The following is a 253,777-nucleotide window of genomic DNA, read 5'->3' on the forward strand; positions in this document are numbered from 1 at the left end:
GTTGCCCGCTGTCTTATCTTTGCACTTGTGGAATGAGGGGCACGCAAGCTCGCTCGGGTCTACCTGTTTACTCTGGGGGGGGGTTCCTCTATTGTGTGCCCCCCCACCCTCGTACTTCCCGTCTTGGAACTCCTTGCATTTTTGCACCGGCTGCTGTTTTGGGAGCAGGGTCACGAGCTCGCCATTCCTCGATTCTTTCCAGTAGCACCTGGGAGTAGTTGCCTTATCTGCTGTGGGGGGTTTCCTGCAGTGAGGAGGGGTGGGTGTGTTGAAATTTTTAAGTGGATAGATGGAACTGGTCATGTAGATAAGATCGGTTCTTTTTAAAGGAGCTGAAGTGTGCGTGTAAAGTTTGCTTTGGAACAGTTTCATTGTACCATTTTTAATTAGGTGAATTAATTTGGGGGGAAAAAAAATCCCATTTTTGATTTACAGTACATGATTATAAATCAACAATTTGAAAAACTTAAATTTATAGAAATTGAATCCATTTGAACTGGGACGGCTAGCATTACGTGATCATGTTTCACTGCAGTTGACGGCGATGGACGTCCAATTCAATTTGACTAAGAGGCTGGTGGCAATCGAATGATCAATGGCAGCCAGTGAGTTAAGGATAATTATAAAACATTTACAATAAAATGTTAACTCAATTATTAAATGAGATTAAAGTTTAAAAAAATTAGTAATTCTTCATAAATTGACAATATTAGCAGGAAAAAAGCCAATTAGTGCAACTTTTAAAAATGACAAAACAGTGAAATTTATTATCTTTATTGATGTAATTGAAATTTATGAAATTATCATTTTATATTAAATAAAATTGTTTCAAAACCAATCAAATCTTTGAGAGACAAATGATTTCTTATTTCATTTTATGACCATTCACTCATTCACCCATCCGTCTTCTGAACCGCTTATCGCCATGAAGTACGTAGGGGTGCTGGAGCCTATCCCAGGTATTTTACAAACATGTCCAGCAAATTTGATGATCCCTTTATTAGTTTTTGAGTTATCTTGAACACAACATGGAGAACTAAATAACTCAGCCTTCAGTAGGTAATAAATTGATCATTTTTAATCAATTTCAGTAAAAAACAAAACAAAAAAACATTGCAATTAACTCAGTGGCTGTGATTGACGTCCAATTCATTTGAACTGGCAGGGTTGGCAGCGATCATTCGCTAAGCAACAAGTGTGTGCCGGCGGCCATGTTTCTTGTGGCTCCCTTCAATCGCTCCCTGTGTAAAAGTGGGCGTCTCCCTTGACACAAATAGATTGGCTCCTTTTTGGCTGTCCGTTATGCAACGTGCCATAATTGAGTAGGTTAAGCGTGACGTGAGCAGCTTAATACCCGCCCAGTTGGGAGTCCAATTTTAATTATGTTGGGAGTATCAAAAAAAAGAAAAACTATTTCGCGCATATTCCAAGCGAATAGCAATATACTGTAGGTATTTTTTTCTGAATGATTACAGTGGGTGAGGATTCAATGTACTCATTAGTGGAAGGTGTCTCTAAGGGTCTTGCGGGTGAAGAACCCTTTAATCCTTATCATCATAAGATCTTCTCAACAAGATTAAATTCGTTCTACTCTGCACGAATACGAGCACAAACTCTCGTTTGAGTGTTAGAATCCATGCAAATTATTTTTTTAAGGTGCTACTGCGGAAATATGGTCCCCAAGACCTAAAGCTAAAATTTTACAGTCCGCATGTGTTTGTGGGTGACGCCTACTGTATATACGTGAGGAAGATTGGTAGGGATGGGGGATTAGCGCCAGGCAAAAGATTAAGCAAATTAGCTGCGATGGTGTGCGTCCAAAATAAGCAGTTACCATTGAAGCGACCCAAGCAAAAGTCGGGATGTAGAACACGGGTGGTTTTTAGAATTTCGCCGAAAAGGGAAAAATAACAGTCCTGAGTTTCAGAATGACGACTTAGGTGAGTTTTGGATTCATGTTCTTCATTGCAAGAGTGTCTTGGATTTCAAAAGATACCTTAAGAAAGTCCAAAAATGACTAAGCTTTGATTTGATAATTGTAGCTTCATTTGTGATTTATAGTACTTAATTGTTTAGACATTTAATGGTTTTTAAAGCATATGTTTCGTGAATTTCTATTTTACAGAAAACTCTAATGATTCAAGTTATTTTGTTGCTTATTACGCTTCCTTTGAAAAAGATGTTTGAAAACTTTTTTTTTTTTTTTTTCAATGGGAATTAACTATATACATTTAAGAAATTCACATGGTCTAATTTGTTGGACAGTGCCTGTATTAGCTCAATTAAAGCAGCGAGCTGTCATGACTGGGCCCTAACACCATATTTTCAGTGTGCCAAATTATTGCACGATGTCATGATCTGTCCAAATTGGATGAACAAAGGGAAAAATGTTTCATATTTTATTGTCGTTGAATTCCAAAGTGAGTATTTGCCTAAGTTGCACCCTGAGAATTTCAAAACGTAAAATGTTCTGGGCTAACTAACTGCTAACTTTCCAGGTCTATCTTTATCGGATTTGCTCCAAAAGGAATGACTTTCTGTTCAATTCTATTGAGACGTTTTTAAAATTCCAAATTTCAACTTCTGATTTGTTCAACGTGCCACTGGGTTTGCAATCCCTAAGCAGGGAATCACGTTTGCGTTGGCATCTTTCCCAAAAGTCCGATCAAGTTGTTATTTGAGGACTGATTCTTTGAGGTAAACAACATATGTTCGCCTGTGGCAAGTCACGTTGTCCTCCTACGCAAAATTTGTTGACCTACTTCAGGTTTTGATGAACCATCAAAAGTATTTTTTGTATTCTACAGTGAATGTAGTACTTCAAAATATCAAACTGTCTTCTCTTCCATTGCAGTAGACCATCAGAGATGAACGAGTCGGGCCTACGCAGGGTCCCCCCAGACCAGTCATCGGGGAGTCTGCGCACCTTTGGCACCCCTCGCTATGCGAGCGTCACCAACCCCATTCCGTCCAAGCGCGTGTGCTTCTACAAGAGTGGCGATCCTCAGTTCAGCGGCCTGCGCATGGTGGTCAACAACCGCACCTTCAAAACGTTTGACGCCCTCTTGGACAGTCTGTCCAAGAAGGTACCCCTTGCGTTTGGGGTAAGGAACATCACCACGCCCCGAGGAGTGCATGCCATCAACACGCTGGATGAGCTAGAGGACGGCAAGTCCTACATATGCTCCGACAGCCGGAAAGTGAAGCCCATCAACCTAGCGCTTGCCAGGAAGAAGCTGGCGCCTTGGTACCACGCCAGGCCTGTGAGCTCTCGCCGCCGGACCTTGCAGCGAGCCAGGGGCTTACCCGGGCAGCAGGAACCCGTGCTTGTGCAAACGCCAAAGAGACTTGTGGTCTTTCGGAATGGAGAACCTTCAAACAAACACACAGTGGTGCTCCAAAAAAGAACCGCCACGACGTTTGAGTGGATTCTGGAATATATTTCAGAGTTGCTGCAGTTCCCCGTAGTGAAGCTTCATACTGCTGACGGCAGACGCGTAAGTACATTCATAATGTTTCATGTTTCCCCTTTGGGAAGCTGCATGACTGACCCATTTAGAACTTATTTTGCTGCACTGTAAATGGCAGACCTATAAGGGGAAGTCTTAAGCTTCTTTAGCACCCACCCTAATCCTTTGCACTGCATTCTAGTGCCATGTAAGGCTACTGGTCAACATCCCAGTGATATGCACAAAAATGTTTTCAGCCATGGTTTTAAGTTAAACTTTTCAATGTAATTGTGTTGTTGTTTTTCGTTTATGAAAAGTAACTCTTTTGATCCGTTAACCAAAGGTGGAAGGACTCCCAAGCTTGATGTTGTGCTCTGGAGTGGTGGTAGCCGCAGGCAAAGAGCCATTCAAGCAGGCAAACTACAACACCCAGAAGTCACCAGGGTCTATGAGGCCATCCGCCAACAGAATGAGCATCAGGAGACTGAAGGCTCTAAACCGTAAGTCTAATTCACTTTAATACAGTGGGGCCTTCTGTCATGTGACCCATGTAATCTACCTGGTATGACACGATAAAGCCTATGAATCTGCTGACGTGATATCATGCATAACACCCCAGATGACCTACATACAGTGTCTGTGAAGCTACTCATAGACTGACCAACTTTCTAATTGATTGTCTTTCTTCTTCCTTCATGCCTCCCGCGTATCTTCCTCGTTCTCCGTTGCTGAATGAATTCTTCTGACCTTCTTTGCTGATAAGGAAAAAAGAAGTCACCATCTTACGGCTCCAGAAAGTCCAGAAATTTCTCCACATCTTCAGAGCGCTACATCGTGAATAAGATTCACAATTCACTCATGGAAAGCTCATGCGACCTGCCAAGCCCCCCCACCAACTCAGTGGAGTACGAGTCTGGACATGTCGTCGCCGAAACAGAGGGGGAGGATCAGGAGTGTGTGCTGCCTGATGAGGACGACATTGAAAAGTCTTTCAGAGTCAACCAGGATGGCAGCATGACAGTGGAAATGAGGGTGCGCTTGACTGTTAAGGAGGAGGAGACCCTCCATTGGACGACAACCCTGACCCGTTCGAGCATGTCTAGTCAGCTTAACATGGCTGGTTTGACTGAGCCCGAGTCTGAGCAGGAAGTCTGTGCTGCCACACCGGACTTAACAGATCCCATCTCCTCCAACGACACCATCAACAAGGATGAAAACAAAGATGACCATGACGAGGACCCACCCTCGCTAGGCAACGGGGTTTTAAGTCAAAGCAGCTACGAAGAAGACATAGTCAAAATCCAGGCGACATCTCCAAACAGAGCACCAACACCGGGACATAAACAAATCACAAAGAAGCAAGCTTCATTTGAAAGCATTAGATCCACTGGATCTTACTCTTACAGGGAAGAGACAGAAAACGGAGCCTTGATGGAGCAGTACTGTGTTGTCAAGCAGACCAGCACCAGACCGATTCCCAAACCTAGAAGGCTCAGCTCTATGGACGCTAATAGCATGAACAACACAAATGTGTCATTATGTAAATTGTCAGAAATCATGCACGCGGAATCCAGCGGGGAGGAGATCACAGAAACTGTTTTGCATATCTATGAACAGCAATCTTGCCAGGATAATTACAATGCAAATGTAGGTTCTTTTAATAGGCCAGGTACTTCAGAAACTGGACATCTACGCACAAATGAGGACCATGAACACGAGTCCTGGGGACCCTCGACAGCCTCTGAGTCTGTAAGCATCTGGAAGGCAAGGAACAAGTCAGTAACATTAGACTTTCCTTCTTCTAAACATAGCACAGTAAAAGCAAGGCAACCGGTAGACAAATACACCAAAGGCAAAGAATATCAAATACGACCAAAGTCAAGAAGAAAGGTCAAAGTGACCAACAAAGGCATTAGACGTCTTCTATCACCTGGTAAACGGCAGAGAGAAAAAGTAGATGCAAAGAAACGCAAGAAAGCAACCTCTTTCTCTAGTGCAGGGTTCATCAGGAAGATTTATGGGAATAAATTACAAGCAGCAAAAAGCCCGAAGAAGCTCAAGAGGAGAACGACCAAAAGCGTGGAAGGGAACACTACAGCAAAGATCCAAAAAACATTAACCAAAAGCCAACAAAAACGACTGCAGAATCCAAAAGTAGGCAAGGAACAGGGAGCGCCAACACGGCAGACGACAGTGCATCGAGACGAGAATCATGACGTCAGCAAGCAAATGTCGCTGCCTGCTTTTGACTCTTCCAGCTCTGTTGCTAATGAATATGTCCAGAACTGGTTGAAGAAATCACATCCAAACCAAACTACTGGCTTCCAAACAAAGGCCAACAGCACAGAAAATGGTCTTCTTCCCACCGATGAGAAAGTGAGAGAATTAAACATACAAATGTTGCCTGACGATGTACGGACAACTTCTGTAAGATATAGGATCCAGTCTTTAGAGAACAATATGGCTTCACTAAGCCATCAGATTAGTGGGGAAGCGGTAAAAGACCACACTAAAACCAAACGTGAAACTCCACCTGGCAGTAACACTGAAAACCAGGCGGGACTCCAAGAACCTTCTAATGTTCTTTCAATGGATCTACCTCTACCTCATCCACCCCAAGACGAAATGATGGAAGAAGCAATTCCCAGTGATCACGTGGCCTGCAACCAAAGGTGCGTGCAGGCAGCAGGAAGCAGTCAAACACTGGATAATCACCCGCCATCTGCTGAGGCTTTACCGCATGCCCAGCATGTCATGAAAATGGCTCAACTGCTGGAGGCAGAGGTTCCAAAAGAGGAAGAAACACTATCAAGATCTACCTCTATCAAGAGGGTGCCTTTGGTCAGCAATGTGTCTCTGGAAAGGAAAATGTCACTAAGAAAGTCTTGTATGGATCAATTTACGGTAAGTAACAATGAAGAAAAACAGCCTTCACTCTTAGATCCAAAGAGCAGCTCTTCAGTTTCTCCAAATAGTCTCTCAGAAGAGAGACTTTCATCAGTCAGTATGCTGTCAAGTGATGTTCCAACTCCTCCAAATAATCAGCCATTATTCAACCCAAAGGCGGCATCATCACCAAAAATTATGCATAGTCCACAATCAAAACCCAAAAATGCAGTTTCTGAACTTCCCAAAAGGTCCAAGTCGTTACAACGACCTCCTACAGTCAAGAAAACGTCACCAAATATCAGCCCCTCACTAAAGAAAAGACAAACACTATCCAAATCCTATCAAAGCAAACAGACCACACATTCCAAATCAATGGATTTGGCATCGCCACCTTCCAGACGCAAGTCCAAAAGAAAAATGCTCTCCAAGCACTTATCATCAGATTCAGAGGCTGCAGATATAAGGAAAACACCGTCCCAGAGAAAGCAGTTGAACACTCTCCAGCCCATAAAACAGATATTTTCTGGTGAAACTACTAATAAAACTGATGAGCTCCAAAAGCCAGATCAAGAGAAATACACATACGACACAAAATTAACAGCACATTTGCCAAACATCACCAACCAGCCAAACCCGCAGCACGTCTTTGAGAACATTTACTACTCCATCAAGTCTATCCGGGAAATTACTCAACGCAAACGTCTGTCATGCTTGGATAAGTCCAACAGCGTTCCAGATTTGTCTTTCCATGTGGCATCTACGTTCGGTTCCTCGTCCAAAGTCCTCCTGGCGTTCTTGTCCATCGTGGCCTTGAAGGAGGGCATCACCAACCTCAATGTTGATCAGTTGAGAATAAATGAGGTGAGCTGCGCTGAGGCTTTGAGAATGATTGACTCACTGAGAGAAATTGCTAACATGAAGAATTCCCAGCACTTGAAAGAGAGGGTGTCAGCGTTACGAGAGTCAGCCTCATGGCAGCTCCTCAGCAGCTGGCAGGGCTTCCAAAATCCTGGAGGCATATATCGAGAGGAACAGGCCATTGATGACCTCATTGAAGGGCTTGACATACCCGAGAACCTTAAAGTTGAACTCATGTCTCTCTCAGCTGGCTCATTTGGCACGAGTCAAGAGAAGCTGAAGGGTAATTCTGAAGAATGCAGTTTTGGGATGGAAGAACAAAACTATGAGTTGGCACAAGATCATAACGATGGGCAGAAAATTAATTTGGAACACATCTCTCAGTCTGCCATCATTCATGAGGATGATCCACATGGTCAAGATTACTATGTGGAACTGAATCGCTGCAGGAAGTCAGGTCCGGAAAATGACCAAAAAATGGCTGAAAGCAAAGAACAGGATCTGGATGAAGCTCAGCCAGAGGTTGAAGACAAGGGATTGAAGAATATTCCAAAAGAACTTCAACCTGGCTGCAATGAAGAGGAGAATGATGAAGAACACGTACACACAATGCAGGGCAAAGAAGGGGATGACTCCAATCCACAGAAAGGACATCCTCAGTCTTATGGTGACAGTGGCAACGAGCAGAGTGCTTGTGAAGACCATGCAGAGTCATTGGCGCTTGAATACGAGCAAATTCCAAGCTCCGGTGACGAAGATTTGAGCTTTTACGATAAAGCATCAGGCTCGGAGGAAGAACACGCTATGACAGAAACAAAATGTGACAAACTAGAAGTTGCCAAAGATTACTCTGATGAAGAGACCCCGCAGCCTGTTGCAGTAAGAGTGAGTCTTCTGGAAAAGCAGGTTGCTGATGCCCAGAAGACAAGTTATACCAAGGAACATCCCAAAAAGTTCTCGCTTGTGTCTGATAACTCAACAGAAACATTTCAGCAGTGCACCCGATCTGCCCCACAGTCATCACTATCATTTAGCTACGACTCCAGTGGTGTGGTGACCCTGGAACCTGAATGTAACAGGGTCAAGTACATCCGGGAAATGTTCCTGGCAAAGAGTTCTGCAGAAAATGCAAAGCAGGGCCTATCGTCCGAAATGTCAGACAGTGGTGGCTATCAGACGCGAACGTCCAGCGAGCAGTCAAGCGGTGAAGATGATCCTGTCAGGAAGTCCATCAGCAAAGGCTTCGTGAGAAGAACAATTGAAAGGCTTTACGGGAAGAGCAAAGCCATTGAGAGACCCCCGTCTGCTCCCAGAACCAAAAAGAAGTACTCCAGTATTTTCTCGCCCTTTCACACTGTCCGATACAAAGCAGGGTCAGAGTTGTCTTTCTTCAACTCAGCCAACGCTCTGGACACCCTCACCGAGGCCACCCGCTGTATCGCTTTCAATGCACAAGTCGGGCCTGGTGACAGTGTTCCCATCGATGAGGGTCGATGGCTAATTAGGGAGAACGCACTGATCCGGAAATCAGTTTCTGATCCAACTGGAATCAACAAAAATTTGATCAACACTGTCCAAAATGAAGATGGCTATGAGGACACACTTGAAGACACACCCTACTCCCTTTTCAGCACCACATCTGAGCCAGAGGACCCTAAAAAGTCAAAAATATGTACCTATTTCTCCTTGCCACACACTAGTGACTCAGAGTTATGTCAGGACGAACTGAACATGCCAGAAGCAAAACTGGAGATTGCCTCCAAAACGAAGCCAGAGAGGAACGGCTCTGTTGTTGGGATGCTGGACAACAAGGTGCATCCATTGGTGGAGAGCCCAGCAGATGGAGAGTCTGTGGTGGTATCACAACCCAAAAAAGGACATGGTGCAGTGACACGAAGCCTTCAGGAACCTGATGTGTTGGATGTGTTGTATAACTTCTGTGGCGAAAACTGTCCCATCTTGTGAAGGGATAGCCCATAAATGTTTGGTGCCTACTTTTTCCCCATGTTGCCATAGCCTTGGCATGAACAATCAATTCATTTTGATGTTAGGTTTGTCCACTAGGGGTGCAATGGTACATGGATTTTCAATATAATGCCAAGTTCCCACACTGAACATAGTAGCTGCTTGCAGTTTAAATTTCTGAAAGTTTCCTGTTTACATGATTAGGAATTAGCTCTTTCACTGTACAAAGTTTTAACAAGGTAACCACCGAAACCATGATTTTTCTACTTACCGTTACACCCCTACTGTCAACATTCAGAGCTTCCACAACTACTCATGTAAATATAGGTGTGTGTTTTGATCTTTTTCTGCTCACGGTTTTTGTCCATCAACAGAACAGAAGCTCTCGGAAGAATTAGCGTAATCTGGTTTTAAAGCTCTTAGGAGAGATCAAGTCCTAGCAGATGTCAGATAACAGGTGAGGTGGAGCAGCTATCATTTGACCTAAGGTTTAGGTCAGACTGTACAGTATATTTTTTTGTACTTTGTAAAGCATGTATACGCATACAGATTTTTGACATCTTAACTGATATTTATCAGTATGTTTGTACCTTGTTAAAGTGTTATTAGATGTTATGTGTAACTAAAATTGTGTTCTCAAGAGAGCAGTCTAAATGTTTGACAAAGTGGCAGCTGTGACAAATTTGTGTCTTTAAACTCTGGTGAGGAATTAAAAAGTGTAATTTTCCCTGTGTTTCATTTACAACAGCACTGTCACTCCTACACACAAATAATCAAGATGGTTGTTTTTAGTACCGACCTGATCGCTATCACATTTCCCAGCTTGAGGAAGCTTTTGTGTTGATCCAAGCTTGTTTTCGCGAGCGGCCCGTGTTGTGACAGGAGCATTGAGGAATGTACTAAAAGAAAAGCAAAACACACCAGTTATAACTTACTTAAATGCTTGAAATACTTCAAGAAATTAGATACTTACCCCACAGGCAACTAGGTGTCGCTGCTCAATGTCCCTGCTAAGAGAAAGTGAGCAGGCAAAGGCAGTAATGCTTTTACAGTTTATTATTTAAATAAATATTTACATTTTTTGTATGAACCAAAAGTATGCACAAAGTCATGAGAGGGAGGGAGAGGAAAAAAGAGCCTTTAAGACCTTCCACATTGTTTATTATAAATGTTATAGTACGCATTATCTACAAGACCATTTGATATAGTACAGTGTAAGTTGATAGGAAGATAATGTGCACTAATAACTATGTAAAAATAAAATGAAAACAAAATATGTCACACTGTTAAATTCAGGCGTAACAACAAAGCAAATTGGACAGACTGTATGAAAAAAAATAATTCTTACAGTATAGGTTACAATGCCCTGCCGCTTTAATGGCGAACAGTTAATGGCTCAGCTTGGGAAAAACAGGCAAAAAGGTGATTTATAAAAAAAAAAATACTGAACAAAAAAAATGCCCAAGCTTCAGTTCTAAACATTTCCTCAGATGAGAACAAGTTGATCTGAAATTGCCGCAGTTATTTGAAATGTGAGAAAACGTGATGGCGGGAATAAAAGGGTAAATGGGATTAAAAAATACATATATATAATAAGAGTATTTGGGCCGCAGTGAAAATTTGATTTACAAAAAAAAACACTACAAGATCAAAATTTGAGCTAAATGAGCTAGTTGTAAAGATACAGATTAAGATTAAAGTCTTAAAACAGTGGAATATTTTTCAGATAAATCAAATATTCTCCAGATTAAGGTCATAGAACAACAAAGAAGCTACGTTTTTCAAGAAAACAAATAGTATATTTGAGAAGTACAATTTTGAGACTTTAGTTGTAGTACCAGAGCAAAGCCATATATTTTCCCAAAAAAAGTTGGGCATTAAGATTTTTTGTTTTAGCTAAAAAAAAAAAAAAAAATCAGATTTTTCTTTTTTTTCTCTCTCATTTTTTCTGATTCCCAAAATGTTCTTGTAGTGTAATTATTTCTTCTTTTCAGGGTGGCCACAAACCTCGGGGGGTTCCACTAAATGTGCCTTCCAAATAAATCTGATTTGTGTATGTCAAAAGTGAATTTGTTCATCCTGAGTTTGGAACCAAGGTATTTTTTGTGGGGAAGAAAAGAGGTCCATCAGACATCATTTGGCGAGGGGGAGTCCACTCCTGGCGTCGCCCTTACCTCCGGGGTCAACCGTCATACAGAGTCAGTTTTGGTCGGTTGTGGGTGTGTCCCACTGACAAAATTGTACACCAAAAACTGTGAGGTGCCAAAGTAATGCGTGGCAAAAAGTTTTCCGTCAGGCGTTGGGTCTGAGAAGGCGATCTCATCTTTGCTCAGGTAGGAACCGAAGATGAAGTTGTTTCTGTTGAAAGAATACGATAAATGGTTGATTTGACTGACGACTAAACGGCAACGAGTCCGTACTGACCTGAGGCACTCGACCAAACGCGAGGCGATGGCTTGTCGTCTCATCATGCTCACCACCCAAATTCGGCTGATACCGCAGAGTGCTGGTTCGGCCGTGGTGGAGCAACACCAAGCCCTCTGGCGTTCAAACAACACCTTCTCCCGCTCAGAGCCTTCAGGTTCCGGTTCCTCGATCACCCTGTAGCCCTGTGAAATGCACCAATGTGGTCCAGTGTCAGATGTTTGTTGAGCAAAGAAAAGCATCGTAATGTTTTGGTGGGTTAACCTCATTTATGTGCTCTGCTATGAGGCAACCTGCAACCTTCTTGTCGTTGGTGATGAAGAGGAACGTTTTAGTCAGCGAAGGACACTTTGTCCCCACCTGCTGGAAGCCAAGATCATTGTCGACCATCTCACGGATCTCCTCAACCTGATACATTTGACAAATAGCATGTAGTCTAGTTAAAACTGTAATGTGAAGTAATTTCATAACATGCCAAATAGGGTCACAATTAAAGTAATTAAACATTGTCCAACAAATAAAGCATGAAAAAAATAATTTATATGTTGTATATTTTTACAAAATAATCGCGTTTCCGAAGTTCGAGCCTGAAAGGGGACGAACCTGGAAGTGATACGTCACACCGAGAACAGCGATGGGAGCGCTCCATACGGCCGCCCTACAAAGCCCTTCAAACAATGCTTCAACAGCGATATAAGTGATAGATCAAGCGCAAGTGAGGAGACCCAAGTTTTTGAAGAGTTGGAGGAAAAGGAGGAGGAGGTTGGAATTTTATGTTGGATCGTACATGTATTAGCCAGATGCTAATCAGGATGCAAACAATGTGCCCAGACTACCTGACATCGAATGGAGACAAGACCCATCGAGATTACAAGATTGGTAAGATATAGGCAGTCATTATGTTCATGATTTGAAGATGCAGGCATTTGCACATAATTTTATGTTTTTGTCTATCTGATGACATTGTTTAAAAAAATAATAATCAGACTGCATGTTCATTTTGGCAGATCCGGCAGCGCTCATGCATATAAAATAGTAATATAAAAACGTTGGGGGGGGGGGGGGTAGAAGGAGATGAGTCGTTGATGGTTTTCTCCACTTTATTGTGGCAACAATAAGAAAACAAAATAATAGCGGACTGCCGCCACATTCGACCGCAAAGTTTTGCTTGTCGCTCATCTCCGGATCGCCTCGTACTTCCAGCTACTACTACTTCCTGGGGCTATCGGAAGGAAGTGGCGTCTAATGGCGTGAGGAAATGTTTTTTTACAAAAGCGAACACATTACAAAGCACCACTTCAGTGTTGTCCCGAGACTACATTTCCCATGATTCACTGCGGGACTTGAGCTGTCAACGTTCACATTTGACAGCATTCTGCCGCGGTCCTCCTCGCAGCTGTTAGCTCGCCATTCACGCTCGTTTGCATTTGATCGCTAGTCTGATACACTCCCGCTTTTTCAGTGAGGTCTTTTGTGTTTATTCGTTATTGGATCGTTTTTGTTCACCACTGTAAATAAGAGCACTGAAGCAAGAAGGGGTAAGTCTCCATTTCTGTTTTCTCCTGGTTTTTTTTAGCGTAAGAAGCTAGGGTAGTGGCTGTCTTTTCTTCGTTCTTTTTCATGATCAGGGTTTAGTTCGCGGTTGGGGTTCAAGTGTAGATTCCTTTTGTTTGTTTGGCCTGGGCTTACCCTGAAGCCGCGCTTCATCTACATTTTGTACATATTGCCTTGAAAGGTGGAAAAGCACTATATAACACCATTTACCATATTCATTGCGAGTTTGTTGTGTAAATTTTGTACCACTTGTGAAATTGTGTGGCTCGTTTTATGTTACGCCCTTCGCGAGCCGTCCTTGGGACGTAACACTAGCGAACACAACAACAACTATGCCACGACTATTGCCACGAGTTGGCTTTCGGCTAACGTCGCTAGCTTCTACTGTACATTCCACAACAGTTGGCAGCTCTGCTTTGACAAAGTCATCAGTCATCTACCCAAAAATCACACTTACTTTTTTGCAAATCCTTGATCATAAGCAGACCGGTTAAGGAAGCAGGCATCTTCGAAGTGTTTGCAGCAGAGAACACTACTCGATGATGGCGTGAAATTAATTCACTTCGTGCGAACGAAAGATGTCCATTTATGTGCCCTGCTATCCTTTGGCCACTCATACAATTTTTCGTTTGAGTGAGAACACATCGCCACACACCGCCGTGGCATCTTACCGAGAAGCAATGCAACAAACAATACTGTTCTATGGCGGACTTTCTCGCACTTCCCGGTGTGGCGTAATTTCCGAAGATTTACGAAGATTGCCGAAGAAAAGCATTTTCGTTGTCAGGGGCGTTGCTATGGGTTATACAAACTATCTGGAAGGGTTGCGTTAAAAATATAATGAAAATATGCTTATAATTGTTTAGCCATTGATATTATTCAAAAACATGGTTGGCCAACCTTAGTTCACATTTCCCCTTTAAAGGTCAAACTATAGGCAAAATATCGCTACAATTCTCAATGGGGTCTGTTTTAAACAGGTTATTTGAAAATCAGTTTCCTGTACCTTCTTTAGAGCATATTTGGGATCATCCGGCAGGACCAAAATGATTTTGCCATCAGGAAATTCTCCCAGGATCCTCTCCTTTTTCCAGCCCTGGAATTAATAAAATAACAGATCACGATATAACAAACATTCAACAGTACATTAACAAGTTACGAAAACGTTCCGTCGTCTCACCACATATTTAACCGCACTGACGAACTGATTGTGGAAGAGCAAATGCTGCGATTCATCCTCAGGGTTGGCGGCAGAGTACAGCATCCCGCACACGCTGCAGGCCACAGCTCCAAAGTGTTTCTGTCCAGCATCCTGGGGTATAAGGGTCGTAAATATCTCTATACGCTGAAAGGAGAAGGTTTTCGACTAATCGACCTACAATTATAGTTTGACTGCTGTCTTTGTCGCCCTCCTTTAATTTCTTTACTTCTTTTTGTAAACACGCCTCAGAGAGTGGAGTCGCTGCATCCTGCTGCTTTAGCGCACCACTGCAAAAAATGATATAATGAATACAGATTGCAGTTCAGAGGAAAACAGAGGGACTTACTCTTGACAAGATGGTTGTGATTCATCTGTGCTTGTCTTAAAGATATCAGTCTTTTGGCACTGATCAGCAACTGTAAGGAAAACAATGGCTGTTGTAAACAACAGAAGTCATAAAGAGGCAGGGAACCAGAAAACTGCCGACCTTCAGGTTTTGCTTCGCATTGCTGCGCATCAGACGAGTTCTCTTTCGAGGGAGGAGGGCTTTTAGGTGGACTTGATGAACTTAAAACAGTGGCAACCTAAATAAGAACCAGAGATTTAAATAAAATAACAATAAAAATTGTTAATAACTTGAAATTGATTAAAAGTTGTTACCTTGCTTTCCGGGTCTGTCGCTGCCATTACTTGGGCATTTTTTGCAGGAGCTGGAGTGATATCTGGCTGGGGACCGCAAGGTTTTATCTGGGATGTGTTAGAAACCACTGGAAGGGTGGTTTGAGTTGGTTGGGGCGAAACAGATGCCGCCTGCTGTGACTGAACCACAGCCGGGGTGGGTTTTGGTTGCAGAACTACAGTTGAGGGAGACGATTTGGTAGGAGCAGATGCCATGGAGGTTTTGGACTGAGGTGTTGAAGTGATAGAAAGTTGTGGACGAAGAGAACATGTAGGCTTGGACTGAGGAGCGGTTGAAGTGATGGGCTTTGATTGACCAGGGATTTGTCCAGCAGAGGTGGTTGAGGATTTAAGTTTTGCCTGGCTGACAAGTTGAGGTGTGGCTTTCGACTGAACCAGGGGTCTAGATTGACAGTGGGTCTGGTTAGACCTGGGCAGAGGAATAGTCCTCTTTGGAGGCGCTGGTAAAGGGTCATCGTCAAGTTCAAAATCATCAGGTGAATACCTGGGTCGTGGTTTGTATGGCTTGTACTCCACAGGCTGAGGTTTTGATGCCTTAAGTCCGTTGGGCATGGGCGGGGGTACAGCCGGCAGAGACCTCCTGGTAGACGACCTGGTGACTTTCGGGGTGGGAGCCGGAGGTGTGGTTACCTTAGAGGTTTGAGCCTTGCTGCTTTGTCTTGTTACCCTTGTGGTTTCAGCTTTAGCAGGTTCAGTAGGAGGCATTTGCGTTTTCAGAGTTTCGGTTTTTATTTCCGGTTCAGTTTTGGAGGCGTCTTCTTTAGGAGGTTCTGTTTTAGGAGCTTCAGTTTCGAGGACATCCACTAGCGGAGCTTCGGACTTGGGCGATGCAGGTTTGCTACTTAAGGCAGGACTTGGAAGAGGAGATGAGTTGGTTTTAGGCGCTGGGTCGGTGATCGCTTTTGTGGAATTGGGGGCATTGATGGAAAACAGAGTGGGTGAAATCATTGATGCCTGCCAGTCCATGTCAGAAAATATTTGATTTGCCTGGTCTGACTTCATTTTCTTCATGCGTGCCCATGACATCTTTTCCCTTTGCAGTTCGACCTGTCTTAACTTTTGATATCGAGTTAACTTCTTTTTCTCGTGTACCTTCAGAGGAACAGATACTTGTGAGACGAAAAAGCGCCTCTTTGGAGGATCCTCCACCTGCTTGGTTTCAGCAATGGGAGGCTGCACTACAGGGGGCTCCTCAGCAGGGGGAACCGTTGCTGAGGAGCTTTCATTTACAGCAGGAGGCTTGACGTCAACAGCGGTTACTTCCTGTTCTTTCTCAGGTGGATTTTCCTTCTTGGTGGCCTCACCTTTAGCCGCCGCCGCTTGTTTTTCCTCCTCAATCCTCTTTAACAGCATGCTGTCTGTGGCAATGTCCTCGGCAATTTCATGACACAGGGCCAAGAGGTTGAGCTGCTGCCTGTTGGCTGTCCTTTTCATTGCAGCAGCTTTTTGTTCTGCCAAAGCAGCTAGACGTGCTTTGGTTCTCGCTTGGGTGTTCATTTCTTGCTTTTTGGGCTTCTCAATAGAAATGCTACTGTTAACAACAGGCTTGGCAGAGGGATCGCTTGTCTTTGAGACAGCTTCATCTACTTGCTTTTCTGCTGCCTTTTGAAGCAAAAGTCCTTGAACGGTGCCTTTTTCTAAAACCACAACATTGTTCTCTTCTTCAATCCCAACCTCGGCCACAACGATCTCTTGTCCGATCTCCATATCCTGCAGAATTTGAAACTCCTGCAGGGCCATGTCACCCCCGGAAGCTTCTGTCGCCACTTGAGATTGAGAATCAGCCGACTCTAACACAGTAGATGATGGCTGAACTATATGGTCCGGCGTTAATTCATTAGGCTCTGCTGGAGGTGGTGTAGTTACAGCTTCTGTCTTTTCACTTGAAGGTGTCACTACATCTTCGACCATAGCAGTCTGCTCTTCAGCCTTCAAGAGCAACGTCTGTTGGGGCCCATTTAGAGCCAAGGACGTGCTTTTTGGATCCACCTGGTTCGTCATACAGTCGTCGGACAGACCTGATGCTGCAGCGGCTTCAGAGACGATATCTAAATGAATTTTTTCTTCCGTGACTGGCTCGAGAATGATATATTCCTCAGATGTACCATCTGGGAGCTCCGCCCCAGGGGCGACCAAAGGTTCCGTCACTGGGAGATCATTGTCCAGGTGTTCAGAAACATCAGCAACAATCTCAAACTCTGTAGGCACACCTTTCTCTACAAGAGCAGGATCAGTGGGCACATTGGCAACTTCACCAGATGGTGTGGAACTTTCTAAAATGTTGGTGTTGTTTTTTAGCTCCATCATTTCAAATGCTGCTTGGACATTGGTCTGTTCTTTGCTGTGAGGTTTTTCATTTTCCAGATGCAAGTCATCCTTCATTTCTTGAGTACTTGAGCTATCCTCTGAAGACACCAAAATTTGCTTCTCCAATGGTGCCGCAGCAGCATCTTCATCTCTGTTACTCTGTAAATTTGTCTCTGGAACTGTGTCGGTCTGTTGCACTTCCATTTGATCTGTCTGATCTTTTATTTCAGAGTTTTCATTTTCTAGTTGCAAACAACTTGTTTCCATGCTTTCAATAGTAGACAGGTCCTCCTTCATTTCTTGGCTAATTGGTGTTACCGGATCTTTCTCAGCAAAAGCCAGAACAGTATCTCCTGCTTTGTTATACTCTTGACTTCTCTCTTGAACTACAGCAGTCTGCTGGACCTCCATTTCAACTGCTGCTTCACTGTCTATATATATTTCTTTGGAGCTTTCATCATTTTTCAGGTTCAGATTGCTAGTTTGCACACTTTCATTTGGAGAAATGTTCACATTTGTATCTTGAGTACAAGGGATTTGCTCTAAATCCACCAAATCTTTTTCCAAATCAGTCACAGTGACTTGATCTCTACCCTTCTCTGTAACTGTGGTGGTATCTAGTACATCTTTCATTTGAACTGTTGCCTGGTCATCTGATGGTGGTTTTCCAGCAATTTCATCAGATACAGGGTGCAAATGACTGGCTTCCATACCTTGATTAGTAGATAGTTCCTCCACATTTTGAGTCCTAAATCCATCCTCTGAAGACACCAGGTGTTGCTTCTCTGACAGCGCGGTAGCATCTCTATCTTTGCTACTCTGTGGAGTACCCTCTTGAACTGTGGTGTTCTGTTTTAGCTCCTCCATTACATCTGTTGCTAGGCCATCTGTTTTTTCTTTGTTCAAAGTTTTTTCATTTGTCAGGCGCAAGTCATCCTTTGTTTCTTCTGTACTTAAGACTGTAAAAATCAAATCTTGCTTCTCCATTGGCGCCACTGCAGCATCTCCATCTCTGTAATTCTGTGGAATACCTTCAAGTACAGTGGCAGTTGGTTGGACTCCAATTTTATTTGGCAGATCTTTTATAGCAGTGTCTTCATGTTCCTGTTGCAAACAATTGGTTTCCATGCTTTCATTAGGAGACATATCCTCCTTCACTTCTTCGCTAATTGGTACAACGGAATCGTTCTCCTCCAAAGCCACCACAGCATCTCCAGCCCTGTTATACTCTGGACTACTCTCTTGATTAATTGTCTGCTGTACCTCCATTCCCAGTGCCGCTTCAGTGTCCATCTGTTTTTCTGTAGAGCTTTCATCCTTTTTCAGGTGCAGATGACTTGTTTGCGCACTTTTGTTAGGGGGCATGTTGTCATTTGTGTATTGGGTACTCGGAACAGTCGCTAAATACACCAAATCTTGTTTCTCCAAATCACCAACAACCACCGCTTCGGCATTAATCTTTTCAATTGTGGTGGATGGCTGGACATCCTTCATTTCAACAGCTTCTCGGTCATCTGTTAATTCTTCTTTTACACTTTCATTAAATCCAAGGTGTAAATGCCAGGCTTCTAAACTTTTATGTGTAGAAACATTCTCGATGTTTCGAGTCCCATGTCCATCTTCTGAAGACACTAAGTATTGCTTTTCCAAAGCCACAGCAGTGTCTCCATCTCTGTTCTTTTCTGGACAACCCTGTTGAATTGTCGGTTGGACCTCACTATCAACTGCTGCTGTCTTCTCTATCTGTTCTTCTTTGGAGTTTTCATCATTTTTCAGGTGTAGATGACTAGTTTGCGCACTTTTGTTAGGAGGCATGTCGTCATTTGTGTCTTCAGCATTCGGAACGCTCGCCAAATACACCAAATCTTGTTTCTCCAAATCACTAACAACAAACCCTTCAGCATTAATCTCTTCAATTGTGGTGGATGGTTGAATATCCTTCATTTCAACTGTTTCTTGGCCATCTGTTAATTGTTGTTTAAGACTTACATTAAATCCAAGGTGTAAATGACAGGCTTCGAAACTTTTATTTGTAGACACGTTCTCGATGTTTTCAGTCCCAGGTCCATCTCCTGAAGATAGTAAGTAATGTTTTTCCAAAGCCACAGCAGCATCTCCATCTCTGTTTTTTTCTGGACTACCCTGTTGAATTGTGGTGATCTGTTGTACCTCACTTTCAACTGCTGCTGCATTCTCTATTTGTTCTTCTTTGGAGCTTTCATCATTTTTCAGGTGCAGGTGACTAGTCTGTACACTTTTGTTAGAAGGCATATAATTTGTGTTGTGAGTAATAGGGATGCTCTCCTCATTTACTAAATCACTAACAGTAACCACATCTTCCTTACTCTCTTTAACCGTGGTGGTACGTTGTACATCTTTCATTTCAACAGTTGCTTTATTATCTGTTGGTTCTTGTTTAGCAATTTTGTTAGAGTCAGAGTGCAAATGACTAGCTTCCACACTTTGGTTACAGAAGTCCACCATGTTTTGAGTCTTAGGTTCCTCCTCTGAAGACATATCCTCCTTCATTTCTTGGCTAATTGATACAGCCGAATCTTTGTCCTCAAAAGTCACAGCAGCATCTCTAGCTCTTTTATACTCTGGACTACTCTCTTGATTTATGGTGGTCTGTTGTACCGCCATTTCAAATGCCGCTTCAGTGTCTATCTGTTCTTCTTTGGAGCTTTCATCATTTTTCAGGTGCAGGTGACTAGTCTGTACACTTTCATTAGATGGCATATCATTTGTGTTGTGAGTACTAGGGATGCTCTCTGAGTACGCCAAATCCTCTTTTACTAAATCACTAACACTAACCACATCTTCCTTACTCTCTTTAACCATGGTGGTACGTTGTACATCTTTCATTTTAACTGTTGCTTTATTATCTGTTGGTTCTTGTTTAGCAATTTTGTTAGAGTCGGACTGCAAATGACTAGCTTCCACACTTTGGTTACAGAAGTCCACCATGTTTTGAGTCTTAGGTTCCTCCTCCGAAGACATATCCTCCATTTCTTGGCTAATTGGTACAGCTAAATCTTTGTCCTCCAAAGTCACAGCAGCTTCTCTAGCTCTTTTATACTCTGGACTACTCTCTTGATTTATGGTGGTCTGTTGTACCTCCATTTCAAGCGCCGCTTCAGTGTCTATCTGTTCTTCTTTGGAGCTTTCATCATTTTTCAGGTGCAGGTGACTAGTCTGTACACTTTCATTAGATGGCATATCATTTGTGTTGTGAGTACTAGGGATGCTCTCTAAGTACACCAAATCCTCTTTTACTAAATCACTAACAGTAACCACATCTTCCTTACTCTCTTTAACCATGGTGGTAAGTTGTACATCTTTCATTTCAACTGTTGCTTTATTATCTGTTGGTTCTTGTTTAGCAATTTTGTTAGAGTCAGAGTGCAAATGACTAGCTTCCACACTTTGGTTACAGAAGGCCACCATGTTTTGAGTCTTAGGTTCCTCCTCTGAAGACGTATCCTCCTTCATTTCTTGGCTAATTGGTACATCCGAATCTTTCTCCTCCAAAGTCACAGCAGCCTCTCTAGCTCTTTTATACTCTGGACTACTCTCTTGATTTATGGTGGTCTGTTGTACCTCCATTTCAAGCGCCGCTTCAGTGTCTATCTGTTTTTCTTCAGAGCTTTCATCATTTTTCAGGTGCAGATGACTAATTTGTGCACTTTTGTTAGGAGGTATGTCCTCATTTGTGTCTGGAGTACTCGGAACACTCGCTAAATACACCAAATCTTGTTTCTCCAAATCACTGACAACAACCCCTTCAGCAAAGATCTCTTCAACTGTGGTAGATGGTTCAACATCCTTCATTTCAACTGCTTCTTGGTCATCTGTAAATTGTTGTTTTAGACTTTCATTAAATCCAAGGTGTAAATGACAGGCTTCCACATTTTTATTTGTAGACAAGTTCTCCATGTTTTGAGCCCCAGGTCCATCTCGAGAAGACACTAAGTATTGCTTCTCCAAAGCCACAACAGCATCTCCATCTCTGATATTTGCTTGACATCTCTCTGTAACTGTGGTGGTCTGGTGTACCTCCATTTCATCTGCCTTTTGGCCATCAGTCTGATCTTCTTTGGAACTTTCATAATTTTCCAGGAGCAAATAACCAGCCTGTATGCTTTCATTAGGAGGCATTTCCTCATTTGTGTCTTGATTACAAGAGACACTCTCTAAATACATCAAATGTTGTTTCTCCAAATCACTTACAGCAAGCCCATCTCCGTCATTTTCTTTAACTGTGGTGGTATGTTGTACATCTTTCATTTTAACTGCTGCTTGGTGATCTGTTGGTTGTTGATGTTGTACATCTTTCATTTCAACTGCTGCTTGGTCATCTGTTGGTTGTTGATTAGCAATTTTGTTTGATTCAAAGTGCAAATGACTAGTCTCCGTACTTTTATTATTAGACAACTCTTCTATGTTTTGAGTCCTAGGTCCATCCTCTGAAGAAACTATGTATGGCTTCTCTAAAGTCACAGCAGCATCTCCATCATTGTTGTTCTCCAGACTGGCCTCTTGAGCTGTGGTGGTCTGTTGTACATTAGTTTCATCTGCTGCTTGGCCATCTGTCTGATCATCTTTGGCACTTTCATAATTTTCCAGTAGCAATTGACTGGCCTGTACACTTTCGTTAGGAGACATGTCTTGAGTTCGATGCGCCTTCTCTAAATTCTCCAAATCTTGCTTCTCCAAATCTGTAGTGGTATTTTCTACTTGGGTACTCTCTTGAACTGAAGTGGTCTGTTGTACATCTTCCATTTCAATTGTTGCTTGGTCATTGGTTGCTTGCTGTTTTGCATTTTCATGATATTCTAAGTATAAAGGACAAGCCTCTATAATTTCATTTGCTGACAAGTCTCCCTTCATGCTTTGAGTCCTGGGTACGTCTTCTGAAGACACCAAATATTGCTTCTCTACAGCCAGAACATCAACTCCATCTCTGTTCCTCTGTGGGCTACACTCTGTAACTGTGATAGTATGATGAAAAACCATTTCATCTTTAACTTGGACATGTGATTTTCCTTCTTTTTCAATTTCATCATTTTTCAGTTGAAATTGACTATCATATGCACTTTCAATGGGGGTCTGCTGTACCTCCTCCATCTCAACTGCCACTTGGCTATCCTTCTCTTTTTCAGCATTTTCATTATTTTCATGTTGCAAAATACTAACCCCCACACTTTCATAAGTAGACAAATTTTGCATCTTGTCTTCAGACACTGAAGACATCAAATTTTGCTTCTCTGAAGCCATGGCAACTTCTAAATCTGAATTAGTTTCTAGAATAGTGGAGGTCATTTTAACTGCTGCCTGTTCATTTGCAGTTTCATCATTTACATAGTGCAAATGATGAACCTGCATGAGTTCATTTGCAGATGAGGCCTCCTTCCTGTCATGAATACTTATGTTCTTAAAAGACATAAAAGCTTGATTATCTAAAGACATAGCATCATCTGCACCATTATTACTCTCTGGGCTACTAATAGGCTCATACACTATCTGGTTTTCAAATTGTGAACAACTGACTGTTTCGCTCTGCTCTTGTAAAGATAGGGCTACAGTAGCAGTGTCAGCCACTTGGGCAAAAACAAGGATTTTAACTTCACCTCTTTCAGATGCCTCTCCTACACTGTCACGATTACTGACCGTCTTTGCAGTAGCGTCCTCATCTTGCCAACGTGTCTCCTCTTCTAATGCTGGCTGAACTGATTCACAAAAAACATTCATGTGATCAAGACTAGCATTTCCACAATCAACAACGGCTAAAGTAACGTTTGTCACCTGGTCAACTTGCTGAACTAAAGTAGCCTCTGCACTAGAAGTATCAGCGGTTTCTTCAATCATGTCACTGAGTTGACCCTCGGGAATAACTCTTAAATTGCCTTCATGCAGGACATGTAATTCCTCAGGTGAAGTTGCTATCAATACACAATCTGGACCTGTTTGAACTTTACAAATGTCAGGTACAGGCTTGATGACTTCTTGCCGCTCATCACTTCCTGCTAGGTCGGAATCTGCCCGTGCTGATGTTTGAGGCAACGCAGTATCGTGTTGATTTTCCAAGTGAGATAATTTTGCTTTATCTTGGCTGGCTTCTATGAGGACTGCGGCAGGAATGCCCACTGGGTTCACTAAGTCTTCATTGGCTTGCACTTGAATGTCAGCTGGACTCACAGGTACAGTGTCAAAATTTACCTTATCCTGGATGTTAACATCTTGCACTGTTCCTACGTTTGAATCATACGAGTGAATGTATTCCAAATCTTCATTTCGTAAAGATTCAGTAGGTCTGAGATTAACCTCTCTGTGACTGCTTGGTTCATTGTTATTATGTGGTTCTATTTCCAGTAAATTGGGAGAAGCAGTTGATGCCATGATGGTTATTTCATTAATTGTTGCTGTGGAATATTCAAATTGCATGTTTTCCAAACTTGAGGAATTTCCGCTCATCATATCCCTATTTAGTGCGTCATCAACATTTTGGCTGGAGTTATTATTGACTTCCTCCTGAAGTAAAGCAGTGTCTAATCTTCCCTCTGATGGCATTTCCACAGCTGTCTGATGCTGTGAGACGGTGACACATTCACGGGGTAACTCCATTGTTCTATTTTGCTCGTCGGTCGCCTCAATGTCGGGTGTCAACACCTCAGTTCTTTTGTTTATGCCCTCAGGTGAACTTGGCACTTGCTCAGAGGAATTATCATGGGGGCAGCTTGCAGATTCCATAGGTTTCTCCTCACCCTGACAGTCTCTGAGGACCTCTTGTGGTCTAACTTTAGGTTGCTTTGTCACATTTTCTTTACTCTTTCTACTGGACTCTGCTGTCGGTAGATTTTCGTCATCTTGACTTTGTTGGATTTGACTGGACCCTACTGGATTTCCCTCGACTTGACATGGTATGTCAGGTTCCTCTGCATTAAAACTGTCTACAAGTACCTGTTGTGGCGTTGTTTCATTATCTTGTGACAGATCTTCAACATCAATTCCTAGGCTTGAACCAGCCCCAACTGCAGTTAGATTTTCGTCAGTTTTATTCTCCAGCTCACCAATGATCTCTTGTGGTGTGTTTCCAGTTTCTTCTGATAGTGAATGACTTGTAAATACAGTTTTTTCAGCAGGGGTTACTAGGTTTCTGTCAGACTTCTTTGACATTGAAGTTGTTTCATCAGTTTGATTCTCAGCAGTAAAATCATCAACTAGCACAGATCTTGGTGCGGATTCTGTTGAAAGTGACAGAACCGTACCTACATTTTCTTCAGTTTTGGGTTGATTCTCGCACTCCACTCTTAGATTTTCTTGAGCAGGAATTTTTGTTTGCGTTTCTTCAGTTTGTGCAATAAGGCTTTCAGGGGTACAAATGTCTTCACTGCTAGTTTCAAGGTCATAATTTGTCTGATATTCTGCACATCCACCGATAGAATCTGTCAGACGGTTTAATCCATGGACTAACTTTTCAGGATGTACAACCCCGTTTGTGGAACAAAATGTTAAGACCGATTGGCTTCTACTACAGCCAGGAACCTCTGAATTAGGTTGCCTCATGTCTGATTCAAGAGCATCATTAGCCAAAAGACTTTGGCTCGCTGCTTCTTTTCTGTCCACTTCTTCAGCTGAGAATTTGACGTTAGCTGCCGAACCTTGCAAAGTTAATGTGTCCTGTCTGATGTTTTCTGCGCTGTCAAGACTGGAGTCTGATGCTCGACCGTAACTGTGTTCATTCTGTACAAATTCTGTTGTGGAAGATGTTAACGCTTCACTCACCTCTGGTGATTCGCCGACTGGGTTAGTTCGTACAAGGATTGAGTCGTTCTCGTCACTCTCTGTAAAACGTCCATAGTGGACGCGGTTGCTGGGTGTCCTGTTGTCATGGCGTTCTATATAAACACCGTCTGACGGAGCTTCTGGACAGGAGGCACTTGTGTGTTTTGGACCTAAAGTGCTACTAATTGAGGGACTGTGTCGGGATGACTTGGCCGCGTTCCCTCCCTCTCCTTCTTCTTCTGAAAGTTTCCTCTTGGTCCGAGGAACAGTATTGTCTGTCTGTTCTTGAATATAAATGTCTTTGAGTGACCTGTTGTGAGTTGCTGGTTCGGTATTGGTCTGGAGCTCTTCACTGTCTTCGTCCAACCTCCTCAGTTTGGCTTGGGGATCAAGGGGCTCATCGTCCTCGGTTCCTCGCTTTGAGGCTGGCATTCTGTTGATGACAAAGCCATTAGTGAAATGTGAGACTGACTGTGCAAACTGATTGTGGGGATTTGTCTTACTTGAAGTATAGAAAATCCAAAAATATCCTGTTGTACAAGGCGTGTTATGTTAATTTATTCTTCCGAAATTTAGAGATGTCAACATTAATTGATGAATAACTCCCACCCGCCTCCCGTTTATCAGTCTGGATCCCCCTCTCACTGATCAGTCTTGGTATCATTATGCATGAGGTGCTGTATTGCTGATCTTGAAGACACCAAGCACTTTTAAGAGCAATGCACACGCCAATTTTTCACCTCAAATGAGGCATATATCACATTTAAAAGCTCAACAAAGACGAGAAAATGTCCCCTCCTTTCTTTACCTGCAGTAGCCCTTTTAATACACCCATACAATTGAGTGCTAAACAAAAAATGGGAATATGTCTCCGAAATACAAACATGCAAGCGATGGCTGCGAGTGACGTAAACCCAAACGTAAACAGTTTCCAAATTGATGCATAGCAACGCACATAACGAACGCGTCACCTCACGCAATTGTTATGACGTTAGCACGTGCATCAGTGTCCCATTAGATCACTTTAGCGGTCAAACGACGTAATTAGGCTGAAGTAGTGGTAATAAACACGATAATTCAGTAGCAAACAGTGGCTAACCTGTTAGCTACAAGTGCACAGCCGTAGTGGTAGTGGAGGCTATCGCTAGCAACTCGGCTACAAAACGCGGCTCGCGTGCAAAATACACAAAGCAGCAGCCCCGCACGCTTTGCGGGGGTCTTAATAAACATGTTGCATGATAAGAACGTCACGAAAACTGGCGAAATCGACGGGGAAACTCACTTTAATGCTCTCTTTTATTCGTAAACCAGCTGTTTTTTTTTCTTGTGAATAAAATTTGTACTTCCGGAGATGGACGACGGACGTGACGTTTCGAGACGTCACTTTCTTCACTCTCTTTTTGTTAGCAGTTTACGGAACAAACGTGTTAAAGTCGCTAAAATAATATTTGTACTTTAAAAAACATCATTACACACACACATGTGCAACTTTGGATAATTTAGAATAATAGTTTTGGATAATGAAGGCAAGCAGTAATAGGTCCTTGGAGAAAACCCATACAAATTAGCTAATAAACAACAGACAAACCCACAAAATAAATTGTAACATGTTTTATTTAATCATTTCCACACAGGCTAATCACATTAGCTGCAAGCAGAATCCGTACAGTAGTTTAGGGTTGGCATACACAGACATAAATAGGAGTTATTCTCTTGTGTTTGTATAGAAATGTTATTTTTTCATCTCCAGAATTCCGCTTCCTGGGCCACGCCTCTTTGCGCTGCAGATATTGCAGAACTGCACTCCGGGAGTCTGAAAAATAGAAATAGAACTTAAAAGGAAGTATTCATGTTGGGTAGCTATGATATTAGCAATTCTTACCGTTCCTGTGGAAGGTAAACATTCCTTGTGAAACATGTGTCTGCAGTGAAACACCACCACGCTGAAAGATTTGGCCATGTCTGAAACACATGCATATTTGTTAAACCCACTGCAGAAACGGTAGAATGTTTTTCACTTTTTCATACCTGAGGGTAATATCGTCACATGGCATGATTCACAAATATTCTCTTCTGCAAAGAAAAGCGTATAATGGTATTAGTATGCGTTTTACTGTTAAACTATCCTCGAAAAGCGTACTAACCGTCCACCATGATGCCTCGGCTCTGCGTGCGATGCATCTTTTGAAGAAGTGACAGAGAGTCGGCCACTAGAATCTTTTTACAGCCTTCCCGTAGCATAATCTTTTTATTTGGAAGAAAGACAACAAATTATTTTTACTATCAAAGAATATTACTATCAGTAAGTGCAAGAATATGGACCTGCAGATTATAGTCATGGAGGATCTTGACCAGGGAATCCCGAAGGTCCGGGATCTCCATGCCCTCCTTGATGCGATGAATCAGCAGAATGGGGTCCACATGTGTGCCGATATTGTTCAGGAGTCCCGTGATGAACGCTGGAGATGTTAAATGTCCAAATTATCCATCTTGTAGCAACATAGATAATCGTCAGGCTTCTTACGTGGCTTATCGATGGAGTAGGTGATGAGATCCTCCCACAATTCGGCGTCATCTTGCTCCTTAGCGAACTCGATGGCTTTGTCCACGTCTTCTAGCTCCTTCATAATCATCTGCAGGGCACGCTTGCAGTTGCCCATGCGACCTAGGGAGGAGTTGTCGTTAAACTACGTACCACATTCACTCGTCAAACTGAATGCATACCTGTCAAGTTGTACGGTTTCAGCGTAATTTGTACAAGTGAGCACTGATTTTTTAAATATGTACGCCGTACGTTCAAAATCTGTACGTTTTACGTGCATTACGTTTTTTTTTCTCCGTTCGGATTTTGTCACCGTTTTGGCAACAAGACAATGTGCGTTACTACATTGGTTGAATGACGCGAGAAAACACTGAGAGCGAAGAGTTTGTTGTGACGCTGTAGCAAACACGATGCTAGGCTAGGTGGCTCCAGTATTTCCTGAGTGTTGCCGACAGCCTACAATCTACGCCTAGATATTACATGCATATGGAACTACATGCGAAATGACAGACTCGAGGCGTTAATAAACAGCCGCCATTTTAGAGCAGTAGACTTCTCAGAAAGGCTCTGTTGTAGTGAACCTTCCTAGCAAACCTAAGTAACTTTTTATGTAAAATACTAAGTCGGCAAAATCTTCACTTGAATCTATCTTTAAATGATGAAACAGTTTTAAAACTTTCACATGTCAAAAGTAGACAGAAGGGAACTAATGCAAAAACGGGAGCAATTTTAACAACTTTAAAGGATGATTCACAACATTAAATGACTTCCAAACATCGCAGTTTTTTTTTTTTTTTTAAATGAAAAAAAACCCCATGAAAGGTAACACCAGTTACTTTGCTAAGTAACTAATTACTTTTACAGTCAGGTAACTGAGTTACTAACTCAATTACTTTTTAGAAGTAATTTGTAACTACCTGTAATTAATTACTTTTTAAAAGTACGATTAAGAACACTGGTCATAAAGATGACGTTTGCAGAATGAAAAGTGACGAAAGCGGAGATTTTATTCTGCCAATTTGTTGCCGTACACAATTTGCCTCAACTATTGCTGATCACTTCTCAGATCAGCAAAAGAAATGTTCCCTGACTCAAAGATTGCATCGGTGAGTTAATTTTATCAATGGACCTTTTTAATTCATAATTTGACACACTAACGAACTACCTTCAAGTCTAACTGAGTTGCGAGCTGAAGTGCAGCCATCAAGACATGATAGAAATTGCCAAAAGTGCTACATACAATTAAAACAAAAGTCACTGTTAAATTTTAGTAATCACGATGTAGCTGAAGATATCGATTGTTCTTTGATTGCTCCAGGTTATATGTTACAATATTACCAATAAATTCATATTATTTTAAAAACTGAGTTTTATTTTTGTTTCATATTGCACGCTATATACAACGTTGTAAGATTAGTTACCCTTTTGTAAGGGCATACGTCACTATTTGTAAGATTGCCAACGGCCTCGGGTTGACAGGTATGTGAATGTAACAATGTAATCTTACTGAGCAGGAAGACAGTCTCCTCAACAAAGTGTCTTTGCTGGCAAACTTCAAGAGCCTGCACAAAAAAATATTCATTCTCCTTTATAAATTTGTTTATTTTAGATGTGTGTTCGCTTTAGAGAACTCGAACCTTCTCCAGCGGGCAGTGAGTGCTGTCCCTCAAGAACGGCAGCAGATTGGGCCGGTCGAATTCAGCATACAGACCGATCTGCCTCTCGTGGTACTTTTGACCTTTGTGGTGGTCTCGCTTGAACAGTTTGTGCAGGTACTGAGAGATCAGAGATAAAAAGATTTTTTTAAAGCTTAAATATGAACACATTTGGTAAACTTTAATCTTAGGACAGTAACTTACCACATGTAGAAGCTCAGGTCTGTCTGCGAGTTCCTCAACCACCCTGTCAATCTTAAAAAAATATCCCCAAAAAACTATTAATGTCAGAATTGGCCTTAAATGTGAACACAGTGTTGCACTCACTGATATTTTGTCTTCATTGTCCAGAAGCATATCCACGGCTTTCTGCCCACAAAGAAAAACGTCGATAAGAATAAGTGGGAGCGAGACAATGGCGGGGATGTGGGACGAACCTCTTTATCAAAGTCCATGAGGAGCACGATTTTGTCCTCGATGGAAGAGAAGAGGTTGTGCTTGTGGATGAGCTGGTAAACGTCCTTGTGGCGTAGACGCAAGTAGATTTCTAGCGCTCGGTCGTAGCGTTGGTCATACGTGTAGCTGCAAAAAAAAAAAAAAAAAAATTGCCAAAAGAAAAAGAAGGAAAAATAATGGATTTGTTGAATTGCCAAAACAAAACATTTTAGGCAAGTTTGTTTTCAGTTTTCCTGATGAAAAAGGGAACAAAGGGTTGAAGAAAAAAGCAAACATATCCAAAACCATATCGATTCTTGAATCTGAAAACTATACAGTTAAGCTAAAATGCAGTAAAATCACTATACAGGGGTCATCCAGTAAATAAGGTGAATTTTTCAGTACCATAATTTTCGGACTATAAGCCACCACCCACCAAATTTGACACGAAAACGACATTTTTTCATAGATGAGTCGCACTGGACTAAAAGCCGTAGCTGCCTTCACTGTATTATGTGATATTTACACCAAAATATATTAACGGATAACACTTTATTTGACAGCGGCACCATAAGACTGTAATAAGACCAAATGAACCACTTCAAGAAGCTTCATTTGGCCATCGCTGCTCCCTTGGGGGAGACAGCCAACCTCTGCTGCCACCTGCTGTCAACACTGTTTTCATCCAACATGCCTCCTAGCATGCATTGCAGCACTACAGATGTAAATAACAATCAAAATTCACGTTCTGTACTAATTATTTCTTCAGTTACTGCTCCAGTTGTTTCATTAATAGCTAGTTATGGTATTTAGTAACACTTTATTTGACAGTGGTGCCATATGACTGTGAAAAGACCATCATAATTATGACAAGAATGAATGCTTATGAAAGATGTGATTTTGTGTCATCCAGCAAATTATCTCACTTTTGAATGGATGCAAAAGATCCGAGCTGGACATTGATGGAGTTAGATAATTTGCCAGATGACACTTAATGACATTTGTCATAAGCATTCATTTATGCCCATGATGGTGTCGTGTCATGTCATAATTATGACGGTCTTATGGCAGTGTTATGACTCCGCTTTCAAATAAAGTGTTGCCTATTAACCCCAAATAAATCAATAAATAAACCGCACTGGACTATAAGCCGCAGGATTCGAAAAAAGGGAAAAAAGTAGAGTTTTATAGTCCGAAAATTACGGAAATGGACTTCTAATACAGATAGCAGCTTACTTTTTCACATGGATTTAATTTATCAGAGTTTTGGCCCTAAAAGCATACCCTAGCATTGAACAGCGGCCAGTTTTTGCTGCTGAAGGGTGCAAAGCAGTTGAAAGTAACGTTTCAGCAGAAAAAAAATTCTGAAAAAATGGCACGAAGTTTGAAAGTGACGATGAAGTCAAAACTGTTGTGAGGGACTGGCTGGCAGATCAGTCCAAAGATTTTTGCGCTGAGGGAATACGGAAGCTTGTGCACAGATGGGAAAAGTTTGACAGTGCTGGGAGACTAGGTTGAAAAATAATACTGTCATAATAACAATAGCTATCTGCATTAGAAGTCCTTATACTGGAAAATTCACCTTATATATTGAAAGACCTTTGTAATTCCCATATATTCCAATAACTGTAATTTTTGCACAATAAACTACAATTTTTTTTTCTCCTACTTTGAACCTGATTGTATTTGAACAAATAGTTTTCTTGTGAAATTTGGTAGGTGTACATACTCCAGAATTTAGGGTAATTTTGCTAGCCTATTCAAAATAGAGCATGAATAGGTTAATTAAGGGTTACAGTTTGAGGAATTAGACTATTTTATATCCACTGCCACTGACATCGATTGCAGTCAGTGGCAGCCCACGTTTTAACTGTATGTACGACTCACAGCTCAGCCAACGTGGTGAGCAGCGTGCTGTTCATAGGGTTCTTGGTCAGGTGGTCGGTGACCGCTTGCACAATGGCATTGTTGTTGTAAAGCTCTCCCGGCCATTCCCGGATCAGTGTGGCGAAACCCTGAGCAAGAAGAGATTTTTTTTTTTTCTTTTTACTTGTTAATCACCCTAAAAGTCGAGTGAACTCGAAGTACCTCGTAGTCCGTTTTGAGAAATTCATGCAAGATCATTTCATAGATCGCGGGGCGAAGACGTAGGTCGCCTCTGGGTAAATATTGACTGATAGCCTACAATTGAAGACAACTGTAAATGGTGATTTTAAAGCTAATTTGAATTATTTTCATTGTGACTTACCTTCAATTGTCCAATAGTTTTGAATCTGTACACCTCGTTTTCCCACAATTCCATGTTTTTCCCAAGAATCTTTTGACATTTCCTACAAAAGAACACTGAATAAGTATAGAAAATGAACTGTCGCTGGATCTTGTTAAAAATCAACCTGGCAGCGCTGTCGTAATCGCCCTTCTCCACTAAGTGGTTAATATAAGCCATTCCGATCTTCTTGACGTCGTGCCTCTTGATGTTCTTGAAGCTTATTTCGGCAGCCATCAGCGCCTCCTCGTACTTTTTCTTCTCCAGCAGCCAGTCAATGTGGTCGTCTTGGTCACGCTCCTTAGCTACCACGATGTCTTTGGGGCTGATTATGTAGAACAGTGATTCGCCTTCGGAATGTTCTGTCAGCAAAAAAACACGTACGTCAGCATTTTACAACATTTATTTTGATTTGACACTACTGCAGTCCGACCGAGTCGGTAGTCACGACACTCGTTATCCTGGTAGTTGCGCACGGTCAGTGCGTCCGACGAGATTTCCTCGCAAGTTTCGTGAAGAGGTTGGATGATGTCGAGGCGAGGCCGCGCTAGGAATTCCTCGTCCTGAAGACAAACAAACGTCAAGGATATCAAAAGTATAATAATTGTCATGTTACTCAATGTCTTACCATGTGCTCTGGGTTCTCCTTCACAAAGAACAAGGTGACTAGCTGATCCGCTAGCGGGGCTAGTCCGCTAATGTAGAACTCCGTCTCGAAGGCAGAAACTGCAACACAAAAAAATGTCATTGAATTGGCAAATTTCACCTCATTGTTTCACAGTGTTGATTCACTTTACTGTGTCAAAGGGCATGGAGTGAAGTCTGCCTAATCTATGGTTACATGCTTTACTATAATGAATGTGTTGACTAATGCAAACAATTATATGGTGTGTGCAAGAAAGGTAACTATTCCCTTCATTCCCCCTCACGAGCCCCTACAGGGGCCTTAGAACTTAGAACACTACACTTTTCTGTAAAATTACATTACTCATTAGATCACCCAGAGGGACGGCTCAAGATCTCGCTCGCTTTGTCCTGTTCTTCTTGGTCAGGACACTAAAATTGCTACTCCACTGTTATTCATGGATTGATCGGGGATGTATGTTTACTGAATATACACACCGACCTTCAGAGCTTGATTTTTAATTTTTTTGTCTGAGGGTTGATTAATTAGCTGTAAGAATTGTGGACTTGTTGTTGACTGTAAGTTCAGAGTTAGCCTGTAAAGTGCATGAGTACTCTTCCGTTGTGCTTATCATATCTCTGGGCTGATGAGACGTTTAGGGAAAGAACTACGTGTTCAAATATAAGCTTTTTTTTTTTTTTTTTTTTAAGTTGTATTTATCTTTTTTTAACAAAAAAGTAATAAAATTGTATCATTTAAAAAAATAATGTTTTTCATTGAAATGTTTTACTACCATTTTTTCAGTAAAATAGAACAACTTATATATATTTTTTGTATAAATGTTATTATGTTTTGATTATATTTTATGAACATTCGTTCATTCGCTGTCAGTTCAAATGGATTGGACGTCCATCGCAGTCAATGGCAGCCTATGAGTTAAATGGCAGAAGCAAGTTTCCCTTACCTATTTCCACGTAACGACTGGGTAGATCCCTCATATCTGTAGGATTTCGCTCCTTGACAACACAAATCTATGAAAAAGGACATTAAATTACACAAATGTCACCTCACAAAATGGACGCATCATTCCAAACCTTAATAGAGGTCCCCCAGCCCACGATAAGGGTGCTGTTGTCTTTCCAACACAGGCTGCATGGGTACATGTCCGGCCTCAAGCTGACATTGTCCCGCAGCACGTTGGTGATTCGTTGCTTGGTGCTGATGTCGTAGATTTTGACACCCTGACCAAAAACAAATGACCTGAAGTTTTAATCATGTGTATTGTTTTCATGAAGATTCTACCACAAGAGGTATGCGTACCACATTGTTAGCCCAAGCAATGAGGTTGGCTCTCCACTGGATGTTGGTGATTGTGCCCTCGCCTTCGTGCAGAAGGGACATCTTCCAACGATTCATCCAGTTACGCTCGTACAAGAGGAGCTTAAAAAATAAAACATGACAGTGAGCAGTAACGTCATGCTAACAGCAGAGGGCAGTGCATGATCAGTAGATTGGAAGACAGAAGCGTTTCTTTCTGCAAAGTGCTGTTTTTTACATATTTAATCAAATGCAAGGTGAGCAAAAACAAAAATTCAAAGGATAATGCATACAAAAAGAAAGTAAATTTTAATTAGAATTTTAATTTTTTAAAAAGTAATTTTTCCAATATCTGTTTTTCTATCGTTCAAATCACATCTATGTGGCAAAGTGCTTCAAAGTCGAGTAAAATATTGAGATATTGAATAATAATGATTCATACATAAACAAAAATTATTATAAGTAAAAATAATTGATGACATCCATTGATCTAAACCCTATTGAGCATGGAAAAACACCATAATGTAAGAAAGACAACACAATAACAGAAGTCTAATTTATTGTATCGTTTTTCTTTCATTATTATTTTTATTTATTCAATATTATTTATTGTGATGTTTACTGAATACATTTCTATTATCGCTTTTTGTTTCTACCAAAATACAATTCCATTTAGTTTTCTATTTATTTTATTCAGTTAAAAAAATGTGTTTAAAAAAACACATTATACGTACCAATAAATTTGTTAATCCTTAATTTACGCTTCAGTTAGCGCAAAATTAATTTTCACATCTGTGACCTTTGACCTCGTTACCCTAAAATTATATTACAAATACCGTATACAGTGATGCCTCCACATATGATTACTTTGACACACGATCTTTTTGACATTCGACGTAAAATTTGACTATTGTTTCTACATCCAACGACATGCTTGAAATGCGATTTATGACAGCGTCGGTTTCTTTGTTTTCCCGCAAGACGGATGCATGGCAGATTTTCTTTTGAGAGAAATCAACATGGTTTCCAAGAATGTTAGTGTAGGTGGTGAAAAAAGGAGAAGGCTAAGGCTTACTAATGAAATGAAGATGGACATGATAGAAAAATATGAGCGTGGTGTGCGGGTTCGTGAACTGGCACGACAATACGGCCGTAGAATGTCTACGATCACAACGGTCTCCGACGACCTGTGTTCGCCAGTCTTTTTAAGTTAAGGTGAAAATTATTATTATTGTAACATCGCCCAAAAACACGCCAGCTTCGTCAGGTTTTTAATCATTTATTTCAGAACTTGTGCAACACAACATGCCTACTGTCTGCCGCAGCTGAACATGAAAAGTGAAAGTAAAATGTCCTCTCTCACTCTGTCACGTCAGCCACACGGTGCATTCAGGTACACCACGCAAAACACATCTGCCACAGTAGAACCCAATTTGTTACATTATTATAGGTATTATTATTATTATTATTATTATATTATCATTCCGATTTTCATTCATTATTTGTTTTGCTTTGTGAAATTGCTTTTTGCAATAGTACCAGCAGTATTTATTAGGATTTAGTGTAGGTTTTGGGGCTGTGGAACGAATTCATGGAATTACTGTATTGGCCAGATTATAAAATGGCCCTGGTTATAAGACGACCCCCTCTTTTTCAAGACTCAAGTTTGAAAAACAGACTTTTTGAAACACCAAATTAATTTTGATACAGAAAATAATTACAGTGCATCCGAAACAAATGATTATAACAATATATTTGAGAGAAAAAGCATGTTATTTTGCCTCATTCAAATCTTAATATCTGAACATTTAAATATGTAAACTAAAGTGCAATCACATTCGTAAATGAATGCCTTCTGGTTTTCGAAATGTAAATAAACCAATCATTGTGATAAAACAACAAAATTGCAATAACTGCATTAACCATCAAAGTGAAGTCTAACTGTAACTGTAGTCTTGAAACAAATCTAAATAAGGAAAAAATTGCAATAAAATAATGTAAACTGGTTAAACTTGAGAGTAGCTGAGATTTGTCATGACAGAACATCGCTTCAATGATATCTGGCGCCATCTAGCGTCGTGAATGTGTATAATGTCTAGACCGCGAATATAAGACGACCCCTTCTTTTTCAGTCTTATATTCAGGCCAATACGGTATAATGTATTCATATCGGAAAATCGTGCTCGACATACGACCATTTTGACTTACAAACATGGTCCTGGAACGAATTAACTTCGTATGTAGAGGTACCACTGTATTTTACAAGCTTAACAATCACCCCGGCTATCTTGAACACAAACAAACAAGCAAACAAACAGAACTGAATACATAACCTCTGCTTTCATAGGTTTCACCTAATGGCAGAGGCAATAACATAATATTCTGTATATCTTTAACATAAAGCCTAGCCCTGAATGTATATTGTTTAAACTTCGCTAAACCTACACTTTCAGGTTACACTCTTTCTATACATTATGTTCGCAACTAATCAATTCTCAATTGTACGAATATCTGACAGGTCCCTGCTGTAATCTACACTCGCTAATGTGCCTTTCAACCCACATACAACCACCACAAAGCTACAACCTTTTAGCGAGACGCGGCCGTTAATAAACGCTTGGGCCCACAAAGAGACGGCGCCACAAAAGAACGGCAGAGGCAAACATTGAATTTCTCCTTGGAACGGGACGCGTCTCCCGTCGAGGCACATTGATTTCCCTCGCAGGCACCTCGCCGAGGCCTTAGGCGAGCGGAATCGGCGGCGATTCAAAGAAAATGGCAAAGCGGCCTAACAATGATGGGGGAAAGAAAAGTTGCTTGTTGTATAAATGTCAGTGCGCTCGATCTAAAAATACTAAATGGCATTATCAAATGTATACACAGCAGTTACCACATAAGGTACACCATTCAGCCTTCCTAAAACCACCTAATTTTCAGGTCCTCGTAAAAACTCGTAAATTGGTGCACTCGGAAGTCTTTCTTTGTTCACGGCAGGCAGACAAAGAACTGTGGTTTTAAGCCCACATTGAGAATAACGTTAAAAATCCTATTTCAACGTACCTTGTTGCCACCAGTGACAAACTGCTTGTAGTTGGATCTGGAGAAGAGGGGGTGTAACGCCACCACCTAACCAGACAAATGACACTGTTAGGATTTGGGAAAGTGAAATGGGATTGATATTTTGCAATATTCCAGTTAGGGAAATACTGTACAAGCTATGAATAAAGAGTATTGGGTCATGAGGAGATGAGACGTAAAGGAAATGGAAATGGAAGGGAAAAAAATGGATTTGGATGAAACTTGAAGACTTTACACAAGATTTTCAAGAGGGAATTTTTCTCTCATTCAGCTATAACACAGATGTCAAACTCAAGGTTTTGGGAACCAGATACAGCCAGCCACATCATTTTAGAGGCCTGTGAATGTAAAATGTAACATGTTTCTCGCCAAAATAGGACAATTGAAAACTGAGAATACTAGTATTTACTAATCCGTCCCCATAAAAAAAAAAAAAACACAAAAAAAAAAAAAAAAAAAAAAAAAAAAAAAAAAAAAAATTACCATAATTTTCAGACTGTAAGCCGCTACTTTTTTCCCTTCTTTTGAATCCTGCGGCTTATAGTCCAGTGCGGCTTTATTTGGGTTAATAGGTCACACATTTTTGACAGTGACATCATAAGACACATAAGACCGTCCTAATTATGACATGACACTATCATGGACATTACTGAATGCTTATGACAGATGTCATTAAGTGTCATCTGGCAAATTATGGCACTAACTCCATTTATGTCCAGCTCGGATCTTTTACATCCATTCAAAAGTGAAATCATTTGCCGGATGACATTAAATAATATCTGTTAAAAGCATTAATTAATGCTCATGACAGCGGCATGTCATAATTAAATAGTCTTATGACAGTCTTATGGCACCAATGTCAAATATGTAAAGTGTTACCAAATACCATAACTAGCAATTAATGAAACAACTGGAACATTAACTAAACAAATAATTCACACAGAACATGAATTTTGATTGTTATTTACATCCTTAGTGCTGCAATGCATGCTAAGAGGCATGTTGAATGACAACAGTGTTGACAGCAAGTGGCAAAAGAGGTTGACTGTCTCCCCGAAGGGAGCAGCGATGGCCAAATGAAGCTTCTTGAAGCAATGAAGCTTTGCAACAAAATGGTTCAAAGCTTCATGGTGGTTCATTTGATCATCTGACAGTCTTATGATGCCGCTGTCAAATAAAGTGTTACCAGTTAATATCTTTTGGTGTAAATATCCCAAAATACAGTAAATGATGAGTAAAATTTTTTGGGAGAAATTACAAAAATTTTTAAAGTTTAGTTTTTTGATTAAATAAACAAAATAAAATATAAATAACACTGAGAAAACTGTAACCATAATGACGATACTTGTTATCTTAGACGTTAGTATGAACGAATGCACAGCTAGGTAAAAGTGGCTTCCAATTTTCACCCGTTACTTACTTTAACTGGACAATCAAAATTCTCGTGGAAGCCTTCTCTAGTGTACAGGCCGAACACTTGCACCTGGAGAAAGATTGAAAAAGGTGACTTACTCAACAACCCTACCTTAATTGCAGCCTTTGAGGAAAAAACATGAAAAAAACTGGCTTTGATTTGTTCCACCGGGTGGTCAATTAGTGGACACCTCAAATCTGCGGGGGAAAACCCTGCAGGTTTGGCTAATCTCTGACTTTTGGACCACCTTGTGTGTACTGTAAAAGTGCATCATAATCATCTAAGGGGAAAATAACACCGTATCCTGATGCCATCTGAGCATCAATTAGGATTAGGTTAGATTTGTAGAGATTACAAGGGTCTCTTGAAACCCTTGGCGGATGCCGCTAATGATGATAACCATCCCATGGCACTGAAACATGATCGTTCACTGCTAGCCCTCCCATAAACTTGCTCAATATTTCAATCTGACATTATTAGCATAAAGTTTGACAGATAAGCCGTGCTGATGGAAAATGATGATGTGCCGCTTCTCTGCTCAGAAAGATGGAAGATCTCCCACCTTGCCGTCCTCGGAGCAGATGCCCACGTGCTCGCCGCTCTCGTCCAAGCTGATCTGGTTGATCTTCACCAAACTCTGATAGGGCAGAAAAAGCACTTCCACTTATTTTTTGGACTATAAGTGGCTACTTTTTCCCTCTCCTTTTGAATATCCACAGTTTGCTATGAAAAAGCAGCTATGCTGGCACACTGCTAGCCAAGTTAGTTGGGCACTATCGGGATTTTGAGATACTTGGTGCTGTTACAGAAGAACAACTTAAGGCTAGCGTATAATAGGTTGAAAGATTTCAAAACAACAGGTATGTAAAGGGTGCTAAGACAAAGATGGCAAGCTAGCATGCTGCTAGCCAAGTTTGTTAAAGACTGGGAATTTTCCAGTGCTTGGAGTCATTACAGAAAAATAGGTTAAGACTATCCATGAGTGGTTTGTAAGATAAAAAAAAAAAACAACAGCAAAAAATGCATTACTACTTTGCTACGACAAAATAGTTATGCAAGGGCTAACGCTGACATCTGTTTGCCCTAAGCTCCTATATTGATTTTAAGAGGCTGTAGGCTAACAAGTAAGGCTGCAACAACGAATCGATTAAATTCGATAAATATATTGGGTGCCAACGAACTGGTGAATGATGTTTGCCGGCAGCTTTGAGCAGTCCCGTTTGGGTCCTTGTTTGTGCATAAAGTGAGGCTGCGCGCAAGTGATAAGGGCAACAGATAGAGTTCACTGCTACACTCAGGTTGGGTTGCTGAATCAATAATATTACGAAGTGTCGAGCGCGAGATTGTCTTTGGTGTTGTTAGATCCAGTGTGCCTCCATCAGAGGTGAGTACATGAAGCCAATTGTATTGTTTGCATTCTTTGTTGATTAGGTTTTACTACTTAGCATGGAGCCATAAGCTAGTTATCGATTATGCTAATCAGTGTCTTAAGTGTCCGTTTGTATTTTGTTTTGGAGAAGCATATTAGCCCTTATTATTATGTTATTGTTAGATTGTAAAGTTGTCTCATTTCTTTTTTTGAAGAAACCACACACATAAACTCATTCATATAACAACTTAAGAGTCTCCATCCAACACAAACACCCAATCAAACTGTACATTGTCATACAAGAGAGTGTGCTTTGAAATTGGATTTGGATTTTAATTTATGAACAACTGCTAGATAAAGAAAACTGCTTCATTACAGTCTGCCTCCTCCGTATTCAATTTTGTTGTTAGGTTTGTTTAATGAAATTAATTGAGTCATTGACATAATTTATATCAGCTTTGCATACAAGAAAAAACATGTCAATCAGCAACAATTTTGTTTTTCTTTTTAATGAACAGGACTTATTTGTCTGATTTGTGTACGGTGAAATGCTTTTTATGCTTTATACTCAGAACCTTTAATAAAAACTTTTAACAGGTTTTATGTACCGTATTTTCTGCATAACAAGGCGCAAGGCATTATAAGGCACACTAGTAGTAGTAGTGGTTGCACGATGCATTCACTAGATGAAACTGCGCTTAAGGGCATGTCATGCCATGATGAACCAATATTGATCCATACATAATGCGCATCGGAGTATAAGGCGCACTGTCTGCTTTTGAGAAAACTGAAGGCTTTTAGGTGCGCCATATAGTAAACACGGTACTTAAAACAGTACAAGTCAGGAAGTTGTAATAAAATATTTTTTAAGGAAATACTCATCCATTTTTTCTTCATTGTTACTTACAGCATGCCTTAAACAACTTCAAATTAAATTGTGGTAATTGCAAAAAAGTGACATTTATCCGATGAATCGCTTAATTAATCGTCCGATTATTTGATTATAAAAAATAATCGTTAGCTGCAGCCCTACTAACAAGACAAGCTCAATTGGATTCTATTTCTTCTTCATTATTACACTCGTTTAATAAAGTTACAGTGGGGCAAATAAGTATTTAGTCAACCACCAATTGTGCAAGTTCTCCTACTTGAAAAGATTAGAGAGGCCTGTAATTGTCAACATGGGTAAACCTCAACCATGAGAGACAGAATGTGGAAAAAAAACTGAAAATCACATTGTTTGATTTTTTAAAGAATTTATTTCCAAATTAGAATGGAAAATAAGTATTTGGTCACCTACAAAAAAAGCAAGATTTCTGGCTGTCAAAGATTTCTAACTTCTTCTAACGAGGTCTAACGAGGCTCCACTCGTTACCTGTATTAATGGCATCTGTTTTAACTCATTATCGGTATAAAAGACACCTGTCTACAACCTCAGTCAGTCACACTCCAAACTCCACTATGGCCAAGACCAAAGAGCTGTCGAAGGAAACCAGAGGCAAAATTGTAGACCTGCACCAGGCTGGGAAGACTGAATCTGCAATAGGTAAAACGCTTGGTGTAAAGAAATCAACTGTGGGAGCAATTATTAGAAAATGGAAGACATACAAGACCACTGATAATCTCCCTCGATCTGGGGCTCCATGCAAGATCTCACCCCGTGACGTCAAAATGATAACAAGAACCTAGAGCAAAACTCCCAGAACCACACGGGGGGACCTAGTGAATGACCTACAGAGAGCTGGGACCACAGTAACAAAGGTTACTATCAGTAACACAATGCACCGCCAGGGACTCAAATCCTGCACTGCCAGACGTGTCCCCCTGCTCAAGAAAATACACGTCCAGGCCCGTCTGCGATTCGCTAGAGAGCATTTGGATGATCCAGAAGAGGACTAGGAGAGTGTGTTATGGTCAGATGAAACCAAAATAGAATTTTTTGGTAGAAACACAGGTTCACGTGTTTGGAGGAAAAAGAATACCGAATTGCATCCGAAGAGCACCATACCCACTGTGAAGCATGGGGGTGGAAACATCATGCTTTGGGGCTGTTTTTCTGCAAAGGGACCAGGACGACTGATCTGTGTAAAGGAAAGAATGAATGAGGCCATGTATCGAGAGATTTTGAGTGAAAATCTCCTTCCATCAGCAAGGGCATTGAAGATGAGACGTGGCTGGGTCTCTCAGCATGACAATGACCCCAAACACACAGCCAGGGCAACAAAAGAGTGGCTTCGTAAGAAGCATTTCAAGGTCCTGGAGTGGCCTAGCCAGTCTCCAGATCTCAACCCCATAGAAAATCTGTGGAGGGAGTTGAAAGTCCGTGTTGCCCAACGACAGCCCCAAAATATCACTGCTCTAGAGGAGATCTGCATGGAGGAATGGGCCAAAATACCAACAACAGTGTGTCAAAAGCTTGTGAACAGTTACAGAAAATGTTTGGCCTCCGTTATTGCCAACAAAGGGTACATAACAAAGTATAGAGATGAACTTTTGGTATTGACCAAATACTTATTTTCCACCATGATGTGCAAATAAATTCTTTAAAAATCAAACAATGTGATTTTCTGTTTTTTTTACCACATTCTGGCCCTCATGGTTGAGGTTTACCCATGTTGACAATTACAGTCCTCTCTTAATATTTTCAAGTGGGAGAACTTGCACAATTAGTGGTTGACTAAATACTTATTTGCCCAACTGTACGTAGTGTCATACTGGCTGTTAACGCACCAATGTTAATTTTGGTAATAAAGAGATTTTTGATCAAACCGTTTTTTTTTTGGTGTTACATCTGTCTCTAAATATTGCATATTAAGAAGTGAAAACCTACGGCTATTTGATGTGGTGCGACATAATCAGGTGCGCTGTATTTTGTGGATTTTACAGTAATTCTATTTACTAACGAGTGGGTGCTATGTTGTGGCTCATACTCACAATTTCAAACTTCTGAGTGACATTCCCTTGGATGTCCAACAGGAAGACCTTTCCAAAATGTGTACCCAAAGCAAGAAACTAAATATAAAAAAAACAAACACACACAAGAAGGAATTTAGCAAGAGAAATTCAAGATTTTGGAATAATAAAATGAAATCGTGTGTGTAGGTGAAAAGGATTAAAAAAAAAAAAAAAAAAAAAAAAAAAAAAAAAGTTAAAAGAGTAAGGTTGAGGATTGGCTGAGCTTGAGAGCAAAAGTGTGAAATTGCCATTGCTCTTTATTAAGTCAGGCAGTGTGAAATGGCATTTCTTCTTCTTAAATTAAAATGCTTCAGCATAATAAATGCACTGTACATCTGACTTGTCTTCACCTTCTCGCTGCTAAACTAAGCTAAACACAGAGCTATTATTTTCAAGTGTTTTTCTGGCTTTTTTCGTGCTTCAGCGGTGCGTGTGTGTCCATTGGGGAAAAAGAAAGTATGAAAAAAAATAGAAAGTGTGGCTTTAAGTGTGTTCTTGCACCCCGTCGTAATCCCCCCCTCCTCTTGGCGGCATGTGGCCCAGCACCATGCTTGAGTGCAGCCTATAATGAAATGCTTATATTTACAGGCACAGCTGAGCGTGTCACATAGAGCCCGCTGCAATCTTCCCAAATAAAATAAGCAGGAAATAAAATTAATAAATAAATAAAAGGGTTGGAGGCTCGTGAGGCGCAGCAACTTTTAAAAGGGATTTATTGGGACGGGGGATTGTTCAAACGGAAATCCCCATTCAGACGCTTAAAATATGAGGACACATGCGCGTGTGTTTGTGGTCGTAAGGGGGAATATTCGGTGGGGCGACACAGCCATGTGTGACGACAAGGGGGTCCTACTAAATGTAGAATGTGACTTGTTTGACTGTGGGAAGATTCGGAAGAAGTTTGGGTCTCAAGTTGTCAAAGTAAAGCAGATATAAAAGAAAAATCGCCATTAAAATGAATGATGACATCATTTTGCAAATGCAAATTATAAAAAAAAAATTGAAATAGTTTAAAATGAAATTAAAATAGTAAAAAGTGGAACAGAAGTTAAACAAAAATATAAAAAGTGAAAAAATAAAGTAGGAATGGAAAATAAATACGAATTATAATGTTGACCTTAGTAGAAAAGCCTGGCAGCCCGTCAGGCTTATAAGGCACTGGATGAAAAAAAAAAAGTGTTGTTAAATAATGCTCAGTCAAATTTAGCAAAATGAATACAATTGAACAAACATGACAAACAATATTGAAAATAAATAAAATAGCGGAAAACACAGACCAAGCTGAAAAAGCAGTTTCTGTTCTTGCAACCCTCTTTAAAATAAACTGCTGTATTTTGAGCCAAAAGAACTGTTGTGTTTGATAGAACAATATGTCTATATGCTGCCATAGCAGACTCATGGCGCAATAAGCCCCTGAACTATTTTTAATATGTCCGTTTTACCCCGGAAACCCCTGTTGTTGTTGTTGTCGTCGCGCAACAGTTTTTGTTTCAATCCAGCCATAAAACGAAGGTAATTAATTATGTTTTTTATTCAAAATGTCCGTAATTTTTAGTATGGAATCATTAATTGATGTCTAATATTTCGCTTAAAAACAAACAAACAAACAAACAAACAAACAAAAAAAACGAATTTAAAAATTTTTTCACTCGCATATTTTACACTTTTAAACAAATGATGTCAAAATGAAAAAAATGGTAAAAAAGTGGTAAAAAAAAGTCACGTATATCTACCTCATAACTATCGCTTAAATGCCTTTTTTTGTTATTGTCGCATTTTTCTCGATCCAAACAAAGAAAATAATAATGAAAAAAAAAAACCGTTTAAAAGGGTAAATATATGAAAAAGAAAATCTCGACCACTCATTGATGTCTGCTATTTCTGCATCGTGACCCTTGTTATATTACCATGTTTCACACATAAAATCCCCCCAAAATCCGGCTGTGGCCATTCACAGCTGTGTCTTGACACTCGGTGATACATGCTACATGGAGTTTTTGGATCGAAACAAGGTAAGTACGCGATATCTCGTAAAGTCACGGCGTCTATAATTCTGCTCTCGTGTGCTCTTATCTCCAGATAAGGTTTTGCTGTTTAAAAAAAAAAAAAAAAATTGTTTTTAAATGCCCTACCGTTGATTGAGATTGTAAGCTTTCCAATGATGTATCACACATGCATATCGGACAGTTTTGAAATTTGGCCAAATTGGGGGTCTCAGAGCGGAACTTCAAGTCACCTGAGTGTTTTCCGCCCATTTTATATTTTATATATATATATATATATATATATATATATATATATATGTATAATTATATAATTAAGATGTCCCCGATCCGATCATGTGACTGGAAATCGGGCCGGTCGTGCCTTATTTTAGAGGATTGGAATCATGTGAAAAGGAAGAGGTTTTTATTTTTTAAATATATATACTGTATATATTTATATTTTAAGGGTTAAAAAGCAAAAAAATACATCAGAAATACAATGGCACTACAAAAATAAACAAAAATATGTAATTTTTACACTCTGCAACACTCCCAGAAAAAGCAGAAGAGGAAGTACTGTAACATGCTGGGAACTTTTGTACAAATAACATTTAAAAAGACTTTTTTTCCGGTATTGGATCGGGATTCGGGTGGAAAAATAGGCGATCGGGTCATCCCCATATATACTAAAATGAAAACAATCCCATAAAATAAGCAGCTAATGAAAAATACATAGTATAAATTTACAAAATAAAAATAATAAAATAACACAATAAAATACTAAACAAACACAACCTCCCTGGCAGAGGTAACAACACTTTGAACATGTGCTTCTGCTGTCATGACGACAAGTCAGCTGCCTCCTGAAAGAAGCACGGCCTTCCACCAGGTGAGCGCTGACAACACTCCTGCGCGTGAATGAAAAGTTGAGACGACAATGGTGTCTGGCGCATTTCCCCGAGAGAAAAACCCGCCGTGCGGGTGAGAAAAGAATGGCCCCACCAAACTTGCAACAATATGAACTCCAATCTCTCTGTGTGGCATGACCCACCCTCTACCTTGTCATGGACAGTCATACAGCTCGCTGCGTCGCTCTGAAGGATTTCTGTCACGCCGTTGGAAAGGCGTTCATATTTCAGCTTAGGTTCTTCCTCGCTGTCCTCCTCCTGATTGACCAAAACAAAAGTTGTTGAAATGAACTGCAAATTAGCGGACTCAGTCGTAATAGATGGCAAAAGTTTGAAAGTGGGTAGTTTCTCGGCAGGGGGATCCAGTTGGGCTTTTTCTCTTTTGTTACGGTGGCGAAGTCCGTGACAAATGCCCTCGCATCAAAGCTCTCCCCACCATAATACACAGGAAATAGCCAAGATATGGTTGTGTTGAGTGGGAAAGGATTGTTTTTGAAAATAACACTTTCCACGCTCTTGTCCGCCTCTGTGTGACATAACAGTGTTTTGAGTTGATGCACCCCACAGACTGTGCAGCATCGCTTATAAAGCCGATTGAGAGTAATATTGAGTCCGTGACCCACTGGCCAGAGTGTTGCATGGTGCCGGTGGAAGACTTTAAGTTTGTTTTATGAAAAGAGCAAAAATGTGGATTTTAGCAGGGATGAAGCTACTTTACGGGAAAATGAAAATGACGGCGGCGCATTTCACGCGAGATCATGGACATGTGCGCATGTGCACGGAAGAGTTTTACCAAATCTAGCTGTTTGGAATGGATAAACAATTGACGAGCATATCCTTCAATGGCAGTGAAAATTTGGATTCAAATTGACTTATAAACTTGACTTTTTGAATTGCATTTTTGGACATCTTAGGTCTTTTTTTTTTATTTCAAGGCACACAATGCAGAATGCGGCTATCTTATTTGCTACGCTAATCGGCCAAGATCTTTTATAGACTTTTTACAATTCACGTTTTGATAAGAATTCTCGAGAATATTCTAAAACGTAACGTAAACGTCTAAAATGTTTTCTGAAGTCTTGCTGCGTTCTCCTTTCCTGCCAGTTTGATGCATGAAACCATAATTTATTTAGTCTACTCTTGACCCTCAGGTGTCAAGTACAACACTGAAAGTCACTCAAAATATTGACAGATCTGGTAAAAACATGAGCAGAATGAAGGAGTGTTTTGACACCTCTGACAAAGATTCTATTGAGACCGGAAGTGTATTGTGGGGTTGTGTTGGACATAAAAAAACACACCAGCTCTTGACAGAAATGTGCATGTCAACATTGTTTGAGTAGTACTGAAAAAAATGCACACTGAGCAAAACTACTCATTTTCTCATTGGTGACTTTTTTTTTTTTTTTTTAATCTTACCTCGGATTCATCTGTGAATTCTTCACTTGATTTTCTGCTCTGTTTTTGGAAACATTAGAGAACTGTCATTACACATCAAAAGTAGAAGGCACTGAAATGCAGATTGTGTCCAAGCATTTAAAAACACAGATAGGCTCTTTATTTCTATTTGTCCGACATTAAATCAGACTTAAGGTTTCTTGTTTCAGGCCAATTTTACAATATGGATATAGATTTTAGGTTTAAAGAGTTAGTTTGCTAGGTGACTACTAGTTAGGCTTTATGTTAGTGTCGTCAACATTGGAAGGCAGTCGCTAGCATGCTAGTCTTACCTCTTCCTCCACTCCAGCCATTATTACGCCGTGCCGTATCCCGCTGTAAAAACACCTCGCCGGGGCTTCAAACCTAATTAAAATTCCTCTATGACATCATTAAGTTTCCGAAATGACAAAAAAATTATTCACGACATTGCAAGAGTGATGCTTAGCTTCAGACTCACTGCGCCCCTGTAACTTGAATCACATGATAGAAACATTGGAGCGGGGGCTTTTGGGTATTGTAGTTCTTTTGGTCCAGAGCGGTACATCGGCTAAATGTCACAGGTGCAACGACTAATGACAAGAAAGCAGCAATACAGGTGAAATGCTTTTCCAGGTTTTTATGTAAACGTTATTTAAAGTCTTGTTTTTATGTAGTTTTTGTTAGTTTTCACTTAAGTGCGTTATTTCAGCCAGGAAATTGTTAAACAATGAGCAGAGGCAGGCGTCAAAAGTAACAAAAGGTAACAACGGGGTTTGTTTTTATATGTGCTAACGCTTTAAGGTTTGAAACATGCACGTTCCCCAATTAACTTGTGTACAGTCCCTGACAAAAGTCTTGTCGCTTATCCATTTTGTAGAAACAATTGCTAATAACCTGACTTTTTATTATTAAATTGGTTTCAGAAATGGCTCATATGAAAGCTAAGACCCTCCCAAATGATGGTGAATGCTTGCGCAACTGCATGCAGGTCACAGTAGTATTGTTAAAATTAAAGAAATGCCGAGAAGTTATTTTTGATGGCCAGGATTAGATAAACAGATCGAAGAGACGGAAAAAAATTGTTCATCCAGAAGATTCACAACAATCCACCTGCAGCCTCACTTCATTCTTGGGATTTTTCTCAGGACCCTTGGCACAGCATTCATATTGACTTTGCGGGGCCTTTTGAAAATCTAAATTTTCTGGTTGCTATCGATGCCCATAGTAAGTGGCCAGAGGTAGCTATCATGAAATCAACCACATCGGAAAAGACAATTGAGAAGTTAGGAGAGATGTTTAGTCATTTCGGAGCCCCTGCAGAACTCGTGTCAGACAACGGGCCCCAATATGTGTCAAAAGAAATGGTTGAATTCCTGCAAGCCAATGGGGTTCAACACATCAAGTCGGCTCCCTATCACCCGGCAACCAACAACTTGGCAGAGAGGTTTGTGCAGACCCTCAAACATACTCTCAAAGCACCACAACGGCAAAGTACACTCCATCAGAGACTACACGAATTGCTCCTGGAAAGGTCCAATTTTGGCAAGACAAAAGTTTTGTCGCCTACAGAAAGCAGTGTGAAAATTGAACAAAAAATGTACTTCAAATACAAAAATGTTACATAATATAGGCGAATTTAGTAGTGGTGCTGTGAGATCCAAATTTAATATTTTGTATGACTTCCATGGGCTTGAAGGACTGCATCCATGTGGTTCGGCAGGGATTCATACAATTTATTGATGAAGTCATCAGGAACATCAAAGAAAGCAGTCTTGCATGCCTCCCAAAGTTCATCAACATTCTTGGGTTTCATCTTCCATGCTTCCTCTTTCATCCTACCCCAGACATGCTCAATGATGTTCATGTCTGTTGACTGGGCTGGCCAGTCCTGGAGGATCTTGATCTTCTTTGCGTTGAGGAACTGTGAGGTAGAGATTGTAGTATGTGATGGAGAACTATCCTGCTGCAGAATTTGTCCCTTTTTATGTTTGGGAATGTAAGAGGCAGCTAAGATTTGTTGATATTTCAGACTATTTATGTTGCCTTCCACCCTGCAGATCTCTCTCACACCCCCATACTGGATGTAACCCCAGACCATGATTTTGCTTCCACCAAACTTCACTGTTTTCTCGGATCCATGTGGGCTCCAGTAGGTCTCCTGCAATATTTGCGGTGACTGTGGTGTAATTCAATAAAAGATTCATCTGAAAAATCCACTTTTTGCCACTTTTCCGGCGTCCATCCTTTTTACAGGGTGTGGGCCTTGACAAATGCCTCACGGTTTTATGTCTTTGGTTTAATGCTGATTTCTGGGCACTGATTTGACCATGGAGGCCATTTCTAGACGGAATTCGACAGACTGTTCTGGTTGACACGGGGACTTCAGTTGATTAGGTCTCGTGGAGCTCTGCTGCAGTGAAAAAAGGGCTGGCTTTGGATTTTCCAGCCAACAACCAGTCCTTCCGAGCAGTTGTCTTGCGGGGTCTGCCTGACCCGGGCTTGTCAAAAACGTCTCCAGTCTGTTCATATCTTTTTTTTTTTATCCTCTGTACCTGACGCTGAGACACATTGAAGGTGTTTGCCACATCTACAGTTGATCTGGCCTTCAGGCTCTTGATAATTAACACTTTGGTCTCAAAAAGAATCTTGGGCATCTTGTCAGAGGTCAGGTAGCAGTTGATGTGGCAGTCTAGTGCACTGGGGTTCTTTTTATACACACCTGAGAGTTAATTGATCCATTATTGGTAACTGGTGAAGCTCTAATCTGGGATTGTGTGCATCATTAGACAAGGCGACAAGACTTTGCAAAAATTGAATCAATGGGCTTTACCAAGCTGTAAACATCAGAACACTTTTCAACAGTTTTGTTTGGCACCAATATGTTATTCCAAAACCTGTTGGGATTAAAATTATCCATTTCTTGTAAGAAAATATTGATTACAAATATATCAGAGGGACACTTCAGGTCCACGTGTATGCAAGCGACAAGACTTTTGTCAGGTACTTTAGTTAATTGTTTATTTTATTTATTTTAAAAATTGTGTTCGAACACATTCTTCAACTACACAATCAAATTGTAATGATGACAGGGAATTTTGTTTGTTTATGATATGTAACATATTGGAAAGAGTTATTGAAATCCGACAAAATGTGTTTAAAGTGTTGAATTCCTTCACTCGTGTACAGTATCTATTTTGTTAAAACTTTAGAAAAGTTGATAATACAAGGTTCTGAGGTACTTCCGCTTTACCGCCGCATTTCTGCTCGCGACTTCCGTTTTACACTTTCTCCATCCAAAACAACAGTGGAGCTGGAGTTGCATTACTCATCAAAATCCCTCAAAAAAGACAATTTTTAAATAAATATCGCCGAAAAGGGGGAATAACTAACTGTGTCCGTGACAATAGGTCGACAGGGATCAAAAAACAATAAAACAATAAGAGCCAATAAAATAACAAAAATGAACACACTCAATACCTGCACAAGGTAAAGGAATCACGAAACAAAAAACGGCTGACGAATAAGCTAGCAAATCCAAGGAGCCTCAAAAGCACAAGTGTCGAATGGCAATCCGCAAGCTAATATCTCGGCACCATTGCTTGGGTTGCCTACGTTTAAGTACGCAGCTGATGAGCATTGGATGTACCTGCGTCCAGGGAACCCAGACTCTGAAATGAGACAATTGACAAGCAGCCAAATCCGACAGTTAATATTTTTCTAATAATTTTATAAATTGTGAATTACTGACCTGTTTTGCACGAGCACCAATCGTTTTAAATAAAACAAGAAATGGAATCATGTTGTCCAAATGTTTTATTGCAATCAATATCTGCAATAAAAAAGAATGTCATACTATTTTTGTTTATATGTACATACCTTGTAGTATTTCCTTGTAACAACAAAATCGTTTCAGCCCTTCAGCATTCGGCAACTGTAATATTATTTGTGATTTCACTTCATTTTGGTCACTCAAGTGGCCGGCGTATCAATCTACACCTCTGGTTAACATAGGCAGCACAGTTGTTATAATTTTGTCCACAAATGATCAACGAAGTGATGAGAACAAACATACAATCTTGTTGGAAGATCATTGGGTTTAAAGCACATCCTTAACTTATTGTCTGCAGCATGTTTCGATTTAAGGCATATGTTGAGGTAGATCCACACAAGCGCTTGGAGGCTGGACGCTGTTCAATTCATTCCACTTCCAACCATATATATAGGCGCTTCCAGGAGTTTACGTACAGCACAGAAAGTCTCAAGGTCTCATCTACATTGTGCTGAATCCATTTTTGGAGATTCCGTGGGTTCCTATGGTTGGATTTTGCAGTTTTAACCTAGTCAACACACTGCTTACTTCAATCGCACTTCATGTTGTTCTGTCTAAACCGGAAGTTCGTCGCAAAAACTCTCAAAAATGGCGCTGTGAAACAAAACTTGTCAATAGGAGTTAATTTGTTTTTGTAAACTGCTCCAAGAGCATATTGAAAGTAGTAAATAACTCTAAAACAAATTCTAAAAATCCAATTTATGAATTTGCTGGTCTGACAAACACAACCTAAACTCAGCTTTATGTTATGAATTGAACATTCTATCTGTGCTTTTAAAATTTGCCCCCCCCCCCAGCATTCATACGGATGCCAAGACTCGGAAGGGGGCCCATTCCGCAATCTAGCATCGCCTCTTGGGAAACTTCTTCCTGGTCGCCAACGCCTGCCCGAATGCCAACGGTATGATGTGCTCGCTCCTTATTGAAATTGTCTCACGCCGCCATTTTTCCCCTTTCGTTTGTCCTCAAGAGAATTCTAATGCACTGATACCATGAGGGGCCTTTTTCCCCACCCTTCTTACAATCTACTTAGCAATGATTTATTGATCGAGGCTTCCACCCTCAGAGAGAATTACCGATCCCTTTTTGGGAAATCGGATTTTCACACCTTTTCGTAAGCATGGCGGAGGTCCCTGGAGACGGCGCCGCTGGCTTTTGAGTGGCAGCGAGTCCTCTGTAGTGTCACTCAGGTGCAGTGCCCGCTGTACAGCATGCCATTCTCTGAAGACTATTACATTATTTATGGCTTGATAAATGCAGTGTCCAAGCTCCACTTCATAGGGTATTTTTCATAGGGAAAAATAAAAGCAGAAAAACAACCCTTGGCCCTCATAGGAGGAGTCAGATTAGGGCACTGAAAGCTTTGATGCTCCAGAATGTCAGCTCAGTCGATCGATCTGGCATGAAAAAAAAGGAGTGTTAAAAAAAAAAAACGTACACCTAACCAATGAGAATCGGCGCCCTGTTCCGGACCTGCCGCTGCTGTACAACTCGGCTTCAAAGAGCTCCTTTTAATACACTGCTTTGATAACACTCAGCCTGCACTCACCTTCCAATCATCCACCAGGGAGCGTTTTAGTAGAGGGAGAAAAGGAGGGGGTGAAAGGGGGCTATCTGTTGAGCGTTTTAATGAGAGTGATGGAAAAACGAAATAGAAACTGCTGCTAGTGGGGAAAATGTAAAAAAAAAAAAATCTTTAGTTTAATCAAAGAGGTAGATTTTTTTTTAATCATTTGGGTTAATTATATTGATCATTCTTGCTGCTATCTTAGCGTTAGCTTCCCAGGACAGCCTACCAAAATGTTTTCTTTCCGATGGTGTTTTCTTCAGCTAAGAATTTCCAGCTGTGCTGTGAATGTTGCGTACCATAAAACATGTACCGTATTGGCCCGAATAAAAGACGGTGTTTTTTTCATTGAAATAAGACTGAAAAAGAGGGGGTCGTCTTATATTCGCGGTCTAGACATTATACCCATTCACGACGCTAGATGACGCCAGATATCCTTGAAGCGCTGTTCTGTCATGATAGATCTCAGCCACTCTCACGTTTTTCCAGTTTGCATTATTCTATTGCAATGTTTTTCCTTATTCAGATTTGTTTCAAGACTACAGTTACAGTTAGACTTCACTGTGATGGTTAATGCAGTTATTGCACTTTTGTTATTTTATCACAATTGATTGGTTTATTTAGAATTTCAAAAACCAGAAGCCATTCATTTACGAATGTGATTGCACTTTAGTTTACATATTTAAATGTTCAGATATTAAGATTTGAATGAGGCAAAATAACATGATTTTTCTCTCAAATATATTGTTATATTAATTTGTTTCGGATGTACTGTAATTAATTTGGTGTTCAAAAAGTCTTTTTTCAAACTTGAGTCTTGAAAAAGAGGGGGGTCGTCTTATAATCAGGGCTGTCTTATATTCGGGCCAATACGGTATTTTTGTTTCTTTTGGCAAAATTTTATTGCTGTGTAGCCATTAAATTAGTGCTCCAATGATTAATCGATTAACTCAAGTTATTCGATTAGAAAAAAAGCTTTAATTAGATTTTGTTGCTTCGAGTCTCTGTTTAATTAGTGGTGTTGTAATGGTTTGTTTTGAAAGTGTTTGCATTTAGTTTTATTGTTTTGGGTGAATACACTGCCCTCTAGTGGGAACTAGAATATGCCATAATGCATCTAACATGGTTGAATCCAGCTGCTCCCTTTTCAGACCAACATAGCCAGCTAACCATAGGGTTAATATTGATCAATAACAATGGCTTTATGCTATGTTAAATAAGCCACATTATAGCAAATCGTAATACAAAATGACCCATATTACGATTGAAGATATTTTTTCCATATTAGCCAATACTATGATACACAATAGGGGTGGGAACCTCTGGGTAGCTCACGATACGATACGATTTGCGATACAAAGCTCACAAAAACGATGATCCCACGATATGGTGATACAACAATTATCGATACATTGGTCAGAAACTCATTCTACGATAATCTACGGTACAACTAATAAACTGAAACAAAAAGCTCTTTTCATCCTTCTACTTTGAATTGAAATGGGTTTATCACTAGTAGACATCCAATCCATTCGAAATGGGAGGGTGGCCTATTCCGCTGTAGTTTTGGGGCAATTCAGGTCATTTTCTTTAGATTTTTGGTCACTTTCTGTTAATTGTGGGTCATTTCTGGGTCACTTCCTTTTGATTTTGGGTGACTGAACAGGAAGTGACCTGGGAATAATGTTCCCTCTAAGCTGCACGCGTGCGCAACCACACACTGCTTGCACATATTCAGCGCACAAGAAAATCTATGCAGAGCATGAAGTAAAATTCAACAGAAAGGTACTTTAGCGTCAATAGAACTACTGTCTGTCAGCACCGCAGTGATGTGCCAGATTGGTGCGTATGATACGGCAACGCGACGCTCCCATTGGTGGACAAAAGTGAGCTTGACTCCTATGCTGATTTACTTGAGCAACATTCTTCTGCCAATCTTTGTAAGCGCTACAGTATTAATTCTTATCCGTTATCTATAATTACCTATTTACATTAAAAACAAGGGAATTTACTAGTTTTAAGGAGGTGTGTTTTTGCAGTGTAGCTGCTCAGACACGGAGAATAGAAATCTTGAATGTCCTTATTGTCTGAACAGTTCTAATATTTTGAGTTCTATATACTGCACTGCCATTGTGGTTGTTCATTATGTTTTATTTGTTAACTTACCAATTCCATAACTGGACCATACCCAGGCCAAAGCAGGACTCTTCCTATGTTTAATGCAGGGCTCTCACATATTACAAAGTGCACATCTCATGAACAACGAGATTTTGGTCTTTTTCATTTTAAGTAGGCCAAATCCATTAAATTAAATGTAACTAATGAAAAATGCTGCTGTAATTTCATTCTTTAAATAAGCAAAGTAACTTTGAGCTCTGAGGCAAGGTTTTGAACAGGCGTGAACCCTGTACACATCTGATGTTTCTCACCGTGGTCCGCAGTGTGCTCAGGGAGCTTGTGTGTCTGCTCAGACACATGAAAAATTAGAAGGAACATTGCCTGGGAATTTCCCAAAATGAATATGACGTGACTCAAAATCCACAAGAAGCGACCTGCAAATGCCCCCAACTCAAGGAAGAATGGCTGCGAATGCTCCGATTTCAGTGCCATTGGCGGCGCTAGACGTTTTAAATTAATTCCATGTCGAAATGAATTAGACATCCAGCACCGTCGATGGCAGCCATTGAGTTTACATTGACATTTTTCTCGTGGAAAATTTTGCTAGCAACCTGTTGGTTCCTTTTTTTGTCGTTCTTCAAACAGCCTTTCTAAAACAGTATTTGCATTGTTGGGAGAAACATATCGAAATCTTATTGGGTCCAAAATGTATCGCGATATCACCATTTCGATATACTAGTCCTAAAAAAATAGCATATTGTGATAAACTTCATTTTGTTCTGTAATGTACTGATAAACATTAGACTTTCATATCTTTTAGATTCTTTACACACAACTGAAGTAGTTCAAGCTTTTTATTGTTTTAATATTGATGAATTTGGCAAAAAAATGTCAAGAAAAGCCAAAAGTCCATATCTCAAAAAAATTGCATATTTCATCCGAACAATACAAAAAAGTGTTTTTTAATACATAAAAAGTCAACCTTCAATTAATTATATCAGCTATGCACTCAATACTTGGTCGGGAATCCTTTTGCAGAAATGACTGCTTCAATGCGTTGTGGCATGGAGGCAATCAGCCTGTGGCACAGCAAGGTGTTATGGGGCCCAGAATGCTTCAATAGCGGCCTTAAGCTCATCCACAGTGTTGGATCTGGTGTCTCTCAACTTCATCTTCACAATATCCCACCGATTCTCTATGGGGTTCAGGTCAGGAGAGTCGGCAGGCCAGTTGAGCACAGTAATGCCATGGTTAGTAAACCATTTACCAGTGGTTTTGGCACTGTAAGCAGGTGCCAGGTCATGCTGAAAAATGAAATCTTCATCTCCATAAAGCTTTTCAGCAGATGGAAGCATGAAGTGCTACAAAATCTCCTGATAGCGAGCTGCATTGACCCTGCCCTGCCCTTGATAAAACACAGTAGACCAACACCAGCAGCTGACATGGCACCCCAGATAATCACTGAGTGTGGGTACTTGACACTGGATTTCAGGCATTTTGGCATTTCCTTCTCCCCAGTCTTCCTCCAAACTCTGGCACCTTGATTTCCGAATGACATGCAAAACTTGCTTTCATCTGAAAAAAGTACTTTGGACCACTGAGCAAACAGTCCAGTGCTGCTTCTCTGTAGCCCAGGTCAGGCCTTTCTGCCGCTGTTTCAGGTTCAAAATTGGTGGCTTGCGGCACCTGTAGCCCATATCCAGCACACGCCTGCGCACGGTGGCTCTGGATTTTTCCACTCCATACACAGTTCACTGTTTCTGCAGGTCCCCCAAGGTCTGGAATCGGCCCTTCTCCACAATCTTTCTCAGGGTGCAGTCACCTCTTCTGGTTGTGCAGTGTTTACTGCCACACTTTTTCCTTCCCACAGACTTCCCACTGGGGTGCCTTGATACAGCACTCTGGGAACAGCCTATTCGCTCAGAAATGTCTTTCTAGGTCTTAGCCTCTTGCTTGAGGGTGTCAATGATGGCCTTCTGGACAGCAGTCAGGTTGGCAGTCTTGCCCATGATCATAGCCGGATCTACTATTCAGGCGAAGTAGACGATCACCTTAGACCCCCAACCAGCTGCCCTTGCCCCAACGAGCAACAGCTTGGGCCACCGGAGCCATTAGCACCCCCAACTATTCGTCATGTATAATTATGTCAGCATACCAAACAAACAAATAACAAAACAAAAAAGAAAGCCATTTGAATGCTGCATTTATATTATCCCCCCCCAACACACAGACTACAATGGACTGTTCCACGACGACGGACTTTTAGCGCCGTTTAGCATCGCTTAGCTCCGCTTAGCTGTTCGTTAGCTTCACTTAGCTCTCCCGCGGTTTTCACGCCACTAAGCTCGCTATTTTTACAGCTCACTTGCTACTTTGCATGTCGGCTATCGTTTATTTCGAACACATGAGCGAACGTGCTCTCCATGAGAGCCAAAGTGCAGTGAGGGAGAAGTTGAGAACAGGCCTCTAATGCCTCTTTTAACTTTCTTCTTCTTCTTCTTCTTCTTCACACCGAACATAAAATACATGACAGTACACCCTGTGGCGAAACAATGTAGTACAGTTCCAATCAGTCATACAATAACACTCAACAACTAAAGCACGTCATGTTCGTCATATAAATAATGATTTCTGGAGTTAATCCCACATACTTCAGAATTAATATTATAATATGTTGAGTAAATACTACATAATACAGATTCTACACTAAGAATAGCTTTCAAATGACATTTCATGACAAATATGATTGGCAATGAATAATTATAATTATTATACGACTATTATATATAGTAGTATACTATAATCATATTGCTAGAATTTTTTTAAGAACTGTTTTGAATAATGTTGGAAAGGCAAAGTCAGTATTCTGAATCTGTTTACTTTCCATTCTTTTGCACTAGTAAATGCTATCAGCATTTAACCTCATTGTTTATTTGTGATTATTGTCATTTACATGATTATTTGTACTTTAGTAAGGAATTTAAGTGTTCCAAAATAGTTTTGTGAATTAATAAGCGTCAACAAAAATTTCAATACTAAATTCGTAAAAAAAAAAAAAGAAAGAAAATTATTAAATTAGTCGATTAATCGTAAAACTAGTCGGCTGACTAATCAGGAGAAAATTTGTCGTCTTGGACAGCTCTAGTGTACCAGAACATATTTCCTCCACACCGTTCTCACCTTTTTAACCCCTGACCCGTGAAGAGGGCCCCTGGATATGTTCGCCTTAGGCCCCAAAATTGCCAAGTCCGCCACTGCCCATGATTCTGGTTTTGAGTAATGAACCAGGCTGGGAGTTTTTAAAAACCTCAGGAATCTTTCGTAGCGGTTTCAAGTTAATTCGTTGATTCAGATGATTAGGTTAGTAGCTTCTTTAGAGTACCTTTTCATGATATGCAAATTTTTTGAGATAGGGATTTTTGTTTTTTCTTTACTTTTTTTTTGCCAAAATCATCAATATTAAAACAATAAAAGGCTTGAAGTACTTGAGTTAAGTGTAATGAATCTAAAATATATGAAAGTCTAATGTTTATCAGTACATTACAGAAAATAATGAACTTTATCACAATATGCTAATCTTTTGAGAAGGACCAGTATAGTCACAACACTAATACACTAGTAACACAACATTACCGGTATTGGCAGTTGGTTTTTCCATACTGTCGAAATAATACGATAAAATGATATATCAATGCTGATAGACCTTTTGTGCAGTTGTAATATTAGCGATAATCATAAAGCACTATCGATAGTTGATGGTACCGTATTGATACAGCTTGTTTAGAGATAATGATACAACACTTAGCCGTATTGATATTTTGCCCCCGCCGCAAATCACCACGCTGTCACTCGTCCCCCCGCTTTTTAATGTGGTTGTCACCACGCCGGGAACCCCTTTTGACGTGACACGCGATAATCTATGAAAATGTTAATCAATAGAAAGAGTTGAAGCTGTGGCGGCTGCTCAATAGTGGCGTGTCTGGTAACAATGTCACTAGTCATCACGCTTTGTGTTGTATTTGATTTGGGGAGTGCACTTAAATCAAATGCGGGCCATCAAAACACATTTTCCCTTCGGCGCGCACCCCCCTCGACCCCTGCACCCCCTCCCCCCTCGCTTTGATAGGTCCACTGGAGGGCAAAATTAATACCTAATTGAATCTTGCAGTCATCAAAATAATCAATAGCTTTTTATTATTTATTCTTCACAGTCTGTTGGCTGCTTGAAGGCTGCGAGGGACAGCGGGGAGCAGCCCCTGAAATTTCACAATGTAATTTGCACTGGGCGGGGGGGTTGGCATGAGAGTTTGCAACACCTATAAAAATGAGAGTTTCTTTTTTCTCGATGGAAGGTGCATGTGTGTTGAGGGCAAAAAAAAGAATAAAAGAAAATGGGAATCTTTGCCCCGGCAGCTATGATGAAAAATAGAATAAACAAGCCGGTGACACTTTGGAGAAGAGCGGCGTCCTCTCTGTCCATCCCTCTGTCTTTTTTCTTCTTTTTTCTTTTCCCCTTTCCTCCTTATTTCATCATATCACGGGTATGTGGCGCTACCTCCTTAATGCTGGCATTCCTCTTCCTGACAGACTCCAAACAAGTGCCGGGAATGAGATCAGGGCTCTAATCTTCCTCCAGCCTTCGAGGCTTTGGGATGATGATGATGATGATGATAGTGGCGGGGATGATGATGAAGGTACACGCATCTCTCGGCATCTGAGCTAATTGAATGAAAGAATTACCGGTAGTTGCTTATTAATTTACTTCCTCGGAGTAATTGGAGTGTCATTAAGGAAAATGGAATAATCCGTCGTTTATTTTGTTTAGCCAGTTTAAAGTCATTTAACCAAGCAATGTTCCATAAAAGCGATACGTGCTTCATAATCAATGGACATGGGCAAATTTAAAATGGCAGATTTAAGAAATTTAGATCAATCTCGGTGATTAAACATGCCTTTTTGATCGATGATATGCATAGAGAGATGCAAACTGACTAGTTTGGCAGTTTTTGAACAGTCTCTGAAGTTGTTAAAAAACAACAACTTATACATAAAGTTTTTCAACAATCATGAAAAAAAAATCGTAATGTACGATATGAAAAAATATCTTCTTTTTTGGGAGGGATAGGGGGCCAGATCGCCCAGGTCCAGCTCTAGCTATATTTCTATGATTAATACAGTATTACATTAGTGAATTAAAAAAAAAAAAGATATTCAAAAACAGCACATTATTTTAGCTTGACTGTGTAAAAAACACATCATTGATTATTTTTGTTTTTGTTTTTTGTTTTTTGAAAGAGGACGACAGAAATCAAAGAACAGGAGAGGCGGATTTAGACAATTTTATGTCAACAGTGTCTTAAAACGATTACTTGATTGGCAAAATAGTTACTTATTTTGATTACCTATGCACGAATGTTCTTAATGTCTCCCTTTCTTCCGTTACGTTGTGATGATATATCGTAGATGTCCCCCAATATGTGAATTTCCACTCAATCGGGGTACTTTTTGGTGATAAAATACACTGATTGTTATTGGAACTGATTGACGTTACTTAAAAAAAGTTTCCATTTCTCATTTGCATCAAAATCTGCATGTATTGTAAAAAATTTTTTTAAATGGCATACTCACCATGTCTCAAAACATCATGGTAATGCATTTATTTTATCCATAATCATATGTTTATTAAATTACCCCCTTGAAGTAATGTCATTAAGGACAATGGGACAATCTAACAAGATAATCAAGCATAAATCTAATATGAACGGAACTACCGTATTGGCCCGAATATAAGACGGCCCTGACTATAAGATGACCGCCTCTTTTTCAAGACTGAAGTTTGAAAAAAGACTTTTTGAACAACAAATTAATTTTAATACAGAAAATAATTACAGTACATCTGAAACATGATCATAACAATATTGTTATGTTGTATTGTAATGTTATTTTGCCTCATTCAAATCGTAATATCCGAACATTTAAATATATAAACTAAAGTGCAATCACATTCATAAATGTATGGCTGAAATGTAAATAAACCAATCTATTGTGAGAAAAAAACAAAATTGCAATAACTGCATTAACCATCAAAGTGAAATCTTACTGTAACTGTAGTCTTGAAACAAATCTGAATAAGGAAAAACATTGCTATAAAATACTGCAAACTGGTTAAACTTGAGAGTAGCAGAGATCTGTCATGACAGAACATTGCTTCATTGATATCTGGCGCCATCTAGCGTCGTGAATGGGTATAACGTCTAGACTGCGAATATAAGACGACCCCCACTTTTTCAGTCTTATTTCAATGCAAAAAAACACTGTCTAATATTCGGGCCAATACGGTACAATGAGAAATTCTCCTCATTTTGTATGCGAGTCTATTCCTTATCCTCTGGGAAGAATAATACTGCATCACTAGTGCTGCAACGATTAATCGATTAACTTGAGTAATTCGATTCGAAAAAAAAGCTTTGAATCAAATTTTTGCTGCTTTGATTATTCGTTTAATTAGAGTGATGTTGTAATGGGTTATTTTGAAAGTGTTACATTTAGTTTTATAGATATGGGTGGACACACTGCCCTCTAGTGGCAACAGTGAATATGCCATAACTCATCTAACATGGCTGAATCCAGCTGCTCCCCGCTAAGACCAACATAAGGTAGGTTTTTGTTTTAGTTAATATGTTTGCTTATGCGTTCTTTATTTCGTTTAGAAGTATATTTAGCTGTTTTTTTGTGGGAATATGTGTTTGAACGATTTGTTAAGAGCTTTTGTAAAAAAAAAAAAAAAAAAAAAAAAAAAAGTTGCATTTTATAGCATTTAAGCTAGCAGACTTTTGCTATGCAAGTTAGCTAATTCTTCTTTTGTTGTACTTAGATTCTCAATTATTATTATTATTTTTTTTAACTGTTTGAGGCTAACCTCAGGTATTTTAATTTCGTTTTTAATTCATTTCTTTTGTGAAATGAAAGTGCTATTCTTCGTTTGAAGAAATATTCAGGAATTTATTTTGTATTCGCATTTAATGCTCTTTTCAAAGTGCAATCTAAGCAAGCCAAAAAAACGTTATTTCAGGCATAAACACTTGTTTCTTTGTTTTACATCTCTTAAAATTTATTCTGCAAGGCATTAAATATTTGTAATCCGAATCGAATATTCGAAGTAAATAATCGATAGATTAATCGATGAACTAAATAATCGATAGCTGCACTCCTAAACATCACTGTGGAATATGTTGTGTAATGTTGCTGCCTTTGGTTTGTTTTCAGGGTGCACTTAGTCGTCGTTCCTTTCTTCCTTCCTTTTGTGCGCTTGTACTCACTGGTCACCTGCCCTTTGCGCAGACATATTTAGGTTGATTCCTAAATAAGGAAGCGGAGCGCGGCCCCGCTGCTCCTCGTCTGCGTCTCTGAGCCCGAGGTGGGGTGAACACTGTCTGAGGAGCTCTCCGGTGGTCAGACACAAGGCGGAAGAGACAGATAGAGTGAGGGTGGGCAGATAGAGGAAGGGAGGAAAAGGGAGGGAGGAAGCGACATCCCCGCCGCCCGTCTTTGGGAAGCCACCTCAGCGTGAAACCCGCGCTGGACGTTCACGTGCTTCCGCTGAATGGTTCAGTAGACAGCAGGTCGAAGCGGGGACATGTTTGCTCGCACCTGGCCCCCCTTAAAATTGACTGATTTCAACTCTGGGAGTCTCTGAAAAGCTTTTTTTTTTGTCATTTTAGATTTTTGTGAAGCTTCATTCAGGTAAGAGTTTACTAAATTGGACTTTCTATGTGATATGTATGGGAGAAGTTGATATTTTATGATTAGTGCGCATGGTTCAATATAGATGTCATCATCGTGCATTGAGTAAATATTAGTATGTTGATTTTGAGTAACAGAATTAGGTGGATTTTAAACATCTCAATTAGGACATAAAAAAATAGTTTTTTTTTTTTTTTTTTTAATTGATACACGTTTTGAATATATAATTAAAAAATATTTCTTTTAAAAATTAGAGACAATTGTTTGTTTTCATACAAAATATTTTTTTTCTTTTATGTTACAGAATGCTAAAAGAAATATGGCTGTAATATTGCAACAACGAGTTTTTCACTGCCAAAATTAGAGATACAAAAATTAATCTTAAAGAAATTAGAGAATCAAATTTTTTAAAAAAGTTTTTCCTTTTTCAGTTGCTTTCATACCCATTGCCCAACATATTGTTGACTATCCCTCATATATGGATTGCCCTTGTATGTGATATTTTCATCGGTAAACTATAGCAATTACAGATAGTTCCGATATACAAAAAAATGAATGAAGCAAGTGTTATCCAAGTATTTCAATTTTCCATGAAAATCAAACATTTAAATCAACGTAAATCGCTAGTAATAATTCACAATCGCAATACAATCGTCGCCATAACGCTGCAACTATTCAGTGTTAGTTTGTTAAGTCACTGGTTGCCATTGATGTCGATAGTTGTCCAATCCATTTGGACTGTGAGGGCTGGCAGTGATCCGCTGTCAGCCCTCCCAGTCCAACTGGATTGGACGTCTATTGCCGTTAATGGCAGTGAATGAGATAAAAGTCTAAGTGATTTCACAAGTATTTTTGTCTTTTTCAGTCAGATTTATGAGTGCGTTCTTGGCTAAAATGAAGCATCTGTCAGGCCATAAAGCAGCATCACTTTGGGATGAAAGGGAGCCGGAGAGGGAGGGAGCAAAGGGAAGAGCGAGTGAGCAAAAGAGAGAGAGAATGGACAGAAAGGGGGAATGCGGGTAGCGAGATAGTGAGCCAAAGGTAGCCAAGGAGAGCGCCCGAGCACCTTCTAACCACGGCTGCGTTTTTCTTCTCTCCCTCCCTCCTCTTTTCTTGTCGCGCATCCCAGCCGGACCCCCCTCCAGCTCGTCCCGGGGATCCGATGCTAACGGGGCAGCTGAGCAAGCCGCTGCTCTCCCTCATGCGCGGCGACATGAGTGCGCTGGAACTCGGCGGCCGGGCCGACGACAAAGTGGCCGGCAGCCCCGACAGCGAGCTCCACGACGAGGCCATGATACTGCCGGCCGAGGGGCCCGACCGAGAGGGGACGCCGGGAAAACTGTACGGTGAGTGGAAGTAGAGCGATGAGTGTCATTGCTACAAACTTTGGAAGTACTTCTAACAGTTTGTCTTTTTGGAAGCAATACATTTACATGTTGTCATCAATTGTCAATTTTAAACGTAATGGCCTGAAAACTCGACTTTTGAAAGTGTTGGTTAAAATAGTTATGTGGCACTCATTTAATATACAATGAAATTTAATTAATATAGATTTTAGAGTTTTTTGGGGGGGCCATAACCATAGTTTACATCAATTTTTATTAACATTTTTATACATTTTCAAAATTCACCTTCCATTCATATATAATTGTATTAATCTTTAAAGGGAAAAAAAGTACAGAAAATATTTCAAATGTGTTTAAAAGTAAAATAATAAATAATAAAATCGTGTAAAAAAAAAAAAAAAAAAAAGTACAATTCAATCATCGTAAATAATTCTAAAGTTAAGTTTTTAAAATGACAAAAAAATAGTCACTTGCCATATAAAGTGTTAAGTAGCCACAAATTACACGGTCAACAAAAAAAATGTGTTGCATTGATGCAAACGCATGTTTTTACGTAATTTTGGGGTGCTGAAACCAAATCTCACTCGGTTAGATTTTTCTGTCAACTAGTTTTTCTGCAAATCGTTATTTAAACGTATAATACTATGCAAAATTACTGCAAAGTGATATTTTAAAAAGTGGCTCTATAGCTGGCACAGAAACATCACCTAAAAGTTTCAATATATGGCAAAATAACACCTGTTTTACGCAACTGCAGACATAGGAGACCAACAATAGAGACTATGTCACATATGCTGCAGCCAAAATGCTCCTATATGTGAAAAGCATTTAATTATGAGGGAAGATTTCAAAACAGTGAGCAAAACTATAAATTTGGTTAAAAATGTCATATAAAATGGAAAAAAGGTTGGCAAGTGTATTTAATATATATATATATATATATATATATTTTTTTAAAGATTTCCATCACTTGCCCCTTTAAGGATCCACACATGATTTAATGATTACCATAATTACCAGAACATATCTACATTGAGATTCAATTAGAAGATTAAATGATCATGTTCAGCATGATTATGAAAGCAATTGTTGGCTTTTGAATACCTGCTTCATTAAATTTAGGCCTTTTTTTGGAAATTATAATGAGATAATATTTTTGACAGTACTATGTTTACTTTGTAATGTTAATCTCATGCATTTGTGCCATCTTGTTATTTCACCATCAAACTGTCCCTATTTTTTTTTTTCTTTTGAAAATGCGCTGCATGTCAAATCATTTGCAATATGTGAAATTTGACACGACTTGCACGACAGTGTCAGCGCAAGACTTTGTCAGAGGGTTGAACTAAAATATTGCATCCAAACTTGGTCAGTTGTTGTTGTTTCTTCTCTAGTTCCACAATAAGTGGCAATTTAATGCTTGAGCTGGTGTTAAAATATGCAATAAGGGTTAATTCGGAAGAAAATGGCTTGTTATTTCGTGACTTGTCATAACTCATTTGGGCTTTTTCTTTGAAATTGTTTTAATCTACCCGCTGACAACATGTTTTGTTGTTACTGGAGATGTTGCTGGTCAGAAGCGTTCGCTGGAGTGTGAATTTTGGGGGTTGTTGATGATGGTGGTGTTTGTGGTTCCTCTATTTTTTTTTTTTTTTTTTTTTTACCCAGTGGCACAGCTCTTGGCTGTGGACCATCTCTCCTTCCTCTCCTGACCTGTGAGCCGGAAAGTGATGGATGAGCACACATTGAGCAGTGTTATTTCTATATTTTGAAGCAAAAAAATGGTATCTACAATTTATTGTTAATATTAGGTGTTAAAAAAACATGACAGATGAATTTAACCACTTTATCGGGCAAAAATCAAACTCACAATACTCACTCTTTGACAGTCAGCTAATGGAGAGGGAATAGGTTTTCCGAAATGATGTAATTAATATGGATTGTGGTCAGCGGAATACAGATTTTAGCTTCTATGATGAATGCGTTCCTGCTGTGGTTGTCAGGCAAAACAAAAGGGAAGGTAAAGTTTCACAAAATGTACTGGCGTTGCTATAAAATGGTGTTTTTGGGTTGATTTTCAAATTTCTTTTGAGTTTTGTAAGGAGTTGTCTTGTTCACATGAGCTGTGATGATGGGCTTGTCAAATGACTCCACTAAAAAGACACATTTTGACACCAAAAGTCTTAAGTTTAAGTGCTTGGAATTACTGCTTAACATAATTATTTCACTCTCAAGAACGGCTGTCATGATAAAAGGTATGTTTTTCTACTAAAACTCTATCCATGATTATCACACTGTTATCACAGTCAAATAATTTAAGTCACTCTTGTCACTCATAGCCATTTCCTGTTTTAGAACATTTTGACTTATTTTGTGTTCTATGATTACACATTACTTTCATAGAAAGAAGTTATGTTCTCCTTCCATTACAGTTTTTCAGCAAAGTATAACTGCAACTTAAGAGTGTTTCCCATCGAAGGCTGTCTTTCAAAAAAGCCTTGTAAACTTTTGTGAAATCTCATCTTTATTTTACTGAAGGAAGATGGACGTGCGTGGAAAAGTGATCATGTGACTGGTTACGTCACTTTCTGTGGGTTATAAATTAGGACAAAGTGTTTCCATTGCATTCTTGTGAGGTATTTTAATCTCGAAACATCTGAAAAATCTCCTCATTTTTGCGTTATTTCGGTGTTTTTCCGAAATACAGGTGTTGCCATGACCAATTTTTTATGGTGAATTTTCAGTTGTCTGAATTAATAGGGTGTAATGGCTACGCCGGTAACATGCTAATCTCAAATGGTCCAACACTGCCATCTTCTGGCGGTTGTCTGTCGGTAAAATTGTTTGCAGGCTTGACATATACAGAAAAGCATCAGTATTGTCACTGGAAGTGAATGAGTTGAATATATTTAAGAGTTTAACGGAAACATCGGTTTCTGAACACTAAAGTTCATGCTAATGTACAGCATTTAGATGTCAAATTATCATTAAACTTGTCAAATCATTATTAAAAAATAGTCATTGTTCGTACATATCTTGCTAAAATTAGCTGTTAGGCCCCATGTAATGACACATCTTAAAGTAGACCGTTCAAAAGTTTTCTGATTGTTGCTGACATTGTTGGTTGTTTCCAAAATCACCCTCGCTATAACGTGTTTTACGCACTTATAATTGAAGTTCCTGTCAGTATAACAAGTACACGTCAGCGATGACAGCAGAGGCCGTGTTTGTCCAAAAATAAATTGTCAATCCCGCGTACCTGCCGGGCCGCACAGCCGAAAGCGTGCGCTCCACCTCCTCCTAAAAGCTGCTCTGTGCAAATAGTCTTCCACTTGAGCTAACAGGCGCTATGAAGCGCCGCAAACACGGCGCCAGCGCCGCCTTGTATTTTATTCCCGTGCAGAAGTGCTGGACATTAGGTGTGGAAAGCTGTTGTTAGTAGGCGGGCAGACGTTTGTTGTGTTTTTGTTGTGATGTGCGGCGCGGCCTCTGTCTTCACTCCTCAAGTCAAATCTCCCTCTTTCAGACATCAGCCGACAAGATAATAAGACACTCAGAGCACAATTCCGCATTATATTCCGCGAGCGGAGGCTCATCTCTTGTCAGTTTGCATTTAGTCCGCCGAGGATCCGACGCTTCTATCATCACGCTGTCAAAAAGGAGCCGGCCCGGGAACGACAGCACCGCTCATTTCGCACACTTACTGTCGGCGGCAAATGGGCCGCACTTATGCCGATTCCTGCAAAATGGCGAGAAAGGTCGTCCAGAAAGACCACCAAAGGCTTTTTATTTGAATTATTGGGCAGCGGAGGTCACACGGATCAAAAGACATGGTAGCGGTGGTTATACAAGATAGAGCTTTTTAGGATTCATTTACAGTTCAATCGGTTGGTTTTTCAAGCTTTCACTGTTTTGATGTCGTTAATGCCGGGGTATCGTCAATAGTTTCGTAAATAGAGTCTTAAATATGAAGATGGGCTGGTTTAGAGTGATCTCATTCACACTACTTTATGAATAGGTTGATAAAACTTTAAAAAAGTGAACAAATTTATGGTGATCCCGACCAACTATTTCCAGGATCAGAAAGTCTTGTAGTGAGACACAAAATCGGCAACACCCAATGTTTTGCCATCATTTGAAAATATTTGGTATGAATGGCTTAGATTGAAATATATTGTGTTTGTGGCAGGATTAACTGAAAATTAACAAATTACTTATTCTAAACGCTACAAATATTGCCCGCGTGGCTCACTTAAAAATTGCCACAAAAATGTTCAATTTTACTTGGTTTCAGATTTTTGCGAACATAAACATTGTTTCTATGATTTATTACCATATTGGCCCAAATATAAGACGGCCCTGATTATAAGACGACCCCCTCTTTTTCAAGACTCAAGTTTGAAAAAGACTTTTTGAACACCAAATTAATTTTGATACAGAAAATAATTACATCTGAAACAAATGATTATCACAATATATTTGAGAGAAAAAGCATGTTATTTTGCCTCATTCAAATCTTAATATCTGAACATTTAAATATGTAAACTAAAGTGAAATCACATTCGTAAATGAATGGCTTCTGGTTTTTGAAATGTAAATAAGCCAATCTATTGTGATAAATCAACAAAATTGCAATAACTGCATTAACCATCAAAGTGAAATCTAACTGTAACTGTAGTCTTGAAACAAATCTGAATAAGGAAAAACATTGCAATAAAATAATGCAAACTGGTCAAACTTCAGAGTAGCTGAGATCTCTCTTGACAGAACATCGCTTCAATGATATCTGGCGCCATCCAGTGTCGTGAATGGGTATAATGTCTAAACCGCGAATATAAGACCACCCCAACTTTTTCAGTCTTATTTCAATACAAAAAAACACTGCCTTATACTGGGCCAATACGGTAACTTGCACATAACAAGTTACAAAAACATATTAGGTGACAGGTATTAAGGTGAATATACATGACACGAAAATGGCCGACGTGTCATCTGAAAAGCTAACATTTTGCTACCGAAACACCATGTTTTGTTTGTGTTTTAGGATTTAATACACTTTTAACAAACACAAATTTAATGAAATTCAGTGCAATGGCAGAGAGCAGGGATAGGTTTGTCTACATAGCGACCATAAGATGTCGCCAATGCTCTTTCAAATGTATAATCAGACGCTTTTTAGACTTTTTTGTAGCACTGCTTTAGCCTAGCAGGAAGCAATAACCACTGATGGAGACCTTATACATAATAGAGTTGTCCAATATTGTCGGGTCGGCCGATAAAAGCATTTTAAAATGATATCGCATAATATCGACATCGGTTTTTTATTATCAGTTTTGTGCCAATGTGCATGTTGCCTTCAAAATGGATTTAGAAGCCTTCTGCCATTGTAAAAGGGCTGGTCACAGCTTAGCACAGCAGTTATGCTCATTGACCATTAGAGGTCTCCAAACTAAGATGCTTGGGATTTGTTATGGGAGCAGAGTGAATTCAACAATCAATATAGTGGTACATAATAGGCACTTTTTCCATAACTTCAACTGAAGTTCTTATTTTTTAGAAAACCAGTGTTGTTTTCATCAACGATGACGGTAATGAAAATATTTCCCCAATGAACAATTTTTTCATGACTATGACGTCATGATGACGTGCTGAAAATGTGTCTTGGGAGACTAAAACATAACGAGATGGATGCCAGTTGTCGTCTGACGACACGAGAACGAGATGAAAATTCGCCAAAGTTTCCGTCATAAATTCACGTGCTGCTCCCTCGCCCCACACACAGGCTTAAGCGTGTGCCCATTCCAGGCTCCTTTTGTGAAACGTGTCAGGTGCTGCTTGATAAATTTTGTTTTCATATTTTGGCTATGCCATGTTGCTTTAGCCTTTAAAGGTCTGTGCTGAGTGATCATCACACACTAAACAGGCTTTTAGCATAGCGTTCGCCTTAGCATAGCGTTCGCGTTAGCATTAGCATTTAGTAAAGGGACTTTTTAAAGTCTTAGTTTTCCTGCTGAGTGTGTATTATCATCATGAAAATGGTGATGTCCTTGTAGACGCTATAGTTATGTGCTCGTCTGTCATTCGAAATTGTTGGAAACCTTTTATATATTTATTTATTCATGGACTAAAACTTTTGAAGTTTATAAACGAAAACATATTGAGAATTGCTGACTAAAACTAGACAAAACTTGTCTGAGTTTTCGTTGACTAAAACTAGACGAAGACAAACACATTTTGAAATGACTAAAATATGACTAAGAGTCCAGGGGTGGGCAAACCGGTCCTCGAGGGCCGCAGTGGGTCCTGGTCTTTGTTCCAACTGATTCAGCACAGACAGTTTAACCAATGAGGTTTCAGTGGAAACAAGAAGCACCTGACTGCAATCAACTGATTGCACTTGTAAGAAACCAGATTGGTGAAAGGCTGTCCTCATGATGGGTATGAACAAAAACCCGCACCCACTGCGGCCCTTTGTGGAATAGTTTGCCCATCCCTGACTAAGACTAATAAGTATTTTCGTCTAAAAGACTCAGACGAAAATTTAAATGGCTGCCAAAATCAACACTGCACAGAACCTTGAAGTTATTACATTTATCATTATTAAAGCATCCAGTGGGGCATCACAATACAATTACCCACAATATGTTAAGTCCACGATTGCATATATCGGTATCAGTTTGATATCATTATCAGATATCTGGAGATGGACATTATCGGAATATTGGTTATCGGTAGGGTTGTTCCGATGATATTTTTTTGCTCCCATCCGATCCCGATCGTTTTAGTTTGGTATCTGCCGATCCCGATATTTCCCGATCCGATTGCTTTTTTTTGCTCCCGATTCAATTCCAATCATTCCCGATAATTTTTCCCGATCATATACATTTTGGCAATGCATTAAGAAAAAATGAATAAAACTCGGACGAATATATACATTCAACATACAGTACATAAGTACTGTATTTGTTTATTATGACAATAAATCCTCAAGATGGCATTTACATTATTAACATTCTTTCTGTGAGAGGGATCCACAGATAGAAAGACTTGTGGCTTTGTATATTGTGACTAAATATTGCCATCTAGTGTATTTGTTGAGCTTTCAGTAAATGATAATGTGGCCATCCCAAATGCATGATGGGAATTGGACCCATGACTGTGCGTCGTGCTACCAATGGATATATCTTCTCGGCTTTGGGAAATAGCTTAAGGCGTTAAGATTGCCATCTTGCATCCCCACGTTGCCTCCCATGATATTTCTAATCATAGGGAGAGGGATTGCAAGGCTTTAGCCAATTAAAGAAAGGCTCCAAAGGCTGGCAAACTTCATGCTACTCATTTTGTGCTGCCTTTTATCTCTCTATATAGGTAAAATGGCGTCATTACAGATTGAGCGCGACAATGAGTGAGAGAGTCGTGCAGCTCATGCATTAATTGCGTTGAATATTTTAACGTGACACATTTTTTATGGCGTTATACTTATATAGCGCTTTTCCACCTTTCAAGGCGCTTTACACTATCTCGCCATCCACGTACTGGTGACGCAGCACCAGGAGCAACGTGGGGTTCAGTATCTTGGTCAAGGACACTTAGACGAGTTCATCAGAGCGAAGAATTGAACCCACAACCTCTGGGTTGGGGGGACAACTACTCTACCACTGAGCCACGCCACCCCCAGTATACTTACTTTTAATAAAGTAATTGCCACCGTTATTGGGATATATTTGATAACCCTACCTTAAGCCTAAACTATAGACTCTGGATGAGTGTAACATATTATGTCTGTAACGTTAAATACAATTAGAAAACGATTTAATTAAAAAATATACGTATATACTGTATATTAAAAAAAGGCATGGCCGATATTTTTTTGCCGATTCCGATACTTTGAAAATGACGTGATCGCCATCGATCGGGACATCTCTAGTTATCGGTTAAAAAGTCATTATCGGACAACTGTAGTAATAACAATGAAATGGAGAGCAACAGACTACATAGATGTCTGTTAATGTAACATATTAACAGTTATTCAGATAATAGAGTCTAAACTAGTGATGCACGATAATACATTTTTCAACCAATATCGATAACCGATAATTTCCTGCCCCTTCCACCCGATAACCGATAATGTCACGCTGATAATTCTATTCAAAGATGTATGTAAAATTTTAAAGTACACAAAGATCAAATGTTACAGTGCAAAAATGCAATTTAGTGCAATTTTTTTCCACATCAAATGTGAGCAAGTAGTAAATTCCAACAACTAAACAATGGCAATGACGGTGTGTAATGGTAAGCTTTTGGCAACAATTACTTAGAGAGTAAACACCCAAGTTGCACAAAAATCCCTTTAAAAGTAAGCCATTCCTAACATACTGTACATCACATTACTACACTGCAAAACCACCTCCTTAAAACTAGCAGAATTGGACAAAACTGTTGATTGCGCACATTTGGAGGCTAAATCAAGTATATAATTATCGGTTGAATTTCGTTTTATCTGGATTATCTGTGTGACGTCATAATTGCCATTATCGACCGATAATTATCGGTGACCAATATTATCGTGCATCTCCAGTCTAAACTACACAACAGCCAAACTATGTAAAAAAAAAAAAAAAAAAAAAAAAACATTGAATCGAATATTCCATGTAGGAGTCAGATCCCTACTAATTATAGTGTGTTTTATGGAAAAACCAACAAAAAAATCTAATTTGGGCCAAACCTTCTGGCCTTGTCGCAGAATATAAACATGTAGAAACATAAAGACACACATGCACATGGCTGCAGGCAGGAGTAGTTATTATTTTTGTGTAATCAGCTTAGTGGGCAGGATGCACAGTAGGCAAAGAGCCTCATAATGTTAAGTAATAAAGTGGCGCAAAGCACTGCTGAATGGCTAAATAAAAGTGGATAAAGGCTGGCGAGGGGAGGAAAGTGAGTTGGATGGATCTCATTATGGGGATTTCAGCGAGTCTGTGCATGTAAAGCAGGTGTCATTGGCTCACTAATGTGTAATCCGCTTTCTAAGAAAGGGAGATGTAGTTTTCGAGCGAAGGTCGTCCCGTTTCATGTCGACTTTGCACTCAAACTTGTTGTTTCTGCCTTGTCAGGAAAGTAGCAAACAAATTGAATTTCAATGTTAATTCATTTTTTTGGGTAATACACTGTCGGAAAGCGCAGTGGACTCCTTAATCTGATACTGGCGAGCCTTTAATGTGCCACTAACAAAGAGGCGCGAGACGCAAACCAAGCGGCAAGGGTCATTTTTTTTTCTTTATTTTGAAGGGTGCGGCGGCTGTGGGGAGGTGGAGAAATGACACGTCTGGTATTTGACTCGCGTGGCGTGAACCAGAGACGCATCCCAGCGGCCCGTGTCCTTCACCAGCCTTTTATTATTTATAACGCTCGCTCTTTGAGCAATGACCAGTACTAATGCGTAACCTTCTGTCCCGCCGGCTGATTCGCTTCCTTTGAAACCAAAGATTGAGGCGGGAGAAGTGGGCGGATGGTGGATGAGGTGGGGTGAAAATAGCGGGGAAGGGGGGGTACGCATGTGAGTGAGGAGGGGGAGATCCAGGGAAGTTATTATGTTTTCCCTCTTTTATATCTGAGGATGTGGAATAACATGGGGATGCTGCTTTTCTACAGAATAGAGTTATGGGCTTCAAAGCAATACTGTTTCCTCACACACACATATTAGATTCCACTACTGGAATAATGTGCTGGGAAGATGGGGAAAATAAGATTTGAAAGTCAAACAAAACTTGGGTAGGGCATTTCTAATGACTGCGATAGACGTCCAATCTATTTTGACCTGGAGGGGCGAATGAAGGAACGTCAATGTTAGTGGAACATGATCAAGAGATAGGAGTGTCTGTTAGCATCAATATCAGGCGTTCAGTTAAGTTAGCATTTAAAGATAAGTTAAATATACGACATGTTCGCTCTACAAAGATGGCCAACTAACATATTCAAAACTATTTTTTTCCCCAATTTTCGCTATCAGATTGATATCAGTCGGATAAAAATGGTTCATGAAAATAATATGATTATTTACAATAGCTTACAATAGTTTTCAACAGCTAAAAATACGCTATTTTTCCACCATTTATGAAAGTAGTCTTCATTCTGTTCATGCTAACATACTAGAAACGTAAATATTTTAGATCGTAAGATTTTTGCCATTGCCATATTTTGATGAAAATGGTAATATTTTCTCAAGTTACTGTAGTCGTGCCACAAATATGGCAGACAAAGATGGTAAAATCACAGGGTTTTTTTCCACCAGAAATATGGTATTCATGCAATAAAATGGTTTGAGACATATTATTTCATCAAAAATATCAGTTTGCCACACATTATTACTCCACAAACAAGTGATAAATGTTACAAAACATTTTATAATAACTGCCCCAAAAACAGAAAATAGGCTATTTCTCCCCATATTTCAAAGTAGCTAGCTTTTTCATGAAAATGAGTCAAAAAACAATCAACTAAATTTGGATAATGGTTTAATCCAAATGTTTCACTCCCAAAAATGTAAAACAAAAATCCCACCTAAATAAATGCTACACACCGAAAACGTCCCCAAAAAAATCAAATGCAAATTCAAATGATTATGTAAAGCAAAATAACTCTTAACATCTATTTTGATTAATGGCAGCTAATGAGTAAATACTGCACTAGATTGAAAAAACGTTTAAGCCACTATAACTTTCGGCATAGTTTTAACATGTAATTCAGTGATACTTTTGCTTGCCACTAGAGGGCATTGTAAAACTTCGAGAATCACTGTCTTGTTTGAAGGGAACAACTGATAGAAAAACTTGTAGTTCTTAAAAGATAAACGTTATTATGAGTTAAAATAATGTGATATTAAAACCCCTCTTGACGTTTTCGTTTTTATTCAATTTGTAAAATTAGTTTAACTAGTAGCTCGCCATTGTTGTTGACGTATCATGGTGGTGACGTCATTGAGTTACGCTACTGGGCTGCCAGAATATGACTCTAGTGACATAAACATGTCATCTGTTCAAACTTTTCAATTTGAACCCGACAGGAACATTGATGAGCATGACAGGACTGTCGATATTTCACGGAACGAGCATCAAAAGCAGAATGAACAGGAAAGACGGGATGAGACGAGACGAGAGTAGGACAAAACCGGTGTCCTGCCAAAATGTGCTAAGGGCCTACAAGATGCGAATTTGACACCCATAGTACTACCGTGCGCTTTCAGTTTGTTTTGTTTAGATGCATACAGACAGAACATACTAAAGATGCCTTAAGAAAATACTTAAGTGTGGTAATATCAAATAAGGGTGGTTTAAATATGGTACGTAACAGAAGAACAATCTGCATTAAAGCTACCACATGAAAACAGAATGCTTAAAAGTATGAGAGGGAAACATATGCAAAAAGTATTTTGAGGCAATGAAAAGGTAATAAAAGACTCAATAAAAACACAAATAGTAAGCACTCGCCGCTTTTAACCGATGCACGCATGTGTTGACGTCTCGCCGTGAAGGAAGGAATTGCAGAACACCGGTAGTGTTCATCAAGTGACAGTGACAAAGTACGTCGTCACCAAGAGCGTCCATTGCGCGCATAAAACATGGCGCCCTCCGTAGGTCAAAACATGTACTAAATATCATAGTTTCTTAAATCAATGGCAATATTTTATGTATTTCTAATAAAATATTTTAGTAAAAGAGAACAATTGTGGCTTATTAGAGCCTACAAGTCTTTAAGACCGAGGTTACCTTAAAGTTTTTAAATATTACATTTGTTATAAGACCATCACGGATTTGAAAATATTCATTTTAAACACCGCCTAGAGCAGGGGTTGGCAACCCAAAATGTTGAAAGAGCCATATTGGACCAAAAAAAACAAATACAGTGGGGAGAACAAGTATTTGATACACTGCCAATGGGAAAACCCATTGACAGTGTATCAAATACTTGTTCTCCCCACTGTATGTCTGGAGCCGCAAAAATTGAAAAGCCTTACATAAGCCTTATAATGAAGGCAACACATGCTGTATGTATCTGTATTAGCTATATTAGCCTACTATCAAAATGACTAAGTTGGCTAAAAATACATAATGAACCTTCATGATTTAATGTTTATTTTCCCTGCATTGCACCACGTGACTACTCTGTTGTATGATGCCACTTAAAGTTTAACTTCATTTATGAAACTAGAAATGCAATAAAGAAATCCGGTTTTTGATGTCATTTTTATTTCGAGGTTTCGAAAAACAAAACGGGCATAACATGGTTCTTATCTGGGCATATCTTTGATTTTTTGTATTATCTCGGTTTTGTTTTTGAAGTCTGCAAAAAGTTGTTCTGATATGTTGATGAATGTCTCCTTCATGTACTCACCAACTGCGAACGGTTTTCCTCCTCCCTTTATTATCTCCCGGGTTGCATTAAAACATGCAGCAGTAGTGGAGTTTCGCGATGCAATCCACTTCTTAAATCTATTTTTGCGTTCCTCTAAGTTCTTCAAAAGTAATGGAATCGCAATTTTTCTCTCACTCCCAACTGGGTACTCTGCTGCCGGTTTGTTTACAATAGCCACCTGCCTGGCATCCCGCCCTGCTGATAGAAAGGTGTGTTGAAGGCTTTGACGCAAATCTTCGTTGACAGAAATGTTGAAATATAATACAGTGGGGAAAATAAGTATTTAGTCAACCACCAATTGTGCAAGTTCTCCTACTTAAAAAGATTAGAGAGGCCTGTAATTGTCAACATGGGTAAACCTCAACCATGAGAGACAGAATGTGGGAAAAAAAAAACACAGAAAATCACTTTGTTTGATTTTTAAAGAATTTATTTCCAAATTAGAGTGGAAAATAAGTATTTGGTCCCCTACAAACAAGCAAGATTTTTGGCTGTCAAGAGGTCTAACTTCTTCTAACGAGGTCTAACGAGGCTACACTCATTACCTGTATTAATGGCACCTGTTTTAACTCATTATCAGTATAAAAGACACCTGTCCTTAAGCACAGTCAGTCACACTCCAAACTCCACTATGGCCAAGACCAAAGAGCTGTCGAAGGACACCAGACAAAATTGTAGACATGCACCAGCCTGGGAAGACTGAATCTGCATTAGGTAAAACGCTTGGTGTAAAGAAATCAACTGTTGGAGCAATTATTAGAAAATGGAAGACATACAAGACCACTGATAATCTCCCTCGATATGGGGCTCCATGCAAGATCTCACCCCGTGGCGTCAAAATGATAACAAGAACGGTGAGCAAAAATCACAGAACCACACAGGGGGACCTAGTGAGTGACCTACAGAGAGCTGGGACCACAGTAACAAAGGCTACTATCAGTAACACAATGCGCCTAGCCAGTCTCCAGATCTGAACCCCATAGAAAATCTGTGGAGGGAGTTGAAAGTCCGTGTTGCCCAATGACAGCCCCAAAAAATCACTACTCTAGTGGAGATCTGCATGGAGGAAAGGCCAAAATACCAGCAACAGTGTGTGAAAAGCTTGTGAAGAGTTACAGAAAACGTTTGGCCTCCGTTATTGCCAACAAAGGGTACATAACAAAGTATTGAGATGAACTTTTGGTATTGACCAAATACTTATTTTCCACCATGATTTGCAAATAAATTCTTAAAAAATCAAACAATGGGATTTTCTGTTTTTTTTTTCCCACATTCTATCACTCATGGTTGAGGTTTACCCATATTGACAATTACAGGCCTCTCTAATATTTTCAAGTGGGAGAACTTCCACAATTAGTGGTTGACTAAATACTTATTTGCCCCACTGTTGGTATTCTCCACATTTTTACAGCAGTGGAAAACGTTAAGAATGTTTGTGTCATTTTTGTCCTCCTACGGCAACCATATCAAAACAAAAAATATATTTCCCTCCCCCTTTTTCCATTTTCAAACATTTTTGAAAATGCTCCAGGGAGCCACTAGGGCAGCGCTAAAGAGCCGCATGCAGCTCTTAAAACACGGGTTGCCGACCCCCGGCCTACAGTATTGCACGTTGAAGTGATCATCCCCGAACCTTCCAAATTAGTAGAGTTCACCTATCTAAGTTCTGTAGGCCCCTCCTTTCACATGGTGTGTATTAGAAAAACTATTTGACTTTGGAGGTTCCAGCACCTAAGATTACACACTGGAGCAGTTTGTATCACCTGACGTTATTGCGCCGCAGTGATCCATTGTCATTATAGCCTCGCGACAGAAGGATGGACGGTGGAGGACGGGGGGAGGGAGGGCGGCTGAGTGTTGGGGGGGTGGATTCGTTGGAGAAGGAGGGCGGGCTTTGAGGGACAAGGGCTTGAAAGTGGGACATAGGCAGCATTAGGGCTGGATCGCCTGGAGGGGGCCCGGGCTGATGTGTCAGCCATGACATGTGGGTGTCTAGCCCACCACACACACAAAGACACACACTTGACGGCGGACTATCCCTCACACCCCGCTGGCTACTTCTAAATGTCCTGGCGGATGGACAAAGAAGCCCCCAAAATGTGCTGTTTTATGGCCAGGACACAAAATAAAGCTCATTCCCAGAGATGAAATAGAAAGTGCCAGCTCAGACACTTCATTAGGGATGACAATGGTCTGTTTTGGGGAGATGCGATGGAAGAAAAGATGGCATTGTTGTATTAGTCATATAAGTCTTCTCATATACAGGATGTAATGAATATCACGACTATTTCTCATTTTAAGATGATACAATTCAACATCTCATGCCGTATTTGATTTCATTCCATATTGAAGATTATGCACACATTTGTCTACGAATCTTGTGTGGAACATTTTTAGCGACCAAAATTTGTTATAAATTCACAAAAATATTGAAATAAAATGGATAAAAATAAAGAGTACATATCTAATTATAAAACAAGGGCTTGAAATTGGGACATAGACGGGATTAGGACAGGATCGCCTTTTGAACAAAAATCCATGTTAATGAAATGAAATAATATAATCACACGTAACCAAATGGACAAGAAAATTTAGTATATGAATATTAATCAAAAACGGCTCAAAAATAGAATGAATTAAAAATATTCAAAATACAGATGCCGAATTTTAAGAGTTATTGCATTTTTAAATTAATATTTTATTTCACAATCGATGAAATCACGCTTTATCTAAATAAGGGCTGTCAAACGATTAAAAATTTTAATCGAGTTAATCACAGCTCAAAAATTAAGTAATCGTAATTAATCGCAATTAAAACCATCTATAAAATATGCCATATTTTTCTGTAAATTATTGCTGGAATGGAAAGATAAGACACAAGACGGATATCTACATTCAACATACTGTACATAAGTACTGTATTTGTTTATTATAACAATAAATACACAATGGTGCTGAAACCCACAAAATCAGTCGCACCCAAGCGCCAGCAGAGGGCAACAAAATACCAAAAAACACAAGTAACAAGTGCACATGACACTGTGCTGTCATTTTAATCTGTTTGAGCGGGGCATGTGCGTTAAATGTGTCAAATATTTTAACGTGATTAATTACTGCCCATTAACACGATAATTTTGACGGCCCTAATCTAAATATAAAATGTATTTTACCAAAGAAAAAAGCACAGTAAATTTAGTGTTTGTTAGGATGAAAGTTTGTTTTCTCGTCATTGTTAGAATATCATTGGAGTTATCATTCCAAATCCACATAATAACAATAAAAGTTCTATTGAAACAGAAATAAGTAGGATTTTTTAGGGGATTTCAATCCTAACAGTGTAGTCCCTGGGTTATCTCTGCCATCTTTTTAGCTGAAGGTCTGCGTGGGGCTGCGGGCAGCCGAATCCTATTTACAGCAAATAGCATTTAAGTAATGCGGGAAGGAGGAGCGACAGCGGAGCAGGCATCTCCTAAAAGGCTTACGGCGCTGGAAAGCCGCTCCTCATCTGGCCATAAAAGGATGAAGCATCATTTGGATTGTTATTTGCCTCATTCAACCCTCAGCTAATCAGGTTGACATTGCTTTGGAAATGAGGAGGATGCTCCATAACAGATGCGCTCGTGTACAAAGTGTCCCGCGTACCCCTCGGCTAGCCTGCGAGGATGCGATACAAACCCCCCATGACACCGCCGTACCCTCCTCCTCCTTTTCCAACACTCACTATCACACCATTTCTCCTTCTTGACCTTTGAGATGGGCTCTGGTGGCTCTTGTTCTCGTTTCCACTCCAGCGTCAAGGGGGAGGACAGGTAAGAGCATGGGGCCGGAGCACTCTCACGCCCGAGAGCCTTTCGTCCAAGGCCGACTAACGAGAGCTAGAAGTGTTTTTCCTTCCGCCCTTAGCGCCGTTTACATGCAGACGAACGCTCTGGCCATCATCAACAGGCGGCTTTTCCTCTCGCGAGGGGCTATTGATGCTTGTTTACATTTCAACAAGACAGCTATTACCCCATTGTATCAGTCACACTTTCGCCACCCCTTGCCCTTATCCAAGGGTACATTTACAATCTGACAAATTTTTGTCAGAATGTGATATGCACACAGGGTTGTCATTCTCTCAAGTAGCAAACTTACCCTTAAAAAGGTGTTTTTAGTTTTCTCGAACTGAAAGACTAAACTTTTTTTTGACAAACTACTTTTGTTAGATTTAAGACGGGAACTGTAAATCAAACTTTCAGAGCACAAACAAACTAGGGCTGTCAAAATTATCGCGTTAACGGGCGGTAATTAATTTTTAAAATTAATCACGTTAAAATATTTGACGCATTTAACGCACATGCCCCGTCCACTTGTTACTTGTGTTTTTTGGCGCTTGGATGCGACTGAGCTTTCAGGCTTTTCAGCACCATTAGCCTTGTGTAATTATTGACTTCAACAATGGCGAGCTACTAGTTTATTTTTTGATAGAAAATTTTACAAATTTTATTAAAACGAAAACATTAAGAGGGTTTTAATATAAAATTTCTATAACTTGTACTAACATTTATCTTTTAAGAACTACAAGTCTTTCTGTCCATGGATCACTTTAACAGAATGTTAATAATGTTAATGCCATGTTGGTGATTTATTGTCTTAATAAACAAATACAGCACTTATGTACAGTATGTTGAATGTATATATCCGTCTTGTGTCTTATCTTTCCATTCCAACAATAATTTACAGAAAAATGTGTGATATTTTATAAATGGTTTGAATTGCGATTAATACGAATAATTAATTTTTAAGATGTGATTAACTCGATTAAACATTTTAATCGTTTGACAGCCCTAAAACAAACTAAAACAAACTATAACCCAATATTCTAACCTGTTACTAAACCAAAATTTGAACCCAAAACTAGAGATGTGGTGAAAAAATTCGGTGCCGACAGCTATTGGCCGAAATAGCTGAAAATTGTCAGTAGAGCTGTGACCGAATATTCAGGGGCGACACCTATCGGCTGAAATTAGCTTAAAATGCATGAGTGGTTTTCGGTTTTGAAGACCCAAAGTTTACCACCGAATAGTGATAGGAACCTTTGGAAGTATTTTCCAAACCACGGTCATGTTGGCTGTGAGCCAGTAGTGTTAGCGAGATAGCATCAGTCAGCGTGTTGCTTCTCGTGTTCTGATGACATAATCAAAAAAGGACTATTGTAAGGTTCTTCACACTGTTCGGTGGGAAACTTTCGATCTTTCGTATTAACAAGATAGCATCGACCAGCATTGTCGCTTCTCGCCGTGTTTTAGTGACATCATCACAAGGTTCTTATCACTATTCGGTGGTAAACTTTCAGTCTTCATAACCAAAAACCGGTAATACATTTTTAGCAAATGCCGGTCACGTGTCTTCCCGAAACCCAAATCCTAACCTGGTGCCAGACCTCCCTACCATGAATTTAACTTTTATGCCATCATCATTATCTTCATAACTAACAACAACCTGCAACCTGATTTCCAAACTCTGAAATCAGACCTCGCTTCTCATCATTCTGTAAACTATGTTTTGGACTGATTTGTCGACTCATCAACGACAGTTAAAGCTTGAAATATATTAATCACGGATAACATTCTGGCATTAGCAACATGGTTGCTTGACTGAACTCAACAGATGAGTAGTGACCTGGCAGTTTTGTTGTATGAATTGGTGAGTTTTACAATTTCCTATAGTCTGTGAGGCATTGAGTGACACCCAAAATATGGTCCTTCAACTCTTACTCCAGTAATACACCAGGCACGTCTACGGCGCATCAACGTTGCCGCCGTGTCAACGCAGTGAAACGCGTCCGTTAAAGTCTAAGCAGCATGTGCACACCAGTCGCAGTGTAGCTGCGTATTAGACGCATCCTCGAAGCGGTTCAACGCGTCGCACTCAAAACAAACACCAGAGTTTATTATTTGTCACAAGACGCAACCCTCCTGCGTCAATTCTACTCAGTAGGATCGGGTAGACCGGAAGTCACTCGTGTAGAAATGCAGTGGATCCGGATTTTCAAAATAATACGCAATTAAATTGATTAATTTCTGCGCAGCGCTTTAACTTGAGAAAATCATCAAAAAAGCTTTTGATAACCGTTGATAAACAAAAAAAAAATATTCATTGAGGCATTTCATTTGTAAAATACATGTTAAAATCTTTGTCACTGTGATTGAAAAAAATCCTGTACTAAAGAAATCTTTAGCACAGGATTTTGAACAGGAGGGCATTTAAAAATAAATAAATAAATAAACAGCAAAACCCTAATTGGAGATGAGAACACGCGAGAGCAGAATTAAAGACGCCACGATTTTAACGAGATATAATCGCGTACTTACCTTGTTTTGATTCAAAATCTCCGTGTAGCATGTATCTCTGAGTGTCAACACACAGATGTGAATGGCCACAGCCGGATTTTTGGGGGATTTTATGGGTGGAACATGATAAGGGTCGCGATGCAGAAATCGCAGACATCAAGGAGTGGTGGAGATGTTCTTTTTCATATATTTACCCTGTTAAACGTATTTTTTCCATGTTTCTTTGTTTGGATCGATTATTTATCATCTAAAATATTGGGGAAAATGTGACAGTGACAAAAAAAATACAATTAAGCGATAGTTATGACGTAGATATCCGTGACTTACAGACGCCAATTTTTTCATTGTAACGTAATTTGTTTAAAAGTTTAAAATATGCGATTGAATAATTATTTTTAAAGTCGTTTTTTTTTAACTAAATATTAGACATCAATTAATGACTCTAAGCTATTAATGTCAGACATTTCGAGTAATAAATACGATTACTTACCTTCTTTTTATGGCTAGGTTGAAACAAAAGCGGTTGCGCGACGTCTGTAAACGGGGGTTTCCAGGGTAAAACGGACAAATAAAAAATAGTTCTGGTACTTAATGAGCCACGAATCTGCTATGCCAGCATAAAGACATATTGTTCAATCAAACGCAACAGTTCTTTTGGCTTACAATACAGCAGTTTATTTTAAGGAGGGGTTCAAGAGCAGAAACTGCTTTTTCAACCTTGTCTGTGTTTTCCACCATATATTTATATATGTACAGTGGTACCTCTACTTACGACATGAATTGGTTCTAGAAGTAGTCTCGTAACCTGAAAATTCTGTACGTAAAGACGCATTTTCCATGTCAATGCCCTAATCCTTTCCAAGCGCTACTGAAACGCCACATTAAATTTTATAATCGGGGTAAAACCGGAATAAAACAACAAAGACATATATTGAATCATTCCATATACCTAACCGTTAATACCTGTAATGAAGTTGATAATAAAACATAATGCAAAGGAAAAAAGCAAATATCTATCTTACCTTTCGAGTGAGGCAATGTCTTCTTTCACGAGACTGATGGTACCTATCGCTTATATTACTCTTTGTGACACAAAAATGTGAGGTTACCGGTGCTCTAATGTAGTGAACTGTGTGTGGGCTTTAAAAAAAACTCTTCGTGAGAACAAAAGCATGAGACTTGTGCTCTTTTGGCTCAGACGTTGACCTGTCGCGCCTGTGCATGTCATCATACTTCCACATCTAAATTGAAACGTCATCAACAATAGGCCAATAGGAGAGCAGAATCCCACTACTGAAGCATGATGGGAAATATTATGACCAATAGCGCAACAGGATCTTATGGCGTGACAATTAAAAGCAGAAAGCAGGAAGTGAATACGTGTCTTTTACAATATTGTACTGTATTTTTGCCTCCGGTAACCTAAAATTTCTTTCTTAACAAGAGGCAATATTTTGCTGTTTAGGCGTGTCGTTACCTGAAAATTACGTTTATAGAGACATTCGTAAGTAGAGGTACCACTACGTGTATACGGTAATCCCTCGCTACTTTGTGCTTCAAATTTCGCGCCCACAGTCCATCGCAGAGTTTTTTTCCCCCAACTTTAAAAAAACAAACAAACAAATAAATAAATAAATAAATAAAAATACAAATGAGTTATCCCAATCCAGTCACGTAGTCTGCACTCTCCAGTGCACTGGAGTCGTTTATTGAAGTTAACGATGATTGACAGACATTATGCTTTGATCTTGCCAGAGATGCTTCGAAGTCGAAACTTCAAAACGTCGCATTTGTCAGTCATCGTTTAACTTGTTAAACAGTTTCTGTGGCAACTGATTGTGTGTAAGTGAGCAGCTTGAGCGGATTTGAGTGGACTCATTGAAGTATTTATTAAAGACAAGCATTTTTGTACTTTATCCTGGTTTTTAAAAATTTGGTGGGACAGTAACATGTTTAAAACTTATAATTATTACATTTAAAGTGCTTAAAAACAATTTATTAAATATATACAGTATATATACATAAAACTTTTTTTAATTATACTTTGGGAAAAAGTTAAAAAAAAAAAAAAAAAAAAAAAAAAATTAGCATTTATTAAAGCCAATCATTTTTCTACTTTATTTTTGTTTTTAAAAATTTGGTGGGACAGTAACATGTTTAAAACTTATCATAATTATTACATTTGAAGTGCTTAAAAACCATTTATTAAAATATATACAGTATATATACATAAAACTTTTTTTTAATTATACTTTGTGAAAATGTTTTTAAAAAAATATGTATGTATATGGCGTATATGTATGTAAAATAATTTGGTGGGACAGTAAAATGTTTAAAATTTATAAATTGGAGTGCTTAAAACCATTTATTAAAATATATATACATGTTTTTTTTTTTTTTATTATTAAACTTTGGGGGGGGGTTTGAAAAAGTCTTATATGTATCTCTTTCCAATGTTAAATCTGAATGAATACATAGATAAATACATTGGGGGGGCGGGGGAGGGCTACTTCGCGGCTTTTCACTTATCGCGGCGTAATCATAAAACCCAGTATTCTGTCAATCTTAAAATATCATTCAAAATGCCTTCTTTCAGAAAAAGCTATTTAAAACACCCAACAAACATTCTCTCGTATTTACATTTTAATGGTGACAACCACCCCTCTACGTGTCTTTAAAAATTACCCCAGAAAATGTCATCCGCCTGCTTCGGTGCAAAATCATCTCCATTCCCACACTCCATTAATTCCACCCTTTTGCCCATATAATTAAAGTTAGTTCACCCTCCTTCATCCCCTCCCTCTAGGAGTAACACTCTAATACCGAAATCCCGTGGCGACGGCCGTGACCTCTTGTCGCTTCTTGCCCCCGCCGCGTCTCTTAATTAAGGTAATGACAGTTCCTCCGGCAGCACTGAGGCCGGCCGTAATGTGGCTAATAACGTTACACGACGGTGACTCTCCGTCCCCCGGAAGCGCTATCGACTTCTCCCAGGCTGGCCTCTAAACAGTATTACTCCTCTCGGAGGTCCGGCGGGAGCCGTCTGGCTAAAAGCACCTGCGGTTATTGGCAGCAGATTAGGCCGTGTGTTATTGTTGAGGGCTTTGGTGGGAGATCACTTGGATTCTACACGGAGGTAAGTAAATTGATATTACCTGATCGTAGGGTATTGTCCTTACCTTTTTATATAAGAGTTGTAAAACGGGCTACCACGTTAACTCATTCGTTGCCATTGTTGCTATTGTCTGTGCCTTTTTGGGCATGGGTTCCTGAGGCTTTTTTCTAGGTCGACCCATGAAGGGTACACCCACCAAGTTTCAGGTGGCTAAGTGATACTGGCTTTGGGGGCTGAATTTTCTTTACGGGACCTTTAAAAATGACCTAAGAATGGCCGATTCAAATCCAATTGGCAGTTGGAATTTCTATGTCTTTTTGGGCATAAGTGCTTGAGGCTTTTTTGTAGGTCTTCTTATGACAGACAGTCCTGTGAAATTTCACGTAGCTAAGTAGGGTTGTTCCGATCATGTTTTTTTGCTCCCGATCCGATCGTTTTAGTTTGAGTATCTGCCGATCCCGATATTTCCCGATCCGATTGCTTTTTTTTTTTGCTCCTGATTCAATTCCAATCATTCCCGATAATGTTTCCCGATCATATACATTTTGGCAATGCATTAAGAAAAAAATGAATAAAACTCGGATGAATATATACATTCAACATACAGTACATAAGTACTGTATTTGTTTATTATGACAATAAATCCTCAAGATGGCATTTACAGTATTAACATTCTTTCTGTGAGAGATTCCACGGATAGAAAGACTTGTAATTCTTAAAGGATAAATGTGACTTTGTATATTGTGACTAAATATTGCCATCTAGTGTATTTGTTGACCTTTCAGTAAATGATACTGGAACCATTTAACTTCTGCCCAAATGCATGATGGGAAGTGCAACCATGACTGTATGTAGTGGTACCAATTGATATATCTTCTCTGCGTTGGGAAATAACAGGGTGTTAAGAAAAAGATTAACAACTACCTTTCTTCCCCACATTGTTTCCCAAGATATTTCTAATTGTGGAGATGGGGATTGTAAGGCTTTAGCCAATTAAAAAAAAGTCTTCAAAGGCTGCCAAAATTCACTCTACTCATTTTACGTTGCCTTTCAGTTCTATGCATATGTAAAACGGTGCCATTATAGATTGAACGCGACAATGCGTGAGTGGGTAGTGCAGCGCACGCGTTAATTGTGTTAAATATTTTAATGTTATTACCGCCGTTAACGCGATAAATTTGATAGCCCTACTTTAAGCCAAAACTAAAGACTCTGGATGAGTGTAAGACATTTTGACTTTAATGTTAAATACAATTGGAAAACAATTGAATTAAAAAATATATATTCATTAAAAAAGGCATGTCTGATATTTTTTCGCCGATTCCGATACTTTGAAAATGACGTGATCGGACCCGATCCCGATTGAGCGGGACATCTTTATAGCTAAGTGATACTGGTTTTGGGGTCTGAATTTAATTTTGTAAGACTCCTTTCTTTGACCAACATGACACTAAATCAGGCACTTCAAACCAAAGTGGCAGAATTTATATGTCTTTTTGGGCATGGATCACTGAGGCTTTTATGTGGGTCTACTCATGACGGACACACCTACTAGGTTTCATGGTGCTAAGTGATACTGGCTTTAAGGGGCCGAATTTTTAATTCTGATTCCTATCAAATATTCTGTATATTCATTACGTTGATCCTAAAATTGACACTATAAAACAAATTGGCAATCTTTTAAGGGATGGGCTCTGTTGGCTTTTATGTGGGTCTACTCGTAATGGACCTGCCAACCAGATTGCATGTTGCTAAGTGATACTGGCTTCAGGGCCTGAATTTTCTTTGCAGGAACCTTAGAACCAGAACCAAAGAAGCAGAATTTTTGCTTTATGGGGCATGAGTTTTTTTTTTTTTTGTAGTTCTATCAAAGACAGACGTGACTACCACTTTTTTTTTTTTTTTTAATCCAAGAACACACTTTTTTTAATGCACAGTTAACTCATTGGATGCCATTAACGACGATAGACATCAAATCAATTTTAACAGGGAGATTGTAGCCCCTCCTAGTCCAAATGGTTTGGACGTCTATCACCATCAATGTCTCTGAAACATCATCATTCCCAGTTAAAATGACGACGCGTCAACTTTCCAAGTGCTGTTGACCAAAATCGATGGCCGAACAATCTGGGGCAATTGGCCGCGGTATTGACGGAATGTTTATCCTTTATGCATCAACAGAGCACGCGATGCCGCACGACACAAAAATGCCTGCACTCAACAAGCAATGGACACATTTCCTCACCTCAAGAGTGTTTTTTGGTTTATTTGTCCAGCTGTCAGCGACACTGAATTGACTTTCACTTACTGTGTGTTGCAGTTCAGTTCAAGTTCTGTATGTTAAGTCTTTTTCAGGTGTTTGTAAAGCATCCTAAATTGTCCAGCCTGGACTGTCTTCCTTAGCAGTTTTGTTGCAGTGTGATTGCAGAAATGTGTGCTTGGTGAAAGACCAAATGTATTCAAGGATAGAAGGAAATTAACTTACCATAATTTTCGGACTATAAGCCGCTATGTTTTTCGCTCATTTTGAATCCTGCGGCTTTTAGTCCAGTGCGGCTTATTTGTTGATTTATTGGGTTAATAGGTAAGACTTTATTTAACAGCGGCATTAATAGGCTGCCATAAGACCGTCATAATTATGACATGACAAGCCGAAATGAAAAGAAGAAAAAAAAGGTGACTATCATGGGCATTAAATAATGCTTATGACTAGGGCTGTACCTATCGATTATTTTAGTAGTCAATTAATCGATGAACTAGTTAGTTCGAATAAGTATTCGGGTGAGGAACATAAAAACATAAAAAATTAAAATACCTGGGCTGAGCCTCAAACGGTATTAAAAAAATAAATAAATGAGGATCTACAAGGGATACAACAAAACTAACTTACATAGCAAACGTCCGCTAGCTTAAATGCTATAAAAATTAAAATTAAAAAATATATATATATATATATATTTTTTTTTTTTAAATGCTCTTAACAAATGCTTCAAACATATATTTCCACAAAATACGGCTAAATATACTTAAAAACTAAATTATGACTGCATTAAAAAAACATTAGCTCAAAATCTCGGTTTATGTTGGTCTTAATGGGGAGCAGCTGGATTCAGACATGTGAAATGAGTTATGTCTTATCCACTGTTGCCAGTAGAGGGCAGTGTATCCATCCAAATCAATAAAACTAAATGCAAACACTTTTAAAACAAACCATCACAACACCACTTTAATTAAATGAATTCTTAAAGCAGCAAAATTTAATTTGAATCGTTTTTCTAATTGAATTACTCGAGTTAATCGATTAATCGTTATAGGACTGCTTTTGACATATGTCGTTAAGTGTCATCCGGCAAATTATATAACTAACTCCATTCATTTATGTCCAGCTCCGATCTTTTACATGCATTCAAAAGTGAGATCATTTGCCGGATGACACAAAATGAATCGTAATTATGGCATGACACTGCCATGAGCATTAATGAATGCTTACGATAGATGTATCGTAAGCATTCATTAATGCTCATGGCAGTGTCATGCCATAATTACGATTGTCTTATGACAGTCTTATAGCACCATTGTCAAATAAAGTGTTACCAAATACTTTACCTAGCAATTAATGAAACAACTGGAACAGTAACTGAAGAAATAATTAGCACAGAATATGAATTTTGATTATTTCCATCTGTAGCGCTGCAATGCATACTAGGAAGCATGTTAGACAACGACAGCAAGTGGCAGCAGAGGTTAACTGTCTCTTCAGAGGGGGCAGTGATGGCCGAATGAAGCTTCTTGATACACTGAAGCTTTGCAGGCAATTGGTTCAAAGCTTCACGGTGGTTCATTTGGTCTTATGACAGTCATATGATGCCGCTGTCACATAAAGTGTTCATATGTTTTGGTTTAAATTAGTGCTGTCAAATTTATCGCGTTAACAGACGGTAATTAATTTTTTAAATTAATCATGTTAAAATATTTGACACATTTAACGCATGCGCGGAATGACCCTCTCATGAATTTGCCTCAAACAGATTACAATGACGCAGTTTTTTTGCGCATTGAGAGCTAAAAGGCAAAGAAAGGCGAGTTGACACAGGCGTTCATTGGACCGTGTCGTTTATTGGCAACTCCTTCACAACAAACATAAGTATAATTTAGTGAAAGCACAACAAAAATAATATTCCTATCCCTCAAAAAAAAAAAAAAATAATAATGTTCACAAAAAGAAAAGCGGTTCAATCTGTATTAATGAGGCCCTATTCTCACAAGGTTAAACAACAATGCAAAGAATTGGCATTCCCAATAAAATAGCTAATCAAAATACGCATAAAACTCTCAGACTTTGGTCAAACTCTATTCAAACATTTCGTTTAGCTCAACAAATACACTGGATGGCAATATTTAGTCACAATATACAAACTATCAGAGGTCTCGTATGTTGTGAAGTCAGCACTCAAATGAACGTGAATCACGATAGACGACAGTCTAAAAAAAAAAAAAAAACAGGGAGATACGGCGTCAGTCAAGGGACAAAACACACTCATTGGCCTGATTTCTAAGTAATTTAAAACTCTATTGACACCTTGTGGTGTATTTTAATAACTACCTTTGGTAGTTAAAGACACTGTGGAAGAACGACAGGGAGCCCATGTGACGTCACCGCTCGGCAATGCCAACAATTGCGAGCTACTAGTTTATTTTTTTGATTGAAAATTTTACAAATTTTATTAAAACGAAAACATTAGGAGAGGTTTTATCGATCGGGTCCGATCATGTCATTTTCAAAGTATCGGAATCGGCAAAAAAATATCGGCCATGCCTTTTTTTAATATATGCAGTATATATTTTTTTATTAAATCGTTTTCTAATTGTATTTAACAGTACAAACATAATATGTTACACTCATCCAGAGTCTTTAGTTTAGGCTTAAGGTAGGGTTATCAAATTTACGTATTGACACGCTCAATCTGTAATAATCCGTTTTACCTATATAGAGAGATAAAAGGTGTAAAATGAGTAGTGTGAATTTTGGTAGCCTTTGGAGCCTGTTTTTGATTGGCTAAAGCCTTGCAATTCCTCTCCCTTTAATTAGAAATATCATGGGAAGCAATGTGGGGAAGCAAGGTGGCAATTGATCTTTGTCTTAACACCTTAAGTTACTTCCCAATGCAGAGAAGATATATCAATTGGTAGCACTACGCACAGTCATGGTTCCATTTCCCATCATGCATTTGGCCATGGCTACAGTATCATTTACTGAAAGCTCAACAAATACACTAGATGGGAATATTTAGTCACAATATACAAAGTCACATTTATCCTTTAAGAATTACAAGTCTTTCTATCCATGGATCCCTCTCACAGAAAGAATGTTAATAATGTAAATGCCATCTTGAGGATTTATTGTCATAATAAACAAATACAGTACTTATGTACTGTATGTTGAATCTATATATTCGTCCGAGTTTTATTCATTTTTGTCTTAATGCATTGCCAAAATGTATATGATCGGGAATGATTGGAATTGAATCGGGAGAAAAAAAAAAGCAATCGGATCGGGAAATATCGGGATCGGCAGATACTCAAACTAAAACGATCTGGATCGGATTGGGAGCAAAAAAACATGATCAGAACAACCCTATTATTAATATAAAATTACTATAACTTATACTAACATTTATCTTTTAAGAACTACAAGCCTTTCTGTCTGTGGAGCGTGGATCCCTTTAACAAAAAATGTTAACAATGTTAATGCAATGTTAATTAATCTTGTGGATTTTTTGTTATAATAAACAAATACAGTACTTATGTATACAGTATGTTGACTGTATATATCTGTCTTGTGTCTGATCTTTCCATTCCAGCAATAATTTACAGAAAAATATGACATATTTTAGAGATGGTTTGAATTGTGGTTATTTATGATTAATTAATTTTCAAACTGTGATTAAATCGATTAAAATTTTTCATCGTTTGACAGCCCTCGTTTAAATATCCCCTCATACAGTGAGGACAGCTGCGGTTTATAGTCCAGTGCGGCTAATGTATGAACAAATGCCGTTTTCGTGTCAAATTTGGTGGGTGGCGGCTTATAGCCATGTGTGAGATTTACGGTACTAAGAGAAGTTCAACTAAATTGGACTGTTTGCTTATTTGATGAAAATTGTACAATGTATTCAACAGATTTTTGACCAAACTTTGTGGTTGGTTCCGATCTCCGTCTGATCTAATTGGACGTATGAGCACTTTGTTACGGCTTGGCTGCCATGATTAATCGAGTAATCCATTATTTTCTATATTTGATGACTCGTTTCAAGGCATTGTTGACCTAAAAAAAAATATAAAAATGGTCTTTGGGCATCTTAACAGTAACTATTCTCTTATTTCTTTTATTCACAGCCTAATACTTGCATTCTTGCCATTAGAGTGATACTTCGCTAATTCTTTTTTGTTTTTTTTTATAGGTACATAATTATCAGGTAGTTGAGCTGCCTTTACATAATTGCTTTGTATCCTGCAAAATGTGAAAATGATTGACAAGTTCTTAATAGCAAACATGCGCTCAGCCAGGCACTTTGAAAGAGGCCATTATTAAAATGGGGCTGGCGGTGAATAGCCGGCGAATCGTTACCGGGCCTCTGCTACATTTGACAACTTACATAATGCATTTCCACTAAAATAGCTTAAGTGTTACGGCTTCTTTTATGGGCACAAATTGATTCATAAATGCACCCGAGCGAAAGCTAACCTGGACACAAAGCTTTCAATAACGCCCGTTTTTTTTTTTCCCATGGCGTCAATGTATGAAGCGGTTGCATTAGGCTAGGTGGCATGCTGATTGCTTTATGAAATCCAGGCTAATTGTTTTGTACCAGAGTCCTTGGGGCACCCTGCATTAAGACACGCACGCAGGCATTGAAAGCTCCTCTCCAGCGGCCACTTTGCTGATCAATGAACGAATTTATACGGCGGTGGGAAAAGGCGACACAGTAAATGTCAGCCTCGGCGCTTTGTGACACCTCGCATTATATCACCTTGCATTTAAATACATTTCCTCCCAAAGTGTCTCCGTGTTACTGTCGCGGCCAGAAGATTATCTGCTGATATAGTCGCAACATCGGGAGTGACAGCGTGATTTAGGGTCGCTTGTACCGTCGCCGCAGACATGAAAGCGCAAACGCTTGGCGTAGATTAAATGTTTCATCTTTTCACGCCGCTAACATCTCCATTTATTCCATTTTTGTTCCCGCCGTTGCGGTTGAAGGCTTTCTTTTGAGTTGGGATTCGTGTATTCATCTCCATCTAGGATCTTTTTTTTTTTTTTCAAAATCAGTTAAACAGGAATCCTGGTTTTGATCATTAAAAGGTAATTTGAAGACGGATTCCATGGCGATCTTGCTAAAGGTGTTAGCGAGACGCATGGGTTTATTTATTATTGATCTGTTCCTAGGCGATAAACATGTTAACCTTACTGATATTGTGAAAAGGCGTCGAGGAATCCTCGGATTAGATTTTTCACTGGTGTCATCAACAGCCTATTGATGCTTTTATTATTAAAAATTGAATATCTTGATTGAGATAATTGGCTTTTGTGGGCACGCTTTGATGGTAATTAGATAATTGGATAACATCGGCAGCAAAGCGAGCTGATAGTATGGTGGTTGTATTTTGGAATTTTGCAAATAAGTTGGCAAAAAAAATGCATGTATCGTTCATTCGAGACTGGTTTATTCATTTTTATTTGTGTTCCAGCAGTCCGGCCCGGCATTGCTGAGTTGTTGGGGCTAAGGTTTGTTAAAATTATACATAAGAATTCTCGAAATAGGGGCTTGCCCATGATTTTTAAAAAATTTATGCTGGATGGATTTACCAAGCAGTATGGCCCGGCGTTACTCGGCAGAAAAAATGAAAATTGGCATTTTCTATATTAATTTTTTGAGTTTTCAATGAATTTTCCACACTAAATGGAAGCCTACATAGATCCAACCAATCCAAGAAGACTGCCAGACACATAAAGTACAACTGTGTAAAATTTGGTCAAAATCCACCTGGCCGTTTCCACGTCCATACAACACACAGACAGCCATACAGACAAACTCGCCTTTATAGAGATTAAGATATCCAGTCGAAATGAATACCTTATTAATAAGGGTGTAACGGTATTTGTATTGAACCGTTTCGGTACGTGGTCCTCGGTTCGGAACGGAGGCGTACCGGACAAGTTTCTGACGTAATGTAACCCTTACTTTTCGAGGCTGTGAGTTGATCGGATTACAATTTCTTTGTGTAGATTATATTTACTCAGTCTTCTCTACTATAATGAGGACCAACACTGTACAACAGTATAACCCAAAAACCTCAACGGCGCGACAACATGGCCGCCGCGAGAACGCAGTGAAACGCAGGCGTTAAAGTCAATCAGCCAATGCACACCAGTCGCAGTCCGGCCGCGTGTTAGACGTGTCCCAGAAGCGGCTCAACACGACGCACGCGAAAAGAACAGAGTTTTGCAGATCTCTTCATTGCGTTTTCCTCGTTGTGAATAGTTCCCCCTCGACGGGCTGACTGGTCCTTCTTAAGCCATTTACTGTATTTAGCTATTGGGGAAAAATACTTGGATAAAAAGAATATTCTGTAAAAAAATTGGAATAGAGAGACTGAAACAATGACATTTTGCGGCTCTCTTCGTTGCGTTTTCCTCGTTCTGAATCATTCCCCCTCAATGGGCTGTATAGTAAAACCGATGAGCCCAGTCTCCCGCTGACGTCATCCACCTGTTGGGGAGGCTTAAGCCCTATAATGGTAGGCGTGGCTAACCGGCAGATTAAAAGACTAATTTCTCGTCATCTGCGCTTTGCTAAATTGTTGTATATAGTCGAATCGTCTCAAAATATGATTCTAATGGCGTACCGCAAGCAACACGTCACTTCCGCTCATTAATATTCATGACATGAGCTACTGTTGCTAATTAGGGACAAGCCACCGTTTGTCCCCAATAGGAAATGAATGGAAATCGTGTACGAAGGAGATGTTTACAGCGCTAAACCTACCAATTCTCTCCGAAAATGATGTGCCTGGTGCCAAATTGACTGGCAAAGATGTGGAAGAACATAGAAATGTTCAGTTAAAGAGAGATGGCTTTAGTGTCGAAGGCTGAAAAAGATGAAAAAAACAAGCCGACCTAAGCATAGCTTTAGCTTTTTTATCGACGTGACTGACAATGACATTCTCCTGTTTCAACAAGCTATCCTTTACCATCAGCCCTGTCTTTCTTATTTATCCTCTGGTTGTCCTACGTCTCTTACCGTTCTTGGGGGTAATTTAGTTAGCTTTGTGTAGCGATCACAAATGTTACTCAGTGACAGCCAACGAACACTTGTAATTTTTTCATTGATAACACATCTTAATCCTATAATTTATTTACACTTCCCCCTTACTAAAGTTGTTTTTTTATATATATATAACAGAAACGGTAACAGTGGCAGTCAAATACCATTGTAATTCTTTTCAGGTCATTCATTGTCAGACAGAAGCAGTACGGCACAACGTTACGCTAAAAAAATAAGTTAAAAATATAAAAATGGCTTACCTCTTTGTCCTCTGAAAGACCATGCCAACCCAACATAATGTTTACTGCATATGAAACGTGAATGGATTCGCCGAGCTGGTGTTAAAAGTCCGCGCAAGTTGATTCGGTCTTCACATTTTTTCCTCCCGAGTTTTCGGTTCTGGAAACGTATGAAGAAAACATCCTTCATGTGTCGTAATGTCTAGAGTCGTTTCTACAAGTTACAAAAAAGCAATGCGTGATCGGCATGTTCGTTTTTGAAAGATTACCGGAGAAAAGTAGCACTTTTTACGTTGGGTCTATGCGAGGGCGGGTCTATAATGTCCCACTTCGGCTTTACTTCCGCTTTACGATGCGACGTCACGGTCTAAAAATAGCCTGCGTGCGGTACGCCATTCATATAACAATGCTATTTAAGACTTTTTTTCTCATGTCGTATGCTCTTTAATGCGAATATACAATGGTAGCCCCCGTTGTACATAAGCTACCAGTTTAAAACATTATAACTAAAAAAAAAAAAAAAATCTAATTTAGTGCGTCACGCCATCTATGGTAGCCAGTGAGTTAAAATGAAAAATGATACTTAAAAAAAAAACTATTCAGGAACTACACTGTCCCTTTTTAATTTTCCGACTTGACCATATCCTCGGAAACAGCGCAAACAAATAATCCACAGATTCAAACGGAGCCGTTTTCCGTATCGTCGGACCGATTTTAAGCGTCATAATGGTGGAAATAATTGGCGAAAAGAGGCTCGCTTGTCAAAACCGTCCTCGACGCGGACCTTCACCGAGACCCAGAGGTAGAAAACCAGCAAGAGGAAGCGGGCCTGCCCTCCCTCCCTCTCCCCGTGGGCTTTCGCATCAAACGCTGGAGGTTCATGTGTTGGGTCACGCCATTCACCAATTATTTGGATTTTATGGGGAAGATGAAGTGATTTTACTTGGCGTAGGTTGAGTTTAAAATGCCTCGCATAAATACACTTGACAGGCAATGAGATCTTGCCGGCGAGGCTTTTCAATCCTGCATTTTATCAGGCTATGTTAAAAAAAAAAAAAAAAAAAAGCTATTCATCTGTGAATAAAAAGCCGCAGTCTTTCTCCTTTTAAAAATCCTGATAGTCCATTTAGGAAAATCAATCTTGACGCTGAAAGGTGATTGTATTTTTGTTTAAATTCATTGCCGCGCGGTGCTCTTTAACAAGGGTGTGTGGCTTGCAGTCACATTTGCGCACGGTTGACTTGACTTCCCCCCGCAGAATCCACTTTATTCCCCGGGAAAAAAAAAAAGAGCTGTTGTGTGAAATGATAAGACGGAGAGCTCTTGTCAGGCGTTTTGCGATCGGACGTTTAAAAGCGCTTTGTGGTAAAAGATCACAGCTCATCTTAGGTATAAACAAGTTTATTTTGTCGCGCGCGTGATCTGACTCAATCACCGCGCAACAGTGCGTTGATTATTCAAAGCTGCGACGGCATTTTCATAAAGAAAAGATGTCATTGCTTTGTTTCTGAAACTTGCAGTATTTCCTTTCATGGCTGCCGTCATTATCGGAGGGAAAAAGTGGGAGTGTTGTGACAATAACTCGTAGAGTGAGACAAAATGCCATGGATAAAACACAGGTCTCCTGAGAGACCTCGAATTACACTCTTGATCAACATCAAAATGGCTGTCGTCTGTTATCTTTTAATGAAATGTAACAGTAGAGGTGGTTTGATCATCTTGCAACTTGGTTTGCACGAATTTCATATGCTGGTATGGATTGATAATTGAAAATAGTGCTGTTCTGCGTTTAGGTCAAGAGGATTTTCATAGGTTTTCCAAAGGAATTAGATTTTTGGTGAAAGGTTAGTCAAGTCAAAAGTTTGTTTTGACTCTTTTTGGGCATAAAAGAACCTGGACAACATCTCCTCGACTGGTTGGGTAGCTTGGCCCAGCGCTCAGAGAGGCCCCGGGCTGGGGAGACCTAACAATAGAGATGCTCGGAACTACTTCAAGTATTCAATAAGATTTCCGAATGCGGGCGGAACCAGACAAACGGAAAACAGCAACCTTAAAAATCTATGATACAGTGGGGCAAATAAGTATTTAGTCAACCACTAATTGTGCAAGTTCTCCCTGAAAATATTAGAGAGGCCTGTTATTGTCAAACGTGTAAACCTCAACCATGAGAGACCGAATGTGGGAAAAAAAAACAGAAAATCACATTGTTTGATTTATAAATAATTTATTTGCAAATCATGGTGGAAAATAAGTGTTTGGTCAATATGGAAAGTTCATCTCAATACTTTCTTATGTACCCTTTGTTGGCAATAACGGAGGCCAAACGTTTTCTGTAACTCTTTACAAGCTTTTCACACACTGTTGCGGGTATTTTGGCACATTCCTTCATGCAGATCTCCTCTAGAGCATTGATGTTTTGGGGCTGTCGTTGGGCAACACGGACTGTCAACTCCCTCCACAGATTTTCTACGGGGTTGAGATCTGGAGACTGGCTAGGCCACTCCAGGACCTTGAAATGCTTCTTACGAAGCCACTCCTTTGTTGCCCTGGCTGTGTGTTTGGGATCATTGTCATGCTGAAAGACCCAGCCACGTCTCATCTTCAATACCCTTGCTGATGGAAGGAGATTTTCACTCAAAATCTCTCGATACGTGGACCCATTCATTCTTTCCTTTACACAGATCAGTCGTCCTGGTCCCTTTGCAGAAAAACAGCCCCAAAGCATGATGTTTCCACACCCATGCTTCACAGTGGGTATGGTGTTCTTCGGATGCAATTCAGTATTCTTTCTCCTCCAAACACGAGAACTTGTGTTTCTACCAAAAAGTTCTATTTTGGTTTCATCTGGCCATAACACATTCTCCCAGTCCTCTTCGGGATCATCCAAATGCTCTCTAGCGAACTGCAGACGGGCTTGGACGTGTACTTTCTTCAGCAGGGGGACACATCTGGCAGTGCAGGATTTGTGTCCCTGGCGGCGCATTGTGTTACTGATAGTAGCCTTTGTTACTGTGGTCCCAGCTCTCTGTATGTCATACATCAGGTCCCCCCGTGTGGTTCTGGGATTTTTGCTCACCGTTCTTGTTATCATTTTGACGCCACGGGGTGAGATCTTGCATGGATCTCCAGATCTAGGGAGATTATCAGTGGTCTTGTATGTCTTCCATTTTCTAATAATTGCTCCCACAGTTGATTTCTTTACACCAAGCCTTTTACCTATTGCAGATTGAGTCTTCCCAGCCTGGTGCAGGTCTACAATTTTGTCTCTGGTGTCCTTCGACAGCTCTTTGGTCTTGGCCATAGTGGAGTTTGGAGTGTGACTGATAAGTTTGTGGACAGGTGTCTTTTATACCGATAATGAGTTAAAACATGTGCCATTAATACAGGTAACGAGTGGAGCCTTGTTAGACCTCGTTAGAAGACCTCTTTGACAGGCAGAAATCTTGCTTGTTTGTAGGTGACCAAATACTTATTTTCCACTCTAATTTGGAAATAAATTCTTTAAAAATCAAACAATGTGATTTTCTGTTTTTTTTTGTCCACATTCTGTCTCTCATGGTTTAGGTTTACCCATGTTGACAATTACAGGCCTCTCTAATCTTTTCTAGTAGGAGAACAATTGGTGGTTGACTAAATACTCGTTTGCCCCACTGTAAATCAATGTGCCTGGACAACTGTTAGCATCTCCTCAACTGGTTGGGTAGCTCAGAAGCCAAGAATTCTATGATAAATCAATCTGCAGCTGAGGAACCCTTCATATTGACCCCACTTAAGCCCCTTTCACACATCCCGGAACTCTGGTTAATTCCCAGGATTTAAACAGGTAGACCTTCTCGGGCGTTTACCGGGTCGCGTTCTAGTATAATATCCGGGACTTACCCGGCATGCGGCATGTGTGAAAGCAGGCGTTTAATTCCTGTGTCACAGTGCGATGTCTGATAATTTAAATATCATGGCGGGTCGATCGTCATTTCCTCTTTCTTCCCAATGAGACAAAAAGCGAAAACCAAACATTGCAATTATCAACATGGCAAACTGGAAATAGCTAAATTAGACAGGAAACATAACAAAATTAAATTGCTACTGGAGCGTATAGCCGAGAAAGAGACCATCAATCCATTTTCGGAAATGGATGCCTCTGGGTGATTCACAAGCAACAAATGTACGCGCAGGCTGTCACCTCTGCCACTCAGCTGCTCTGTGACTGTTTGTGTGTTGAGTGGACGGGTGTGTATGTACATGCGTTCGCTTCCTGAGCCAAAATAAAAGCATGCATCACAAAACAAAAGTCAACATAGAAAAAAAAAAAGATAATAAATCGAAATCGCAAAAGTCGGGTCCGTCGTAACCCGGGGACTACCTGTAATCAAAACATGCATCAAAGCATCATTTCAACCAAACAACATAAGTAATATCAGATTTCTGGATTTGCGCTTATTTAAAGTATACTTCTCAAACTCAGTTAAACATGGATAACAGTTAAACATGGATTTCCCTAAAGTTTTGGAATAGGCCTAAAATTGACATTTCAATACACTAATTCCTCACTTACTTACAGTTAATTGCCGTTAAGTGGAAACGTTTTGGCTCAGTAAGGCCTTGAGCGTACGTCACATAGTGATGACTCGCCATGATTCTTACTCTTCCCCCGCGGCTATCATCAACCGGCGTACTACGTGGTCCTCACGGCCCTCGTGGCAAACAGGTCTAATTGCGCTGAAGTGAAGGCAGAGTGCGCAGGCAGTGCAGATGAGATGAGTGCTACTCGCTGATGTAAATGGCTGAATAATATGGCCCCGCCGCTTGCGCCGGAGCTCTATCTCTCATCACTAATCTGGGCCATCGGGGACCCGCCGGCGCACACCGCCCGCCGTCAATGAGTAATTTATTCAGCACCGCGGCGGTTATTGATGAAACGCTTTAATACAAATTCCACCCCCCAACCCTCGTCACCCTTGTTTTCCCAGGCTTCCCTTGTCTGTCTGCACCCTCACGTCTTCTGACTTTTTTGTTTTTTGCTAACATTCGGCAGGAGCCCGCGAGAGTTCAGTCCAGTCAGACATCAGCAGCAGTCCTTCTGAGCAGAGTCAAGTGGGGCAGTCTCATCCGGGGTATCCCGCCATGGGTCCGCAGGTCAGTCAATACATTATTATCTTGTATTTCAGGATGATTTTCTAAATTGACTATTGAAACACTAAAATGGCTTATTTTTGTCTTTGACGAGTCAATCAGGGTTGGGGATTTTTTTTTTTTTTTTAAACCTGTCCTGTTCAGCTTTTTGACACGGAGAATGGAAATCTAAGTGCCCGGTTGGTCTGAACAGTTTTAATGTTTCACATTGAGAGTATGACATACTTCCATTGTGATCATTCAACATACCTCGTTTATTATGACAAAGCAGCAAACAGGAAGGAGTTATGGGGGAACAGAAGAAACGGAACACAAGAGAAGAAAGAAAAGAAACACAAACTACAACAAGAAATACCTTGAACGTCTACACTAACTACTAATATGTTGGTGCTATTGTCAGCTAGATATATTTCCGGTTGACACCATGTGGGGGGCCTGTTGACAAGGGAAAGAGGGGGGCTGGGGTTGGGGGGGTCTATAAGCTAAGTGATTGAAAGGGGTAGAGGGTACACAAATCAGCTCTGTGATCTAGAACCCAGTAATCGTGTGAATCCCTTGTGAGTGTAAGCTCGTTGGCGACCGACCCTACACCGCCCCATCGCCAATCCTGGCACCGGGACCCCCCACCCAAGCGCGCCCTATCACATCCAGTCGCACGAGAGCCCCACCAAGCGCGGGACAGCCACGCAGACGAGCTGAGCGGTTTATTTTGAAAGTGTTCGCACTTAGTTTTATTGATTTGGGTGGATATATTGCCCTCTGGTCTGTCTCATTTCACATGGCTGAATCCAACTGCTCACTGTTAAGATCAACATAAGTTTTTCTTTGAGCTAATGTTTTTTAATGCATTCGTAATTTTGTTTAAAGATAGATTTAGCCGTTTTTTGTGGGAATATGTGTTTGAACCTTTTGTTAAGAGCATTGTTAAAAATTTTTTTTTTTTTTTTCAAATTGGCATTTAATAGCTTTTAAGCTAGCGGACTTTTGCTTTGTAAGTTAGCCTGTTGTTCTTTTGTTGTACATACTGTAGATCCTCTTTTTTTTTTTTTTTTTTTTTAATACCGTTTGAGGCTCAGCTCGGGTATTTTAATTTTTCCTATTCCTTATCTGATTACTCGATTATTCGAACTAACTAGTTCATCGATTAATCAACTACTAAAATAATCGATAGCTGCACCCCTAGTATGGTCGTGTCACTCATGAGACGTGCTGCGCCTCCCCCTGCCCCCATATGCCCCACACATGCCTGGTGAGTAAGCCTGTGCCCATTCCAGGCTCATTTTGTGAAACGTGTCAGTTGCTGCTGGGTAAGTTTTGCTTTCTTATCCTGGCTAGATCATTACACACTAAACGAACTTGTAGCGTTAGCATAGCGTTTGCTTTAGCATAACGTTTGCGTTAACATTAGCATTTAGCGCGGTGACTCCGGGTCTCCTGGAAAACAATTTACAAATAGTTCATGGCGTCCAAGTGAGTTTAATTAATCGCAAATAATGTGCTGTTTTCCTGCTTAGTGTGTATTATCATCATGAAAATGGTGATGTCCTTGTAGATTCTACCTTTATGTGGTTATGTTCATTCGAAATTGTTGAAAACCTTTTATTTATGTATTTATTTATTCATGGACTAAAACTTTTGAAGTTTATAGATGAAAACATTTTGAGAATTGTCAACTAAAACTAGACAAAATTTTCGTTGACTAAAATTACACAAAGACGAACACATTTTGAAATGCCTAAAATATGACTAAGTATTTGCGTCCAAAAGACAAAGACGAAAATTAAATGGCTGTCAAAAAAAACACTAGCAGACAGCAAGAATGCCTCTGTTTTCAATTAAACATGCTCCAATACTTTTACTACCATATTCCCCCCGGATATGTCTTCTTTGTACAGTATCTTATATTTAATGAATTACTTCCACTCGTCGCCCCCCGTCAATGCAGCGTCTTGAATAATTAACGACTACAACGTGAAGGAATTAAGCTTTTTGTCATTCATTGGGATGTAATGGAGCCATGACGCTAACGAGGGGGACGCCCCGCGGCCTGCGCTAAACGGGCAGAATCCGCTTCTGTCTTATCAGATTGGATTGATCGGCATGGTGGCTGAGCAGCGTTTAATTAGCATCTGTCTCATTAGTGTCGGCGCTAACATGCCATTTAACTCGGTCATTGACAGCGATAGACGTACTGGCTCAGAGTATGAATTGTCATTAATTTTTGTCAGATAATATATTAACTAGGGCTGTCAAATTTATCGCGTTAACGCACGGTAATTAATTTTTTTAATTAATCACGTTAAAATATTTGACGCAATTAACACATGCACGGAATGACCCGTTCATGCATTGCCTCAAACAGCTCAGAATGACGCCGTTTTAGCACTTAGAGAGCGAAAAGGCAGAGACACCGGCGTTCATTGGACTGCACCTTTTATTGGCTTAAGCTTTGGCAGCCACTACTAACAGTCATGGTTGTCCAACTTCCCATCATGCATTTGGGCAGAGCAAGAGACGATCCTTTACTTATCACGTCTAATTAAACACAAAGCGGAACATATTGTATACCACTTGCAGCCACTACTGACAGTCATGGTTGCCCAACTTCCCATCATGCATTTGGGCGGAACAGTTAAGTCGCCACAGTATCATTAAGTGAAAGCACAACAAAAATAATATTCCTATCTCACAAAAAAAATGTTCACATAAAGAAAAGCGCTCAATGCTGGATAACAACTGGAAATCCCAATCAAAATTAGTATAACTTTACTCAAATTTATCTTTTAAGAACTACAAGTCTTTCTATCTGTGGATCCCTTTAACAGAAAGACTGTTAATAATGTTAATGCCATCTTGTGGTTTTATTGTTATAATAAACAAATACAGTACTTACGTACAGTATGTTGAATGTTTATGTCCGTCTTGTGTCTTATCTTTCCATTCCAACAATAATTTACAGAAAAATAGGGCATATTTTAGAGATGGTTTGAATTGCGCTTGATTAATTTTTAAGCTGTTATTAACTCGATTAGAAATTTTAATCGTTTGACAGCCCTAATATTAACACGTGCTTTTACTTATTAGAATGAGTATCTGCTTAGTTGACGCTAAGCTGCTATTGCTAGGAAGAAGTTGTTAGCTTATTATCATGTACAGTAAATTTCAAAATAGTTTTAAAAAAATCATTCAACATATTGTACTATCAAGTATAATTAATTAATTTAAAATGGAAAATCAGAAATTTTGAATGATTTCATGAAATTAAACGAAACATGCTAACTGCTAATGTTTCTGGCTAAGTAACTGTTTCACTTGAAATTGAAAATTGATTGGAAAAATCAAACACGGATTAGAGAAGAACCGGTACTCCAGCAGCTAATTTTCTGAGAAATTAGTAAAAACAAAAACAAAAAGTAACTTTTTCTTTTTATATTTACAAAATAATGAAATTGCCTATCTTTTAAAATGGAATTAGTTTTTATTCGGTGATGTTAAATAGAACTAAACACATTTTTTAGAAACTGTGCTAATGTTTATGATTGTGGGTAGTTTTTAATATCACCAATTTCACAGTAATATGATATTGGTTATTTGAAGAATGATTTGCTTGTATTGTTGCTTAACCAATCAATGTATTCAAACAGATTAACGCATTGTTACCATCAAACACTGGATAGATATAAAAGCAGAAACAAGCACAAAGCGGAATCCACTGTGTAAATCCTACCCGACTGTTTCCGAAACAAACATTGTCAATTAAAAGCGCTTGTGCGTACACCCACGTCCACCTGCTGCCTCAGTGTCGGCAGCGAGATAAGAAATAAAGAGAAACAGGAGCAGTCAGGAGCGCCGGCCTCAGCAGGCACCTCTCGACACTCAACGTCTAATATATTAATGCTGTCAGTCCGGCCTGGTTGCAGCAAACACTTTTGCGAAACAAAGGCGCCCCCGCACGCCATCCCCAATTCTCCTCTCAGCAGATCAATACGTTTGATAGATTCTCCGCTCCAGAGCCGGATATTGTCGGAACAACCATTATCCGACGCTAGTTTACCCAACATGAATCCACCTTGGCTTGTGTTCCACCCCCCCTTCTGCCGCAGTTAGGGTGACAAAAGTCTGCTATCTGGACCATTATAGGCAATTTCTCAGTGCCAGAGCTGCCAGGCGGACAGAGGAGCCTCCTCAACCCCTGATGAGCGAGAGAGGACGAGCGTCCCGTCCCACGTGGAGTGTCTGTGTGTGTGTGTGTGTGAGTCCCCCACCCCGAGGAGACCACTTGTCATCACTCAGCTGTCAGCCCTGCCAAGTGTGGCTGCTTTGTGGAGGGCGAGGCTGAGGAAATCTAGTGCAAAACAGAAGAGAGGGTTACATTTCCCCCTCAGATAAGGTTTTCTTCAAATACTGCGCAAAAAATACAGAATTTTGTGGACACCGTAATTCAAGCTTCCCTAAAACGTCTTTCAACAAAAAAATAAAAGCTCTTGTCAACATTCAATAATTTTCCTTTCATTTAGGGCTGTCCCAAGCAACTAATTTTTACAGATTAGTCAGTCGACTATTTTTACAATTAGTCAACTGATCTAATATATGTATATATACAGTATATATATATATATTTTTTTTTTTACTAATTTAGCAATGACATTTTTGTTGACGCTTATTATTCCACAGAAACATCTTGGAACACTCAAATTCACTTATTATTCCACAGAAACATCTTGGAACACTCAAATTCTTTATTAAAGTAAAAACACGCAAATAACAATAATAAATCACAAATAAACAATGAGGTCAAATGCTAATAGCATTAACTAGTGCGAAAAAATGGAATGTAAACAGATTCAGAACACTGACTTCGCCTTTCCCACATGATTCCAAACAATTCCAAAAAAAAAAAATCTAGCATTAAAATTATAGTATACTACTACACAGTGGGGCAAATAAGTATTTAGTCAACCACTAATTGTTCTCCCACTTGAAAATATGACAGAGGCCTGTAATTGTCAACATGGGTAAACCTCAACAATGAGAGACAGAATGTGGAAAAAAAAAAAAAGAAAATCACATTGTTTGATTTTTAAAGAATTCATTTGCAAATCATGGTGGAAAATAAGTATTTGGTCTATACCAAAAGTTCATCTCAGTACTTTGTTATGTACCGTTTGTTGGCAATAACGGCGGCCAAATGTTTTCTGTAACTCTTCACAAGCTTTTCACACACTGTTGCTGGTATTTTGGCCCATTCCTCCATGCAGATCTCCTCTAGAGCAGTGATGTTTTGGGGCTGTCGTTGGGCAACACGGACTTTCAACTCCCTCCTCACCCCGTGGCGTCAAAATGATAACAAGAACAGGGAGCAAAAATCCCAGAACCACACGGGGGGACCTAGTGAATGGCCTACAGAGAGCTGGGACCACAGTAACAAAGGCTACTATCAGTAACACAATGCGCAGCCAGGGACTCAAATCCTGCACTGCCAGACGTGTCCCCCTGCTGAAGAAAGTACATGTCCAGGCCCGTCTGCGGTTCGCTAGAGAGCATTTGGATGATCCAGAAGAGGACTGGGAGAATGTGTTATGGTAAGATGAAACCAAAATAGAACTTTTTGGTAGAAACATAGGTTCTCTTGTTTGGAGGAAAAAGAATACTGAATTGCACCCTGCCCACTGTGAAGCATGGGGGTGGAAACATCTTGCTTGGGGCTGTTTTTCTGCAAAGGGACCAGGACGACTGATCTGTGTAAAGGAAAGAAAGAATGGGGCCATGTATCCAGAGATTTTGAGTGAAAATCTCCTTCCGTCAGCAAGGACATTGAAGATGAGACGTGGCTGGGTCTTTCAGCATGACAATGATCCCAAACACACAGCCAGGGCAACAAAGGAGTGGCTTCGTAAGAAGCATTTCAAGGTCCTGGAGTGGCCTAGCCAATCTCCAGGTCTCAACCCCATAGAAAATCTGCGGAGGGAGTTGAAAGTCCATGTGCCCAAAGACAGCCCCAAAACATCGTTGCTCTAGAGGAGATCTGCATGGAGGAATGGGCCAAAATACCAGCAACAGTGTGTGAAAAGCTTGTGAAGAGTTACAGAAAACATTTGGCCTCCGTCATTGCCAACAAAGGGTACATAACAAAGTATTGAAATGAACTTTTGGTATTGACCAAATACTTATTTTCCACCATGATTTGCAAACAAATTCTTTAAAAATCAAACAATGTGATTTTCTGTTTTTTTTTTCCCCCACATTCTGTCTCTCATGGTTGAGGTTTAACCATGTTGACAGTTACAGGCCTCTCCTAATATTTGCAAGTGAGAGAACTTGCATAATTGGTGGTTGACTAAATACTTATTTGCCCCACTGTATATAATAGTAATAGTATAGTACAATAATTATAATAATTATTTATTGCGAATCAGATTTTTCATAAAGGGTGTCATTTTAAAGTTATTCTTAATGTAGAATCTGAATTCTGAAGTATGCGGATTGACTTCAAAAATCGTTATTTATATGACGAACATGAAGTGCTTTTATATTGAAATGTTTACCAGAAGTGCGTTCGCTAAACCGCTGACCGTAAGCTTTATACTCGGCAAAAAAAGCACTTTTCATCACTGCATGTGGTGTCAGTAATAGTGTAGATTTTTTTTTTTTCGTTTGCAAATGCTGTCAACCAACGATTTTTCATGTTGTAAGTGTCACATTTTTAACCGCAAGTTTGCATTTTGCAGAAAACTGCCAATGTTTTATAGCAGGCTAAAGTAGGTTGTCTTTTTTCCTCATTGGCCTCGATTTAGCAATGCTAACGTTTACAGTGTTTAATATAGAGGTGTTTTCTTATTTATCTGAGCTTAAATTCTACGGCGTGTTGATGACTAATGAACATCTGTGAATGGACCTGGAGTCTCATATGTCATCAACACGCACGCACAAACACATGCACGCATGCACGCACAAATGTATGCACACATGCAAGCGGCGATAAAACGCAGCCTAGAAAATTACCGCCCTCATTTTTATTTACCGTGCGATAAATGGACTCATTGTATATCGCGACAGGCTTAGCAACTTCAATGAAACATGTCGTTAGTTAGTTAGATGGACTTACGATCTGCCAGCTTGTTGTCTCCTGTCGTCTTCCAAAATTACAACTGGGTGACGGCGCTTAAGGTGTTCATTCACGGCTGACGTGCAGTCAAGCTTGGCATTGAAGAGACAGGACACAAAAGTGTACCGTCCATTGTTTCGTTGAAATAAGTCCAATTGGCCACTCTGGTGAGGTTTTTTGACGTTGTGTCGCTTTCCCCACTTGCATATCGAGCGTATGACATTCTAAACTTTCCACGCATATATATTTTTTTACCATCGATGGGATGTTGTGCTCGTCGACGCATTTACGTCATCGATGATGCGACTACGTCGACTAGTCGGGACAGCTCTACTTTCATTTCTATCGACTCTCACTCTGACTCACAAAAATTCGGACCCACAAAACAAAAATCTGTATTGCTGGTCATGATATTTGACCCAAAAAATTTTATTGCGCCAAACTCAACAATCCATTGTTGGACTCACAAAAAAATGTTTATTGAATTGTTGTGGAACCAATCAATGTATCCAAACAGATTATTGTATTGTTACCATCAAACACTAGATGAATAAAAAAAAGCGGAATGCAAGCTCAAAAGGGGAATCAGTCCCTTGGATCCGCTGTGTAATCCTCTGGTCATTAGATTTGACCAAAACTATCAACAGGAAGCAGTGACGTGCGGTCAGGGGAGGCAGGTGAGGCTCTGCCTCACCTGTCATCATGACAAAAAAATAATTATAGCATCAAATTTATATTAATATTTGTCCATTGCTCTTTATGTACGACTCATTTCAAACATTTTTTATAGTCAAAATCGCTGAATTTGCCTATTTCCTGTTCAAATAACGAAGTGAAACGAGAGGTGCGGCAATAACGAGTAAAGCCTCACCTCTGATTGCGCAATCCATAACAAACTGGGTTGATACATGGAATTGGAGCGTGTTGGTTGCCGGACATCTGCATGTCGCCATTATAATGTTTCCAGATACGTTTATTTGACCTGATTTTCCACAGTCTGGCTAATGTCTTTAACCCTTAAAGTTTAATGTTTGTTAGCGACATATTTAGTTTTGCTGATGGGAAATAAAACCGCAGTGAAAAGGCACAGGTTGCGGCAGATAGTACTCTGCCGCACTGAAAGGGGGCGTACGTGAAACTTGACTTTCCGTCAAAAGTGGACGCGATTAACAACACCGGAGCTAAAAGGTTTGCTTCAAACTACGGGACAGAAGATAACTCGCGCTTTTCAAACGGACTGGTACACCCGAAAAGACTGGCTATGTGGCTGTCCTTCGAAAAATCGCCTTTGCTGCTTTCCCTGCCTTTTCTTCTCAACTTGTGCCAATGTCTGGACTAACACGAGATATTGTGACATTAAAAAACTACCACGAAGCCTCAGCAAACATGAGAGCTCGACCACTCACATTTAAAGCCTGATTGCTTTAAAAACTTTAGGAAGCTCAAGGATCGATTTGGCTTTGACGAACAGCGGAAGCTCAACTGTAAGCATCGCAATGCCAAGGTAAAGGAAAACCGAAAGAGTTTGAAAGACCTCATTAATGCAACCTGCATCCTAGCTAAACAGGAGTTAACATTTCGTGGTAACGATGAGCGTGTAAGCTCTTCTAAACGTGGCATATATGTAGAACGATTACATGGTTTTGCTGAGAAAGATGAAAGGTTAGCTAGACATTTGGACACATCCACTGTGTTTTCTGGCTTGTCAAATAGAACACAGAACGATCTAATTGAAGCAATCCTCTCCATTGAGGCGGAGAGATTTTTTAAAGTAAAGGAAAATAAGGAGGACTTTTACAAAAAGGGCGTAGGTTTGCATAGGGACGGTAGGGACATAACACTACCAACTTTTCAGGATGCTAAAATTGTCCCCACCAACTTTTAAGCAACCTTACCTTTTTTGCATGATATAATGTTCAGTTATATAAAGAATTTAGATCTTTCAATAGTTCCATATGTTGTAAGGATAGAATTGACCATACCATTATTAAGTGAATTTTTTTCATTATGTTTATGTTTGCTAATAAAAACCAGACATTTATTCAGGAAGTTTTCAAAATGTTTCTTTAGTATTTTTTGAAAACAAAGGTTTGAATCCAACAGTTTATCATCTGAACCAATGCACGTAAAAGTTATTATCAATAGATAAGGATTTATTTTGCATTGATCATTTTTGCCTATTAATTAATTAGGTTCATATACATGAGAAATGTGGCCCTTTGCCCCCTTCATCCAATCTGTTTGGTCTCATTAATGTCCAGTCCCCTGCAAAAAGTGTACCTACATGCAGGTTATGCTGTTATATCGTCCCTACGAATGTTGAGACCAAACCTTTGCCCTTCCAAAGTAAAGGCGGTTTTTGTGGTGAAGGACAGGCGCAAGACCACAAACAGTTTTCATTTCAAAAAAAAAAAAGAGCTTAGACTAAGAAAAATACAATAGAATATTTAAAAACTAAATTTTGGACTTAAATAAAATATTCTTTGTCTTTCTTTTCACACTTTTTGTTAGCAATCTGTAATAAATTGATTAACGTATCAGAATTAAAAGTTTTAAAAACAACCTAATATTTCACTAAAGGTCAGAATTGAATTCTGTGGTTTTGTACACCACTCTTTACTCTCATTTATACTTTTACGTATCGATAATATGTACTGTGTGTGCGTGTTTTGTGAAGAATGCTGATGAGATAAGAAATAACCAGTAGCCAATCGAATAAGCTACCGTTTTTGGTTTATATATTTGGAAATCTGACACTAAAGGAGTCAGTGCCTCACCAACCATGAACCTCACCGCACGTCACTGACAGGAAGTAATTTGGAAATTATCCAAAATCAACAGGTAGTGACCCTGAAATACCCCAAAATCAAAGGTAGTGAGTTGGAAGAGCACCAAAATCAACAATCAACTGCCATGAAACCATTTCCACGCCATTCTTCCAAAAATACACATTTTTACCAAGATTGGGCCTTTTCCAGTTCAAATATATTGAATGTCTATCACCATCAATGGCAGCCAATGAGTTAAGCAATACATATTCGGCCATGAAATATTTTTAGAATCAAGTACTTGTAGACCTTGGTTTACGAACGAGTTCCGTTCCTGTGCAGGTGATGTAACCCGGATTTCCGCATAAGTCAGAATTAACCCTTTAAATACCTCAAAACACCCTCTTAAACAAAAACAAAAAAAACTATGCAAAAACATGTATTATACATCATTTTACTGTCCTCCAAGACATTGGAGCCAAGTCCAATATAATCTGAAGAAATATCTGAAGAAATGCGAGGGGTGTTCTCACTTTTGTGATACACTGTAACTCGGGTCCGTCGTCACCCTGCGTATACCATTGAATAATTGATCAGCGGATAATTTTGTGAACTTCACCTCGCACTATAGTATCTGTGACTTTGAATGTGAATGGCTTTAAAAAGCGGGGCCTGGCCTGGTGAGTGATGTGGGCGTCAGGGAATGAGAGTGAAGAGTTGGTCACAAAACAGCTTCTTCAGACACTCCTTTTCTAATTCCTTAGGGGGAAAAGATGTAAAAATACCAAGAAAACTGTTTGGTTTGAACAAAAATAAAAGTAATAATAATTGTGTTTAGGATGGAATATACAGGATGAGTTGGTCAAAGCTGCTGTTTTTGTGTCCAAAAGACTTTATTTGGGCTCCCTCAACTGTAGTAGTTGCGAACTAGGTTCACCCACTGTTGACTAATTTGAGCATAATTTAATTGAAAAAAAAACTTTAGTATACATGCTGATCCAAATTACAATATTAGGTCTTTGCGGAGGTTTGAATTCATAACACAATTGCTTTAGTGTATCTGTATCGCTTGTATTTTTCTTCATGAAGATAATAAAAGGCCTGCTCTTCCAAAAAGCGCCTGCGATGCTAAATAAATCAGTCCCGCGCCGCGTGCGATAATTGCAGCATTGCTTTTAATGTTATTCCCTGTCTTTTGCCGTCAGAGCTCCGGCAATTTCATTTTGTTTGACTCGCGGATAAGAAAAAAAAACGTTCAAAGAGAGTCTTTGATTATACAAGCCGCTCTCCTATCACCGGATTACGTTGTGCTTGAAAATCATCAGATTAAAGCGTGTCACGCGGCGGCTAACAAACAGGTTGGGCTTTTTTGTTGGGAATTAGCATTCTTTTTGTTGTTTTTGAAGGCTAACGGCACGCGTCATTTGGAAACGAGAAAGATGACGTGGATGTGTGATAAATTGTGCGTCGGTTTGTCCTTCAGTGTCGCTGATGTTGTTGTTATTTAAAGCGCATGACCTGCCGTCGCACGTCGCCGCGTGGTTAGGACGCCGCCGTTATCGCAGTGACACCGCTGTCAGCCGGGAGCAGAGAGGCCACCCGGGCGAACGCGGCGGGCTCTTCGCACCAGTCGACCCGCTCTGTATTATAGGCCGGCTGTGGAAAACACAGGCAGATAGCTGACAGTGGGAGTTAAAAGCTAGCGGTTTGAGGTTAACGCAGAGCTGGCAGGGCTTACCTGGCGCCAGAGGACCATTTTTTTTTTTCCCGGCTTTTCTTAGGATTTATGATTCATTTTTGATATTTAAGTTGATTTTCTGCTGTACTTTTGACCTGTCAACTTGCTCACAGGATGATATTTTGAACGGAAAGCTTTCAGCCGATCAGAAACGTTTCCGTGAGTAGCAAACAAAACAAAAAGGTCGCTGAGATTGGTTGAGAGATATAAAAGTTTTACTCTTAATTTAAGGTAAAATATTTGACGTTTTTCATCATGGTGTCCGACTTCGATTATACAGCAATTTTTCGTAATAGTATAATTGTTGATCCAACATGATTCAAGACAATTCTTTAAAAAAATATCGAGCATTAATATTATAGTATACTACTATGTTTAATCGTATTTCAATAATTATAATAGTTATTCATTGCCAATCAGATTTTTCATAAAGGGTGTCATTTTAAAGCTATTCTTAATTAATGTAGAATCTGCAATTTGAAGTATGTGGGATTGACTCCAGAAATCGTTATTTATATGATGAAAATGGAGTGCTTTTATTTTGAAATGTTTACCAGAAGTATGTTTGCTAGACCTTTCACCGTAAGCTTTACACGTGGCAAAAAAACACTTTTCACCACTGCATGTGGTGTCAGTAATAGTATAGATTTTTTTTTTTTAATCATTTTTTTGTTTGCAAATGCTATTAACCAGCAATATTTAATGTTTGAAGTGTCACCTTTTAACAGCAAGTTTGCATTTTGGAGAAGACAGCCAATATTTTATAGCAGGCTAAAGTAGGTTGTCTTTTTTCCTCATTAGCCTCAATGTAGCAATGCTAACGTTTACAGTGTTTAATATAGAGGTGTTTTCTTATTTTATATATCTTTAATTCTACAGCGTGTTGATGACTAATGAACATCTGAAAGGAACTGGAGTCTCATTTGTCATCAACACGCATGCACAAACATATGCACGCATGGACAAATTTATGCACGTACGCACGCGGCGATAAAACACAGCCTTGAAAATTACCACCCTCATTTTTATTTACCGTGCGATACAGTGGGGCAAATAAGTATTTAGTCAACCACTAATTGTGCAAGTTCTCCCACTTGAAAATATTAGAGAGGCCTGCAATTGTCAACATGGTTAAATCGCAACCATGAGAGCCAGAATGTGGGAAAAAACCCCAGAAAATCAAATTGTTTGATATTTAAAGAATTTATTTGCAAATCATGGTGGAAAATAAGTATTTGGTCAATACCAAAAGTTCATCTCAATACTTTGTAATGTACCCTTTGTTAGCAATAACGGAGGCCAAACGTTTTCTGTAACTCTTCACAAGCTTTTCATGCACTGTTGCTGGTATTTTTGCCCATTCCTCCATGCAGATCTCCTCTAGAGCAGTGATGTTTTGGGGCTGTCGTAGGGCAACACGGACTTTCAACTCCCTTCACTATGGGGTTGAGATCAGGAGCCTGGCTAGGCCACTCCAGGACCTTGAAATGCTTCTTACGAAGCCACTCCTTTGTTACCCTGGCTGTGTGTTTGGGATCATTGTCATGCTGAAAGACCCAGCCACGTCTCATCTTCAATGCCCTTGCTGATAGAAGATTTTCACTCAGAATCTGTCGATACATGGCCCCATTCATTCTTTCCTTTACACAGATCAGTCGTCCTGGTCCCTTTGCAGAAAAACAGCCCCAAAGCATGATGTTTCCACCTCCATGCTTCACAGTGGGTATGGTGCAATTCAGTATTCTTTTTCCTCCAAACACAAGAACCTGTGTTTCTACCAAAATGTCCTATTTTGGTTTCATCTGACCATAACACATTCTCCCAGTCCTCTTCTGGATCATCCAAATTCTCTCTAGCGAACCGCAGACGGGCCTGGACGTGTACTTTCTTCAGCAGGGGGACACGTCTGACAGTGCAGGATTTGAGTCCCTGGCGGCGCATTGTGTTACTGATAGTAGCCTTTGTTACTGTGGTCCCAGCTCTCTGTAGGTCATTCTCTAGGTCCTTCCGTGTTGTTCTGGGATTTTTGTTCACCGTTCTTGTTATCATTTTGACCCCACGGGGTGAGGAGGGAGTTGAAAGTCCGTGTTGCCCAACAACAGCCACAAAACATCACTGCTCTAGAGGAGATTTGCATGGAGGAATGGGCCAAAATACCAGCAACAGTCTGTGAAAATCTTGTGGAGAGTTACAGAAAACGTTTGGCCTCCGTTATTGCACACAAAGTGTACATAACAAAATATTGAGATGAACTGTTGGTGTTGACCAAATACTTATTTTCCACCATGATTTGCAAATAAATTCTTTAAAAATCAAACAATGTGATTTTCTGTTTTTTTTTTCCACATTGTCTCTCATGGTTGAGGTTTACCCATGTTGACAATTACAGGCCTCTCTAATATTTTCAAGTGGGAGAACTTGCACAATTAGTGATTGACTAAATACTTATTTGCCCTACTGTATAAGTGTGTGTGTGTTTTTTTTTTTTTTTTTTTATCATTAAAAACCCGATCTTTCGATTTCCGCCCAATTCTGATCCTCTGAAAAATGGCCCGATCGGCTCGATTTCCGATCACATGATCGGATCGGGGACATCCTTACTTAATTGTATTTGAACTGATAGTTCTATAGCTCTGATTCCCCCCATATTTAATTCAGGAAATCAGTTCATAGATAGTCACCGAAATCAACCTAAAACTTTCAGCAATCCATGATTATATGATCACACATACCGATTTGAAATTTTCGTTAGGTGAAAAACTTTAAAAAACGACCTATTTTTCTTCTTACAAAGACAAATTATTTACTTCATAATACATCAAATGAGTTAACGGAACGGCATAAACATTCTAAAAATTGTCAACCAAATATCGACAAAAACAACATAATTATCCGATTCGAATGATTTCTTTAAAGCTCCCAAACTAGAGGTGTCCTAAAACTTTCCTCGACAACCTACTTGTAGCATTTCATCTTTCATTCATTTCGCCACATTCTGCCGTGCTTGACATTTAATTGCACGTTTGCTTTATCGGTATAAAATAAATCAAACATCCCGCGTACATATCAGTCATCCTCCAAACCTTTTCCCACAAAACCGCCGTTTTAAAAGGATGGCATATATTTCCGAACCACTTCCTCAGAAAATACATTTGAAGGAATCTTCCCCTCTCACAGCTTTTACCTTCTGATAAGATATCTTTTCCACGACTGTGACTGTTCCACTTTAACTAATATGAATGAACGGCAACGAGATGGAGACGCGAGTGATGTTTGGAATGAGGCGTCAAAAGAGTGAAGTCGCGCAACTTTTTTCCCCCCTCTATTTTTCCGCTAAGCACTGCGTGTTTCAGGCGCTTTTCACTCCGCTTCGAGGGGATTTGTTCAATGGGACGGAGCATAAATCACAGACACAGAGAGAAATTCTCTTAGATTTGATCTCGGCGAGGAGCAACAGTTCGACTGTCGACGTGTGACATAGCAAAGACGGCATCAAAACGCTGCAACTATTATACAGCTCACTATTTTAGGTTTCAGAACTTTGTCAGTTTTACGTTACGCATTCTCTTATTTAATAGCGCATATATTAGTCAAATGTATATGGTTCAAATGTTTGATACAATTAATCACAGTTTTGAACTCCTCTATTGTAGGGGTTTGAAAATACCGTATTGGCCCGAATATAAGACCGCCCTGATTATAAGACTTTTTGAACACCAAATTAATTTTTATACAGAAAATAATTACATCCAAAACAAATGATTATAACAATATATTTGAGAGAAAAAGCATGTTATTTTGCCTCATTCAAATGTTAATATCTGAACGTTTAAATATGTAAACTAAAGTGCAATCACATTCGTAAATGGCTTTTGGTTTTTGAAATGTAAATAAACCAATCTATTGTGATAAAACAACAAAATTGCAATAAATGCATTAACCATCAAAGTGAAGTCTAACTGTAAATGGAGTCTTAAAACAAATCTGAATAAGGAAAAACATTGCAATAAAATAATCCAAACTGGTTAAACTTGAGAGTAGCTGAGATCTGTTATGACAGAACATCGCTTCAATGATATATGGCGCCATCTAGCGTCGTGAATGGGTATAATGTTTAGACCACCAATATAAGATGACCCCCTCTTTTTCAGTCTTATTTCAATGCAAAGAAACACCGTCTTATATTCGGGCCAATACGGTATATCGAAAAGGTGATATACAGTGGTACCTCTACAGTATATACGAATTTAATTTATTCCAGGAACTGGTTTGTAAGTCGAAATGCTCGTATGTCGAGCACGATTTCCGCTTAAGAATACATTATAATTCAATTAATTCATTCCACATCCCAAAAACTTGCGCTAAATCCTTATTAACTCATTCACTCCCAGCCATTTTCACCGGTGCAACCCCCTTCGCTCCCGGCCGTTTTATTGGATTTTGACTGATTTTGCAAGGCCCACAAAAAAATTCTGTTCTATTTCTATATAAACATGGAACCCACCAAAAGAAAGATTAGACTCTCTTCTTTCAGCTGGAAAAAAAAAAGTTAATTCATATCTTTTTCCATTCTTTAGAAATCAGCATTAGAAAATAGCTTAGTTTGAGCAATTCTCCAATTCCTGATGAAAAAACAGAGAAATTGAGCTTTTTGTAAAAGCATACATTTCAAACATAACTTTGACTTTAACACGGCTATTTTTTGCTTTTGTGACATCCCAAACATCTGAATAATGTTTTCCTTCTACAAAATAACAACTAGACAAATAAAGCTTTTGATAGCAAAGTAACAATTTATTTACACATAACTAAACTATTGAACTGAGAGATGATGTTGCTGTGGCCACGACAGCCGGGGTAAACTTTTCCCCCATCGACGTCTGTCTTATCAAGATGGTTTTTTTTTAGTCTTTCTTTTGTGGTGACCACCGCCTCATGGCGGAGTTCGCCTGGGGAATTGTGGGGCATGTTGTGTTCCTGGGGGGGAACTGGTTTGTTCGTGCGCGTTTCTGGCTGAGTTACGGCACACTGGAGGGTAGCGTGGGACGCGAGCGGCCGAGCACGGCATTGTGGGCTCTGCTCGGCGAGCAGCACTGACTCAACGGGATCGTCCGCTGCACTGGTGGTCCCGGTCGTTCTGCTCGGTCGTCCAGCGCCTGGCATCCCGGGCGTCCTCCCGGTTGTTCTGCTCGGTCGTCCGCCGCCTGGCCTCCTGGTAATGCATTCGGTCAGCTTCCGCAGGCGCCCCGGCCGTGTGGCACGGCCGTTCGTTCCGTTAAATCTGGTTGCGGGTCTTACCAAATGCGCTACTGCCCTCCAGTGGCCAGTTTTATTGCTTCAAAATGGATTTTCAGCATTGTGCTTTGGAGCCAAGTTGCATCAGAACGTAGAGATGTATCTTGTGAAAAAAAAACGTAAAAGACGTATAAAGATCATAGACATATTCCGGCCATATTGTTGAGCCAGTTCACTCACACCACACTCATCTTTTTCTATCATTTCCATCTTAATTTCAATGGTAACCGTATCCTTTTTCCTTTTTTCACCGCCTGCGCTAACCTTCTTGGGACACACATGAAAATCTGCCGTGCGTCCGTCTTGCGGGTAAACAATGAATTTGCGACGCTGTCATACTGTTAGGTTTTGAGTTGGTTACGTCCTAGTGTGTCCCTGTGATTGCCCATTGATTTCACCTGTTGTTCCTGCTCCTAGTGTGTCCTCCAACCTGCATCCTCCTGTGCCACCCACCTGTTCCTCGTTGTCTCGTTACCGCTTATCTGTCTGTGTATATAAGCTCCCAGTTTCTTTTCACTCCTTGTCGCGACATTTACAATGTGCATGTCCACGTTCATGTCAGCGTTTTCGCCCAGTTGCTCGTGTTCCTTGTTCTGCTTTAAAAGTAAGTTGATTTGTTAGCCAGATTTTTGTTTGTTAAGAGTTTTTGGATCCCCTGGTCGTTTTGTGGGTACTTTTTGTTGTTGTTGTTGGCATTAATTAAAACATGATTGCACCGCTTTTTCTGCCTCACCTCTATTTCCCTGCACTTGGGTCCACACACCACCTGCCTGTCCGCAATCCATGACACAATCGTCGTATTTCGAGCATGTCGACATATGTAGAGACAAATGACGACTCAAATTTTAGGACTGATGTCAAAAGGATCGTATGTTGATGCGATTGTATGTCGAGATACCACTGTATCGTGATACTTTGTAACCCAAGAGGTTATCAATTTGCTCCCAGCAAGAATCGATATATGGTTTTAAAAAGGTGTCACCGTTTAAAAAACCAAAACAAAATCTTCCATTAAAATAGTGTCTACGTTTGCTCACTGGCAGCCATTGTTGGCGCTCACTGCCACTGAAACCTGAGCACTCACATCTCGTCTTTTGTGGGCATTCACAGGTCGCTTCCTGTTCATTTTAGGGCATTTACAGGTGACTTCCTGTTGATTTTGAGTCACTTCCTGCTCAGGAACCCAAAATCTACAGGAAGTGACCCGTAAATGCCGCAAATATGTGATTTATCATCATAAAATTTTGATTATTAGACAGATTTTTAAAAAAAATCACCATAAAACAGATTGAAAAAAATTTCTGTAGTTAGCTGGTGCATGAACAGGACCTGAAATTTCAGTTTTTTGATGGCAGGTGGCTTATGGTTACATGATTGAGAACATGAAAGACTTAGACTTTATTTTTTTTAATACAGTATTTTATGCTCACACGAAGGTGACTACAGAACACAGTTTTAAGTATTTTTCTGTAGTGTATGGTTTACTAACTGACCATAAAACACATTTTTTAACATTTATTTTGGACTGCAAAAAAATTTTCTCAATAATTTTTGACCTGTTTTTATTATTCCTTCAGTTTACAGTTACATCAGTGGGAGCATAAATGTTTTTTTCCGTTAGTTCAATGGCACACAAAGGTTACCATAAATCACTGTTATTTTCATTTTTGTACAGCATTTTATGGCCAGAGAAATGTGGCCACAAAGCACTGTTTTGTTTTGCCTGTCTAATTTTTAGACTGCAGTTTATGGGCACACAAAATGACTATTCTAAACGGCATTGTTTCTGAAGCTTAGACATAGGGCTGTTCGATTTTGCCTAAAAAGAAAATCGCGCTTATTTACTCTCAAACCTGATTTTTTTTTTTTATATCGATTACGATTTCTTGGCAAAATAAAAATAATAACAAAGTATTTTGAATGTCTTCTATTTAAGCTTTTTTTTTTTCTTTAATAGAACTGATAATACCAGTTAATATAACTCTGTTAAAACACACATAACAATTCCTTGGAATTAAGAGCATTTTATCTATATGACAGGGTTAGGGTCTCTGAGTGATGTGCTGTCACATTTCTCTCTGGTCTTACTTAAATAAATTAATGATTAGTGCAAAACTCACTCAATAATAACAATATGCAAGGTGGCAATCACCTTGTCTAAGCAAACACAAATATGTACCCCAGTGAAGGTAACAAACAGAATGATCCCTTGGGTATATGAGCACGTCATCTTTACAAAAGATGTCAGGTCAAATACATTAATGGGCCAATGAACAATGTGCATGTAGTTTCAATTTTCAAATGTACAGTGCTGCTCGAAAGTTTGTGAACCCCACAGCGATGGTCAGATTTTTTGTAAAAAAAACTAAAATAACCTTATTAAATGTTAAGTTATACCCAAATCCACAATACTGACATTCCAAATAATGGACTGAACCAAAAGAAATAGTTATATTGTCATTCTTTATTTAACAAAAGTGGTTGATTTAAGAAAAACTCAGATATCATGTGTGCAAAAGTATGTGAACCCCTTCAGTTAATAGGATATTGCGCCTCCTTTTGCAGAGATTACCTCAACCAAACGGTTTCTGTAGTGACTAATCAGCCTCTCACATCTACTCTGGGGGATTTTTGCCCATTCTTCCTTGCAGAACGCAGTCAGTTGAGAGAGGTTTGATGGGCGTCTGGCATGAACTGCTCGCTTCAGGTCCCGCCACAGCATTTCAATGGGATTTAGGTCAGGACTTTGACTGGGCCAGTCCAGAACACGAATCTTCTTCTTTTTCAGCCATTCCTTGGTTGTATTGCTGGAATGCTTTGGATCATTATCATGTTGCATGATCCACCTTCTGCCAAGCTTTAACTTCAAAACAGATGGCGTCAGGTTATGTTCTCGGATTTGACAATATTCCTCAGAATTCATGATTCCCTGGACTATGTGGAGTTGTCCAGGTCCTGAGGATGAAAAGCAAGCCCAGATCTTGACATTCCCACCTCCATGCTTCACTGTTGGGAGAAGGTTCTTTTGGTGGTATGCAGTGTTGACTTTTCGCCAGACATGGCGGTTTTGGTTGTGACCAAACAGTTCAATTTTGCACCTACATCAGTTGATGAAAACTCTTTTTAATTTAGTCTCGACAACACAACTGTTAAAAAAACAAAAAAAAACTACTGATTTGATTGATTAGGAAATCAGGTTGAAATAATAGAAAATTCCAAAATGTTGAGGGGGTTCACAAACTTTTGAGCAGCACTGTAGACCTTTACATTTGGCAAAAGATTGAATTGTAATAAAACAAAAAAAACAACATGGCATGCTTTTTGTTACTGTGATCTAGTAGCAGCAATCTTGACAGGAAAACGAGACAGAGAGACAGACGCACACATACAGTGGGGCAAATAAGTATTTAGTCAACCACTAATTGTGTAAGTTCTCCCACTTAAAAATATTAGAAAGGCCTGTAATTGACAACATGGTTAAACCTCAACCATGAGAGACAGAATGTGGAGAAAAAAAAACAGAAAATCACATTGTTTGATTTTTAAAGAATTTATTTGCAAATCATGGTGGAAAATAACTATTTAGTCAATACCAAAAGTTCATCTCAATACTTTGTTATGTACCCTTTGTTGGCAATAGCTGAGGCCAAATGTTTTCTGTAACTCTTCACAAGCTTTTCACACACTGTTGCTGGTATTTTGGCCCATTCCTCCATGCAGATCTCCTCTAGAGCAGTGATGTTTTGGGGCTGTCGTTGAGCAACACGGACTTTCAACTCCCTCTTCACACCCGTGGCGTAAAAATGATAACAAGAACGGGGAGCAAAAATCCCAGAACCACACGGGGGGACCTAGTGAATGACCTACAGAGAGCTGGGACCACAGAAACAAAGTCTACTTGACCATGATTTGCAAATAAATTATTTAAAAATCAAACAATGTGATTTTTTGGTTTTTTTCCCACATTCTCTCTCTCATGGTTGAGGTTTACCCATGTTGACAATTACAGGCCTCTCTAATATTTTCAAGTGGGAGAACTTGCACAATTAGTGGTTGACTAAATACTTATTTGCCCCACTGTACACACAGGGACAAAGACAGACAGACACGCATATACTTTCATACTAGTGGTATAGTGCAATATACACTTAGCCAGATGTGGCGCTATATTGCTGTCTGTCGTTGTGTTGTACATAAAAGTGTGCAGACGAAGTAAATGACGAAGTGTTGAACGTTTATAGGCTGAATGTTTTATTTGACAATCCACTGCAATCCTTCCACATATACAGCAATACTGAAAGTACTTCATTAGATAATACACTTTTTAATGGTGTTATGCAATTTATGTACAAAATTAAAAGTAGCAGAATCGCCAGTAGCTATGGTTTTTGTTGGTGCGGTTTTGAAAACCAAAGGTACCGATTTGAACGTTTTTATCATCGTTTGAACCAGAAAGGTCGGTTTCGGTTCAAAATCGATTAATCGAACAGCCTTACTGGTACGCACAGGATTTCTTGGAGGTTTTTTTTGGTGACATTTGCCAAATTTTGTCACAATCTCACAGTCTCTGCTGGTGGCCCAGCAGTTGGCCAACGCTGTGGGCGGCGTGATGTCCGGGGCAGCCGCGGGCATGAACCAGCCCATCCTCATCCCCTTCAACGCTGGCGGCCACCTGGGCGGCCAGCAGGGTTTGGTGCTCTCGCTACCCGCTACCAACCTCCAGAGCTTGGTGGCCGCGGCCGCTGCCGGCGGCCTCATGACGCTGCCCCTACAGAATCTGCAAGGTAAGACTAAGTCTTAATATTTTCAATTTCATGATCTGTTTTGTTGCACGATTCCTATTGTTTCGAATGCATCACTCTGAGTGAACTGAGGCTGGAATTCCCAACATGCTATATGGTGGCTTTTGTAAAAAGTTATTAATGATGATGTTTGTTTTTCTTAGTGCATGATTCTTTACCAATGTAGTAGTCACTATGTGTGTTCTTCCACGTCAAAATTTACTAATTTTTCTTAACTGCTTTATTCATGCACCGTATGTTTGTTATGTGGTGATTTATCACACCCCAATTTTGAATCCATCTAGAGGCTATTCATTTCGTTTGCTGTTCAGTCAGCATAACATAGTCTTTACATATAAAATGGTGTTAGTCATTTGTCACTTTACTCATTCGCTGCCGTTGACGTCGAAAGTTGTCCTACCCATTTTCGCAAAAGTCTGTTTGAGAAGCTGTTGTGATTTTATAATGTAACTTGAAAGCAGACATGTTATGCCTCTGTGATCATTTTTTTTTTTTTTTTAAATCATTGTTTGACACCAAGAATCAAAACATGATTGCTAATTTTTGCATAATTTGGCCTTTACCCTTCAAAGGGAAGTCACTATTTTTGCTAATTTAAAAGGCTTAACTTCATAATAAATTTTATTCTGAATATTCTAATTAATAATCATGATTTTATAGTTATGATTAGTCAGTTTTTAAATATATATATATATAATATGGCGGAAAACACTTGACTTGAAGTTCCGCTCTGAGACCCCCAATTTGTCCAAATTTCAAAATTGTCCGATTTGCAGGTGTGATACATCATTGGAAAGCTTAAAATGTCAATTTTCTGGGGGAAGAAAAATGTTGAACAGGAGGGCATTTTGAAAAAAACCAAAAAAAATGTTAAACCGCAAAACCCTAACTGGAGGTGAGAGCACGCGAGAGCAGAATTAAAGACCCAATGATTTTAACGAGATATTATCGCGTACTTACCTTGTTTCGATCCAAAAACTCCATATAGCATGTATCATCGAGTGTTAAGACACAGATGTGAATGGCCAAAGCTGGATTTTTTCGGGATTTTATGGGTCAAACATGGTAATGTGACAAGGGTCGCGATGCACAAATCGAAGACATCAATGAGTGGTGGAGATTTTCTTTTTCATATATTTACCCTTTCAAACGTTTTTTTTTTTTTCTTTGTTTGGATCGATTATTTATCAAAAATATTGGGGAAAATGCGACAATAACGAATAAAATACAATTAAGTGATAGTTATGAGGTATATATCCGTGACTTTTTTACAGGAGCCAGTTTTTTCATTGTGACGTAATTTGTTTAAAACTTTAAAATATGTGAGTAAACAATTTTTTAAAGTCTTTTTTTTTTTTTTTTTTTAATGGAATATTAGACATAAATTAATGATTCTAAGCTAAAAATGACAGACATTTTGAATCATAAATATTATACCTTTTTTTTATGGATGGGTTGAAACAAAAGCGGTTGCACGACATCTGTAAACGGGGGTTTTCAGGGTAAAACGGACAAAATAGAAATAGTTTGGGGACTTAATGCGTCATGAATCTGCTATGGCAGCATATAGATATTCTGTTTTATCAGACACAACAGTTCTTTTGGATTAAAATAAAGCAGTTTATTTCATTTTTTTTCAGCCTTGTCTGTGTTAGTTTTTTAAAAATCTTTTTAATGAATAAATTCGTAAGTTAAAAAAAATATTTAAAGCAACACTAGGTAATTTTTCAACCTTTATAAAATATTTTCATAACATTTGTGAAACTATTTTACATCTTGAGGGGGTCTGTATCGCTTTCACAGGCACTAATTAACTTTGAGGAGGGTGGAAGGAACAGGAACCCTGCCACACAAAAAAAACTACAAATGTGCTGACGGTTTTATGGATACGTCACTTCCACCTTACCCTATTCATTTCAAAGACAGAAGTTGATGCGACGGCTGAACCTCCCACAAACCAGCCCCCCCCCAACCACCCAACATACTCGTTAGCGCAGACAAGTTCGGGTGTGGTGGAAGGGTTAGCCACACTGTCACACGGTTGCTAACCGTCATATGCTATTGTTTAGCAAGAACTGGATTCATTACCTTATTACTAGTCATCATTCACACACAGCCGCTGAAAACTGAAATGTTGTTTAATCCATCTGCAGGTGACTGGGAGATTGATTTTGATTGAGTGATTATTTTGCAATTATGCGCTGGTCCTCATGGGAAACACAGTGCTGGTCCTCATGTCTTCCGTAAGGCAAAACATTACCGCTTTTGTCCACCGGTGCCGCTAAATTTGACCAAAACTGAAACGCTACCAAGTGTTGCTTTAAACAGAAATAATTAGGGCTGTCAAAATTATTGCGTTAACGGGCGCTAATTATTTTTTAAAATTAATCACGTTAAAATATTTGACGCAATTAACGCACATGCCCCCCTCAAACAGATTAAAATGACAGCAGAGTGTAATGTCCGCTTGTTACTTGTTTTTTGGTGTTTGGCACCCTCTGCTGGCGCTTGGGTCCAACTGATTTTATGGCTTTCAGCAGCATGAGTGAGCAAGGTGTTATTATTGACATCAACATTGGCGAGCTATTAGTTACATTTTTGATTGAAATTTTTACAAATTTTAATATAACGAAAACATTAAGAGGGGTTTTAATATAAAATTTCTATAACTTGTACTAACATTTATCTTTTAAGAACTACAAGTCTTTCTATCCATGGATCGCTTTAAGAGAATGTTAATAATGTTAATGCCATCTTGTTGATTTATTGTTATAATAAACTAATACAGTACATATGTACCGTATGTTGAATGTATATATCTGTCTTGTGTCTTATCTTTCCATTCCAACAATAATTTACAGAAAAATATGGCATATTTTAGAGATGGTTTGAACTGTGATTAATTACGATTAATTGATTTTTAAGCTGTAATTAACCCGATTAAAAATTTTAATCGTTTGACAGCCCTAGAAATAATACAATTAAAACAAAAGCAGAAATAAAGTCAATAACACTCTAAAGGAGTTTTTTTTTCAATTTCCTAGTATTTAATTAAATATTGCCCTTTAAAGCGTTTAAACCAAGGGTGTCCAAACTTATTGCAAAAGGGGCCAGATTTTGTGTGGTAAAAATGTGGGGGGCCGACCTTGGCTGACGTCCTTTACATAGAAAAATATATTTAAGCAAATTTTAGCAAGCCATTACTTGTCACATTTGCTATTTTTTTTTAATTAATAATTTCAACAATCTCGCAACTAGCCTTTGTGGCGTTCTCTTTCGACTCTTGGGCTCTTGCGAAATACTGCTGCTGTAAAATTAAACTAGCTTCAAGTTGCCTTAATTTCTTGCTACGTATCTTCCCTGTAATCCTGTCGTCCATGTCAGTGTGTCTTGTTTGGTCATATCGCCTCACATTGAACTTTTTCAAAACAGCGACTGTCTCTTTGCAAATGAAGGAGACACAGTTGTTGCGTATTTTAGTGAAGTAGTCGAATTTAGTGAAGTAGTCGAATTTCCACCTATTCTTGAAGCGTCGGCCGTCGCAGTCAACTTTCTTTTTTTTTGTTGATTGTCGCCGTTTTAGAAAATTGGTAGTAAAAGGTCACACTGGGTAATGTTGCTTAGAGTGCTGGTGCCTTTTAGTGGGTAAATGATGAGCAGCATTTTGTGTGTAAGCTATTTCATACGCTGGTAGCAGTACTGCTGACAAATTTATTAAGTCTGTGGGTGGGCCAGACGTCATTGATTTTATGAAAGAGGCTCGGGGTCAGATGAAATTTGACCACGAGCCGCATTTGGCCCCCGGGCCGGACTTTGGACATGTCTGGTTTAAACTATATAGTCTTTTTTTTTTTTTTTTTTCCAAAATACAGCACATCTGCTGTTGATTCCTAAAAAACGTAAACCGAATCAAACTTTTTTAATCTGATGTTTATGGTTAAGGTTTTTATACTTATATAGCGCTTTTCCACCTTTCAAGGCTCTCAAAGCGCTTTACACCTTGTAAGAAGGGAGTCTATTCTCTCATTTGGTAATGTTATGCGATTGATCATGTTTCTGTGCCAATAACGGCACGAGACGCCCAATCCATTTTCAAAATTGGGCGGACGTCTGTCGCCGTCATTGGCACTGAAACGTGATAATTCACGCGACAACTTCTTGTCTACTTCCATGTTCATCAAAATAGTCTCGCGAGCAGGTAGGAATCCTTCGGGGGTTTCCACTCGCCTTAAGATACAAACCGTATTAATTACAGGTCACCGTTTTGCAGCGCGGCGCAAAAGCACTCTGAATTTTCCTTTTTTTATCTCCTCATCCTTCCTTCCATCCGCCGGCTGTACTTATGTGTGCCTTTTAAACTTTAATGTCCAAATGTTCCCTTTTGATCATACTTGTAAATGGTTTTCATTTTAATGTTTAAAACATTGTCTCTTTTATACCATTAGATTGAGGGATGGATGGGGGGGACGGACGGACTTCTGTCATGAATCTTGGATGAGCGCCGCGCACTAATGTCAAAAGACGTCCATGTAAAGCAGTGTGTGTGTGTTTTTTTTTATATTTTAGGGAGGGGGATATTACAATAATGCCGGTGCAGCACAAAGTGCAGGGGAGGGAAAGTGGACCGACGCGTGCCTTGAGTGTGGAAACGCGGTGGCCTAATGGACACAAACATGCATAAATAACAACAAGCACGGCCAGCGGGCAGAGCTTTTAATAAATCCCTCCGCGTGGATGATAAGGGTGGAGACTCACATTTCAACAGGCCGGGATTGTCCGTGAAAGTGATTGACTAATACGTTCTTAGAGCATCAAATGATCACCTTCCGTGAGCCAATGTTGCACCGTCGAATGATCGCTCCCAGTTAACTCAGGGACAGCGGTCACTACAGTGGACAACTATTCAAAGTTGACGCTTAAAGTGTCAGTGAAATAAATTAAGCATGTTTATTTTATATTACACGCGGTATTTTATGCTGCTGAATGAAATGGACCGCTTGGATGTGTGTGGAAGCGATGGATATATTTATTCAATTTTTTTAATCCTGCGCCATGAAAATGAGTGACTTCCGGCCAGAGTCTGGATTGAGGAAGAAGGCGAATGTGATTCAGCGGCCTAATCATCTTCACAATAAATCCATTACTATAGTATGTAGAAGGACTGTGGATTCAGCTGATTTTGCGGATTAATTTATTTATTTTTTACGTCACGCCAGCTCAATGTGCTGCAGAGTTTTGTTGCTACACCGGGGAGAGTGGTGTAAGGCTTTTTGGATTTCCAAAAGCTCCTGTTCACCACAAAGAATGGGCAAAACAAGTCCGACAATCTAGAGACCATTGGGCGGGTGACGAAGTGCGTAAGATACGTGTTTTATGCTATGTCAAATACTGGGATCATGGCAAAGGTTTTAATAAGGTGATGGCTTGCATTTTGTGGGTGACAATGCTCCCTGTACACCGAGAAGGCCACTTGGATGACGACCGACGGCTTGTCGCACAATATGGTCGCTAGCCGATAAAGGCGTGCCTCATTTTGGGCCCGGGGAGGCTCCCGCTCTCGTCTCCGTTTCTTAATTGTGTAGACTTCCACCCTCCTCGGCCTTCTTCGCGTGCCTGCCTATAGAGCGCTATACTCTGCTAGGGCTCGGGCAGCCACGCGCTCCGACGTCGGCCGGTTTGTCCGCCAAGAATGCGCTATTTTCGGCGTTCATTCTCCTCTGCACCCGCAGCACAACGACGAGCCGATAGCCGGGGGCTGGTCGATCGGTGAAGACAATCACCCCTGCGTCCGTGTGTGACATGAGTTGGGGTAGTTTTGTGTGATTTTTTTTTCGTTTTTGAAAGGCGAGAAAGAGACCTGGAAGAGCCACTCGGTTCGGATTAGCGTGTTGCCTAGCTCTCACACCTCCTGTTTTGTTTACGCTCTTTCCTCCGTCTCCAAAGCCAGGGCAGGGAAATGACAAAAGCCGGACTAACTCAGGTGGCATAAAATACCATTCGGGAGGTTTAAGAAGTCGGCAGTTTTGACCATTATGCAGTAATTTAGCCCTGCCGTGCTGATGAAAAAATGCATTTTCAATATTTCATTCGTCCATTTAGCACAAGACTGTTATTTGTCATGACCATACAATTTATTTAACAATTGGGGAAAAATACTTAGATAAAAAGAATATCCTGTAAAAATATTGGGATAGAGAAATGAAAACAATGATGACATTTTGCTGCTCTCTGTCGCATTTTCCTCATTTTGAATCTTCCCCCTCAATGGGCTGAATTCTAAATCAGCTGAAATCGTTACTCTGCTGATGTCATCACCCAGATGGAGGCGCTAGAGCGCTATAATGACAGGCGGGGCTAAACGTCCGATTAAAAAGACTCATTTTTCGTCATCTGCGCTTTGCCAAATTGTTGTATTTAGTCGAATCATCTCAAAATATGATTTTTCACATAATAATGCTATTTAAGATTTTTTTATGGTGTCACTGGTACTTTAAGACCTTTGAATCTTTTCTGGGTACCATGCCATCATCTTCGGCTTGCTCCGAGGTCGCGGGGGCAGCAGCTTTAGCAGGGAAGCCCAGACTTCCCTCTCCCCAGCCAATTCAACCAGCTCCTCCGGCGGGATCCCAAGGCGTTCCCAGGCCAGTTGAGAGACATAGTCTCTCGAGTGTGTCCCGGGTTGTCCCCGGGGCCTCCCGCCGGTGGGACATGCCCAGAACACCTCTCCGGGGAGGCGTCAGGGAGGCATCCTAACCAGATGCCTGAGTCACCTCAGTTGGCTCCTCTCAATGCGGAGGAGTAGCGGCTTGACACCGAGTCCCTACCGGATGACCGAGCTTCTCACCCTATCTCTAAGGAACACCCTGCGGAGAAAACTCATTTCAGCCGCTTGTATCTTGTTCTTGCGGTTACGACCCACAGCTCGTGACCATAGGTGAGGGTAGGAATGTAGATTGACTGGTAAATCGAGAGCCTCGCCTTTCGGCTCAGCTCCTTCTTCACCACTACGGACCGGTGCAGAGTCCGCATTACTGCAGACGCTGCACCGATCCGCCTGTCGATCTCCCGCTCCATCCTACCCTCACTCGTGAACAAGACCCCAAGATACTTGAACTCCTCCACTTGGGGAAGGATCTCATCCCCGACACGGAGAGGCCACACCACCCTTTTCCGACTGAGGACCATCGTCTCGGATTTGGAGGTGCTGATCTTCATCCCAACCACTTCACACTCGGCTGTGAACCGCTCCAGTGAGAGTTGGAGGTCATGGCCTGATGAAGCTAACAGCACCACATCATCTGCAAAAAGCAGAGATGCAATGCTGAGGTCACCAAACCAGACCCCCTCAACGCTTCGGCTGTGCCTAGAAATTCTGTCCATAAAAATTAAATAAATAAAAACAGAATCGGTGACAAAGGGCAGCCTTGGCGGAGTCCAACCCTCACTAGGAACGAATTCGACTTACTGCCTGCAATGTGGACCAAAATCTGACACTGGTTGTACAGGGACCGAACAGCCCTTACCAAGGGGCTCGATACCCCTGTAGTCCCGGACCACCCCCCACAGGACTTTCCGAGGCACACGATCGAACGACTTCTCCAGATCCACAAAACACATGTAGACTGGTTGGGCGAACTCCCATGCCCCCTCGAGAACCCTGGCAAGGGTGTAGAGCTGGTCCACTTTTCAACGGCTGAAACGAAAACCACACTGCTCCTCCTGAATCAGATATTTGACTTCCCGACGGACTCTCCTCTCCAGCACCCCTTAATAGACTTTACCTGGGAGGCTGAGGAGTGCGATCGCTCAATAATTGGAACACACCCGCCGGTCCCCCTTCTTAAAAAGGGGGACCACCACCCCAGTATGCCAATCCAGAGGCACTGTCCCCGATGTCCGCACGATGTTGTAGAGGCGTGTCAGCCACAACATTCTACAACATCCAGAGCCTTTAGGAACTCCGGGCGGATCTCATAGCCTAGGAGCCATGTTGTCTGGGGCTTTAAGCCCCTGGAAGGGTCACCCATGGCAAACAGGTCCCAGGTGAGGAGCCAGACAAAGCATGACCCCTTATGACGAGTAAAATAAATGGACTCAAGTTTCCCTTGCCCGGACGCGGGTTACCGGGGCCCCCCTTTGGAGCCAGGCCTGGAGGTAGGGCCTGTCCTCATGGGGCCCGCCCGGGCACAGCCCAAAAAGGCAACGTGGGTTCCCCCTTCCCATGTGCTCACCACCTGTGGGATGGGCCAAAGGGGTCGGGTGCGTAGGGAGATGGGCGGCAGCAAAAGGCGGGGGCCTTGGCGGTCCGACCCCCAGCTGCAGAAGCTATTGGGTTTGGTCATTAAAAAAATCAAATTTTACCAAATTATTATTGTTTTATATATCTTTTTTTCGTGATTTTCTCATAAAATTATACAAAAATTTATCCATTGATACAATGTTAATAAAAGCTCAATTAATTCAATTAAAATGAATTTTAAAAAATACACTGCAGTTACACTCGCATCCAATTCATTTTAAATTGGGAAGACTGGCCATGAATGCTCATCTTTCAGTGCCATTGACGGCGCTGGACGTCCACTCCATTTTGACTGGGAGGGGCAAATGAATGAACGTAGAGATGGAAAAGTCATTGAATTCCTCACTGACCATTAAAACCACAAGCAGCAGTTTGATAATAGATTGGATTTAGATTAAAAAAACCTCATGTAAAGAATCCATGCACACTTGGGTTCATTCTCTCAACACATTTTGACAAATAGGACGGAACAGTTGAGATTTTTGGCTAGGAAAATAAATCCCAATATTTCATTGAAATCCATATCGCCTAAGCACACGGCATGCCCATAAAAGGACAGGGAAGCTGTTTTTTCAAGGCCCGCTTCGCACGTCCTCCTGTCTGAAGGCGATGCGTTGAAGGGACCTCCGCCGAGAGAAAGTGACACAAGTCAGGAGTGAAGCTAAATGTCTTGACTATGTCCGGACCCCCGCGGCCACGCGGCGCTCCTTCGCTCGCCGCTGTCCGACCCGATCACGGCCCGGCTTGAATGAGGCCTGCTGGCGCAGCACCTCTGTCAGACGGCCGCGATGCTGCCCTCCCGCCTTCTCTTGCCTGGCCTGATTAATCGCGCACAGCGGCAGCCCGGCTTGCTTTACACGTGCTCACGCTGCGTGCTAATTAGCGTCAGATCAGACAACCGCCAGACTTCGTGATGAGGCGGCGGGAGGGGTTGCGCTAGTGGCTGCTTTCAGGCTTAATGAGGCGATTAATGAGACGCTAATAAGGCTGTTTACTGGAACGTTGAAAGGCGTTTGACTTCTACCCTACTATGTTTTTGCTTGATGATAATTAAGACAATGTACAGGGATGAAGTAACTCGTAATTTCGGTCAATAACATTGATACAAAGCTTTAGAGTGCGTACGACAGGAGAAAAAAAGTCTTAAATAGCATTATTATGTGAATTAGAATCATATTTTGAGACGATTCAACTTTATACAACAATTTAGCAAAGCGCAGATGACGAGAAATTAGTCTTTTAATCTGCCGGTTAGCCACGCCTATCATTATAGGGCTCTAGCGTCCCCAACAGGTGAATGACGTCAGCGGAGTAACGATTTCATCTGATTTAGTACGCAGGGGAATTATTCAGAACGAGGAAAATGTGACGAAGAGAGCCGCAAAATGTCACTGTTTCAGTCTCTCTACTTCAATATTTTTACAGGATATTCTTTTTATCCTAGTATTTTTCCCCAATAGCTAAATAAATTGCATAGTCATGACAAATAACAGTCTTGTGCTAAATGGAATATGAAATAATAAAAATGCATTTATTCAGGACGACATGGCAAAATTACTCCATATTGGTCAAAACTGTCGACTTCACCTTTACTGTCGCACCTCCCGAACGATATTTTATGCCACCTAAATCGGGCTTATGTCATTTCCCTTCCCCGGCTTCGGAGAATGTAAACAAACCAAGAGGCGTGACAGCTAGCCGACATGCTAACCCGAACCGAGTGATGTTTCAAAGTCTTCGAAGCGGAAAATCACACATAACTAGCCCGGATCATTTCACATGACGACTGGGTTGTCGATTGTCTTCGCCGATCGGCAATCCGCCTGGCGGACAGCAATTTACAGCTCGTTCCCCTGCTACTACGGACACGAGAGCTCGCTGGGGAAGCAGCTGGACAATGACCGCCGAACAAACCGGCCGACGTTGGAGGAGCGTGTAGCTGCCAAATGGTCAACACGAATATGGCAAAGAGAGTCATAAGAGAGCGGTGCAGTTGTTGTGCAGCTAACATGTGCAGCTAATGTGTATGAGGAGAGCTTTTTACATGCCCATCCATGATCAAACATAAGTAGTCCTTTATTTAAAGAAAATGTGTAGTGTTTACTTTGTAATCGCTGTATTCGCGGCTATTTTTAACTCAAAGTTGCAATTTCTGATCGGTCGGAAAATTTGACAGAAACCCGTTGCACATGAAGAGGGCAATAAGCCGAGTATCGCCTTCGTCGGCTGAGCGGACAAGGAGCATGTCAGCCACAAAATGCAAGCCACCTACATATTAAAATTATCCCAGTATTTGACATATGACAAAACACGATGTTTACTCACTTCCTCGTACATCCCATGGTCCCACAGTAGTAGGGCTTGTTTTGGCCAATATCCACCGGTGAATGGGAACCTTTTGAAACTCCAAAAACGCACACACGCTTCTCCCTCGTACAGCAAGATTTTGCTGCAGCCGTTTGGCTGGCGTGATGTGAAAAATAAACGTATTAATCCGCAAAATCAGCTGAATCCTTGTCCTTGTTATACAACAGTATGGCTGTATAGTGAAGAGGACTCCTTTCTCCGTACACGTCACAGCGCCCTCTTTCTCAACTCGAGACTGTTACCGGAAGTCACTCATTTTCATGGCACGCGATTCAAAAAACTAAATAAATATAGCAATAGCTTCCACACACATCCAAGCGGTCAATTTCATTCAGGAGTCTAAAATACCGCGTGTATTATGAAATAAACATGCTTTTTCGTGTCACAGGCACTTTAAAATGTAGCCGTACAAATTTAGTTTAAAGGGTCTGCGCCTAATATTGAGTCAGGAAGTTAGCCATTTTGAGTGAATTTCAGGAAAATCCATGAGACGGGTGTGTGAAATTGGATTTAAAAAATCAGCCCCCGACACCAGTTTCACCCACTGACTTGAAATTTGGTGGACATGTTTGCAATGACATGCTGCACAAAAAAGTCTCAAGGACTCATGCCTAAATTTACACAGAAAGTCGGCCGTTTTGGTTTGACGTTGTTATGCGAGGCAATTTCAATGAAGGAAGAGACCTGTAAAGTTAGAAAATTCAGCCCCTGACACTAGTTTAACCCATTGTCATGAAATTCGGTGGTTATGTCTCGACCGACATTTTGCACGGAAAAGTCTCAGAAGCCCCTTTCACATATACCGTACCTGAACACCGTTAAAATCTCGGGATTTAAACGGGCAGCCCTTGTATGTGAAAGCAATTTCCTGGGTCGACTGACACGGAGATTAGGCGGACATTTAACGGGTCGTGTCTTAGTATTACATTGAACAGCAAGTCAACGATTTTGGATTGGAGCTGCCATTGCAGGCGAACGCCATGGAAAAAGGGGGCTTGTAAAGTTAGAAAAATTCAGCCGTTTACAACAGTTTAACCCATTGACATGAAATTTGGTGAGCATGTCTATAATGACGTGCCGCATCAAAAAGTCTGATGGACCTGTGCCTAAAATTAAACAGGAAGTTGGCCATTTTGGTTTAAAGCTGCCCTTTCCGGTTTATTCCATGGCAGAAGTGCTTATGTTAGCAAGAACCAGAACTTGACACCAGTTCCACCCACTGACATGAAAATTGGTGGACATGTCCATAATGATGTGCCGCATGAAAAAGCATAGACTTCACTATCAGTTGACCGGAATCGGGAAACGGGGCCACGCCGCAGGGGGCCTATTTTCAAAAACTTAAAATTCAAATATTTTCAAAACCAAAGCCGCTAGCGACCTCAAACAAAAAAAGGCACCTTCCTCCCTTAGGCATATATGAGTATCCATTAGCAGTGGTATCAAAAAATTCAAAGTCGTTCCCGAATAAAATCCCAATTAATCATTTTCTATATAATTTTTCTATAAATATAACAAAACTTAAAATTGCTATAAAATTCTCACATTTTATGCTAGATGGACAAAAATCACCAAATGCTGAGATAATCACCTATATTTTCACGATCAATAGCAACATTTAACATTATATATACAGTGGGGAGAACAAGTATTTGATACACTGCCGATTTTGCTGGTTTTCCCACTTGCAAAGCATGTAGAGGTCTGTAATTTGTATCATAAGTTCTCTTCAACTGTGAGGGACAGAATCTAATACAAAAAAAACAGAAAATCACATTGTATGTTTTTTAAATAATAAATTTGTATTTAATTGCATGAAATAAGTATTTGATACATCACAAAAATTGAACTTAATATTTGGTACAGAAACCTTTGTTTGCTATTACAGATACCAAACATTTCCTGTAGTCCTTGACAAGGTTTGCACACACTGTAGCAGGGATTTTGGCCCACTCCTCCATGCAGATCTTCTCCAGAGCCTTCAGGTTTCGGGGCTGCTGCCGGGCAACACAGACTTTCAGCTCCCTCCATAGATTTTCTATCGGGTTCAGATCTGGTGACTGGCTAGGCCACTCCAGGACCTTAAGATGCTTCTTACGGAGCCACTCTTTAGTTGCCTTGGCTGTGTGCCTTGGGTCGTTGTCATGCTGGAAGACCCAGCCACGACCCATCTTCAGGGCTCTCACTGAAGGAAGGAGGTTGTCAGCCAAGATCTGGCGATACATAGCCCCATCCATCCTCCCCTCAATACGGTGCAGGGATTTTGGCCCACTCCTCCATGCAGATCTTCTCCAGAGCCTTCAGGTTTCGGGGCTGCTGCCGGGCAACACAGACTTTCAGCTCCCTCCATAGATTTTCTACCGGGTTCAGATCTGGTGACTGGCTAGGCCACTCCAGGACCTTAAGATGCTTCTTACGGAGCCACTCTTTAGTTGCCTTGGCTGTGTGCCTTGGGTCGTTGTCATGCTGGAAGACCCAGCCACGACCCATCTTCAGGGCTCTCACTGAAGGAAGGAGGTTGTCAGCCAAGATCTGGCGATACATAGCCCCATCCATCCTCCCCTCAATACGGTGCAGTCGTCCTGTACCCTTGGCAGAGAAGCAGCCCCAAAAAATGATGTTTCCTCCTCCATGTTTCACGGTTGGGATGGTGTTCTTGGGGTTGTACTCATCCTTCTTTTTCCTCCAAACACGACGAGCCGAGTTTAGACCAAAAAGTTCAATTTTGGTCTCATCTGACCACATGACCTTCTCCCATTGCTCCTCTGGATCATCCAGATGGTCAGTGGCAAACTTCAGACGTGTCTGGACATGCACTGGCTTCAGCAGTGGGACCTTGCGTGCGCTGTAGGATTTTAATCAATGACGGCGTAATGTGTTTCCGGTGGTTTTCTTTGAGACTGTGGTTCCAGCTCTCTTCAGGTCATTGACCAGGTCCTGCTGTGTAGTTCTGGGCTGATCCCTCACCTTCCTCATGATCAGTGATGCCCCACGAGGTGAGATCTTGCATGGAGCCCCAGAACGAGGCAGATTGACCGCCAACTTGAACTTCTTCCATTTTCTAATAATCGCTCCAACAGTTGTTACCTTCTCGCCAAGCTGCTTGCTTATTTTCCTGTAGCCCATCCCAGCCTTGTGCAGGTCTATTATTTTATCCCTGATGTCCTTACACAGCTCTTTGGTCTTGGCCATTGTGGAGAGGTTGGAGTTTGTTTGTTTGTTTGTTTGAGCATGTGAACAGGTGTCTTTTATACAGGTAACAAGTTCAAACAGGTGCAGTTACTTCCGGTAATGAGTGGAGAACAGGAGGGGATCTTAAAAAAGAACTAAGAGACGAAATATTTACTAGTTGGTAATGTATCAAATACTTATTTCATGCAGTTAAATACAAATTTATTATTTAAAGATTATACAATGTGATTTTCTGGATTTTGTATTAGATTCCGTCCCTCACAGTTGAAGAGAACTTATGATACAAATTACAGACCTCTACATGACTTGCAAGTGGGAAAACCAGCAAAATTGGCAGTGTATCAAATACTTGCTCTCCCCACTGCAAATCTGTCTGAGCGGGGCATGTGCGTTAACTGCGTCAAATATTTTAACGTGATTAATTTTAAAAATTAATTACCGCCCGTTAACGCGATAATTTTGACAGCCCTAATACAAGTTTACACTGCCATTATACAACTTAAATGCCATGTTTATTCAGCTTAGAATTAGAATTTAATCACAAATTATACATTATTGTAAAGAACATGTACAGTACACTCCATTTTTCAATGTATCCTCCCTTAAGTGTCACAACAGCCTCCAGGCGCCTGCGGAACGCTTGACAGGTCTTCTTTATGTAGGATGCTGTCATCTTTTCCCAAGATCTAACAATGGACCTCTCCAAGGCTGCCACAGAAGTTTGTGGCTTCTTACAGGCACTGTCCTCCACAGTTGCCCATATGCTATGATCCAGGGGATTGAGATCTGGACTCTGGGGTGGCCACATATCACCTTGTCAATCAACTTTTTGGTCCACACAGATCGGCACTTCCAGACCCAGGTTTTCGTGAGGCTGTTCCAGTCTCTTTCAGTTTCTTTTTAACTTTGTAGACTGCACATCTGGATATTCTCAGATTTGCTGCAATCTCAGTAGGTGTCAGACCGGCACGCAGCAATTCAGGTACAGCTAAAGTTTTCTTCATTTTCAGCAGAAGCACAGGAATTGTAGAGACGAGAGATTACCAGCTGCATTGAGTGACCTTAATGAATCACTTAAGCATGACAACCTATTTAGATATGTTTCAATGGCTTTTAAACAAGCAGTCAACTGAGTGTAAACTTTTTTTTGGGTCACCCTGTATATATATATATACATATACATACACATAAGTTTTCAACAGCCAATAAATCACTCAATTTTCATATCAGAAACTTAACACTTGAGGACAGCATGCGTAATCATTTTTACTCAACATAAGCAAATTTTGAATTTTTCTTTGTACAATAACAACTTTTTTAGGTTGAATTCCGATGTCACTACTGCCTCAGAACGTCTTGCCAGCTATCTGGCCCTCGTCATTTTTGGATTGAAATGTTACATAAATTAAAACACATAAAAGCCGATATTTTTTGTATGGACGAAGAAATGTTCAAATTACTAATTTTTTTTTGCCAAAAAACGGGCAGTTGGTCGAAAATTACCTGATTATTTGAATGAAAAGTTACGCTATTGTGTATGGATACATAATCCAACGTGGCATCAACTCGTGCCCTAAATTGTAAAGGAATTTGGCTATTTTTTTAAGGTGAAGCCTGGCTTGAAAATTTTATGATCATTTGAATGGGTTTTAGCCATTAAAAAGTGGGTGCCAGCACCCGTTCATAGCCACTGGCTTTGACTTGTTTTGTGTTTACTTGCGAAGAATACGAGGAATAACTCGCGAGAAACTGGATGTTTGTCTGAACGATTCATGCGAGCATTGAAAAAAACAAACTCCCAGTGAAACTAAACAAGGGAGAAAGTTATCCTTTGTGACAAGAGCGCGCCAAATCCGGCTGACTTCACAGTGGCTCCGAAAGTAGGTTGCGTCACACTGGAGCTCTGTAAACAATGACGGCTATTACCACTTTAAAACATATATATGAGTGCTTGACTTTTTTTTTTTTTATATGAGGGCAACTTTCCACATGATTTTATAACAAGCAAATGGTGATTAACACGCTTGTAAAAGCGGCAGAATCAAAGCAAAGCGCAACAAAGTCTTCATTCGCCGACTCCTCTTCTCCGCACTCGCAGCTAATGCGAAGGCGCCGCTATCCTTGGAAGCTCTTAATAAGCACGCGGCGCCTTATTTGCGGCACCGCACATCACACAAACGGGGAAGTTCTAATGGCGGAGGTGAGAGCGCGCCGCTGTTGTTCCTCTGTACTCGGGCGTGCCGGTTTGAAAGGTCGGCATCCCACTCACCTGCAGTAATGAGAGGCGGCGTGGCTGCCAATCAAAGCCCCGCCGCCCCGTCTGGAGTTTTGATGCCGGCGCTCGGCGGTGTCGCTCAGAGGTTGCGGCGTGTCGGCACGCAGCAAATTAGGGAAATCACTGCGCTCATTACGACACCTAAGGACGAGCCCCCAGGAGGGAAGAGTCGGATGTTTTTGCGATCGTTACACGTGTCGACTCAGATGACTGTTGCTTTAAGGGACAGGACGCTCGTTAACGTTGATGTCCAATCCATTTGAACCGAGAGGGACGGCAGGGAACGTGTCGGTCAGAATATCACGATATTTTGACACTTGAATTCCCAGCTTGCCTTGCGGGTGCTAGCATGCTAGGCGGTAAACTCTTTTGGTCATAAGCGGAGTTTATGGGGGGGCAGGCGCCCCTTGGTGGCCAAAAAGTGTCATTGCATGTAATTGACTTTCCTATATATATTAAGGTTGTAAAGCAAGAAAACAAACAACAAAAATGAATGAAATGAACAAAAAAGAAATTTTATAATGGGTCAAAATTAGTGGCAGCCCATTTTAGGCAATGAGGTAATTTTGGGCCATTTGAGGTCATTTACCTGTTAATTTTCAGTTACTTCCTGTTGATTTTGGGGTATTTCATGGGTCACTTCCTGTTTATTTTGTGTTACAGAACAGGAAGTGACCTGGGAATAACTCAAATGAATAGGCAGTGACTCAAACTCAACAGGAAATTACCTGTAAATGGCCGAAAATGAACAAGTGAACTGTAAATGCCCTGAAAATTGGACAGAAAGACTGTGAATGCTCTGATTTCGAAAGAACGAATGTTCCCAGTCTAAATGGATTGGGCGTCGATGCAGCCTTAGAGTTAACTGAGACACTATTATGGTGGAAGATTTTGGTAGCAACTTTAAGGTTTATTTTTATTTATTTATTTTTAGACATTGACACCGTTTTAAAACGATATCTCGATTCTTGGCAGGAGCATATCAATAACCTTTTGGGATACAAAGTTTCACGATATATCACCATTTCGATATTTTGTCACACCCCTAGTTATGAGGTAGCTAACAGTGACCTATTTACAGACACTATTTTTTTCGTTGTAATTTGTTTGAAAGTTTAAAATATGCGGCTAAATAATTTTATAAAATCTTTTTTTTTTTTTTAAACTAAATATTAGACATTGACATTTCAAATAATCAATACAATTACTTACCGTATATTTATGGCTGGGTTGAAACAAAAGCGGTTGCGCGGTGTCTGTAAACGAGGGTCTCCAGGGTAAAACCGACAAATTAAAAATAGTTCAGGGGCTTAATTCGCCATGAAGCTGCTATGGCAGCATACAGACATATTGTTCTATCAAACACAATAGTTCTTTTGGCTTAAAATACAGCAGTTCATTTTAAAGAGGGGTGCAAAGGCAGAAACGGCTTTTTCAGCCTTGTCTGTGTTTTCCGCCATATATAATCCCCAAAGTTAAATACACTAATGTTTCAATATGTTTTATTATTTATTTTTCCCCAAAAAAAATCTACGAAAAGACCAGTGGGTTCCTCAGCACCACACTTCTCACGCCACTGTAGACGTCTATCATTCAATGAGTTGATGTGTGATTTAACTCAGAGTTAACTCGTTTACTTTCCCAGCCTTACTTACAGTAAAATTTGAGGCTTCGGATAATGTTCTCAAACATTTGTCTTCCATTAAAGTGATAACGTTTGTGACTTAAAAGCTTCCAAACGTGACCTGACAGACCCTACATCATAGTTCCTGAATTTTGCAAAAGTACTCGCCCCAAAGTGAGGTCTTCTTTCGGGTTCGGAACTAAATTTAGCACCCACCGATCCATTAAAACCTCCTAATTCCTAAGTAAACTTTCTTTTGTGGCTATTCGACGACTTTCTAACAACTGAAGTCGTTCACTCATTGATTTTGTGCCTTGAATTGGTGTTGCTGCTGCCATTTCATTGCCTTTCAGGTTTGTTATTGCCATAACGAAAGCGAAAGCGAGTCCATATTTCCTCAACATCACAACACAACCATCTTTTCTCAGCGCATGACTGTTTAATTCGCGACGTTCTCCGGCACGTCGACCCTTTTAATGATTTAACTCTGCGAGCGAGAGAGTGAGCGAGCGCTCGGCATTAAATAAATAATAGTGATAAAATGTAGAGCTCATACATTTCAAAGCTAATGCGACTAGCGGCGCGATAGGAGCAGCTGCACACAGTCCTTCGAGCGGTAATTTGATTGATTTGTTGTGACAGCAGCCAAATAATTGAGAGTGAGAGGTGCTGCTAGCTAGCGCCGCGCGTCCCTCCCGCTAGTTTATTGTTTGGCGCTTTTTGTGACGAATCCCAGTCAAAGTGGAACGGGGGAGGCGTGAGTGGGTTGGAATCAAACAAGCGCATTTGCACGGTGTAGTACAAACACACACGGCCCCCTGAGACGGAGGATTTACCGTCGCCGCCGCAACACTTGTTGCAGACGCGCTAATGATTTGTCTTACATATGTGGAGTAATTGCGCGCTTGATTGTAGCGCATTATGTTTAACAGCGGGTATCCCCAGATATTTGTGAGCAGAGTCGACGGTTTTGCCTTGGCTTGTTTGCTTACTGGGGATGTTGAATAGAAGCTAAAGATGTGCGCTCATAGACGTCCAATTCCTTCAAATTGGCAGCAATCATTCAGCTGACCTAGCAAAAAATGTTTTAAAAAGCTTGATTTTATTTTTCATAACATACAATCTCGATGATTTTTTTGATTTTTTATAAAGACTGATTTGTAAAAATAAAAATTGGACAGGGATATTTAAATTTGCAAGAAAACATAAGCAACCAGATCGTAATCAAACAGTTTACTCACATATACAGTGGGGCATATAAGTATTTAGTCAACCACTAATTGTGCAAGTTCTCCCGCTTGAAAATATTAGAGAGGCCTGTAATTGTCAACATAGGTAAACCTCAACCATGGGAGACAGAATGTGGGAAAAAAAACAGAAAATCACATTGTTTGATTTTTAAAGAATTTATTTGCAAATCATGGTGGAAAATAAGTATTTAGTCAATACCAAAAGTTCATCTTAATACTTTGTTATGTACCCTTTGTTGGCAATAACGGAGGCCAAACGTTTTCTGTAACTCTTCACAAGCTTTTCACACACTGCTGCTGGTATTATGGCCCATTCCTCCATGCAGATCTCTGCTAGAGCAGTGATGTTTTGGGGCTGTCGTTGGGCAACACGAACTTTCAACTCCCTCCACAGATTTTCTATGGGGTTGAGATCTGGAGACTGGCTAGGCCACTCCAGGACCTTGAAATGCTTCTTACGATGCCACTCCTTTGTTGCCCTGGCTGTGTGTTTGGGATTGTCGTCATGCTGAAAGACCCAGCCACGTCTCATCTTCAATGCCCTTGCTGATGAAAGGAGATTTTCACCTAAAATCTCTCGATACAAGGCCCCATTCATTCTTTCCTTTACACAGATCAGTCGTCCTGGTCCCTTTGCAGAAAAACAGCCCGAAAGCATGATGTTTCCACCCCCATGCTTCACAGTGGGTATGGTGTTCTTCGGATGCAATTCAGTATTCTTTCTCCTCCAAACATGAGAACCTGTGTTTCTACCAAAAAGTTCTATTTTGGTTTCATCTGACCATAACACATTCTCCCAAACCTCTTCTGGATCATCCAAATGCTCTCTAGCGAACCGCAGACGGACCTTGACATGTACTTTCTTCAGCAGGGGGACACGTCTGGCAGTGCAGGATTTGAGTCCCTGGCGGCACAGTGTGTTACTGATAGTAGCCTTTGTTACTGTGGTCCCAGCTCTCTGTAGGTCATTCACTAGGTCCCCCCGTGTTGTTCTGGGATTTTTGCTCACGGTTCTTGTTATTATTCTGACGCCATGGGGTGAGATCTTGCATGGAGCCCCAGATCGAGGGAGGTTATCAGTGGTCTTGTATGTCTTCAATTTCCTAATAATTGTTCCCACAGTTGATTTCTTTACACTAAACGTTTTACCTGTTGCAGATTCAGTCTTCCCAGCCTGGTGCAGGTCTACAATTTTGTCTCTGGTGTCCTTCGACAGCTCTTTGGTCTTGGCCATAGTGGAGTTTGGAGTGTGACTGACTGAGTTTGTGGACAGGTATCTTTTATACCGATAATGAGTTAAAACAGGTGCCATTAATTCAGGTAATGAGTGGAGCCTCGTTAGACCTTGTTAGAAGAAGTTAGACCTCTTTGACAGCCAGAAATCTTGCTTGTTTGTAGGGGACCAAATACTTATTTTCCACTCTAATTTGAAATAAATTCTTTAAAAATCAAACAATGTTATTTTCTGTTTTTTTTTTCTTCACATTCTGTCTCTCATGGTTGAGGTTTACACATGTTGACAATTACAGGCCTCTCTAATCTTTTCAAGTAGGAGAACTTGCACAATTGGTGGTTGACTAAATACTTATTTGCCCCACTGTATATGGAGACAACTGAAATGAAGTACATAGAGGAAAATAAGTATTTGAACACCCTGCAATTTTGCAAGGTCTTCCACTTAGAAATGATGGGCCGGTTTGTCATTTTCATGGTAGGTGCTTGTCCACTGTGGGAGACAATCTAAAGAAAAGAATATTCAGAAATCACAGTGTGTAATTTTTTAAAAGAATTTATTTGTATTATACTGCTGCAAATAAGTATTTGAACACCTGTCTATGAGCTAGAATTGTCAGCCTCAAAGACTTCCTAATCGCCTTTAAAATGTCCAACGAATCAGTGAAGCGGAGGTAGACTTTTTGAGTGTGACTTTTTGACCTGTTTGAGGCTGTTAGCTGCAAATAAACACCTGTCCACCCCATACAATCAGGAAGACTCCAGTGACTAATATGGTCAAGACCAAAGAGCTGTCCAAAGACACCAGAGACAGAATTGTAGAACTCTACAAGGCAGGAAAGGGTTAAGGGGCAATTGCCAAGATGCTTGGTGATATAAGATCCACCGTTGGAGCAATGAGTAGAAAATGGAAGAAGACAAACATGAATGTCAATCTCCTTCGGACTGGGGCTTCATTCAAGATCTTCCTCGTAGGGTCTCAATGATCCTAAGAATGGTGAGGAATCAGACAAAAACTACACAGGAGGAGCTGGTCAATGACCTGAAAAGAGGTGGGATCACTACTATTTCCTATACACTAATACACTAAGACGTCATGGTTAAAAATCATTCATGGAACGGAAGGTTCCCCTGTTTTATGTTTGCCAATGACCATTTGGATGATCCAGAGGATCCATGGGACAAAGTCTTGTGGGCATATGAGATTGTGTTGTTTTCGTCAACGACGACTATAACGAAAATATTTTGTCGACAAAATTTTTTTTCACGGTGATTGACGAGACGACAACAAGTTAAAAACGCATCTTGAGAGACGAAAACTTAACGATACGAATGCCAGTTTTCGTCAGACGAGACGAGAACGAGACGAAAATGCGCCCTAGTTTTCGTCGCGTGTTCACAATGTGTGACATTTCATGTGTCTTGAGCCTGCCCGGTTGTGTCTCTCATGTGACGTGCTGCGACCCCCCAACTCACCCACCAGTCAAGTGTCCTCCAGTCTTCCCATTGCTTGTTTTTAGACACACACAGTCTTCTTATTTCAGCAAGAGGAATATGCAAGGTCATTTTAGCCTTTAAACGTCCGTGCTGAGTGCTAAATGTAACTCGTAGCATTAGCATAGCATTCACGTTCACGTTAGCATTAGGCTATTGCTAACAGCGAGCGTCCTGCTAAACTCTTGGACAACTTTTTTTTTTACATACAATTTGCGGCGTCCAGGCGAGTATAACTAATTGAAAATAATTTAGCCTACTGTTTTCTTGCCAAGTATGTATTATCATGTGATTCGTAGATGTCACAATATGGGCTCATCCGTCAGTGTTCATTGGAACTATTTTCTTACTTATTTTTGGAGGGAAATTTTCAAATTTTACAGACGAAAATATTGAGTTAGCTTCGACTAAAACTAGACGAAATTGGTTTTCGTCAACAAAATCTAGACAAAGACAAACATTTTGAAGTGACTAAAATATGACTAAGACTAATACAGTAAGGATGATCGTCTAAAAGACGAAAACTAAGATGAAAATTAAAATGGCTGCCAAAAACTACACTGATTAAAACCTATTATTACCTTTCCTCGGTTAGAGCATTGAAAATGGTTCGTGACTGGGTCTTCCAACATGACAATGGTCTGATGGAGACAGCTAGAATTACCAAGGAGTGGCTTTGTAAAAAGCATAGTCAGTCAGTTTCCAGACCCAAACCCAATAGAAAATCTTTGGAGAAAACTCAAACTTCGTGTATCTCAGTGAGAGTCCAGAAACCCGATTGATCTAGAGAAGATTTGTGTGGACCAGTGGTGCAAAATCCCTGCTGCAGTCTGTGCAAACCTGGGGAAAATTAAAGGAAACGTTTGACCTTTGTAATAATAATCAAAGGCTACTGTACCAAATTTTAACATAGATTTTTTTCAGGTGTTCAAATACTTATTTGCGGGAATGTAATACAAATAAATTGTTAAAAAAAATCATACACTGTGATTTCGGGATTTTTTTTCCTTTAGATTGTTTCTCACAGTGGACAAGCACCTACCATGTAAATTTCAAACCCGCCCACCATTTACAGGTGGGAGAACTTGCAAAATCGCAGGGTGTTCAAATACCTATTTTCCACACTGTAATTGTTTTGTTGGTTAGGTAAGGATAATCAAGCTAATTTTTGTTAGCGTGGTTGGATATCAGCATTAAGCTAACAGGTAGTCAAGGAACTAAATGTATGATGTATTTTAATTCACTGTAGTGTTTTTTAATACGGTAGTTTTTAAAAATCTACAATGGAAAAATAAACTATAGAGTAGTTAAACCAGCGGTCTCAAACCGACTCCACAAAGGGCCGCAGTGGGTCCTGGTTTTTGTTCCAACAGATCCAGCACAAACAGTTCAACCAATGAGGTTTCTACTAACATAAGCAGCACCTGATTGCAATCAACTGATTACACTTGTAAGAAACCAGATTGGTGAAAAGGTATTTGTCTCGTTTGGTTGGAATGAAATCCAGTACCCCCTGCGGCCCTTTGAGGACCGGTTTGAGACCACTGAGTTAAACATTCTATTCAGACAAATTGTTTTGAGTGGTCAGTAAGGCATGTCAAGCTAATTTTCGTTAGCTAGGGTTGCCACCTGTCCCTTGAAATAAGGAACCATCTGAAATTGGGAATTAAATGTTGACTTCTGTATTGAACTAATACGGAATATATACGTACAGATACATTTCTATGCGTTTTGGGGATGTCCCTTTTTTTCTCTGCCTGTACAACTTTGGGCGCGAGGGGGGCGTCGCGTATTTTTAATTTCTGAAAGGTGGCAACCCTATTGTTAGCGTATCATTGATATTAGCATTAAGCTAATGGGTGGTTCAGAAACGAAATAAATGTTATATTTTAGTGTAATTTTGTCTGTTATATGCGTTTAATGTTACAGTTTACGTTTAATAATAACCTTATTTAAAACTATCAGCATTGGATTCTTTTGAGTACCTGTTAGCTAGCTGCCAAAACACAGTCAACTTGTGTATCAGTCAAACAAAAAAGTAACAAATATAAGTAGCGTATACAACAGTAAATAAAAAGACTATATATTTTAAACAGGTAACAAATGTGCTAGTGCTGATTATAACCAGAGGAAGGATTTTTGTACCTGTCAGTACAGATCTACCGGTACAAATTCAATTTCCGTGCTTGGCAATTTGAACACTTTTTACAACAGACAGCACCGTTTTACGGCAAAATTAAGCTTCATTTGTACGATTTTTTTCTCAATTCTTGTCAATTTTCCTGCAGTCTACAGACTGTTCATGCCACAGCCCTTGTATTTTGGCCACTTTATTTTGTGTACCACTGCTTTCTAGATCGTGTCAAGTTCTGCACCTGCGCCGAGTGGCCCTGGAGATGTTTTGCGAAAATGACATCTCCCTCTTTCCCGCCAGAGCCTCTCGCTCGGGTTGGCTAAAGGTCCGCAAGCGCGCGAGCTTTCAGCCGCGGCGCCCGCACGGAGTCAAGCATCGCAAATGAGAATTGATTTGTGATTTACATGGTCAGTGAGGGGAAAATGAACTTATGAAATGTTGTAAATGAAATATTAGACAAGGTGCAGCGGTGGGAAACGGGAGATGCTAATCTTACACCAACGGAATTCCCGCCTGACATTTCACATCGGTCCGTGTTCTGCATGACTTGTGATGTTAATGGTAATGTTACGGCAATGTGCCTACTGAGGTGAAGAAAAAAAAAGTCTTATCTCCAATTGTTACAAATAGAGTACCTGCCTTTTTTTCTTATGCCATTTGTGCATTTTCTATAGCATTTTTCTTCGCTGAACTGGTCACCAACCAATCGCAGGGCATACATAGTATAAGCAAGTATTGACACTCATATTCCCATTTATGGACAATTTGGAGGAGTGCATTAAAATATATAGTAAAAAAGGTTTTTTTTTTTTTTTTTTTTTTTTTTTTTTTTTATGAACACATTTTATAACAAAAGCTGATTGCCTTTAGATTAGTTCATTTTCAAATGTTATTAAATTTGTATATTGTATAAACTTTTCAGCACTGTCCAAATTAAAATTATGCAAAAATACATTTTTGCAACAATAAAAATGTACATAATTTTAGCAAAAATAACGAAGCCAAACAGTATTATGGCTCTCTCTTAATAAAACAAGCTAATCAATGCGGTATTACGCACTGATCAATACTACTTACGCCCAACACAGATGTTTCTAATTTTGATCAATAGTCTCCAGCATTGAACACTTCCTATATGCTGACTGCTTATAGATTTTCAGGCCAAAACTTGAATGAGCTCCACTGTGGAGGTCGTTTTAGAGCCCCATTCTCCGATTTCACCGCCACGTCCATCAGCGGATGGCATCGCAACCCGATCCCGTCGCTAAAAGCCGTCTGCGGTTGGCGATTGCCAACCGAGGCGTCATTACCTTAATTAATAGGTAGGGAGGGGGCATCTTATCGGCATCCGTGCGGCTAAAAGGTCCCGCGAGACACGTTTCGGTCCCGCGGGCGCCGTTTCTGAGACGCTGTCGCGACAAGAGTACTGAGTTTTTATCAGTGTTTCTTTCAGGCATTTTTGCATATACATTTTTCTCAATTTTCTCACACAAATGGTTAAAAATCAAGTAGGTCCTATTCATATATTCCATAACTCTTAAGTTCCGGCATACCTTCCTTCTAGGATGATGTATTGTCCCGGACGCGGAATTTCATTTACCGCCGCTGCCCTTTGCTGAACCTGTTGCTAGTCAGCGAGCACGATAAAGCGCATAAGTAGCACCAAGCTTCATTCATCATACTTGGCTGTATGGGGGAGCAAGGGGGGCTTATACAGCGAGAGGGCGACTAAAGGATCCTCATCAGGATCCGCAGAGAATCTATTAAAGGGCCGGCGCGCACAGTTTGGCGCCTTGATGTTGACAAAGTATTACCCAGTTAATTCCTGGCATAAGGGCTGTTTATGTACACAGACGGATCAGTGCTTTGGGGGGTTGTTTCATGCTAGAAACCTAACCAATTTTGGTGTATTTTGATGAAAATACATATTTCAGTCACAAAAACTACACTCATTTTGTGATCATAGCTAGAAAATTCGAAAAAGTAGCTCCTGATACCAGTTTCAGCAATGGATGTGCAACTTCCCTGACACGTCTATCATAGCAGGACAAAAGTCGCCCATTTTGAGCCAAATCCAAGACTCAACCTGATGGGTTGCTTGGCAAGTTTGGAAAAATTACCCTTAGACCCCCGTTTCAACCATCAACATGAAAATTGGTGGGCATATCTGTCATAACAGGACGCACAAAAAAAGTCTTCAGGACCCATACATTAAATTGAACAGGAATCTGCCAAAGTTCACGGCATCGAATGTTAATTTTAGACAAATTTCATGGCTCTGACGTATCAGACTATAGTGATCCCTCGCTATTTCACGCTTCATACTTGGCGGCCTCAGTCCATCGCGGATTTTTTTTTTTTGATGAAAAAAAATAAATAAATACAGATGAGCTGTCCCGAGCCGATCGCGTAGTCTCTCAGTTGCTTATTAAAGTTAACGATGATTGACAGACTTTTAGGTTCGATATTACCAGACTCAAACTTCAAAGCTCCACATGCGTCAATCATCATTTAACTAGTTAAAAATTTGCTTTGGCAACTCATTGTGTGTAAGTGAGCATCTTGACCGGATTTCAGTGGACTCACTCAATGAAGCATTTAATTAAGACGAGTTTAAAAATAATTCGGTGGGACAGTAACATGTTTAAAACTTATCAGAATTATTACATTTGAAGTGCTTGAAAAACATTTATTAAAATATATATGGCGGAAAATACAGGTGACTTAAAGTTCCGCTCTGAGACCCCGAATTTGGCCAAATTTCAACATTGTCCTATATGCGTGTGTGATACATCATTGGAAATCCTAAAGAGTATATGAGAGAGCGTAATTAAAGACACCATGATTTTAATGAGATATTACTTACCTTATTTCGAACCAAAAACTCTGTGTAGCATGTATTACCCAGTGTCAAGATACAGCTGTGAATGGCCACATCCTCACTTTTTGGAGATTGTATGGGTGAAACACGGTAATATAACCAAGGGTCGTGATGCAGAAATCGCAGACATCAAGGAGTGGTTGAGATTTTCAAATATTTACTCTTTTAAACTTTTTTTTTTTTTTTTTAAATTTTCTTTGTTCGGATCAATTATTTATCATCTAAAATAATGGGGAAAATGAAATGCGACTGTAACAAAAAACACAATTAAGCGATAGTTATGAGGTTATATCAGTGACCTATTTACAGACACTATTTTTTTTCATTGTGACGTAATTTGTTTAAAATGTTAAAATATGCAAGTGAAAACTTTTTTTAAAGTCGTTTTTTTTTTTTTCCCCAAAACTAAATATCACACCTCAATTAATGATTCTATGCTAAAAATGATAGACATCTCGAAAAATAAATATGATTACATACCTTCTTTTTATGGCTGGGTTGAAACAAAAGCGGTTGTGCGGTGTCTATAAACGGGGGTCTCCAGAGTAAAACAGACAAAGGAAAAATAGTTTAGGGGCTTAATGCGCCATGAAACTGTTATGGCAGCATATAGACATGTTGTTCTATCAAACACGTTGAACACACACACATTTTTTTTTTTTTGGGTGGAAGGGTGCTACTTCACGGTTTTTTACTTATTGCGGCGGGTTGTGGACCCCATTAACCGCGAAAAACGAGGGACCACTGTACTTAGGACATTTGCAAAAAATGGCACTTTACACCCATTTTGCCTATCAACCCGGAATTTGGCGGACATGTCTATCATAACCAGTTGCACAAAAAACTTTCAAGGAACCATACCCAAACTGTACAGGTAGTCTGCCATTTTGAGCAAATTCCAGGGCTCTTACTTATCAGACCACTTAGAACATTTGAAAAAATAAGCCCCTGACACTCGTTTCACCTATCAACATGAAATTTGGTGGTTATATCTGTCATAACAAGACACAAAAAAGGCCTTAAGGACCCATGCCAGAAATCAAACAGGAAGTCAACCAGTGTTCACAGCGCCAAATGTTAAGTTTAGGCAAATTCCAGGGCTCTTACTTATCAGACTACTTAGAACATTGGAAAAAATCAGCCCCTGACACTCGTTTCACCTATCAACATGGAATTTGGTGGACATGTCTATCATAACCGGATGCACAAAACAGTCATGAACCCATACCCAAAACTAGAGATCGCCGATCGATCGTGTCCGATCACGTCATTTTCAAAGTATCGGAATCGGCAAAAAAATATCGGCCATGCCTTTTTTTTAATATATATATATATTTTAATTAAATTGTTTTCTAATTGTATTTAACGTTACAAACATAATATGTTACACTCATCCAGAGTCTTTAGTTCATAGGCTTAAGGTAGGGTTATCAAATTTATCCCGATAACGGCGGTAATTAATTTTTTAAAAAATGTATCACGTTAAAATATTTAACGCAATTAATGCATGCGCTGCACGACCCACCCACACATTGTCGCGCTCAATCTGTAATGGCGCCATTTTACCTATATAGAGAGACAAAAGGCAGCGTAAAATGAGTAGAGTGAATTTTGGCAGCCTTTGGAGCCTTTTTTTTATTGGCTAAAGCCTTACAATCCCTCTCCCTACGCTTAGAAATATCATGGGAAGCAATGTGGGGAAGCAAGGTAGCAATTGATCTTTTTCTTAACACCTTATGTTATTTCCCAACGCAGAGACGATATATCAAATTGGTAGCACAATGCACAGTCATGGTTCCACTTCCCATCATGCATTTGGGCATGGCTACAGTATCATTTACTGAAAGCTCAACAAATACACTAGATGGAAATATTTAGTCACAATGTACAAAGTCACAAGTCTTTCTATCCGTGGATCCCTCTCACAGAAAGAATGTTAATAATGTAAATGCCATCTTGAGGATTTATTGTCATAATAAACAAATACAGTACTTATGTACTGTATGTTGAATGTATATATATGTCCGAGTTTTATTCATTTTTTTCTTAATGCATTGCCAAAATGTATTTGATCGGGAAAAATTATCGGGAATGATTGGAATTGAATCGGGAGCAAAAAAAAGCAATCGGATCGGGAAATATCGGGATCGGCAGATACTCAAACTAAAACGATCGGATCGGGAGCAAAAAAAACATGATCGGAACAACCCTACCCAAAACTATACAGGACGTCTACCATTTTAAGCAAATTGTGTTTGAAAAATGTTTGAAAAAATCAGCCCCTGACGCTCACGCCGCCCATCAACATGAAATTTGGTGTTCATATATATCATAACAGGACGCACAAAAATGTCTTAAGGACCCATATCAGAAATCGAACAGGAAGTCAGCCACAGTTCACGGCGTCAATTGTTAATTTTGAGCATTGAGCCATTGAACAAAGCGGCGCGACGGTCTGTCCGTCGCTGCTCTCCACTTTAATTCCATCGCATTTGGAAATCTGTTCTCTCCATCTTGTGAGCCGCTCTGTGTTGTATTAAAGAGCATCGATAATCACAAGAGGCTGCTTGTGTGTGTCACTCACAAGGCTCCACATCAACGTAGCGCCGTCGGGCATGTGGCGCTGGTGTGAAAGTGCTTACACGCGCCCTCAGACGCCGAGCAAAGGGAATAATTAAGGAGCCGAGATGGGAGGCAGAAGAATGGCAAGCAAATCCCATTGTTTGGGCTCATTTCATCCTTTTCTCGCCTTCTTCCCCAAATGTACTGTGTGGGTATGCGATGCCTCGGATGCTATCAAAAACACAACAAAAGCTTTATGATGTCCTCTTTATTCGCCACATTGCCTTTTGATTATTCTTGTTGTGTATCTGTATATTAGTTTTTAGTATGCCCCCCTTAGTGGGAAAAGTTTGGACAACCCTGCTCTAAATAATCCACAATAGAATTCCGATTGAAGGTGAAGCACATTGTCAAGGCGCCTCCTTTTCCAGAGCGCTAAACGCAGCCCCTCAATCTCTCCCGGCTTTTACTGTCAGTCCGGAGAGCACTCAGTCATCTCTGTGCATCACAACCCCCGCCAACAGCACCCCCACCCACCCAATATTGATTTTTCCACCCACTGAAACAGCCGCATGAACATAAATTTTGCATGAGGCTTTTACTCAGGGCCTGCGCGCTTTTGGGCTGACGACACATGATGGGCCCGTGAGCACACGGTAATAACCCGAGCCTGCAGATGGCCTCTGTTTTAAGACACGGTAAGGTGTGTTGGGTCGGGGGGCAAGGACAAAAGCACGGGACCCCTCACTGGGCACCAATGTACTACATTTTGTCGACATATTCCTTAAAATAACCTCGGAAAATCCCGGATTCCTGACGTCACTAGGAGGAGATGGAGAGCATTGTTTTTCATCATTTCAAATGTCAAACAGGATGCTGCTTGACACGAAAAGGATTTAAGGAACATGATCGAATATACTGTATATGCTAAATGACTACAAGAAGCATTCAGTGGCGATTGCTTTAAGGCTGCAAGTAAAGATGTCCCGATCGATCAGGTCCGATCACGTCATTTTCAAAGTACCGGAATCGGCAAAATATCGGACATGCCTTTTTTTTAATATATATATTTTTTTTTTTTTTTTTTTTATTGAATCGTTTTCTAATTGTATTTAACGTTACAGACAAAATGTCTTACGCTCATCCAGAGTCATTAGTTTTGGCTTAAAATAGGGCTATCAAATTTATCGCTGTAACGGCGGTAATTTTAAAAAAAAAATTAATCACATTAAAATATTTAACGCAATTACCGCATGCGCTGCACAACCCACTCACGCATTGTCGCGTTCAATCTATAATGCCGCCGGTTTATCTATGTATAAAGGTAAAAGGCAGCGTAAAATGAGTAGAGTGAATTTTGGCAGTCTTTGCAGACTTTTTTTAATTGACTAATGCCTTAAAATCCCTCGCTCTACAGTTAGAAATATCGTGAGAAGCAATGTGGGGAAGAAAGGTAGTGGTTGATCTTTTTCTTAACACCCTATGTTATTTCCCAATGCAGAGAAGATATAGCAATTGGAAACACTATGCACAGTCATGGTTCCACTTCCCATCATGCATTTGGGTGGGGCTGCAGTATCATTTACTGAAAGCTCAACAAATACACTAGATGGCAATATTTAGTCACAATATACAAAGTCACATTTTTCCTTTAAGAATTACAAGTCTTTCTATCCGTGGATCCCTCTCACAGAAAGAATGTTAATAATGTAAATGCCATCTTGAGGATTTATTGTCATAATAAACAAATCCAGTACTTATGTACTGTATGTTGAATGTATATATTCGTCCGAGTTTTACTCATTTTTTTCTTAATGCACTGCCAAAATGTATATGATCGGGAAAAATTATCGGGAATGATTGGAATTTAATCGGGAGCAAAAAAAAAAGCAATCGGATCGGGAAATATCGGGATCGGCAGATACTCAAACTAAAACGATCGGGATCGGATCGGGAGCAAAAAAACTTGATCGGAACAACCCTAGCTGCAAGGGAATCTCAGCTTCCCACAAAATGTAAAAAATCAAGTGATCTAATGTATACTGTTGTGTGTACATGTCATTGACTAAAGCCTGAGTTATGCTCCCGCGTTCGGTACCTTTAGTAAGGTTAAGAACCACTGTTTTAGAGACTTGACTTCTGCCGCTCTAGTTTCTTTCCCTACTAGCAGCTGGTGCCGCTGAGCCCCTTCACCTTCACAAAGCACTTTCAGGTGAACACACTTTTAGCTTCCCCTCATTTAAAGACCGGCTTCCGGCACTGGTAGCATTACCACAAATCGAAATCTCTTTTAAAGAATAAGACCATCAATTACTGTATGAAAATAGAAGCTCGTTTAGAAAAACGCTCAATTACACCAGGGAACGCAATTTTCTTTAGTTCAGTCTAACAGCTGTTGTAACTACCCGTCATTTTCGCACTATAAGGCGCACCTGACTATAAGCCGCAACCACCAAACTTGACACGAAAACGACATTTGTTCATTGATAAGCCGCAACGGACTATAAACCGCAGCTGTCCCGACTGTATTATGGGATATTTACACCAAAAGATATTAACCCAGGGGTGGGCAAAGTATTCCACAAAGGGCCACAGTAGGTGCGGGCTTCTGTTCCAACCCATCGAGAGGAAAACTTTTCACCAATCTGGTGATTTGCAAGTGCAATCAGTTGTGCACAGTCAGGTGCTTCTTGTTTCATCAGAAACCTTATTGGTTAAACTGTCTGTGCTGGATCAGTTGGAACAAAGACCAGAACCCACTACGGCCCTTGAGGACCGGTTTGCCCACCCCTGTATTAACCGGAAACACTTTATTTGACACTGGCAACTGTTATAAGACTAAATGAACCACCATGAAGCTTTATACCAATTGGCTGCAAAGCTTCATTGTTTCAAGACGCTTCATTTGGCCATCACTGCTTCCTTGGGGGAGGCAGTCAACCACTGCTGTCAACACTGTTGTCATCCAACATGCCTCCTAGCATGCATTGCAGCACTAAAAATGTAAATAACAATCCAAATTCATGTTCTGTGCTAATTATTTCTTCAGTTACTGTTCCAGTTGTTTCATTATCTGCTATTTATGGTATTTGGTAAGACTTTATTTGACAGAGGCGTCATAAGACTCATTAGACAATCATAATTATGACATGACACTGTCATGAGCATTAATGAATGCTTATAACAGATGTCATTTTCTGTTATCCGGCAAATTATTTAACTTTTTAATTGATATAAAAGATCCAAGCTGGACATAAATGGAGTTGGTGACATAATTTGCCAGATGACAATTAATGACATCTGTCATAAGCATTCAGTAATGCCTATGATAGTGTCATGTCATAATTTTGACGGTCTTATGGCAGTCTTATGACGCTGCTGTCAAATGAAGTGTTACCTATTAACCCAAATAAATCAACAAATAAGTCGCACTGGACTATAGACCCCACTCACCAGCGCCACACAATGACGTGTTGCTGTATTGTGCCGCCATATTGTCCGTCATTGTGTGTCCGTATTCTCAATGGTCTCAATTTATTGTGCAATTTATAGTGCAATTCATGGAAGCCCCGGTGCTTTCAGACGCTGTAAACTCATTGGATGTGTTGCATAAAAGGCGTTATGTGGATACGCGTCGGTCGATCCATTCGCCAGATCCATATTTGATGCCTAAATCGATATTTTTCGACCCGCTGTCTTCGCCGTCTCTGCCTGACATCTGCTACCCTGATATCTACAACTATCTTGTCCACAGAAACTCAGCCTATTCTCACGAAAGTTTGAAAAACTTTAAGAGCAGCACTCTAAGCAACATTACCCCTTGTGACCCTTTACTTCCAATTTTCTAAAATGGCGACAATCAATTTAAAAAAAAGTTGACTGCGATGGCCGACGGTTCAAGGATAGGTGGATATTGGACTATTTCTTCCATAAAATACGCAACAACTGTGTCTGCCTCATTTGCAAAGAGACAGTCGCTGTTTTCAAAGAGTTCGATGTGACGCGATATTACCAAACAAGACACGCTGACATGTACGACAACATTACAGGGAAGATACGCAGCGAGAAATGAAAGCAATTTGAAGCTAGTTTAATTTCACAGCAGCAGTATTTCGCAAGAGCCCGAGTGTCGAAAGAGAACGCCACAAAGGCGAGATTGTTGAAATTAGGAATTTAAAAAAAAAAATAATAAAGCAAATGTGACACACAGAAGGGCTTGCTAAAATTTGTTTAAATATATCGTGAGGAAGAAGCGGCATGGAAAACGTAAATCAGCCAAGGTAGCCCCCCACATTTTTACCACACCAAATCTGGCCCCCTTTGCAAAAAGTTTGGACACCCCTGTTTAACTGATGATCCGTAGACAAGGCCAGCTTCTTTCAGTTGGTACCAACTAAATATTATTAAAAAAATAATGATGGTGGAAGAAACAAGCATCTTGAATTTGAAACTGTATGTTGTCGGCGATTAGCCTCGCAATGATCTTAATTGTGGTTATCAGCCCAAAACCCTCTAAATATATATTAAATGCATCTTACCAGATATAAAATGACTACTACATAATCTGTGGTGATCGTTTGGTGCCCAGTTTTCTCGTCGAATTGCAGCAGTCCATCTCGCTCTCCTCTCCGGGTCTCTCGGAATACGGTAGAACTTCAAGTCTCTCCGTCTATCTTCTCTGTTACTGCAACCAACCGCCACACACACCTTCACCATTTTGATTATTAATGTTAACGAGCAGAAAAACACGCCATAATAGGAGGAATTTACGTAGCGGTAATGCGTAAACACGACGAGCTGACAGACAATAAGGCGCGGAGCGTGGTTGTGACGTCATGTGAGTGGGGTCTATAGGCGGCAGGTAGCAAGTAGCGGCTTATAGTCCAAAAATTACGGTAATTTTTTTAACTATGGGGTCTACATTATCTTCATAACAATGAAAAATACAGTTGTAATTACAGTTGTAGTACACAACTCACTGGCTGCCATTGAGTTTTTCTAAAAATTAGCTGTTTTGGCATTGACCGTACAGTAACTTTAGAATTTTATACCTTACAACACTGAAACTATAGCTCAAATGATATTTCATTAACTAACATTGGCTGCCATTTTGGGTAAAATGATGACCAAAAAAATCGTAGTTAGAATGGATTGGACAGCTATGGCTCTCAATTTCACTAGCATGACTTTACTGTTTTTACAAATTTGACGTGCGAGTAAAAAAACTGCAATCATCCCGCTAGTTTCAGTTAGCATTAAAAGCTAATTCAACAAATTGAATATACTGCACATTGTATAAGATGAATAAAATAAATAAATAAATAAAAAACCTCGATTATATCTCCAATTTGTGTTATCGAAGGCCTCCTAGCTCCTTTGTATGGAATTTCATGTCATTGGTGGTTAATAAGATTTTTAGCTTTTAACCTTCTCCTGTCACCTTTCATATCTTCTCTGCAAAGAAGAAAATCAGAGCGGAATGAAAGTAGATCTTATTTTAGCGGCCCTACCCCTTCTTGAATACTGTCGAGGACCCCGCGACGCCCACGGAGGTCCCTGGGCCACGTCGCGTTATAAAAAAAAAAAAAGGCAGGCATTATGGAATGCTGTTTGTGAAACATCACCATGGAGAGGATGGGATTCTTTGACATGCTTCACCACCTATGAATATGAGACACAAAATGTACTTTGTAAACATCTGAAATTATCCTTGAAAAATATTAAGAGGTATACTTTAACTCCCTCTAGTACCGAAAGGTGTAATAACACACCTCATGAGTTTGACTAGCGAAAACTAGCTTAAAACGTTAAAAGCCATCATCGCCCCACTCGTCGCTAATCCTCAGAGTCCAAACGACCTTCCTTTTGACCACCGGCGTAATGATCCCGATCCGAGCGGCATCTAAATCGCCTTCTCCGCCGGAGTCATTAGCGGCGAGGCGGCAATCGTCGCTTTTCCGTGAGGGATGGAAACTTTAATTTAATGCAGTTATTGACGTACTGTAGCTATAGACACCCGACTGATAGAAAGCACTAAATTCTCTGCGTGTCTTTAAGTGCATTAAGTTTATTGATCTGACCTAATACAGGAACGCTAGCGCTCGGATTCGAAGCTTTGCCGAGCTGATGACATTTTCCTTTCGATATTTGATAATGGCATCACGAAAGACTTTGAATTATGAGAAAGTACATCAATCAGTGTATTGACGATGATAGACATCCAATTATTGAAATGCGTTTGTCACTAGTAGACGTCCAATCCATTTGACGTGGGAGTGATGGCAGCGAATGAACGAACGTTCATTCGCTGCCATCACTCCCACGTCAAATGGATTGGACGTCTATGGCTGTCAATTGCAGCCAATGACTGAATTGAATTCAGTGGTACGTCATCTGTGATTATAGTAGCTCATGATGTTATGTTTTTTTGTGACTGATGCATGTCGCATTTACCGTAATTTTCGGACTATAAGCAGCTACTTTTTTTTTCGAATCCTGCAGTTTATAGTCCAGTACGGATTATTTGTTCATTTATATGGGTTAATAAGTAATACTTTATTTGACAGCGGCGTCATAAGACTGTTATAATACCGTCCTAATTAGGACATGACACTATCATGGGCAATAATGAATGCTTATGACAAGGGTTGTTCCGATCATGTTTTTTTGCTCCTGATCCGATCCCGATCGTTTTAGTTTGAGTATCTGCCGATCCCAATATTTCCCGATCCGATTGCTTTTTTTTTTTGCTCCCGATTCAATTCCAATCATTCTCGATAATTTTTCCCGATCATATACATTTTGGCAATGCATTAAGAAAAAAATGAATACAACTCGGACGAATATATACATTCAACATACAGTACATAAGTACTGTATTTGTTTATTATGACAATAAATCCTCAAGATGGCATTTACATTATTAACATTCTTTCTGTGAGAGGGATCCATGGATAGAAAGACTTGTGACTTTGTATATTGTGACTAAATATCGCCATCTAGTGTATTTGTTGAGCTTTCAGTAAATGATACTGAAGGCCATGCCCAAATGCATGATGGGAAGTGGAACCATGACTGTGCGTAGTTCTACCGATTTATATATCTTCTCTGCGATGGGAAATAGCATAAGGTGTTAAGAAAAAGATCAATTGCTACCTTGCTTCCCCACATTGTTTCCCATTATATTTCTAATCGTAGGGAAAGGAATTGTAAGGCTTTAGCCAATTAAAAAAAGGCTCCAAAGGCTGCCAAAATTCACTCTACTCATTATACGCTGCCTTTTATCTCTCTATATAGGTAAAACGGCATTACAGATTGAGCGCGACAATGCGTGAGTGGGTAGTGCAGCGCATGCGTTAATTGCGCTAAATATTTTAACGTGATACATTTTTTTAAAAAATTAATTACCGCCGTTATCAGGATAAATTTGATAACCCTACCTTAAGCCTAAACTAAAGACTCTGGATGAGTGTATCATTTTATGTTTGTAAATTTAAATACAATTAGAAAACGATTTAATTAAAAAATATTTTAAAAAGGCATGGCCGATATTTTTTTTTGCCGATTCCGATACTTTGAAAATGACGTGATCGGACCCGATCGATCAGCATCGATCGGGACATCTCTAGTACTTTAACAAAGAATTTAAGTGTTCCAAAATGGTTTTGTGAATTATTAAGTGTCAACAAAAATTTCATTGCTAAATTAGTAAAAAAAAAAAAAAAAAAAAAAAAAGAAAGTGATTAGATTAGTCGACTAATCGTAAAACTAGTCAACTGACTAATAAGGAGAAAATTTGTCGTTTAGGACAGCCCTATTGTACCGGAACATATTTCCTCCACACCCTTCTCACCTTTTTAACCCCTGACCCACGAAGAGGGCCCCTGGATATGTTCGCCTTAGGCCCCAAAATTGCCAAGCCCGCCACTGGTCGCGGAGGTATGTTAAGTAAAAGAAAAAAAGGCATGGACGCCATTGCTTCGAATGGGCGGGTATTGTTGTCAAGGAAGTGCATCATTGCCTTGTAAAACTGCACTGCCCCCTATGGCCTGGCATGGCCAAATGTATGATGTGACAGCCCGGATCTTACCCTCAGGCCTTGAGTTTGACACCCTTCTTCTAGCATGATCGTGAAAATCCAACAGTTAGTTGACCTGCTGTCTTTTCAGTAAAACTGTAAGATGACTCCACATTTTACGTAGTCCTCATTACTAACATTAGCATAGAGTCGCTGAATTGTGTCAACAGCAGAACAGGGGAAAAAGGCCCGGCGAGTACCAAAGACAGACACTTTTGCGATATAATGAGCTCGCCGGTGTCTCTTCGGCCCGCACTCCATCATTCGAGCAAAGCGCAAACAATTAGCCGGGACGAGCCCGTTTGCGGATTACGCAGCGCGCAATCAAAAAGGCGGATCGCCGACGTGCCCGTCGCCCACTTAAAGAGGAACGGGAGCGGGTCAGTGGTCCTGACAGTCTTAACAAGATGACAGCGTTTATAAAGCACTGCTGTTAAAGAATCTACTGTAGTTACCTGCAGTGCGGCTCTGATAATAAGGCCACATGGGGCTTCTTCCATATTCCCTCTGTATTTGTTTGCTTTTGCCTCATCTTCTGTTGTTGCACCGCTTGTTTCTCGCCGTAATGGTCCACGCCGGAGGACATTCTCTAGTCGCCTTTGATCTCGCAGGCGCTTTCGATAATTTTCTGACAGACGCGCTGTCGAACCGCGCTTTTGTCTTTTGCTTTTGTATTCCGTCTTGTAAGTAGAGCTCAACATTTTGTCACTGTGGCGGCTAAGAGGCTGTCTTTGCATATGTGGGACTGTGGGGGGTTTCAAGTTTCAAGTCAGTTTTTTTTTTTGCGGTTCTTCAAGACTCTCCATTTTCAGGGCTGGTGAAAATGTCCATTTAGTGCTAAGCATTTTTGGAAAAATCAGCTATATAGCTAGTTTAACTGAGTGGAATGAAATTTGGTAGGTTTGTAATGAGTAGGCCGACAAAAAGTCTCAAGGACCTATGCCGACAAAAGTCTACTATTTTGTGGTTTTAATGTGTATGTTAAATAGGAGTTGGTTTTTTGAAAATTCAGCCCTCTAATTCTATTTAAACTAAGAGCATAAAATTGAGTAACCTTGTCAGTCATGGGTAGGCCTTACAAAAAAGTCTCAAAAACCTCTGTCCCAAAAGACAAAGAGTCTACTTACATCTGTTTGGTGGTTTACTGGTGGATACATTCAAATATGGGTAGAGTGGGGCAAATAAGTATTTAGTCAACCACCAATTGTGCAAGTTCTCCTACTTGAAAAGATTAGAGAGGCCTGTAATTGTCAACACGGGTAAACCTCAACCATGAGAGACAGAATGGGGGGGAAAAAAAACAGAAAATCACATTGTTTGATTTTTAAAGATTTTTTTTCCAAACTAGAGTGGAAAATAAGTATTTGGTCACCTACAAACAAGCAAGATTTATGGCTGTCAAAGAGGTCTAACTTCTTCTAATGAGGTCTAACGAGGCTCCACTCATTACCTGTATTAATGGCACCTGTTTTAACTCATTATTGGTATAAAAGAAACCTGTCCACAACCTCAGTCAGTCACACTCCAAACTCCACTATGGCCAAGACCAAATTGTAGACCTGCACCAGGCTGGGAAGACTGAATCTGCAATAGGTAAAACGCTTGGTGGAAAGAAATCAACTGTGGGAGCAATTATTAGAAAATGGAAGACATACAAGACCACTGATAATCTCCCACGATCTGGGGCTCACCCAGTGGCGTCAAAATGATTACTAGAACGGTGAGCAAAAATTCTAGAACCACACGGGGGGACCTAGTGAATGACCTACAGAGAGCTGGGACCACAGTAACAAATGCTACTATCAGTAACACAATGCGCCGCCAGGGACTCAAATCCTGCACTGCCAGAGGTGTCCCCTTGCTGAAGCCAGTACACGTCCAGGCCCGTCTGCGGTTCGCTAGAGAGCATTTGGGATGATCCAGAAGAGGACTGGGAGAATGTGTTATGGTCAGATGAAACCATAATAGAACTTTTTGGTAGAAACACAGGTTCTCGTGTTTGGAGGAAAAAGAATACTGAATTGCACCATACCCACAGTGAAGCATGGGGGTGGAAACATCATGCTTTGGGGCTGTTTTTCTGCAAAGAGACCAGGACAACTGATCTGTGTAAATGAAAGAATGAATGGGGCCATGTATCGAGAGATTTTAGGTGAAAATCTCCTTCCATCAGCAAGGGCATTGATTATGAGATGTGGCTGGGTCTTTCAGCATGACAATGATCCCAAACACACAGCCAGGGCAACAAAGGAGTGGCTTCGTAAGAAGCATTTCAAGGTCCTGGAGTGGCCTAGCCAGTCTTCAGATCTCAACCCCATAGAAAATCTGTGGAGGGAGTTGAAAGTCCATGTTGCACAACGACAGCCCCAAAACATCACTGCTTTAGAGGAGATCTGCATGGAGGAATTGGCCAAAATACCAGAAACAGTGTGTGAAAAGCTTGTGAAGAGTTACAGAAAACGTTTGCCCTCCGTTATTGCCAACAAAGGGTACAAAACAAAGTATTGAAATGAACATTTGGTATTGACCAAATACTTATTTTCCACCATGATTTGCAAATGAATTCTTTAAAAATCAAACAATGTGATTTTCTGGGGTTTTTTCCACATTCTGTCTCTCATAGTTGAAGTTTACCCATGTTGACAATTACAGGCCTATCTAATATTTTCAAGTTGGAGAACTTGCACAGTTAGTGGTTGACTAAATACTTATTTGCCCCACTGTATGTTCTAGAACTTTTCATTGTTGTGTTTTAGTAGAAAACGCGTCTTTTGCAACTTTTTTGTTTGAAGAAAGATCGTACAGTGAAGGAATTCATCAATACCTGTTACTGATAATAATGTATTGATGTACAGTAACTCCAATTTTGTGCTTTTTCCACTTCCCATTCAGCTTTTTTTTAAAGAGCATTTAAATGGGGTTCAAACAGGGCACCATTATTGGATCCAATTAGTTAATGTTCCTGAAGAAGATTGATGTCTTTTTTTTCTGGTGTGATTTGAGCCATTAAACAGGAATATCGCACCCATCATCAGAGTGACAATGAAGACTTTTGACTTGGCAGAGAGCAATTATTTCAGCTTTGTCCTTGTAACTATGCCCAAACTAAATTGAGGGACTTCAAACCTCAGAGGGCCTTGTTGTGGCTTCACACAATTTACATACATGCCCCTTCGGTCACATATGTCCCACACCTTTATGTGTTCACGAGTGTGGATTGAAGGTGTTGTCTTATTTTGCAAATAAGGTCAACGTTGGAAGTTGTCATGTGTTGATTCGACTGGTTGTTTTATCGACAGCTACCTCAACTCTCAACTCCCAACTCCAACACCTGCAGCAGCTCCAACAGATGCACCACCATCACCACCAGCAGCAGCAGCAACAACAACACCATCACCACCAACACGTCCAGAACCAAGTTTCATCCCAGCACCATCACATGACCCCGCCTAGTCAGCAGCAGTCCTCTGTGCCGTCGCCGGGTTCTGCATGCTCCTCTACATCTGGGCAACCGCCACAGTCGCCGCCGTCGCACCGGCCGAACCAGTCGCCCGCTCGGAGCTTACCGTCACCTGTCACGCCACCCATGCCTCTGCCGGTGAGTCCAAAAAACTTCATGAGTCTGAATGATTAAATGGTTTAAAGCAGAGATCCTCATTCACCGCTCCGGGGACCGGTACCTGTCCATGGCGCATTTGCACAGAAATACACTGGTACTTCAACATACGATCGCATCAACACACCATCTTTTCGATATCCGACGTAAAATTTGACTCGCCATTTGTTTCTACATCCGACGACAAGCTCGAAATACAGTGCCTTCCATAATTATTGGCACCCCTGGTTAAGATGTGTTTTTTAGCTTCTAATCATTTTTTTTTTAATTCAAATAATATTGGACCGTAATGGAAAAAAAGAGAAAAATCCAACCTTCAATACAAGTGCATTTATTCAGTGGGGAAAAAAATCCCACTTAAAGAAATAATTATTTGACATCAAATAATGTGTCACAATTATTAGCACCCCTGGTGTTAATACTTTGTACAACCCCCTTTTGCCAACAAAACAAGGTCTGGGGAATGAGATGGCCATGGGAGGAACTTGATTTTGTGTCTGGTGAACCATTTCTGTGTAGATTTGGCCATATGTTTAGGTTCCTTGTCTTGCTGAAAGACCCAGAGACGACCCATCTTCAGCTTTCGGGCAGAGGGCAACAGATTTTGATTTAAAAATGTCCTGGCATTCATGATGCCATGCACCCTAACAAGGTTCCCAGGGCCTTTGGAAGCGAAACAGCCCCACAGCATCACTGACCCACCCCTATACTTCACAGTGGGTATGAGGTGCTTTTCAGCATGCGCATCTTTCGTGGCACGCCAGACCCACTTAGAGTGTTTGGTTCCAAAAAGCTCAATCTTGGTCTCATCTGACCAAAGCACACGGTCCCAGTTGAAGCCTGGATGAGACCAGTCCAAACAGGAAATTGAAAAGACCGTTGTCATTTTGTCTGACCACAAATTTTTGAACAGTCATAACTTGGCAGATATACAACATAATGTATATCTGCATCAAACTTCCCGTGCTTGGTGAGAGTCGTACCCTGAAGAGTCCTGTAGGGGTCATTTGCTTCAACTCTGCAGCGCCAACTAGTGGCAACAGAAAGTCACTTATTTTACTTATAAATGTCCAGTTCTTTTCAGGTTGGTCATTGTAGTTAACAGATCTTTTGTAATACTACATTTTAAGGTCCATGTCCACATGTCTCTGTCTGTACCATGACGACCCTTTGTCCGACATTAAAACAATTGTTTTTTTCATAGACTTAGACAGTTTACAGAGTCACGAAATTTGGCACACTTGGTCAAATTGGCCCAATTAGAAGATTCATTTTGGTGGCAGTATTTATTTAGCATATAGTGTAGGCCTTTGGGCTGTGGCATGAATGAATGGAATTATAATGTATTCTTATGGGAGAATCCTACTTGACATACGACCATTTCGACTTACAAATAAGGTCCTGGAACGAATTAACTTCGTATGTAGAGGTACCACTGTAATAATTTGTTAACGACCGCAATCTGGCCTTCGCCTCTCGACGTATGACTATTCAGAGCAGAAATTTGTGTACGTCACCCTCTTGTGGTTGGTCGCCATTACTGGAGTGTTTGCACACCTATAGCAGCCCAGCGTCAGTCAATGCAAACAGTCACGTTAGCTGCTGTTGGCTGTATACTTCGGGCGGCACACCTCAGCAATGGCGGACAGGGTACTTCCGGTCATTTTGCTCAGATTAGTCAATAGATATATCATAAAACTGGATAGAAAGTCGTCATTAAAATCAATTGGAGCTAGGATCTAGCATCTATGCGCTTTTCCTCAATAATGACAAAGGCGCATCAAGATTTGTTTCCAAAAATAATAAGACCACACATTAGCGAAGATGACTAAAAAAAAAATCTTTTTTACGGGGAAAAGGCCTCCTGTTGAGCCAGAAGAGGAGCCTACAACCAAGTCAATTCTGCATAATATGTGGCTAAATGCTAGCAAACGGGGCAACAAAAGCGGATGCGCTGAGAGAATCATACCTCGTGGCAAACCGCATTGCTAAAGCTATGAAACCTTTCACTATTGGAGATGAACTCATTATGCCTGCGATCAAGGATATTTGCCTTCAAGTTTTAGGAGAGGCTGCCATTAAAAAAAAAAAAAAAAAAAAGGTTGATTCCGCGTATGGTGAGTTACACTTTCCCTGCACTTAACTCATTCACTCCCAGCCATTTTCACCGGTGCAACCCCCTTCGCTCCCGGCCGTTTTACTGGATTTTGACTTATTTTGCAAGGCCCACAGAAAATTCTTTTCTATTGCTATATAAACATGGAACCCACCAAAAGAAAGATTAAACTCTTTTCTTTCAGCAGGAAAAAAAAGTTCATATCTTTTTCCATTCTTTAGAAATCAGCATTAGAAAATAGCTTAGTTTGAGCAATTTTCCATTTTCTGATGAAAAAACAGAGAAATTGAGCTTTTTGTGCATACATTTCAAACATAACTTTGACTTTAACACAGCTATTTTTTGCTTTAGTTACATCCCAAACATCTGAATAATGTTTCCTTTTACAAAATCACATAAACAACAAGACAAATAGAGCTTTTGTTAGCAGAGTAACAATTTATTTACACATAACTAACTGAGAGATGACGCTGTTGTGGCCGCGACCGCCGGGGTAAACTTTTCCCTCATCGACGCCTGTCTCTGCTTGGCGAGCAGCACGGACTCAACAGCATCATCCTCTGCACTGGTGGTCCCGGTCGTCCTGCTTGGTTGTCCAACACCTGGCATCCCTGGTGTCCTCCCGTTTGTTCCGCTTGGTCGTCCGCCGCCTGGCATCCTGGACATCCATTCGGTCGTCTTCCGCCAGATGGGGCCGTGCGGCCCGGCCGTTCGTTCCGTTGATTCGGGTTGCGGATCTTACCAAATGCGCTACTGCCCTCCAGTGGCCAGTTTTATTGCTTTAAAATGGATTTTCAGCGTTGTGCTTTGGAGCGAAGTTGAATCGGAACCCAGAGATGTCTCTTGTGAAAAAAAAAAAAAAAACGTAAAAGACATACGTCTTTGGGACACTGAAACAATTAAAAATAGAACGTATTTATACTTTGTTGGGAGCAAATGAGTTAACGTTCATTTTTAGCCCTGTCGTGTTATTTTATATTTACCATAATTTTCTGCCACACATTGCCGGTAGGTGAAATAAAGGGCGAACATCACACCGGTCAGTGTTGCAAAAAAAAGGTTGGGGACCACTAGTTTAAAGGGTTAGAAAGGGTACACGGATGACTACGTATCACTACCCTGTCACACCCTAATCTGACCTATCGTTCCTCTTCTGGTCCTATTGGTTACTAGATGTATTCCCTTCCCACTTGGTCGTAAATAGCTTGCAATGCTATAGCTAGGTAGCATATACTGTATATGTACAATATATGTATTCATTCTAAATGATTTCACAGAAATCAAATAAAATCTGTGTTGTGAAGGTTTTCAATAATAGGTCACGAGTTCTGCCACATGTTCAGCGTACTCAGGAGGGTTTGTGAGGTCACCCGCTCTCCTGTTTTATCAGCCTCTTAATCTTTCTGCTTCCTACTCAAGCTTCTTCTTGCAGTCACTTTGTCCATCCATCCATCTCGGCCAAGCCGTCCGTCTGGCCGTCACCATCGCCATGATAATGGGCTATTTTATATCCCCGCGGTTTCATTTCGAGCGCGCGCCGGCCAGGGTCGCCTAGCCGTCCCCGGTCACATTCATCAGCGTCAGGACCCTTATTGGGTTGTGGCGCGAGCTTCTTTATGGGCGAGGATGCGTCGGGCTATTTGTTCCCTCGTCTTCAACACCCCCACTCCGCCGGCTTTTTCGACCCCCGTCACGGCCTGCTGGTACTCAGCGGGGAAAAAAACAGTCTTTGGATTTAATGGGCCTCCGAAGGCATTACTTCGGAACCAAACACAATGTCCAGTGTGTGCGCGGAATCAGTCAACTATGACAATGTATTTGATCAGATGCATTGCTAGTGCTAAAGATGGAAATAAGCACTCCCGTCATGAGTGGACCTACAAAAATAGTCACAAGTACCAGTGAAAAAGGACATAGTCCATCATTTCCTTGAAAAAGTCAGTCTCTAAGCAATATGAAATGTCGTAGGCCTGTCAATCACAAGTAAATTTGTCTACACATGACCACAAAGACATACGACATCTGACATTTTTGTTTGAAGGAGGCATTTTGTCCAAACCCAGTGTCACTTAGCAACTTGAAGTTTTGGAGGCATGTCAATCATGAGCAGACATACAAATTTTAGGGTTCTTTTGGCCATTTTCAGAGGCCTTTCAAAGAAAATTCACCCTTTAATCTATTTTATTTTATCAACATGACATTTAGTGTGCATGTCAATTATCTGTAGACCCACAAAAATAGTAAAAAGACACTTTGGTTTGAGTGACCATTTTAGGACAATTTATTTCCAGGTTTAAAAAAAAAAAAAAAAAATCTGCCTCAAAAGCCTATTTAACTTTGCAACTTTAAAATTGGTGGGCTTGTCTATCATGAGTAGACACACTAAAAAGTCTCAATAATCCATGGCTGAAAAGACGTAAGACATCTGCCATTCTGTCTCAAAGCAGCCATTTTAGAATGATTTTGACCAGTTTGTAGTGTTATAAAAAGACAGAACCTAAATCCAGTTTTACTTATCAACATGACATGTGATAGGCGTATCTATCATAAGGAGACCCAGAAAAAACTCATTAACCCATGACTGAAAACTCAGGGAGTCTGCCATCTTGGTTTGAGGTTGCCATTACAGGTTATTTTCACCCATTTGTAGGTGTTCTTCGAATAAAAATTCAGCCCCCGAATCCTGTTTAACCTAAGAACATGAAATTAGGTTGGCTTGTCTATCAAGACTAGACCCACAAAAAAGTCTCACAAACCCATGACTAAAAATTCATGGTTAGTCTGCCATCTTGTTTTGGAAGTGGCCATTACAGGATATTTTCACCTATTTTTTATCAAGTGTTCTTCAAATAAAAATACAGCCCCCAAATTGTGTTTAACCTAGGAACATGAAATTGGGTGAGATTGTCTATCAGGACCAGACCCACAAAAAAGTCTCACAAACCCATGACTAAAAATTAATGGTTGGTCTGCCATCTTGTTTTGGAAGTGGCCATTACAGGATATTTTCACCTATTTTTTATCAAGTGTTCTTCAAATAAAAATGCAGCCCCAAAATTGTGTTTAACCTAGGAACATGAAATTGGGTGAGATTGTCTATCAACACCAGACCCACAAAAAAGTCTCAATAACTTATGACCGAAAAGTCACGGTTTGTCTGCCATCTTGGTTGGAAGTAGCCATTCCATGATATTTTCATACATTGTCTAGTGTTTTTCAAAAAAACATTTTAAAAAAATCAGCCCCTGAATCCACTTTAACCTAGGAACATGTACTTGGGTGAGATTGTCTATCAAGACTAGACCCACAAAAAAGTCTCATAAACCCATGACTGAAAAGACATGGTATGTCTGCTATCTTGGTCGGAAGTGGCCATCACATGATATTTTCACCCACTTTTTATCAAGTGTTCTTGAAATAAAAATGGGAGCCTCCAAACTGTGTTGAACCAAGGAACATGAAATTGGCTGAGATTGTCTATCAAGACTAGGCCCACAAAAAAATGTTATAAACCCATGACTAAAAAGTCACGGTTAGTCTGCCATCTAGGTTGGAAGTGGCTATTACAGGACATTTTCACCAATTTTTAGGTGTTCTTCATGTAAGAATTCAGCCCCCGAATCCTGTTTAACCTAGGAACATGAAATTCGGTAGTCTTGTCTATCAGGAGTACACCCGCAAAAAAGTCTCAATAACCCATGACGGAAATCACACGGTTTGTCTGCCATCTTGGTTGGAAGTGGCCATTGCAGGATATTTTCACCCATTTTCTATCAAGTGTTCTTGAATTAAAAATGCAGCCCCCAAATTGTGTTTAACCCAGGAACATGAAATTGGGTGAGATTGTCTATTAAGACCAGACCCACAAAAAAGTGTCATAAACATATTACTAAAAAGTCACAGTTAGTCTGCCATCTTGGTTGGAAATGGCCATTGCACAATATTTTCACCCATGTTTAGGTGTTCTTTAAATAAGAATTTAGCTCCCGAATCCTGTTGAACCTAAGAACATGAAATTTGGTAGGCTTGTCTATGAAGACTAGACTCGCAAAAAAGTCTCAATAAACCATGACCGAAAAGTGACTGCTTGTCTGCCATCTTTGTTGGAAGTAGCCATTCCAGGATATTTTCATACATTGGCAGGTGTTTAAAAAAAATCAGCCTCTGAATCCAGTTTAACCTAGGAACATGAAATCTTGTCTTGTCTATCAGTAGTACACCCACAAAAAAGTCTCAAAACCCATTACTAAAAAGTCACGGTTACTTTGCCATCGTGGTTGGAAGTGGCCATTGCAGTATATTTTCACCCATTTTTTATCAAGTGTTCTTGAAATAAAAATGCAGCCCCCGGATTGTGTTTTACCTAGGAACATGAAATTGGGTGAGATTGTCTATCAAGATTAGATCCACAAAAAAGTCTCACAAACCCATGACTCAAAAGTCACAGTTAGTCTGCCATCTTGGTTGGAAGTGGCCATTACAGGATATTTTCACCTTTTTTTTTTTATCAAGTGTTCTTCAAATAAAAATGCAGTCCCCAAATTGTGTTTAACCTAGGAACATTAAATTGGGTGAGATTGTCTACCAAGACCAGACCCACAAAAAAGTCTCATGAAGCCATGACTAAAAAGTCACGGTTAAATCTGTCAACTTGGTTGATAGTAAACATTTCAGGATATTTTCAAACATTGTCCTGTGTTTTTCAAAAAACAATAAATTCAGCCCCTGAATCCAGTCTAACCTAGGAACATGAAATTCGGTACTCTTGTCTATCAGGAGTACATCTGCAAAAAAAGGCTCAATAACCCATGACTGCAATGACACGGTTAGTCTGCCATCTTGGTTGGGAGTGGCCATCACAGGATATATTCACCCATTTGTTCATCAAGTGTTCTTCAAATAAAAATTCAGCCCCCGGATTGTGTTTATTTTAGGAACATGAAATTTTGTGAGATTGTCTATCAAGAATAGACCCACAAAAAAGTCTCACAAACCCATGACTAAAAATATATGGTTAGTCTGCCATCTTGTTTTGGGAGTGGCCATTACAGGATATTTTCACCTATTTTTTTATCAAGTGTTCTTCAAATAAAAATGCAGCCCCCAAATTGTGTTTAACCTAGGAACATGAAATTGGGTGAGATTGTCTATCAAGACCAGACCCACAAAAAAAGTCTCATAAGCCCATTACTAAAAAGTCCCAGTTAGTTTGCCATCTTGGTTGGAAGTGTCCATTACAGGATATTTACACCCATTTTTTTATCAAGTGTTCTTGAAATAAAAATGCAGCCCCCGAATTGTGTTTAACCTAGGAACATGAAATTGGGTGAGATTGTCTATCAAGACGAGAACCACAAAAAAGTCTCATAAACCCATGACTAAAACGTCATGGTTAGTCTGCCATCTTGTTTTGGAAGTGGCCATTACAGGATATTTTCACCCATTATTTTCTGAAGTGTACAACAAATAAAAATGCAGCCTCCGAATTGTGTTTAACCTGGGATCACGAAACTGGGTGAGATTGTCTATCAAGACTAGACCCACAAAAAAGTCTCATAAACCCATGACTAAAATGTCATGGTTAGTCTGCCATCTTGTTTTGGAAGTGGCCATTACAGGATATTTTCACCCATTATTTTCTGAAGTGTACAACAAATAAAAATGCAGCCTCCGAATTGTGTTTAACCTGGGATCACGAAACTGGGTGAGATTGTCTATCAAGACTAGACCCACAAAAAAGTCTCATAAACCCATGACTAAAATGTCACAGTTAGTCTGCCATCTTGGTTGGAAGTGGCCATTACAGGATATTTTCACCCATTTTTTTGTAAAGAGTTCAACAAATAAAAATGCAGGCCCTGAATTGTGTTTAACCTAGGAACATGAAATTGGGTGAGATTGTCTATCAAGACTAGACCCACAAAAAAGTGTACAAACCCATGACTAAAAAGTCACGGCTAGCCTGCCATCTTGGTTGGAAGTAGCCATTTCAGGATATTTTCAAACATTGTTCGGTGTTATTCAAAAAACATTAAATTCAGCCTGTGAATCCCGTTTAACCTAGGAACCTGAAATTCTGTATGCTTGTCTATCACACGCAAAAACGTCTCCATAACCCCTGACTGAAAAGACATATTTAGTCCACCATCTTGGTTGGGAGTGGCCATTACAGGATATTTTCACCCATTTTTTATCAAGTGTTCTTCAAATAAAAATTCAGCACCCGGATTGTGTTTAACCTAGGAACATGAAATTAGGTAAGCTCGTCTATGAAAGTCTCCAAAAAGTCTCAAGAAACGTTACAGAAACGACACAGGTCTGCCATTTGGTATAAAAGCAGCCATTTTAGAAAGAGCGCAATAGAAACTATGAGTTTAATAGCTTGCCTGCTTCTCTGCTTTCTTTGGAAAATATGTTGAAAGGAAACAGCAAGCGTGATTATGATGACCGAGGACAGACCTCCCTTGAGAGGAGTCCACATCAGCTATCATTAAGATATTGCTTCAATCAAATAGGATTAGTGTGTGCGCGTGGAAGCCAAAGCGTCCGTAAAGGGTTTACTTCTTTTCCAGGTCAGCGCTGGCCTCGGCAAGGACAGGCCACGGCCTACGGCGACCACTCAATAGGATTTGAAGGCCCGCTCTGGCGGACCCGCGGCCCAGTCTGGCTGATTGGATGGCATTAACCATTTATAGAGCACTCATTTAATTGTAAATTTTAAATAAGATACCGCCATGACGCTTTCAAAAATATCACCAGATGAGGTTTTTACAAGATAAGTATTCCTTTTATACTTTCTTTCGCAGCACTAGACTGGCAAGAAAAGCCTGGTGGCCCGCTAGGCTAATATCCTGTAGCACGGAGGGAAACACTTTAGTTTATTGTGATCCAATTAAAGGAAAATCCAATTTTAATCCCGAGTATTCATAACGTCCCTGTAGTGTTTAGTAATTAGTGAGATAAAACACAAGAATTATCTCGTTATTACCCCTCATTTAGTCACAAAGGGCACCACAACATACCCTCTGTCCTCGACTTCCTACTGTCTTACAGTCCTTACAACAGTGTAGCTAATTCAGTTCATCTCGAACCAGCCACAGCGGTGACAAATAGACTCCGCGAGATTAGGAAATTTGCCTAAGTGTGTTAATGCGCTGATTGCGGGCAAGCGGCGGTGGGATTTCCAAGACCGGAGGTTGATTGATTGGAGCCGCGGGTTTTCTCCACGCCCGGAGAGCTCGGGGATTTGGCGGCGGGCAAAAGCGTGGCTCGGCGGCGGAATTGATCTTAATTAGATCTGAAAGACCCGCCACAGCAGAACGGGCTCGGCGATTAAAATGAAAAACAGGAGAAATTACCGATCAAATTAATCATAATGTCGGGCTACAGCTGTAAGGTCTGGTGTAATTTGCCACTCCAGTGGCTTACATCGGGCCGGCGAAGGGAGAGGCGCGACATGCTGAGCCGGGGAAGCAGGAAGCTTAGGTGGGCCCTATCAACGCTGCCATTACGCGTGTACTATTCCTGGACTCTCTTGACCCTCCTACTCCGGAGCGTCGCACTCCTCCCCCTTTACGCTTCATGTCATCTTCTCCTGCCTTTTTCCAATCTATGCTCTGTTTAAGACTCGTTTTTATACCTATTGTATTACTGGGAAATATGTATGTATGCATGCCCTCAAGAAATGTCTTTATTGTCCTTCACAAATGGTCACTGAGGATTTTTACCGAAAATATGAAATCAATATTAAATGCTGGTGAGGAATGAATTACTAAAAACAATAAATAATAAAGGAATAAATGTCAAGTGTGAATATGACAAGCTGTATTCCAGTACTTTGAGAAGTGAATAGGAAAATGTTAGAAAAACTTAAAAATATGAGGGGAAACCTGCAAAATAACAAGAAATAAATGCGAAAATGCAAGGAAAAATATGCAAAAATACTACAAAATACAAAATATACACACAATTTAGAAAGAAATTATATGTGACTGAAAATTCAACTGAAAATAGCTAAAAATCGATTTTCAGTTTTGAAGACCGAAAGTTTACCACCGAAAGGTGTGAAGAACCTTTGTCCTCTTGTGATGACATCATCAAAACACGGCGAGATGCAACACGCTAGCTGATGCTATCTCGCTAAAACTAGTGGCTCAGAGAAAACATGTCCGCAGTTTGGAAAATACTGCCAAAATACAAGGAAAAATAAGCAAAAATACTATAACGACAAAAAATGCACAGGTTTTACCAAAAAAAAACAACAAAAAAACTAGCGATATAATATGACCGAAAATTCAGCATTATTGGTTTTCAGTTTTGAAGACCGAAAGTTTACCACTGAATAGTGTGAAGAACCTTAGTCCTTTTGTGATGATGTCATCAAAACATGGCGAGACGCAATACGCTAGTCAGTGCTATCTCGCTAACACTAGTGTCTCAGAGACGACATGTCTGCAGTTTGGAAAATACTTCCAAAGTACAAGAAAAAAATCGGCAAAAGTACTATAAAAACACTGGTCTATCAGAAAATACTACAAAAATGCACAGGTTTTAGAAAAAAAAATCGATACGTGACTGATAATTAGGCCAAAAATAGCTAAAAATGCATAATCGCTTTTCCCTTCTCAAGACTGAAAGTTTACCACCGAATCGTGTGAAGAACCCTTGTCCTCTTGAGAAAAAAAACACGTTTTACCACCGGTAGACACACTAAACACGCTGGCGTTAATTCTCGTAGCTGGTGGGAAATGTTCATGACGGTGTTTACAAACCTTAAATTTTGTATAAATGCGAAATCTTATTGGAGGTATTGCCTCCTCGGCAGCCACCCACCGCAAACATGTTTTACATGTCCGTTGGCCCTCCTCTAAGCCGCGGCCGTCTGTAACTTTTCCGGAACCGAAGTATTCCCATACCAGCTATTTATATTTCTTCGATGGAGGGAAAAAGTTCAGGAGTTTCACCTCCTCCAGCCATCATGTAACACAGCTGACTTACTGACACCGAGCGACAACCGGTGGCGGAGGGTTGAGCCTTGCAGCTGCAAGCAAGGGATTTCTCCATGCATTTTTGGGACATAAAAAATAGCGAATAACTTAGGGACTGTATGACGGAAAATTTTTGCGGTTTTGAAACCTTGACATTTTTAAACCACGGTTTACCTTGAAATCGGTAACTGGCACATGTGTACTCACAGCTAACATGTCCGCAGTTTGGAAATATTTTCGGTAAACTTTCAAAACAGAAAACCATTGATGCCTTCTTAGTCGTTCGCCACAATACATATAATTGTTGTGAAAGTGTTGCAAAAGCCAATAAAAGGCGCTGCACATTTTTCTGCTTTGGCGCTCTCAATGTGCTAAAACGGCACCATTGTAAACTGTTTGAGGCAATGCATGAACGGGTCATTCCGTGCATGCGTTAACTGCGTCAAATATTTTAACGTGATTGATTTAAAAAATTAATTACCGCCCGTTAACGCGATAAATTGTCAAAATTATCGCGTTAACGGGCGTTAATTAATTTTTTAAATTAATCACGTTAAAATATTTGATGCAATTAACGCAGATGTCACGCTCACTTGTTGTTATGGAGTTCTGCCACCCTCTGCTGGCGCTTGGGTGAATGACCATCTCGCATATTGCCTCAAAAAGATTACAATGAGGCCGTTTATGGACATTAAGAGTGAAGAGAATGCAACCGGCCGCTTGGGGGCAGCGCCGTTCCATACTCATGTTATTTCTTCTGAACGTGGGAGAATTAGTAGTTGTGAGACGTTTATGCTGTGTTCACAATGCAATGCAAATTGCTATTTGTGCTCCACACATATTTTGGTAAGTTTTCTTTCTTTTAGTGGCAATTATGTGTCTCTTGTTGTATTTTGGGTAAGATATGTACAGATATATGTTATACAGTAGAGGCGTAGCTATGCAAAATACACATAAAACTTAGACTTTGGTCACTCTATTTTTATTATTGTTATTTTTCTTATTATTATTATATTAACTCTACTTTTGATTGAAAATTTTACACATTTTATTAAAACAAAAACATGAAGAGGGGTTTTAATAAAAAATTACTATAACTTGTAACTATAACATTTATCGTTTAAGAACTACAAGTCTTTCTATCCTTGGATCACTTTAACAGAAAGAATGTTAATGCCATTTGTGGATTTATTGTTACAATAAACAAATACAGTACTTATGTACAGTATGTTGATTGTATATATCCGTCGTGTGTCTTATCTTTCCATTCCAACAATAATTTACATAAAAATATGGCATATTTTAGAGATGGTTTGAATTGCGATTAATTGCGATTAATTACGATTAATTAATTTTTGAGCTGTAATTAACTCGATTAAAAATTTTAATCGTTTGACAGCCCTATTATTAAGTGTAATAAACAAATACACCATACAGAAATATCAAGAAAATACCAAATATTAGATATAAACATACTAATTAAAAAGAAAATAATCATACACACACAAAAAATACAAACGTTATCTGATGAAAAAATGTGCAAATGTATGTAAGAGCAATACAAAACAAAAATTTAACAGAACAAAAATATTGAAAATAAATACCGGACAACTAAAAAAATTAAGTATTCCTGAAAATACATGAAACATCCAGATGGAAAAAGCTCTAAAAGATGTCTAATATGACAGAAATTTCCTGATTATATGTTCCGTCCCTAGTTGAGTCTAAAACGCAGTTCATAGAAACAAGACGCCAGTCGGCCGTGGCTAACTGTCGAAGCAGAAATGTTGCGCTAATATTCTGCAGGGAGCCCAAATGGGACTTTTGACTTGGCCTGCAAGGAGGGCATAATGCAATAAGCTTGCATTAAAAGCTTGTTTTTATTTTTTCTTTTTACGCCGAGCGAGCCGGGCCTGCTTCTCGTGTCAGCCCGCTCGCTGCTCTGTCTGCGGTCACTAATGGGCACCAGAAATTACCAGCAGTGGAATGGTACCCCGCGGGGGGACCGGCCTCCTCGGCACAGCCGAGCACTTAGACGCTGTCTGCGAGAGGAGGGGGGACTCAATGTCATAACCCCGACTGATAATTAAAGAAACCCTATTCCTCGGACTCCGTTAGCCGAGCCCTCGTCTGAGGGCGTCTGACCGCCGCCGGAAAGGCGAGGACCCTCGAACCTGAGTGAAACGCGGACGCAACAACACTGCAAAAAGCCAAAAAGTAAGCGTAAAAGTGTAATTTAAAAAAAGGAAGTCTGACATTAAAGCACTCAGAGAGGAGATGTGAATTCTCACCACTTTCACCTTTTGACTTGAGATTGGCTGGATGTGTTTATCATAACAGGACGCAGGAAAATGTCAAAAGGACCTAGGTCCAAAATTGAACAGGAAGTTGGTTATTTTGGTTTGAAAAATCGGTCAAGAAAGTCTTAAGAATAAAACAAAAAATCCGCACCATTTCATTGATTAGCATGAAATTGGGTAGACATGTTTTTATGAATAGGACACACAAAAAAAGTCTCAAGGATCCATGTCAAAAAATCAAACAGGAAGTCACCCATTTTGTTTTGAAGCAACCATGTCGAGTAGATTCCTTTAAAAAGCTATTAGAAAATAAACGATTTTTTTTTTTAATCGGCCCTCGCAACTTTGCCTGATTAACATGAGATCGGGTAGACATGTTTTTATGAATAGGACACACAAAAATGGATCCGTGTAAAAAAAAAAAAAAAAAATTTTTTTTTATCAAACAGGAAGTCAGCCATTTTGTTTTGAAGCAACTATTCCGGGTGAATTCTTTTACTCATTCACTCCCAGATAGTGCTGCAGCGATTAATCGATTAACTCGAGTATTCGATTAGAAAAAAATATTTGAATTAAATTTTGCTGCTTCGAGTATTCGTTTAATTAAAGTGGCGTTGTAATGGTTTATTTTTGAAAGTGTTTGCATTTAGTTTTATTGATTTCGGTGGATACACTGCCCTCTAGTCTGCCTCATTTCACATGGCTGAATCCAGCTGCTCCATGCACCAGACCAACATAAGCCGAGTTTTTGTTTGAGCTAATGTTTTTTTAATGCATTCATAATTTAATTTAGAGGTATATTTAGCCGTTTTTTGTGGGAATGTTTCTGAACCATTTGTTAAGAGCATTGTTAAAAAAAAAAACACACACAAAAAAAGTTTTAAAGAATTTAAGCTAGCGGACTTTTGCTATGCAAGTTCGCCAGTTGCGCTTTTGTTGTACATAGATCCTTATTTATTTTTTCTATACTGTTTGAGGCTCAGCTCAGGTATTTTAATTTTTAATGTGCCTTATCCGATTACTCGATTATTTGAGCTAACTAGTTCATCGATTAATCGAATACTAAAATAATCGATAACTGCAGCCCTACTCCCAGCCATTTTCACCGGCGCCTTGGCGTTTTCATACCACGGTATATCTTGAAACTGGTAATCGACACATGTCTTATTAGTCTGAATTTGTTTTAAATTAAATACATATGTCCTAGATGAAAAACACGGCAATTGGAAAATATTGGTTACATTACTGTTCGAAATTGTAAAACGTTGAGAGCTCTTGGTTGGTTCAGCATTAATATAAGTCTGAAAAAAAATCCAACTCTGACAGGAAGTTGCGCCCCAATAAACAGCAAAATGACAGTAGTTGGTCATAATAAGAGGAACTTTATGAATTCCGGCCTCACCTCCTGGTCCAGCCTTGCCTAATCCCTCATTGCACGTAAATAAAAGTAGTAGAGCTGTCATGGTCAGCTTGCTTTTTTTCCTCCCTCATCTTTCTAATTATTCATATGAAATGTACTGGCTGTTGATGGGCCGCACAGTCTTATTTTCTGCTTCAGTCAACATTGGTGTGGCTAAATTGCACGCGCCGGCTTGTTATGTAAGGCAATTTTCTGCCTTCTTAAGACCTCCCCTGCATTAACGCCGGCCGACCTGCTGAGCTGATGGCCCGCTCATGCTCGAAAAGCCACGACAGGTGCACCTTATTTGACTTTTACATGAAGGTTGCTGTGACTTTAAAGGAACATTTCGTGTTGAATTTGGAGAATTTTCACAAAGAAATTTTAGGGAAGTCCGGAAATCGATTGGGGAGGCTCAGTTCATAATCGTTAGCATTAGAGATGTCCCGATGCCGATCGATCGGGTCCAATCACGTCATTTTTAAAGTATCGGAATCGGCAAAAAAATATCGGACATGCCTTTTTTAATATATACAGTGTATATATATATATATATATATATATATATATATATATATATATATATATATTACAGCTTAAAAATTAATTAATCGTAATTAATCGCAATTAATCGCAATTCAAACCATCTATAAAATATGCCATATTTTTCTGTAAATTATTGTTGCAATGGAAAGATAAGGCACAAGATGGATATATACATTCAACATACGGTACATAAGGACTGTATTTGTTTATTATAACAATAAATCAACAAGATGGCATTAACATTATTAACATTCTGTTAAAGCGATCCATGGATAGAAAGACTCGTAGTTCTTAAAAAAAAAAAAATGTTAGTACAAGTTATAGAAATTTTATATTAAAACCCCTCTTAATGTTTTCGTTTTAATAAAATTTGTAAAATTTTCAATCAAAAAATAAACTAGTAGCCTGCCATTGATGTCAATAATTACACAATGCTGATGGGAGCTGAAGCCTATAAAATCAGTCGCACCCAAGCGCCAGCAGAGGGCGGCAAAACTCCATAGACACAACAAGTGAGCGTTTTACTGCACTGTCATTTAAATCTGTCTGAGCGGGCCATCTGCGTTAATTGCGTCAAATATTTTAACGTGATTAATTAAAAAAATTAATTAACGCCCGTTAAGGCGATAATTTTGACAGCCCTAATATATATTGAAGGAATTTAGTCCTCCCAGCCCAAACCGCACGGGGAGGCCGGCAACAGAACGGAAATGTGCTCCGCCGCTCGACGCCCCCGAAGAGCCAGGCCAGGAGGAAGCTAAACTCCGCGCGTTCCTGTGTTAACCCTTTGCACACTGACTCCATGTTTCAAAAGCTTGAAGAACACTCGCCGAAAACAGGTTGACAATTTATTCGTCGACAATGGTAAAAAACAAGGCAAAAACTTGACGACGGAGGGACAATTCTGGATCCAAAACAAGGTTACATGTTTCCGAGCAGAAGAAATCTGTCTTATCTCAGTGTCCAGTCTTTTTGAAGTCTTTGCTGACGCGGGTCTTGTCGAAGGCGTTTCTGGGCGTTGCTTTTGGGCCATCCCCGCTGTGGCCGGTTTTGGGCGGCTTAGGTTCGTGCGCGGATTGGGACGCCCGCTATCAACTTTGCTGTCCGGGCTGGTTGTACTTGTTTTAGGACAAAGCGCTTTGTCCTTGGAGTTTGCTGGGAGAGCTGATTATACGAGTTGGTGCGTCAATCTTGTGATAAGACGGCATTGTGTATCTCTTCTATTTCTTCTCATTAAACTATGGTGTGCTGTTTATTTTATATTAGTAGTGTAGTCCTACCGTAAATATGAAAATGATACTATTTCCTGATTAATTATATTACGTGTGTTAGACTAATGCAAACAGTTAGACGGTGCCTACGAAAACCTGTACCATATGTATGTGTTAGACTATATATGTGTTAGACTAATGCAGACAATTATATGGTGTGTGCGATGACGATATTGTTTCTCCTTCAATATATATATATATATATATATATATATATATATATATTTTTTTTTTTTTTAATTAAATCGTTTACTAATTGTATTTAACGTTACAGACATAATATGTTACACTCATCCAGAGTCTTTAGTTTTGGCTTAAGGTAGGGTTATCAAATTTATCCCGATAGTGGCGGTAATTAACTTTTTTAAAAATGTATCACGTTAAAATATTTAACGCAATTAATGCACGCGCTGCACGACCCACTCACGAATTGTCGCGCTCAATCTGTAATGGCGCCGTTTTACATATATAGAGAGCTAAAAGGCAGCGTGAAATGAGTAGAGTGAATATTGGAAGCCTTAGGAGCCTTTTTTTAATTGGCTACAGCCTTACGATCCCTCTCCCTACGATTAGAAACATCGTGGGAAGCAATGTGGGCAAGCAAGGTAGTAATTGATCTTTTTCTTAACACCCTATGTTATTTCCCAACGCAGAGAAGATATATCAATTGGTAGCACTACGCACAGTCATGGTTCCACTTCCCATCATGCATTTGGGCATGGCTACAGTATCATTTACTGAAAGCTCAACAAATACACTAGATGGCAATATTTAGTCACAATATACAAAGTCACAAGTCTTTCTATCCGTGGATCCCTCTCACAGAAAGAATGTTAACAATGTAAATGCCATCTTGAGGATTTATTGTCATAATAAACAAATATAGTACTTATGTACTGTATGTTGAATGTATATATTCGTCCGAGTTTTATTCATTTTTTTCTTAATGCATTGCCAAAATGTATATGATCGGGAAAAAAATGTCGGGAATGATTGGAATTGAATCGGGAGCAAAAAAAAGCAATCAGATCGGGAAATATCGGGATCGGCAGATACTCAAACTAAAACGATCGGGATCGGATGGGGAGCAAAAAAACATGATCGGAACAACCCTAGTTAGCATGTGAAGTAGGCAATCATGTTTGAGTGCTCAAACTGACCCAAAAAGTGTTAATGTTCATCTGAAGTATGTTCCAGATTATTTTTCACTAAGCGTACTATTGGGCAGGTAGTGTCTGCTTTCCAACGAACACTCCCGTGGGCCCCCGCCGCGTCTTAGCTGAAAGTCGCCTGTGATCGCTGTCAGAGCTGGATCGCGCCGAGCCTGGCCGCTCTCCACGGGCTCACTCAACAAGGGGTAATTACAGTCCGGGGGTCCGCCTCCTCCCCCCGTTGTCCACAATTTACCGGCAAAGCGTTGGTCGACATCTCTCTTCCCCGCCGACCGCGCCCCGACATCACAGGCCGGCCCCGAGGGCCCCCCCGGACCTGCGAGTGCTGCAATTACCTGAGCCTCTCCTCTCTATCCTTTTCACTGTCTCCCCGCGACTTCGCCGGCAATCAGCTTTCATTAGAAGCCTCTGGTGAGGAGCGTCGTCGCAGCCAAGGTCAGCGGCCGCCGAGCGCGAAGGCCTTTCAGAGGCTTGTCCGTCCGATGCTCTTCATCTTTTCTCAACCCCCGCACCTATTCCTTTCCGGTCCTTCTGGGGTCCCTCTGCCTCCAGACACCAATACTGCTGGAAAGCAGGGTGACCAAACGTCCCTTTGCTTTTTGTAAATTAAAGAAAATTCAGCCCCCAAAGCTAAAATCACTTAGCAACACAAAATTTTGTTGGTGTGTCTGTCATGAGTTGACCCACAAAAAATTCTCAAGAACCCATGCACAAAAAGACTCAGAAATTCTGTTACTTTGATTTGAAGTTGCTGTTTTAGGCTAATGTTGGTCACTTTTTGCGTGTCCTGTAAAGAAAATTCAGCCCCCAAAGTCAGTATTACATAGCAAGATGAAATTTTGTAGGTGCATTTGTCATGAATAGACACAGAAAAAAAGTCTAAAAAAAGAATCCATCTTTTAAAAGACACATATTTTGTTTTGTAGTTTCTGCATAGACTTCATAACCTATTGACATGACACAGGAAATGGGGCCAATTCGTAGGGGGCCTATTTCCAAAAACTTCAAATTAGGGTTGTTCCGATCATGTTTTTTTGCTCCCCATCCGATCCCGATCGTTTTAGTTTGAGTATCTGCCGATCCCGATATTTCCCGATCCAATTGCTTTTTTTTTTTTGCTCCCGATTCAATTCCAATCATTCCCGATAATTTTTCCCGATCATATACATTTTGGCAATGCATCAAGAAAAAAATGAATAAAACTCGGACGAATATATACATCCAACATACAGTACATACGTACTGTATTCGTTTATTATGACAATAAATCCTCAAGATGGCATTTACATTATTAACATTCTTTCTGTGAGAGGGATCCACGGATAGAAAGACTTGTGACTTTGTATATTGTGACTAAATATTGCCATCTAGTGTATTTGTTGAGCTTTCAGTAAATGATACTGTAGCCATGCCCAAATGCATGATGGCTACCAATTGATATATCTTCTCTGCGTTGGGAAATAACAGAGGGTGTTAAGAAAAAGATCAATTACTACCTTTCTTCCCTACATTGCTTCCCACGATATTTCTAATCGTAGGGAGAGGGATTGTAAGGTTTTAGCCAATTAAATAAAGGCTCCAAAGGCTGCCAAAATTTACTCTACTCATTTCACGCTGCCTTTTAGCTCTATATATAGGTAAAACGGCACCATTACAGTTTGAACGCGACAACGCGTGAGTGGGTCGTGCAGCGCACGCGTTAATTGCGTTAAATATTTTAACGTGATAGATTTTTTTTTTAAATTACCGCTGTTAACGGGATAAATTTGATAACCCTACCTTAAGCCTAAACTAAAGACTCTGGATGAGTGTAACATATTATGTCTTTAACGTTAAATACAATTTAAAAACGATTTAATTAAAAAATATATATATATTTAAAAAAAAAAAGGCATGTCCGATATTTTCTTTGCCGTTTCCGATACTTTGAAAATGACGTGATCGGACCCGATCGATCGGCACTTGTTGTTGTGTCTGTCATGAGTTAACACAAAAAAATGTTCAAGTACACAAAAATTCTGTTACTTTAGTTTAAAGTTGTTGTTTTTAGGCTCATGTTGGTCACTTTTTGCGAGTCCTGTAAAGAAAATTCTGCCCCCAAAGTCTGTATCACTTAGCAAGATGAAATTTTGTTGGTGCGTTCGTCATGAATAGACGCACATAAAATCTCAAAAAGAATCCAACACTCATACCCCTTTCCCACTGGTCAAAAAACCCATGTCAACCCGCTAACAATCGGCTTTTGGTGGCAGTGGGAAAGGTGCAGCGACCCGCCTCGACCCGTGTCAATCAACCCGCCAGGCGACCCGCGTTAAAATCACCTCGGCTCTGATCGTCATGCAGTGTGAAAGCAAAACCCTAATCTACTTGGTGACGTAGGCTCTTACGTGATGCGTCATAACAACGTGCTAGTCGCCTCCCATTTAACACGCCCCACAACGGTAGTTACGTCGATGCTCACAACAAAGCTAGTAGAAGAAGAAGGAGCCAGTAGCGCACCACATTGAACAATATGTCCCAGCATTGGAAAGATGATAAGACCTGCCAGCTCCTTTCCATCCGTGGAGAAGAGGAGATTCAGCGACAGATGTCTGGGACTGTGCGAGACACAGCAATTTATAAAAATATTGCTGGTTAATTAAAAGATCGAGGCGACGACGTCGCCTACGTTGCCTCAGCACAAGCAGAGTGTTGATCCTTTTTTGACCCACAAAAAAGTCTCAAGAACCCATGTCCAAAAATGTTGCCATTTTGTTTTATAATCTCTGTTTTGAGTCAATGTTTCCAAGAAATATACAATATTCGATAGCATCAGACTTAAATATTCAGCCTTTAAAGCCAGTATAACTTAGCCACATGAAATCTGGTGGGTGTGTCCATCAGGAGTAGAAGACCCACAAAAAAAGTCTGAAGAACCCATGTCCAAAAAGGCTGGCATTTTGTTTTATAGTTTCTGTTTTACTGTCAACATTTCAAATTAATTGATATTTGACAGGGACCAGACTTAAAGCAGAAATGTGAAGTAATTTCATAACATGCCAAACAGGGTCACAATTAAAGTGATTAAACATTGTCCAACAAATAAAGCATGAAAAAAATAATCTATATGTTGTATATTTGACAATCGCATTTCCGAGGTTCGAGCCTGAAAGGGGACGAACCCGGAAGTGATACGTCACACCGAGAACAGCATGGCAGCGCTGCATACATACGGCCGCCATACAAAGCCCTTCAAACAATGATTCGAACAGCGATATAAACGATAGATCGAGCGCAAGGGAGGAGATCCAAGTTTTTGAAGAGTTGGAGGAAGAAGAGGAGGTTGGAATTTTATGTTGGACCTAACATGTATTAGCCAGACGCTAATCAGGATGCAAACAATGTACCTAGACCCATCGAGATTACAAGATTGGTAAAATATAGGCTTTATTATTTTCATGGTTTGAAGATGCAGGCATTTGCACATAATTTTATGTTTTTGTCTATCTGATGACATTGTTTAAAAAAATAATAATCAGACTTCATGTTTATTTTGGTGGATCCGGCAGCTCTCGCGCATATAAAATAATAATATAAAAACGTTGGGGGGAAAGAAGGAGATGAGTCTTTGATGTCTTTCTCCACTTTATTGTGGTAACAATAAGAAAACAAAATAATAGCGGACTGCCGCCCCATTCGACCGCGAAATTTTGCTTCTCGCTCATCTTCCCCTCGCCTCCTACTACTCACAGCTCTCCAGTCCCAGCGTCTCTTAAACGGATCGTGCATAGTGTCTTGTTATGAGCTTTTTGTTGACAAAGGTATCGAACACACGACGTGCTGACAACTTTGTTTCTTTATTAACACATGGAGCTAACAGTACGAACACAGCTTGGGGCTCTCGGCAGGAAGTGGCGTCTAATGGCGTGAGGAAATGTAGTTTTTTCACACAAGCGAACAGATTACAAAGCACCACTTCAGTGTTGTCCCGAGACTACATTTTCCATGATTCACTGCGTGACCTGCGCGCTCGCTGATTCGCTGCGAGACATTAAAACCAACACGCTTGTTGTCAACTGTCCCCTGTCAGTGGCTCTCGTAAAACACAAACTAGAAGGCTATCAAGCGATCACCGTGAAAGAAACGCCGAACCGTACAAATGCAATGCAATGCTTGAAGCATGAAGGTGGAAATACATAATACAAAAAATACAAATAAATGTGCACAAACTCACCGGCGGTGTGTGTCTCTTACGGCAACGTGATCGTGAATTACCGCGACGCCGACCCGCTTATATGCACATCCACACCCCTTTCCCGATTGACAGCGGATTAACCCTTTTGGAAAAGATCGTAGATAAAGCACAATTTAAACACGCTTAACCTAGCGAACGCAACAACAACTATGATCGGGGATTGCCACAAGTTGGCTTTTGGCTAACGTCGCTAGCTTTTACTGTTCATTCCACAACAGTTGGCAGCTCTGCTTTGACAAAGTCATCAGTCATCTATCCAAAAATCACACTTACTGTACCTTTTGGCAAATCCTTGATCATAAGCAGACCGGTTAAGGAAGCAGGCATCTTCGAAGTGTTTATAGCAGAGAACACGACTCGATGATGGCCTGAAATTCATTCGCTTCGTGCGAACGAAAGATGTCCATTTAGGTGCCCTGCTATCCTTTGGCCACTTATACAACTTTTCGTTTGAGTGAGAACAAAACATCGCCACACACCGCCGTGGCATCTTACCGAGAAGTAATGCAACAACCAATACTGTTCTATAGCGGACTTCCCTCACACTTCTCAGTGTGACTTAATTTCCGAAGATTGCCGAAGAAAAGCATTTTCGTTGTCAAGGGTGTTGCTATGGGTTAAACAAAGAATCTGTAAGGGTTGCGTTAAAAAAAAATAACGAAAATATGCTTATAATTGTTTAGCCATCGATATTATTCAAAAACATGGTTGGCCAGCCTTACTTCACATTTCCGCTTTAAAAATCCATCCCCCAAATCCAGTATTGCCTAGCAACATGGAATTTGGTGGGTGTGTCCATCATGTGTTGACCCACAAAAAAGTCTCAAAAACCCATGTCCAAAAAGCTAATTTGTTTTATAGTTTCTTTTTTGAGTCAAGGTTTCCAAGAAAAAAATATTCGATAGAATCAGACTTAAAAATTCAGCCCCCGAAGCCAGTATTACTTAGCAACACGAAATCTGGTGGGTGTGTCCATCATGTGTTAATACCCAAAAAAGTCTCAATAACCAATGTCCAAAAATGTTTCCACAATTTTTTTATAGTTTGTTTTAGAGTCAAGTTTTCCAAGAAATGTATATTCAACAGAATCAGACTTAAAAATTCAGCCCCCGAAGTCAGTATTACTTAGCAACTTGAACGTTGGTGGGTGTGTCCATCATGAGTAGACTCAGAAATAAGTCTCAAGAACCCATGCCTGAAAAGACACAGAAATTCTGCCACGTTGTTTTGAAGTGGACGTTTTCGGGTCTTGTTGGTCATTTTTAGGAGTCTAGCAAAGAAAATCCAGACCCCATAGTCAGGATCACTTGGCAGGAAGAAATTTGGTGGGTGTGTCCATCATGAGTAGACCCAGAAAAAAGTCTAAGAATCCATTTCTCAAAACACTGCCATTTTGGTATGAAGCATCAATTTCTCCTTCGAGAGATCGACGAATCAAATTATAGTTCGATAGTGTTTGGAATGTTTTATCGAGTAAATTTGGCCAGCGTATAAATATTTTTGGCCTTCACTGCCTTAATTTAATTGTAAGGCGTGGCATCCATTTTAACGTAACAAATAAGGTCGACGCGGGCTCCTCAAAATGGGTGGAAAGTGGAGCGATCGATACAAATACAGATGTAAATGTCATCAATTCATCTGAGATGACTTTACTTGTACGTATTTTTGGCGAGGCCCGAGAGGGAGGTGAAATTATCGATCAAGGGCGCGGCGGCGAGCCCCCTGGCCGTCGCGATTCATCTTTGGGGCGGGAGAGTCGCACGGTGACACATGACAACTTGTCCATTTCTCTTCATTACCGGCTGTGTTTTTGGAGAGCGCGCGGCGGAGAGTCATCACTTACCTTTATTGTGTTTATCAAAGCTCGCCGTGGCTGACCCTCCCTATATTGAATTGAGAACATCAAAAGATCACTGGACATTGATTAGCGGGATATTAAAGTCATTCAAATGCTATATTTATATGTCAGAGCGCACGCAAGACTGAAAAGACATTTTCCGGTCAGCGCGCTTCGAGAAGGGATTCTTAAAATGAAATCAAAGAATTTTTTTATTACGTATTGAATATTGAGGATGTTGTTTACAGACGCTTGAGAAGTTTGTGACTAACTATACACATGCAACTTCTGTATTTCTTCAATTGCCTTAATGACATTTGAGGGTTAAAAAAATAGCTTTTGAAAAACAAAAAAACAAAAACAAAAACAGTAGGATTTCTTATAAGTAGGGCTGTCAAACGATTAAAATTTTTAATCGAGTTAATCACAGCTTTAAAATTAATTAATCGTAATTAATCGCAATTAATCGCAATTCAAACCATCTCTAAAATATGCCATATTTTTCTATAAATTATTGATGGAATGGAAAGATAAGACAAGACGGATATATACATTCAACATACTGTACATAAGTACTCTATTTGTTTAATATAACAATAAATCCACAAGACGGCATGAACATTAACATTCTTTCTGTGAAAAGGATCCACGGATAGAAAGACTTGTAATTCTTAAAAGGTAAATGTGAGTACAAGTTATAGTAATTTTTATAGTTTGTATAATTTGACTAAATATTGCCATCTAGTGTATTTGTTGAGCTAAACTTAATGTTTGAATAGAGTATTATTTTGCATAGCTATTTTGATTGGGAATGCCAGATCTCTTTGCATTGAGCGCTTTTCTTTTTGTGAACATTATTTTATTTTTGAGAGATAGGAATATTATTTTTGTTGTGCTTTCACTAAATGATACTGTGACTTAAATGTTCTTAACTGCCCAAATGTATGATGGGAATTTGAGCAACCATGAGTCAACAGTGGTTGCTGCAAATGGTATATCTTCTCTGCGTTGAGTACAATACATGGTGTTAAGAAAAAGATCATCTCCAGTTATTTTTTCCCCGTGTCGCTTGCCACAATAGTTATAACAGTTGTGGAAGAGATGCCTCTGCTTATTCCATTAAATAGCGCAGCTCCAATAAATGCCTGCGTTACCAGTTCGCCCTTCTTAGTAATTGCTGGTGCTATGGACCGGCGATTCATGTTGGCTCGTTGTTGGCTCGTTGTGCTCGGTTTGAGGAATACGGTGGCATACATATAAACACCGAGAGGCGTTGGATGGCGTTATGTGGGTATTTTTATGAACAAAACAAAAGCATGTGGGGGACGCAGCACTGAAGCCTGTGCTAACTGCGCACTTTCTCTACTCTCTCGCTTCCTCTCTCGCTCGACTAGTTTCTTCCTCACTGCTCAATCTGACAATGCCAGTCACATTAAAAATAACAGCGGCCCCCATGGCGGGTGCCGGTAAAACCTGCGTCCAATCGACTTGCTTGTCTCTGCCCTTAGCTCCCAATATACTTCAAACGGCGCCATTGTAGTCCGTTTGCGGCAATGCTTGAGTGGGTCGTTCCGCGCATGCGTTAATTGCGGTAAATATTTTAACATGATTAATTTTTTAAAATTAATTACCGCCCGTTAACGCGTAAATTTTGACAGCCCTACTTATAAGCAATCATTTTAATATCATGTTGAGTTTATATACAGTGGGGCAAATAAGTATTTAGTCAACCACTAATTGTGCAAGTTCTCCCACTTGAAAATATTAAAGAGGCCTATAATTGTCAACATGGGAAAACCTCAACCATGAGAGACAGAATGTGGAAAACAGAAAATCACATTGTTTGATTTTTTTAATGAATTTATTTGCAAATCATGGTGGAAAATAAGTATTTGGTCAATACCAAAAGTTCATCTCAATACTTTGTTATGTACCCTTTGTTAGCAATAACTGAGGCCAAACGTTTTCTGTAACTCTTCGCAAGCTTTTCACACACTGTTGCTGGTATTTTGGCCCATTCTTCCATGCAGATCTCCTCTAGAGCAATGATGTTTTGGGGCTGTTGTTGGGCAACAATGACTTTCAACTCCCTCCACATATTTTCTATGGGGTTGAGATCTGGAGACTGGCTAGGCCACTCCAGGACCTTGAAATGCTTTTTACGAAGCCACTCCTTAACCCTAGTCTTTTAGGGTTAAGACTAAGGTGAACGCGCAGTGTTTGGCCTCTTGGCCAGTTTGTCGGAGTCTCGCCGGCCCGGGTCGTTAGACCTGCGCCAACGTGGGTCCAGCGGTTCGGCTGGCATGGTTCCGGCAAGCTGGATAAAAGGTCAGATTCCTTTAGTTCTTAACTTAAAGTATTTTTGTTTTTCCTGTTGTACCAAACTTGTACCGAACTTTAACCCCCATACCCAGGTACATATTGTACCGTTACACCTAACAAAGCATTCATTCATTCATTCATTTTCCATGCCAAATAGTTCACGGTTCATGATTGATTTTACCATCGACACACAACAACAAACACAAAAATACAGAAATGTTAGAGAAAAAACTGAAATTTACACATAATATAGTCATCAACTCGAAAGTGGCTCTCTTTTAGAAAATTAGAAGTAAAGGGTCACATGGGGTAATGTTGTTTAGCGTGCTGCTGCCTTTTAGCGGGTAAATGAGGAGCAGCATTTAGTGTGTAAGCTTTCGTATGCTGGTAGGAGCACTGCTGACCAATTTATTAAGTCTGTGTGGGCCAGATGTAATTGATTTTATGACAGAGGCTGGGGGCCGGATGAAATTTGACCGCGGGCCGCATTTGGCCCCTGGGCCGGACTTTGGACATGTCTGATCTACATTGTAGAGAATGACATCACAATCTGGGGAAATTATGAACGACCCGTAAGAAAACAATCACTGTTAATTTGGTTTTTGAATATCACTTGATAAATAGACAAAACTATTTGTTTACAACCCAATAAAAACTCAAGTTCTCATAATCCATCTGCTTGAAATTCCACCACCGTTCTACCGCAGATTTACGACTCTCTAGAAATAACTGCGCCGAACGTGTCACATGGCCAGCACATCCCGCCAGATGCTTAATCACCGACAACTCTCCCCGCGTTTTAGAAGCTAAATATCATCGATCATTCCAAAGCCGATCAAAGAAATCTCAATGCGACGTCGCATAAAAGCGGGGAATCTGCGGGCAAAAAGACTCACAATTATCAACAAATGGGCCAGGGAGGATTTTATGGCATGATTAAAGGCGTGCTTAATTTCTCCGGAAGGTAACGAGCGGCGAGATTGACGGCCGCCGTCCGGCACTCCATCAGCGTTTTATCGTCGCCTTCAACGTTTTCACGACTCTCCCTGCGCCTTCATTTGCATCGCGCCTCATTAGACGCCCCCATTTGGCCGGGTCTTAATGTCTTTTATTTGATCGGACGGTAACTAGCTGTCACTCAAACGGGTCGGATGATATCATTCCATCTGCATTCTGGTGACTTTTGAGTCCAAATTATCACCTTCAAGTGTGACTATTTTTGCGCACCTCCCAGTCAAAAAAATGGACTGGACATCTATTGCCATTGATTGCGGTTGGATGAGTGAAAATTACCTGATCATATGACTGTAAAATTACGCTACTGTGTATGGAAACAACATGGCGGCCATCACAAAACAAAGAGCTTTTTAAGTTGAAAATTCTTGTAAATAAATGCGTACATCCCAGAATTTCTATAGATATGACCATAGAACAGTCTAGATTCTTGGTTAAAAGCAAGAAAAAATGGGCAGTTATCATTCATTTTACATAAATAATTCAAGCTAAAATTACACGATTGTGTAATCCATTGTGGCGGCTATCACAAAACAAAGAGCTTTTTGAGTTAAAAATTCTTGTAAATAAATGCGTACATCCCGGAATTTCTATAGATATGAACATAGAACAGTCTAGATCAGGGGTGGGCAATTAATTCCACAAAGGGCCGCAGTGGGTGCGGGTTTTTGTTGCAACCCATTAAGAGGACACCTTTTCACCAATCTGCTCTTTTACAAGTGCAATCAGTCGATTGCAGTCAGGTGCTTCTCATTTCTGCTGAAACCGCATTGGTTAAACTATCTGTGCTGGGTCAGTTGGAACAAAGACCAGTCATGGTTGCACTTCCCATCATGCATTTGGGCAGAACAGTTAAATGGCTACAGTATCATTTACTGAAAGCTCAACAGATACACTAGATGGCAATATTTAGTCACATTTATCCTTTAAGAATTACAAGTCTTTCTATCCGTGGATCCCTCTCACAGAAAGAATGTTAATAATGTAAATGCCATCTTGAGGATTTATTGTCATAATAAACAAATACAGTACTTATGTACTGTATGTTGAATGTATATATTCGTCCGAGTTTTATGCATTTTTTTCTTAATGCATTGCCAAAATGTATATGATCGGGGAAAATTATCGGGAATGATTGGAATTGAATCGGGAGCAAAAAAAAAGCAATCGGATCGGGAAATATCGGGATCGGCAGATACTCAAACTAAAACGATCGGGATCGGATCGGGAGCAAAAAAACATGATCGGAACAACCCTAGTTATAATTATATGTTTCGGATGTACTGTAATTATTTTCTGTATGAAAATTAATTTGGTGTTCAAAAAGTCTTATAATCAGGGCCATCTTATATTCGGGCCAATACGGTAATTACCTTGAATCCTAGAACAAATCACTCCTGAGACAATCCTTCCTGTTTGTATGCGGTACAGCTTTCGTACTTTTTCAACCTAAATCCGGCGTTGGATCGCTGCATAGGTTAAATAACTGCAACCGACTGCGAATAAATGAAGCAGACTGTGGGACGGCCCCCTACTTGAAGGCGTGGCGCAGATTCTGTGGAATGTGTCCGGTCAATATCATTATGAAGTCTAGGCCTTGTAGATGCTACAGTTATGTGCTCGTCTGTCATGTTCATTTGAAATGGTTGGAAACCTTTATTTATTTATTCAAGGTCTAAAACTTTTGAAGTTTATAAACAAAAACATTATGAGAATTGTTGACAAAAAATAGACGAAATTTGAGTTTCCAGGGACTAAAACTAGACGAAGACGTGAAATGACTAAAATATGACTAAGATTATAAGTATTTCCATCCAAAAGATTAAGACTAAAACAAAAATTAAAACGGCTGTCAAAACAACACTGGATGATATGATACTATATTAATTATTTGGACAACGATGGGTGATTGCTGATATTTCAAATTCTGCAAACAGTTTGAGTCAGTTCGATACAGGGGCTTTCGATCGATTTGATACAAAAAGAGCACGACATTTAAAACAGTGGTAAACCTAAAACCTGGGTTTGATCAAACCTGGGGTTCGCTGAGTGAGCCTAAGGGGTTCGGCAAAGGAAAAAAAACGCTGAACCCTATTTTGGAATGCTGATTAAATCTAGGCAAAGTGTTTTTTTAGACCTGGTTTTGAACTGGTTTGATCCCAACTTAAAGACTTAATCCATTTCTTTTAACAAGCTAAAGTTACGGTAGTTTTTCAAAGTGCATGCATGGGGATATTTCATATAATATTTTACCTTGAACCCTCCATTAAATCACTCTTGAGACACTTCTGCCTACTTGTATGCAGTTAAACATTCGTCTTTTTTCCACCTAAATCTGGCGTTCGAACGTAGCGTGTTTATCACAGTGAAAGCCAAACACTCTGCCTGGGTCGGCCCCCAATGGAAAGGCATGGCGCAATGTTAGTGGGAGCTGTCTTGTCAACTGGTAGCGAAGTCTATGTATCTCCATTTTTTGCACCAAAATGCTGAAACAAACCAAGTTTTGCTGCTAATTAATTCAAAACTGACTACGTAAGAAGCACTCGCATTCACATTTATGGCAAATGAAGAGGAAGTCGCAAACTTTCAATCCCTTGACTGCAACCACCTCAACCGCGCTGTCGCTAGACCCATTATTGTCTTCTTTCGCCAATATTCTTCTTCCATCCATAGGGGAGGGGGGCTTTTTCTTTTTTTCTCACAAGGTGTGCAGCAGAGGCCCAGCAGTGGGCAACAGTTGGCCCCAGCGCATAGGTGTTTGCGAGGGCCTAATGGCATTTTGATGTTTAAGTACAGAAGGGCGCGAGGGAAGAGTCAGCAGAGGCCCGTCGGCGGCCCCGGCGACAGATACAGAGCGTGCGCTCTCGTGTCACACTTGATTATATCAAGTGTGGCGTGTGGAAAGAATGGAAGGAGGGAGTGCAAACTTGCATGTTGGAGCGGAGGACAACTTATTGTGGCTATACTGTCGTTTTTATTGTTGTGTACGCTAGGGACAACACTACAAGCTCTTCTCACTAACAAGGGACATGACGCTCACACTTAGAAGTGCAGTACATCTCAATCAATGGCTTTTTGCACAAAAACTCCCATGTTATCTAAAAGTAGAGTAGAGTAGAGTAGAGTAGAGTAGAGTAGATATGTGAGTAAACAATCTGGCTATGTTACAAAATTTGCTTGTTATTGTTAGCTAGTGTGTTGCACCGATACTAAGTGTGTAACGGTACATGTATTTGTATTGAACCGTTTCGGTACGTGGTGCTCGGTTCGGAACGGAGGCATACCGAACAAGTTTCTGACGTTCTTCTTACTTTTCGAAGCTGTAAGTCGATTGGGTTACAGTTTCTTTGTGTAGATTATGTTTACTCCGTCTTCTCTACTCTAATGAGGACCAACACGGTAGGACAGTATAACCCAGAAACGTTAATGGCGCAACAACGTGGCCACCGCGAGAAAGCAATGAAACGCGGGCATTAAAGCCAATCAGCCAATGCACACCAGTCGCAGTGCATCCCAGAAGCGGCTCAATACGACGCACACGAAAAGAACAATCGTAATCCAATCGTAATTTTTGAGTCCATCAGATCTCTTGAGTGGTAGATCGGGGCACAGTTGACTTGTCTTTGTTGATTTACTGCTGTCTTCTCTGCTATAATAATAACCAACACGGCCCCGTGTTCAATACAAAACCCTCCTACCACAACAAAACAAGTAGGAACTAATATTCACATAGGAACTAAAGTTATACAACATAAAATATACAATATAAATGAATACTACATCACATTTGTAAAATATAAACACATAATAAAATAAATAATAGCCCATTTAAATAAAATAAATTGAAATGAGCTAAAAGACCTGTATTTGAATAATAAGAATAATACACAGATCCTGCTTAAAGGGTATTACAACACCTGGGGAAATGCTAATATTCCATCATTTATCCATAAACGCATGCCTTTTGGATTCATATCATGCCACTTCGTGTAATTACACACATCGCAACACCAAGAAAATTATAGAAATTTGGATCGATTGTGAAGCTAAAAGGACCCGCCCCCGAGATCCCGGAAGTCTAGCATATTGTGTGCGTGATGTCACTACAAGGAAACAACCGGCTCAGTGCTTAGTACTGAATGGCGGTGATGATGGCGGACAATTTTGTTTCTAGTTGCAGCGACGAATCCGACGTAACGAACGTTCTTCTAATGGTAACAAGGAGAGTTATGAACCTTTCTTTGGTGTTTTGGGTTATCAATTTGAGGCCAAACGAAAGCCAATGCAGCCTAATGAAAGGATCATTGAGGGGAGCAATCACACTGATGAAACACCGGCAAGAGATCGTGTGGGAAACACCGAAAGGTTTGTTTTGCATTTCTTTTTGTGAAGCTGATACACCGTGACCGCAAAATAAAGTAATGCATAGAATAATTATCATTTATTGTGCTATCATAGGTTTTCGCTCAGCCAACAGACACAAATATGAATGGGATTAGAGGATTTGTTCTATATATTTTACGAGCGATAATTTATACATGTGTCCAGTCCTATATCCAATGCGTGATATGTTTTTTATTATAAAAGTACTCCCTCTGGCCATTTCCCTCCTTTGCTTTGCCTGGGGTGGTGGGGTGGTCTCATCAGAGCCAGTCATCGTCCTCTTTCTTGATATCTCGGGACATTTAGGTGGCTGCGCGTGTATGGTGGGCACCGCATCTGCTTTCAGCAGCAATGTCTTAGCAAAACCTGATTTCATTTGTCCATAGTTCGAATAGCTTTCAGGTGTAAAATGTACACCACACAAAACCGTGCCGGAGGCTGGGTCTGCAAAATTAACCCTCTTGGCACGGACGAACTTTACTCATTATCTGCATAGTCCAGCTCTTTTTCTCGCGTTTGAGAACTCATGGGTACTACATTGCGCAAATGGTTATTTGTACACCACATAGCATGACAGGTTTGAACCATTTTAGCGATTTTTTTTCATAAAACACGAACGCAACTCTCTCTTCGATAAACAACGATGGCACCTGCCTCGATCTATTTTCGGTAATTGCTCATGAATGTGATTTATTTTTTTGTTAACTTTATTAATATTTGTTATCTTGCCACATAACGGTTCTATTGATATCTCACAGCCCCTTAGTATTATAATACCCTTTAAACAATTAAATTTATTAATTTCTGTGTGGCGCTTTAACTTGAGAAAATCCGCCAATAAAGCTTTTTAAAGCGCTCATAAGAAGAAAAATGATTCATTGAGGCATTTCATTTGTAAAATACATGTTAAAATCTTTGTAATTGGGATTGCTTTTCTCTTTAGCACAGGACTTCTTTTTTCTTCTTTCTTTCAGAAAAAAGCTGACCAATACGCGGGGTCTGAAAGGCAAATTGTTGTTGGATTATCTTTAAATACCCACTAGTTTTTGAGCAGAATTCTAGCTTTGTATAGGCTAATGTTCCTATTGTTGATAGCACAAAGGTGTGTAATAAACAACTAGCACATTTATATTTTGCATTTTGTTTTCTTACTGTACCAAAAATGAACCAAACCGTGACACCGTTACACCCCTACTAAAAGGTTATCGATATGCTCCTGCCAAGAATCAAGATATCGTTTTAAAAAGGTGTCAATGTCTTAAAAAAATTAAAAAATAAAAAGGAACCAACAAGTTGCTACCAAAATCTTCCACCATAATAGTGTCTCAGTTAACTCTACGGCTGCAGTGAGGGTGCACGATGCCCAATCCTTTTAGACTGGGGGTTTTCAGGGCATTTACAGGTCACTTCCGGTTCATTTTAGGGCATTTATAGGTCATTTCCTGTTGCGTTTGAGTCACTGCCTATTCATTTGGGTGATACCCAGGTCACTTCCTGTTCTGTAACTCAAAATCAACAGGAAGTGACCCATGAAATACCCCAAAATCAACAGGAAGTAACTGAAGATCAACAGGCAAATGACCTTAAACCGCCCAAAATTACCTCATTGCCTGGAATTGGCTGCCATTGACAGCCATAGACGTTCAATCTGTTTGAAGTGGGAGGGATGGCAGCGAATGAACGTTCGTTCATTCGCTGCCACCCTCCCATTTCAAATGGATTGGATGTCTACTAGTGATAAACTCATTCCAATTCACAGCAGAAGCTTGTTTTTCTGTTTATTAGTTGTTGGTCAGAAAATCATTCTAGGATATTCTACAAATATATCGATAATCGTTGTATCGCCATATCGTCAGCTCCTTATCGTGAGCTTTGTATCGCAAATCGTATCGTATCGTTAGGTACCAAGAGGTTCCCACTCCTATCTACCAGTGATAAACTCGTTTCAATTCACGGCAAAAGCACAAAAAGATCTTTCATCACCCCAAATCAGGCCTCAGGGCGGCCATGTTGGTAGGGGCGACGTTCCCATCAAAGTCAATGCAATAACTAGCTTATTTCTCAACCAATTTTTAAAACATTACTTTATCAGTATCAAATCCACTGCTATTTACTCAGTGGCTGCCATTGACAGAGCTAGACATCCAATCTATATGAAACGGGAGTATCGGCAGCCATTTATTTTTAGCTCTTTTTTCCAAAACGTTCAAAAACAAAGCTAACAACCACAACAAAAGGTAGGTTTCTTTGTGTCAAACCATTTTAGATTCGCAGCGAGCGGTCTCGAAGTCTGCGTTGCCACGATTTTGAAGATTACACGCACCAGGCGACCCCTCCAGCTAAAACAAAGTACTATGAATTTAGCCCCTCGTAGTGGTTTGTACGTTCGCGATGGTGCGGTGCTAAGAAAATGGAGGCTTTGAAAAGTGCAGCGCGAACGCGAAAGACGCAAACACAACGGCGGTTGTGTCTACACACTGGAAGAATCATTGTTTATCTCCTCCAACACATGCAATCAGCGCAAACGCTCGACCGGGCCTGTCATTTGCTCCCTCCCGCCGAGGAGTCGCCGTGGCGGAAAATCACCTGTTTAGGTCGGGAAACACGCACACACAAGATTCCCGGCGAATAAAGCCAGGCGGCAACTCTTTTCAGCCCCATTGAACACAATGGAAAGCCTTAGTATTGGAGATGTGTCCAATAAAGCTGCCTTGCCGTTTAATTGGATTTTTTTTCAAATGAAAATGAGTGATATTTATCATTTCAAAATATTGTGGAAACATGGAGATGAATAAAAATGAAGGACCAGACTCTTCTTTTATGTCTGGGGGGAAATAGTTTGTTTTTAACTTATTCCAATGCTTTGTAATCAGCAATGATACATGAGATTCTCAAAATCCCATATTTTAGATTATATGGATTATATTGTTTGCTAGAACAATATGTCTATATGCTGCCATAGCCGATTCATGGCGCATGAAGCCACTTAACTATTTTTAATTTGTCTGTTTTACCCTGAAAACCCCCGTTTACAGACATGGCACAACCGCCTTTGTTTCAACTCAGCCATAAAACGAAGGTAATTCATTATATTTATTATTCGAAATTTCTGTAGGTTTTAGCTTAGAATCATTTTCGATGTCTAATATTTAGTTTAAAAAAACGAGTTCTAAAAATTATTCACTCGCATATTTTAAACTTTTAAACAAATTACAGTATGTCACAATGAAAAAAATGGCATCTGTAAAAAAGTCACGGATAGCTACCTCATAACTATCGCTCAATTGTATTTTTTTTGTTACTGTCGCATTTTCTCCGATGTGTTAGATGATAAATTATTGATCCACACAAAAAAAGTTGGGGAAAAAAACGTTTAAAAGGGTAAATAAATGAAAAAGAACATCTCGACCACTCCTTGATGTCTGCGATTTCTTCATCGCGACCTTTGTTATATTACCATGTTTCACCCATAAAATCCCTAAATAATCCAGCTGTGACCATTCACAGCTGTGTTTTGACACTCACTGATACATGCTACATGGAGTTTTTGGATCGAAACAAAGTAAGTACGCGATAATATCTCGCTAAAGTCACGCCGTCTGTAATTCTGTTCTTGCGTGCTCTCACCTCCAGATAGGGTTTTGCTGTTTTTTTAAAAAAAATGCTCTCCTGTTCAAATTTTTTCTTCCCCCAGAAAATTGAGATTTTAAGCTTTCCAATGATGTATCACACATGCATATCGGACAATTTTGAAAGATGGCTAAATTAGGGGTCTCACAGCAGAACTTCAAGTCACCTAAGTGTTTTCCGCCATATATTAAATAATATTTTTTGTGAAGTTAATGCACAAAGTGACAATGACACATTTTTTTCCTTTTTTTTTTTTGTTTGTTTCTTTTTTTGTAAAACACCAACAAAAATATTTAAACCGAGTACAGGTAGTCCCGGATTACGACGTACCCGAATTACGTGATTTCGAGATGATTTTTTTTTCACCAAAAAATCTGAATTGTGCATTAAAACCTGCATAATGAAATTAGCCTAAGTGTCATCTGGCAAATTTTGCCATTTAGGTCCAGCTGGGATCTTTTACATCCATTCAAAAGTGAGATATTTTGCCGGATGACACTAAGGCTAGGTTCATACTGCAGGTCTTAATGCACCATTCCGATTTTTTGTCGTATCTGTTTATTGGCGTACCCGTTCAGACTGAGTCCATTGAGCCCATTCAAGTATTACGCATGCGCACTAATGCGCAGTCCAACACGCGCTGAGCAAACTGACCCGCATGCGCAGAAGCATCAAAACAATTAACTACACATGCTGGCGGTATGCCAATCCAGGTTGATCATATTTTGATTTCCAAAAAGAGGACACAAATAACAGACCATAATAATCCCCATTTAGTCTTACATTCAAAGTTTATATGGACTGATAGAACACGCATGCACTGTGCGTGCATGACTCATGCCTTGCCGTGTGTGCGTCAGTTTGCCCCGATTCTGACCGCCGCCACATTCTGGAAAAATGTGGCTTAGATCGGATTTAAGCCACATACGAAAGTGACCTAGATCGGATTTGAAATGGTCCACTTGGGGAAGTTAATACCTCATTCAAGTCGGAAAAACTCGAAAAAATTGGATTTGTGCATTAAGACCTGCGGTATGAACCTAGCCTAAATGACATCTGTCCATAGACTTCATAACCTAATGGCATGACATGGGAAACAGGGTCGATTCGTAGGGGGCCTATTTTCAAAAACTTCAAATTCAAATATTTACAAAACCAAAGCTGCTACCGACCCAAAACCAAAACAGGCACCTACCTTAGCCATATATGAGTCACCATGAGCAGCGGCATAAAAAAATTCAAAGTCGTTCCCTTATATAATCCTGATTAATTATTTTCTATATAAGTATAATACAACTTAAAATAGCTATAAAAGTCTCAGATTGTACACTAGATGCACAAAAATCCCCAAATGCAGAGATAATCACCTATTTTTTCAGGATCAATAGCAATATTTAACATATATGTTTTTGACCAAAATAGCAACTTACTTTTTTTTTTTTAATTACTGCAAGTTTTCAACAGCTAATAAACCACTCAGTTTAACATCAGAAACTTAATACTTGAGGAAAACATGCAGAATCAATCATAAATAATATGTAAATAGATCATTAATAAATTGTATATACAATCACAACTTTTTATAGAATAGAATATCTCTTTATTATCATTATATACTATGTACTGTTAGCGAATGAGGATAACAGCCGCCTGGCGTAAACAGAGCTTTTCTGGCGAAAATTCTTGTGAATAAATGCTTAAATCCCTGAATCCTTCATTGATACGGACGTAAAACAGTCTCGATTCTTGGTTAAAAGCAAATAAACCGTACAGTTAGCGTTTACTTTACGTATATTGACGAAGTACCATGCTATTATGTTAGCGAATTAGGCTAACAGCCGCCTGATGTAAAAGGAGCTTTTCTGGCAAAAAATTCATGTGAATAAATGCTTACATCCATGAATTCTTCATAGATATGGACGTAAAACAGTCTCAATTCTTAGTTGAAACGAAGAAACCGTACAGTAAGCATTTATTTTGCGTAAATATTGCCAACTATGAGGTTAGTTGATGTGTAAACAAAAAAGAAAATTCCTGCGAATAAATGCTTCAATCACGCATGCATGATACGAAAAATTTAATATTTACCTTGAATCCTTGAACAATTCGCTCCTTAGACAATCGTTCCTGTTTGTATGCGGTACAGCTTTCGTAGTTAAATCCAATCGTAAGTAAATCCAAGCTTAAATCCGACATGAGCGTGCGCTGTCTTTAGCTATTACTAAATGAAGCTTGGCCCCCTCTGATAAGGCGTGTCTCACAGAATGCCGAAGTGTCAGGTCAATAGATTTTTGAAGTCTATGATCTGTCATAAGCATTCATTATTGCTGATGACAGTGTCATGTCATAATTACAGATGCACCGATACCAGTATCGGCAGGAGGGGCCGATCCGGACCGAAATCGTGGTATCGGTATCGGCGAGTACCAACAAAAAGGGCGCCCGTACCATTGACCGGTCCAGTGTTACACTTGACCGCAGCCTTTTTTTCTCCTGACGTTCACTACACTCTCTGTTGTGTGATGACACGTGATCACGTTGCATGCCAAGCAGCTATCACTATTAGCCTGCTCCAGACTAATGAGAGTGGGACAATAGCTGCTCTGAAGCAATGGCGGGGCAGCTTTTTTATATGTAGGGGAAAAAAACTACGAGATGAAAATGTCGGCGGTCAGGACATATTTCAATAACTGCATGCAAAATTTGCGGCCTGACAGTTTCGAGAGGTAGAGTTAAATAGGCCAGTTTCAATACCTCGAACATGATCAAACGAAACGTAGAGGAACACAAAGAGTTTGAGGCTACATCTGCAGCAACTGATACCGAGAGAAAGGTCAGCTCACTTCGTCTACTTTACTTTTATTGTCTTTTACTGAAAGAAATGCCGCCGTAATTTGAGACCTTTTTCAAAAGTAGGGTACCACCTCTCAGAAATGGAAATAATGGAGGCCCCCCTCGTGCCCAAAGCCGTACAGGCGACGAAAAAAGGACATCCCCAAAACCCCTAAAATGCATAGAAATGTATGTATTTATATATATTCCGTATTGGTTCAATACAGAACGATTCCTTATTTCAAAGGACTGGTGGCAAGCCTATTCAAAAAAGTGCTTTAGAAGTAAGCTAAGCTAAGTGGCTAAGTGTGTGTTGCTCCTGGTCCACAGAGAGGGAGGCTAATAGGGAGACAGGATGCTGTTGTCAATTATCATTACTTATAATTTCATGAAAAATGCACTGTTTGGCCTTTGGGAGCCAAAATTCGGGGTTTAAAAAAGTTGGTCTACTATTATACATGTTTTAATTTCATGAATCTAGCATTATTTCGGCCTTTGAGAGTCAAAGGTTTATTTAACTAGTGTCATCCGTACGAGGTATACAATCAAAAGTTCTGCTGGATTCACTTTGTATATTATTTCAAACAAAGTGGTATCGGTATAGGGGCCAAAAAATGGTATCAGTGCAACTCTAGTCATAATTATGACGGTCTTATGACGCCGCTATCAAATAAAGTGTTACCGGTTAATATTTTCTGGTGTAAATATACCATAATACAATGAGGACAGCTGCGGCTTATAGTCTGGTAAGGCTCATCTATGAACAAATGTTGTTTTCGTGTCAAATTTGGTGAGTGGCAGCTTATAGTCAGGTGCGCTTTATAGCCCGAAAATTACGGTAGATGAAGGTTTCCAACTCCGGTATTTCGATGAACATTGACAGACGAGCACATATTGTAGCATCTACAAGGACAACGCCAACTTGGTGATTATCGTATTTTTCGGACTATAAGTCACACCGGAGTATAAGTCGCACCAGCCAAAAAAAGCGCAATGAAAGGGAAAAAAACATATAAGTCGCAACGGAGTACAAGTCGCATTTTTGGGGGGAAATTTATTTGATAGAATCCAGCACCAAGAACAGACATGTCATCTTGAAAGGCAATTTCAAATACAATAGAGAAAAACAGGATGAATAGGTGTACGGTATGCTAACATTACATGACGCTAGAAGTTATATCGGGCCTAAAAAATCCAGCCCGGCCCGCAGGTATTAAAGCCCGATGCGGCCTGAGCCCAATCAATTAACTTGATTTGCTTGCCAGAGCCCGAAAAAACCCAAATTTTGTTTTATTTGTAGGCACGAGCCTGAATAAAAAAAACCGAAATTTTATGTTTTATCTGTGAGGACTCAGGAGAAGGGGGAAATGTGGGGATGCGATGCGTGGTTGCGTTTTGTGTGATCACATTTGTGACAATGCCGGTGCATATGTGCTTAATGATAACAAATTGAAGCCTGTTTTTTGTAACGAATTCTCCCAGTTAAACAAGACTGTAAGATATATATTATATAAACATGTATACCTTTCATATTTGCGTGTTTGTTCTAACAGGTGGATAGTGGATTTGACATTTATTTAAATTTCCTCGAGTTGGCAGAAAAAAAAAGTTGTCACAATGTTTAAAAAGTCTACATATTTTTATGATCATTATAAAAGCATTTACACAAGGAAGTAACGCTGGAAAAGTTTGTTAAATATATTTCTCGTATGAGCGCCACATTCGTTTACATTTAGCGAGGCTGACACAGGTTTTCGTATAGCATCTTCAACAATCAATTTGAATCCTTTCCATATTCCACTCCTACCGCAGTTGTTTGCTTTTCAATTCCCCTGTATTTAGTTTGTTTTTCACTCCTAGCTGCTCCATATCAAGAAGGAAATACCAGGATGCTCGCGGAGGGCGCCAGTGCGGGAGGGGAAGATTGAAAAGAGAGTGGGGCCAGTTCACGTGCGCAGGCATGCACAGCGCCTTCTCTGTTTTATCCAAATTATTTCATTTAACATCCATACATCGTTTTAGTATCAATATATGAATACTGTATATATATATATATATTTTTTTAAACGCGAGAGAGAAGTAGGCCCGACCCAACCGTAAATAATCACATAAGTCGCTCCAGAGTTGCCAAACTATGAAAAAAACTGACTTATAGTCCGAAAAATACGGTATACACATTCAGCATGAAAACTACATTACAGTATTTTCAATTATTTATACCCACCTGGACACCACGAACTGTATGTAAAAAAAAAAAATTGTCCGGGAGTTTAAGAGGATGCTCACCGTTAGCGTTAGCCTATTGCTAACACTAATGCTATGCTAACGCTGCGAGTTACTTTTAGTGCGTGACGATCACCTACCGTTTTTGGAAGCCTTCATAGACACTGGAGACGATACACTGGTGAGATGGGAAGAGGACGAGGGGCGCAGCACATCACGAGCAACACAACCAGACACTGCTAAGATGCATACTAACTACACATAAAATGTCACACATTGTGAACACGTGACGGCGCATTTTCGTCTCCCTCTCTTCTCATCGGACGAAAACTGGCATGCGACTCGTTATGTTTTAGTTTCCCAAAACACGTTTTGGCTCGTTATCGCCTCGTCATCGTGATGAAAAAAGGTGTTCTTTGGCGAAATATTTTCGTTGTCATCATCGTTGACGAAAACAGCACTGTGCTCAATGCGACTGAAAAGGTGCCAAAATTAAAGTTTTTCAAGTCCTGTTAAAAGAAGACATAAAAAGACAATAAAGGAAGGAGGAAAAAAAGCGGATGACTTTCCAGGCAATATCAATCACGGCCAATTTGAGGCAGGCCGCCGACATGAAATATGATTTCATAAGACAAATGCGGTGTCATTCTTAATGTGCTTAACCTTTACTGTCAATGAAAAAGTATTGATTTTTTTTTTCTTTTTTCGCCGTCATTTGATTTGAGAAAGTGCAATAATATGCGGCGGTAGAACTGAGATAACCCAATGAGCTCAATGAGTACAACGTTTGGGTTCCGATACGGTGGACCGAGCTGGAAAACGAAAAATCCTACTTTCTGTTTTTTTATGTTGTAAGTATGTTTTTGTAATTCAGTATTAAGTCCAATGTTGTTTTCGTTTTCAGCCACTGAACCCTCTGGCCAGTCAGGTGGCGGCGGCCGCCGCCATGGGGTCTCTAGCCGCCGGCTCGCAGGTGTTCGGCAACGCCCTGACCAACCTGCAGGGCGGCGGAAGTGGAGGGCAGCTGGTGACCAACGCGCAAGGACAGGTGAGCCTTCTGCTGCTCCTTCTTATTAGCAACCAGTGAACTGAAATGAGTTTATCTCGAGTAGACGTTCGATCCATTTGAACTGGAAGGGTTGGACCCCTTCCAGTTCAAATGGATCGGACCTTGCTTCAGCGAAGAAGCTAAGAGTTACGCAGCTCTTATCTGATCAGAAAGACAAAACAACAGAGAAATAAATGTACCAAGTGTAATGAACAACCTTATGGGAACAAGTATCTCTACATTCTTCAAACCTTTTCGTCGGTAGCAATTACACACGGAATCCGCGTTTAACTGTCCCGAACGGGTCGCGCTCGTCCAAGCTCTTGACGCTAAACGCGGCTAATGAGACAGTATGGAGCGGGGTGGCTTCTGGAAGGTGCCCCCGGCTCTGGACGGTGCGCGGACGGCGACTCCACGCGCTGTGGGCTTTGGTAGCATCTCGGCCGGCGTGACAGCGGCTGACATAATCAGGTCACCGAGACGGTCAAAGCCGCGGGCTACGGCCTTTGCTCCCCAGACTCATTATTCGCTAGCATTATTCAAACGGAGGGGACCGCCTAAATGTGTCCCACCCTGAAAAAATAAAAGATCACTCGGCGTCTACTTGAAAGCAGGCTAGACAAGGGATAGAACCATGAAAAACAAAATGAATCCAAACTAAAACCTGACCCTTCTCATTTGGATCAGCATCAAATTACAAACCTTGTAAAAATCAACAAATCTCAGCGGTAACTTGAATTGTACTTTATTTATTTTATAGTGCAGTGGAAAATACCAGTTCCTACTTGCCAAAAACATTTATCGCATTTTTCGGACTATAAGTCGCAGGGGTTTTTTTCATAGTTTGGCCGAAGATGTGACTTATGCTCCGGAGCGACTTATGTGTGAAATTTTTAACTCATTCACTCCCAGCCATTTTCACCGGAGCAAGGCCCTTTGCTCCCGGCTGTTTTACTGGATTTTGACTGATTTTGCAAGGCCCACAGAAAATTCTGTTCTATATAGCTGTGCTATATAGATACAGTGGGGGGAACAAGTATTTGATACACTGCCAATGGGTTTTCCCATTGACTGTGTATCAAATACTTGTTCTCCCCACTATATATATATATATATATATATATCTGTGCTATATAAACACAGAACCCATCAAAAGAAAGATTAGACTCTCTTCTTTCAGCAGAAAAAAAAGTTAGTTAATATATGTTTCCATTCTTTAGAAATCAGCATTAGAAAATAGCTTAGTTTGAGCAATTTTCCAATTTCTGATGAAAAACAGGCCCGGATCTAGGTTTACCCACCAGGGTGGGCACTAAGAAAACTTGAGGGGGCACCCCCAATGCAGACCTTTTTTTTACCGTCTGCATTTCTCCAGGCTTGGGACCGGCGCAAGTAGGACACTGGCTTGTGTCCCGTTGAGGCTGCATTAATTTTTGGGGGGTTTGTTTTTTTTTCATTCATCTATCTACTTATTCTCGCTGTCGGCGTGATGTCACAATGACGTCATCTCGCATAGCAACGTGTCGCCATTTTGAGATGGGGGCACACACACAGGTAAACATCCGTAGACAAACGTCTGAAATTCATATATTTCAGCTGTGTTTTGCGTCTTTTTTTCATTAAAAACGTCTTAAACATGACTTATCACGAGTCACTGCCGACAGACGCGAGGAGGCGATACAACTTAAAATTAGCGTGTATTGGCCTGCAAATCTGCCCATACAAAGTCGCAGCTGATAGCTGGATAAACAATCCAAAGAAATTGCCTGCAGTGGAGTTCGGTAACATCTACAACTACCTCATAAAGTCACCCAGTAAGTTGACCTTTACCAATTACGTGGAATATGTACTGTGCGGAACTAAGAAAACTGGTAGTATATACGGAGTGATCATTTCTGCCGTAACCGGTAATTCGCCTCCAAGCGTTATTTAGCTGTGAACACGTCACGGCAAAATCAACGACTCTACAGACGTGGCTATGTCTAAGCAGGTTTATTAACACTCAAAAGGGTGAAACTAAAAAAAACAGACAAAACAACACAATCAAATTATGCACAATATATCAAATCGCATATGTACTGCCCTATCTGTAGCAAACTGCATATGAAAATATGAATAAACAATTAGCAGAGCACCCGAGACGCCATTTTGCCGACCCTCTAACTCATGGGTAATTAACATATCACAAGTTTCATGCTAAGTGAATCTGTCACACTTTTTTTGCACTGAAGTACACACAATTCACATATTTACGTTTTCAAACACATTTAAACAATACATACCGGCGATGCAACCTCAAATTCAAGGCAAAGTGGTCACAGAGATGGTGCGAACTGACTGCGGCCGTCTTCGTGTGATTCCCTACTGAACAACTACTGAACATCCGTGTGACAGTTTTTCAAATAAAGTGCACATGGGATGCAGTAAATAAAGGCGTCCACTAGATGATGCTAATAAGACGTAAAAGCAATAAAACTCAGGTATTCAATCACAAAACCCATCAATCTTTTATGCAAAACAGAACACCAACATTTTGATTGGGTGGGCACGACTCACGTCTGGGTGGGCCGTGCCCACCCCGGCCCACCCATAGATCCGGCCCCGATGAAAAATCGGAGGAATTGAGCTTTTTGTGAAAGCATACATTTCAAACATAACTTTGACTTTAACACAGCTATTTTTCGCTTTTGTGACATCCCAAACATCTGAATAATGTTTTCGTTCTACAAAATAACATAAACGGCAAGACAAATAGAGCTTTTGATCGAAAAGTAACAATTTATTTAAACATAACTAAACTGTTGAACAATTGCGCACAACGAGGAAGGCTCTCGGCTGCTCCAGTGGCTAATCTGATGAGTCCGGATCAAGATCGGTCTCACTTTTTTCATCATCTTCATCGTTGGTTTCCAGTGTTGTCAGTAACGCGTTAGATAGTAACTTAGTAGTTTAAAACCCCTCTTAATGTTTTCGTTTTAATAAAATTTGTAAAATTTTCAATCAAAAAATAAACTAGTAGCCCGCCATTGTTGATGCCAATAATTACTTACACAATGCTCATGGGTGCTGAAGCCTATAAAATCAGTCACACCCAAGCGCCAGCAGAGGGCGACAAAACTCTGAAAAACACAACAAGTACACATTTCACTGTGCTGTCATTTTAATCTGAGCGGGGCATGTGCGTTAATTGCGTCAAATATTTTAACGTAATTAATTTAAAAAATTAATTACCGCCCGTTAATGCAATAATTTTGACAGCCCTAATTTATAAATGTTCATTCGCCCCTCCCAGTGAAAATAGATGTGACTTCTAGCGCCATCTATGGCAGACAAAGAAAGACAATAAAGTTTTCATCTGAAAAGCATTCAGACAATGTCCAAAAACATTACTTTTAAAACATTAATATTGCGGATTTTCCTTATTTTCTTCTATTTACAAGGATCACGTGGCATTAGCACACCAACAACGACAAAAACAAACGGGAGCATCCCCGCCGGACGTCATGAAGACGAAGAAACAACTTAGCAATACACGTCTCTATGACTAATGTATTAAGCGACGTTATTTAAATATGAGCTCTCTAAACGAGTGTCATCATAAGAATATTCCAAAGCGAGCTGTCACTCGCTCGCTCTTTTTATTACGCATACAGAACAAGCACTTAGCGCCGCGACGCCCATGAATAATTGAGCGGAACAAGTTCCCCCCGCCGCGCCCGCATGCAAAACGGATGGGGTTCGCCGGGGGGGAGCGCGGCAATAAAATATGCTAAGTGGCAGGGAAAGAACACCGACCGGGGAGAGATAAATTATCCGCGCCCTAATGCGAAGCAACGTAAGCAAATGAGCCGTGGCGAGGGTGAATTACAGATCGGCGGCCCGACGGTCCCGCCGATTATGTCAAAGGGAGGGAAAGGGGGTGGGACGCATCAGTGCTACACTCTGATGTAGTGGAAGTCTATTGGAATACAATTATCGGAGCATGTTACGATATAGTGCACCTTGGTTCAAATGGATTGGATGTCTATCACTGTCAATGGAAGCAGATTTGTCAATAGTTCTTATAATTAGAGGTCGACTGATATATCAGCGGGCCGATATATCGGGACGATATATGGACTTTTTTCAAGATATTAGACAATGTAATAGGATAACTTTTGTTCACTGTTTAGGTGATGATCTTTTTTTGTAACTGTCAACCAATACATTGGTCAGCCGATATATCGGGGGCGATACATGGCCTTTTTTTTTCCAAGATCGGTCGATATAATAGGATATTTGTTGTGTTCGCTGTTTAGGTAATGATCTTTTTTATAACTGTCAACCAATACATTGGTCGGCCGATATATCGGCCCAATATATGGACTTTTTTCAAAATATCAGACAATGTGATAACTTATGTTAACTATTTAGGTGATGATTTTTTTTTTTTTTACAACTGTCAATGATATATATTGGTCAGCCGATATATCGGGCCGATATATGGACTTTTTTTTTTTTTCTCAAGCTTGGTCGATATGAGCCGATATAGTAGGATGTTTGTTGTGTTCGCTGTAGGGGTGATTATCTTTTTCATAACTGTCAACTAATATATTAGTCGGCCGATATATCGGGCCGATATATGGACTTTTTTTCAAGATACAGTATCAGACAATGTAATAGGATAACTTATGTTCACTGTTTAGGTGATGATCTTTTTTTATATAACTGTCAATCAATATATTGGTCAGCCGATATATCGGGCCGATATATGGACTCTGTTTTTCCAAGATCGGTTGATATCAGCCGATTTAATAGGATATTTGTTGTGTTCGCTCTTTATGTGATCTTTTTCATAACTGTCAACTAATATATTGGTCGGCAGATATATGGACTTTTTTCAAGATATCAGACAATGTAATAGGATAACTTATGTTCACTGTCAATCAATATATTGGTCAGCCGATATATCGGGCCGATATATGGACTTTTTTTTTTCCAAGATCGGTTGATATCAGCCGATTTAATAGGATATTTGTTGTGTTCGCTCTTTATGTGATCTTTTTCATAACTGTCAACTAATATATTGGTCGGCAGATATATGGACTTTTTTCAAGATATCAGACAATGTAATAGGATAACTTATGTTCACTGTTTAGGTGATTTTTTTTTTTTGTAACTGACAACCAACATATTGGTCAGCCGATATATGGACTTTTTTTTTATTTCAGGTCGGTCGATATCAGCCGATATAAAAGGATATTTGTTGTGTTCACTGTTTAGGTGATGATCTCTTTTTCATAACTGTCAACCAATATATTGGTCAGCCGATATATCGGGGCCGATATATGGACTTTTTTTTTTTTTTAAGATCGGCCGATATAATAGGATATTTGTTGTGTTCAGTGTTTATGTTATGATCTTTTTCATAACTGACAATGAATACATTGGTCAGCCAATATATCGGGCCGATATCTGGACTTTTTTCAAGATATCAGATATAATAGGATAACCTATGTTCACTGTCTAGGTCATGATCTTTTTTTTTTATAAGTGTCATTCAATATATTGGTCAGCTGATATATCGGGGCGATATATGGAGTTTTTTTGTTTTGTTTTTTTGTTGTTGTTTTTTTTTGTTTTTCAAAATTGGTCGATATCAGCCGATACAGTATAATAGGATATTTGTTGTGTTCGTTGTGTAGGTGATGATCTTTTTCATAACTGTCAACTAATATATTGGTTGGCCAATATATCGGGCCGATATATGGACTTTTTTCAAGATATCAGACAATGTAATAGGACAACTTATGTTCACTGTTTAGGTGATGATCTTTTTTTATAACTGTCAACCAATATATTGGTCGGCCGATATATCCGGGCTGATATATGGACTTTTTTTTTTTTTTTTTCAAGATCGGCCTCTATAATAGGATATTTGTTGTGTTCACTGTGTAGGTGATGATCTTTTTCATATCTGTCAACCGATATATTGGGCTAATATATGGGCTTTTCAAGATCAGACGATATAATAGGATAATTGTTATGTTCGCTGTTAGGATGATTATCTTTGTTAATAGTGGTTTTAGGCCACCTTGTGGCCAGTTTTACAAAAGGAGAAGAAAAATTGAACTTTGAATATACATAATGAATATTTTCATTGCTTTTCATAAACAACATGCTTTAGAAATGTATATATTTCGGCTAACAAAATCGGCTTTAGACATTTGTAAACGGCTGAATTTTATCTGTTTTTTAAATCTGTATCGGCATCAACCTTTGAAAATCTCTTATCAGTCGACCTCTACCTTTTACACTCCAAAAAAATCTGACCAAGACGATGTAGGATGGGCCTGCGACTTATACTCAGGTGCTACGTTTTTTTTTTTTATTCTGACACTCAGACAGTCTGATACTGTTAACTGTTAATATGCTGTATTAAGATGCCTATTTAGCCTGGTTTTCTCCATTTACTATTATTAACTTAATGGTATGTTTGTTCTTGGTTTTTGATAAATTAAGGAATTGCAAACCAAAAATGCGTCTTATACTCAGGTGCGATTTACAGTATAGTCTGAAAAATTTGGTATAAATTTCCAATAAGTCTGTGTGTGAAAGGACCAACCCACAAAAAGAAAGCAAAACATGCATTAGTGGCTTTGAAGGCTTAAGGACGTCATACCGCAAAGGTCAACACTGAATACCTGCATGTGTATTTGTGTGTATCGGTGCACACCACTGACTGTGTTAGTGTGAGCGTGTGCATGCGTGACAATGAGTGTCTGAGTGTGTTTAAGTGTCTTTGTGTGTCTCTACTGAGAGGAAAAAAAAAAAAAACAATAAGTGGGCTTTTCGGGGGGAGACAGTACTTGTAATCAGGAAGGGCAAATCTGAGCGTGTCGGTCCAAAGCGGACGACCTTATTACGAAGGGGAGAAAGAAGATCACGCACTGGGAATGCAGCACTCAAACATGTTTGAGTGCTGGGAATCTTCAAACTTTCTACTTTTTGGGACTTTCAGGATCAAGCTTGCTTTTAGGGGTGGTATATTTGGAAACTTAAGTGCCAAAATGGGCCTTAGTGCTTCGCTGGGATACAGCGGAGATGTAAAATGAGCATTCAGTCAACTTTCAGGTTAAGTAAATATACTGTTTTTATGAGATAAGGGGTGTCAAAGCAAATCTCGTTACTCAGGAATCCCGCTGAACCACGCAGATTTGAAAGTTTTCGCTCAATTTCGCTAGCTTGGCACTTCCTAGCACCAATCAGATTTAATGTCGAAGTCTTTTACTACACAAATCACAAGCTTTTTCCTATAGTCAAAAGACCAAGATTCCTTAATTAAAATTAGGGATGTCCGGATCGCATATTTTTGCACCCGAGTCCGGGTCAACTTAATTTTGAGGATCTGCCTATAGAAGTTTGTTTTTTGTTGTTTTTATTTGAACAAAAGTTCCAAACATGTTTCACTACTATACTCTTTAGGGTACTTCCTCTTTTTCCAGGAGTATAAATCGCATATATTTTTGTATCTTTTGGCAATGCCATTGTATTTCTGGATTATTTTGTTACTTTTTAGCCCTTAAAAAGTCAATCGCTGGCACAGTCCAATATCTCTGTGCACACATCAACTATATGTAAAACTATGGCCAAGAATGGTGTTATGGGAGGACTCCACGGAGGAAGCCACTGATGTCTAAAAATACATTGTTGTTCGTTTAATGTTCGCAAAAAGTTTTGGCAAAATATTTTGTGGACTGATGAAACCAAAGTTGAATTGTTTGGGAGTAACACACAACGTCATGTGTGGAGAAAAACATGGAACAGCTCACCAACATCAATACCTCATCCCCATCGTGAAGCATGGTGGAGGGAGCATCATGATTTGGGGCTGTTTTGCTGCCTCAGGGCCTAGGCAACTTGCAATCATTAATGGAAGAATGAATTCAAAGGTTTATAAAGGTGTTTTGCAGGAAACCCTGAGGCCGTCTGTCAGATAGTTGAAGCTAAAAAAAAAAAAATGATGCTGCTACAAGACAATGATCCAAACACAGAAGTAAATCAACTTCAGAATGGTTTCAGAAGAACAAAATACACGCTCTGGAGTGGCCAAGTCAAAGTCCAGACTTGAACCCCATTGAGATGTTGTGGCATGACTTAAAGACAGCGATTCATGCCAGACACCCCAGGAATCTGACTGAACTATAGCAGTTTTGTAGAGAAGAATGGGCCAAGATTAGTCCTGATCGATATGACAGACTGATCTGCAGCTAAAGGAAGTGTCTGGTTGAAGTTATTGCTGCCAAAGGGGGGGGGGGGGGGGGGGGGGGGCACAAAATATTAAATGTGATAGTTCACTTACTTATTTTTCCCTCCTTCTGTCATTGTTTGCATACTATCCTCATTAAAATATGAAAACATAAATGTTTGGGTGGTTTTAGTTAAAGTAGTTTTTTTTATCTGTGTGATTTTGACAAAGGTCAGATCAGACTTGATGATGATTTTATGCATAAATGTGAGAAATTCGAAAAGGTTCAAATACTTTTTCATACCACTGTATATATTACCAAGGCTCCACATTTACTTTTTGCATTGGTTGCACTGCTGCGCCTAACTTTTTTCTTAAGGTGCACCAGCACAAAATGTAGCATCACCTTTAACGCCATACTTTAGTCACTCTCCATAACATTCATATTATTCATATCAGTCCACTCCAATTCAGTCACAGTTTGACGTTCACGCTGCCCGAGAACAGCCTCTATGTTAACGAAGATTGACTAAACGATGATTAACACATTTGTGCCTTTGATCGTAGAGGAACCGAGCCTTCACTCGCCAGATCAAAGCTACAAACCTGTTAGTCATAGTTAATTTTAAGTACCAAACGCCTGCTGCTCTGGTGACCAAGAAAAGCAGCAGGAGGGAGAGTGAGAGGCTGTACGAGCATGAAGCAGAAAAATAAAAATACACAGGTAGTCCCAGGGTTACATTCAAGTTCCATTCCTACGTTGGCAAAATAAACCAAATTTCCGCGTATGTCGAAATTAATCCTTTAAATACCACAAAATAACCGTCCAAAAGTATTGTATTTTGTTTAATGATGGCGAATACAATGCCGCGTTGGGTCTGGCTGGACTCTCGCCTTGTATGACTGAGAAGCAGACTCAGACGTCTGACATAAATAAAGGACAGCTGCGCTGTGTTTTGGCCCACATAAGGCTGTAAGTTGTTTCAGCTAATACATGTTTGTGTATGCATTTCTAATTAAGTTTACAGCTACAGTTTGTGAAGCTGCGTGTGAGCGATTTGCTATGAGAATTTTTAATATGTTAGCATTTGTTGCATTTAAGCTAGCGAACTTTTGCGATGCAAATAGGCTAATTTAATCTACTAAATTTACATATTGTTTAGACTAGATGGACGTTTGCACACCAGTTGTTTTGTGTAAAAAATGTAAAAATGCGTGTCGTTTTGAACATATGTGTATTACAGCTGTACAAATTGTCAAAAGTGAAGTAAAAAGTAAAAAGCTTGGAAAAGCACAATTGCTTTGTTTGTTGTTTGTAAAGCTGAACAACTTCACGTTTGATAAGGACAAAACACATAAAGTAAAAAATAAGATACTGTGAACTACAGTAAGTTCATGTGTTTATGTGAAAAGAAAAAAAAAAAGACTGGAGACAAAATGGCGGACGAGCACTGGTATCGTAAAGTCGACATTGCGTAAGTCGAGTACGTCATAACCCAGGAACTACCAGTATTATTTTAATTAAAAACCCAATCTTTTTCATCCAATTCCAATCCTCTGAAAAATGGTGCGATCGGTCTGATTTTCGATCAAGTCATTGGATCGGGACACCCCTAATTAAAAATTGTATCTGCCCATTGACATAGGCTAGATTAATACTGCAGGTCTTAATGCACAAATCTAACTTTTTTGTCATATCTGGTCTTTTTGCATGCCCATTCAGACCAGTATGCTCAATCGCGTCCCCAAAAGTGTTGCGAATGCGTGGAAGATCAAAAATAGACACGTCACAAAATCGCGCAGAGTAAAGTGACTCACATGCGCAGATGCAGAAAAATATGTCACAAGAAAGAGACGCCAACAAATGCTTAGATAATTAACATGGAGGTCTGTGACGTCACTGTCCATGGATTTATGTTGAATCTCTTGAGCTACAGAAGTTGCCCAAAGCTTGCACATACGTCTCTTTCCCGCGCGAATTCACCCGTTGCTATGCAATACAAATTGACGTCGTCAGCGGTCACCCGAATTCCGATTTGGGAGACTTGAGAGTTCAGACTAGCGTTGCACCCATACCATTTTTTGGGCCCGATACCGATACAGATACCTGGCTGTGCAGTATCGGCCGATACCGATACCATTCCGATACCACTCTGTTAGCAAAAAAAAAAAAAAACATATATATGTGTGTGTGTGTGTATATGTACGTATAAGGGATGCAACGATACAGTTAAGTCATGGTTCGGTACGATTTTCGATACAATTCAATACATTTAATGCTCTGAAACAGAAATACAACTGTTATTATTTTTTTATTTTTTTATTTGCTAACAAGCAAAAATAACATCATATAAACAAGCATTTTAGTGCATAATATTTATGTGCTTACTTCTTACTGATCTGAAGAAATTTTGTATATAAGTGCTGAGAACAACCTTTACTGTTTGTGAAGTGGGGCACACTGTTGATCGCTGCAGCTCTCTTAGCAGCTATATTTACCATACAAGCAAAGATCCTATTTGTGGTCCGAGTCCATCTGTAACATGTACTGAATTAACAGTATTTGCAGCATTATCTATAGTCACTGGTATGGATTGATTTCGCCTGCTTAACTTCCATTCAGTCATGGTGGTTTCTAATTCATCAATGTAGTATATGGACTACGCGTCGCTCTGGGCTCACGCAGCGAATGGCATGGGATCTAATGTAGCACATCTAGGTTGCTATTTGATGATATCTACTGTAGTGTGTGCGCTATTTGATGATATCTAGGGTGTGTGCGCGGGAGTTGGCATGGGATCTAACATTTGGACATCTAGGTTGCTATTTGATGATATCTAGTGTGCGCGCTGCACCGCTTGAGTGTTGTCTGGCCACAGAAGTCACTTCTGCTCATTACTGCACAACACATATGACAATCGACTTTCATAAACAGGACGAGTTTGAAGTACGGCGCTCTTAATTTGCCACTCATTGTTCATCATGAATGAGTTTGCTTAGTCTCCCACGGTTTTAACATTTCTGATCCCATCGGCGCTATAATAGCAGGCGTTAGCTTACGCATGCTAATCGTTTTAGCGTAACATCGCGGATATGCGTTGTAGTCTATCTACATCCTTAAAATTGAAGACGAAGGAGTTAATTTCGTTTGGTAATTTGTCATGAATTGGGATTTGGGAAGTTAGCTCACGTGGGGAGGACAGTACATTTGCGTTCAAGTGATGCCAGTAGATGGTATCGGCGCCCTAAATGTTGGTACTCGTCGATACCAATACCACCAATTCGGGCCGGATCGGCGCCCCCTGCCGATACTGGTATCGGTATCGGTGCAACTTTAGTTCAGACCCCAGCCACATTCTGGAAAAATGTGGCCCAGATCAGATTTAAAACCTCCTATGAAAGTGGCCGAGATCGGATTTAAAATAGTCCACTTCTATGCGACCGTCAAGTTAGTGCCTCACTCTAGTCGGAAAAAACACGAAAAAATCGGATTTGTGCATTGACCTGCGGTATAAACCTAGCCATAATGATAAACACTCCATGTACTCCACTGTTTGTCTTTTTCAAACAGAACAAGGCTGATTCCACTCCTTGTTTTTTTTGTAGATAATTGGAACAATTCCACTGATGCCCAACTCGGCAGGACCCTCCAGCCAATCAGGGGGCAGCAACCCAGCTCTGCAGGTGCCGCCGATTACCCCGCAGCTCCTGACCAACGCTCAAGGCCAGATCATCGCCACGGTGATCGGCAATCAGATCCTGCCTGTCATCAACACCCAGGGAATCACGCTGTCGCCAATCAAGCCCGGACAGCAGGTGCGACACAACACAAACGGGCTAGCGGGAAAAGACAGCAAGTGATACTGACACGGCGTAGCTCAGCCTTCGGCTCGCCGAATGTCACGGGTGGACAAAATAATCATGTAGAGCTTTATTTTTAAACTAAAGACCGAAATTCAGACTTCAAATTCCTGCTTTGAAACATGAGTCTCTGCACTCTGGCTTCCATGATTAATCAACAATTAGCCAATTAACCCACAAATATTTTGATGGTCATTTAATCGTTTAGAGCAGTGGTCTCCAAACTATTCCACATAGGGCCGCAGTGGGTGCAAGATTTTGTTCCAACAAAACAAGACAACACCTTTGCACCAATCTGGTGTTTTACGTGCGTAGAGGAAGAAGCAATTAAAAAAAAAAAAAACCTTACTGTAGCCGACAGCCGCTACAAACTACGCCGACGTTGCGAAATACTAGCCCGCACGATGCTACGTTGGTAGCAGGTAGCGTCTTATGAGTCTCATAGAGATCACGTGTATGTTGAACTAGATGCGAAATGACAAACTCGGCCGCGTCTGGGCAGCGTTTGTAAACAGCCGCCATCTTAAAGCAATAGAGCGCTAAGCGCTAATAAAGAGCGCTAAGCGCTAATAAATAAGATTAACGTTACTGTCACTAGCTCAAGTAACGTTAGCCCTGCGGAGGGCTAGGTTTCTATTAATTATGACCATTTTCAATGCGTGGCTAACGTGTCTTACATACAGGCTTTAACATAACATAGCATTGTGGAGTGATGAGGGTGTAAAATAGAAACTCAATAATGCTAACTATCAATTTTAGCTCAGTAGCCATTGCTGGATAAAACACCAAGTAGCCCTGGTCCCTAATGTGCTCCAATACAGTCTGTATCATACATTTATTTTGAACACTGCAAAAACTCAAAATTCTATCAGGACTTACAGTTTAGACGAACTTAAAACTTAACTAGAACTTAAAAATAGCTTGACACAAATAGAAATTCAATTGAAACACGTGGGAAAAAATCCTAACTTTTAAGTGATGTGTGTTATCAAGCGTAACGGCATTTTTAGGTATATACAGTATATATAGATTTTTTTTTTTATAAGATCTAAAGGTTTTTGAAGTGAAAGCAGTGAATTTGTCTTTTTTTATTGTAGTTACATCTGAGATGCAATTGTTGGCTGTTTTCAACAATATACATCGAAAATAAAGACATTGATTGACTGAAAATGGTTCAAGATTAGATGAAATGTCTTGTTTTCTCATGTATATTTATAATTGCTCTTCACCTAAAAATATATTTGTTTTATCCGATTACTCGATTAATCGATAGATTTTTCAGTCGATTACTCGATTACTAAAATATTCGATAGCTGCAGCCCTAGAATAATCGATTGCTGCAGCCCTAGACGTGACAGAAATTTTCCCACTCAGTCACCAATCAACAGCATTGAAAGTCGTATGTGCTGCTAGCATGAATCGATGTTAAGCTGCTTGCTAATATGTCTGAAATTTCAAAACAATATTGTGTGCACTGCTAGCATGAGGCCTATCTTAAGCTGCTAGCTAAAAATCCCCCAAAGACTCTTTTTCATATCCATACGACTTACATGTTCTTGACAACGTAAACGTTATCGACCGACACGTTAAAAGTTCCCTAAAGTGGCCGTTTAATTGCTGCCGCGAATGATTGCGTTTGTAAATAATGTTTAGCGGCGGCTCTCCACTTCAAAGCTTGGGCGTACACGCGGGGGAATCGTTTACGCTTGTCAGGTCTGCGCAGTCTGGAATATTTCCAGTGAAGCTAGATAATTCTACCGGCCTGTCAGCGGCTCTGACAACCCAGCGCAAGCTCGTACTCGCAAACAAACACATGCCACGGTGAAAATAATTAATCGCAAAAGAGGAGCCGGCTTTTTTAAAGTGACGACGCGCCTGTCTCGGAGTTGTAAAAGCGCATCGGAAAGCGGAATAAAACATAAAACGACATTGTTATCCGATTCATTTTGAGCTGGGAGGAGATGGAGCTGAATGATTGTGTTTCAGTGCCATTGACGGCGAGAGACGTTCAATCATTTTGACTTGGAGATGCTCCCATGGTCAATTAGTCGGGAATGAGGTAATTCGGTGAATGTTTTTTGTTGGTATTTGTCACTGAGTTTTTTATAAGAACAGATTTTTATGAAAAATGAAATATTTTTTGACATCATAGACAACCAAAATAGATGAATTGCAAGTTATTATTATCATTGTTAAATTATAAAATATTGGGGGGGGGAAATCGCTTAATAAGGTTTTTTTTTTGTTTTTTTCTTCAAATAAGGAATAAATGGAATGTTTATTCAAAATCAATCATATTTTTATAAACATTTGTATACTTAAAATATTTTTTAAATAAAGATGTGATCGGGTCCGATCACGTCATTTTCAAAGTATCGGAATCGGCAAAAAAAATCGGACATGCCTTTTTTTAATATATATGTTTTTTTTAATTAAATCGTTTTCTAATTGTATTTAACGTTACAGACAAAATGTCTTACACTCATCCACAGTCTTTAGTTTTGGCTTAAAGTAGGGCTATCAAATTTATTGCGTTAACGGCGGTAATTTTTTTTTTTAATTAATCACGTTAAAATATTTAACGCAATTAACGCATGCGTTCCACGACCCACTCACGCATTGTCGCGTTCAATCTTTAATGGCGCCGTTTTACCTATATATAGAGGTACAAGACAGCGTAAAATGAGTAGAGTGAATTTTGGCAGTCTTTGGAGCCTGTTTTTAACCGGCTAAGGCCTTACAATCCCTCTCTCAATGATTAGAAATATCGTGAGAAGCAATGTAGGGAGGAAAGGTAGTAGTTGATCATTTTCTTAACACCCTATGTTATTTCCCAACGCAGAGAAGATATATCAATTGGTGCCACTACGCACAGTCATGGTTGCACTTCCCATCATGCATTTGGGCAGAACAGTTAAATGGCTACAGTATCATTTACTGAAAGCTCAACAAATGCACTAGATGGCAATATTTAGTCACAATATACAAAGTCACATTTATCCTTTAAGAATTACAAGTCTTTCTATCCGTGGATCCCTCTCACAGAAAGAATGTTAATAATGTAAATGCCATCTTGAGGATTTATTGTCATAAGAAACAAATACAGTACTTATGTACTGTATGTTGAATGTATATATTCATCCGAGTTTTATTCATTTTTTTCTTAATGCATTGCCAAAATGTATATGATCGGGAAAAATTATCGGGAATGATTGGAATTGAATCGGGAGCAAAAAAAAAAAGCAATCAGATTGGGAAATATCGGGATCGGCAGATATTCAAACTAAAACGATCGGGATCGGATCGGGAGCAAAAAAACATGATCAGAACAACCCTAATTTTAAATAAATCAACATATATTTATACATTTGCATCTATTTAACATAAATAAAAATATATTCATTTTTAATACATTGGATATATAATTCTTTTTTAATACCGTATTGGCCCGAATATAAGAGGGCCCTGATTGTTAGACGACGCCCTCTTTTTCAAGACTCAAGTTTGAAAAAAAGACTTTTTGAACACCAAATTAATTTTTATACAGAAAATAGTTACAATACATCCGAAACAAATGACTATAACAATATATTTGAGAGAAAAAGCATGTTATTTTGCCTCATTCAAATCTTAATATCTGAACATTTAAATATGTAAACTAAAGTGCAACCACATTCGTAAATGAAATGCTTCTGGTTTTTTAAATGTAAATAAACCAATCTATTGTGATAAAACAACAAAATTGCAATAACTGCATTAACCATCAAAGTGATCTAACTGTAACTGTAGTCTTGAAACAAATCTGAATAAGGAAAAACATTGCAATAACATAATGCAAACTGGTTAAACTAAAAAGAGTAGCTGAGATTTATCATGACAGAACATTGCTTCAATGATATCTGGCGCCATCTAACGTCGTGAATGGGTGTAATGTCTAGACCACAAATATAAGAAGACCCCCTCTTTTTCAGTGTTATTTCAGTGCAAAAAACACCGTCTTGTATTCTGTCCAATACGGTACATTAAATCAAAATATATATTTTAAAGATATTAAATTTAATATTTATTACATTAATATAAAATAAAAATATAATTTGTTTCACCTTGCTGTTTTCTTATAGATATCACATAAAAATATATTCTAAATACATTAAATAAAATCTATATATTTTGTAATTCATTAAATAAGTTTAAAATAAATAAATACATATTTAATTTAAAGTTTATTCACTTTTCCTTTCTCTTTTTATCCTCATCAGATGAAAACTATTCTATTTTAAATATATTATTAATATAATATAATTATAATTAATATAATATATATTTGTTTTAAATAAATCCAAATGTTTATCTTATATTTTGCCATTGCTGTTTTGCTGTATTTGCTATTTTTGCTATTTTTCAGAGCCAGCAGGGCCCGGCGTCCTCGTCGCCATCTTCGTCGTCCTCGCAGCCCGGCCTGCTCCACGCGGCCCACCGGCACAGCCCCCTCCACCAGCCCTCTTCGTCCTCGTCCAGCTCGTCTTCGTCCTCCGCGCTCAGCGTGGGACAACTAGTCAGCAGTACGTACTTGTTTACATCGTCTTAATATTTCAATACGCTCATCCCGTTTTCTTCACACTTAAAAAAGACGTCACTGACGACGCTCCCGCACGTGAAGAGACGGCGTCCCCATAGATTTTTGGCTTAAACACGCTTGGAGGATTCCTTTAATAATTGATCGATAATGACCAAGATGAATAATTCACAGGCGCAAACTTTGCTTTGCTAAGCAGGATGCCACGGGCACCTGTCATCCGCACGCGTCTTCGGACTCTTTGATTAGCGCCAGACACAACTTTTAGGGAGTCGTTTTTGTCGGTTGATGAGAGGTGTGCACAGTTTCTCGCTGACAACTTGATTCACACCATGTAAATTTTGTTTTGTTGCTTTTATTCCCAAGCAAAAATGGATAAACAAACATGCCTGGAATGTATCATATTCAACACTTAAGTGGTCATACAGTGGGGCAAATAAGTATTTAGTCAACCACCAATTGTGCAAGTTCTCCTACTTAAAAAGATTAGAGAGGCCTGTAATTGTCAGCATTGGTAAACCTCTACCATGAGGGACAGAATATGGAAAAAAAACAGAAAAGCACATTGTTTGATTTTTAAAGAATTTATTTCCAAATTAGAGTGGAAAATAAGTATTTGGTCACCTACAAACAAGCAAGATTTCTGGCTGTCAAAGAGGTCTAACTTCTTCTAACAAGGTCTAATGAGGCTCCACTCGTTACCTGTATTAATGGCACCTGTTTTAACTCATTATCGGTATAAAAGACACCTGTCCACAATCTCAGTCAGTCACACTCCAAACTCCACCATGGCCAAGACCAAAGAGCTGTCGAAGGACACCAGAGACAAAATTGTAGACCTGCACCAGGCTGGGAAGACTGAATCTGCAATAGGTAAAACGCTTGGTGTAAAGAAATCAACTGTGGGAGCTATTATTAGAAAATGGAAGACATGCAAGACCACTGATAATCTCCCTCGATCTGGGGCTCCATGCAAGATCTCACCCCGTGGCATCAAAATGATAACAAGAACGGTGAGCAAAAATCCCAGAACCACACGGGGGGACCTAGTGAATGACCTACAGAGAGCTGGGACCACAGTAACAAAGGCTACTATCAGTAACACAATGCGCCGTGAAGGACTCAAATCCTGCACTGCCAGACGTGTCCCCCTGCTGAAGAAAGAACACGTCCAGGGCCGTCTGCGGTTCGCTAGAGAGCATTTGGATGATCCAGAAGAGGACTGGGAGAATGTGTTATCTTCAGATGAAACCAAAATAGAACTTTTTGGTAGAAACACAGGTTCTCGTGTTTGGAGGAGAAAGAATACTGAATTGCATCCGAAGAAGAAAAACACCATACCCACTGTGAAGCATAGGGGTGGAAACATCATGCTTTGGGGCTGTTTTTCTGCAAAGGGACCAGGACGACTGATCTGTGTAAAGGAAAGAATGAATGGGGCAATGTATCGAGAGATTTCGAGTGAAAATCTCCTTCCATCAGCAAGGGCATTGAAGATGAGACGTGGCTGGGTCTTTCAGCATGACAATGATCCCAAACACACAGCCAGGCCAACAAAGGAGTGGCTTCGTAAGAAACATTTCAAGGTCCTGGAGTGGCCTAGTCAGTCTCAGTTTTCTGGTTTTTTTTTTCCACATTCTGTCTCTCATGGTTGAGGCGTACCCATGTTGACCTTTACAAGCCTCTCTAATATTTTCAAGCCGGGAGAACTTGCACAATTATTGGTTGACTAAATACTGATTTGCCCTACTGTATATACTAGGGATGTAAGTATTAACTCATTGACGGCGATCAAACGTCAAATTGGATTAGACATCTAGGGCCGTCATTGACAGTACAATATCACTCAATGCAAAATGGGTTTGCGGCGAATAAGTTAAAGGCTACTAGCAACAAAATAATCCAAAAGTATATTGAAAAAAAAAAAAACATAATTTCCACACGATAGAGTATACCTGACTATAAGCCGCACAGCCCAAATTCCTCAAAATTTAAGAAAAATATTCATATATACGCCACACTTGACTATTAGCCGCATATGTCCACTTATTAACATGGGATATTTACATTCGAAAGATGTTACAAAGAAACATTTGATTGATCAAAATTATTAATTAACCAATAACAAAACAAAGAGACAGTTTCTTTCCAAGAGCTGTCACTTTACTCAACTCAAAAATTTGCACGGTCACTGTCATTGCACTGCTAATGCCACAACATTGTCACATGCATCTCATTAAGTACTATGCTCTCAGACATACGTCTCACTCGGTACTGCAAATGCAATATTTGCACAGTTACTTTGTAACATTTTTGCACTGTTACATCAATATCTATGCGCAAACTGTCATCAGTACATTTTTTATTTTTTTACGTATTGAATATTGAGTTAGTTGTTCAGACGCTAGAGAAGTCTATTATTAACTATACATGCATTTGTCCATTTGTATTCCTTCAAGTGCTTTAATGATGTCTGAGAGATTAAAAAAATACTTTTTTTTTTTTAGAGCAGTCATATTTCTTATAAGCGATTTTGACCATATCTATTAACGTAGACTTTATATACAGTATATATACGTATACTGTATAAAGTATATAAAAGACTATACACACCCTAGCTTCCAACTCTTCAACCTGTTGCCCTCTGGCAGGCGCTACAGTGCCATACCAGCCAAAACAGACTGAGAGACAGTTTCTTTCTAAAAACTGTCACCATACTCAACTCAAGTTTACACTGAAATGTCACGGTCATTGCACTGCTAATGCCACAACATTGTCACATTCATCTCACGACGTAATATGTTCTCAGAAATCTGTCTCAATCTGGGTATTGCATAATCTGGGTACTGCATATGCAATATTTGCACAGCTACATTATAGCATTTTTACACTATCACGTCAATAACTCTGCGGAAATTGTCCTTTGCACTATCAAATCAAGTCAGACAGCTTCCTCCTAGTCTAAGTCATAGACTCCACCATCAGTTGACAATAGGGGTGCACGATATCCATTTTTTGAAACCGATACCGATATCGATAACTTCCTGCTCCTCAAAGCCGATACCAATATCGATAACCGATAATAAATATAGAATTTTTTCAATGTATAACCTGAGTTTTTGAACACCTGGAGGTTTAAAAAAACAAAAACAAAAAACTAGTGGATTCATCAGAGATTTGCCTTTGATCTCATCAGATTTTCATAATGACATGAACAGAACAGTGCGGTTCACTTCTGCACTGCCCAACAGCCAGCTAAGAATGAATGCACTTCTATAAACCAAAAGGCTTGGTCTTTCCTAGCTTTTATGGGAAGACACTCGTCTTAATATTGTGAAAGTACAACAGAAAAATACACATATTCAATACTCAATATACAACAAACTGCACAATAAATTTATATACACAACTATTATATGTATAGCATAGCACACTAGCTTGAGCTACTAAAGCATTGGCTGGCTTCTATAACACAACTTATGAAGTTCTGTACATATGACCCTTCACCACAGAAGTAAACATATATTGCACATCCATATGTTAGAGTAAACATAAAATACTTACATATATTTCCGAGGTGGCAACGTAACAGAAAGCATTCACGACTGTCAATGCTCCCGCTAGACACTGCAATGTGGAAGTGATTGAACCAAACTACTGTAACAAAAAAATAGATGCATTGAATTATTCTGACCGGCAGGTGGGAGCAATGGCCCGCAAATGGTCAACTGATTTCCCATACTAGAAACTGTAAAGCCAGAACAGTACATATTATCGGTCCTATTATAAATGTTATTGGATTTATCGGGATGACGTCATAATTCCTATTATCGGATCGATAATTATCGGACCAATAATTATCGTGCACCAGTAGTTGACAAGACTACTCCCAAAGACATTGCGCCACGCCTTACCGTAGGGGGCCGACCCAGGCAGAGCTGAAGTGGCTTTCACTGTGATAAACTCAAACACACGCTGCGTGGAAACAGGACGAAGGTTTTACTGCATACAAGCAGTAAATACAGTCACATAAATACATACGTAACTACAATGAAATGAATGGAAAAATCTTGCCTAACTTTAGCTTGAAATATTTACGTAAAATGAATGACAACTGCCCGGATTTTTGATTTAACCAAGAGTCTAGAGTGTTTTACAGTCATATCTATAGAAATTCCACGATTTAATTATTTATTTACAAGAATTTCCAACTTAAAAATCTCTGTTTCGTGACGGCCGCCATGTTGGATTACACAATAACGTAACTTTTGCTTGAAATATTTATGTAAAATGAACGATAACTGCTCGTTTTTTGCTTTTAACCAAGAATATAGACTGTTTTACCTTGATATCTATAGAATTTGCACGATTTAAGCATTTATTTACAAGAAATTTCAACTTAAAAAGTTCTTTGTTTCGTGACGGCCGCCATGTTGGATTACACAATAACGTAACTTTTGCTTGAAATATTTATGTAAAATGAACGATAACTGCTCGTTTTTTGCTTTTAACCAAGAATATAGACTGTTTTACCTTGATATCTATAGAATTTGCACGATTTAAGCATTTATTTACAAGAAATTTCAACTTAAAAAGCTCTTTGTTTCGTGAAGACCGCCATGTTGGATTACACAATACCATAACTTTTGCTTGAAATATTTATGTAAAATGAACGATAACTGCCCGTTTTTTTGCTTTTAACCAAGAATATAGACTGTTTTACCTTGATATCTATAGAAATTTCGCATTTTAGGCTTTTATTTACAAGAATGCTCATCTTAAAAAGCTCTTTGTGACGGCTGCCATGTTGGATTTTGTAAAAACAATTAAGTTGCTATTTCTGGCAAAAACTTATATGATGTGGTAAATATTGCTATTGATCCTGAAAATATTGGTGATTATGCCCGCATTTGGTGATTTTTGTGCATCTAGCATAAAATCTTAGAATCTTATAGCCATTTTAAGTTTTGTTATACTTATACAAAAAATAATCAGGATTTTATTATGGAACGACTTTGAATTGTTTGATGCAACTGCTCATGGAGACACATACAGTGGGGAGAACAAGTATTTGATACACTGCCAATGGGTTTTCCCATTGGCAGTGTATCAAATACTTGTTCTCCCCACTGTATATGCCGAAGGGAGGTGCCTGTTTTGGTTTTAGGTTGCTAGTGGCTTTGGTTTTGAAAATATTTGAATTTTAAGTTTTTTAAAAAGGGCCCCCTACGGATCGTCCCTGAGCCCCGTGTCCATCAACAGATAGTGAAGTCTATGTCTGAGTACTGTAAATTGTCATATACGCAGTAGGGGTGTGACAAGATATCGAAATATTGATACATCGTGATACTTTGTATCCCAAAAGGTTATCGATATGCTCCTGCCAAGAATCGAGATATCGTTTTTAAAAGGTGTCAATGTCTAAAAAAATACATAAAATGAACCAACAAGTTGCTACCAAAATCTTCCACTATAATAGTGTCTCAGTTAACTCCAGGGCTGCATTGAAGGTGCTCGCCGTCCAATCCATTTAGACTTTCGTTCATTCGAAACCAGCGCATTCACAGTCATTCTGTCTGATTTTCAGGGCATTTAAAGGTCACTTGCTGTTCATTTTAGGGCATTTACAGGTCATTTTCCGTGAGTTTGAGTCACTGCCTATTCTTTTGGGTGATTCCCAGGTGACTTCCTGTTCTGTAACTCAAACTGAACAGGAAGAGACTCATAAAATACCCCAAAATCAACAGGAAGTAACTGAAAATCAACAGGAAATTGACCTTAAATTGCCCAAAATTACCTCATTGCCTGGCATTGGCTGCCACTACCGGCCGTAGACGTTCAATCCGTTTGAAGTGGGAGGGATGGCAGCGAATGAACGAATGTTCATTCGCTGCCACCCTCCCAGTTCAAATGGATTGGACGTCTACAAGTGATAAACTCATTCCGATTCACAGCAGAAGCTTGTTTTTTTGTTTATTAGTTTGTAGAATATCCTAGAATGATTTCCTGACCAATGTATCGATCATCGTTGTATCGCCATATCGTCAGATCATCGTTATCGTGAGCTTTGTATCGCAAATCGAATCTTATCTTGAGGTACCAAGAAGTTCCCACTCCTAATACGCACTGTTAAATTACCACTAATTATTCATTTTATTTCCCATATCCACTGAAACGTGTGTGTTTTTTTTAATTAGCCTTATTGTACTTTTGTATGTGGTACACGTTGAAGCTTTAAATCTCATTGTACTCCGTACAATGACAATAAAGCCTTTTTTTCTATTCTATTCTATTTATTCTATTCTATTCTATTCAATTCAAACAAACACGCATTAATACGCCCAGTTGCATTCTCATTCATATGCAGCCACGCACCATAAGTCCCGCTCAGGTTTCTAAGTCTAAAACCATAAACAAAAAACAAAACAAGTCGCCACATTTACAAAGAAAAATAAAACCCACTTTACCTTGAGTTTTACGCTTGCTCTCTCGCTATCCGTCCTCTTTCAATCGGTCAAAACACCCACGGCTTGCCTTAATAGATAATAATATAATAATAAAAAACGAGCAATATATAACAAAGAAAAATACGAATAAATAATGAACTGATGTATTGCGTTCAGACCCCCAGACGGCTCCCAGCGAGGTGGACGGCGTCAACCTGGAGGAGATCCGCGAGTTCGCCAAAGCCTTCAAGATTCGCCGTCTCTCCCTGGGCCTGACCCAAACCCAGGTGGGTCAGGCCCTCAGCGCCGCCGAGGGGCCCGCCTACAGCCAGTCCGCCATCTGCAGGTGAGGAGGCCCCAGCGCGCCCGTCTCATGCCCTTAGGAGCCTTGAATAATTACTAAGGGGCGCGAGGAAGTCTCGCCGTCCCAGAACAATTGGACGTCTAGCCCCGTCAATGGCGGTCCATAATGTGTCAGGTGGTGTGGTTTTTTTTGGCGATCACCTGTGCTTTATTTACGCGACGCCTCCGTGGGGAACCTCTAAAAATTTCATGGCATCAACATCAAACGTCGGATAAAATGTGAAACGCGCAGCGTTCCTCCTCCTCCCGCCTAATGTCAAACAGTCCCGGCATGAAATATTAACAAGCAGGCATAATTCAAATATTTATAACATACATTAAAAGCCATTAGCTTGTAAAATAAACACGTGTGCGGGAGACACGGAAGGTTGTTTTAAGTCGTGATGTCTTACTATTATTATATTATTTATTAGGGCTGTCAAACGATTACAATTTTTAATCGAGTTAATCACAGCTTAAAAATTAATTAATCGCAATTCAAACCATCTATAAAATATACCATATTTTTCTGTAAATTGTTGGAATAGAAAGACAAGACACAAGATGGATATATACATTCAACATACTGTACATAAGTACTGTATTTGTTTATTATAACAATAAATCCACAAGATGGCATTAACATTAACATTCTGTTAAAGCAATCCATGGATAGAAAGACTTGTAGTTCTTAAAAGATAAATGTTAGTGCAAGTTATAGAAATTTTTATAATAAAACCCCTCTTAGTGTTTTCGTTTTAACAAGATTTGTAAAATTTTCATTAAAAAAAATTAACTAGTAGCTCGCCATTGTTGATGTCAATAATTACACAATGCTCATTGTGCTGAAACCCATAAAATCAGTCGCAACCACGCGCCAGCCGAGGGCGATAAAACACCAAAAAACACAAGTAAGAAGTGGACATGACACTGTGCTGTCATTTTAATCTGTTTGAGCGGGGCATGTCCGTTAATTGCGTCAAATATTTTAACGTGATTAATTTTTTTTTTTTTAATTACCGCCCGTTAACGCGATAATTTTGACAGCCCTATTTTTTATATAATGTAATATAAATTGCATGGATTGAGAATTATTGACGCTAAATGATCATTTATTTCAAAGACTTCTTTTGAAAACGTACAAGCTATCGAAATTGTTACCGTTCTTTTCAGAAAGAACAGAAGTATTTATAATTCAAATTTTGTGAAAGTGTTTGCATTCACACCTGTTTTAAAACAAGAGATAGAAGTGTCACATTTTTCAAATTTAATCAGACACCTATCCGATGTTTTGGAACAATTAGACAGATATGCTAGTACATTAGCGTTATTAACTCACATTCAAAAACCCTAAAAGGATTTTTCAATGTCAGTTTTTAGTTTTAATTACAAGTACAATAATACCCAACACAAACAACAAAAATAATTAGCAAGCGCAATGTTTGAAAATGTATCCTTTCAGTGCGGTATTGGCAAAAATGTCTAAAACAAGAAAAAAAAAAATCTTTCTGGAAATATAAAAGAGCACATGGCAAAAACATGGACAAAAAAATCCGATCCTACATTACAGAATTTTTTTTTTTAATTGTTAAAACGCTGCGGAAAAAAGAAGTCTAGGCTTTCGGAAACAATTGTTCCGAACTAAATTTTAAGAAGTCCGATCTTTCAGAACTGATAATTTATAATCATTAAGCACTGTTCTAAACAAATCAAAATTCTAACATCTTAGTGTATGATTTTTTTTTCACACAATCTAAAAAATTGTGAAAATGGAGCATATCGGGCTGTAAATCGAGCTGATTGTCACTAACAGATACCATACATACTCGCGTATACAGTGGGGCAAATAAGTATTTAGTCAACCACTAACTGTGCAAGTTCTCCCACTTGAAAATATGAGAGAGGCCTGTAATTGTCAACATGGGTAAACCTCAACCATGAGAGACAGAATGTGGAAAAAAAACAGAAAATCACATTGTTTGATTTTTAAAGAATTTATTTGCAAATCATTGGGAAAATAAGTATTTGGTCAATACCAAAAGTTCATCTCAATACTTTGTTATGTACCCTTTGTTGGCAATAACGGAGGCCAAACGTTTTCTGTAACTCTTCAAAAGCTTTTCAAATACTGTTGCTGGTATTTTGGCCCATTCCTCCATGCAGATCTCCTCTAGAGCAGTGATGTTTTGGGGCTGTCGTTGGGCAACACGGACTTTCAACTACCTCCACAGATTTTTTATGGGGTTGAGATCTGGAAACTGGCTAGGCCACTCCAGGACCTTGAAATGCTTCTTACGAAGCCACTCTTTTGTTGCCCTGGCTGTGTGTTTGGGATCATTGTCATGCTGAAAGACCCAGCCACGTCTCATCTTCAATGCCCTTGCTGATGGAAGGACATTTTCACTCAAAATCTCTCGATACATAGCCCCATTCATTCTTTCCTTTACACAGATCAGTCGTCCTGGTCCCTTTGCAGAAAAACAGCCCCAAAGCATGATTTTTCCATCCCTCTGCTTCACAGTGGGTATGGTGTTCTTCGGATGCAATTCAGTATTCTTTCTCCTCCAAACACGAGAACCTGTGTTTCTACCCAAAAGTTCTATTTTGGTTTCATCTGACCATAACACATTCTCCCAGTCCTCTTCTGGATCATCCAAATGCTCTCTAGCGAACCGCAGACCGGCCTGGACATATACTGGCTTCAGCAGGGGGACCCGTCTGGCAGTGCAGGATTTGAGTCCCTGATGGTGCATTGTGTTACTGATAGTAGCCTTTGTTACTGTGGTCCCAGCTCTCTGTAGGTCATTTACTAGGTCCTTCCCGTGTGTTTCTGGGATTTTTGCTCACCGTTCTTTTTATCATTTTGACGCCACGGGGTGAGATCGTGCATGGAGCCCCAGATCGAAGGAGATTATCAGTGGTCTTGTATGTCTTCCATTTTCTAATAATTGCTCCCACAGTTGATTTCTTTACACCAAGCGTTTTATCTATTGCAGATTCAGTCCTCCCAGCCTGGTCCAGGTCTACAATTTTGTCTCTGGTGTCCTTCGACAGCTTTTTGGTCTTGGCCATAGTGGAGTTTGGAGTGTGACTGACTGAGATTGTGGACAGGTGTCTTTTATTCCGATAATTAGGTAAAACAGGTTCCATTAATACAGGTAACGAGTGGATCCTCGTTAGACCTCGTTACACCTCGTTAGAAGAAGTTAGACCTCTTTGACAGCCAGAAATCTTGCTTGTTTGTAGGTGACCAAATACTTATTTTCCACTAATTTGGAAAGAAATTCTTTAAAAATCAAACAATGTGATTTTCTGGTTTTTTTGCACATTCTGTCTCTCATGGTTGAGGTTTACCCATGTTGACAATTACAGGCTTCTCTAATCTTTTCAAGTAGGAGAACTTCCACAGCTGGTGGTTGACTAAATACTTATTTGCCCCACTGTATGGTAGTTGCACAGTAGCATCATTATTATGTGTTTGTATGACTACATATGTTTTAAACTGTAGCTGGTATCACGAAACTAGTTTGAGATTTCTTTTTTTGTTAGCAACGTTAAGGGAAATTTTGTTTGTGTTGTGCCAGTTCCCAGGCCCGTGGAGTTTTTCTTTCGTGGGTGGGGGCGGGCGGCGGGCACCTTTTGAGTAAGCTTGTTTTTTTCTCGACTCTCCCCAGACACACCATCCTGAGAAGCCACTTTTTCCTACCGCAGGAAGCCCAAGAGAACACGATAGCTAGCAGTCTGACAGGCAAACTGAACCCTGGCCTTTTATATCCTGCCAGGTTTGAGAAGTTGGACATCACCCCTAAAAGCGCCCAGAAGATTAAGCCGGTTCTGGAGCGCTGGATGGCGGAGGCTGAGGCCCGCCACCGGTCCGGCATGCAGAACCTGACCGAGTTTATCGGCAGCGAGCCCTCCAAAAAGCGCAAGCGGCGCACCTCGTTCACGCCGCAGGCCCTGGAGATCCTCAACGGCCACTTTGAGAAGAACACGCACCCGTCGGGACAGGAAATGACCGAGATCGCCGAGAAGCTCAACTACGATCGCGAGGTGGTGCGCGTTTGGTTCTGCAACAAGCGCCAGGCGCTTAAAAACACCATCAAGCGTCTCAAGCAGCCCGACGTGCTGGGTGGCGGCGCCGCGCTGCCGCCGCCCGCCCTGGACCTTGGGGACCCGCTTCGCGACATCCCCAAATGAAAAGCCCATTTCCCGGACTCTTGAAAAACTTGCTGTCGTCCTTGTGATTTTCACCTTACCAAAAAAACAAAAAAAAATTGAGATTACAATGTGAGGACGTCGTACAGGGGTGCTTTGACTTACCGTTTGACGCCCTGTCCGATTCATTTGAACGATATACAAATGTATGACGCCATCTTGTGGTATGCTGTCAAAGTTGAGTTGATCTTTAAAGCTTTGGGTAATGTGCATAAGATGTGAAAGTTTTAACAAAACAAATTTAACAGCAAAAGTTCTAACTTGCCGGAATTAGCATGGTTTTTTCCAGTTTCCAATTTGTTTCGTAATGTAACATTACGACATTTTATTGCAACTGGCTTTTTCGGAATATTGAGACAATTGTCCGAATATACTCATTTGTGGTCATGTGTTTTTTTCCTAATGTTATGACTTATGTCTCAAAAGTAACAGCATTTTATTTTAACTTTATGACTGTTTTTATTACCACGTTTTTCTGTGTACAGGTAGTCCCCAGGTTATGAACTAGTTCCTTTCCTACGCTGGCGACGTAAATCGAATTTGCGTGGCAATCGGAATTAACCCTTTAAGTACCCCTAAACCTCAAAATAATTATCCAAAAACATGTATTATGTGGCATTTGACATTTGAGCTAAGTCCTAGCTCAAGTGCCCGTACTTTTTAACCTGTGTACATGCGCTCTTACTCTCGTGTGGGAGTCAAAGGGAAAAACATTCACATTAATAAAATTAGGTAAAAAATAAGACCACAAAAAAAAACACTTGAGACAAAATGGCAGATGTGACGCCGACGTCGTAAAGTCGAAACTCAGGGACTACCTGTGTTGTTATTTGTATGTCATCTTTGTATCACATTAGTTGTGCAAGTAACGATGTTACATCATAAAATGGTGACATTTTTTTGTTAGTTTACGTCTTTATTCGTGAAATATAATTTCTTACTAAAACATCGGAAATTGCAAATTAGATATCATAACGTGATTTTTTTCATTGATTTTTTTAATTTAATGAGTTATGACCTCATCTTTGGAGTACAATGTTTTTTTTTTTTTTTTTTTTTTTAATTTTGCAAATTACGACATTTCATCAAAACGTGACTTCTTTTTGGAATATGTAATGAATGAAAAATGAATGAAATTTGCATTTTGCGAGTAAAAGTTTAACTCTGTAGTTTAAAGTTCCATCCATTTTTGACCTCTGTGAAGTTGGCCACACGCATCAGACGCAAATTTATATAAAAATGATGTCAATCGTTTGTGCTACGTTTGTGCTTGTTTGTGCTGTAAAAAGTTTTGTTTGTGCTCCGATCGTTCATATATTTACCATTCTTTCATAGGTCAATCTGAGGTAACTAGCCCCCCATTTTCAAAAATGGTGTCAATCACTTAGGCTTCATTTGTGCTGTAAAAATTTTCGTTTGTGCTTTTTATAGATATTGAGATATTAATTTCGAGTAATGACGTCAATCGCAGCTTTTCCGTATCCAACTCCCGAGGCTGACAGAGCGTACCAACTCTCTCAATAACAGAGGGGTGTTCCCAAAACTAGCGCAAACGTAGCAGCGGTCAATTTTGCAGTCAATGGGAGCTGCGAGTCACATAATTCCTTGAAATTCCTTGAATATCTTAATATTATTTCTATTATTAATATCTTAATATCTCCACCATTTACTGCAAAATGGATTCAAAGGGATGCCATTTGTTTGTGCTATGTTTGCGCTAGTTATTGGGACACCCCTCTGTTATTGAGAGAGTTGGTACGCTCCATCAGCCGCGGGAGTTGGATACGGAAAAGCAGCGAGTGACATCATCACTCGAAATTAATATCTCTATAAAACGATAGCAGCACAAACAGATTTTGTACAGCACAAACGTGGCATAAACGAATGACACAATTTCGGGTCCATTTTGCAATAAATTAGGCGGTGCGTGACGTCATCACTTGAAACTATCTCAAAAACGAGCAAAAACGAACATTTTTACAGCACAAACGTAGCACAAACGATTGACACCATTTTTAGCCATTTTAACCAAAATAGGGAGGCTATTTGACCTCAGATTGACCTATAAAAGAATTGTTACCCTCTCAAAAACAATAGCAGAATCGGAAAAAAATTTCAGCGCAAATGAATTACATAATTTTTCTATAAATTTGCATCTGATGGGGGGCCAACTTCATGGAAGTACATTTTTGGGGTAAACAGTCTACATTCATCAGTAATTTTGTGAACAACACCACAAGATGGCAGCAATGGACTCACACTCTTACTGTGTAAATTTGTCAAAAAAAGAAGAGTGAAAACAGGATTTTTTTCCTAAATTGATTCGACTTACAAACTCAACTCGTAAGTCAAGGTACCTCTATACAAAAACGTTCCCATGTCAAACCAATTGCGGGATAGGGGAGGGGTGAACATACCAAATGAAAACACTATTTACCAAAGTATGTGGCATCCAAGAATACTTTTTGTAATGTAAATGTGCTCTACATTTTTACATTTGTACGCGCAGACGCGAGCTTTAAGCGCCACCTTTTTCTCCTTCCTTCTTTCTATGTACATATTCGCACTCGCAATCACGCCAAATACCATACGAAATAATCTTCTCGACTTTGTACAACTTTTACAGCTCTTTGTAAACCACACGCGATGTTGACGACGAGCCCGCTTGCCAAAGAACCCGACAGACGTCAGCTCAAGGGACTGTTTTTTCCAACCGGATCGGATCACTTTTAACACATAAAAACAAACCAAAAATGACTATTGAAACCTTGAAAAAGATTTTTTTTTATGTCATGTAAATCTTGGCAATATTTGCATGTCACGCTTTTCTGTGCATGTGGCAGCAGCAGCCCAAAATGAATTCAAGCACTGATAGTGTTAACCAAAATACTGAAATGTGTTGATCAGTCCCCTTTTATTTTATGTGTGCTTTCATTTCTGACATTTTATAGAGAATTGTTGGGTCAAATTGACCCATTAGAAGAGGTTTTTTTGGATGATTAACTCATTCACTGCCAAGCTTTTTCTTTTTTTGCCCACATACAGGAACAGGAAGGAGTATTTTTGTTGTATTTGAGTCTTATCGTGTGGCCCGGACCAAAGCTGTCGACTTGTTATGCACATTGTACAGAGAATTTTCACCATGTTGACAATCTTGACATAAAAAAAAAGAATTCTGTACAGACGGCGCCACGTTTACCTCACGTTATTTATTTTCGGGTGTTTTTTCACACACACATACAAGCAAACGTCCTGTTTGTAATTTGCAATCTCCAAATGCTACTTTTTAGGATGTTTTTTTGTTTTTAGAAGCAGTCGACCAACTTGAAACCAAAGCGCAAATGTTCTGCAGAGGTTGTTTTTTTTTTTTTTTTTTTTTAATAATGATAATAAACTGTATTTAATCTATGATGAAGCAATATTTGTTTTGGTCATTTACTACGCAACACTTTTTTTTTTTGCATTGGTTTATTTATATTAAAAATAACTTTAAAAAATGGCTGGAGTGATTTGTAATATAACATTAGGAATAAACAATTGTTTGACGTTGTGATCAATTTTTTTTTTTTTTTTAATGTTTTCGTGATCAAACATTGTGGCGCAGGTGGTTGAGCGGTTAGTTGAGCAGGTTGTCCATGGATTAAAGATTCAGGGGATGGAATTCCAACTCCCAACTGTACCTATTGTCGTCGTATTCTTGTGCAAGATACTTCACTCTACTTGCAGAGGCTGGGCTAGCGGACAGGCAAGCCAGGCAGTTGGTTGGGGCCCCCGAGGGCAGCCAAAATTCACATTCATTCACAGAGACGGCAAGAAACAGCCATTTCAAACGACATCGCAGCCAAGAGCAGGTGACTGTGCGCTAGGGGTGTGACAAAATATCGAAATGGTGATATATCGTGATACTTTGAATCCCAAAAGGTTATCAATATGCTCCTGCCAAGAATCGAGATATCGTTTTTAAAAGGTGTCGATATCTAAAAAAAAATGAATAAAAATGAACCAACAAGTTGCTACCAAAATCTTCCACCATAATAGTGTCTCGGTTAACTCCAGGGCTGCATTGACGGTGCTCGACGCACAATCTATTTAGACTGGGAACGTTCGTTCATTTGAAACCAGCGCATTCACAGTCATTCTGTCTGATTTTCAGTGCATTTAAAGGTCACTTGCTGTTCATTTTAGGGCATTTACAGGTCATTTTCTGTTGAGTTTGAGTCACTGCCTATTCTTTTGGGTGATTCCCAGGTCACTTCCTGTTCTGTAACTCAAACTGAACAGGAAGAAACCCATAAAATACCCCAAAATCAACATGAAGTAACTGAAAATCAACAGGAAAATTACCTTAAATTGCCCAAAATTACCTCATTGCCTGGCATTGGCTGCTACTACAGGCCATAGACGTTCAATCCGTTTGAAGTGGGAGGGATGGCAGCGAATGAACGAATGTTCATTCGCTGCCACCCTCCCAGTTCAAATGGATTGGACGTCTACAAGTGATAAACTCATTCCGATTCACAGCAGAAGCTTGTTTTTTTGTTTATTAGTTTGTAGAATATCCTAGAATGATTTCCTGACCAATGTATCGATCATCGTTGTATCGCCATATCGTCAGATCATCGTTATCGTGAGCTTTGTATCGCAAATCGAATAGTATCTTGAGGTACCAAGAGGTTCCCACTCCTACTGTGCGCCATATCCGGCGTCAGCTCACCAGATCCACATAGCAATACTACCCGCTGAACGTCAGTGCGCCAGTTGCAGCGGGGATCATCAATCTGGCAGTCCAAACCCGATAGCAATGACTGTGCGATGGATCCGGCGTCAGCTCGCCAGATCCACATAGCAATCACGTCTGCTTAACGCCTCGGTGCGCCAGATGTGGCCGGGATCATCAATCTGACAGTCCAAATGATAGGTTACGCACTGGTCCGGGGCAGACTGTGTAGACCGGACACGCTAAAAATGTGAAATTTAACGGTTGACATTAGGGTTGTTCCGATCATGTTTTTTTGCTCCCGATCCGATCCCAATCGTTTTAGTTTGAGTATCTGCCGATCCCGATATTTCCCGATCCGATTGCTTTTTTTTTGCTCCCGATTCAATTCCAATCATTCCCGATAATTTTTCCCGATCATATACATTTTGGCAATGCATTAAGAAAAAAATGAATAAAACTCGAATGAATATATACATTCAACATACAGTATATAAGTACTGTATTTGTTTATTATGACAATAAATCCTCAAGATGGGATTTACATTATTAACATTCTTTCTGTGAGAGGGATCCACCGATAGAAAGACTTGTGACTTTGTATATTGTGACTAAATATTGCCATCTAGTGGATTTGTTGAGCTTTCAGTAAATAATACTGCAGCCATGCCCCAATGCATGATGGGAAGTGGAACCATGACTGTGCGTAGTGCTAGCAATTGATATATCTTCTCTGCGTTGGGAAATAAAATAAGGTGTTTAAAAAAGATTAAATACAACCTTGCTTCTCCACATTGCTTCCCATGATATTTCTAATCGTTGGGAGAGGGATTGTAAGGCTTTAGCCAATTAAAATAAGTCTCTAAAGGCTGCCAAAATTCACTCTACTTATTTTATGCTGCTTTTTATCTCTCTATATTGGTAAAATGGCGCCATTACAGATTGAGCGCGACAATGCGTGAGTGGGTCGTGCAACGCATGCATTAATTGCGTTAAATTTTTTAACGTGATACATTTACAAAAAATCTATTACCGCCGTTATTGGGATAAATTTGATAACCCTACCTTAAGCCTAAAGTAAAGACTCTGGATGAGTGTAACACATTATGTCTGTAACGTTAAATACAATTAGAAAACGATTTAATTAAAAAAAAAATATATATATATATATATTAAAAAAAAGGCATGGTCGATATCATTTTTGCCGATTCCAATACTTTGAAAATGACGTGATCGGACCTGATCTATCGGGATGCCAATCGATCGGGACATCTCTAGTTGACATGTGACGTCAAAACAGCGCACACCCTAAAAGTGCGTACGACCAGTGTTGTGAATAACGGCATTAGAGTCTAACGGCGTTAGAGTCTAACGGCATTACTAACGGTGTTATTTTTTTCGGTAGTGAGTAATTAATCACTTTTCTCATCTTGGCAACGCCGTTACCGTCAATTCAGTTCAATTAAATTTTATTTGTATAGCCCTAAATCACAACAAGGTTGTCTCAAAGGGCTTTGCAGAGGCAATATGATACACAGTCAGAAACAGCAGATGAAATAAATAGAGATGAAATAAATAAAGGTCAAGTCCTGGGCATCCCCCATCCTTCGACCCTCCATGTCGGCAAGGAAAAACTCCAAAACTCTCTGGGAGAAATGAGAAACCTTGGGGAGTACCACAGTCAGGAGAGATCCACTCCCAGGACGGATAGACAGGATGCACCCGGACTGCCAATGGGAATTAGCAGATGGAGTTACAGTTTGTAAATATGCAATAGAGTAAAGGAACAGGAAGAGGTCCATCTAGCCACATCAGACGGAGGTGGCGACGAGGACGTCCATCCAGCCAGGGGTCCGGATAGTCAGGAGGCTGCAGCTGAAAAATAGCCCCTCCCCAGAGGGGAAGGGGGAAAGGGGACACTGGGTGACTAGTGATGAAGAGACTAGTCAACTAGATATTAACATTGAAAAATAGAAATAAATTAAGACAAGTGGTAGGTAGAGTGAGAAAAAGGAGATAGAACTCAGTGGCTGTACTTCCCTCAGCATTATAGCTTCTAGTGCAGCTTAGACTGAAGATGTCACTGATGATGTAAAGGTGTGCGTTACTACGCGTTGGTTAAATGACGCGAGAAAAGTTGGAGACACGGACCCACAGAGACAAGAGAGCAGAGCAGGAGTGGGGAGGACGGAAGGAAGTTGTGACGCCGTTGCAAACGCGATGCTAGGTGGCTCCAATAATACCTGACTGTAGCCGATAGTCTACAAACTACGCCCACATGATGCTACAGTACGATGCTAGATATCACATGTATATAGAACTAGATGCAAAATGACAGACACGGGGGCGTTAGCATATGTGTACAGACCTAAATGCAAAATGCTAGACTTGCCGGCGTTGGTAAACAGCCACCACCTTAAAGCAGTAGACTTCTCAGGAAGGCTCTGTTGTAGAGAACCTTTCTCGCGAACCTAAGTAACTTTTTATCTAAAATACTCCTAAATCTCCAAAATCTTGACTTGAATCTATCTTTAAATGATAAAACAGTTTTCAAACTTTCACATGTCAAAAGTAGACAGAGGGGAACTAATGCAATAACGGGAGCAATTTTAACAACGTTAACGATGATTCAGAACATTAAATGACTTCCAAACATAGCAAAAGTTATAATGTTTTTGTTTTTGTTTTTTTGGAATGAAAAAAAAACAAACATGAAAGGTAACACCAGTTACTTTTCCAAGTAAGTAATTACTCTTACATTCAGGTAACCGAGTTAGTAACTCAATTACTTGTTAGAAGTAATTTGTAACTGTAATTAATTACTTTTTTAAAGATTAACAACACTGCGTATGACACTAAAAAGCATGTTTATTTCATATTTCACGCGGTGTTTTATGCTCCTGAATTATATGGACCGCTTGGATGTGTGTTGAAGCGATCGTTTTATATATTCAATTTTTTAATCCTGCGCCATGAAAATGAGTGACTTCTGGCTTCAGTCTCGGGTTTAGGATGAATGGGAATGTGACGTCACCCGGGTCAGCATCTCACAATACAGCATTGCTTTATAGCGTGCAGATGGACTGCGGAATTAGCTGATTTTGCGGATTAATTCGTTTATTTTTCACATCACGCCAGCAAAATGGCTGCAGAAAATTGTTGCTGCACCAGGAAGAGGCGTGTGAGCCTTTTTGGGTTTCAAAAGGTTCCCGTTCACTGCGGATATTGGCCAAAACAAGCGCTACTACTGTGGGACCATTGGATTTACGAGGAAGTGAGTAAACATCATATTTTGTATTATGACAAATACTGGGATCATGGCACACGTTTTAATACTGAGGTGGCTTGCATTTTGTGGCTGATTGTCCACCGAAAATGCCACTCGGCCGACGACGGGCAGCTGGTCGCACACACCTCCGCCGGGAAAGCGCCATACTCAGCTTATTGCCCTCTTCGTGTGCACGGTGTTTTGTCAAATTTTCAACCCCATCCCAAATTGCAACTTTGTGTTAAAAATGGCCGCGAATACAGTGATTACAAAGTAAACACTACAAAATTTCTTTAAATAATGGACTATTTACTTACGTTTGATCATGGAGGGAAATGTAGAAAAGTTCTCCTCAGACACATCCTGCCATGTTAGCTGCACAACAACTGCACGCCGCTCTCTGTTTATGTCTTCTCCGAGTAGTAAAGCATTATTTTAGGCCATATTCGTTTTGACCATGTGGCAGCTACGTGCTCCTCCCATGTCGGTCTGTTATTCCGGCGGTACTCTCCAGCTGCTTCCCCAGCGAGCTCTCCTGTCCGTAGCAGGAGAACGAGCTGTAACTTGCTTTCTACCGGCGGGTTGCGGATCGGCGAAGACAATCGACAACCCCGCCGCCATGTGAATTGATCCGGGCTAATTTTGTGTGATTTTTTGCTTCGAAAAGCGAAAATAAGACTTTGAAACATTACTCGGTTCGGGTTAGCATGCCGGCTAGCTGTCACGCTTCTTGGTTTGTTTATATTCTCTGAAGCCAGGGCAGGGATAAGACAAAAGCTTGACTAACTACGGTGGCATAAAATATTGTTCGGGGGGTGCAACAGTAAAGGTTAAGTTGACAGTTTTGACCATTATGGAGTAATTACCTGGTCTTTCCTTTGGAAAGATCAGGTAGTGAGATTCTACGGCCTCCCCCTATATGTTAGTTTTGCCATGTCATTATTTAGTCATTGGGGGAAAATACGTTGATAAAAAGAATATCCTCTTAAAATATTGGAGTAGAGAGACTGCAACGATGACATTTTGCGGCTCTCTTTGTCGCATTTTCCTCGTTCTGAATAATTTCCCCTCAATAGGTTGAATTCTAAATCAGATAAAACCATGACCCTGCCGACGTCATCCTCCTGTTGGGGACGCTAGAGCCTGATAATGGTAGGCGTGGCTAAACGGCAGATTAAAAGACTAATTTCTCGTCATCTGCGCTTTGCCAAATTGTTGTATATAGTTAAATCGTCTCAAAATATGATTCTAATTCACATAATAATGCTATTTAAGACTTTTTTTTAATCCTGTCGTACGCACTTGAAGTTGGGCATCAGATGCGACGCAAAACAGGAGAACACACAGGATTCAGGACACGTCATCTCGGCGTACGCAAATTTTTATGGTAAGTGCTATATTCAAAGTCATTGCGTTTTGAAGTCACTTCTTGACTGCTAAACAAAATGGCCAATGTATTCCAGTGATCTGCCATGTCTGCTTGTTAATTCGACATTTGTAGCATACCAACAAATGGAGGGAGAAAGCATTTACTTTGTTTTGCTGCGAATCAATGACTGAATACTATTATTCAAACTGAGCCCCACCTCCTTGTGTTTGTGTATTAGTGTCACTGCCTTGATTGCACAGACGGGTGAGCCTGGGACCAGGTGCGGCTGATCATCGTCAGCAGCTTACTTAAACCGGTCCTTGGCCTCACATCATTGCCAGATAGACAACTCACTTACGTAACTTTCAGCTAAGAAAGAATCTTGTAATTCTGTTACTGAGCTCATTTTTGTTTTTTTCCCCTTAGATCCTGTACTGCATTCACCTGTTGTATCACCAAACTTTCTACCGGATTTTTCGCATACTATTGCCACTCCCTCTCATTGTCAATGAACTCTTTGTTACCACTGCTAGTTCGCCTGTCTCTGCGCTTAGATCCCCCATTACCCAAGAACCTTAACAAATACAGTATGTTGTTTACAGTCTAAAAATGGCTCATCCTTAATGTGGAGTTACTTCCAATTAAAATATTTTGTGAAAAAACAATGTCGTATTGTTATGGTGCATTAATATGTTAGCATTAATAAATGGCATGAAAAAGAAGTGTTGTCATTATTGCTTTTAATAGACACATTTAATTTGCAATTAAACACATTACAGTATGATACATTGAACAAAATGGACCCCAAATTTAATACTGAAAACTGTTTTGATATAATTCTGGCCCAGATTGTGTACTGTGTACCACATCCGGGCCGTACAAAAATGTCGTGTCCGTTACTTTGGACCAGTTCGGCCCAAAACTGGTTGCTGATCCGACAAGTGATCCATTTTACCAAATTGGGCCATAATTTGCAGTACATCTGGCCCATGTCAGTTATATTTTGCTTTCTGGGCCCTTGTGGGGCACTTGGTGCTGTCATGGGAACCAGCGTATTTTGTGATAAGTGGAAGTTCAGAATTTTTTACATTCAGCTTAATTTTTTAGTTGGTGAGGGTTTAATTAGTCGGTGAGGTTGGTCTCAAAAAGTTCCGAGCAGTGTATTATTTATTAGTTGCAGGGCTACGGAGTGGCTAAGCTAGCACAAGTCAATGGTGCTTGCTAGCATGCCAATAAAAACGATATTAACAGATCTAACTGTTCAAACAAAGACATGTCGTGGTCAAAGAGTAAACAGTACAATGAGTCAGGGTGATTGATTTGGGGAATGGGGAGTCCCTTTCATTCTCAATAAAAAAAATCAGCGGTGAAAAAAAAACGATGTGACTTTATTCCGACAGCTTGTTCCCTACAGAGCTGCTGGATTACAAATTTAGCTGTTCATACTACAATTATTGGCATGCAATGGTAAGTTTTAATATCTTTTTCCTGAAAACATACCCGACACAATTGATTAAATGGGTCATCGGTGATTCTCATGCGTGTATATGTTGTTTTTTATTGGCATGCTAGCAAGCACCATTGACTTATGCTAGCTTAGCCACTCCGGAGCCCTGAAACTAACAAATAACTAACAGACTGCATGGAATTTGTTGAAACCAACGCCACTGAGTAATTAAACCCCAGCTAACTCGAAAATTATACTGTCAAAAATTCTGAACTTCCCTTTTTAAGTGTGTTTTAAGTCTATTTTATTTTACATTTAATTATACTATTAAGTGTTTTTTTATTAAAATGTTTTTTATAATGTCTGCCAACTTTATTTTTCTCTTGATGTGACCTTATACATTGTCTACTTATTTATTTTGCATTTACTCTGCTGGTCAAAAGTAATGGACAATGCCCAATTTCTCCCAGAAAATGATTGCAATTACAAATGCTTTGGTAGTAATATCTTCTATTTTGCTTGCAATGAAAAAACACAAAAGAGAATGAAAAAAAAAATCATTATCATTTTACACAAAACTCCAAAAATGGGCCAAACAAAAGTATAGTATAGGCACCCTCAGCCTAATACTTGGAAGCACAACCTTGAGACATAATAACTGCGAACAACCGTTTCCGGTATCCATCAATGAGTTTCTTACAATACTCTGCTGGAATTTTAGACCATTCTTCTTTGGCCAACTGCTCCAGGTCTCTGAGATTTGAAGGGTGCCTTCTCCAAACTGCCATTTTCAGATCTCTCAACAGGTTTTCTATGGGATTCAGGTCTGGACTTATTGCTGCCCACTTTAGAAGTTTCTAGTGCTTTCTTTCAAACCATTTTCTAGTACTTTTTAAAGTGTGTTTTGGGTATTCTCCTGCTGGAAGACCCATGACCTCTGAGGGAGACCCAGCTTTCTCACACTGAGCCCTACATTATGCAGAAAAAATTAGTTGGTAGTCTTCAGACTTCATAATGCCATGCACACGGTCAAGCAGTCCAGGGCCAGAGGCAGCAAAGCAACCCAAAACATCAGGGAACCTCCGCCATGTTTGACTGTGGGGACCGTGTTCTTTTCTTTGTAGGCCTCTTTTTTCCTGTAAACTCTATGTTGATGCCTTTTTCCAAAACGCTTTTGGCTTTCTCTTGTACGTTTTGGCAAACTCCAGCCTGGCTTTTTTATGTCTCTGGGTCAGAAGTGGACACAAGGACACAGGACAGAGGTTGAGTCAACTTTAATCCATTTTAACTGGCTGCAAGTGTGATTTAGTTATTGCCACCACCTGTTATGTGCCACAGGTAAGTAACAGGTGCTGTTAATTACACAAATTAGAAAAGCATCACATGATTTTTCAAAGAGTGCCAATACATTTGTCCAGCCCATTTTTGGAGTTTTGTGTACAATAATAATGATTTTTTATTTTTTGCCATTTTTTTGGTGTTTTTTTCATTGCAAGCAAAATAAATGAAGATCTTATTACCAAAGAATTTGTAAATGCAATCATTTTCTGGGAGAAATTGAGCATTATCTGACAGAATTGCAGGGGTGCCAATACTTTTGGCCAGTTGTGTATGTGTGCAAAAAACTTTTTTTTTTTTTTTTTTTTTTTTTTGCTTTATTATTTACTATTCCAGGTTTTTAGTTTTTGGGTTTGTATAGTATAATTTATTCTGCATTTTTTCCAAAATATACATTTAATTTATGTTTTTATAAATTTAGATAAACAATATTTTGTTACTGTCTTATTTGCATTTTTTGCAGTATTACAATATTATTTTTTCACCTTTGTTGTACTGACCTTTTTGCATTTTTATAATAGTGTTTTTTTTTTACATTTGTTAAATGATTTATTGCTTAATTTTAAATTATTTGTACTCATTTTTTCTTGACTTTATTATCGGTTCATTTTAATTTAGTTTTTTAGTTTTATGATGATTCAGGTCACAAATTGATGATTCTTTCTTTTGATATTATTTGAAGTTTATTAGTATGCGGCATGTCAAAGTACTTAAAGTTCCTTCCATCCAAATATTCAAGACATTTCCTTGCCACTGCTTGCTACAGGTCAACAGAAAATGTATTGAATAACACGCAGTGTAAATATTCTTAAAGAGGGGAAAAAACATCTTCTAAACAACACAAAAGAATGCTTGCGCACAAGTTGAATTAAAGTGACCTCGCCGTCTCTTTAAATCACCCCTAGCAAATGAGAGCACGTCACCCTATAGGAACCGCCGTTTAATAACAAATCCAAAGATGAATTTACGTATTTTTGAGGAGGGCAGGTCAGTCAAGACCTCTCGCAGACAAACAAGCGGCAGAAAAGCAAAGAAATATCTGGGGAAAAAAGCTTTTGAAAAGTTTGACACCGGCTTTGAACATGACATCCTGGAAATAATAAAATAATACAAATAAAAATAAAAGAAGCACCCGCAGGGATACATTATTAGTAAAAAAAAGGGGTGCTTTTTAGTTTTTCAGGAATCTAATTTTCTGCATTTCGGGAGTTAGTTTTCCACAAATTTTCCAGACTAAATGGTTGTCCGCTCTGGTTGATTTACATGAAACACTTGAAAATGGCTGATTTGATGTAAACATGACCTTTTTGCTCTCCAGCAAATGAGTTGAAGCGGAGCATCCACTCGAGTCCGTGTCAGCAAACTTTGCTCTTCTGGCGTAATTAATTCAAAGTTGGAATTTTTTTTAGTCCAATCACAGGAATGATCAAGTTTTCGTTAGTCTTTTCATACTTAGTGACAGTGTTGTCTTTGGCAGGCCATTTAATTTCCGTCTTCGTCTTTTGGACGATAATACTTATTAGCATACGCGGAGATTAAGTGGGCTACGTGCAGGGGTGCCGTATTGAGGTGAAAAGTGATACTGATTCTAAGGGCCCTGATGGGGGCTCACAAAGAAAATTAGAACATTAGGTAATCGCTTGCAAATTAGGGATGTTCTGATCATGTTTTTTTGCTCCCGATCCAATCCCGATTGTTTTAATTTGAGTATCTGCCGATCCCGATATTTCCCGATCCGATTGCTTTTTTTTGTTGCTCCCAATTCAATTCCAATCATTCCCGATAATTTTTCCCAATCATATACATTTTGGCAATGCATTAAGAAAAAAAATGAATAAAACTCAGACGGATATATACATTCAACATACAGTACATAAGTACTGAATTTGTTTATTATGACAATAAATCCTCAAGATGGGATTTACATTATTAACATTCTTTCTGTGAGGGATCCACGGATAGAAAGACTTGTAATTCTTAAAGGATAAATGTGACTTTGTATATTGTGACTAAATATTTCCATCTAGTGTATTTGTTTAGCTTTCAGTAAATGATACTGCAGCCATTTAACTTCTGCCCAAATGCATGATGGGAAGTGCAACCATGACTGTGCGTAGGGGCACCAATTATATATCTTCTCTGCGTTGGGAAAGAACATAGGGTGTTAAGAAAATGATCAACTACTACCTATCGTCCTAACATTGCCTCCCACGTTATTTATAATTGCTGAGAGAGGTATTGTAAGGCTTTAGCCACATAAAAAATGGCTCCAAAGGCTGTCAAAATTCTCTCTACTCATTATACACTGCCTTTAAGCGATATCTATAGGTAAAACGGCGTCTTTATAGATTGAACGCGACAATGCGTGAGTGGGTCGTGCAGCGCATGCGTTAATTACCTAACGTGATTAATTTTAAAAAATTAATTACCGCCGTTAACGCAATAAATTTGATAGCCCTACTTTAAGCCAAAACTACTCTGGATGAGTGTAAGACATTTTGTCTGTCACGTTAAATACAATTAGAAAACGATTTAAATAATAAATATATATTAGGGCTGTCAAACGATTACAATTTTTAATCGAGTTAATTACACCTTAAAAATTAATTAATCGTAATTAATCGCAATTAATCTCAATTCAAACCATCTATAAAATATGCCATATTTTTCTGTAAATTATTTTTCGAATGGAAAGATAAGACACAAGATGGATATATACATTCAACATACGGTACATAAGGACAGTATTTGTTTATTATAACAATAAATCAACAAGATGACATTAACATTATTAACATTCTGTTAAAGCGATCCATGGATAGAAAGACTTGTAGTTCTTAAAAGAAAAATGTAAGTACAATTTAGAGAAATTTTATATTAAAACCCCTCTTAATATTTTCGTTTTAATGAAATTTGTAAAATTTTCAATCAAAAAATAAACTAGTAGCCTGCCATTGTTGATGTCAATAATTACTTACATAATGCTCATGGGTGCTGAAGCCTATAAAATCAGTCGCACCCAAGCGCCAGCAGAGGGTGGCAAAACTCCATAAAACACAATTAACAAGTGAGCGTTTCACTGTACCGTCATTTAAATCTGTCTGAGCGGGTAATCTGCGTTAATTGCGTCAAATATTTTAACGTGATTAATTAAAAAAAATAATTAACGCCCGTTAACGCGATAATTTTGACAGCCCTACTATATATATACATATTTAAAAAAAGGCATGTCCGATATTTTTTTGCCGATTCCGATACTTTGAAAATGATGTGATCGGACCCGATCGATCATCTTTAGTATTAGTCATTATAATTTTAATAGGAATATAACAAAGGGTTTCTTTTTCTTGTTTTGTTTTTGGCAAAAACTAAACACCCAGCGAGTATATGTATTGCCAGCCACCCCACACCCGTATTTTCATTACATGGTTTGGTCTGCCCTTCCTTCGATCAGACCGGGAGCAGCGGTGCGCATTTACACCAGTCAATGACTGCAGAAATGTTTCTAAAACAAAAATCGGGTTTTCAAAAGAGGAAAGAAAAGAAAGCAAAACAGGAGATGGGTAGAAAAGGCCAACAGAATGTGACAAAGTACTTCACAAAGGAAGTTTGTTGTCTTGTGTCAGTGTAGTGCTGAAAATTAACCTGTTATCTTAGCTCCAAAACGAGGTCCCAGCTCACTCCATAAAAAATACGGGATTTTCTCGGCCTCAATGAGCGAAATTCACCTATTCAAAAACATGAATTCCAAATCATGACTGCGGTTTTTTTGTATCCTACAGATGTTGAAAGTTGGTGTGGAAATTTTCTTTTTTTGAAATTGCTTGAATCCAGTTTGTCAAGAATTTATTGAATTTAGTTTGTCGTCAATTTAATTTAGTTTGTTAACAAGGGACCTCGCTTCGGAGCTGTAGCCTATAGTGGAGATCGCGAGTTTCCAGATGAGGCTAGGCCTACTCCATAATGAAATACTGTAATTGTTTGCTAGCTAGTGTTTGCTCCACTTTTAGCTTACATTTAATCAGTACAGCAGGCAAACCTTTCGCAATGTCTTCATACTAAAACAGTTCTATACTGTAAAGTACTGCATATTGTTGTATAGTTAAGGTAAAACAAAACATTTATTCTAAGTCATTTATTATGGTATTTGCTTTGAGAATATTTCTAATAAGCATATATTTAGATTGTAAAAGATGGCCTTCAGTACATTTCTTATAGATGATAGCAGTCCATTCATTATTGCTCTATACGCAGTATGTTTACATAAATATATTTTCATCTTAAATTAATGCAGAAAATGCACAAATTACTGTGTAAAGGTTCACCAGAATGCAGGAAATTACGTAGTTGATACTCTAAATGTGTGTGTGTGTCCTGGCACTGGTGGTGGGGCCCAAAGTGATATCTTTTCATGGGGCCCAAAATCCCTGGCAGCGCCCCTGGCTACGTGTTTTATGTTATGTCAAGTACAGCGATCCTGGCACACATTTTAATAAGGAGGTGGTTTGCATTTTGTGGGTGAACTGAAAGTACTCCATGTCCACTGAGAAGGCCACACGGCCGACGACCGGAGGGAGACGGGAAATGACAAAAGCTTGACTAACTCCGGTGGCATAAAATATCGTTCGGGAGGTGCAAGAAGTCAACAGTTTTGTCCATTATGGAGTCATTTTGCCCTGTCGTACTAAATACATGCATTTTTATTATTTCATATTCAATTTAGCACAAGACTGTTATTTTTATGAGCATAGAATTTATTTAGCAATTGAGGAAAAATACTTAGAAGAAAAACAAAAAACAAAAAATAAAATAAATATCCTGTAAAAATATTGGAGAGATTGAAACAATCATGAAATTTTGCCCCTCTCTGTCGTATTTTCCTCGATCTGAATCTTCCCCCCTCAATGGGCTAAATTCTAAATCAGATGAAATCATGACTCTGCCGACATCATCATCCAGCTAGAGACGCTAGAGCACTATAATAACAGGCGGGTCTAAACGGCAGATTAAAAGACTAATTTCTCATCATCTGCGTTTTGTCTAAAAATATGATTCAAATTCACATAATATTTTTTTCATCCCGTCACGGGCACTTTAAATAAGGCAAGCCTCCTTCAAAACACTGGGTAATGATGTTCTAATCATGTGCACGTAATGCGATAGCCCTGTGTGTGATTTAAGCCATTTTAAGTGGGATTGAATGTGGGGGTGTCCTAATTTATTCCTCAACAGAAATTGCATTTATTTAAAATTACATTTTACAGAAAGTTAAAAAAAAAACTTTTTTTCCAGTTTCAATTCTTTAGTTCTATTGCTTGAATCTCTCAAGATTGTTAAAATTTACATTTAATATCCATATGACCAAATATGTCAGAATTTTTTTATTTTTTCTAGGGCTGTCAAAATTATCGCGTTAACGAGCGGTAATTAATTTTTTTAATTAATCCCGTTAAAATATTTGACGCAATTAACGCACAAATGCCCCGCTCAAACAGATTAAAATGACACAACAGTGAAAGGTGTACTTGTTGTGTTTTTCAGAGTTTTGCCGCCCTCTGCTGGCGCTTGGGTGCGACTGATTTTATAGGCTTCAGCACCCATGAGCATTGTGTAAGTAATTATTGACATCAACAATGGCGGGCTACTAGTTTATTTTTTGATTGAAAATTTTACAAATTTTATTCAAACGAAAACATGAAGAGGGGTTTTAATATAAAATTTCTATAACTTGTACTAACATTTATCTTTTAAGAACTACAAGTCTTTCTATCCATGGATCGCTTTAACAGAATGTTAACAATGGTAATGCCATCTTGTTGATTTATTGTTATAATAAAGAAATACAGTACTTATGTACCGTATGTTGAATGTATATAGCCATCTTGTGTCTTATCTTTCCATTCCAACAATAGTTTACAGAAAAATATGGCATATTTTATAGATGGTTTGAATTGCGGTTAATTACGATTAATTAATTTTTAAGCTGTAATTAACTCGATTAAAAATTTTAATTGTTTGACACCTCTAATATTTCTCATGACTGAATGGCCACTTCATATTGATTTAAGGGCATTCCGGGTCACTTCCTGATGCCATTGGGTCATTTCCTGTTAATTTGGGGGGGTCACTTCCAATTGATATTGGGTAATTTCCTGTTTCGGAATATTCTGACTCCTACCTTTAAAACCGTGTTTTTCATAAAATTTCAACTTTATTCTTGCAAATAATGACACCTAATAATAAATAATGACACATTTTTTGGAGTACTTTTCCGACTGTGTACAACTTGTAGACTTTCCTCGTCTGATTTATTTCTGTTTTTTGAGGCAACCTAAGCGTCACCGAAGGATTTCCAAGTGTGAAAGTGTTTGCTCTTTGCAATAAAAGCGTCAAAATGGAAGGTTTGACAGCAAATGGTGCAGAATGGAGGCGGCGAAATAATAAGCGCACGCTTCAAATGGATTTGGACGGAGCGATCGGCTTTACGTTTAGTCCGACTTCCTATTTCAAGGTCGAGGCGTTCAGGCGACCGTGTACAAGTCAAATTACAGTTCGGTGTTTATTTCTGTCATGATTTGCATCGATGGGAGGTGAGATGACTTAATGGTCTCGCTCGAGTACTTGATTGCAGACGCCCGTATGTGCAGATGTAGGTACAGTCCATTAAATTTTTCAGCGCTATTGACGGTGATGGACGTCAATCATGAGGCTCTTAGAAAGTAAATTAAAACCTGGGAATGGGTTTATCGCTTGTAGACGTCCATCCATTTGAAGTGGGAAGGTCATTCGCTGCCACCCTCACGAACGAATAAAAGGATTATAATCAAATTTTCGGGATGTTTGTGATATGAAACCGAAGAAAGGATTAAATTTCAGGGTCTTTAGGTTAAAGGTCACAGAGGTTAGAAAGTGAACTGGATGATGCTTTGAATTTGGCTGCTTTGGCAGAAGTGTGATCCTCATTTGACATATTTTTGATCCAGTAAATGGCAAAAATGTTGTACTTTTGTGTTTAGAAAAATAATAGTAACGCATCAAAGTGACTCTGTCATCCGTTAATCTTTAGCGTTCTCATTTAGCCACGCGATATCGGCAGCTCGGGAAGCGTGAATCGCTCGTAATGATGGCTGCACCTGCACGGCCCTAGATTTTTTTTTTTTTTTTTTTTTTAAATAGATGTGTAGCTATATGTGAAAGCGTGCGTGTTGTGTAACCTGGCAATCTATCGTTGAGGAGGAAGATGAGGAAGAGCTCCCAAGGTGCTCCATTGTGCTGCCGGCCTGTCATCTTAAATTAGGGAGTACAGGCTCGGTCAGTGTGAGTTAAAAAAAAAAAATCAATACTTGATGGAAGATTGCTCCCTGGAAAATCTGTTTTGATTCCGAGGATTAATTCCGGGGCCAAATGACAAGCCATTAGGTGGCCAAAATCAACACGCTGGGAAATTGAGGGAACTACAAAATAGGAGAAATGAAGGTGTTGGGGTTTTTTTTGCTAGGGGTTTGGTTCTGCTTGTTTATTTTGAGTGCAGTTTCGTGGTTGACCGCTAGACGGCAGCAAAGTATTTTTGTTAGTCGTGGTTAATATTCGTTTTAAAAATGATATGAAATTTACTTTTAGGCGGAGGTGGATAGAGTAGCCAAAAATCGTACTCAAGTAAGAGTAGCGTTACTTCAAAATAATATTACTCATATAAAAGTAAAAGTAGTCATCCGAAAAATGTGCTCAAGTACAAGTAAAAAAAGTATTTGGTGAAAAGAATACTGAAATAATGAGTAACATTGTGAGTAACTGCTTATGATGTTTGATTTTTAAAAAAAAATTTTAAAGTTTTTTTCTCCTAAGCAGTTATTTATATGACCTTTCATTATTATTATAATGTACTATAACTAGGGTTGTTCCGATCATGTTTTTTTGCTCCCGATCCGATCCCGATCGTTTTAGTTTGAGTATCTGCCGATCCCGATATTTCCCGATCCGATTGCTTTTTTTTGCGCTCCCGATTCAATTCCAATCATTCCCGATAATTTTTCCCGATCATATACATTTTGGCAATGCATTAAGAAAAAAATGAATAAAACTCGGACGAATATATACATTCAATATACAGTACATAAGTACTGTATTTGTTTATTATGACAATAAATCCTCAAGATGGCATTTACATTATTAACATTCTTTCAGTGAGAGGGATCCACGGATAGAAAGAATTGTGACTTTGTATATTGTGACTAAATATTGCCATCTAGTGTATTTGTTGAGCTTTCAGCTTTCAGATACTGTAGCCATGCCCAAATGCATGATGGGAAGTGGCACCATGACTGTGCGTAGTGCTATCAATTGATATATCTTCTCTGCGTTGGGAAATAACATAAGGTGTTAAGAAAAACATCAATTGCTAACTTGCTTCCCCACATTGCTTCCCATGATATTTCTAATCGTAGGGAGTGGGATTGTAAGGGTTTAGCCAATTATAAAAAGGCTCCAAAGGCTGCCAAATTCACTCTACTCATTATACGCTGCCTTTTATCTCTCTGTATAGGTAAAACAGCGTCATTACAGATTGAGCGCGACAATGAGTAAGTGGGTCGTGCAGCGCATGCGTTAATTGCGTTAAATATTTTAACATGACACATTTTTTATAAAACTAATTACCGCCGTTATCGGGATGAATTTGATAACCCTACCATAAGCCTAAACTAAAGACGCTGGATGAGTGTAACATATTATGTCTGTAACGTTAAATACAATTAGAAAACGATTTAATTAAAAAAAATATATATATATATTAAAAAAAGGCATGGCCGATATTTTTTGCCGATTCCGATACTTTGAAAATGACGTGATCGGACCCGATCGGCCGATCGATCGGGACATCTCTAACTATAACCTATTACATTACCACATTAAGCCAAAGAAATACCCCAAAAAAATGTTAAATACCGGCGACAGAAAAAAATATACAGAAATGAAGCATTATTCATTCAAGGAGCATGAGTGCCCTCTAGTGGAGAAAACATTTCCTCTCATGAAACTAAAAGGATCATTTCAGGTTTTCCGTGGTCAATCGTTGCCAAATAAAAACCGGGATTTTTTTACGCCACGTGATTGAACAAGCTGGTATAATCATAGAACAGCAAGCTTGAGTCTGATTGGTATAATGGAGTCATGTGATTAATGTTGCGACATCTCATTGGTGAAACTGGTAGATCCACTGTTGGCGTCTCTGGCAAAATAATTTGAAAATTTTGAGCTTTCATTCAATGTAGTTGGTCGGTATGTCTGTTTGTATGTTTGTGTTCAAGGTAACTCAAGAACGAATAAAGGGATTGTTATTTTGAGTGCATTCCACTGAGGTTGGAATATATTATTTATGAGCACCCAAAAAAGGGAAACAGGACGCAGAAAAGATGCACCGGACAGTGATGAATTAAACATGGATGCTTGTTTGGTGGTCGTAATAACATAAAAACAAAAACAAAAAAACATGATTTATGGATGCACAATAACATGTTAATAATGCAGACTCGAGTTTTCATAAGTGATTTGCTGATGTTGAATTTATTTGATTAGTACCTAAACATAAATGACCAGTCACTTGCCACTGTTGAGGATTCTTGTTGAATTGAGTAAATAAGTCGGTATCATATTATTCAAATAAAATGTTGTAAAATATGATTATTTAAGAAT

At 39.7% G+C, this 253,777-nt stretch overlaps 4 protein-coding genes across 13 annotated transcripts; 2 read left to right on the top strand and 2 right to left on the bottom strand.

The window, feature by feature from the left end:
* The first annotated feature begins 1,680 nt into the window (after positions 1-1,680).
* On the top strand, positions 1,681-12,165 carry LOC130908736 (oxygen-regulated protein 1-like). The gene is made up of 4 exons (XM_057824488.1): positions 1,681-1,940; positions 2,855-3,497; positions 3,793-3,949; positions 4,213-12,165. Exons 2-4 carry the CDS (start codon positions 2,868-2,870, stop codon positions 9,159-9,161), a joined length of 5,736 nt encoding a protein of 1,911 aa, XP_057680471.1. The 5' UTR covers positions 1,681-1,940; positions 2,855-2,867; the 3' UTR covers positions 9,162-12,165.
* Positions 10,141-26,496, bottom strand: LOC130908735 (uncharacterized). Of its 2 annotated transcripts, none has more exons than XM_057824485.1 (10): positions 26,414-26,496; positions 15,001-25,564; positions 14,828-14,924; positions 14,687-14,756; positions 14,519-14,627; positions 14,320-14,451; positions 14,146-14,235; positions 11,850-11,993; positions 11,586-11,770; positions 10,141-11,519 (listed from the first exon to the last, which is right to left on the bottom strand). In XM_057824485.1, the coding sequence occupies exons 2-10, from the start codon at positions 25,561-25,563 to the stop codon at positions 11,351-11,353; spliced, it is 11,559 nt and encodes a 3,852-aa protein (XP_057680468.1). In that variant the 5' UTR covers position 25,564; positions 26,414-26,496; the 3' UTR covers positions 10,141-11,350. The 2 variants fall into 2 exon arrangements, with proteins under 2 accessions (XP_057680468.1, XP_057680469.1); XM_057824486.1 differs by lacking the exon at positions 26,414-26,496 and adding an exon at positions 25,635-25,734.
* Positions 26,497-26,740: 244 nt separating this feature from the next.
* On the bottom strand, positions 26,741-47,618 carry vps41 (VPS41 subunit of HOPS complex). Its single transcript, XM_057824555.1, has 27 exons — positions 47,411-47,618; positions 47,100-47,138; positions 45,831-45,938; positions 42,767-42,844; positions 39,026-39,100; positions 38,470-38,532; positions 37,032-37,097; positions 33,975-34,094; positions 33,749-33,895; positions 33,619-33,685; positions 32,658-32,755; positions 32,463-32,592; positions 32,157-32,391; positions 32,012-32,093; positions 31,852-31,944; positions 31,651-31,778; positions 29,766-29,910; positions 29,656-29,697; positions 29,533-29,583; positions 29,311-29,448; positions 29,181-29,235; positions 27,656-27,796; positions 27,454-27,590; positions 27,276-27,375; positions 27,160-27,204; positions 27,014-27,093; positions 26,741-26,944 (listed from the first exon to the last, which is right to left on the bottom strand). The coding sequence occupies exons 1-27, from the start codon at positions 47,429-47,431 to the stop codon at positions 26,864-26,866; spliced, it is 2,565 nt and encodes an 854-aa protein (XP_057680538.1). The 5' UTR covers positions 47,432-47,618; the 3' UTR covers positions 26,741-26,863.
* A 35-nt stretch (positions 47,619-47,653) lies between these two features.
* Positions 47,654-233,405, top strand: pou6f2 (POU class 6 homeobox 2). 9 transcript variants are annotated; one of them, XM_057824563.1, is made up of 14 exons: positions 47,654-47,715; positions 51,726-51,829; positions 59,201-59,307; positions 61,163-61,269; positions 61,880-62,356; positions 63,486-63,702; positions 100,158-100,258; positions 121,726-121,945; positions 162,651-162,949; positions 204,138-204,281; positions 216,115-216,324; positions 220,775-220,931; positions 227,569-227,737; positions 231,408-233,405. In XM_057824563.1, the coding sequence occupies exons 6-14, from the start codon at positions 63,519-63,521 to the stop codon at positions 231,928-231,930; spliced, it is 2,007 nt and encodes a 668-aa protein (XP_057680546.1). In that variant the 5' UTR covers positions 47,654-47,715; positions 51,726-51,829; positions 59,201-59,307; positions 61,163-61,269; positions 61,880-62,356; positions 63,486-63,518; the 3' UTR covers positions 231,931-233,405. The 9 variants fall into 9 exon arrangements, with proteins under 9 accessions (XP_057680546.1, XP_057680541.1, XP_057680548.1 ...); XM_057824558.1 differs by lacking the exons at positions 61,163-61,269; positions 61,880-62,356; XM_057824565.1 differs by lacking the exons at positions 59,201-59,307; positions 61,163-61,269 and having other exon boundaries at positions 62,335-62,356.
* The last annotated feature ends 20,372 nt before the right edge of the window (positions 233,406-253,777 follow it).

The sequence above is a fragment of the Corythoichthys intestinalis genome, chromosome 20, assembly GCF_030265065.1.
Source record: "Corythoichthys intestinalis isolate RoL2023-P3 chromosome 20, ASM3026506v1, whole genome shotgun sequence".
Classification (NCBI taxonomy): Eukaryota; Metazoa; Chordata; class Actinopteri; order Syngnathiformes; family Syngnathidae; genus Corythoichthys; species Corythoichthys intestinalis.

What these genes read in the sequence shown, in the direction of transcription:
- LOC130908736 (XM_057824488.1), top strand. Translation starts at nt 2,868, where the DNA reads ATGAACGAGTCGGGCCTACGCAGGGTCCCCCCAGACCAGTCATCGGGG. An exon ending in ATACTGCTGACGGCAGACGC is followed by an intron (nt 3,498 to 3,792) that starts GTAAGTACATTC and finishes CGTTAACCAAAG; the next exon opens with GTGGAAGGACTCCCAAGCTT. An exon ending in GAGACTGAAGGCTCTAAACC is followed by an intron (nt 3,950 to 4,212) that starts GTAAGTCTAATT and finishes TTTGCTGATAAG; the next exon opens with GAAAAAAGAAGTCACCATCT.
- LOC130908735 (XM_057824485.1), bottom strand. Translation starts at nt 25,563, where the DNA reads ATGCCAGCCTCAAAGCGAGGAACCGAGGACGATGAGCCCCTTGATCCC. An exon ending in CCAAATATGCTCTAAAGAAG is followed by an intron (nt 11,994 to 14,145) that starts GTACAGGAAACT and finishes CAAATGTATCAG; the next exon opens with GTTGAGGAGATCCGTGAGAT. An exon ending in CGTTTGGTCGAGTGCCTCAG is followed by an intron (nt 11,520 to 11,585) that starts GTCAGTACGGAC and finishes TTCTTTCAACAG; the next exon opens with AAACAACTTCATCTTCGGTT.
- vps41 (XM_057824555.1), bottom strand. Translation starts at nt 47,431, where the DNA reads ATGGCTGGAGTGGAGGAAGAG. An exon ending in AATTCACAGATGAATCCGAG is followed by an intron (nt 45,939 to 47,099) that starts GTAAGATTAAAA and finishes TTGGTCAATCAG; the next exon opens with GAGGAGGACAGCGAGGAAGA. An exon ending in ACAATGAAGACAAAATATCA is followed by an intron (nt 29,584 to 29,655) that starts GTGAGTGCAACA and finishes TATTTTTTTAAG; the next exon opens with ATTGACAGGGTGGTTGAGGA.
- pou6f2 (XM_057824556.1), top strand. Translation starts at nt 51,737, where the DNA reads ATGCCAAGACTCGGAAGGGGGCCCATTCCGCAATCTAGCATCGCCTCT. An exon ending in ATCCCGCCATGGGTCCGCAG is followed by an intron (nt 100,259 to 121,725) that starts GTCAGTCAATAC and finishes ACAATCTCACAG; the next exon opens with TCTCTGCTGGTGGCCCAGCA. An exon ending in AGCCAGTCCGCCATCTGCAG is followed by an intron (nt 227,738 to 231,407) that starts GTGAGGAGGCCC and finishes GACTCTCCCCAG; the next exon opens with ACACACCATCCTGAGAAGCC.